At 39.5% G+C, this 259,068-nt stretch overlaps 3 protein-coding genes and 4 long non-coding RNA genes across 38 annotated transcripts; 3 read left to right on the forward strand and 4 right to left on the reverse strand.

The window, feature by feature from the left end:
• Nucleotides 1–18,400: 18,400 nt before the first annotated feature.
• Nucleotides 18,401–22,599, reverse strand: LOC147653947 (uncharacterized). Its single transcript, XR_015284099.1, has 2 exons — nt 20,875–22,599; nt 18,401–18,842 (listed from the first exon to the last, which is right to left on the reverse strand). It is a non-coding gene; the product is annotated as an uncharacterized LOC147653947 (long non-coding RNA).
• A 14,509-nt stretch (nt 22,600–37,108) lies between these two features.
• Nucleotides 37,109–51,832, reverse strand: LOC111922924 (uncharacterized). Its single transcript, XR_002860811.2, has 3 exons — nt 51,539–51,832; nt 42,592–42,713; nt 37,109–40,413 (listed from the first exon to the last, which is right to left on the reverse strand). It is a non-coding gene; the product is annotated as an uncharacterized LOC111922924 (long non-coding RNA).
• A 140-nt stretch (nt 51,833–51,972) lies between these two features.
• Nucleotides 51,973–96,437, forward strand: TAB3 (TGF-beta activated kinase 1 (MAP3K7) binding protein 3). Of its 8 annotated transcripts, none has more exons than XM_086879811.1 (10): nt 52,022–52,241; nt 53,416–53,476; nt 54,097–54,183; nt 57,094–57,178; nt 77,823–78,011; nt 80,910–82,359; nt 85,454–85,614; nt 87,928–88,021; nt 89,593–89,676; nt 91,819–96,437. In XM_086879811.1, the coding sequence occupies exons 5-10, from the start codon at nt 77,910–77,912 to the stop codon at nt 91,965–91,967; spliced, it is 2,040 nt and encodes a 679-aa protein (XP_086735937.1). In that variant the 5' UTR covers nt 52,022–52,241; nt 53,416–53,476; nt 54,097–54,183; nt 57,094–57,178; nt 77,823–77,909; the 3' UTR covers nt 91,968–96,437. The 8 variants fall into 8 exon arrangements, 7 of the variants coding, with proteins under 7 accessions (XP_023774299.2, XP_086735937.1, XP_086735939.1 ...); XM_086879812.1 differs by having other exon boundaries at nt 52,194–52,241; nt 53,413–53,476; XM_086879813.1 differs by lacking the exons at nt 54,097–54,183; nt 57,094–57,178 and having other exon boundaries at nt 52,177–52,241.
• On the reverse strand, nt 96,392–112,341 carry LOC147653948 (uncharacterized). Its single transcript, XR_015284101.1, has 2 exons — nt 112,214–112,341; nt 96,392–101,982 (listed from the first exon to the last, which is right to left on the reverse strand). It is a non-coding gene; the product is annotated as an uncharacterized LOC147653948 (long non-coding RNA).
• Nucleotides 112,342–121,433: 9,092 nt separating this feature from the next.
• Nucleotides 121,434–156,231, reverse strand: GK (glycerol kinase). 25 transcript variants are annotated; one of them, XM_086879834.1, is made up of 22 exons: nt 153,382–153,504; nt 152,173–152,240; nt 151,673–151,781; nt 148,229–148,302; nt 147,542–147,648; nt 146,927–147,004; nt 145,866–145,945; nt 144,749–144,886; nt 144,218–144,327; nt 143,454–143,520; nt 140,934–140,969; nt 140,274–140,341; nt 138,876–138,918; nt 138,140–138,220; nt 136,492–136,570; nt 134,507–134,603; nt 132,848–132,932; nt 129,464–129,584; nt 129,129–129,272; nt 128,460–128,540; nt 126,981–127,067; nt 121,434–123,850 (listed from the first exon to the last, which is right to left on the reverse strand). In XM_086879834.1, the coding sequence occupies exons 5-22, from the start codon at nt 147,576–147,578 to the stop codon at nt 123,843–123,845; spliced, it is 1,440 nt and encodes a 479-aa protein (XP_086735960.1). In that variant the 5' UTR covers nt 147,579–147,648; nt 148,229–148,302; nt 151,673–151,781; nt 152,173–152,240; nt 153,382–153,504; the 3' UTR covers nt 121,434–123,842. The 25 variants fall into 25 exon arrangements, with proteins under 25 accessions (XP_086735960.1, XP_086735957.1, XP_086735954.1 ...); XM_086879831.1 differs by lacking the exons at nt 152,173–152,240; nt 153,382–153,504 and adding an exon at nt 155,968–156,129; XM_086879828.1 differs by lacking the exons at nt 152,173–152,240; nt 153,382–153,504 and adding an exon at nt 155,968–156,129 and having other exon boundaries at nt 128,439–128,540.
• Nucleotides 156,232–164,070: 7,839 nt separating this feature from the next.
• On the forward strand, nt 164,071–168,586 carry LOC147653949 (uncharacterized). Its single transcript, XR_015284103.1, has 4 exons — nt 164,071–164,617; nt 165,234–165,451; nt 166,339–166,478; nt 168,258–168,586. It is a non-coding gene; the product is annotated as an uncharacterized LOC147653949 (long non-coding RNA).
• Nucleotides 168,587–179,603: 11,017 nt separating this feature from the next.
• Nucleotides 179,604–188,879, forward strand: TASL (TLR adaptor interacting with endolysosomal SLC15A4). Its single transcript, XM_023918521.2, has 2 exons — nt 179,604–179,869; nt 186,701–188,879. The coding sequence occupies exon 2, from the start codon at nt 186,708–186,710 to the stop codon at nt 187,581–187,583; it is 876 nt and encodes a 291-aa protein (XP_023774289.1). The 5' UTR covers nt 179,604–179,869; nt 186,701–186,707; the 3' UTR covers nt 187,584–188,879.
• Nucleotides 188,880–259,068: the final 70,189 nt, after the last annotated feature.

The following is a 259,068-nucleotide window of genomic DNA, read 5'->3' on the forward strand; positions in this document are numbered from 1 at the left end:
GGCTTTTTTGCATGACCGTTTTCCAGGGCTCCAGGATATCTACTTTCTTCCACCTTTGAGGGGAAATACCTCCCTGTTCTGCCACACGTCCAGTGGCTGATAACGTGAGTTACTACATCCACCAACCACACATGCTGTATTAAAATTGTAATCCAAGGGCACAAACATTGAGTGTTATGGACTATTCATGACTCTTTCTCAAGGTTTTGATCCAAAACTGTGATTTTAGTTATTTGTCACTTAAAAGGACCTAGGCAGAAATAGAATTCAAAGCTATTGATTGCAAATTCTTTTATCTACAAAGCCAATATAAACCACTGAGAAACAGTGGCCTGACTTGTGTTACAGCTTCTTCTCTTTTTATTCCTTCATGAAGCGGTTTCCCTAGGGATTACACCTATATGGCGAAGAACTATGTTTTCCAGGAGTTGAAGCAGGAGGGATTTGAGGTTTGACAGTCTGTATCAAAGTCTTCCTCCAGCTTAGACAGCATGAGCAGAGCTTTGAAGGCTGTCAGCAGCAGCCCAGCTCCGCTGCCATCACAGCAGCAGATATTCAGAGGGGACAGAGCCGTGGCACTGCTCAGGGTCTGTGCAGCCCAAACCATGAGGGGCTGCCGAGTGCCCTGGATCCTGCTGAGTGCTGCCAGAAGGACACATGGACATGCATGTACAGACACATACACGAGACCTCAGGGGACCTCCAGGCCCTGCACTCTGCCCAGTCCTGGGCTTGAGCCTCATGGTCCCCCCACGAGGCAGATCCCCTGGTCTCTCCCTGGCTCCCAGACCACTCGGATTACCCTCTGGGCAGTGATGCTCACTGGTGGCACAGACTGACATACACACACCTGTACTTGCCCCTCTGGGTCCCACTTCAGCTGCTGCCACTGAGACCTGTGCACACACACAGGAAAATAGGCAGAAATGGTTTTTAAAATGGACAGACAGCACTGGCAGAGCACAGCAGAGCAGGGCCAGATAACTGCAGTGACCAGCAATTTATGTACACAACCACCCTCTTTTATTCCTTATGTTTTCCATGCTTGTTCCTCCCAAAAATGTCTTGATCCCTCCCCTTTTGACAAGGAAAACAATGTGGTCTGCAAGGCTAATTCTTCATCTGCAAATACATGGATACATGCAGTGAAGGAGAATGTGGAAAATAAGAAAATGGAAAAAAGAAATGCATTTGAAATGAGCCGGTGCACTCAAATGTGAAAATGAGCCAGTGCAGAACTGAGAGGACCCGTGTCAAATAATCTGATTACACCAAAGTAAATTTTCCAGGATTTCAGAGACAACTGGAACTGTACCTTAAGATGCATAACTTATGAAAACCTCAGTGTGACTCCGCTTTGCTGAGTGTGAAGTGAAAAGTAACCTTTTTATAGAAAGTCATTGTCTTGGTTCCAGCCAGGACAGGGTAATATTTGCACTGCAGGCAGGAGAGATATGGCTGGTGGTTATTCTGTATCACCTCAAGTAATTGTAGGGAGCAAGGGAAGGGAATCTATTCTGGGAAGAAGGGGTAGAGTACTTCTACCCTCTGGTGGAGTAAATATGGTGGAGACAGCTGTTGGGTAATGCCAGTTCTGAGAAATCATGTGTGAATCATTTCTCTATCTTGTGCACTTTGTTTTTAATATTGCTTCTGTTACTGTCCTCTTGCTTAACCCATTGCTATTTCCATTAAATTGCTCTTACCTCAACCTGTGATTGTCACCATTTGTGCCTCCAGTTCTCTCCAGCCCACCACAAAAGGAGGAGGGGAACTGAGGGAGCAGCACACAGCTTGGAGAATCTCAGTGGAAACACTAAACTGGGGAGTACCATTCCTAAGCCACAACAGCTGTGTAGGTGGAAAATTTTCTGCAAGAGGTACAATATTACATCCACACTGCAGGGTTTGGTAGAAATGCTGTTAGAAATGTCTGTAGAAATGCTCAAGGCCATGTAGCCAGGAGCTCTGCCACCACTGAGAGGGGCAAGTTACCCTCCCCTGGCTCTGCTCCCCTTTCAAAGCAGTGCCTGGTACAGGAAGGGAGGGCAGGTGGCTGGGAGGGCCCCTGTGCCCTGCCTACCTCTCTGCCACAGCACCATCACTGGGGCACCGAGATCATTTTAATTACCAGCATGAAACTCGCATGAGAACACTGTAACTGTGGAGTCACAGGATGTTTGGGTCAGAAAGGACCTTCAAACAACAGCTAGCTCAGCCCCTCTGCCATGGGCAGGGATATCTGCAACCACATGAGGTTCTCAAAGCCCCATCCAACCTGGCCTCAAACACTTCAGGGATGGACCATTGCTCTTTGTGCCCTGAAACTTCACTTGGTTACCCACTTCAATCTTTGGCAGCTATTAAAATGGAGAGCTGGTAAATGTTCTCTGCACTTCATAGCCTGGGCTCCAGCATTTAGGCTTTTCAATCAGTAACATGAATTTTTTAGCTCTTTGCTTTTATTTTCATTCTTCCAGCTGCACTCTTGAAAATAATTCTCTCTTATCCTTCAGATCTCACTAAAAAAAGGAGAGAGAAGCTGAAATTACAACTGAGTAATTTTCATAACAAACTGAGAGGTAAAAAGAAAAGCATGATAGACTAGGAGATTATACTCCTGCTGAGAGAGAATTTAAGAGAGCTGTTAGAGAAATACTAAAAGTTTTGTTGCAAGAATACTACATTTTTAGGATAGATATTAAGAAGTAGATGCTAAAGGACCTGTGTTAGAAATTTAAAGAAGTGAGTACAGAAGAGCTTACATTCATAGATATCATTAATTACAAGACTGATTTGTGTTAATTTCACCCCTGGAAGTGCAGAAAAAAATAAAAATTAGATGTTACTGTTTATAGGCTGCAAAAAGTGTCTGTGACTAGGTAAAACTGTCTGAAGCCACTGAGATCACACTGGAGGTAAATGGAAGGATAATTTTTTTTAAAAAAGTAAGCAAAGAACCGCATTGCAATTCATCCTTAAAAACACTTTAGGAAATGCTATTGTAATGGTTTCAATTCCCATATTTCATTATTCCTGGTGAGCTGTTTGGGACCACAGACTCACTCAGCACGATTTAAAGCCTCTCTCTACACCATATGTACACAGCTCTGCCTGTGCCTGGGTCTTGGCACCTCGACTCCTCCACGAGCCTGTCCTCAGCTGGAGCAGTGCTCGCTGTCTGTCTAATCCATACATTTACCTGCTTTTTCTGGCTCCTTTGGAGATTTTCCAGTGGCTTTAGGTCTTTTTCTTTGACTGGCTTTGTCATAAAACCTGTTGTTAGGGCTTGCTCTATCATCAGCCCATCAGTTTACCTGAAGTCTGAAACAAGAATTGTCTTTTTGTCTTTGGCAATTGCCACCTCAGTGGCCTGACACAACTGACTCCTTTGGGTGCTTCTGCGAGCTCTAGAAATTACCTATGTGTTTTGCCTCAATAATACCCCCAAGTAAGTTCAGAGCTCTTGAAAATGAATGAAAGGTTTTGAGAAGGATCATGGAGGATCACTGCCTTCATGGTTCCACACATGCAGATACAGAAATGCCCCAGGTAATACAGTAAAAATAAGAAAGTCAGATGGGCTGACACTGGAAGGGTGTTAAGAGGTCTGGAGGGATAAATCAGCTTATGGGAGAAGTGAGGTTTAGAATTAAATTGGAGAGGCTTTTGAAATAAAAACGGTGCTTGAGGAGAGGTTAGGCCTTACTGGAGAAGATTTCTGAGGTAAGCATATAGGAGAATAATTAGAATCAAGTGAAGGGGAACATAATGAGATTGGATGGTGAGAAGTGCCATTTCATTGCTGTGACTGAAGCAGTCAGTGTTACAGGAGGCTTTTGGCTATGGAAAAATCAGTCTCATCGATAAATTATGCCCCCCTCCCCAGCACAGAGATGTGCTAATATGATTTTGTGGTTCAATAGTGTTCTCATATGGGCTTTAAAGCAATTGGTTCATAAATTATGGACAATCCCATATTAAGAAAACACAATTCACAAACACTTTTCAACATCTTCTGAAGACAGGTGTCACTGGGGCTCAATTTGGCTGTTTTGAACTGCATGTCCTTGAGCATCCCAAGCAGCCACCACCTCCACTGCCCCAACAGCACTTTTTTTTTCCCATCCAAAAACATTAAAAAGGCTTCTTGGGGCAGTCATTGAGGATTTCAGGGTATCTGAGGACCCACCTGGGGCAGTGGCTTTGTCCTGAGGCCCCAGATATCTCGAGCCAGAGTTTGCATGCTGTGCAGTGGAGGTGCACTGACTCGTGCGTGCCAAGCATCAGGATGGGCTCTGTGTGCTGGGTAGCACGTCAGGAAGCTCAGCAAAACCCTGGGTGTCCAGAACACACTGAATTTTACTGTGCATGCACTGCATAAGTATCAAAACAGAAGTTTTCCAGGATTTCCCTCGAAAATATGGAAATCCTACTGCTGAAAATAATTTTTCTTGCACAAGCTATTCAAGTCTGGTTTTCTGTATATTAATTACATTTTAAGTGCATTTGCTGAAGCCTTGTTTTGCTGGACTTACTAAGTTATTGCCAGGAAGGTGCTTGTTACAGGCAATGGAATGTAAAAATGATTGGAGTCCAGAATATGGTTTTGTTCATTTTTAGCGTATGTATTGGCTAGATAATACAACCCCCCAGGGTTTAAGCAATTGCAGAGCTAATGTTTCTCAGGAATAGCACCATCTCTTTGTGAAACTGCTGCAGATATGGAGCTGTGCCATTTGCCTTTGCCACTCATTTAGTACCTTCAGAGCACAGACACCATTTTCTGATTTCCCTCGTGTGCTTTGCTGATCCCCACCTGGGATGGTGCTCCCGTGGTGACTGTGAGCAGACCCTTAGCCCTGCCAGAGCTGCAATGACTCCAGAGCTGTGGTCCAGGCCATCCCCTGCCATCTGCTCTGCATTCTCTGGTAAACACCCAGCCATGGGAAATGGTGCTGCTGGAGAAGGTGGGAGGTACAGAGCTCCTTTCAGACCTTGTCCACATCAGCTTATGAAACTCAGACAGAAATAAGTGGAGCTTTCTTACTGGCACATATCATGGGAAAGACTAACAGTGGCTAATTGCATTTTCTAGTACTTTCTTGATGTATGTCAGATGTAGAGACAGAGATTGGTATCATGCATTTGCATGGAGAAAAATAATACATGGCACTAAAGCAGCATCAGAATCAGTGCATTTGCACTTCCCAGTTCCCACTACTCAAGCTCATTGTCTCCTTCCATATCAGAAAGTAAGAGACACGTGACATCTGCAGCACTGATTTGCTGCACAACCCTTCCAGAGGACACAGGGCACAGCAAGTGTTTCCAGGTATGTAGGTTTAAGAACCAACAAGATGAACCCAAAAAAGAAAAATAATGTTCATTCTGCCAGACATTTCTATATGTCTTTGTAACTTGTTACCCATGTACGTATGTATTTTGGTGATTCCTGGTAGCTCTGTTTCCTAAGCAAAAACAGATGGTGCCATTTTTTTTACTGGCAAATAATATTGCAATTAAGACCTAATGCTGATACAGAAAATAATACTGGAGCAGAACTTTACTGCAGACTGCCCCTGGAAAATTTTGCTCAAGAGAGGAAAAAAATTATCACAGGTTCAGACACAGAAGAGGCAAACATTTACCCCGTAATGATACCAGTTTGGCTTTTGTATCTCCTTCAGCCTTTGCTTTCTGTTGGCATCTCTGATTGGGACCAAATGCCACTTACCCAAATTTGCAGAATGCTGCTCTGTTGACCTGTTATGTATGTTGTAATGTCATCACCTGTCCATTTGCATTGCCCTTGTTAAACTTCTAAAATGGTAATTTAATAAAAGGTGATATGAATCATCAAGGAATAATTTGAATTATCATCTGTAGATAATTCATTATGCACACATTTCTTGTGAGATCCTTAAATCAGCAGGGTTTCTTAATCAGAGACTTAAAAATTTTGTCTGTAACAGCTAGAGACTTGACCCATAAATCAGCAGCCAGGCCAACAGGTCCAATTCATGCTTCACATATTTTTCCCTGTGAGAAAGAGACACTTTAATTACCACCAAGGTCACAGAAAAGGGGAAAAACCCTGTAACACAGAGTTGGTTTTGACAGCTCCAGTGCTGGCAGCATTTTCTGAAAGCAGAGTGATTTGCAAGCAGAAGAGGAAAGCAGGGCCAGCAGTCCTGCTGCAGTACTGCCGTCCTGCCAGGGTGCTCCAAACGAGTGCTGGTGCTATGAGAGTCAGCACAGTCCGCCTTCCTCCGTCAGTGGGAGATAACATCTGCTCAACAGAGACAGTCACACTCTTTGGCCGATGTTATTAGCAAAAATAATTACAGATTCTGATGCAGCCTCCTTTTCTTTTCTTCAGTGAAGCAAGCACAAGGTGTTGTTGATGGAATTGATGGGAGGGATCAGGTCATGGCTCGACCATGGTAGCCAGCAGTGATGCAGAGTGCCCAGGGGCAGGGCAGGAGGTCTGCAGGGACATGCTGCACCCAGCCAGCACTGCTGCTGAGGAGGGAGGGAGGAGTGAGGGTCTCAGCAAGACCCTCAACCCTTCCTAAGATTAATTCACAAAGGAGTGAAGCCATCACCAGCAGGTCCTTACATCTCTGTCAGTGATGTCTTCTTCTGCCCCATTGAGCTAGATAGGCCATGTAAAGGGGGACCAGGGCTGGCACAGCCAGGAGAAAAAGTGTTAAGCACAGCTCTTTAAAGTACATTAGTCTATCTTATTATTTCATTCTCTAATTTTCATGAACTGGCATTGCATTTAGCAAGCATATAAACCCCTGCAAATTTGAAAAGGAAGTCTAGGTTTATAAATCCACACTTGTCCAGCCAAGTAAACGCCCCTAATCTCAGAGGTACCAAGTCTCTGCCAGATTCCCCTGAGGTGAACAGCACTGAATATCTGGTGCCTCTGAAAGCCAGGTGATAAATATCAGAGTTTTGCAAACTCTGGGCCAAGGGTTTTGCTAATCAATAGTCATTGTTCACATATAATGACCTGTCTAAGAGCAGCTGGTCTGGATGATGGATGCTTGTCTCCTGCTGAAACGTGTTTACTGGATTGGATTCAGCAAATCAAAACCAACTAATTAGTTCTATTAATGCTTATTTGAACTAGATTTAAGGGTTTGGGCAGGGTTGTTTCTCATTTGCTTTTCTGTTTTTTGCATTCTGGCAGTGCAGGTCAGGTCATAAAGTTCCTTCGGGTTGAGAAGTGCCTGAATTCTAGTCCAGCTTTTGTTAACCAGTGCCTGAGCAAAGCAGACCCTCAAGGAGAGAGAGGGGGGAATCAACTCTGCACTCCAGGAAAAGAGGTTTTCTGTGAAGAGTGATCCCACTGAGATATCTGGGTAGCCACCCTATGCACTATCTCTGTGCCCAAAACTTTCAAGAGTTCAGCAGACTTGAGTGCTCTTGAACTGGAGAAGATGGTAACTAGTTTCATGTTTTATACAATAAAGAAAATACTTCTATTTTTGTTTTTCCACAAGTAACAATTATTATTATTATTTGTTTTTATAAGGATCATAAAATAAGCCCAGCTTGAAAATATGGCTGGCTTTTATGCATGATCAGTTAAATTTTCGCTGATGGCAAAGCTGTATTTAAAACATTTGGGCTGTAGCATGTATGTAAAAACAGCCTCTCCATGTAACTAATTCCTCTTTTCTACAACTTGGGAGTCTGTTACAGGTGGTTTTCCAAGGTGCCCTTAGAGAATGGATTTTATTATCACAGAAAGGGTGCAACAGAGGAAAAGAGACTGCAAACTGGCTGTGCTCAAGCACCAGAATGAAACAGCACCATGTTGCTGTTTTAGCTTTTTCTTGGTTTCTATATGGTAATTTGATTGTGTTGTTTTACTCCAGCATGCAATTCTGTCTATTCTTCCCAAATACAAACATGGGAAATATAAAGAGGTAAGAGATTTATTTCAGGACTCAGCCAGTTTTGAACATGATGTATTTGGCAAATGAGCATACTCTTGGCCGGACAGCAGCAATCACGTCAGCAGGTAAGATTCATCTCACTGTCAGATGATGGAGGGAAGACGTTTGGTGTTTTGTAACTCAGGGACAAGTGGCTCCAGCATTCAGAGTGACAGAAGATGGCATAAAGTTGTCAAGTTATCTTCCTTACTGCTCTGGCTGTGGTCAGCAAGAAGCCGCCTGTCCAGAAGCGAGGGTTTGAAAGATTACATGCAGCACTGCAAACTGATGATGCCTGAACCTGAGCTCTTCTAGCTGAAGTAGCTACTTTCTTCTAGCAAACATACATTTCTTGAAAAGACACTGCTGTATTTATTTTCCTTAGCTGGGAGACTATGTCAAATGTGCCATGGAGTGTCTTGCATTAGGTAAAGCAGTAAAACATTTTTCTCTTCAAGTATTGCCATAGAATCACAGAATGGGTGGAAAGGGACCTTAAAGATCATCTAATTCCAACCTGGTTGCTCAAAACCCCATCCAGCCTGGCCCTGAACACTCCCAGGGATGGGTCATCCACATTATCTTGATTAAAGTAGTGATTTCTAGGTATGTTTGAAAGGTTAAACCAGGTTCGGTTTGTTTGTTTGTGTTATTACTACAGATGTGTGTTTCCCTTTAGGCAAGGGAGTAAGGACAGCACTCCCTTCCCTGGAAAGTGCGGTACAAGAGCAGCACTGGAGCTCACAAAGCCCCAGTGTGAGACGCGCTTTGCCTGGAGCAGCGGCGCGACCCTCAGCCCTTGGGAGGAGGGAGATAATCGGCTGCTTGTCTGCTACAGGGAACATTTTCCATGCTCCTCCTTCTCTGGCCTTTTGCAGTAAATCTGTACATTTTCTGGTCCTGGCGTCTGTGAACACTTCCCCTAAAAGCCCCAGGGGCATCTGTGAGCCCTGGGTACCCGGGCCCAGAAAGAGACTAACTCCAGTGGCTTTGCTTATTTCCATTTGTTTCAGGCTGTCTTCAGTCCCAAAGAGGTGTAACGATAAGCAGACCACAAAGTCAGCTATTTTTTTTAGGCAGCTTTTCAAACTAACATCTGAAGAAAAAGCAACACGAAATGCAATTTTAAGGGTAGAGATCAGACTCTTTTCTGATTGCTTAACTTATCTGAACCAGAGGACTGTGACAGGAACAGCCTCGGGCACGTTTCACCGAGAGGGCTCGGGAGCAGGAATGAGACTGTGTGACTGATTCCAGGGGAGAGACTCCCTCTACCCTGCTGCCTTGTGTAAACCAGGAATTACTCCTTCTGCTCGCTAAAGAACTGCCTTTCTGGAGCGAATAGCATTTGTTATTACCAGGAAGGGATGCTGACACTCCTTTTTCTTAAGGCTAACATCATTCATGTATGTGCAGTAGGGCTATCAGACCTAGCAGGCAGGCTAGCTTACAGAAGTAGAATCAGCACATTTGACTCAATAACATTTTTTATCATTAAATAAATAAGTCTGCTAAAAATTCCCACTTCAGCCATCAGCAAAATATTTTACCTACTAACAAACAACCACATCCCACTGCTGTGCAGCATTCAGAAAGCATTAAGTCGGGCTATTAGAATTCATTAAATTGACTCAAAAAGCACAATGGGCATATTATCACATAGGCACACGCACTCACACACGCGCATTGTTCCCTGTCCAGGGAACACTCCCTGTCACCTTTCTCAGCAGTCACGCACACCAGGAGCTCCTTTGATTTTAATGAACTCAAGATTTTCCCGTAACTATGGTCTCCAGGGCTCTGAGAAAACAAACACCCAGGAACGCGGCTCATTTGGCTGCATTGTCACAACTTGTATCGGCTATTTCAGTCTCCTACAATACGCACTTAATAAGCGCTGGAGAGCCTCGGTGCTATGTCGTGCACAGATCAAAAGAAGTTCAAAAGCCTTCCACAAGTTTCGAGGCTTAGTCCTGCTGGTAATAACATCAATGATGAAATTGCAATTTTATTTGATGCGAGCAACAGCAGGCACCTTGGGTCTTATCCTGGGAAGTACTGAGCTGCTGCAGCCCTCGGTAAATCCAAGGAGAATAGTTCAGCAAAAGCACATCTTATTTATTATCAATATATTTACCAGGTAGTCCAATTAAACTTGACAGCCTGTTTATAGAGGCTTTCTGCCCAGTAGCAGCTGTGCAGGTTTCAGCCAACCAACTCAGCAGCAAACTGAGCAAGAGATGCTGGTGCTGGTCTCTTCATCATCTGAGCTGTACATTGTTCACAAACATTGATATGAGTCAAATAAAGGTCACATCTATATCTAGCTTTAGGTGAAAGAACACCAAAGCCTTTTAAAAGGCTTTGTTAACGCTGACTATGCTTCCCAAAATTTATTGTGACCTTCAAGAACCTGAAAATATCCTGCACCATTATCATCTCAGGGTCAGTATACATTCATTATTCATTAGAAAAAGAAACTGCTGGGGTGACAGAAATTTGGTGATATAGATTAGCTGCTGAGATTTTTGATTTCCCAAATCATCTAACAGGAAAGCAGCCAGGGGAAAGGAGGGAGCAGAGAGTTTTGGCAATTATCTTGTCTGAGTTAGTTATGTTTCAGCTTGCAGTACACATGTGGCCATGGGTATTTCAATAACCTGTTAGCTCTCGTTTGATCTATTCCCTCCTTCCCAGCACCTTGTCTTTGAGATCATGACCTGATCAGACAAGCTTCTCTGTCTCATCTCCTTGGATGATTCATTACTTCACTTAAACCTTAAATCTTGATGCTTCTTTGACACCAGAAAGTCCCCCGATGGGGTTTGTACATGGCAAGGTGCTGAGTGACTCTGGCACGGGGCTCAGCAAAGAAAGAAACAGGGTTGCCCATATAGAGAGTACTCCACACCTTGCAGAGATGTGAAGCAAAGGGTGACAGTTTCAAACTGTTCCTTTCCAGTCCGATATTTTGTGCCTTCACCCAGCAAACAGTACTATGTTCCTCTTTCCTTCACTTTCCTTCCTGTCATTTCCCCAGCATGTTTTATGTCTAGCCATTTGATCTCACCAATTACAGTGTCTGCTTGGTAAGACTTAGATCTTGCCTGCTTTGTTATTTCACCAAAGCTGGGGCTCCTGGCAATGAATGATAATCATACCAAAGACAGTTGTTCCTATTAACCTACAGTGTTCTTAGCTGCTTGACTGGGAGTTGGAGCTGTTTTTACTGTACGTTTAGAAAACATGCTTATGCTAAGACTATTTAAATCTAGCAGATCCTGATGTGAGACAAATATAGAAGGTTCTGGGTTAAACTAGAGTGATCAGGGATTGTGCTGCTTCTGGAATGGCACAAAAACACATCTGGAATGTCCTGTTCAGTGTATTTTTTGTGCATTTTGTATTGTATTTCTCTGAGTTCTTTTTAGTTTGTGCCTTTGGAGAATTAGTTAAATGCATCTCTCACTAGAGCTTTTTGATTGCAAGCCAAATAAAGCCTATCTGCTTATTTGTTTATACAAATCACATTATAGATAATAAACATAACAAGGGTGTACAGTGGGTATAAACAGTTAAGTCACATGGCTGGAAAGGTACACTGAGACAGATACAGAAAAGAGAGGAGTGAGAAGAACATAGCAGCATATTTTAAGAGAGGTAGCATGTAGCTAGGAAATTAATAAACTGCAATTATATTCCCTTTTCTTTACATTCTGTGCTATATATTTTCTTGTTTAGGTCATTGCATGGCTCATTCTGGACCACTGTTTTTATAATGATTTGAGTACCTCTTCAAAACACTTTTTCAGTAGATTTGTTTTCTGGAGTAATTATTTAGTTGTATGTTATTGTTCATGAATTCTGATGTTACTTTGTCTTGGAATCAGTAAAATACAAAAAGAATTTGCACTGCTGGAATAATCTGGTTAAGGAAAAAAAAACTATCCTTTTGATATATTTTACTACAATGTAGAAATGAGTTGTTGAATATAAAACTAAATTTAACTCATAAAAACTGCAGAATGAAGTCTCATTAGAACCGAGTTCATTGTAAGCATAGTTTTAAGAGCATTCTCCCTTTCCAGACTCAATTTCAAGGAGTCTCTGATGCAATTTATACAGCTCAGCCCTGTAATCAATCCCTCAGTAGAAACCAGGAACTGCAGGTGAAAGCCTTAAGATGTGGCATGGGGCCTAATTTAAGTGCCCTGGAGGCAGACAGTGAAGGATGGACCTTGCCAGGAATCAAACATGCAGTGGCCCCTCCTGCCTTCCCCAGGAAAAGCCTGAATCTCCTCTTGCTGTGTGTGGCCCGATCCCCACTCGGGGGCCTGGCTACAGGTGACAGGCACTGCCACTGCTTCCCACGCCAGGAGCACGGTCCTGCTGGGTGAAATGGACCCTGGTCCATTTCTGCACTCAGAAAAATGGTATGACCCGAGAGAATGTACCCCCGAAATATAGAATGTAAGTTTCTTTCCCTTATCTCTTTCTCCCCAGTTCTCCTTATTGGCTGTGTGAATGTAATCCACCCTCTTTCCCCTGCCTTCAAAAAGATGTGTGTTATCAATATTCTTCCTCTTTCCCTCCTGCTCTCTTTCTCCACGGGATCCCAAGAACAAGAATAAAGCTGAACTTCCATCTCAGCAAGGGGAAGAGCCTCAGTTTAGTTCCTCTGTTCCATGCTATACCATCTCCCCTGTTTCCCTGGCTGCAGCTGGGTGGACAGTGGCAACAGAGAAACAGGGGACATAGAAATAATAGTACCCTGCTAAAATGGATTGAGCCATCCTCTGCAACACCATTTACTTGCAGCTGGATTTTCAAATATGCTCAGGAAACGCCAGTAAGCAAAAGTAAATGCCTGACTAACTGAATGATACCTTAACAAATAAATGAGCTGCTCACACATGCTTACATAGAAGGGACTAATGAATCAGGTATCTGGAGTCCATGAGAGGGCTGATAAACAGGAGCACTCTGGTGTGGTGTGGTGCAGACACAGCCTGGGACTTTCCAAATGGGGAACTCCAGGCAGAGCAGCTGTCTCCAGCCAACAGCACACCCTGTACAGGCTGACACACACAGAAAAATGGAACTTTGGCTCGAAAGTGCAGATCAAAATTAACTGGGCCAATGACCAGCTTTTTCTAGTGGTCCTTTGAAGATTTATGAATTCAAAACAACAAGCAAAGCAGCCAATGAACATTCTAGACATGGTTTTGACTTTACCCACACTATTTTCTATCCCAGCATATTTCTAATTCATATTATATTAAAACTGTTTAGTGTTACGTTCATTATAGCGTCTTTCATTAGAATTTCTCTCTTGGGTATGAAGAGATAATCCACATGAATTTTTTCCCATTATGGGCCACATTATTAAGTCCATTATTGCATTTTAATTGATGTTATTATAGCACATTAAGTACTTTGACATGGGCTAGAGATAGTTTGTTAATAACACTGTTACTAAAATACTAAAAGCTTTGTTTCTATTCTGGTTGATGTTGAAGCTTTCAAAATTGTACTCATTCTGTCATGTAACTTGGGAACACAAATCTGGCATTATCCTACTGTCATTTATAGTGCTTCTAACTTCGCTAATAATCTGCTGTTTTAACAATGCCACTACATATCACTGAACCAGTGGTGAGACAGGGCAATATATCATGTCTGGTTACAGTCATTGGCCATGTCAAACAAAGTTTTAGCCTATCTAAAAAGTCTGAATGACTTCAGATTTGCTATTAATGAATAATGATTGAATAACTGCCAGGATACTCTTAGAATTTACTCTTGGCAAATTCTGGGGCTTACTTACAGTCTGCTGTGTTTTTTCCAGTATTTGTTTCAGATGCCTTTGTGTCTCCTACATCCTCAGCAGAACTGCAAACACTTTTACAATCACCAAATCCTTTCCAGCAACACCCTGCATGACTTAAGAGACTGAATTTGTCAGCTACACTATCTCTGCTTCTATTCATCATGGACAAATTTGCAGTTTTCCATGCCATGTTACAGGTTAAACAGAATTAAATAGCAAAAAGCACAAGCACCTTCCAAAAAAATAAACAAAAACAAAAACAAAAAACAAAACCACATCACCAAAAAAACAACTAAGGAAGCTGGTTTACAGTGAAAGACAGTAAATGGGGAGCTTCTGATTAACATGTGGGCTGAGCTTTCTTTCAGGATAAGACCTTACTTCAAAAGACTATGAAAAAACATTTAGTAAGAATTTCCACTGGTAAAAAGCAAAAAAAAAAAAGGTAAGCAATTAAGCTTGTATTCAATACTTATTGAATACTTATGGGTTTCAATCAGAGATTATATCTTTACTATTTGACACCACAAGGCATTCCTGGGCATTGCACTTGAGCAGGTAGGCTTTTAAAATATGACAATGGCCTCTGGGACAATTTTGGCCTCGGGGAACTTGTACTCTCCATGCTCCATATCCTCATGACACATCTTGCATGTGACTACCCTGTTTGGGAGGCTGGGACAGTCCAACAATGTGGGTGTAGACTCTTCTGTCAAAGGACATTGGTTCTCAGCACACTAAATTTACTCACAGAGATGTAGCCAGCGAGTCCCGTTGAAACGATGGTCGTTTTTGCCCATCACTCTTTGAATGTTTTCTGCAGAAGCTCAGACAGCCTATTTTCCAGCCAGAATGTGGAAAGACAATTCCCATCAGCTGCAGTGAGAGATGAATCAGGTCTTGTAGGCAGAAAGCTATTGAAAAGTAAAGCAATGAGGAAATACAATCTCTTTTCTCTATGAGACTACCAATCCAAGAGTTCTATTCATGAAACTCACAGAAATCACATAAGCTTCTGAAAGTCTTTGAACTGGATGACACCCCTCACCCGAAATGCTGCAAACCAGAGTGATGCAGCTCGTTCCCACCTCTGGAGTCACAGTCAAGCCAAATGCAGCCCCTACATCCAGGGACTGTTTTGTGACCACTGGTGGGGTAGGCTGGACACTGAGACTGCTCTTGCCTTGGAAGAAAGCAAGCCAGTGGTGAAGGTTCATTTCATCATGTTTTCCTGGGATTCTGCTAAAAGCTTAACCCTTTCCCAGACAAGAGGGAAGTGTAATTCACACCATGCTGGGAGCTTTCCTTCACTTCTTAAGGCATATAGGGTATTTCCACAGCTCTTTGCCACATGGCAAGCTTGGTATGCAATGATCACAGTGTATGTAAACCCTTAACTATGTGAAACAAATTAATTAAACTTGGCATTTGTAGGTAAAGCACATCAACAGCTACTTGGTTGCACAGTTTTATGAACTCTCTGTCACACACTTTTTCTAGGTATAGGTATTTAATCTAAATCTGTAAAGGAAACATTACTCTCTCAGGCTTTTATTTTTTTCAGATGAGTGTTTCTCCTGTTTTCCTTTGTGATTTTTTTTTCCCTTTTTCTCAGATGATCTACTTCTTCCAGGGAAGCCTGAAGGGTATGAGGGCAGCAACCACTGTGACTGCTGATTCCAGTGCTGCCTGGGTTGGTTTAATTGCTTGGTTGTTTTTCAACAAATATAAAACTGACTGAAAACAGCTCTCAAAAAATCTTTAAATGGCAGTATGGTGTACAGTAGTCTACAGCCTACAACTGCATTGATGTGACCCACAGGCATTTATGACAAGCAAGAAGCAGTCTTTTCTTCTTTGCTCAGGTTTCATATTTTTATTTGTGGAGGACAACTCCTTTTGACTTCTGGATCAACTCTCCATTTCATATGCAGGTATTTTGCTAATCCAGCTGCTTTCACTTCCCTGCAGAGAAATTTTTTTTTTTTTTTTGGATCATCATGATGACCTTCCCAACACTTCAGAGCTTTTTTTTCTTATATTGCAGCACTGGACTCCAAAAGCTTCTCAGTTTTAATTTTTGTTCTGCTAGAGAGATCTTCTTTACTATCAGGAGGTCAATTAATACTCCAATGCTCCATTTCCCCACAAACATCAAGGGATATTTTGGTAATAATTGGAAGTTTTTGACAGAGCTCTCATTAACAGCACCTTCATTAAAACGTTATTTTAAAAAATCAATACTCTGTAGCTGATACTCGCAAAAAGTATTTTATGCAGAGGAGACAACAATTCTGAAAGAAAGAAGTCCAAACCTGCTAGATGCAATTTCCACTCTGCTCTGGATATAAAAGGCTGTTCTCTCTGTTTCAGTGCTCTGCTGACTTCCAAAAACCTTTTGTGCGACCCCAGGAAGCACCTGCTACTTTGGTATAACAAAACCATTGGGTTCTCTTTTTTCCCTGTGAAAGATATTTACATGTATAAAATCCCTAGTCCCTGTTGCAATATGCATCCTTCCTCTGCTCCCTTCCTTTATCCACAGAGGGTGAGAAACTATTATACACCCCCTCCAGGATCCATGGATGGCTGCTGTGCTGGGAGAGACACGTGTGAAACACGGGGATCTCTGCTTCTTGAGCAGCAGCCCAACACCAAACTCCCAATGGATCTAACACAGGACACAGGAGCTATAGGGACAGATTGCTAATGTCCCCAACAGCATGCACTGACTGCAAAACAGATTCAGCAATTGCAGAAAGCTAAAAAGAACTGAAGAAGGAAGGAATTGAAATCAGAAAAACTGTTCTTTTTCCAGTCTTTTCCATCTACTTGAGTAGTGCTATGTATAACAATAATACACAGCAAGTCCCTGAGCAGAAATTAAAATGGCTGATGGAATCCTTGTCACGTCTGTGATGATCTTTAATGCCCAAATTAATAGCTGGGAAGCATATCTTGGTAGACTGATACTTAAAAGCTGTCTCTCCCCAAAGAGGCATCCTGCCTCCTCTATGAGCTAATCCATTCCTGCTAATGTATTTGGCAAATGAGCCTTTATTTGCACCCCGAAAGGGCACTTTCGTAGTCCTTCTAAGGACCCTGAAACTTGGTGCAGCTTGCACATACTCACTTGAATTCCAAGTTTTTGGGACGAAGATGCCCGCATCAGACACACAGCGTGAAAAGAGGCTCGCTTAAGGCAACATGGGCCATGGAAAATGTTAAAAACTGCTGCTTGTGTTGCTTTTGTTTGTGGGTTTCCTAAGGGCCACAGATGAGGTTTTTTAATTTGTTAGTAACACTCCTGATTGTGAAACTCTGGTGCATTTATACATCTCTTGTGGTTTGGGGCGGGGAGGGCTCCATTCTAGTGTGCCTGGAGTAGCAATGCAAGATCCTCTCACTTTCACCATTCAAGGATTGAAATATTGGTGTATGACCTCATCAGCTTCAGGTTCATCATCCTCTTGAGAAAAGCAAAGGGCAATTCTATCACAAAGAATCGCTGCAAGAAGTGAGAGGGTCACTGTGTGGAGCAGCGTGGGGCTGGCTGCACCCCAAGCAGCACAGTGAGAGCTTTTAGGAGATGGCTGGGAGCTGGACAAGAGAAGGCTCCAGAGAGACCTCACAGAAGCCTTCCAGTGCTTTAAAAAGCTTATAAAAAAGATATAGAGTGACTTTTTACACAGGTAGATAGTGATAGGACAAGGGGGAATGGTTTTAAACTAAAGGAGGAGCGATTTAGATTAGATGTTAGGAAGAAATTCTTTACTCATAAGGTAGTGAAAGACTGGAACTTTAAAGGTTGCCCAGAAAATCCGTGGATACCCCATCCCTGGAAGTGCTTAAGGCCAGGTTGGATGGGTCTCTGAGCAGCCTGGTCAGTGGAAGGTGCCCATGGCAGGCAGTTTGGAACTGGGTGATCTTTCAGGTCACTTCCAACTCAAACCATCTGATGATTCTGTAATTCTCTGATTTTCTTTTCCCTCCCCCATCCACCTATTTATTATTCTCCCTCTTTCTGTGTAAGTGGGTCAGACAGCCCTTCCAAGCTGGCCCAGGAGTGTGACTGAGTGGAGGAGGAACAGGAGCTGCAGTTGCACCAAAGGCAGCCCCACCATTTCCCCCTTTTCACACTCAGTACAGTGCTCTTTTAATTGAAAAATGAGACTTCAGTGGGTCTGGTTACCTGCTCAAAGCCTGTTCTTGAAAGTTAGTGAGTGCTGACTCAAGACCCCCAAATATTTTTTCGTTCCCTGGGTTTTGACTGAGGCAGCTCTGTGCTCCTCCAGGAGCTGCTTGGGTTTCACCACCTCAGACTCTTAGATGCAATGCCCTGACAGAAGTCAGTGTAGCAGCCAAAACAAGAGGCACAAATATTGTTTTCAGGCTTTGCAATCATTTACTACATTTGGCTTCTGATAGCCAGTCAACAGGGGTATTGTTTTGAGCATTTTAAAGTGTAAACCATACCCCCTGCTGAGCAGTTTCGTCTCCTTCAGTACTGGATGTGCATTGCGACATCTAGAGAAAATCTCTGCTTTTTCTGCACAGCAGGAGAATATATAGGACTGTGAGGTGGTAGAATTTGATGAATGCAAAAAGAAGAAAGTGCCTTAGCTATTATATTTTAATGTGTTTAAAAGTAGTCTCAACCTGAGAGTGTACACAGAAGATTGGGAATAAACTGTAACATTTCTGATTTCTGTGCTGGTCAGTTTTTATGTACATCAGCAGACATGCATCCCAGGCACTTGATCATTTGTTTAGGATGGGTTTTTACTAACTCTCCTGTTTATAAAGGGATCCTCCTTTATTGAATTTCTGCTCTCTTCCCATGCAGAAATTAATTTAGAAGGCAAAATGGCCAGAATGTCCTTTTACTGCAACTGAATATGGACCTTCTTCAGACCACTTCCTTCAAAACTTCCTTAAAATCTGCTTATTCAGAGAAAAAAATTTATGAGGTCATGTTGCCCTTGTTTTGCTGTCTTGACCCTGCTAAAGGGAGAATAAAATGAATCCCAGTATATTTATAGCACCTGTAGCAAATCCTGCAGAACAAACAAAAAAATTCAGATAAATATACATGCCATTCTATCTTCTTGCTATATTCAAATATGTAATGACAACTGAAAGAAATTCTCTGACTGCAACTGTTCTGAGCCTCTTGGCAGGTGGGGGTGGGAAGCACCAATAAGAATCAGCACTGGATCAGCATCAGGACAGACTCCATTCCCGATCACATGTGCCACCCTAACAGAGCAGTAAAAGACAGAAGCTCTCATCAGCTGGATTGGTGTGTCTAGGCAGTCTTTTGAGGGATGCCAGAGGCTGATGGTGAGATCAGAAATCGCCAATATCTGTACAGATGCCTGAAATTTCTGACAATACAGGCTCTGAAGGCATTGCTTTGGGATATCAGCATGAATGAATATTCTAGTTAAGCAGGAAAATATAACAAGATGTTTAAGAGCCTCTTTTCCTGCAGATATGCAGCAGCCTGCCTCAGAGTAATCACTTCTCAAAATCAACTGGTTATAGGAATTATTACATTTAGCTTTTGCTTTGTCTAAACCTCATCCTGGGAAAGAGTGAGAGGATTTGGATAAAAACCTAAATCTAATTAATCTCTTAGGTTTTATGTTTGTTTAATTTGACTTTATTTTTAGTGTGTTTTACTAAGGAGATTCTTTTACCTAGGGAAGCCAAGTTTACATTATTTTGCTATCCCAGTTTGTATGAATTGTCAAGGCTGGATGAGGCAGTCCACAGGTCTATAATGCCATTCAGCTGTGGCAGGCTTTACAGCATTCACCCTGAAGCACGGACTATTCGTGCCATTTTACTACTCTAAAGTATCACACTTGGAATTGCCCAAAAGTGAGCACTTTTGACTTTAAAAAGGGGGTCTATAACTATTCTCTCTGCCTTGGCTGTTTGCTGAATGGGTTCTTTTCCTTCACACGTGGTGAAGACAATGTTTAGCAGTTGAAGTAACTCACCATGCACCACATTTGGATGTAATATTCATTAAATCCTAAGGTGAACAAATTCCCAGGTAAGGAATAGAACATTTCTTAAACACCTACATACATAAGGGTACTGATACTTTTCCAAATATCTAAAACCAAGCCAGGATATAACAGGACGGCACCAAAACCATGGCAAAATGATTAAAATACAGCAGCAAGAGCACACGGCCCTGCCAAAATCAGTGTCTGTGCTTGTGACTGGTAATGCCCGTGGACATGTGGCTGCCTCACCTCCAGCACATTCATTAGCATATGCACATTCACATGTCTCATAAAATGTTATCCTATTTAGTACAAATTGTCCTTCTGTTCCCTTGTATCCTTGTGTGCACAGAGATGTCACCACAGAGCTGGCAAGAGGCAGGTCCAGAGCCTGCACCAGCCATCTCTCTGCTGCTGGTGGGCAATGGGCAGAAAAATTTGTAATATAATGCAGGAAAGGAATAACAACGGGTACATGCACCAGCACACTCTCTAGTAGCAAGAAGCCATTTGTTTTTCAGTTAGTTTTCTAGTTGCTCACAGCAAACACAGCATCACATGCACCCTTTTTTCTTCTGCTTCTATTTGCAGCATTGGAAGTGTGCAGTACCTTGCACTCATCTTGATTAAGGGTTTGCTCTCTCCATAGAGGGCTCATCACTAGCTCATCCAACACAAGCTGTCTCAGACTTTAATTTAATTGAATATATTTTATTTTACTGCCTCCTGTGATTCTTCAATCAAAAGACACCTTTCTGCTTTCTGAGGTGGTACATACCTTCAAAACTAGCATTTAGGAAAAAGAACCCACAACTGAAAATCATAGAGACACGTTTCAGTCCCTCTAAATAGGCCTGCTGCTGACCAGTTCTGCAGACATTACCTATCTGTGCATACACTGTCACAAGAATACCAGCCATCAGCTGACACTGTTTTCATTAAGTTTGAAAAGCTGCTGTTTTTTCTCTCTGCTTCAAAGAGAACTCAGATGAGCAGAAGTCAAGCAGTAAATCTCAAAAAAGGGCTTTGTCTAAAGTATCACAGTAACCCCTGTGCTAACAGCGAATACCTGATGGAGGTAGTTAATTCCCAGATGAGCCCAAATCAATAAGTCAAGGATGAGACTTGTGAGCATCAACAGTCTCCTTCCACCAGTGACTGCAGCACAGGAGGGGGCAGGAGGAGGGCTCTGAGCAGGACTGGTCTGGAATATGCTTCCTAAATTTCATCCTTATCCATGCCTCTCACTGCAGCAGGAACACTCGTGGCACTGATCAGCTGAAACAGAAAGCACAGAGGAAACAGAATCCTTCCCAAAGCAATAGGTCTGCATTCTCCCTCACCAGCCTGTGGCTATGGAAATTGTGGGAACTGTGACAACGTTTTTTCAGAAGTGTTTTTCTACAGAGCCAGCACTGAAAAAGCCATGTATGATACTCAGTTTTCCACAAAACCTCCATTGATTCCAATGGCCCAGATTCAACAAAGTGCCCATGTATGCCCTTAATTTTGGCCTTTTCTGTACCCTAGTAAAACAAACAGGGAGAAGATATTTCTGCCCCTCAGAAATCAAACCTTTCCTAACCTTGCTCTGCATATGACTGTGTTTGTGGGCAGTTTGATTGGCCAGAGTCTGAACACAAAGAAAACACAGAGCATTTTCAGCTGGAGCCAGCAGCTGAACAACACAGGGAGAGATGATGGGGTGCTGAATAATGTATGCTGGAAGTAGAATGGAAGTGAAATATTGGATTCTCAGCACTTATTTAAATTTTAAAAAAATCTTATTAAAAACCAGGCAAAGAATGTGGAAAAGATATAGAGAAAATATGAGTCTACATTTTTATGTCCACATCAATGGCAACATTTCTTAAGCTATTTATGCTGATGTTTAAGACTAAAACTCCTTAACATTACTTCAAACAAGCAGGCAGGCTAATCAAACTGACAACAGGAGCTATAGCAGCAGTTTGCTAGGAAAAAACCCACTCATTATAGGTCTTTGTACAAACACAATCCAGTTATATGAACTTAATACAGGATGAAAACCTTTAGAAAGAAACCATTTTATTCTGAAAAGCAACTGTGTCACATAAGTCCCACTTCCAAATGACTGTAAGTGCCCTTCTATTAAGATTTATAATTTTCAAGGATTTTTAGTACTATTAGATTTGTTCTTCATCCAGACAAGTGATCCTCTCCGTGAGAGGACACAAGCAGAAATCAGCTGAAGATCTTGCTGGTTTAAAAGGACAGCAGTCTTGATAAGGTTCAGTACAATTTCAATTGACACAGGTTTTCTGAAAAGGGTCCTGTATGTGAGTACAGTGAGCAGAATGAGTGGCTCAGCACAGGCATTTAAATATTTCCATCCACCTGACACTCACATGCAGCCCCTTTGCTGGCTCCCCTTCTGCAGCTATGTGATTAATTGGGAGAGGTATAACATCAAAATTGTGGGAACCGGCAATGGTCAAATAAAAGATTTCAGGCTTGGGCCTGTGTGAAACCAAGTCACATAACTTTCTCAGACTGGCCTGAGAAGTGTGGCCTGGGAATTCATAAGGAGGAATCCAGATAGTCCTTGGAGAGTAGAAACAACCTGTGCAGGCGTTGTTTGGTTCCTTGTTGTTTACCTGTAAGAAAGGGTCAAGGGGTGCAGTTCCCAATTGTCCAATGATGGTGATGTGTTGGTTTAATGACCAATGACAGTTTTACCTCTCAGACCTTCTTGGACCTGTCTATAAGAGAAGATCTGGAATAATAAAACTTGCTCTCTTCTGCAACCCAGCTAGAGAGTCTATGTCATGCTTCCATGGCCGTTCCTAATATAGTGCAACACAAAATATGTGAGCTGCACATAAAATCTTGATGCTTAAAGCACCAAAATAATGGTCTCCTTTTCAAGCAGAAACACCGAAGTCCTGCTGAACCACTGCAGTATTGGAGGAGGTAAGAGTGTGGCAGAGCTTCCTTCCTTTACCACACGGCAGCTCTGCAGTTGGTTACTCAGATGCTTTGAGATTAAGAAGGAATTTGAGGAAGGAGAATTGATGGGGGGATGCAGACACATAGATTTAATCTGACTTTTGGTACACAACACTAGGATGTTAAGATAATAGACTTTGCATTCTTCTTTTTTTTTTTTTTTCTAAAATTCAGAGAAGCTTCCTTGGTTTCACATTTTTTCTGCTTCAGTCAGGCTCTTCAGTGTGAAGTAAGAAGTTGACTTTACTCTGTGAACTGAAAGGCTGGAATTTCTTTCTCTGTGTTAGTGCATGTCTCACCAGTTGCAAAACCACATGAACCCCATGGCAGTCCCCTGAGGGCACGGCAGGACTGACAGCAGCCCTCCCAGCAGTACAAGGAGGTGCAGCACTGAACTCACAGGTGACTGCTGTGACACAGCTGTCCAAGCACCTGAACTATTGACACTGATGGGAACCTGTAAAAATACTTGGCAATTACGAGTTTTGTGAATTTATGCCTGTTTACAGGCATTCACAACTTGTCCTAAAATTAAGTTTTAGATTGGAAAAACATGCCAAATAGCATTACTTTTGTCATTTAACACATTGTGACTTAAGAACACTGAAAAATCCCCACAGCACATGTCATGCCAATTAGGTACTTTCAATAGTTGAAGACATTTGAATAATAAATTCAGTTACAACCTCTGTGTGTCTTTTGGAAATAGGATGACACGAGGCCATATTGATGTTTATTTATCTGAGGATATACACTCAATGTGAGAAATAAAACAGCTTTTCCCACAGTGAAGTTCAGCCATACACATTTCTTGTACACACCTGAAGGAAGTCTCTTACAGAGATTAACTAGTTTGTGATAAACTCTTGTTCAAAACTCTAAGGTAGAAAAAACAGACATGTAGTGAATTATAACATGTCCTCTTTCTGACTTGAATTAACCTATGTTACTTTTTTTTATTTAGTTTCTGCTTTTTTTTGCTTTCACTGAAAAGCCATAGGAAAATCAAAAGACCAGTCTTGAATAAAACTTGTGATGATTTGTTATTTATACTATATAAATATATTAATATTTGTTGAAATCGCTTTCTCTGCAGATAAATAAGTCCAACAACTGTATTCGTTGTTCAGAACAGAACTCAAATTCTTTACACATATATACACAGTGAAAAGATGAGAATTTTCCTACTTTGTTTCCCCAATATTTGACAATTCTGAAGGCGTGAAAATAAAACTCTGAGCACTGCACTCACAGAATAAGTAAACAAAGCATAGGGGAAATCTTGACTCCCTCATAGTTTTTGTTATAACCCCTCCTGCTGACCTGATCAATCTTTGTCATAATCTCATTTAATTATGAGCCAAATAATCACTTTGACTAAGCATTGCATAAACTTTATATTAATCAATTCAGGGCATTAGAAACAATTCCTGTTGAATCCCCATTTAACAAAGTTGCCATAAATAAAAAGCAGGACACTTTAAAACACTGGCTGAGATGAAGGAAGCCTGGAGGCAGCGCTGCTCTGCAGCTGTCCATGAAGCCCTGCTGGTTTATGCCAGCTCTGAGGTGTCCCCTGGTGGTTATAACAGCAGCAGGACCAGCCACTTAACTGGCCAAATCTTTCCTGAGAGATCAGATCAAATGCCCCAAAATGCAGAAAATGGATCAGTTTAGATGTAGGTAAAACATAAGGGATTTTAATTAAACAACAACCACAACAAAACTGAAAAAGCTTTTATATGATGAATTTTTTTTCTTTCCTGGTTGCATGGGGAGTTGCCCACCCCTGCAGGTTTTCTGTGTCATCTAACACATCCCTTGCTATGTCAGGGACCTATTGTGATAACCTCCTCTTTCTCTGAGCCACACTACACCTGCTTTGGTTATATTTTGCTTTAGTATAGGAAGTACTGGCAGATATTCTGTGCCCTGCAACATTTAGGTGCTTGCAGTATAATGCAAACCCCATTCACATTACACAATGAGCAGCCCCTGGAATACCTTGCAAGGGTCATGGTGCTCCCTTCTGAATCTGCATTCCTCAAAATACTTCCTTGCAGAAGCAAAACTTTATGATCTTACTTTTTGGCACATCCTGTGTAAAGCTATGCTTATTCAAACATACACTTTTTACTGCACTATTGATGCTCAAAATAGAAAGAACAAACAGAATATAACCTGTAGTGTGGCAGAGGAATTGCAGGTCAGAGATGTGAAGCCCAGTCTCACTGATACTTATTACAGAGAAAATCTCTGTAGGGTAAACATTGTCTGGGTTAAAAGCAGAGATGGAATATGAGCAGAAAGACAGAATAAATCAGCATCTTAGGAATACTTGACAATGTGACCCTTGCTCTGTTTATTCTGTTGACACTTGGTTCCTCACCTCTAACTGCAAATATGTGTCTGAGGCTTGAGGGGATAGTAGGGTATAAAGTTTTGATTTGAGCTCACATGGTATGGCATGCCAAGAGAAATATAGCACTCAGGTCATCCATCTGAAATCAGTGCAAATAAAACTTTTATGCACTTTCTCTCAGGCTTATATGATGCTCTTATGTCAGTGCTAGTGGAGAACCATGTAGCATCATGTGCCTACATCACACTGCCATGATTCTGTCTCTGTTTCAGATGCTTTGGGTCCTACAGCCCTGGAAGTCACAAAAAGGAAGTACCAAATCAAAATTCATGGAGTTATGAATGTTTTGAAGTTATTATTGAAGCATTTATTTTATCTCTCTGCTTAAGAACAACTATCTTTATTTGTCCCAGGCCATGCTGTCCCAATCATGCAAAAAGCCAAAGAAGGTCTCCAGTGAAGGAAATCTTAGTGGTGGAAAGCAAAATAAGCAGTGGTGCCTTATTACATCATTGTGAATGGCACTGGGACAGACTGACATTGAGACAACCTTACCTCAGCCCACCTGCAGACCCAAGGCACCAGTTCTGCCCTGCTGCTCTTCAGAGATGCCCCACCAGGAGCGAGGAGTCTGGGGAGGCCACAGGCAGCAGTGCCCCTCTGATACTGGATATCCAGGCATAATCCTAACAACCCTTTACTAGCCAGAAAGGGATGGAAACAGGCTTTTGAGCATGAGAACATACTGACTTTAACAGCTACACAGACAGTTTTAGAATTACAAAGAAATGCTATATATTACATAGAGAAACTGAAAATATGTCTAGTAGTTGTACTTGAAACCTTGTGCATTTTTAAACTTTTTTAAATCGAGACAGACTGAATATTGCTTTTTTAAATATGAGGAAAGAAAACAATATGAGAGAAAGAGAAAAAAATGTAAAGCTGGTAATGAAAAGAGGCTGTTTTAATGTCCTGAGTCCTTGAAAATTAGAGTTAATCCCAGAGTAAAGGAGTCACAGGTAAAGGGCAGGTACATAAATCATTAGCACTTTAATCTATGCAATAACTTCATATTTACTGTAGCTGTCTAAGGAAGCTTAATTTATTCTCCTTCTGCTCACAGAATACCAACAGTTTTGGCCAGAGGTCTTTCTACAGTTATCTGCATTTGGTTTAATTTACTAATCCAGGAATACGCTCCCAGATACAAAATGGCCAACTCTATTTCTCCTCCATTTATACTACATTTTTTTCAAAGGAGGCTTGTCTCTGTGAAAAGATCACACAGCAGGGATCCAATACAAATACTACTGAGTTGTCAGGTTTAACACTCTCCTTTGGTCTTTCCCATTTCATTCTCCCCCAGATGTTTTCCCGAGTGGTAAAATGAATAGGCCAATTGATTTTGGTTTTAGTACAAGTTCTGTGCAACTGCTGTTTTTAAGTATGAATTGGTCACTGAAACCCCAGGTCATAATTGTGCCTAGCAGTCCTTCCTCTAGCTAATGCTGCCAGACTTACATGTCTTTTTCATGTGCATTTAGTAAGCTTTAGCATTTGCACCAAAAATTTCAAGACTTGAGGCTTTGAGTTGTCCTTATTGTTGATTTTAAGTTTAAGTCATTGTGATTTAGCTGCTTCAGGGAATTAAGGGAAAGTGTTGGTTAGAAAAAAAATGAGGTATGACACAGAGGGTCATGCTGGTTTCAGCAGCGTGTCCTGATCACTGTCAGGAAAATCTACCCACTCAAGTGTTCTAAGTGGTGAGCATTAAAAAAGCAGACTTTGTTTATAATTGATAAAGACTCATTAGGGGGTTGACAGTGAATTTTCCAAACATGATTTAAACATTTCTGAACAGTGCATGGCAGCAAGTAATTAAACTTTTAAGAAGTGGAAGAAGGGAAGAAGGAAAGATAGAAACACAGAGGTAGAGAAGAAAGATGTGGGTCACCACCAGGGCTGCAGTGCTGGTTCTGGTCCAGCTCCTCTGGATGGTAGGTACACACACAGACCCCTCAGCTGTGCTATTTGTAGCATATGCACATTTTGTTATTCTTGAACCTGGAAACGGGTTGGGAGCTGTTGTGGTTTAAATTCCCACCCTCCCTGTCAGAGATACAAATGCAATGCTGTCTCAAACTTGTTTTTAGAGATAGTTATCAAGATAAGGAAGCTGGTCCCCAAAAATTGCTATCCTGCCTCCACAAGACCCCCTTCTCTAACCCCATTTTGTCTCATTGGTATGGTAACATTCCCTTTCTCTTCTACAAAGTGTTTGAGGCATTAATTCCTTCAAGTTTACATTAACTTTTTCAGGTTTTCAGTCTCTCACAAATAGCACATCCACGATGACTCAGTATGCCAGATTTCACTTGCTGATTCCACACAGCTGAGAACTCAGTCTACTATCAGATTTTCTTTCACTGAAGAGAAACTACTTTTTGCAAGGAGTCAGAAATATCCAATAAATCTGAAAGGAATATGAAACACAAGAGGGCTGGGGAACACACAGACTGCATAAATGCTTTATGTCTTTCCTTGTAATCCACTTTAATTCATGGGAAATCATGCTACAGCCTCAGGATGTCAGGGAAAAGGGAACAAACTCTGCAACTACATGTATGATTCCTCATAAAAGGAGGAATTTTTGCTTCAGAAGCTGATCCAGCTTACTAATGTGGTCCAGCAGGATGAGGCAGCCAGGCAGCACTGGCAGCTTACAAAGCTTTTCGGAGTTTGGCACTCTGGTTTCTGTCAAGAGATTGCTTAAATTAGGGGTGAGCACATATGAAGCTTTTCAGAGGTGCACAGCACAAAAAGCATTGCTAGCACCTTTTCACAGAAAAACACAGACAGCACATTAGGACTGGGGAATGATCCTCTTGTCTGGCTCAAGAAATCCAGACTGTATTCTCACTGACTGCCCTCTGCCCTCTCTATTTCTTACCTGTGAAACTAAAGCAATACTGCCTTTTGGCAATGTGTTTTCCATGTGAAACTGCTGGGAAAGAGCAAGTGCTCTTTATTGCTACTCACAGTTGATACACCTAAATTAGGGAACCTGAGAAATGAACACATGGATGTATGGCCAAGGAGAAAACTAAACTGCACCCTGTTTGGACCTCCATTCATGATATGGGGCTTGGGAGATGTGGCCAAACACACTCATCCTACAGTTTTGGGACAGTCTGTGTAGCAACTGGCCTCAGCCTTAATCCCTGATAATTAAGGGAGAGAAGGAGAGAACTGAATTTCTATAAATGAATGGAACTTCTCCAAGAGTACTGGTCCAAATGCTCAGAACTGGATACATGCTAGAAATGCAAGTTGTGTTTACTTTCCACTACTAACATACACAAACCAGAAGCTCAAAGTAAAAATGCTTTCCCATGTTAGCATTTTCCTTAATCTTGTTTGGAAAGAACAGATGTATGAATGATTTTACACACCTCTATTGAAAGTGTCTGAAAAATGTCATTGCATGCCACCATTTCTGTCAGAAGAACCCAGGTAGCAGAGGATGGATGATTTATGTGATGCTGCACTGTACTGACACAGATTAGCATAAACATCAGTTTAACAAAGGATGTTAAAACTATCTTCTAATACAGTTTTCATGTGAGACCATGTATAAGACAGCTAAATAGAATAAGAAAAGAATCAAAAAAAGGTAAAGTGAAGACAGGTAACAGGCAAAATTCTTTTTTATACTTAATGTCTTTTAATTTAGTAATTCAAGACCCATGTGCTTCTTGAAACACAGTCATAAAATCTATAAAAGCAGCCAAACCAGTCATACAAATTATTTTGGAAAACTCTGTTTTCATGTCTGCAGCACACAGCTAGTGCTGAGGGTCACTGCAGGCTTACAGCCACTCCCACTGAGACAGGGATTTGGTTAATGGGACCTCAAACTACTGGACTATCCATTGATTCTAATGCTTTTCAGTTCACGACTCCTTTCACCGAAATGAACTTTCTGAAGATAGGGTGAGGATATTCTTTTTCAAGATCTGACATTTACTTTTCTCCTCTTCCAATACACTGAAGTAATCTCTCAGTGGAGATCACAACAACACACGATTGAATAACCCAGCACTTCCTGCCGCCTTCTTCATTTTCTAATTTGTTTTTGCACACACCCGAACTCAAAAAGGTCAGCTCATGAACACTGCACATTCCTTTTGTTCTTCAGAGCTAGGCAGGTTTGGAGCACTGAGCACAGTGCTCCAAAAAAATGGCACGTGAAAATGGGCACATGTGAGCTGCATTGCAGCCGTGACAGTTGTGCTGCATGGGGCACCTGGGCACTGGTCCCCTCTTACTGACAGCTCACACAGTCAGCTGAGGCTCTGGATGGAACTCAGGTGGCACTCACAGAGAGTTTATAAACTTTGGAAGAAGGGACAGCCACTTGGGAAGACTATACAGCCTTTGTGGTGCTGGGCGGAGAGGAAATCAGAAGGGCCAACGTCTGACTGGAAGTTAATTCGGCCAGTGCCCTAAAAAGACAATAAAAACTGTTTCCATCACTACAGTAGCAACAAAAGGAGGGCTCAGGAGAACCTTCAGCCTTTACTGGATGGGGGAAAAGTGACAGTGACAGGAGGAGGAGGGAGGCAGTGAGGTACTTAATGTAAGGCCTGCTACAGTACCCTCATCTCCTCCTAGGACAAGATGACCCACTCAGCAGATGAAAGGCTGAGAGTCTCAGTTCCTTGGAGTTTAGTCAAGTTCTTAACACTGTTTCTAACAGCAAGTTCCTGGAGAAACTGACTGCTCATGGTGTGCTCTTTGCTAGGTAAAACACTGGCTGTGGGGCTGGGCCCACTGTGCAGTGGGGAGCGGAGCCACATCCAGCTGGGGACAGACACCAGCAGTGTTCCCCAGGGCTCAGCACTGGGGCTGTTTTGCGAGGAGTGACTGGGAATGTGATGGGTCTGAAGAAGAACAAGGGGTGATATCACTGCTCTTACATCTTGCCTCGGAGGGGAGGTGGAGAGGGAGTTGCTGATCTCTTTTCCCTGGGACCCAGTGACAGGATACAAGGGAGCACTCTACCCATTCCTCTCTACTGCTCCATCCTCATCATACCTGTCCCCCGCTCTGGCAGGGAGCCCCTTCCAAAGGCTGTAGTGCTTTGGGATAAACCTGCTGCTGCAGGGCCACTGCACAGCCACATGCTCTTCAGGACATGTCCATGTGCTCCAGCAAGGGAGCTCTGTGACACATGTACAGATCCCTACTCTGGTGCCAGGAGCACCTCATCTTCCTCCTCCTCTGGCTCCTCATCCTCATCCTATCAGGTTGCTGTTGGCAGGGCTGTTCCTCAGAGTTCTTTCCTCCCTCCTCACTCCCCCTTGCAGCATTTTCCCTTTTCTCACAGGCCTCCCCTGCAGCCCCACCGCTGCCAGGCTTGGACACCTGGGCCAAAGACACCGCTCTGCCTGTGCCAGGAGTGACTTCTCAGCGGCCTGGGAGACACAGGCAACGCTCCCACCCTGGAAAAGGAGTGCAGGGAGAAAAGCAGAAGGTCTGTGTGCATGAGGCTGTCTCCCAGCACCCATCAAACTGTGTCCAGAGGTGTCTGAGCCTCCAGCTGTGGGTCAGGATCTGATGGTCAGAAATAGGTGACACAACGGCTTCTGCAGGCCTTTGGGTGTTCCAGTTTATGGGACCATCCTTATAAAAGGAACAGTCTGAAGGAAAACAGGAGATCCCTATGATGGAATGCTGATTTCAGCAGCACCTGCTGGAGCATATCCAGAGAAGGGTAACAAGGCTGGTGAAGGGTATAGAACACAAGTCCTATGAGGAGCAGCTGAGGGAGCTGGGGGTGTTCAGTCTAGAGAAGAGGAGGCTCAGGGGAGACCTTATCTTATTCTTCAACTCCCTGACAAGAGGGTGTAGCCAGGTGGGGGTTGGTCTCTTCTCCCAGGCAATCAGTGACAGGACAAGAGGACATATTCCTAAGGTGCACCAGGGGAGGTTTAGTCTGGGCTTTAGGAAAAAGTTCTTCACAGAAAGAGTCATTGGGCATTGGGGTGGGCTGCCCAGGGAGGTGGTGGAGTCACCACACCTGGAGGTGTTTAAGAAAAGACTGGATGTGGCACTTAGTGCCATGGTCTAGTCGAGAAGGTGGTGTTAGATTAGACAGTCTGATTTCTACTCTGTCAACAAGGAGTTAATTCCCTACTGAGTCTCAAGGACCAATAACAAATGAACAAATTAGAACAAAATGTGGCTGGAGAGAGGGCACATGAAGAGATAGGGCAGCATTTTTCTCTGAGGTCTGGAAAAGAAGGAAAGCAGCTGAACTATATACTGTTATTGAGGCAGGTGCAGAAACAGTTACAAGAAAAGGAGAAGAAACAAAAATTAGAAGAAAAGGTAGAGATGATGCTGAAGCAGGCTGCTAATCTCCCAGCACTGTCTGGATTAGAAAACTAATTACATCTCCTGAAGGAAATGGAAATGGAAATACAGGGAGTGATGCCGGTGATAAGGAACTAGGGGAAAATGATCCTTTATCACTTTGAAATCCTCCCTGCCACGTGCATGAAAGCCAGATCCTTGGGGTGGATGGGGACACCATGCCCAAATAATTACCCATTTCAACCCAATTTCAGGTGGCTGATTTGCAAGAGCCCTAATCAGGCAGGACTGATATCCAGCAAATGGAATCCTATCAATGCAGGCATAATAATGGCCCATACATTCAGATTTCAGCTGGTTCCTGTCAACAATAAAATTTCTATCAAATACGGGAGAACAACACTCAATATTAATGCAGCAGGATGCTGAGAAGTTCGGTGTATGACCCAGACGGCAGAGTTAAAATCACCAGAACAAATGGAGCAAGTGTTACATGCTGAACTGCAAACTTGGGGCTCCTGGGTGAGAGCAGATGTCAGCCACTTTGCAATTTAAGATCACAATGAAAACACTTTGGGTTTCAGTGTTCTGAATTATGGAACCAGCATCTGCTGGACAGCAGCGTGTGGTCCTTTGGTTTGACTTTAACCCTGACACTAAAAGAAATCCAGAGGCTGCAGTGCACTTGCTCCATGGGGTGCCTGTACTCCCTGTTTCAAGGATTGCTGGTGTATCACAGTGCTGGATTTTGTTGTGGTGCAAGACAGAATTCCTAAACCTGATTTGGCCCCACTAACAGCTGCAGTACCAACACTGCAAACCTAACAGCCACAATAAAAGCAGCTGAGTGCTGGGGCGTTGATGGTGGTACCTGACTGCAATACAAAACTGTAAAAAATTCCTTGTCTCTGGGAAGTCCATGTGAAACCTGAGATGACAGACAGAAGCAGTCACTAGAGGGAGACAGTGCAATTTCATAGAACAACAACTACAGAAAACTTTTCAGCTGGAAAATTAATAAAAAGCCAGAAAATCCGTGCCTGTGGGTCTCATGGGTTAATTCGCTGGTATTACCTTGCCTAGTGAACTCAGAACTACAGGATCAGCAATATTTGCCCATGTTGGAAGAAGACAATAGATATGGGGAAAAAAAATAACTAGCCTGTCTGTTTTTCTGTCATAAACAGTATTCACTTTTAAAATGCTTTTTCTGAGAGGCTAAGAGAAAATAGTCAAATTTTTCACAGTCTTTCTACCTGTGTATCTATTGCATGACTAAAAACTCTTCTACCTCAAGTGATAATTCCTTTTATTTTGCATTTTTAGCCTCTAAATTAATTACTTTTCATTTAACCATGAAGAAATTTAAGGCTCTGGTCTACATTTTTCTAATCCCTTCTGACTTCTGATCTATGAAGTATTTATGTACTTATATACAATACTTATGTATTGTGATGCACAAATTTATTTGAAAATGACAGACAAGCTTCTTCAGGAACAAAAACTTTGTGACCTACAAGAAATTAAGGAAACATGATGAGGCGGTGATAGAAATACATTTGTTATGCACTGGATTTAAAACACATTCAATTTTAAGTTTTAAGGTTGAGGCAGGAAAGTTTACAAATTCACAAACTGCAGTCGTTCTTCTTCCTTCTCAATTCTTCCCTGTAGTTCTCTGTTTCATCCTTTTCCCCACTCTTCTTTGCCTTATGTTGCCTGTGTCAGCATCATTGATGACCTAAGGTTTAGCCTGGTGAGTATGTCCAGTTACAGACTGATCAGATGAGTCTAATGAAAGATGCTATGAGAGGGGCAGCACAAACGATGATTATTTCACAAACAGCTTCAGTAGGACTAAGACCTGGATAAAACAAATTGCTCACTGTATTCTTTGCCAGGAGTTCCTGGGTCAGTGAAGTCAAGAGGTTTAACAGTAATGAGGAAATGCTGACAAAAGTGACTGAGTGAGGATTGGCAGCAAAATACTAGTCCCTGATAGGGACTGTAAAAGGATTGAAGATACATTTGCCTCCAGGATCTCCTCACACTTCTCAAAGGTTTTTCCAATACAGAAAACTCCTATTAGTTTAGCTGTGCTGAGTTAACAATATCCTTCCATGAGAGAATTGTTTATGTTAATCTAATCACCGTTATTCATTTACAGAAGTATTTACACCAGGGGCTACCTAGCATGGCTATTTCAGTTTTTATAAAAATAATAACTAAACTGGCACAAACCTGATTTTAGATGGACCTAGAAGCATGAAAAATCAGCACTGGATGCAGAAGGTGCTAGTCCAAAACAAGACATTTGTAAGATGTTTTACCGATATCTATGATGAGTATCATTTATGGAGCAAATGCTGCTGCCCAAGGCCTGCTTTCTACTTGTCTTTCAGACCCTTTTGAGAAAAAACTAAAACATAATCAGCTTTAAACTATTTCGTGTTCTGAGTCTTCAGGGGAAATGATAATTCCTCATGCTTCTTCTTCTGCCACTCATGAGAGCACTGAAAACATCATCCTTGCTAGTTCTGCTTGCAGCCTCCAAGGGCAGCCCTCGAGTGTGACAAAGAATGTTTGTGGTTTTCTTTTACTAAAATCACAAGTTTGCTTTTATTGTTAAAACTTTAAGAAAAAAATCCCTTATCCTCTCTTCAATCCTTTCATCTGCTTAAATCTTTTCCAAATGACAAAGGTAATTACATAAATTACAGACAGTGAAAAGTGATGTATTCATTTACTCAGGGATGAAAATGAAGGGAATGAATATTCAAAGCAGTGCGATGTACCACTGTGTGAGGAAAAAACACATCAGCAAACTGAATGAATTGTTTATTGGCAGCATCTTTGAACTGCATCTGGATTTCATGAGAAATAATGTCACTTGAGACCTAGTTCTCACTGATGTCACCTATCAGATGGAAGAGTGAACTGCCAGCTCCTGCTTTTCACCAGAAGCAAAATCCCACACAGAGCAGTCTCCCTCCTAAATTCACAGGATCTGGGCAGGTTCTGTAAGAATTAACATTTCTTGTGGAAACAGTTTCTGCTAAATTTGGTTTAGGTGCACTTCTGCCTCAACCCCATGCATTACACATTTTCAATATATTTTTAAAAATTCAAAGAAAAAGCGCACTTCAGAAACCCTACAGTTGGCATACCTTGTTTTTTTCCCCAAATCCTTGCCCCTTGTCACAATACTCTGCATTTTTCTTAGTTTGGGAAATCACTGTGGTGCTGCCTTGGATGGAGAGGTGAATTCACCCGCCTGATCCAACACAAAGAGCATGAAGGCTCTATGATGATGAATGTGATATGTAAAAGAAATAAGGTCTGCTAAGCCACCAGTGAGTGGTACACCCCTAAAGCAGGATGGATTTGAAACCCTCCACAAAACAGACCTTTCTTGTCTCTGAGGAAGGATCTCTTCCTTTTTTCTCCTTGAGCTCTGATTTGTGGTTTTGCTTGAGGGAAGAGAGCAGGCTGCTTGAATCATTTCAACTAACTGGTTTCCATGTCTTTAGAGCTGCCAGAACAGGCTTTTATGCCATTTCCAGAACTCTGCCTGTACATACTAGACAACAAAAATTCTTCAGATGGGAAAGCAGATCAGATTTGGGTGAGAATTTGCATGAAGTTCCTAAAGCAGGTGAACTAGCTGTCCAGATTAGTGTGCAATCCACAGATAATTACACATTTTGGGCTCTGCTCTTGTTTCCATTCTTTTAAAGCCTCTCTCCTCATGGGTGCTTCTTTGGCACAGGAATAAAAGTTTACTCACAGAAATACTTTCAATGTTTATTTCAGAGTAACCTTACTGGATTTACTTACTTTCTGACAATTACTTCTGTCACTTCAAAATACTGTTAATAACTCAGATAAGTAGCAAGATAAATCCATTATTTATTTATATTCACTTGCTACACCCAACTAAATTCAAGGTGTCATCTACAGATAAAAGCTATTGCCACTAATTTCATACCTTCTGTATGACACAGCAGACATTTGGTGAGATCACTAGGCTGAAAGTCTCTGTAACCCATGTTATTTCTAGCTTTTTATTGTTTCTGAATGCCATGCATTACTGTGGGTACAGTTTCTGCAAATGCATTAGTGTTGGAAATCCCTAGATCGTTGTAAATTAGGGAATATTCCTTTTATTTTCCAACAGGTATTATTTGATTGTCACTACAAACCTCCCTATCTCTGTTGCAAACTGCAGCATATTTTTTTCCTTGTTATTTGAAGGCATTCATCCAAAATTCCATGCTACCAAACATTAATTTGTTAAAAAAACAGTCTGGTTTTCTTCTACCACAATGTTTTGTTCAGTCATTGTAATGACTATTCATATCCTTACCCAAATTGCCATTATACTAACATGGCCTCATATCCTCACTGCAAATGCTCCAACTACCACATGCAGAACAGTTGCTGTTGGAAAATGTGCTCTAGACCACTTCAAAGCTATTAAAATGAGGCATCAATCCAGCTTTTACCAGAAGTGCTTCTGAAGTGTTGCTTTTTTTTTTTTCTAAATTGTTTCTTTTCTCTTCTGGTTCTTCCTGAATGTGAAATTAAAAGCAACGAAGAAGCATCTGTGGCCTGTTTTGCAGTTTCTGCTGCCCTCTGATGGGTGCAGTGATAGAGCAGCTTTGGGAACTCACTGATTTTACTGTGTTGAGCTTGTTCGACGTAAGGGATTTAGGCCCCTTTTCCTGCTCCCCAAGTGAATACTAAGCAAATACAAGAAAATACATGAGTTGCTGTTTATGCCCTCTCTTTCTCAGGTAGTCATTTGTATTGGTGTAAAGGAAAGGAAAAGAAAATATAGCTACTACCTTCTTGAAGAGAAAAAAATAAAAAAAGGATTTTAGGTTTCAGCTTTGGCATGGTTCATACTTCAGCTTAAGTGTGTGCCTCTCTGAAATCAGTCTAAATATGGTGCACCATGAGATTAAGCAGTGCATGCTTGCTCTACATCATGAGTAGCTTACCAGTTTCAAGCTGTCCTTATTAAGTTTGAAGCCTCTCAAAGACACTCTTTTTGCCACACCTTGTCAGATGGATCCGGGTCCCACTTTAAAGTCCTTGCTCCTCCTAATTGCATGTGTGGTAAGAGCCAAACTCCAGTCTGCAACATGAGCCTTGCACCAAGTCTTGATCCACTGAAGCACCCACTCCTGCCCAAACATTTCCCTCTCCCTGAAAGGGCTGAGAACTCCACTCATGTCCCCTCCTGCACCATATTGGTAGTTACTGATGGAAAAAGCCGCGTTCTTTTTCAAAAGGTACAGCCATTATGCTGCATCCTTGACCAGGTCTCAAGAAGAGTCTGGGTGGCAAACCCAAAAAAAAGCTGTAACACCAGTGATAAATTTGACAAGCATCAGCAAAGACAACAGTATTAAACATGATCTTAATTTGTGACATGCCTTTGAAGCTATGCTACATGCTGAGAATGCTGACACCATAATCATGGCATGTTCTGTGCCCTCATCTGCACTGCTCTGCATACAACATGAATGGGCAATCTCGCTCAAAACTGAGAGAAACCAAATCAAAACCAAGTTAAATATATATATTTACTCAAGTCACTGATGAAAATCAGCAGGTAAGAAAGTTTAGAACAGCAAGAGGTTTTCCTTCGAAATAAATAAAATAAATTTCCACAGTATATTTTTAACATATTTTCATTCTCTTGAAGGATTTCTAATAAGGATTTACAGTGAAATCTCCTGTTTACTCTTATGTCACACATAGACTTGACAAAATGAAGTCAAAACTTCTCTCTGTGACTCATTGTGGTAGCCAGGCCTTGGTTCTAATTATGACAGGTACAGTACTTGCTACTGACAGTTCTTTTAGCCATTTGGATTTCTGTTAAGGCCACTGGCAAGGATGCTATTTGTTTAATTAACTTTCTGGACATCACTTTCAACTGTAATTACTCCAACCTGGACAAAGACTTTATCTACAGAATGTATTAAAATATCATTTCTGTCTGATAACTTTTCCTCATCTCAATCAGCTTTAGCCTGTAATATGTATATAGTTGTTTACTGTGCTGCAATTTTGCTTTCTTTCTGCTTTTTAGATTCCATTGCTATGCTTGGGATGTGTTGAAGGCTTCAAAGTAAAATAGTCTGCCCTCTAATGAATTTCTTTCAAACTTGATGCATATATAAAGAGAATATAAAGATTGATATCCATCAAACTTGATGGATATATAAAGAGATATATAAATGGGATACAATTAGAGCTAAACAGTTATTAATAGAAGTTGGGTTTTTTTTATTTCCGCCCCTGAAAAGCAGAATCTAATCAAGAATATTTGTATAGCCCAAGCAATCCTGTACGTTGCCTACACTTTGAACACAAAAAGAATCAACATGTTCACAGAAGCAGGGAAAAAAAAACAAACAAGGATGAAGGTTTTTTTGATTTGCAGCTAGAAACCTTACACTATAAAGAGGCAAATGAAAACCGAAGTGAGCTACTTTCTGTGTAGAAAGAAGATGAGACGGTGTCAGATGTGGAAAGATTCTAGCAGTGAAGAGTCCAGGTTTAACACCAAAAAGGGCAACTGAAGCAACTATAAGCCACCTTTTCAGTACTTCTAGAAAACTTTAGAAATCAAAGCCATTGAAACCAGATTAGAGATTCTTAATAGCATTCCGAAAATGAAGCAGCTACTGAAGGACACCTTAACACAAACATAACCCTCTTTAAAAAGGCCTGGGGTGGAGCTAGGAAATTATAGACCAGTTTGACCTTGGTGGTAGGCAAGATCCTTAAGATATTAATAAGAGATGAGATCACAAGGAACACAGACTGTGCAAAGTGATTAATTGGCATAATCTACTTGGATTTCAAAAAAGTATTTGACATAAAACTGTAAAGTAGATTAATATACAATGGTAACAAGCACAACATAGAAGGTGTCATCCTTGAGCGACTAATGAGAAGCACAGGTACACCCTATATCTACCCCTACTACTGGCACTCGTGGAGGAGGTATGATAAAATGTCATTCATTTAACATACAGGCTGCAGACAGACTAATTTGCCATTCTAAGGCTGTTGGTCTTTTAAAGATACAGGGGACACATTTTGCTCTCAGTCCCTCAAGTGAAGTCAGTTGAGATTTACCACAGTGAGTGCTGAAGGCTATATATATTCTGTGTTAGGTATCATAGTTTCCTGTCAAACTAAATCATTTTGATTTGTTGGTATTTGTTTGGGTTTACAGCAGTGGGGATAAGTATTTAGCCCTTGTTTAGCATTGAGTTCTTTGATGGTCACTTTTAGGAACCTGATTTGGTGTCCTTTATTTATATCAATATAAATCCTGGACAAACCCAAGAAAGATGTTTCATTAAAATGAATAAGGAAACCTAGCACTGAAAGCATTACATGTATACTTTGGGCGTGGCTGTCTGCAAAATTAATTGCATCAACTACAAGGGAGAAATTGGCTTATGTAGCTTCTTTACTGCTGATCCCTTGTAATGCCAAAAGGAAGTTCCAACCATTTACAAGCTGATGTATATAAAATGTGAATCCACTGGGATGCCATAAGTCTCCTTTGGAAACCCTGTCACCATCATTAGCTCAGGCTAATATCAGCAACTGCTGTGATAGTTGTTCAGAACAGTCATTCCTTTTCCAAAGTGTAAAGTTGAAATGGCAAGATAAAGTTGCTGCTTACACTCGTGTTGTTGCTTCAGCTGGTTATATTTATCCCATTACTACTGGAGAGCTTGGCAGTCACTGAAGCATCGTGATGAACCAAAGTTAATGATAGCAGGGAAGCCAGCTCTGTTCCAGATCTGTCATGTGGATGTGATGCCATGTGCAGCGGACTGCAGTATCAATGAAAGGATCAGAAAGGAGTCAGCTGACCACTACAGATTCAGTTCCTGAAAACCAGCCCACATCCACAGCCTGAGTGTCCCTAGGGCAAGAGGCAATCCCACTGTGTACTTCTGGAACCAGGAGGGACTGCCAGCAGGAACCAGCCCAGAAGAGTGTGTGTCAAAGTGGTGATGGATCTCTAAATTCAGCTAGGTAACTGAGAATGAAATTTGAATCAAATCTGCTGACATCCATTTGTGTGCAAGTCACAGTGCCACTCAGATGCATTCTCTTGGAAGTTTGGGTTATTTTGGTGGTGGTGATGTTGCATCAGAACATGTTCTGAATTTGGTCTTGGACTCTATCAGAAATATTATCAGCACTTGAAAGTAAAAAAGTTCCAGTAACTCTTTCTACGTCATAGACCTCACACTAACTCAGTCCTCTGACTTAGCAAAGTTGCACAATCTGGGTTGGTAAATGAAGGCTTCAGCTACTTACATCTACCTTTTTGCTGACGATGCTCAGTTTCTGGACCTCTACCAGCTGAGAATTTCATACATCCCTTGCCAAAAGGAAAAGAAAGCCACAGAAACAATTTAATCTGCTTCTAGGCCATGCCACAGACTTCTTACACAACTTGTTATAGGATGCCCTAGGGTGTACAATCCATGGCACCCTTTGTTGTGAACAAAATGCACTGTAAAACAGAACCTTATATATTTTTTTCTATATTATGTCTTCAGTCATCATCAGAATAGTCATGAACTGCTATAAATGAAAAGAAAGTAATCTAGTTGCAAAGAGACTTTTGGAGACAACAAATAAAATACCCCAATGTTTGCTCCCTGCAAACATTTAAAACGTCGAAGAGAAGTGTCTCTCTATACTGGAGGCTGGTATTTCAGTCTCTTCACTGGAAGCCTGGCTAGTTTCTTGGCTACTGTTCCTCACAATCCTCTTCAGAATCTCCTTCATTGATACTTCAAGCTTTGGTCATTCTGAAAGGCTGGACTAGAAATAACATGGAAAGAAATGAGTATAGCAACTAATGTGATAAAGGAACTTTGAAAAAATATAATTATGACTCTTAAGGAGGATCCAAATGCTTCCCTACATGATCTAATGGAAGAGAAAAACCAAATTCACAGATTTTTTAAAGAAGAAAGAAAATGACCACTGGACAAAGAAATGGCACAACATTTATGCACTATGATACATTCCAATACAGAAAAATCAAATAAAGCCAGCAGGAATAAGATTTATTGAAATGATTCATGAGTATTGAAGGTCTGGGGAATGCAGGAGCTGGCACAGAATATATGACATTTCTGGAGAATCATGGCTGGAAAAATTTGTTTTCCCATGCATAAACAGACTTCTCTTTGAGCAACACAGTTCATCACAAAGAGTTATCAAAAATATAATGAAAAGTGACTTTTGACCCCATGACAAAAGCAGCATACATTAGTGCCAAGTTCTGCTAAGTTTTATTTTTCTTATATGGACTCTGAATTTGATCCAGTTATGACTTTAGACCCTTGAGCTTTGTGGCCTAGAGCGAGCAGACCCAATCTAGCCCAGAATTCAGACAGCACAGCAACAACATGAAAATACTTCTGTCCACCTTATTCTCGCTGGAGCCTTGTGCCAGGCTAAATACAGAGCATGGTCCATTGTTCTATATGATTTGAATTAGAATTGTTATCAAACTGACAATCACTTAGGATATATGTTCTTATTACGAGTATTTCTGCTAAAACATTTATACAGCAACAATGGAGATAGGTTACCATATGAAATACTTCTCATCTGCATTCACCTAGAAATTTTATCAGAAAAAGTGTGCTAATCTCTAATCAGCTTACTCATTAAATATTTTAATAAATGAAAACTATCCGACTGCATCTTTACATGTAAGACATTAGAATACAGTCATTACTTAGAAGTCAATTCTGCTGAGCCAAACCTGCAGTTTCAGATTCATGCAGCGCCCTGGCCATAAAACTACCACAGCTTACCAGGCATAGTGAGAGGCTGGGCTTTTGCAGAGAACACACAGAAGCCCATGATGGGGAGAACAGGGATGTTAATATCCTGAGTCTTCTGTAAAGCTGTGGAAAAAGATACACAGATCCCTCCATCTTCATGGACGCTTGCCTCCTTTTGCTAGGAAGTAATGACCATGGAATCACTCCTTTTTGGTGTGCTATCTATAAATTGAGGGCTGTGCAGCTGCACTGGAGGTTTAGCCCTAAGGATACTGTGCTTTTTAAGTCCTGTAAAGGATTTCAGTGAGCAAGGGGTACTCCAAGCTGTAAGTCTGCCTGAATCTGTCTGTTCAGACTTGTGACTAATTGAACATCTCACAAAATGAAGGAAACCAAGGGAAGGCGGTACCAACCGGGCATGCAAATTAAATTGTTACAAAGATATGTGTTGAACAACTTCAGATAAAATTAATCAAATTACTATGAAAAATTATAGGCTGTACAATTAAAGAGACTGAAGATACTTTTAATCACCCAGTGTTCTTTATCTACTTAAAATACTTTGGGAAGGATGAATAGGAGATCTATTAGGAAGCACATTTCTGCTATTTATTGTTTAGGAAGTAATTGCCATACATAAGCTAATCTGTCTGCTTTAAATGAATGCTTGGAGAACAAAAAAAAAGTGTTTTGTATTTTGGAAAGAAAATGTCTCACTCAAACTATTTAACTGTACTGGCAAAATCACAAGCAAGAAAAAAATTAAACTTCCTCACAATTTCTAAGCCAATTCCAAGATTTGGTGACATGTATTACAAATGCTGTGGTGGAACTGATGCAGGTAGTGTTCACCCAATTTAAGGAAAACCCATCCTGTGTATTCTCTTTTGTCAGCGTTAAATGGCTATGAAACCATAGCCATTTATTCCAGCCCCATACAAACTTTGACCCTGCTCTTCCCTCTTCACTTGGTTTCACAAGTATTAGCCTGACATAGCCAAATCTAGATAAGACTCTCACTGACAGCTGATAGGGCTGAAATGGAAATAAAAATTGACAGTACAAGTTTCTCTGATGTCTGTGGCTCTTGTCATTAACAACCAAAACTCATGCAGCAAGGAAAATCTGCATGGTCTTAACTCCCACAACAGAGAAGCAAGCCCAGAAAAAAATTACATTTAGGAAGGAAGATACTGCATACCTAATTCTCTTTCAACTGAGTATGTCTTTCTCTTCTCAGATACTAAGAGTCTGAGTCTGTGCACATTAAATCAGTGGAGAAATCTTCCAGCTGTGTTAGGTTTAAATGTGCTCCTTAAAAATCTAAAAATAAAATGGGTTTAAGAGTTAATTTCTCTACACAGTGTAATAGTTACTTGAAAAATAATTAATGATGGTTCCATTTGAATATTGTCCTAAAACCTGCCTCATCCTTACACAAAACCAAACCAAACAGCAAATCACACAGCTTTTGCAAGTCCTTGCAAGATTATTGACTTCGGTAACAATTTTATCTGAGTGAAGCTGCAGTGCTGACAGAATTCAATAGCTTAAACTCACTCCTGGAACGACACCAGCTCCCTCTATGTACACCTTGGCAGACACATCTTTTGGCAGAAAGACTGTGATGAGATAGGAAATAGAAGCAGTAAAGCTCAGCCTCAGCCTCCCCTATGTTGATGGGTTCCAGAAGATTTATGGCGTTGCTAAGAAAGGCGCAGGGCCAGGCGTCCTGCAAACCCTCTCTCTGGGGATACTTGCAGAGTTTTGTCTGCGCTTCGGGTCTGGCTGCCTTCCCATGCAAACGATGCATGAGGATTAGCTGCTGTGCCAAAGGAAGCACAGATAATTTTGCCTTGAATTGAATGTTAACAAGTAGCAGACTCTGTGTGAGTGAGGTTTGAAAGGTAATTTTTAAAAGCAGCTGTTTCTTTAAACTTCACTGTACTTTCCAATTACTGGAAAACTGAATGGCTTTCACTTGAAACCTCATGCGATATAGCCTGGTAACTTTGGGTAACAGTTTTGGAGTGGAATCCTTGAATCCAAGGATGAATAACACCATTCCAGCTATTATATTGCTGAAGGTACATTTTCAAAGGCATATGCACACTCTGAAACAAAACATTTCCTTGGGGACAAGACAGACAAAAAAGTAAGTTTTTAAACCTACAATAGTAGGAGCTGTCAGCTGCTGTCTGATTTGAAAGAAGTCAAGAACATGCTTTGTGTTTTACTGCAATAAAGGATTCTGTGGCAACATAAATTAAAAATACAGTTATTTGTCTTTGGAAATAAGCAGCTACCTTGTTTCACATCTAGTTGGAAGTGTTTGTTAGGAAAACAATTCTCACAGATGTTGAAAAATATGATTTTTTAAGGTCATACTATTATTAGTGAAAAGTGAAATACTTACCCTGATTTGTTTACTGCTTCACTTCCTAATATTATTTGACTGAAATATGGAGTATTTACTTTCTCTTCTCCATTAATTTAATTGTAATAATGAAGATTTTCATTCTTTTTAACTTGCATTCACTGTGTTTACTATTGTGTTGGCACAGATTTGACACAAAGGAAACTTTGCTTGGTAAAGATGTTCAGTTTCTGTGCTGGAAAGCTGCATGTCCGATTAAAGGCTTATTAAAAAGGTGTTAGCTCCCTGAGGCACAGCTCTCTGAAAGTCAGCATTCATATTGTTTTCTTTCTTTTTTTTTTTTTCTGGTTGATTTTTTTCCTCTGCCCCCTGTGAACTTTGCCTATCTTTTCAAACTACAGACTTGAAGAAAACCACCCACCCAGATTTTGTTTTGTCATATAACTCAGAAGAACTGCTGGAATTTTCTGTCCTGTTTTTGCTTGCTCTTACTCTTGCAGTACCTGACAGAAGGTTAATCAGAACTCATTTTCATGCTCTGATAACCTGTGTAGAAAAAAATACAGAAGGCTGGACTATGAAAGCCTTGATTAGTACAGAACAAATGTATCTTAAGCCATGCATGTTAGAATAGTTTTATAAAATTTAAGTATTCCATACAAAATCAACAGCAGGAAGTTCTTCCTTGTCTTCAGAAAATTTACTTCTTTTCATTAAGGAGTAAAATGGCGGAATGAATTTCAGGAGTATATATTTTCAAAGAGAGCAGAAGGTGTTGAATCTTTATTATCAGTGTCTCAGGAAAAACCTTTCCGTAGACCATCTGGAATTTCCTAAAAAGGAAACATTAATCCAATTCCACCTGATGAGAGCAGGATTTATTTTCTGTTTTCATATGTTTTATATTAGGTCCTCTAACTGGAAAAAGCCAGTGGTCTGTGGATCAAAAGAGAATCATAGTATTTGACACAGTGTGGCTTAATACTTTAATGGATTTAAAGTTACTACCAAGGAATCTCTGGCAGCTAACAGAAGGATCTCAGCTAAAAAACAGATGCAAGATTTTTTTTTTTCATCACTTGTCTTCCCATTCCACTTCAATTAGGGCACACCACACCAGAAGTATTGGGAGCACCTGCTACTCTTGACCCCAGCATCACACAGAAAGAAGGGCCAGTGCTTTGCAGCTGGCTGGAAACAAGAGAAGTCCCTTGCTTACACAATAGTGCCCTCAGCAAGCAAGTTACCCAACAGCTCAAACCCCACATATGACCTAGTGTCACTTCGGAAATAGAAGCTGTAAGAAATGTCTGTGAGTGACTGCAAAATCTCCTTGCTGCACACACCAGTCCATGGTGTCCTGGCTTCAAAATCACTGAGGTCATTTTGTGCACAGTCCTCATGCACCACCAACACTGTCTTGTGCCCTGGCCTTACATTATCATTATAACTGAAAAATACTCACAATATGGCCCAGGCTGCTGGGAGTTCAATACTTTGCTAATTATTGTCTTGGGATGAGAGTTTGGAACAGGGAGTCACAGATGCCTTCATAATTATTAGTTTCTCAAGAACTGAGGGAAACTGTTTTAATAAAGTGTTGTAGCGCGAGCTGTGTTTTAAAAAACTCCTTGGCCTTAACTCTCCCTCAAGTACCAGTGCAGTACACCCCAATCTTCCTCCAAAAGTGATGCTGCTGAGTTACAGAACTGCTCTGGCTGCAGGCTGTTCTGCAGTACTGCAAGATGTCATAAACTGCAAATCAACAGTCAAGAAGACACTTTTTAAACATTTCATCATAGGGCCCTACCTTAAAGCTTCCTTTTCAAGGTCCAAGAAGTTACATGTTTTTCCCAGTAATGTGAGGAAAAATTCTCCATTACTATTTAGGAACACATGTAGGTCATAAATTACATTAATCTCTGGCTACTAACCCAGCCTGTACTATGACACCACTGCAGCCTCTCAGCAGATGCCTCTGCCACAAGAGCTGGTTCTGTTGTATTGGCACACTCACATTAACTTTCACCTAGGTAGAAACAGAAGTAATACAGACTCACCAGCACACACTTCATCACTGACACTACAAACCCACAGGAAATCCTGCATATATATACATGTAATGTTTGTGAGCCCACTGTATTTATGTGATTGTCAAACTGCATGCTAGCTGGATTAAACTTGGTGTGGTTATGCCCCATCACTTACTGAGTAAAGATACTGCAAAGATAATAGACCGATAAACTGATGCTGAAAGTGTTTTACACATAACTTATGCTCTTACTGCTGGCCCAAAATATTTCAGCATGGCTGAAATGAAACTTTCCATAGCAGGCCATAAAATATAATCAAAACAATCACAGAATGAAATCTGTTGTATTTTATATAATAAATAAGAACCTTGCCCAAATCTTGTGTTAGTAGCTGGTTTTCACTCATATCCTGCAGCAGGGTTGCGCCTTAGTGAGGTATTACAGAGTGGTTTGAAAATCATTTTTTTGTTACACTTGTGCATCTTTCCAGGAATATAACAACAGAGACTAAAAGGAAGTATTTGTTTCACAGTCAAAACACACTGTTCCTTCCCTCTGGAGCAACTCACAGGGTTGTAACACCCCTTGTATCTCTCTTGCCCAACAAAAGAGTATGAAAGCAAGAAAGAGTGTAAAGAACATTTGATCCTTAGGCAGTAATGCTTTCTATATGTCCCACAGACCTCTCTTGCATTCCCATAAGGATGAATATTTCATTTCTACAGACTGGGTTTTTCTGCCCCAATCACTCTGACTGCTTTCACTAGCAACCATATTTGATGTGATGTGGTGATCAGCTATCTGCTCCTGTTCCTGTTCAGGATCAGCTGGCACTGAGCAAGAGCTGGGCCACTGACAGTATGTGATGATGAGTTTGGACAAGCAGTCAGTACAACTCAAAAGCACTATCTCCTTTTCAAATGTCACACTTCAGTGAAAAATCTGGGAACTGGAAAAAACACCCTAATGCTATTAGATCTGATTACAGGAATTGAGGCAAAAATGTTACTCATCCTGAGGGAACTGCAAACCACCAAATCATCCTAAATTAAGGAATGCACACAGAGTCTTCTATCATGGTAATTGACAGATGTGTTTCTTTTATTCTCGAGAATTTAAAAATCCTTAAAAGCAATTTTACAAATCAGACTCCCCAATCTAGGTGCATCTATGTAACACATAAATGGCACAATGGACTTAAGCCAGGGGCATTGTGTGCACTGCGGAAGGACAGCCACACCTAAGATAAAAACGGAAGCTCATTTTATAGAATACAGTAGTCCCACACAATAGCACTGGCACAGAAGGAGCAAATGACATCATTCATTTCAATTTCTGCTACCACAGGGGAACTCTAGGTATTCAGGAACTTAATTTAACCAGAGCACCAAAATTAACAGTGATGAAAAACACAACTAAGAAAATAAATTATATTTATATATATTACCCAAAAGAGAAAAACAGTTTTCATGTCACTTCAGGAAAAAAAAAATAAATCACAAATTCCATTTGAATTATTACTAAAGCCTTTGAATCCTAATAACAAAAATTCATGCTTATAAAGACATACACACAAGGATGTCTTTTCACTTTCCTCACACTACAGATCCCATTTCAACACTGAGAAAACACTTATGCCCCAATCCCTTATATGTTATGAATGATTTAATTTATCAGTCTTTCAGCACCAACTTAACAGCTTAATGACAACAACTATGCCAGGACTGCAGATGTTAAGGAGCTTCTGCAAAGGAGTACTTGAAATTTTTGTAGGTTTTTAAGCATGCTTTTGAAGAATCTATTCTTCAAAAAGTCTAGTTCATTCAAGTCACACTCTAATCTGTAAAGCAGTAAACTTGATTATGGAAATTGCAGAATAAAAGTGATGACTTCAAGCCAACGAAGAGGCAGGGAATGGCACACTGGGGGAGCAGCTCTACACCTCTTCCCAGTGTCTGCCTTGTTCTCCAGGTCAGAAGACCACTCCCAAAGAGCAGGAGAGTTCTGTCCCTGCTGCTGGAGTCACTCACAGAACTTCAGAGTACAAAGGCATACCTTGAAAATCTTCTGGTACAAAAAGAGATGTGACCACAGTGTTGTATATCTGAAGTGGAGAGTAAAGGAAAAAGGGAATAGTGGGGGATAATGTCTGATCCTTTCCTGAACACATGTGCACACCTAAATATATACCAACAGGTTCCCCAAACTGTGTAAAGTGACCTTTCTGAGGGTCTAACACTATGCAGTTATTTAGATCTGCACTTCATAAGGCAGCAAAAGATTCCACCTTAAGATAAAGCAATAACATTTTTGACTGCTCTTGGGAATATTTTCCATTTTCTCAGAGGTTTATTTTAACTTCTCAGCTTCACTATTGCTGTGTTTACTAGTAAGTTCCAAAATATCTCAATTTTGAGCTCAATTTCTTGATCCATGATCAAATGTTAAAACAAACATTTTCTACTGCTACCTCAGTGATGTGGCTGACACCACTCTGAAATGAAAAAAAAAAAAATAACCTGGGTATCTAGCAGAGTCAAAACAGCTTTAAAACAGCTTTGCAAACAGCTTTAGCAGAAGAAAAAGCACAAAGGATGATGCATAATTCCAAAAAGTTGTGATTAAATTTGGAATCTAGTAGATGAATTGTGCTCTAGAAATTGTTTTTCCAGCATAGAATTCACATTAAGGCGAGGAAAGGCCAAGGATACATTCCTTAAATGTAATGAAACATGTAATGAGAAGTGAGGCAGAATTACAAACCAACGGCACAGGACTTGTTAGAGAATATGCAGGCAGAATCAAAATTATCATAGAAAGGATATTCTTGACTGTGAGCTCCAGTTCCATAGGATTCCACCTATATAATCCTCTGTAGACCCTGAATTCTGCAATTTCTTGAACACAAAGTACCACAGGGGTCAGCAGGATCTGACACTAACACAAAGCACTACCACAGACAGGTAGATGACTGCTTAGATTTCATCCCAAAGTAATTTCCTTCCATAAGGAAAATAGTATGAAAAAAATGGTACCTTCTTACTCTAGGCATGCATTCCTGGCTCTTTTCATGATAGTATTAAATACTTGAAGTACTTTAGGACCAAAAAATAGAGCTTATTTTTTTGATAAAATTCTGACAAATACATGCATTCCATTCCCACACAGTGGGACTGCATTCCCCCTTAAGCATCACCAAATAAACTTGTTTGGTGCATTTCAGTGACAAAACTGTAATGGTGTAACAGAGGAAAGAACTCAGTCTGACTTTTTAGATTCAAAACTCAGCTTATGGTGCTTGCATCAGAAAAATCATGCTTTTGATTTATAAATGGAACTGAGTATAGGAGCTATTCAGACAGAAAACCTATGGAAGGGTCATTTTACCGAGATACTTTTCTGACTGCAATTCCTAGGCACCAACATGCATAAAATTGCTTTCTTCCAAAACAGGAAAATGGGTCTATTGGATTGTTGCTCATAAAGAGAAAAGGGGAGCAGAAATAACTACATTTTTGTTCTGCTTAAAAATTAATGTAGCATGGAATTTAAATTCAAACCTGAGGCCTTTCAAAGATAGTAACTGACATAAGCATTAAATAAAAAAAATAAAAAAATCATACATAACCCAGGGGCATTTTCATCTAAAAGTTATTACAAGACTGGATTTAACAATGAATTCCACTTGACTTTAACTGTCTGAGGTGCAAGTATAGAGGTCTAGCTTAAAAATTCTTCATTGCATATATTGCATTTTTTAAAATACAGAAAAAAAAGGTGATTTATTTCAGAGTCCTGATACTCTGGTTCCCACACAGCTGTCTAAGAACAGCCATGATTACTTAGTGCCAGCTCTTCTTGTTTCCAGCTGCTAAATCCCATTAGAAGCAGCTAAAAATGCATTAAGCGTTTTCCTAATATTACTTTTCCGAATAATCAATTTTTGTAGTTGTCATATGGCTAAGAGACAGAAAAGCTGGATCAGCAATAAAATTAACTGCTTCCAGAGATGTGTTCAGCAAAGTTAGAACATACACAGTCTTTGATTTCTGGGGTAATCAGGCACCTAATACCCATAAGGATTTTTTTCTTAAATTCTTGAGCACAGCCCTGGCTGTTCTATGATTAATTGTGAAGTTTCAAGACCGATTAATTTCCCAGTCTCACAATCCTGCTCTCAAGCCTACAACTAGCTAAGGGCAGATGAAAAATTTGACGTGCGTCTGCAATTTCTGTTGGAACGCTCCTGCTTTGAAAGTGGGATAAAAGTCAGGCAATTGGTGGATTATAGTCCTCCATTAGTCCATTGCAGAGAATTGCAGAGGAAAAACATAATTTCAAACAAAAATAAAGCACTGGTTGCTTCTGAAAAGAAATGGAGCCATGGACCCCATTTGTATGAAGCAACAGTAGTTTGCCAGGACACACTGGAGGTGTAGTGCAAGGAGTTTACAGAGAGGCAATGACATAGTGAGTCAGATGTTTGTTTGAAAAATCTGGAAACAACAATGACAGGATGAATTAAGACAGTAGCTGGACAACACAAATAATGCTGCAGAAGCCAGGGCCAGCACGTGTAAGCCAGGGCACAGAGACTTTCATGTGCACAACATCAACAGGGCTGTTTCTTACCTTTTAAGTGAGACCAGATATAGCTGTGGGAGCCATTCATTGGCATTAACAGCACTCATTTATATTTGGGAATTACAGATTTTTGCTGAGGAATATGCACTTCAGCATCTTGATAATAATTCTAATCAGAGAATAAGAATCAATCTCTTTTAGATAAAAGTATTGTTGCACCGAGATCCTGTTTACTTCTGGTTTTGCATCTTGCCTCTCCAGAAATGTTAGTCAGGCTTGGTGTGTTTCCAATGTAGGGAATAGAATACAGGAATTCCTTAATTAACTTCACACAACCTCTGACACAGGAGCCGAGGCCTCTGCACACGGAAGATGACGTGGAGAGTCAGTAATGGCAATACAAGACACGCGTCCCCCCTGCACTTCCAATTCTCTGCCAGAGAGAGACAGAAGGTGGTTACAGAGCTCTGCAGATGCTCTCATTGGTATCAGTGCAATGGTGTTTCTGTGTCTCTGAAACTGTGATAAGTAAAAAAGAAAAAAAATCCACACAAGACAGATGCTGTCAAAACAATGAAAAATATCTAAAAACGCACACACAAATCCTGAAAAACGCAAATCATGGTCTTTATGATTTGGGAAAAGATGTTTTAGACCGGTTTGTGCTGGCACACAAACCGAATGTAATCTCAAGGCCCTGTGGATGAAAAATCAGTGTACACCCACTAAACCATCTGCAAGGATCTGCCTCAACAGGAAGGTTTCAGCCTCCGTAGATGTCAATTAAAAGTTCACATTGGATCAATCCATATTAATCATAACATCCCCAAGTCTGTCCTGCAAGCAGAGGGACAAAATTATTACTTGGACTGGCACACGCACACAAGACATCTGGGTAGGAGCAGAGCACACCAGTGTTTTTCTGCTCATAGTTATCCGGCGCTAGTAAGAACATGGACTGGAACAGATCGTCCAGCGAGGGCATGGATCCCCCTCACGGGGGACATTCCAGCACCGTCTGGACACAGTCCCGTGCCATGTGCTCTGGGATGGCGCTGCATGAGCAGAGAGGCTGGGCCAGGTGACCCACTGTGGTCCAACCTGACACATTCTGTGATTCTGTGAACTGTGCCGTAGCCACTGTGTCCACGCACCTTATCGCTGCTGTCAACGTTCAGGAAATTACACCTTGGTTCCAGTCACTGCCCAACCACGCCCAGGCTTCTCTAGAGGGGAAAGCCCGGGAGGAGGAACCTCGATCGCCTCTAGCACGCAGCACTGTGTCCTTCCCCGGCTCCGGGTACGCTCGGTTTAATAGGCGCCGAGTATCCCCCGCGGTGCCGGAGCGGAGGAGAGACAGGAGAGCACCCCTAGCCCGGAGCCCCTCACACCGCCTGGCCCCGCCCCTCGGGGCTGGCCCCGCCCCACCCGGGGCTGCTCCCGCCCCCGGCCCCGCCCCCGGCCCGCCTTCCGCCGCTCATTGCCGCGCGCCTTCGCGCCCCCACTCCCCCCGCTCCGCTGCTGGCTCCGCCAAGTCTCGCGAGAGCCGTGCGGTCCGGCGCGCGCGGGCCGCGCCATGTCGGATGCCGTTGGGCGCAGCCGGGGCCCCGCCCCGCCCGGCGGCCCCAGCGCCCCGCACTGAGCCCGGAAGCGCTTCCCGGCCGCGCTCTGCCCCGGACCCCTGTCCCTGCTCCAGCCTCCGCTCCCCGCGCCCGCCGGGGCACGCGCCTCTCCCTCTCCCCTTCCTCAGGAGGAGCGGGGGGGCCCCCGCAGCGGGGCCCGGGGCAGAGCCGGGGGGCGGGAATGCAGCCGCCGGAGCCGCAGCCGCAGCCGGAGCCGAGCCCCCAGCGCAGCACGGTGAGGGGGGGCGGTGGTGAGGGACAGGTGTGGGAGGTGAATCCGGGGGCGGGAAGGGCCGCCCCGCTGCCGGGGGTCAGTGAGGGAGGCTCGGGTGACACCCCTCGCTCCCCCCATGCCGCCGGGCTGTGGGTGTCCCCCCCTTCCCGTGTAGGAGCGGGCTGTAGCCGTCCCGGGGGACACAGACGGGCTGCCCCAGGGAGCAGGGGGTGTCCTGCCCTGCGTGGGCCCGGGTGTGGTGACGGAAGGCGACTCGTGTTGATCCTGGCTCCTGTTTCGCTACCGCACTCCCACGCACCGAGCAGGGAAAACTTTGGTCTTTGTTTTTGGAGCCCTTTGCGGAGCGAGGCGGGCGGACTGCCCGGGGATCCCGTGCGGGTGTCCCCTCAGCAGGGACTGTGGTGTCTGCTGGGCTACTGATGATGCTCTTGCTGCGTAAAAATTAATTAATTAATAAAAACCTAATGGATTCACAGGTAAACGCTGCCACTGCCCCTTGGACGTGACTGCAGCGCGATGCTGCTGCTGCTCCTTGGCTCTAGAAATAGAAGGCCCCCAAAGGTAGCAAGGCCTTGGCTAAGCTCTGTCCAGAGTCTTGGCTTCAGGTCGGGTTTGAGATCTTATCGACTGCTTCTATTGGCTCTGAGGAAGATTAACTCGAGTTTCATTTTAGTTGATTTTTTTGATGTAAGTGGATATGGTGGATGGATGCAGCTCTTATTTATACTGTTCAGTGTTAGTGTAGGACTATGCAGTTGTGCTTTTCCCCTTGTTCAAACATAACTTGTAACATGATATTGGCTGTTGTTTCCCTGGCTTTGGCAAGGAGAAAACAAGGAGAGGAAAGACAATTGCTTAGATGGCTTGGGAGTATTTGTAATTCAGGGTTTGGTGGAGATTCTCTGTGTCCAAAAAAATGGAATGGCTCAGAAACACCACACTTGGAAAGTAATGGAAAAACTTAAGTTAGACACAGTGTTCAGGTAAACATGCATAAAACAGTCATGGAAGGTCTCAATGCTAACAGGTTTGAAGATGTTATTTTTCAATTCTAAATAAATACTGAGAGTGGTCAGGTTAACATATGCAGCTGATGTGTTTGTTATTTTTAGTGCTGGTGTTTACTGTGACAAAATTGAGTAGTATTTCTTCATGGGCATATGTTCCATAGCAGGTCCACCTGATCACTGATGTTTCCAGAGGACTTAGTAGAACAGAACTCTTAAAACTTACAGGTAAAGCTTGCATAGTTAAAGGTCAGTCACTGTTCTGGTAACTTTAATTTTATTTTCTAGATCTGTGAGAAAAGCAATAGTTTCTTCTGCCCCTCCTTAAGTATATTTGCAGCTAACATACTTCATGTGAAAAGAAGAAATGTTAAATTCATTTCCTCTTTGTAGAGAGAGAGGAACAGGATTCTTAAAAATAAAGCATTTCACAATATTTGTAAAAGCTTGCACTTTTTCATGCCTTGTGAATGGTGTCTGTTGACAGCAGCAATCTGAAGAGTGCCATAACAACCTGAATTAATGTATATATAGATTGTCTCAGTTTGTCTGTAAAATTACCATACCAAATTTTGCACGCAGTAGTAAAGAATAATAAAATTAGCATTTAAGCCTACCTTTAATCTTGAATCTTTTAGTTTAAACACAGGTAGCTGGATAAGTGTGATGCATTCTTATTATGAAATCATCCTTTACTTTTACAATGTATTTTTTTCATCTTGCTTCATAACCTTTACAGATAATGACTGCGGGTGACTGTAATGAAGGTATTATGAGACCTGTGTTCGTTCTTGTATACTGAATCTCATTGAGGCTCCTTTTTTTTTCCACGATTTTTCATCTTGAAGAAGACTAGGTGTTGTGAAAACATCTGACTTTCACCCAGCTTTGGTGTTCTCTGTGCTGGTGTCTCTCAGTTGAGTTGCAGAGTAAAGGTAATCCTAATGGCAAGTGACTCTTTTGAAGTCATCCAGGAGAATACATTGATGTGATTCTTTGGGTTATCCGGCAGTAATTCCTCTGTCCCCTCTCAAGAATTATGTAGGGCTTAAATGAAGTTTTTGGTTGCACTGGTCTGTAGAGGCTTTCTCCTGATTTCAAACCTGTGATAATTTATTTTGTATGTGTCTGTAAACAGCATAAGTAACCTCAAAGCATGACCTACAAAAATATTCTTGATTAGGGCTAGAGTTACATGGGCATGTACTGCAGTACATAATGAATGGGAAACCCAAGATGTTTCACTGAATTATTTTTCAAAGTGCTTTGTCTTCAGCTGGGGTGATTTTCAAATCCCTACTTTCACAGCTTCAGTGTTTCAGCAAAATCACCAACATAGGCAAAAGCCTTTGATTAACTTTTTTGACACCAAAGGTATTTTAGTGATGATCAAGTCATTGAGAAAATGATCAAATCTAGTAAATTTTGGGTAACATCAAATGATACTATCGTGTGTGCTTAGTCATCCAACTCAACTATGCTATGACACATTCTGCTCTGGGAGCATCTATGATGCAGCTGTTCCCACTGCTGTGAGCTGAAGTAGGTGCTGTGCCTGTGTGCACACACATAAGTGCAAGTAAAGTGTAACTAAAGGTGTTTGCAGTGGAAGTTATTTTTGTTACATGATATGGTTAAAAGGCAGGTGACAAATGGAGTGTGAAACTGAAACGGTTCATACAATGCCTGAAATATTATCATAAGCACCTTTTGGACTACTTTTGAATGCAAGGTATGTGGCAGAAGTGTCTGTTACTTGTGGTTTTGCAGTATCTTTTCCTGACCCTGTTACTGTCTTTACTCAAATAGAAAAATAAAGCCAAACTGAAAAATTTTGGTGCTACCTAGTGCAGTAAACGGATATTAGGGATTTTATTTTCAAATCTCTGGCTAAGTTTTCTATTATTATCTTTCTTTTTTCCACATTGGAACTCTCGATTTTCTATATAATACAGATTTTATCTAGGCTTATTTCTGTATGGGCATAGTGAAATACTATCCAAATAGACTAAAATACTGTCCAAAGACATATTGACTGTCTTGTTTTTGTGAGAGATTGAGAACCCTTTTGCAGAAGTTGAATGCGTGGTGATGTCATGGTGCCAGTTCTCACCTGTGATCACTGTAAATGGAAGGAAGAGTTTTGAAATACTTGTTTAGACTTGCGCATGCAAATATTGAAGGTGTTGGTTGAAAACACTGCTAGAATAGGTTCCAGTGCTCTGCCAAACCTTTAAGTGTTGGTCAGAGTTGTCCTTTGAAAGGCTTTTAAACATGGAATGTGCTCATAATACTTAAGCAAAATGCTCTCTCCAGCTCCAGGCAAACGGTGATAATTAGGTGGTTCTGTGGTACTGAATATCCGTGCTGGGTATCTCCTGTTCTGTATGAGGAGAGTGGTTGGTCAGCAACTTCTGTGCTGTGTCAGTGTTTTAGAGGTGGCACTGTGGTATTGGTATCCAGGAGACTCACATGCACAACTTCCAGAAAAAAACATCACTGAGGCGTTGTCATTGATTTGAAGCTGAAATACATGACACAAAATTCAGTATGTATATAATAAGGTGAGAAAATGCCACAGTATTGCTGGTACTGTTCAAGTTGTGCAGTGAGTTCTTATTGTTTGGTGTTTTATTTGTTCTTCTTTTCTTTTTGAAGATTAATTATACCAGATAGGTCACAATGTCTATCTCAGCTTAATGTCAGAGTGGAAGTAACATTCCAGTATTCTTACACTCCATTGATTACTATGTTAAATGTTTCTTCCAAGTATTATTTTAAAGTAGCCAGCATAGAACTACGGAGTAAAAATGAAAAATGCCTTATCTGTTGAGGTTATATACTACAGCTTTGTGTTTTTAAGAAGCATTAGTTCTTCAGTTCCTGGTAGGCTTTATTTTATTAAGGGCCTGAATTCAAAGTAGTGGTATTTTAAAAGCATCAAATTACCAGGTTTTGTCCTAATCTGGCTCTATTGTAAGGAAAATTACTGCTTTTTTCAGAGAGTTGTTTAAAGCGAGGGGCTTTGTAAGCAAATAGCAAAGTAGCAGAGAGAGAGATAGAGTGCAGGAGATCTTTCTGCTATGGTAGTGTTGAGTAACCTGGTGGTCACAACTCAAGTACAGATGTTTTCCTACCTGCATGTGGGCTTGCTGGTGGATTATTAAGAGTGTTTTCTGGAAAAGACCTTTCAGCAGATTCTGTTCAATCAGTCTTATTCAACACTCGAAATAGTTCCTTTCAAATGAAATTACATATTCACTAAAGTGTACATTAATTTGAAAAGTGGATCAATTTCTGTGAAATCATGGTTGATCTAGGGACAAATGAAGAGTTTTTAGAAAAAGAAACCCCGTTACTACCAGTGTTTGTCTTGGATGTTGCATCTGGAAAAAACTTGACTGATTTAATAAACTGCATTCAGTATTAATGGTTTCTTACCAAATTCGGCAAAAAGAACCACAGCAGTGGTATTCTGGTATTTTAATCTTGTTGCAGCTTTAAGCTTAAGTGTTTCCTATTCCTTGGTTATGTTCTGAGGGGATTAGCCCCCAAGTCTCATTTGTTTGCATAGCTCTTCCTGGTTTACAGTGCCACAGCTGCATTAGAAAATGGTTGGTTTGTTCTATATATGTTACTTGTCATGCTGGTATAAATCATCAAGTGTAATTCTTTGTCTTCAGAGGGGAGCTTGTATATTTTGGCTTGACTCAAGATGTGGGCATTTTTTTCTAGCACTTGAAAGAGTTACAGATTTGTTGTGTTCTTTTGTGTTGGACATAGGATCAATAATAGTTGATTAGTAGCAGATGGTTGGTTTTTGTCTTTTTTTTTTTTTAACCTAGATGTTGTGCAAGTTAAGAAAGAAATACAGAACTTCGCTTTCATGTGGATGTTCTTGAAGATCAGCTTGCAGAAACAGTAAACCAGGTACTAGGCTGTTGCATAGCATTGCATTAAAGTGTATCTGCCTTTTTTTCTTGAAATTCTTACGTTTATCTTGAAGGAATAGTAATTCTCACTCTAATCCAACTAATGTTGGATCAGAAATGATGTGTCTAGGTAAGATGAAATGTTAATTTGGTACAGTTTCTCTGTTGCTTCATATTTGCTCAAAAAAACAAGAACAAGAACAGGTTAAATTTCTACTAGCAAGCATTACATCAAATATCATCTTCTCACTGCTGATTTGAATGTTTTAAAAACTTGTAAGTTATTTTCTAGCTATTCTGCTGAAAAGTCACTTTATTTTTTTCCTGGTAAAAATCAAGTTTTAGCTGTTGAATGATCTGGACATTTGTAAATGTGACTTCAGCAATTGCTGCGTAAGTGTTGTAGCTGAATTTGGAACACTTAAACGAAATATTATTTTAAAACTTTTGTCAGTGCTTTTGTACATTAGCATGGATTTTTTTCAACTCAGTAAGTTTCAAGTGGACAGCACAGGGGAGGGAATAGCTATTTTAATCTTCTATCTATGCTTTGTTTTTTGCTGTTTGGGCAGCATCATGAAAACGTGGTCATGAAAGTCTACGTTCTGTTCCAACTTCATGAGCATCAGTGTTTTATGCAGATGTTTCACAACAAATCTCATTGTTAGACTGAATGCTTGTTAGGCTGAATTGTGAGTAAGAATTTTTTGAATAATTGCTCAGGAATATGTTTGCAGTTTTGTAATTTCTCCTGCTCTTACAGTGTTACTCTTTGATGTGTACTGGTTTCAGTTGCAGGCACTGACAGTGAGAATTAACCCTGTTCACATCCAGCTTCCTTCTGTGTTGGTTTGAGTTCATTGGCACTTTCTGCAACAAACATTTTTTTAATTACTCTTTTCTTGGAATATACAGTTTAAAGGAATGGAGGTCAGACAGGGAGGAGAGTTTGTACCACATCTGTTGCAGCTGAATTAAGTTCATAAATGGCAGAATGTAGTTTCTTTTACATCTGCCTCTTTGCTTTTGAAGCCCAGCTTCTAGGTGCTGTAAATGCTTCTTTTGCATTATAGAAAGTTCCAAGTCAAGTAAATGTTCTACCTGCCAATCCTTTTCAAGATTTGGGATTTGAGGTAAATGAGGCTGAAGGTAGCCTTAGGTCTAAGAGAGACCTGAGTAAGATCAGCTATTTTGGTCTGTCTTTAGGAATTATGATCTACTGTATAAAGAAAAAAGAGAAAAAGAGTCAAAAAGCACCTGAGTGTTGAAATGAAGTTCTTCCTCTAGGAGTAAGGGGTCTGTAAGAGGGAGGTGGCTTCTGTTGAGGACAACTTGAAGTTTTCCAAAGAGAAGAAAGAATCTTCCCAGCAACTCTGTACAGCAGGCCTTGATGGTCTTAGTTCCACCAGGTGAGTGACATCTTCCTATAGTAATGTGGACACTGAGGCATCTTCAGTGATCTCTGTTGTTGTTACTCATGGAGGCACTAGTACCAACAACACAGACATTTCTGTTACTGTGATAAACAGTAATTCTATTTCTGGAGGAACACTCAGTCACTTGAAAGCTGCTTTTCCTTAACTGAGACATTTTTTCTGTAAAAGTTGTAGCAAAAATTTATGACACTTCTCCTAAGAGCATATGTTATCCAAGATGTGATCAGGGCAGGGTGGCTTGTGTTGTCTGGTTCTTATCTGTACCATTCAGTTCTTGGGTTTTGATTTCAGAAGTCCCAGTGCAGTTTGTTCTCATGTCCATCTGTTATTGAGAGGTTGAAACATAGCGGTAGTGGACTGGTGTTTCCAGTCTGATGGAGGATTCCTGTCCTGGAAACACAGAGGAGTTGGAAGAAGAGCTCCTTCCTTTTAACCTTTTAAGAAATCCATATCTTATGAGAGATTCTGCTCACTCTTCTGGTGGTTGGATGAGGTAGAGAGAACTTCTTATTGCCAGTCCTGGGCTCAGTGAAGCCATGGTCCCTGTGGGGTTTGCAGTTCATGGATTCAATGGTTTGGAGAGCTAGCTGAAAGGGGATTGGTGTTGGGGAGCTGACAGGAAAAGATCAAAAGTTTGACTCTTTTCTGCTACTCTGAGTTTAAGAAAGTCCCCCATAAAACCAAGCAGTCCTTATTGTGTTTCCCCCCACCACTGAATCTTGTTAAAATCTATACCATAGACCATTGTTTTGTCCAGCCTTCTGTAAAGACGTTTAAAGAATGACATTCTAAAGTCTCTGAATGTCTCTTGGTTTTTTAAAGTTTTGAAAGGTAAGACTTTTGTGAGATCTAGAAGAAGAGGAAAAAAAAAAGAAGTAGGTTTAAGTGTTAGAATTTCTTTGATTCAGGTGAGAAGAAAGTAGTTATGATATTGACATTTTGGTATGTCTTGTCCTTGTGTTTTGATTATGTGCTAGAACACAGATTCCAGGAAGAACAGATGTGTCTTAGGGGAGAAGTTGTGTCCTCATGACAGTAGCAAATTTCTGCTTTGGAGCTACTCTGAATAACTTTTCTTGAGCATAATCCTTGGATTACTCTATCCACTTAACAATTCATGGAATATTTGAGTTTAAGATTTCCCAGTAGCCTTACTTAGTCAGCCTTGGAGTAAGGACTTTGAATAGATACTTTGAATTAGCTCCTAAGTGCTGCTTTCTGAACTTTTTTGCCACTGTTGGTTGTAGTACCATCAGTAAAAATGGTTGACTGCCACATGCTTATGTAAGCTGCGCTCATTTTTTAAGTGAAACTATTTATGGCACTAGCTGTTTAGTCTGTTCAGAAAATGAACACTCTACATTCTTAAGGGGAATGCATTTAAACTTGCTTAGGGCTTTCTTTTATCTGCTTTTCTGAGTTTGGTTTTGTTTTGTTTTTTTTCACTGTAGTTGGTTTTATGGGGGATGGGGGTGGTTTTTGTTTTGTTTTCCCAGCAAATGTATGGTACGCTTGGACTTGTAGGGCAAGTTATAGTAAAATTTGTGAATTATGTAAGCATGTTACATAATCGTAAATAATCTTAATTTTTTATTAAACTATAATAAAAGTCAAACAAGGAGAAAAACTTGATGTTTGGGATTATTTGTTCAGTAGTACTAATGATCCCATATTCTGTACTATGAGCATCTTAGTTGTTTGGTTACTTGATAGCATGTCCAGTGTGACAGAATGCCACTAGAAGAAGATCCAGTAGACAAATACTCTACCAAAAATTTGGAATTTTTTTTTTAATAGTCAAAAAGTATTTTGGTGATGATTTGAATAATGTGTCCTTAAAAAGCAGTTAAATAGCTGTATTGCATTTGTGGTAGTATTTAATTTGGGTTCCTTTAGTGGTTAATGATTTTACTAGCTGAAAAAAGACTGCTTAAACATTAAATGAGTTTACTAAGGTGCAAACCTCAAGGTTGAATTATAATAAGTTTTTATTACACATCTATTCAAGTACATCAAATTTTAGTGTTTGGTGGTTTTAAATGTTTTATTAAATACTCAAAGATGAGTAACTTCTGAGTATTATTACTGCGTAAGTTTTTCTGCAGAATAACTTCGGGGGGATCCATGAGGATTGCAAACTTGTCTTTAGATGTGTGTTTGAATTCTTATATGATACTGGATTAAACTCACATCAGTTCTGTGTATCTCAAAATACTAATATGTTTCAATCACAATATTAGTGTTTTTTATAGTTTGCCCTGGTTTTTGGATTAGTTTCTCTGTTCTATGATTCATATTTGCTAATCCCTGAAATCCATAACTAATCTGGTTTGATGGCTTTGTTTTTACTGTAGTCAAGACTAAGAACTTTTCCCAGTTCTTCCAAATAAAAAAGAAAATGAAAATTCAGGAAGGCAAGTTTTCAGGAAGTTGAGAACAATCAACACTTCTCCAAGGTTTAGGTTTTTGGCTTGTTTGAATATAGATCATTTGGATTTCAAGGAGATGCTGATTTTTCTGTCATTTAAGGTGGAAAATAAGACTTCTAGAAATGCTGCATGTTTTACTTCAGTGTCTAAATCACTGGGTAAAATGTGGCCAACCAGATACATTTGGTTGCAACCAGAACTGTTGATTGCATAGTTCCTTACAGCTATGGGGTTCCTGTGAGTAACAGGAAAACTGCTAAATGGAATCAAACAGTTAAGCCTTGGACTGTGACTTGGACTACTTTCTTAATGAGAAAGTCTAATTCCTAATAAGTTTTGTGCCTTACTTGAAGGGAGAGTCTGCTCTGAGGTCTTCGTGGTCAGATCTCATCCTGACACTCTGGTCTAACACTTCTTTCTCTCTCACTCTGGCTGCCTGCTTCTGTCTCGAAGTTTATGGCACAAGATATTGTGGGGTTTTGAGGGGAATCAGGGAGCTGATCCAGTTTGGGTGAGTGTTTAGTGTTTTAAATCAAAGTTTGGCTTTAGTGATGTCCTTGTCACCCTGTGGTCTCTAGATTTGTGGTGTTGTGTTGGGAGGAGCAAGCATTGAAATGAAAGGAGAAGAAAATTCTTTCCTCAGAATTATTGTGTTTTTACTGTTTAAAGTGATTATGAAACAGTCAGATGAGACTTCCTTTGTGACAATTTCCCTTGTGGAAGCACCCAGAGTGTGTGCTGTTGGAGAGCATTTTATGATGATAAATACTTCCATAGACAAAGATTGCCCCACCACCACCCCAATTTATTTCCTGAAGTTAAAGGGGTTTTGTGCCTAATACTCACTTGTTTAATTTTTTTTTTGTTTTTTCAGAGTTCGACAGCAGTATCAAAACCACCTCTGTTTTGCTGGGATTGCTGTTCCCTTGTTCTTTTGAGTTGTGACACTATGCTGAACAAAAAAAAAATGATGTATTTGGATGTTCAGTATGGCTTGTCCCTTGTAACTGTATTTCTGTGTCTCTGCATAGAAGGGAATTAAGATTGCAGCCCTATGTTCCCAGTTAAAGTTTATAAGAAGCTTGGTATTTGAATGTAGTATATTTGTAAGTTTTGGTGTGTTTTTTTCCTTCTGTTAATTATTTCACACTTTAGATGTTTTAGAATTTTTTTTTTTTTTTTTTCTGGAAGTAACTTTCAATAGCATCTTATTCAGCAGTTCTGACATTCCAGAATTCACTGCTCAGTTGTCTTTCTACTGACTCCCAAACCAGTCTAGGATATGTTTATTACACAGTTGTAGTTAGGTATATGTTTGTTTTATGCTATTAATTTAAAAGCTGCTTTTAAAATATAAAATACATTTGGCAGTTCTGTTTTATTTAGGTAAAAGCAGTTGTATGAAAAATTTTGCAAATTAGGAACCACATACTTTTGATTTCTAGTAATGAGATTTCCTTTAAATATTTGGTTCTTATTTGAAAATAATACTTTGAATTTTAAAAGTTGCTTTTTGTGATAAATAATGCAGATTGAGAATTTTTAATAGAATTTTATCATGCTTATGTGATTCTTTCTTGATGTCATTTAAAGTTTACATAGTGAATAATAAGTTGAAAGTCAATACTCCAGTGTTTGACCCTGTGGGTTAATTGTGTGCCTGTTTAGAGTTTTTTTATTTATAGTTTCTATTTATTCAGGACTTGATTCAGCTGAATTGAGCATGTATAACTACAGAAGGAATGTCTTTATCCTTAAACATACTTCAAAATGTATTATTTTAAAGGCAGTTTCTCATTAGGCTGTTTTGTTTATGGACTCTACACAGTTCATTAACTTTTCAAATACATAAAAAGTTGTTCCCATCAAAGTGAATGGTTGGGTGTGGAAATCTGACAAATAATCAAAGTAGTAGAGATTATGTATTTGAGGAAGTATGTACAGAGTTGAATGTGTATTGTCTTCTGCAAGTGTTTAAATTTGTGTGAAATTTACTTTTAATCCATTTGAAAATTAGACAAAATATGTAATAAGATATTTCAATTAAGAGTAACTCCACAGGCTAAACTGTGCAGACAGTAATGGAGAATTAGTGGGGTTGGGTATCCAAAGTCTTCTGTGTTCCCTGACTGGAGCTCAGTAACCCTTCTCGGCAGAAGGTGGATAAAACAGGGAATCACTAAGGTTGGATGAGATGGTATTATAATGTAAATCTATTATCTGGGGGTTCTTTTGATTGCTGTTCTCAGGTAAATATTGTTTTAGAAAAAAAGATTTCATAACTTTTCAGCCAATAAAACCCCCAAACTTTAAATAGTACTGTGTTTGGTCCACCATAATGGAAAACTGATTGTGTGAAATAGGTGTGAAAAAAAGCATCAATTATTTTTGCATTGTCTGGGGTTTTTTAAAACATGAAGTACCTTTGTTGTTTTAAAGCTGATGCTGAATCAAAGAACAGGCTTCTCAGAGGTATCCAATTACTTAATTTGCATATTTCTCCATAAGTTGGAAGGAGCAGAGAATCTGCATATGATTTATAGTCAGACTTAACAGGTCTGTTATGGTATTGCTAAGCTCATCTGGCCATTCACGTACTGAACGTGTAGCATTGCTTTCCATCCTGTGGGGGAGGAATGACACAGAACAAAATAGAATAAGGCTTGTGCTTAAGCAGCACTAAAAATGTCAAAGGTTTTCATCTCTTATCTTCTCCTCCCTCTCCTTTAAACGCAGAGAGAATCCAAAACTTACACTCGAGTCTCGGTTGTGTAAATGCTTAGAGTCGAGTTTGTTTGCAGTAATGTTGTGAGAATTCTGAAGGAGTCATTGGGCTGTTTGGTGAAGCAGAGGGTGTGACTACTTGTGCTTTGATTTTGGAATCAAGGCATCAGATTACAATATTATTTTAATATATTTTTGCTTTCAACTGCTTAGGTTTTTTTTAAATTCAGAAATGTACAAATCTCTCACTTTGTCCTCCTTTGTCCAGGGCAGGCATTGTGTGTCACTTACTGGCCTCAGGGAATACTCTGGTGGCAGTTGTGCTTGGCTGGCCTGGGGTGGGGGGAGACAGCAAGTTATTTTAAACCTTAGATTTTTCTACTGCCTGACCTCCTGTTGTACAAAAGACTGCACTGGGTTTGTGGGAAGATATGACCTTGATTTTTTTCTTATTTTTTCCCCTCTATGTTTTCTGTACATGATGCCCCTCTAAGACTCAAGTAACAAAAAGACTGGTTTGAAAAGGTTGAAATTCTTAGTTACTAATTGAAGAGCTAGGCATGCTCCAGGTTCTTGCTTTCTACAAGCCATATGGACACTCCCACTTCTTAACAGTAAAGAACTAAATACCCCATCTCTTCCTTTGCTGCAGTGTCTAAGCGAAGGAAACCACTGTTACATACCAGGTGAGGGAAGGGGTTTTGTGTTCTTGCAGTGCATCTGAGACACTCAAATTGTTGGGTGGGTGTCAGTTCCAGTGCTCTGTTCTGATGGGTGTAAAGAGCCCTGAGCACAGCACAAATACCAGAGCAAGCTCAGTGTAGTGTAGAGAATGTTTCAACAATTCTTTAGCTATTGCTTTACTTAGCTACCCACAGAACCCCATAAATTGTGAGAGAAGAGAGAGGTCTGTTAAAACAAAGAAGGACATGGATTTTGGAGGCTGCACCTACCTTGAGCTGCTGGCCAGCATATTTTTGTTTTTGAGAAGTGAAATAATCCAAACCTATTTAAGAGTAGAATGAGTTAGAAACTATTTTAAGTTGAAGCTGCCTTTGAGCCCTAGTGGTTTTCTCTTCTTCTTCTAAAGCAGGATTATGAGGATAGCTTCCTAAAAGGGAAATGAAATCAGTGCAGTTTATCCTACCAACCTCAATGGAGTACAGTAAGGCAGATCAGTGTGGAAATTATTTGGCTTTACAGAGATGCTGATTGCTTAACGTGTTTAACTTGCATCTGTAACTTATATTTGGAAGGATATTTATCATGTAGAATAAAAATAAGGTATTGTAAAAAGACCTTGAAGTGATACCCTTGAAATTGTGAATAGGGACTTTTGGATGAAATGCTTTGAAAGGTCAAATACTACTTATTCCTGAAAGTTCTAGAAAGTGTACCTCATTCATTTTGTCTCATATTCAGATTTGTGGTATATTTTTTTCATTATCTCTACCTGATGAAAGCGACATTTACTTGTAAATTCACCATCAGCCAGCTATACCATATCAGCTGTAGAAAGACTGTCTAGTAGTCAAGGACCTCTTTCCCTCTGCTTTGTATACCACAAGGCTGATTCTGTAAAGCCACAGGGATGTTCTTGCTCTAGCTTGCAGTCACAGGCTCAGTGAAAGACAATCCAGCTCCATCATCACAAAATTGGTCTTTTTATGCTTAGCTGTATGTAAAAAGTTACACATGCTGCAGCCAGGAATTGCGTTAATCTCATCACTTGAATTTGAATTTTTCTGGCCTGGTGTCAGACCAAGAGAAATAAACAAATGTTATGGCTGATGACCTGAATACTGCCAACCTGCCTTTGCAGGCAGTGTCATTGAGTTGAGTAACTAAGGTGTCCAGACTGCAAACACAGCTTTGGCTAAGCTACCAAAATCATGACTTAAAACCTTGGAGAGAGAGAGTTAATGTGTGGGTCTTAGGAGGAGTTTGTGCTTCTGTGTAACTGTAGCTGACCTACAAGTGATTATAATCCATTAATCTTCCAATAATAAAATTAGAATAAATATTAGAAAAAAATCAGTTTAAAATTGTGCCCAGAGTATACAGAAGAGCATGAAAGTTATTTGCCATTATGAAGACTGTTACATTATTATAATAGAATATTCTAGCTATAAGTATTGTTTTTTCAAATGTACCAACTTTGGATACTACATTGAATTGGGAACAGGTGAATTTACTGAGTAGATGTTAGATTTTTAAGTTGGGAGAAGCAATAAATACAAGAAATATAAATAATCAAAATATATTAACAAATATATATACATACACATGCACACACACACCCCCACATATAAATCTAGTGAAAAGGCATCATTGCCCATGGCAGTGGGTTTGGATGTAGGTAATCTTTAAAGTCCCTTCTGGCCCAACCCATTCTGTGACTAAACAGAAATTAATTTTGTTACAGAAAGTTTTAGTGTAGGTGGCTGCAATTTTTGTGCTGTTATCTGTAGTTTCTCAGGTGTTAAACCCACCTGGTTTGGAGCTCTCTGTTAGGAAGAGGATCTAATGTTTTCATCAAGTAAAGATACTCTTCAAAGCCTTTGAAGCTATACAAGAATTTGGGCAGGAATGCATCAGTGCATTTTAGGATGAATAATCATATTCATATTCTAGTCTTTTCATCATCTCTTTTGGCTTATCCCATTTCTGACCCAAGATGATGAAACAAGTGAATCTGAAATAATATCGAGACTTCCTTATAGAGATTTGCTATTCAAGCAATTCTACAGACAGGACAGCTACAGCTTTCTCTGAGTGTTAATTGTTTAAATATTACCTTACATACCAATGCTTCTTCCTGCAACAGATGTAACATATGGAAAGCTTATGGAAAGAGGGGATACTCATAGCTTTCCTTTCATCATACTTTTTTTTTTTTTAATTAGTAATTAGTATTTAATAATTTAAATTAGTAAAAATACTAATTTAATTAGTATTTTTTATACTAAAATTATTATTATTTAATAGAGAATGCTGAAGTCAGTGTAGAAAAAACATTTCAAAATGTCTGCATTATGTAGTGTGTAAGGCACATCTCCCCAGAAGATCCATCTTGGGCTAAGATGAGATAAAATAATGTTAATAGAAGATGATTGTGGTCTCATTTTGCAGAAACAACAATCTTATTTTAAGGCATTTTCCCTCTCTGCCGCCCAAAAGTAAAAGGAAAAAAAAAAAGTGTAAAAACAATAGTGTGAGGTGTATATGACATCTGTATATATACATACATAGCTCATGCACCTATGTGTCTGTATGTTATGTTGTTGGCAGACAAATTTATTTTAAGGTGCCTCCTGCTTTGCCCAAGGGTATTGAGCACAGCAATTCCCAATACGGCACATGGTCGAGCACCTACAGGTGTGATCATGGATAATCTCAATGTGTCAATATGTTATATTGCAATAAACATAAATAACATTCATATAATGTGGTGTGTAACCTCTTTATGTGACTGTCTTGCAACACTCCCATGAGCAAGTATTCATGCAGAGACTTGTCAGAAGATACCACAGAATCAGCAAGGTCCATGCTAAATTTCCTTATGTTAACAAATTCTTCTGGAATGATAGGAAAGACAGGCACGCTGCATAACTTGTTCATCATATTTTATAGCAGTTATTCATGTCAAAGAAATTTACACACTGTCAGGCCACCAAAGTTTAATTCAAAACTTCAAAAATGGAAGTTGATGTTTTCTGGTGTAGTGAGTATGATTCATATCTTTCTGTATTGTTGTTAGGTATTGACTCCTGTCTGTTCCATGTTTTTTCTCTATCAGCTTTCTCCTTTTTGTTTCTTACTTTTTGTTCCTGTTTATATGTGCTTGTCTGCTTCCCTCCTTAGTTTCATGTGTTAAGAGTCATATCCTCCATCAATTTGTGTCTGTTTGGGATCCTGAAAGGTGGTTCTGTCATCCTGTCACTCCATATCTTTCCAGTCTTAGGTTTTTTCCTAGTTTCAGATGGTCAAAGTGAAGAGAGGCTGGTGGTCATCAGGCCAGAAACTGTTGAATGTTGTTGAATGCTTCCCAGTATCATCTTCTTATTATCTGGCCATATCGGGTGTAGAAATATAGGGAATAAAATGTTCAGGCAGTCTGCAATTGATGTTGCTTTTTGCAGTTGTGACTTATATGGGCTGCTAATAAACTTAGGTCACTTAATTTGAAACTAGTGGTAATTCTCTTCTCTCTCGGCAGGAAAAAGAATTACTTCTACTTTATCGTGTAAATACACTTTTGTGATAATTTTCTCAATGATACAGAAAAATCTGAATGTTTAAGACAAGGTATGTTACAGAAGATATCTGCATCCTGTAAAGCTTTTCCATATATGCAGTTATCAACAAAGTAGAAAGCTTTGATTCAATGTATTGAATATAGAGTATTTTCAAGGTTTGTCATGGAAAAACTCATCAGAGATTTAACAGAGAAACTGTACTGTTCTATTTATTTTAAACTCTTGTTTGAAACACTTCTATGGCAAGCCAACACAAGTCTTATGGGTATTTCAGAAGCAGGAAACCTGATATTTAAACTGTTGATTTAGAACTTCTGTCCCCTTCTTTCTGACTTGATAATTGCTTAATATTCTAATACTTCAAATTTGAGTTCAAATAGATGAAATTTTCTTTGGTAGCATAAGAAATTAGATTTTATTTTTCAAATTTTGTTATAACTCATCCTATTGTTGATTCATAGCATGATTGTCTAAGTGAATTTAAATTTTGTGGTTATTGCACAGCTTCATCTCTCTGAAAGTATGGCCAAACTTTTTTTGTAAAATTATTTTCTGAGCCAGACAAGTAAAAAACTGGTTAAAAATTCAAATAGTGTAGCCCTGAATGTGTGAAGTGCAGTGGTTTGCCTTTTATAGAAGTATGTGCAGGCTCAGACAAACAGTGTGATTGTGTTGCTTTTACTCTACAAATGGAGCCTCTTTCAGATTTACTGATAGCAATTCATTTGTTTAGAGCAGTAATTTTTAATAGGGAGAAGCCCAAGTCAAAGTGAAAAGGTAAAGAAAAGGGAGGGACACATTTAGGCTAATTTTGTGACTAGCCATTGAAATGTGTAACAGCTTTATGAGTGTAGGAAACACTGAAATTTTACAAGTTCAGTTTGAGTAATCCAAATTCGGTGGGTTGGTTATTTATTTTGTTTTTTTTTATTATGACTTCTGTCTTGAGACTTTTGCAACTTCAGGCTTTAGTGAGTTCTTACTGATCTAAACTCCTGCAAAAGTACTTGCAGTGTTTTATTTTGTAGAAGTGTCTTGTGGAGAGACTCGTGTTTTGACTGTTGTAAATATATCTTAGGAACAAAGCCTGTTCCGAATGTTTTACAGGTGAATTCAGTGCGTAGCAATGAATTTGTCATGTAGGAGTTAATCTGAGAATCACCTTGTGTAGGAGCTATCAAACATCTCAGGCTGGAACAATGTTGAATTCCTGTTGTGCTGGTGAAGATTCAGACCTGGTGCTCTGCAGATAACTCACTGTCTGTAGCAATATTTGGGAACATTGCTTCTTTGAGAAGTGTTAAACCTCTGAGAAGGAAGCTCACTTTCTCATGCAGATGGTATATGAAATGATAATCCAATACTTCTGCACTTTATCTCAGTTTCTCTCTTCTATAAACCTCAGCCTCTAGTAGTTGCTAAACTTGGAAATACGGATAGCAGACTGTACTTAAAAATTAAGAAAGAGCTGAAGTTTGTGATCCATGCATTTACAGTAGACCTTCTCCAATTCTTTACAATATATACTCAGTTTTGCATTTTCTTGTATCCTTTCTGGCTCATTTTGATTCACATAATAGGATATCACTACCAAAAACTTTTTGCAGTACCGTAAAATTGCTTTTATCAGGGCTATCACAGAAATTGATGAATTAGGAAATCTGACAGTGTACTGTTCCCTGCAGGATTTTTCCCAGCTACAGCCTCATTTCACAAATGTTTAGTCAAAAATCATAGATCATATGTCCTCATAAGAAAGGCAGTTCTCATAGCTTTGAGTACAATTGTGGTAACCTCAGGATTATCTGTGAGCTGTACAAACTCACTTGTGTTTGCAACTTGTAGTTGTACCTCATGTTCAGCAGAGCCCTTCTGGAAGCTGGTATTTGTGGCATAGTAGCATCATTCCTGAACTATCCTTCTGCCTTGGAAACTTTCTCTTTTGTAACTTGGCTCTGTAGTGAGAGCTGCTTCTACTTGCTCACTGGAGGAGAGAACCATCAGTTCCTTCAGAGTGCTTCCCACTATGTTATGTGGCCTCTCAGTGTACAGGAGACTTAGAGGAAAGATTAGGGGAGACTTCTGACTGAGGTCTGTCATGACAGCATGAGGGACAGTGATTTTAAATGGAAAGACAGTAGGCTTAGATTGACATAAGGGAGAAATTTCTGATGAGGGTAGTGAGACACTGGAACAGTCTGCTCAGACAAGTGATGCCCTATCATTAGCAGTGTTCTGGGTCATGCTGGACAGGCCTTTAAGCAACCTGGTCTAGTGCCCTCTCAGCAAGGCTTTGGAATTGGGGTGGCCCTTGAAGGTCTCATCCCAGACAGACTGTGCTGTGACTTACTTAGAGAAATTACTGGCCAAGAACCTCTTTAGCTACTTGCTAAAAGGAGTATCAGTGTTCCAGTTAAGTGTTCTTCTCATTATCATTCAGTTTTTACTATTTCCTAGTGTAATGTAGGTATTAAAAGTAAATTCTACTTTGTGGAGATTTTACTTTTATATGGGGTAGGGATGAGTTTCACCCCTTTTTCTTCCAAAGCAATGGAATAAATAATGTCCCTCTATAAGTGTTTAGTTGAAAAGACAGGATTTGGATCCCTCATTGCAAGGACACTAACTTGCTGGAGCATGTCCAAAGAAGGGCAGTGGAGATGGTGAAGGGTCTGGAACACAGTTCTCCTAAGGAACAACTGTGGGAGCCAGGTTTAGCCTGGAGAGAAGGAGGCATCAGGGGTGACCTTATTGCTTGCTTCACCTGCCTTTAAGGAGGTTGCAGCCAGGTGGGCTATTATGTCAAAATATTGGCATAATTTTGTCTGTTCTCTCAGCTAAATAGAGGTAGAACAAAGGGAATTGGCCTCAAGTTGTGCCAGGGGAGGTTCAGGTTGGATATCAGGAAAAATTGCTGGAAGAGTGGTTAATCGTGGGAGAGCAGGCTACCTGTGTGGAGTCACAGTGGAGTCACCATCCCTGGAAGTGTTCAGAAAATGAGTAGACATGGTGTTTGGTGATGTTGTTCAATGGGCTTGGTGGTATTCAGTCAGAGGTTACACTTGATGATCTTGGAAGTCTTTTCTAACCTTAAAGATTCTGTTACGTAGATGGAAGAGAGAAAACAGTAAATGAATAACACTAATCACTAGTTCATTTTGATGTTGATGGCAGAGTGTAATTAAAGGGAGAAAAGCAAAGCAAATACTAAAGCACACTAAACACGTGCCTAAGAGAGAATAATGATTGATAATGATTTTTTTAATTTTTGTAACAACTTGTGTAACATACTTATACACAGGTTACAGATGAAACCTTTTATGCTTGAGATGTGCTTCTAGGTAGTGTCACTGTTCTGCCAAAAACGGGTTTCCTCTCTCCAGGTTTTTGTTACCTCAGTTATATATTGCTTTTGTGTGATAAAGACACACCACACTGTATTGCAACATTACTCATTTATAGAGTCTGTGGAAAAAGTTTCAAACATGGATAAAACTGATCACTGCTTAAATTTAAGCTACTGGGAAAAAAAAAAAAAAAACGAGCAAGTGAAGGACTGATTTTGTCACTCTATACTCCTTTTTCATCCATCTGAGATAACAGTATTCTAATCATGCTGACTTTAATGATTTACATTCCATTTCTGTACTCTGAGCCTGTTCTAGGCCATCAGATGATGGTAACTGTTGTATGGCTAAATGGACAGGGATATGGAATTGTCAGGAGAGCTTGTATAACTTTACCATCAGAGGTCAATTGGTCAACAATGATAGCTTGTCAGCTTTATTTTTAGTTTAATTCTACTGTATACCTCTTTTTTGTTCTTCACATTGCCTTCCTACCATCTAGGGGGTTTATGAATTTGTCAGTCCTTTACACAAGGAAATGACTGTTCATCAGAAGATGGCTTGCCAAACCATGAAGCTGTGGTTTTACTGGCCTAGCCAGTCATTCAGAGCAGTGGCAGCAGCATGCTGAGTTTAGCTTTAAACACTGACTGCTTTTACTTTGCTTTGTTGAAGGTTAAAAGTCTATGAACTGACAAAATGTCTTTAAGTTCTGTTGTGTCTTTTCTACTGTGCGAAGCAATTCAGTCCCAAAGCTGTGGGGATGTATCACCCTGTAAATAAAGAAAACTTTTCTTAACAAATAGGCATTCTGATTTTTGAGCTGGGAAAGTTGTGCCTATTTATATATATAATTCTAAAAATTATTTTAGCTTGACAGTTGCAGGAAAATAATCCTTGGGTTTTCTCATATATTTCTCATATATTTCATCTTGTTTATACAGTGCATATGTGACTGAAGATGGTTGTGAGGAAAAATTGCTCTTGGCACTATTACAACGCTTTAGCTTCTTATATTTCTGAGATTTTAAGGTCTTCCAGCTAGCAAGTCTTTGTGAAGGTGTCACATTACCATAAAATCATTTGCCTGCCTTTGCTGCAAGAGCAATCCAACGTTTTAGCTGGATTGATGTGATTGATACTTGTGGGATGAGTTCATTGGTTTTTCTTATTTGAATGGCTAAATAAATGCAAGCTTAGTGTACAAATCTGTTGTCTTTCTTTTCAGTATTGGAATTAATAGATTGTGAGGATCTTTAACAATTGCAGGCAATGCAATTTTCTCCTGCAGGCAGGCACCTTTGAATTTAAGGTAACAGTGGCTGCTCAAGGATTAGAGGTGGGATTACATGATTGCATCTGCAGCTAGGTCATATACTGGGCATGTTTACAAGGCTATAATTGATGCCTGTTAAATAGTAGGTATGTGTGGGATGGGATGTTAAAAAACACGTTTTTGAATACTTAATCCTTTGTGTGAAGCAACTCAGTTTACTGAGTTACTTATTTTTATCTTCAGATGTAATGGTTCTATACAAAACTGATGGTTCTGATTTACAAAAATATTGCTCTTCAGCAGCTTTTCTGCTGTGTGTTTGCAGTCACGGTAGGAAGTACCACAATAATTATATACCTTAACATCTACTTCAGTACTGAAATACAGAAGTGGAATAGGGATGTGATGATGCAATAATGGCTGAAATAATATTTATTTGTTAAAATGACAGTAGTAGCTAAAACCCTAAAGATACTAATACTCAGTCTAATAAAGTGCTTTTTAAATACATTGTCTGAGCTAATTAGTCTCTTGTCTTCTGTGTTACTGTTGGCAGGCAGTATATGGACAGTATCCTGGCCTTTGGAAACATTTAACCAGTGCATCAGCAGAGATGCAAGGGGTGTAATCATTCCAGTGATAAAGAGCTGCTGCCTGTAATCAGTTGGTCTGTCCTAGTTTTCAGAAACAGTTTTTGTAGAGGATAGTGTTAGTATTTATTGCTTGGGTTGAGCTTGGGCGATAGGGAGTTTGAAGTGTGGTTTCAGTTCTGATCTGGAATCTGGTGGTAGCTTCAGGGCTCAGCTGACAGGCAACTTTCTTGCAGTGCCACAGCATGGTCTCTTCTTAACTCCAGTATTGACAGCACTTGGTAAAATCCCCATCCTGATTTAGTGCTGTTTATACAAGAACAGCTTTCGGGTTTGTTTCAAATCTGCTTCAGGTGAAAGGGTCTTCTTACGGCTTTAACAGATCAGATGACTGATGTGTGCTGAAAAGAGTGAGGTGGTGTGATGTTCCTGGTCCTTTATCTCTTTCCCCTTTTTACCTTTTCATCTTCCTTTATGCAATGCTGTGATGTTCATTGGGTATGCATTGTGCAGAGAAACCTTGTTATAGTAAAAAGTGGTTGGTTTGGTTTTTAAATTGTTTTAACAGGTTGAGTTAGTACAATTGAGTTGACTGAGGGTGGGAAGAAAGCTGTTAGGTTTTATGTGAGTTGTAAGCGCCAAGGAGGTGGTGAGGATGGTGAAGGATCTGGAGAAACAGCTGAGGCTACTGGGTCTGTTCAGCCTGGAGGAGACTGAGGGGAGACCTCACTGTAGTTACAGCTTCATCGTGTGGGGAACAGGAGGGGCAGGCACTGATCTCTGCTCTGTGGTGACAGTGACAGAGCCCAGGGAATGGCCTGAAGTTGTGTCAGGGCAGTTTGGGTTTGGTATCAGGAAAGGGTTCTTCACCCTGAGAGTGGCTGGGTACACTGAAGCAAACTCCTCAGGGAAGTGGTCACAGCACCAAGCCTGACAGAGTTCAAGAAGTGTTTGGACAACCCTCTCAGGCACAGGGTTATGATCCTATGATTCTTGCAGCTGTCCTGTGCAGAGCAAGGAACTGGACTTTGATATTCCTTATGGGTCGCTTCTGACTCCAGAGTATTTATGATTCCGTAAACTGATATTTTATTATGTTCTGCCTCTTGATTTTTTTCCTCTTTTATTTCAATGCCCAACTGTTGTTATAAAACTCTTAATAATTAAATTTAAATTATTAAAGCCTAAGAAACTGTCTTCTAGCTAGCCTGTTTTCTGGAAATTCACTCAGGAATTACTTCATTGTTCCATACATAGTGATTGTATAAGTGCACATCATTACATAATTTCTACATTTTCAGATAGTATTTATTGACATAATTTAGTTTCAACTGAATCTTAATCCTGGTGATTTAGGTGTTTTCATTTTAATTGATTTAGTGCTTCAAAAATGATGGTAGCAGAACAGATTTCCTTCTCTACATATTTGAGATCTTGGGGAGGATCAAGATGGTAGTAGTTCTGCTTTTTTATTTACTCTTTCAGAAAAGAGGCATCAGTTGACTGATGGAGCTGTTGGTTGTTTTCTTAACTTGTAATATACGCAAATGGCTTAAGGAAAAGGTTAAATGTAAAGATACGGCTTTCATGTACATATCATTTGGGCATGTAACAGGTGTGAAAAAACAAATTATTGTATTTCTTTAGGCCTTGAGGCATGGTTTGCATAATCCCTGAGATTCACTGAGTGGCTTCTGAGGTTGGCTCTGTGTTTTAACACAGCAGGACCAATTCTGTGACAATATGCTGTGGTTTTGCCATTAGAACTGCCATGTATTTAGTGCTGTTAATTTATTCTATCTTCATGAGATATTTTTCATCTAGGGTCTGGGGACCATCAACTCCTTCCTGTCAGCTACAGATGATGCATCTTATTTTCATTTTGAAATGTTGGTGCTTGATCCATTGAACTTTCAGTAATTGCAAGGCTGGTCATGTAAGGCACCTCAGTGTGTCCCTTAGCCTGTGAATGCTGCTGAAGAAAGTCTTTGAAGGATTGCTTTCCTAGTGTGTTGTGGCTCAGCAGGAGTTCTTGTCTAAGCATCTCAGCTGTGTAGCCTTTGCTGTAAGCCCTTGGCTCTCTGAATAACTTGCTTCTCTGCCTGCCGTGTGCTGTGGAGCAACATGGGAAGTGGGTATTGTATTCCAGCCAGTTTGTGCCTGCTTAGAGTGGAAAATGTGCAGTCAGTTGTACTCAGGTCAAGTAGAATAAGCTGAACAAAATGCTGGACAATAGGTAGGACAAAAGGCTGGGCTTCTACATAATGACAAGAATAAATTTTGTGGTATTGGCTGGGGAGAAAAAGCCCAGCAAATTTTCACAGTAGCTTAGCTCTGTCACCCAAGGACTTCAGAATGATTGTGTGTTTGTTCATGCTTTCCAACAGTTATTTTGAGTTTCTTGTAGACTTTTTAAGGCTGTCTGTGTAACTGTAAAGACTGGAAGCTTCAACTTCTCAAAAATGGAACTTTGTTACCCATTGTGTTTAGAAGTCTGATAAAATTCATAGTTGGCCAGTTACTTTGTGTAATACCTTTACTCACCACACACATATGGGAAATATTCGAAAACAAAAAATTAACTTCTATTATTTTAAAACTGTAGTAGAAAACACTAAATGTATTGATGATGAGTCCACATGTTGCATTTACACAGTCACCCATGTTCCATTTAAACTTCTGTTTGAAGAGAGAAGTGATGCAAAGGCTCTTGCCCATGCAAGTGAAATTCTTATGATTATTAGCTTCTGTTTCAGATGCCATCATTTGTTATTCCACAGAGCTTTTAACTGCAATTTATTCTTGTAGGATACTTCTTCATTACTGCATTTCATCCTTTGCCTCCTGGGATAAGGAGAGTTGTCTAGAAACACACAGAGCTTGATTGCTGTCAGGTTTTCTTTGAGTATTCTTGTGATGCTCTGTCTTTCAGAGTATGATGTTTGTTCGTCATTTTAAAAAAGATTAGTTTTATGAAAGATCCCCTGTTGGGAGTGTAGATAGAAATTTTCTGATGGAAGCTCCCTTTCCTTTTAAAAAAGCATTACTGCAGTGGACAGAAATGAATTGTACAATATAAGTTTATTGTAGTATTTCTTAAGTCACATCAAGATAATTCACATATCTCACTGTTCTTTAGACTTGTCTCATTTATTTGAGAATGTGTGTGATGTGGCAGGTGTCATACTGGATACTGGAATACAGGAGATGGGACAGAGAGCGACCCTTTCTGTGAACACATGTGGTGTTCAGTGAATGCTGATGGCAGCTGAGAGCTGTCCACATAGAGAGCCACAGATTGTGGATTGGACTCAACTCCTTCTTTTTTTACCCCTAAAGCTTCAACCAAGGGTTGTTTTTTTTCACCCTAAACCTGACACTTTTCTTTGATGATTTATATTCTATTTTCTTGCCTATAAAAATGAAGAAACTTTCAGAGGGAGCTGTTGAAATTTTAGTGCCTAGAGGTATGTGTGTGTGCTGGTCTGTAGTACTGCTGAAAGTTGAACTAACAAGTGAAAAGCTGACTGGAATACTTGTGCCATGTGCCATCTGCAGTGGCACTAAGGTCAAGATAAGCATGATTTAAGCGTGGGACTTTGGGTAGCTAATATATTATTAAACACCACCTCTGCTGGTATCTGATTTTTGTTTTGTTTTTGAACACAGCAGTGCATTCTCTGCAGTTAAGAGTTCTACTCAGCAGTATTGTTGGAAAGACTTTTGAAGTTTAGTAGTGATAGATGTGTAACCGGGACTGTGTTGTGCACCACCTCATGCAAAGTTTTTGTGAATCTTTGCTTAGACATCAGCTGCCTTTTGGTTACTGCTGTGATCATGAGCCACAAGCACAAAAAGTCTTTGTTGACTCAGACTGCATTTGCCTTCCAGTAGTTCTTGGGTATTGAAGTTCAGATAGAATTTTTTTGTTGTTGAATACAAGAATTTTTAAATGCAAAGAGTTTTAGGGGGTTTTGTTTGGTTTGGAGTTTGTCACTCATCATGTTAGTATGAATTTAACAGGTACTTTACAAAAATCTTACATACCTGGAAAGGGCTTTTTAAATTCTGTTTAATTCTTGTTCAGTTTCACAAAATTTGCATCTGACTTCTTGGATTTGTAGTGATGTAAAGACAAGAGTTTGAACCTAATTAATAGAGGAGTATTTTTTGGATGATTATGCTACTTAGTTTCCAGCCTATTATTTCTAGCATGTTGTAAATAGGACATCTGTACTTGGTGATAACTTCAGACTTTTCTGCAGACTGTTCAGAATTTCACTGGAAGTAAATATATAACAGTTCTATATTAAACAGGTCACACTAATTAAAGTTACATATAGTGCCACAGTGGGACTAAATAAAGACCTGAACTAGCACATTCCAGTGCAATGCCATATAGACATACCTGTGGTATGTTAAATATTTTAATATTATTGAGACATGATTATTCCCACCCTTACACTTAGGCTGTTGTCTCTCTTGGTAGTTAAAATGCATTCCAGTAGTTTTTCTACACAAGCAGTTTGGAAAAGACAAAAAGTGGTGATGGTTTAAAATACTGTGTTTTCTTCCTTATAGAAAATGCCAGAAGCCTCAGAAGACCACAATCATTGGAAGGCCTGTTGACTTCCGTTTTCTGGTAATCTGGAACATCATCCATCTGGCATGGCGCAGGGCAGCCAACAGCTTGATGTGCAGGTACTCCATGATCTCCGGCAGCGTTTCCCTGAGATACCTGAAGGGGTGGTATCTCAGTGCATGCTTCAGGTATGGTGAGGAGTCTGTGTATTTTATTTTGGCACGAACTATCAGTTTAGTATGAAAACTCTTTTTAGTAGTACATGTGGAACCTAGATTTTCATTCAGGTTGGAAGACTCCACTACTTATATTTCTGTCTTGTCTTTTAGGTACAAAAAATTTGTCATTCTTCACTTAGATTTGTGGAGGTTATTTTGCACTGATGTTTTTTCGTTGTCCATGTGACCTGTGACTGTATGCATATGAGTATTAAAGAAAGTGGCTCACGGGATGTTAATTGATGATGGCTCCATAAATAACAGACATCTAAGGAGGAGGTTTTAGTGAACAATCACTCATCTTTCCAAGGAAAGGAGCTGGACTTAGCTAGCAATCTCAGAATTTTCCCTCTTCATGGCTCTCTATAGGCTTTTTCCTATGGCTCTCCAGAGGTTTAGTTGTACTTCTCTCTTTCTAGGTCAGGTAGTGGTTCTTCTCCCTACACTCCTTTTCCCTTCCATTTCATTCTGACGCCTTCATCTAAAATCAGAAATTGGAAGTGATAATAAGTTACCGCATGTAATAAGTAATGGTCACCTGGGAATACCTTCAATTAATGGGAAGATTTGGGAACGGAATAGAAACATGCAAGATCTGGTTTGGCCTTGTGTGGCCATGGCTGAGGTTGGAAAACTGTACTTGCATCCTGCCTGTCCCTGGTGGATGAGTAGGCTTACTTAGAACAAGGGTTGTAATTTTTGCATTTTATCTTCTAAACCATACAAATAGAAACTGCTTTCAAACAAATGTAAAGCAGGGGAAGTCCTTCAATTTAAAGCTTTACTTATCCTGACAGTCATATTTTCTGTACTGTTAAGTACATGATCCTTTTGATGAACTATGTTTGTCATAGACTTTTTTTAAACTGATAAAATTAAAGAACCCCTAACGCTACAGAAGCAAATGGTGTTCTGTATCTATAATATGGCATTCTGGATAGCTAGTTAACGTTGCACAGCAAATACTAACTATGTTTTTAAGTATAGATTTTGTTTCCAGACTCGCTTTATATTTAAAGATGTATGAGCTGGTTTCCAATAACCATTTGCAATAAATGCTCTAGATTTAAATAATTTTGGAGTTTTAGACCTGTCAAAAATTGAGGGTCCTTTGAAAGGACAAATATATTCCATACCCTGATAAAATCATATCAGAGCTTGTCCTACATACATTCTCTTTACATGAACCCTGATCAAGTGACCTAAGGAAGCTGAAGGCTCTGTTTGTGAAGTTCTGTTTAGATGACAAGTGGCTGATGGCAGTGTTTTAGTTTTCTGGAACTGCTTTCTTGGCATTGTGCTGCTGGTTGTTATTACGAGGTCTGGTTCCCACATATTCTGGTCTTAAATTTTTAGTGATATGTCTGGATATTCCCACTGACCAGTCATGTCTAGAAGGAAAGCCCAGGATGAAGGGAGGTTGTCAGGGAGAAGTATGCATAGAGTGAGAGCTGTTCCTATTTAAGTGCTGGACTCTTCTGGCATGTTTAGTAGTAACTCTTCATATGAGAAGATAGAGTATGTGGCTTCATCTGATAAGGAAATCATAAGAAATTTTGGGAAAATCATCTTCACTCTGGTATTAAGACTGGCGAGGTATTAGTCCATGAGAAAAGAAATGTAACGTGACTTTTCAACCAGTGGCTGTTGAAAATAGTGTATGTAATATATGCATACAAATTTATATAGTGATAGTGTTTAAAATGGAAGTGCAGCCATTACTAATGTATATTCCTTAGAATGGTAATTTTAACACACTGAGGAAGGCAGGGGTATTTGTGCATATATAAATATGTACACACTTGCTGTGGAAGGAGGTGCACTCTGTCACAGAAGGTACCAGTCTTGGGTCATGTTTAACAAAGTTAGGGTGCTAAGGGTCAGATTTAGTTGAACTTAAAGTGAAATTTGTTTTAGCTACTATTTAAGTTAAAATCTGAAACTCAGCTGATGGAGGCTGTTACATGGTAAAGTGGGGAGAAAAAGTCAACGATCTGGAACGCTTTCTAGTGATTTTATTTGTTTGGAAAAGTTATCATTTGTGTTGTTCTTTTAACAGACTACATTAAGCTAAAATAAGTGGAGAGGGCAAGAAGGGAAAAGGAATTTCCCATTATATTTCTCATTTGATTCATAATTTATTGTCTGTATAGTTTCAGCTGCCAGCACCACAGAACAAATCTAACATTTAAAAGGATTATTTGGTTTCTCACTGATGTATGAGTAAACTTTCTTTGCCTTAAGCTTGAAATTCTTAAATGCAGTTTAAATTTGCTTGGAATTGTAATGTTCTGTATGGAATCCTCAGTACTTCTTCAAGCAATACTGTGACCTCATCGTTAAGGTATTAAATACTGTTCTACCAATAAAAGCTGGTTTAAAATGTTGGGGTTTTAAACTTCTGGGTGACGAGAACTGGGTAAACAGTAAACTGAAAGTGAAAACAGTAAACACTCAGATAAACATTGAAATGTTATTTGCATTTTTTTTTTGGTTTTCCAGAGTTTGCAATTTTGATCTAGTTTAATTTGATTTGTGTTGTTACTAGAAGTAGTTAATTGTAAAGACTTGGTCCTTGAAGAACATACAGAGAGTTGTAACCATTGCTTTCCTAAAACTGGACTTGTTTTTTTTTAATGTCATTGTGTAACAAGTGTTACCAGGGCATTTTGCCAGATGCAGTGTAAACTGTGTATTACTTGCATACCACGTAGCAAGTATTATCTTTATTTCACAATACTTGTGTATGAAAAGTTACCCCTAGTTGTGTCCATGCTAGGCCTGGTGGTTGAGGCTGACTGTTGAACATGGAGTGGTGGCTCTTTCCTGTGCTCTCTGGCAGTAATAGGTGTCTGTTCTTGCTCCTAGAACAACAACAACCTCGATGCCTGTTGTCGAGCCCTTGCACAGGAGAGCAGCAAGTATTTGTATATGGAGTACCACAGCCCTGATGACACCAGAATGAATAGAAATAGCCTTTTGCACATTAATCTGGGTATTCATCCTCATACCAGCTATCACGCGGGGGATGGAGCTCAACTTAATGGTGGTCGTACACTGGTACACAGCTCAAGCGATGGACACATTGACCCGCAGCGCACGGCAGGTAAACAGCTGATTTGCTTAGTTCAAGAACCACATTCTGCTCCTGCCGTTGTGGCAGCTTCTCCTAGTTACAATCCATTTTTCATGAATGACCAGAATAGAAATGCAGCTACTCCTCCTCCACAGCCACCTCCACAGCCATCTTCCATACAACCAGGAATGAACACGTCTGCTATGCAAGGCCCTCCCACGTATATGCACATACCTCGGTACAGTACAAATCCCATTACTGTTACAGTATCACAAAACCTCCCCTCTGGACAGAGTGTACCCAGAGCTCTACAAATTCTTCCACAGATTCCAAGCAATCTTTATGGGACTCCTGGCTCTATTTATATTAGACAAACATCTCAAAGTTCTTCAGGACGACAGACTCCTCAGAATACACAGTGGCATTCATCGCCACAGGGCCCAGTTCCACATTATAGTCCTCGTCCTCTACCTGTATATCCACATCAACAGAACTACCAACCTTCTCAGTATTCTCCGAAACAACCCCAGATCCCTCAGTCGGCTTTTCGATCACCACCGGCATCCCAGTGTCCTTCTCCCTTTGGCTCTCCTCAACACCAAGTTCAGCCTCCTCAGCTGAGTCACCAGAGTTCACATGTTTTCATGCCTCCTAGTCCTTCCACTGTCCCACCCCATCCCTATCAGCAAGCATCCCAGACTTTTCAAAAGCAAGGTGGTCACTCTGTATCGTACCTTCCTCCTTTTGCTGGACCTAGTTTATCCAAAGGTTCCATGAATAAAATAGAAATTACAGTTGAGCCACCACAAAGACCTGGGACTGCAATGAACAGAAGCCCTTCACCAATAAGTAATCAACCATCTCAACGAAACCAGCACCCGCTGTATGCAGCCACTACTCCTCCTTCAGGCTCTCCATCCAGAGGTATGTCGGGACAACCCAAACCTCCGTTTAGTGTTAATCCAGTATATATTACCTACACTCAACCAACTGGACCTGCAGGTGCACCAACACAGTCTCCTCGGGTAATGGTATCTCAGCCAAACCCAACCATTTTTAAAATCACAGTAGGTCGAGCACCGACTGAGAATCTTTTAAATTTAGTGGACCAAGAAGAGCGTTCTGCAGCACCAGAACCTATTCAGCCTATTTCTGTAATCCCAGGATCTGGAGGAGAAAAAGGAAGCCATAAGTATCAGAGGAGTTCTAGTTCTGGATCAGACGACTATGCTTACACTCAAGGTAAATGTTTCACCCTGCAAATTGTGCTGTTGTAAAATGCATTTTCAGCTTGATTTTGCTGTTTAGTGAGAATTTTTGAACCTGTACAAAGAAAAAAAGAAACTATCAAAAATCAGATATTTCCATCTGAATTTTTTTCTTTTAATGCTACCAAATTTCTGTCTAATACATAAAAAATTTCTAAGGGTCTTAACTTTGCTGTGCTTTTGATGTTAGGGGACTTTTTAAAACACTGCAGTTAACAAAGATAAATAGTTTATTCATATACTGTGTGTCAGTTTTGTCAATTTTGCATTGAAGAGCTGGATCATAAATTTACATGTGGATTTTTATAATGTTTTGTATTTGTTCCATATTCAAGTGTTTTAGAACACCTGAAGCACTGGCTTTTCTGCATTTGGTTTAGATTGAAGAATATTAAGTGAAAGAGAAGAGAGAGAGATAAGAATGCAGCTAAAAATTAAAGCTAAAATTAAAAAAATTAATTATTTTAAATTAAATTTAAAAATATTTTTTTAAAGGTAGTAAAATAATTATTTTGAAGAATTTTAAAGTTCACTTCTTCCTCTTAGAGTTTTCAAAGAGGAAGAAGAGATTGGCAGACAAATTTTAGGATGTGTGTTCTGCTGCATAGAGATAAAATGTGGTTTTAATGCCATATATAAATGAAGAATTTAGTAGTTCAGTAAAGAAGAAAAATGTGAAATTAAGCCCTAAGCTAAAAAGTTATTTTCTTGGAGTCATCTGCTGTATAGATTTGAAACATTTAAAACTGAGCAAGTGAATCAATCTTCATGCATTCAAACCAGTCATGTGGGTGATGACAGAATGATAACCTGCAACAGGTATTTTCTGGATCTGTGTTTGGAAAGAAGAGTCTATTCCTCTGTTGTTCCTTCAAGCCTTTTTTCTTACTTCAGAGAGCTGAAGTGAGAGCTTAGAGTGCTTCTTAATTTCTTGTTTCACTTACTGCCTTTTGAGCTGTTCTAACTCATCAAACAAAGCTGTTTTTTACCTCGTAGACCCAATTAGAAATTCTGTAGACCCAATTCTGTAGTAAAAGTGACTGCCAGTATGTCAGTACCTGAGGCCCTGTGCTTTGGTGGTGGTGTTACTATTACAGCTTCAGTAAAGGTTGTCATTTATGTGAGAAAAACACAAGTAGCTTCACATAGCTGTGAAAAACACGTTCTGAAATGTAAAACCTGGTTTTGTCTTTGTGCCTTCCACTAGATCTGTGTCTCTGAAAAGCAAACCAAGTAAAACTAATTAGTATATGTTTGCATTTGTGGCAATACCTACAAGACCTTTTTTTTTATTGCTGCACTCTGAACTCTTGATAGAAATAAATTGTAGAAGAGTAAACATTTTATTCTTTACTACCACAAAGGAGTCCTAGAAAAGAGTATATTTAACAGCTTAATTTAGGGAACAAGTTTGTTTATTTTTTGCTGGAATTCAAGACATTGAAAAAAGTGTTACCAGAAATTCATTCTGGTGTCTGTACTTTGACTGCTTCTTTGTAATATGAGTCATATTTGATGAGTTGTACCAGAGTATAATGTGAAGCTCTGAGATGTAGTCACACAGCATTAAGTTGAAGGAATCACACGGAAATAGGGTTTGGTAACAATAGTGGAAAATCATTCAGTCTGGTGTCTATACTTTTTTCTTAATTCTGCTTGCGTGACTTATGCTATTTGAGAAAGTGGAGAACAGTTCTGTTCAATAATTCTGGTGCACATAGAGTAAAAACACCTGATGTTATTCTTGGCTGGGATTTTTGGTGTTTATTCTTTCACCATGAATTGGTGAATCCATAAAATACAAATTAGAGTGCTACATTTTTGTGTGGAATACTGGTATCTACTTCTAACAGGTCGGGGTGTTTGTCTGCTTTTGCAGTAAGTTATCATGTTGTTACTTATTTTTCTAATTCTTTTTAGCTCATATGTTAATATTCTTGGGTATTATGTGCTTTGCCTTTATTGGATGGGGTGAAGAAAAGGGCACATTCTGGCTGGGGTTTTTCATGAAGTAGCCATTTTGTGGTTCTACAGCGTCCTTACTTTGAACAGTTTGTTGGAACGTTGTTGTATGAGCAGCATGTTTGTCTGAATGCCCACATCAAATGTCTTATTTTTTTCTTTGTCCTAGCACACTTCAATCAGGTAAAACCAGCCCGATCAGAAAGGATTAAGCATCACACTGACTTGGCCAGCTTTGTATCATGATAAAATACTGAGAAATGTTCTTTAGGAAACTGAGTATTACCTTCTAGCAGTCAAAATTATTTTCTTTGGTTCTCTGAGAGCCCAACATGAGCTTGTGACTGAGAGTCATAAATTTCAGTATCATGATGAAACTAAGGGAGTGACTTAACAGCAGAGAGAGGTTGGAGAAATTGATCTGTCATAAAATTAAGAGTTTTAAGCACCTGAGCTGACTCAGCTTTTGATTTTTCTGGATTCTCTAGTTAATTTTGTTGAATCTCTATAGTTTTACCTCTGAAACCTGAGGAACTTACAGTATTAAGGATTACAGTATTCCCTGAAAAGCTAAGACTACTTAAAAGTTACCACAGTTTGTAATAGCGGTGAAAAAAACCAGTTTGGGACTGATATTTGACAAATGTCTCTGCAAAAGGCTGGTGTGTCAGCTGTGGTTGAGCAGCAGGTATGAAGTGTATGTTACCTTCTGATCTTACCTCTGGGTTTGTTTGTTTGGGGTTTTTTTTTGTCAGTAGAGTATTAGTATAACTAGGTTGCTGTTTCATCCTGAGAAGCTGTCTCCTTGTACAGGTGCCTTTGTATTTTTGAGACGAGAAAGACCAAATGCAAAAAAAGAAGCTTTGACCAAAATGGTAATAACAACTTCAAGTTACTGTATAAAATGTGTTTTTATTCTGGAAGAACTCTGTTCTAAATTGTAGTTCATTTGGCATGAAAGCATCTTCACACTGATATTTGGCTGCATGTCTACGATCACCTTTTTTTTTCCAGAAAGGTCACTCATGAATCTTACGCATAAGTTAAGAATTCAGTGTTCCAGGCTTTTATGTGCTAGTAACTATTTCTTCTGTGTAAAACATTAGCCTTGCTGTTACATCAACGAGCAAGGATGGAGAGATTAGCAAAGGAACTGAAGCTTGAGAAAGAAGAGCTTGAACGCTTGAAGACTGAAGTCAATGGTATGGAGCATGATCTGATGCAGAGGCGGCTTCGAAGAGTCAGCTGTACAACTGCAATTCCAACAGTAAGCAATTTGTTAGTATTTTAATTCAACATACACATTTATTTTTTATGTTTTGATGAAACTAAAGGACTGTTCAAAATAATACTTCTGAGTATAAAATCTTCAGTCTTTGGAGACACTTTATTTTAAGTACTTGACTTGTCATAAGCTAATTCTTGTAGTTTATGAAATACATATGTGTACAGTTTTCTTAGTGTTCCCAACAAAATTTCAGAAAGTTGTATGCATGTGCTTTTGTGGACTACAAGCTGAACGGAATATATTTGGTTTCCTAACAACCAATAAAAATATGTCCAAGTCTGTTGTATGGCCTTAGCCATACAGAGCTTGGTGTTCATGCAGGAAGGTTTGTTTTTATAAAGCTATTTTATTGTTTGAGTAGTTGCTTCTCATAGACAGTATTTCTCATTTGGTATGTGCAGGACATGCCAAATAACTTTTCAGTGGCAGTGTTGCCTGAAATAATTGGAACTCTCCTATTTTCCTTGTTCATTCTTCTTATCTATGTGACTTCCACCTGCAAGTGACTCTAGCCCAAACATGTGTGTAGCTCTGATAAGGAATTTCATCTGGCTGAAAAATAGCTTCCACTGTGTGCAGTTAAGCAATTCATCTCAGACTTACTGGCTGTATTGACACAAACAGTGCACACAGGTGTAGGCTGGAAGGCACAGAAGGGTTGTTGGCTCCTTAGCTACTGTGGCTATTCTGTGTCTCACCTGTTTCAGGACAGCATTTGGCAAGGATGTACCTGGGAGAAGTACAGAGGCACTGAGTGCTAGGATGAGGTTAGGAAAGCCAGAGACCAACTGGAGGCACAGGACTTCAAAGACCAAAATAAAGGCTTCTGTTACTACCCAGGTGGCAGCAGGAAGACTTGTGAAAATGTGGGCTCAGCAAGTTGTGGGGCCATGGTTATGTAGGACACAGAAAAGGTTTGAGATACTGAATGAACTTGGTTCAGTCTTCGTAGTCCTTCAGGAATCCCTGATCCCAGAGACACTGGGAAAAGTGTGAAGCAAGGAAGGTACACCCTTAGTGGAAGAGAATCAGGTCAGGGAATGCCTAGGCAAAACCAGCATACACAAGGTCATAATCCTGGATAAGATGCACCTATGAGTGCTGAGGGAGCTGGCAGGTGTCATTGCAAGGCCACTCCAGATAATCTTTGGTTGATTAATGATGTTTGGGAAAGTTCCCAAAGACTAGAGGAAAGCAAATACCACTTCTGTCTTCAAGAAGGGGAGTACCCAGGAAACTATGGGCTAGTCAGCCTCACCTTGATCCTTGGGAAAGTGATTGAACAGCTAATGCTGATGACCATTTCCAGTCACATGAAGGACAAGAAGATTATCAGCAGTAGTCACATAGATTCACCAAGGGGAAGCCAAGCTTGACCAATTTGGTAAACTTCTAGGATGCAAAGTCTGTCCTGGTGACTTAGACAGTGGATATTGTCTGTTTGGATTTTGGCAAAACTTTGAACATTGTCTTCTGTAAGATCTTCGTAGAGAAACTGATGAAGAAAGAGCTGGATGAACACTTAAGTTCATTGAAAACTAGACAAACTGGAGTGTGGCAATTAGTGGCACAAAGTCTGATTGGACACTTGGCAGAGGAGTTGGACCAGATGACCTCCAGAGGTTCCTTGTGACCTCAAGTATTCTGTGGTTTTATGACTGTGATGCTGGAATGTATCCTGGGATAAAATGTGTTAGTGATTGATGCTGCTAGCATTAAGAAAGCTTTTCATTCCAGTAGCTTAGGGTTTCTTAATGGTATGCAAATATATGCACTTAAATAACTGATTATGCTGTTAAGAATAATTACAATCTTTCATCATTGAATGATTTAAATATACTGGGCTAGAAGGTTTGGCTTCTTGGAGCTCCTTGGATTGATGCAAATGAATAAACTTTTGACCTCATTCAGTTATAATCAAGTAATAGTTAATGTGGCCTGCAGTTTGTATTCTGTTGTTGATTATCTTGATGCAAACTCGGGTAGCAAGTTGTCCATTTATACAGAATTTAGTAACATGTGGTTTTATAAATTTGAGCTCAGCTATGTCATCTTACTAACGAATTTTAATATTAAGTAACTTTTCTGTTTTCCTCCTCACATGCTAATAGAAGAATGTTTTTTGAAGGCAAATGAGTTAGGGGTAGTGGGCCAGACAGCTGAGCTTCTTTCAGTGCCTTATCTATACTCAATTTTTAATAAAGCTGTTAATAAAGATAGAGCAATGTTATTTCTATTTCATATAAGATGCTGATTTTCGCACAATTACTATTTTGGGATGTTTCTCTCTAGCCTGAGGAAATGACCAGATTGAGAAGCCTCAACAGACAACTCCAGATAAATGTTGACTGTACACTGAAAGAAGTTGATCTCCTTCAATCTAGAGGTATTCAATTGATACTTTTTTAAAGACATCATGTGGATATGGTCATGAATGTTAATCTGCTGGAGGTTAGGAAGGCTCTGGACAGGTCGGATCAATGGGATGGGGTCAGTTTTATGAGGTTCAACAAGACCAAGTGCCAGGTCCTGCACTTGGAACACAACAACCCCAGGCAGAGCTACAGGCTGGGGGAAGAGTGGCTGGAAATGTGCCCAGAGGAAAAGGAGCTGGGTTTGCTGGTCAACAGCAGCTGAACATGAGGCAGGTGTGCCCAGGGGCCAGGAAGGCCAAAGGCAGCTGGGCTGGATCAGCAATGGTGTGGCAGCAGCAGCAGGGCAGGGATTGTCCCCCTGGACTCGGCACTGCTGAGGCCACACCTCAAATGCTGTGTCCAGTTTTGGGCCTCTCACTACAAGAAAGGCTCTGAGGGTCTGGAGCGAGTCCAGAGAAGGGCAGCGGAGCTGGGGAAGGGTCTGGAGCACAGGTGTGGTGAGGAGCAGCTGAGGGAGCTGGGGGTGTTCAGCCTGGAGAAAAGGAGGGTCAGGGGGACATTATTGCTCTTTACAATAATGTGAAAGGAGGCTGTGGTGAGGTAGAGCCTCTTCTCCCAGGTAACAAGTAACAGATCAGAGGAAGCAGCCTCAAATTTCACCACAGCAGGTTTAGATTGGATATTAGGGAAAGCGTCTTCAGGGCAAAAGTTGTCAAGCATTGGAACAAGGCTGCCTAGGGAAGTGGTGGAGTTGGCATCCCTGGAGGTGTTTAAAAAGCCTGTAGATGAAACATCTGGGGACATGGGTTAGTGATTGACTTGGAGTGGTAGTGGTTTGACTCAATGATCTTTGAGGTCTTTTCCAACCTAAATGATCCTATGGTTCTAATATGGCATGTGCTTAAATGTGACTATTTGGAATTTTTAGAGTTCAATTTATATTAGCAATGACAAGGTAGCTCTAAAAGGCGGGTGTTTTTTCAGTTGCAAACTAATAAACTTAACTTGCTAATACTTCTGTTGGCCAAATTAAATTCCATTAGCAAGAAAGAGTGGTGACATAAAATGACTTTGTCAGGAGCATATTAAAAAAAAAAAAAATACTCCTTTGTGAAGATCCTTTACTTAAGATTCTAACTTTTTGCTGACAAATGCTGTGGCCACATCATACAGAACTGGACAATGGGCTGCAACGAAGAGGCTAGCAAACAGAATTTTACTAGGGTTTTTAGAAGTCCTTTTTGCAACAGAAGCTTGTCCTAAATAGAATCGAAGAGATCAGGAGATGCACAGTCCTTTTTTATCAATGAAGTATCCTGTAAGAAGACATACATTTTGCATGTTTCCACAGCAATACAAAATGTTGAGCTGGAGTTGATTTTCCAGTATGGGATTGCCCTGCTAAAAATTACCCTGATTGACAGAAAACTAAAAATATGGGACATAACTTGTGAAAAAGCTAAGATATAATATCATAATAAAAATGTGTAAAATAAGAAGTGTTTGGATGTTCATATCTCTGGCATAGGCATTTAAATAACCATCAAGTTACACTTTCTTCCTTTCTTTTCTTTTCTGACAGGAAACTTTGATCCGAAAGCCACATGTAACTTCTATGATAACATAGAGCCTGGTCCTGTTGTGCCACCAAAGCCATATAAAAAAGGTAGGTCAACAAACAGGCATCATCAAATCTGCATTGAGTGATGTTTCTTTCTTAAACAATCCCTGTGGTGACAGGAAGCAGCTCTACTTACTTAACTTTTCTCTCCATAATTCAAACAAAAATATTTTTCTATATGTGCAGTAAATCCTGGCTACAACTTCTTATCCTCAGGCAGATTGTTGCAAATGAATGTTCTGTTAATATCCCCTTGATTATAAATAGTTATTCCCCATTAGGAAAAAAAGAGCTGAAATAGCCAATGTCTTATGCTCTGATACGGAAAAATCAGTGATCTTTTTCCTGAAAATGGTTTGTGTGACAAGATTTATAATATTGTGTTTCCTCTTGCTGTAAACTAGCACGTACTGCACTTGTTAGTGGAAAAGAAGTAGCTCTTCTGAATCAGTAATCTTGCAGTCTCCCTGGCACTCCAAAGTTTGTAAATGAGTTCTGGTTGCTGATAACACTCCACAAAGGTTTCTGCAGGTGAATTTTGAATTCATATTAGGAAATTTTCCCCCCTCTTTTGAAGCAAGTGTTTTACCCTTCAATGTAAAAAAATTATTACTGTGTGTAAATTTTAAAAGAAAAAGAAGGCATAGAACTTCTGCTTGTGGCTCAAGGAAAAGATAATACTGGGAGGAGTTCCCTGCATTAGGTGGTAGTGTCCAGGAAAGCAGTTAGCATCAGGTGAGCCATGGTGTGCAGGCAGCTGCCTGGGGTCACCTTAAGTTGCAGTGATCATGCAATTGATTAAGAAATTGTTAACTTTGTGGTGCTTGACATTCTCTTAATTACACTACTATATTTGATGTATTATTTTAAAGCAAAATAACGTGCAAAACTCATGTGAAATAAGTTATTTTATTTGGCAGTTAGGAAGATAGCGCCTTGTAAGGATTTGTAAAGCCAACTTCCAGGTTTTGTCTGCCAGCTTATTAGAGATCAGTTGTAGGGCTGCTGTACTGCATTCAGAGCTTGGATTTTTACATGGAGACATAATTTCATTTTTTTTTAAATAATAAATATTGTTGAATATTGACTGTTGAAAGCGTGGGCAGACAGACGGGTGTGGGCAGACAAGGTTGTGCTCTGTGCTGCCATCTGGCTAGTCAGTGGAACGCAGTGAGTGCCCACACTGCCTGGCTTACCAGGAATTTGTTGAGGTCAAGCACTGCTGATGTGACTGTGCAGCTTCTGGGCTGGAGACTGTTTGCATGTAAGCAAAGAGGTTACTTTCATTTCCTTTGTTTGTCTCTGAAGACTTAAGTACTACTTGCACTGAGGTCATCAGCCTCTGCTGCATTTCTCAGCAGGTGGGGCAGCAACTGCAAATTTGTGTGCAGTTACAAATTGCAGGCCTTTGTTAGACATAAGCTCACGGATGTTTAGCAGTTGGGTATCCTAGCCATATCTTCTAGGTATGTGTTAATAAATATTGTGTTGTGCTCCCCCAGGATGGGGGAATAAATACTGTAAATAAGTATCCCTTATTTACAGTAGATAAGGTGTTGAGGTGGTGTCAGGAGACTTGGAAAACTGAGTGTTTCTGTGGGTTAAGGCCTAATGTCTGATTTGCATACATACTGATTTTATGAGTGAAAACAGACTTAAATGATGCTTCACATATCTATATCCCTGCTTCAAAGGTATGAGGAAGAATTGTCTTGTTTTGAAATAGGCCTGTCATTTTATTTTTAGATTGTATCCTTTTTCAGCCTGAATAAATGCTAGAAAAATATGTCTTTTGTCAGACTGAAGCAACAAAGTTAGAAGCAGTTTCCCTCTTCAGGTAAAGCAGGGTTGTTGTAATTTAAAATTTGGAAATAGACTGCTGTGTGTAAACCTTAACAGGATGGTGCTGCAGTGACAGTAACAAACTTGTATATTTTAAGCTATTAAACCTTTAGTGGTATCAGTGACTTAACAGTGGTGAGTGCTCTACTTGGTTTTGTGTTGACTCTTTATAGAAGAAATACTTTAAATATTCTCATTTCACAAATGGAATTAGAACTGCTTTAGGGAAAGGTTTCCATGTTCATTTTAAGATAGACTGTTTAATAGGTGACCTTCCAGTAGTGTGTTGTTGACTATTAATCCTTCTCTTCTGAAAGAAAATGTTTTCTTTTGGCTTTTCTTTAGAGCATCAAAACAGCTCCAAACAGACTCCACGAACTCAGCCAAGAGATGAAGACTTTGAAGGGGCCCCATGGAATTGTGGTAGCTGCACCTTTCTAAATCACCCAGCACTAAATCGCTGTGAGCAATGTGAAATGCCACGATACACCTGAAATTCAGGAAGGGGCTGCACTGGGTTGAACACAGGCTCTCAAGCCAACAGCTGTAAGAGAAGGAAACATGGGGAACCTTTCAGTCCATCTGCCCGGCCTTTGCCAGTCAACAATCTTCATATTGCAAGGGGTGGGAGTAATGTGTTAGGATGTTTCTGCTTCTGCTGCACTAGAAAATAAATAAATTAAGGGTTAAATTCTTTCCCATTGCAGTGAGCGAAGCAGAAAATGAAACCTGAAAATGTAAAAGGATTAATTTTGAGAAGAATGTATGCAGGAAAGCAAGTAACTACTGGTGTTTATTCCTGTGGTTATAGTTACTGCTTAGTGGCTCTAAAAATAAACAACCAGAAACTACTGTTTTTTAAAAGAAAATTATAGGACTCTTAGTAATGGTGTGAAGTGTTACACTTAACCAGAAAAACTGAAGAGCCAGAGCTGACTTAACCTGGCCACAGCTAGCTGGAAAACAAAGGCTCCCTGTGCTTCTAGATTGTAAGCTACTGAAAAAGAAGACAGGTAAATGCAATGATAAATTTTGCAATGTATAAAAAACAAGGAGAAGGGTATTTGTAATTGCTGCTTTTTTTCAGGGTAACTTATGTCTACAAAAAATTGCTGTTTGAAATAGTGACCTGAGGTGACTAAATGAGGAACCGTGTGAGTGTAATAGAGAGTGTAATCAGAGGTAATTTTTTACAATCCCGTTTGCTTGTACAGTGCTCACCTGGCTGTGTCAACACTGGTAATAAACCAAGAATGAATTCTACCACGTTGCGGATGAAAATCCTGCTGCATGCTTTCATTGGGCCGTCGTGTTTCCAAGCTCAAAGGATGCTTTTCTATACAACCATCTGAGCCTGTGCTCTGCAGCAGCACAGTGACATATGCCAAACACAGGCTACTCCAAATTCCATTTGGAAGACTTGGGCTCAGCCATGGTTGTGTTTGAGAAGAGTTTGTACCCAGTTCCTTAGGCCTTCTCAGCTTCCAATTTGTGAAGAATTCATGGTGTTTACAGCACAGAAGGTACTTTGTGCCCCAGATCAAAGTTAGCTGAAAGATAATTAATCAGCTCTTCAGTAAAGGTTTATTTGCACATTATAAATAAACCAGCCTGTACAAAATAGCAGATGCCAGATCTTGAAGAATTACACACAGCATTCTTTCTATTTTGATCAGGAAATATTTGTCATAGGTTAAAGAACACAAGACTTGCAATTGAAAATCCTGCTGGTACTTATCTGCCTATGATACACTGTATTCTAAGGGTGATGTTCAATCTGTCTGAATGCTTCAGGCTGCTGGAATAAAGCAGTCGATACTTTGTGATCGAACTTGGGTTTGGGCAGCTGAATGATTCTGTGACACAACTGTGTGACTGAGTATGGTGTTCTGTGTCCTGGTCAGAGGCTGGTACAGTGCATTTGAGTTTCATGGTATAACTTCATCACAATTCAGAGATGCAGCCAAGCACTTCAGCTGAATTATGGTAATTGACTTGGTAAAGCAAAATTTGCTATCAATTTTACCATGAGAGTTTTAAACTGCTTCATTTTAAGCTGTTCTTAGCTAATGGCAGCCACATCCATATTGTCAATTACCACAGTTCTCTTGATGTGTGATAACATGCTAAGCTGTGGTAGAACAATCATATGTCTGAATCCTTATTTAAAATAAAGCAGCATTTGCAAGGGGTGGGTGGATATAAACTCATCTTGACTGCGTTGCTCAATCTGGTGTCTTCTGTCCTCACAATTTTATAAAGACAGCAGTAAGACCTGAACTGTTGATCTTAGATGAGGAACCAATATTTTATCTGGCATTTTTCAATATGTTCTTGCACTAACTAAATCTTCAGGATAATTTTTAAATAAGCTAGATCTCCAGCAATCGGTGTGTACCACTGATGAGCAAAACAAAGTCAAAGGCATCAGAGATAGTTTTCCACCCTTCCTAGTGATACACATTTCTGTGGGGGGAGCTCATCATATTTGGAAGGGGGTAAGCAAGTTACTGTCAATTACTGTCAGCTGTAATTGAAAGGCAGATATTAATTTTGTGCATATCAGTGGACAGTTTGACAAAACTGAGGACTAGAAAGCAGATGAGCAGAAGCATTCCTCTTATCAGCTGTATAATGAATGACTCCAAATAATACCAGTAACTTCATGGCTTTTCTATCCTGATGCCTTTGTCATTGTATTATTTTAATTTTCTGTTCCTTTATACTTCTGGTGAAGTTCTAGAAGCATTTGTTTTTGCTGGAATTACAAAAAGATAGCAACTGAAGTGACAGCAAATGAGAGTAGGGCTGTCATGCAAAAATACATTGTGCCATTTTCAGAAAGAATAGATGCTACTATATTTTGAAGTTATGTTTTGAAGTTTTGAAGATGTGATTATTTGAAGGAGGAGGTGCAAATATGCATTCAGTCCAAAAATGCCCTGAACTGCAATAACCATACACGGAGACTTGCAAATCTTAGTCCCAGCTTCACCAGGGGAAGAGAAAGAAGGCTGCCACCACAGCAAGGTACTTATTGGAAGAGTGAGTTAGCACCATTAAATTGAAAAATAAGTCCTTTGTACCAATGATTTTACTTTTTTTCAATTACTCTCATTTGTTGCTTGTACAAACAAACAAAGAAAACCACCACACCTTCTGTTGTATTCTTTTATTTGTAAAAAACGTTAATAGTGAAGACTTGACATGGTGCTTGAATATTTCTAGTTTGTTAGACTGTAATTGTATTTTGAATATTGGAAGATCCATTTTCCTTCTGAAAGCAGGTGATGCCATTCAGACCCCAACTGAATTGTAGATTATACCAAAAAGATTGGATTATGGAATATTTATTGAATGCACATAAAACCCTAATGTCAGCTGGCATACAAAATGCACTGTATTGTATAAAACGTGTATGTGTGTGTGTGTGTGTGTGTGAGAATGTTGGGATGCTGATGCTGTTGTGTTGAGTTAATGCACTACTTGTGTTTTCTTTTTTCCTTATTGACTGAGCTTTCCCTCAATCATGCTACTAGATGGGTAGAGTTTGTAACTGACTTGGACATTCAGTTATTGAAAATGATCTCACTGTTCATTGAAATTTTATAAAGCTTATTTTATATTTCCTGTGCTATTAAGAGGAATTTCCTTATAATTATAGGATACTACTGTAGTTCTTTAAAAGTTTATTTAGAGTGGGGCTTGTGGAAAAATTATTCAGAACATAGTAAACCAAAAGAAATCCTGAACTTTGGATCTACTTTTAATTTGATGTAATTATTAGTCTTGCGTGGGTGAAGAGGAAAGGGGTGGGAAGTCAAGCAAAAGGAAGTACTTTGTAAAATGTAGTCTTAGATCAGATTGAATTGTGTATCTGTGTGTCTGTGGTATGTGTGTGTTTCCCTTGAAAAATGGGAGGTGTGGTGAAAAGGTGTAATAATTCTTAAAAGAGCTGGTCTCAGTACTTTCTGATTATGATATGCTACTGAATCACATTTTTTTTTTAAAAAAGAAAAACAACTTTTGCTCAGTAACTTTATCTCTCCCAGCTATACATTTCTCACTTCAGTTTCTAAATACTTTAATACTTTTTCAGTTTCTAAATACTTTTACATTTAATATTGATTGTAAAATCCCTTGAAACGGAAATAGAAATACTTGAGTTGAAATGGGGACAAAATAAAACCAATAAAGAATGTTTTAAAAAAGAATGTGAGAATATTAAATATGTTAAAAACAAGCTTGTCATCAGGATTATGGTTCTTCTTTTAAAATCCAGTGATGTACCCTAGAATGTGAACATGACTATCCTGATGAGAAGTGAATGGTTGGACATAAACAATTCAACAGCCAATTTGGTACCACAGAATTGATGTGCTCTATACTGCAGTGACTCCAAATCCCACCAGGAAGGAAGACACGCACAGATATCACATCTCACAGTCAGTACTGTCTCTGTGTGCAGCTGCATTTGTTTTCGTTTCAAAGTGTCAATTTTACATAAACCCAGACATGACTGAGTTTTGCCACATTTTTTCAGTTGGGGCTTTCATTGCTGTTTATGTCCATAAATTCAAATATTTTTCTTGGAATAATCAGAAATCAATGGAGTTCATGCAATATTATAATCCTGGATTTCCAGTATCTTTGAAACCAATTTTAAAAAACTGTGTTCTTGAAACTTATTTATTTATGGTGGCACCAGTGTATCTAATCCATACTTCCTGCTGTGTGAAACCCTGTTAAATTTTTTCATTAAAAAAAGAAGACACGATCTTGTTTAATCCTGTATATATGGTGTCTACATTCTAGATTTGTGTATGCTGTGAATGAACTTATTACTAAGAGATGAAATTGTATAAAAGCATTCAGAGGCTATGCATGCATGGTACCTCCAGAAAGTGCATACTCCAAGTTGCAGATTCCTGCAAAAATAAATTAATAAAACTAAGCAAACATCACATCCTGCATTTGTTCTTGTATGTAGTAGGAAACATTTTAAAAGTACATCCTTTTTTGGCCTTCATAGCCTGGTTGTTTCTGATCTCCCACTTGGACCTGTAGCTATAGCAAGTTTATTTCAGGGCTTTTGGGGTTTTTGTTTTGGTGATCATTATGCATTTGCTGAATACTGAACTGGGGTCCAAATCCTGTTCCCGTGGATGTGAATGAGCAGGCATCCCATTTAGATGATGGATATTCTGTGCAGTTTCTGGTGTGGAAACAGGACGTAGCATGTTCAGAGTGTGAGGCTGACCTTAGCACTTCTCCCTTCCCTTTGAGTGGAAGGTTACTGAAGGAGTAGCTTTACCTGCTGTAGCAGCTCTGGGCTGTGGGCTGGATGATGGGCTGGATCCCTGCTTAGCACCAGTACCGAGTGTCTGCATCACAGAAGTCCCTCTGCTGCTTTAACCTCTTGGAAAGGCACTGCTCCAGGAGAGGGTGGAGAGATGGAAGTGCACGAATCCGGCACTTTTCTGGGGTTGTGTTTTCCATCGCCTTGATGGCATCAGCTCCCCACAGCCGGCTGTGCCCTGCCAGGTTCTGTTCTCACACACACCAAAGGTCCTTCAGCACCTTCCCACTGACAAATCTGCTGTGCTTCAGCCAGGAAACACAGGTAAGAATTTCACTTTGCATTCTTCTTGCTAAGTTGAAGTTATCACAGTTTCAGGAGAGATTTGTATTTCAGTTAATCATTTGATTTTTGTTGCTTTAGAAATCATTGCAGTTGAAATCAATTTTAAAAAATAAAACCATACAAAAGTTATGGTACCTATATTGTGCTAATGGAGACCATACAGAGCCAAAAGACACTAGTCTAACAAGTGGTCACCATTTTTTTGCTGTTTCCCTGAACTCAGGAGGAGGAGGATCTGGCAGAATTGCGTAAAACCGGTTGATTAATTCCTTAGAATTGCTTTATTTTTGTCAGCAGTGAACCATGTCTTAAACCTGTGGCTCTTTGAGATGTGGTTTGTCCTGTGGTCTGGTAAGTACTCCTGGAATTTAGCGCTGCTGCTTCTAGTCAGGATAGTCTCTGCTGTGATGGGTAGGTGCTGTGTATCCCTTATTGCAATGTCTCTGGTTGTAAATGCACTTTTTGGAAGGAGCTGATTGATAACCTGATTTTGTCTGAACAGCTGGACTCAAAGTGTTATGTACTCAATGGATCACCTGATTTTTTGTGGAGCCCTTGTGAAGTTGTTAAAGAAGGGACTTTGTTAATTTTTAGCTGAAAGGTCTGTAACTGTAACATGTTCTAATCTGACTGTAAAGCCAGGCCAGACCTGTGAAAACCTCTTTCAGGGGTGCCACTGTGCTTCAGAAAATACTCTGTTTCTCTAGAAAACAGTAATGTATTGAGTTAAACCAAACGAACAAAAAAACAAAACCCCGAAACCTGCAACAAACAAACAACTCTTCAGGTTATTTTTCAGATAGGCAACACTTAAAACTTTGCATGTATTTGCTGCTTTTGCAAACTGTTTTGAAGATACAAATTCATTGTTCTTTTTTCCTTCTTGCAGTTAACAAAATCTTTCTTGCCATGTTTGCTTTAAAATGAAGTCACTGTCATTCTGTTACTGTTCTGAAACTAAACCGCAAATCCTGGGAATGACGGTTGTGTAATGCAGGTGCTGCTTTGCTTTTGACTAAAGGCTTATTTTTATTCTGAAGAGTTTTAGGAAGTTTAGGGAAAATATGGAATACTTCAGGAAAAAAGGTGGTAGGTGAGGAAGGTTTTCATATGTTTGAATGTCATATTCTAATTCTAGACTGGTGCAGCTCAACAGTGTCTTGTACAATTGGTGCCAAATTCTGGTGTTGGTTGCAGTGACTGAATAGTCACAGCTCAGATATTCATCCCAAATTCTCAGTGGCTCTCTGCTGAATTGTTCTAAAGTATCCTGAACCAGTCTTACACATTTCAGGATTGGGGGATTATATTTCCTTTCACCTGAAAGTATTACTCTCTACTTCTGAGCCAGTCAGTTAAATCTAACGATTTTGCAAGACAGTTGATTTTGGCAATACCCTGTGTGCCAAAGAGTGCCTGCTGTGACTGCCTGCAGTCAGATCCATGTGGAGCAGCCCTCTGACCCCCCAAGGATGGGCAGAGTGACAGTCAAACACACTTTCCAGGAGGTGATGGGAGTAAGCAGGGTCTGAGAAAACTTTCCAGAGAAGGACTTGAGCTCCACGAGAGCTTGTGAACCCTTCCCTCTAATTAATTTTCTTTATATGCCTTGCTTTGCTTTATGGTGAGAGCTGTGGTGGAGAACCTTGGGTGACTTTCACCACCGTGGATCCTGAAGCCTCATGGCTTGGTTGCTGTTCCAGGTAACTGATTTTACATTTCCCCCAACCCCCATTTGTCTCAAAAGTGATTGTTCATAAGCCAAAAAGACATTCTTTTATATTTTTGCTTTTTTTTACCAATAATGTACGAGCATGAAGCTTTCCCTGATGATCATCCTTCAACCCATGAAAATTTCAAGGCTGCAGCATGTAGGTAACAAGTTGTGTGTACATTCACACCCTTCCTCACAGCACTGATACTGCTCAGGTCAGTGTTGTATCACACAGGGAGAACTGGATAAATATGAATCAATAAAGCAAATCTTAGGAAAAGAACACATAATTTTGAAACTTAGTGCAGGCTTTAGTGTTCTTTTCAATTTCAAACTGAGCAGCAGACAGGCTGCCGTGATCCTGGTGCCCTTTTAAGAAAGCCAAGCCAATGCTAGTAGTAAGAATTGTTACCTCCAGTGAAACAGCAGCTGCCAGCAAAACTTACATGCCTTGTGTTGTATACACTGAAGTGAGATATTTTAAATAGATTTTTTAAAATGTATGTTGAACTTAGCTTTTTATTTAATCAATTATGTGATTAGTGATTTGCATGCACAACATTAATCTAGCACTTTGTGTATCACAGTGTTAAAACTGAGGTCCATGATTCGAGTGATAGCAAAATCCTTTTTATTTTTCACTACAGCACTATTAAACTTGCCAGACAAGATACTGTGTGCCCTTTAAATGTTCTGTCATATTTTCCCAGTTGCTCAGTTGCCTTTCAATACAAATCTAAGATAAAATATATCCTACTTTGGCCAAGGAGACTCCCCATGTATCTGATGGCTCCTTTACCAAGGTTATCTGATGGATAGCAAAATTTTTCTAAATTAACACAGTTCTTGGTATGGATGTTCATCTGGTGAGCATCACCTTCTCTCCAGCAGCACTTCTGTAAATGGAGTAGACTCTTAGAAGTGGAAAAATCTGAGTAGCTGAACTATGAACATTTAAAGTCAACTTTTGAGTGTTGAACAGCTGTGTGCAGGCAGGATATGTAATGAAAAATAACCATTATTGAGACATTCTGGGATGGTTATCTGCAATGGGAGCTGATGCAATTTGTATCCCAGTGCAAGGGCCACTGTTCATGTAGAACTTCAGGTTCTCTCTGAATTGAATACTAGAAAAGAATGAGTTAACTGTATTGATTTCTTGCTTGGTGCTAGTTAATTCCTAATTTTGGATTTTTCCTCTTCACTTCAGAGGCTGAGGTGCAAAGCCCTAGCATTTCTGATTTGTTATGGTGTCTGTTTCTTTTAAAATAAATTCTTGGTAGGAATTCAGCTGTCTCTCATGAGAGGTTGACTGTTTTCAAATCCAGTTGTATTCTTGATTTGTGGGGCTGAGAAGCCATGGTCACTCTGCCTTTTTGTCTTTCTGATCTGCCTGGGTCAATGGTTACGCTGAGACTCACTCCAGGCACCTGGGTCTTCCATCTCTAAGGACTCCTGTGGCCTGGTGCCCTCTCCAAATAAACTCTCCCTCACTGGGAATGAACTGGGATTGTCTTACTGCATTGACAGGATCTCCACACTACTGGGGCTATGGAAAATGAGATTTTGGGGATCCAAGCTGTACTCCTAGATCAGGGAGGGTGGACACCATAGCACGGTCCAGGAGGCCAGAAAGGCTTTGGAGGAGAAGCCAAGTGCACACAAGTAGAGGTGCCAGCAGCAGGGGAAAGGGAGAGGCTGGGCTGCTCCCCGAGAGACTCCGTGTCAGCCCCGCTGCCGGGGCATCCTCGCTGGATGTGTTTGTGCGCTCCCAGCTGTGCAGGAGCCGATGTGAGGATCATACCCACGGCAACACAGCAATAGCAGGGTGTTACACTAAATACAGCTACACTATTTCAGTATTCTGGGTGAGACTCAAATCATCTCTACACCAAGAAGGGAAATGCAGATGTTTTCATGAGCTATAAAAACCACCAAGTGCGTGGAATTCCCACATGGTGATGCTCAGCTTCAAAAATGAAAGCGCATTTATTGCAGCAATAAATGCAGCGTGTGAATGTTTCCCAGTAGTTTTCAAAGCTGTTCCTTAAAACTGGAAGTGAAAGATAAACCACTTTGCTCATTTTCCAACTCACAAATTCTACTGGCATCAAATTTGTTCTAGATAAGAAACTGTTTTGAAGGAAATTTTCTGTCCTGACAAATTAAGGCCATCCTTCATATCCAGAGGAATAACTTACTGTCTCCCAGATATTAATTTTGTATTGTCTGGGTTTTTCTAGCTTCTGTAGGTGTTCAGGTTGTTATAAGGTCATGTTATTTATCAGCTATCACATTTTTCTACCTGCCTTTGCCAGCTGCAGTCAAAGGCCTTTCTGGGCTCCTGCAGGTCACTCCCCTGTGACAGACACACACGTGTGTGACCTGGATGTGTGTCATTTACTGCCATGCCACTTTCTTACGGGAAGAGGTCAACACTTGTGCCACTAGGATTCGGAAATCCCAGCATCCTCAAACATAGGCTCCTCTCGTGATCTTGGTTGCTTCTCAGAGCCTCTCTGCTTCTCTCTCTCTGATTTTGGGGCAGCCAATCTGAGTTACTCCTTTTGAAACTGCACAGATTTAAGAGTTTAGTGACAGAATTTGGGAAGAACTATAGCCAGTTGCCATTTTTATTTATAATATTCATTATTCAGGTGTGAGAGGAGTAAAGTGATAGTGAGGAACATCAAGAGGGAGATGTGTTGGTAGCTGTGTTCAAGACATTGGGATTAACTTCTGCTGGTAGTGGTTATTTTTCCAGGTGAGTCTTATGAAAGTGCAGTAGAGGGAGACAGCCAGTTCCCTGGACCTGCTGGCCACTCCTCTTTGATGCAGCCCAGGGCACCACTTGTTTTCTGGGCACTAGGTCAAGGCTAGCCCCTCAGCCAGCAGCACCCCCAAGTCCTTCTCTGCAGCACTGCTCTCAGTGAGCTCTTCTCCCAGTCTGTGCTGCTGCCCAGGCCAGGTTCAGCACCAGCACTTGGTCTTGTTAAACTGCATGGAATTCCCCTGGTCCCATTGCTCAAGCTTCTCTGTGTCTTTCTGGATGCCCTCCCATCCTTCAGGTTTGTCACCTACATCATTCATCTTGGTGTCATCTGCAGACGTCCTGGGGGCACTTGCTCACCAAGTCTGCCCTTATTGCCCTCTTCCGAAAAGAGAAGAAAAAGGGTCAGATAAAATATAAATGATACTTTCAATATTATTTTGTAATAAATAGATAACAATTAAACAGCCAATTTTTCTCTCTGATTTCCTCTTTTCTTTCCTAATGCAGTTCATTAGCTCAGGGATGATTCTCAGGAATGCCACAGTATAAAAATTCTACCAAGGAGTATGTTCAGTTTGCCACCATTTCAAATACTAGGAATGAAAAGTCTGCAGCAGATTAGGCCCCTGCATGTTCTGTAGGGAGAGGTATAATCTAGATTAAAGCTCTAAATATCACACCTTGACTGAAAACCTTGGTTTTTTTCTTTTTCCTGATTTTTAAATTTTTTTTTTTAAGGTAAGGCTGCCAGAGGTGCTGCACTAATTCTGAAAGGTGCACTAGTAGCACTAAGTCTATATGACTTAGTTTTGTTCATCAGCTTTGACAGAAGATGCTGGTAAAATCTAATATTTCTTCAAGACAAACTTCTTAGTCCTCAGGTCACATTTATTCCCACACTGCAGTAGTTCAGGATTTCTGACAGGTTAATCCCAAAGCCCTTTTCTAAAGTTTCAGACATTCCCTACAAAGAACAACAGTATCACTTGAACACTGAAACAGTGCCCTGTTCCTCCCAGGAGGAGAAATGGAAGGAGTAGGAGGCAAGATCTCCAGCTCTGTGGGCATGGGAGCAGTTAGAACCTGCTCTGCATCCATCGGTTTTATCATCCCTGACAGATTTTGAAAACAAAACCAACATCAATTAGTCTCAATTTACATTGGTGTGATGCACAGGCCTCTCCAAGGTAATCTTTTCTTTGTTTCTCACTTTCCAATATATGGAGTTTTGCAATTGCTCTGGTGGGTGTTCCACTGCAGTTGAACCACTGAATTTAACAAAGACAAGTTCCTTACAAAAGGAGTATCTGTGACATGAACCACAAAATGGGTACTCATACCTGTTTTGTTTTTATTTTCATCTGATAAAAAGATATTGATAGTTTTACCTTTACCTGCCCTGCTAGCAGGATGTTTGGAAGTGTAGATGTTTGTGTACACAAACAAAATAATCCAGTTTACTGCTAGTTTGGAGCTGGTCCCAGAGGGGCTGATCGCTTGCATGCACTGAATTGACCACGGCAGAGCTGACCAGGTGTAAGTACATAGTTTTGGGCATTGTCCAAACGCCTGGGAAACACTGACAGTCAGCCCTGGGGCATCCACCACCTCTCCTGGAAACCTGCTCCAGGTTTTGACCACCCCGAAAGTAAGGAAATGCTTCCTAATATCCAGTCTAAATCTCCCCTCGGGCAGTTTTGAACCATTTCCATTGACGTGTCAGTGTCCACAGTGAGCTGCAGGACCTAAGTAACTATCAGGAAAAGATTTATTGTATTGCAAAGGGCTTGTGAGAGTCCAGAGATTTACCTGGACAAAGAAATTTAAAGGAATTCAAGCCCCAGAGATGAATTTATACAATGTGCTCTGTAGCATCCCTAAGCTTCTGAGAGTGTCTAAAACAAATCAGCGCTTCTACACAGCAGTACTTGTGTCCAAGCACTTGATCCTACATCCAGGTAAGCCAGAATGGCTTGGAAAAATTGGCAAGGGGTGATGTGAGTGCCTAGAGAAACCTGATCATTGCGATTTTCATGTAACAGCCTGAAAGTCAGGTAAAGGAGGATACCGCAACTGCACTCCTTGTTCAGTTCTAACTGCAGAGAAACCAACATTTTGCCTTCTGGGAACTGACTTCTGGTGCTTATAGTGAGTGTAGTGTTTGTGTTCTCAGCATCTGAGACTGCAGTGGGCATTAATATATGAGCCACTCCCAGCCACTGGTAAAGCAGTTACCAGTATCTGCTTGTAACACCAAGGCTGCCACTCAGCCAAAGCTTTCCATTCCAAATCCTGGCAAAACCACACATTTACCCATCACAAGGGTAAATTTCTGGCATATGACAAAGTTCACCTTGATCGTGTCATTGTATGGAATAAATGTAGATTCAGAGACAGGCATTGTATCTGTAGGTATGAGGCTCTCAGGGAGATGTCTTGTCTTTCTAGGGGCTGAGGGGTCACTTTTACTGAGTTTCATGAAGATCCACATGCCACAGACCCTGTGCTGAGCAAACCTGCTGCTATCATCAGTCCTTTGCTGGATGCAGTAAAATTACCAAATACAAACATGCTCAGCACCCTTCTCTGGAGGTCATGGTGGTGCTGCTGTGGCTCTTGCTAAAGCTGAGATAAGCCATAAACCAAAGGAATGCCTGGAAAGCTTTCCTTTCTCTCTCTCCCAACCAGACTCATCAAAGAGTTCCATTAATCCCAAGCTGGGATAATGAAATAGTTACTTTCCTTACAAAACAAGGGAAGGCAGCTATTTTTGAGCAGTTAAGAAGCTGACCTTCAAGAGGACAGCATTGAAGCCAACAACATTCCCACAACATCCTCTGCCAGCAGCAGAGTGTTGCTGGTGAAACACAGGAGCAAACACTGCACTGGCCCAGTGTCACCCACCATGAGCTGAACCCAAACCTGTCACACCCCCAGTGTGACCCCAGCCATGGCATCAGGCACCGGGCCAGAAAACACCATCCCTGCCTTCCTGAGCAGTCCTGGACAGCAAAATTCAAATTGTACAATCTTCATCTCAGCACAAGCTATCAGACAGCTGCTGAAGGAAATCCATGTGAACAAGTCATAGTTCATGTTTAAAAACACCTACATCAACTTCTAGGTGGTTTTAGGAAAATCCACTTAAACAAAAACCAATGTGAATTAACTACTTTGCAGAATTACAGAATTATAGAATGTCCTGAGTTGGATGGGACCCACAAGGATCATCCAAGTACTGTTCCTTATGATTTACATATGTTAACTGATTAAAGAAAAGGTTCAGTATACATAATACATTCAGTATGCATAATACAAGCCTTGAAAATAAAGAACAGCCTTTGCTACATCAAAACTAGAAACAAACAAATTATCATTATTAATGTACTGAGGAAAAAGAATACACAACCCCCTCTATAGACAGATAAAATATGCCTAGATGGTCACTACCATTTTTCATTACATTAAAAGAGGTAAATGGAAAGAGATGAGCAGGGTAAAAGGTGTTTGCCTTCAGTCCATTCAAATTGAGTTATCCCCCACATTGGATATGTATCAACTCGAAAACAGCTGTGAAATTGCTGGGACTGAGCCTGTGTAGAGTAGCCCCAACTGAACTATTACTTTATTGGCACAGGAGTTTATGCTCACAAGAAATCATGTTCTCAGTACCAAGCCTGCAGTGACATTTTTCACACTGGAACAGAGCCTCCTGCACAAAATTGATTTCATTAAAATTCTTAGGGTAAGGTACAAGGAGAAGGTTTGAAAACCAAGCTACAAAGGGAAATAAAAAATCTGCCTCCCTCCAAAACTTCTGCAAGAATCCAGTTTGTCACAGGCATGCCTGCTGTATTACTGCCCCAGATTAGAGCCTTGGGGTAAAAAAAACAACAACCTCACAGGTTTTAATAGTATTTTGTGTTACCTGAAGATATCTGAATTTAAATAGTCATGGATGAAACAACTTAGAACACAAGCAAAACATTTGCTAAGAGCTACCCAGTGCTGATTTGGATATGTGACAATTCCTAACATGCTTTACAGGAATATTTATGAGAATGCAGTGAGCACAGTGTCCAGCAGTCAGTGTTTTGTGTGCATTCCTGGAATCCCTGAACTGCAGCACTTACAGAGATTACAACACAGAGTAAAAAGGTATTAGCCTGGAACACGCAGGTCTATTTATTTATACAAGCCAGTTTTATTTAACAGGAAAATATGGAATAAATCAGCTCTAATATTAATGTAAGTTCTGATTTTCAGCACTAAAGCACCTTTGCAATAGTGGAAATTCAGGGAAGAGTATTAATGGAAAAAGTCTCTTTGGTTCGTGTGCTCAGTTCTCTTTTCAATAAGAAATCTAATTTTTGTCCATGTCTTCTACAGGCTTCATTGATTGCTTTTCATTCTATTTGTTACTTGTTTTGACAGCCTGGACTGTGTACATTAAGAAAGGCAGCAAAATTTGGTGCTAAAACACGGAGGTTCCTTTATCTTGTAAACATAATGAGAAGACATTTAGAGCAAGGCTGAATATCATCGGTGTAAATAGGAAATACCTACAAGTCCATTTATTCCACCTTTCATTCTGACAGGAATAATTACTGTTTAAAGCTCTCTGCCTGAAGACTTATAATCTTTAGGAAAAAATCAACAGAACCACATCTTTCAAAACTGAGAAGAAATTAAACTGTACAACTTAAATCTCCACTTTGTCTGGCAACCTGTCGATAATACAAGATGCAGCAGTTGTCTGATTAAAAGAGCAAAAGAAGCATTTTTTTTCACAAAGAGAAATAAATCTTCAGAGCAGAGTTTATGTAAATTACAGACATTAGACACTGGAAGAATATAAAAGATGCTGGGGCTGAGTTTCAGGTTCACTGTAACTCTCTTTTACTGCAGCTCACAGAGTTATTAAATCAGACACTGATCACAAAGCCCTTGTCAAAAAATCCCTATCTGCAGGGAAAGTTTGAAATTATTTTTTTCAAAGAAAGCCTGAATACCATTTCTATTAACTGGGGCACCAAAACCTGAAGTAAAAACAACTGAATAAATTATAGACACCATGCTATCTTTAACATCCCAATCATCTTTTACTTGCAAAAAAGAACCAATGGGGGCAGTGGGTTTATTTCTTTTATTTTTTGGGGGTCTTCCCCACCCCCCAGAATAACACAGAATTAATTTAGGCAGTTTAGTCTTGCTTTATGCAGGTGGAGCTGTTTGCTGGTGCCTCAGCAGGTACAGAGTTAGGGGTCTGACCCACTGTGGAGCTGCTCAGCCCCCCATAGCACGTTCCCCTTATTCACAGTCAGCTTCTCTAGGAAATTATGAACTGTCATGGTGTTCATTCATCATTCCCTAAACAATTCCTGGTTTTTACCCCAACACAATCATTGCATCTCTGTGGAGGGAAAAGGATTATCTGGAGCAGTTCATCATAATCTTGGTAGGCTATTAGAGGAAAAATCAAAATGAAGTTGTAAAGCATAACAAGATAGAAGGCTTAACTTGGAGATTTCCTTCTCCTTTATATCCTACTGTATGTTTAATATTCAAAGAAAATACTGTCTTCCCCATGGGGCAATAGAAGGAAACAAAGGGCTAAGAAAAAGTACTCAGAAAGCAGAGAGGACACTGAAATGAGATAGTGAAAAGGGATAGAGCTCTTTGGTTTTTTTAAAAGCATTTAAATTTAAACTGTAATTAAACAGAAGGCCGACTGGCAAGCTAATATAGAGAAGTTGTAAAATAAACATTGCACAAGGGGCATTTTGGCTACTGCTGCTATGACAGGGCTGCACATTGACTTTGGCAGGAGGATCCTTGTGGGAAGCCCAGGAGTGAACAGTCCAAGCCCTGAGAACCCTCACACAAATGCAGAGCTTGTCAAGTCTCCTCAGGGGAAGGTGAAATTCTTAGCCATTGGAATGGTATCTGTTTTCTTCTACAGAGCCTCTGGTTAGTCCAGAGTTTATTTATACAACGTCCCACATGTAAATGCCATGGGTTTTACATAAAAATGTAATAAAGAGAGTCACAAACCTGCTAATGGTGCAATGCTGGGTAATGATTAACTGAAAAGCCAAAGTAAATTAATAAATTATTTGTTAGGCTAGAAAAATAATCTTCTTTTGAAATATAAATGATGATGTATGAACCCTCACAAACAGCAACAGAAACATCAGGCTTGTTGTCTGACAGCTGGGACTGTTCTCCCTTACATACCATGAGGAACTAATGGTTTTCCAAAAATAAATGCTTACTGTGATCTTAAGTGACAAATATGTAGCTTTTGAGGGTGATAAAAGTCCTCAGCTTTTCAGGGCTCTTGTATCTGATTCAGTAATGACCTGCTTGTGCCTTTCAAAGGATAAATATAGCATAAAAATCAATACTGAGATACAGAAATTCTTGGTAGCTTTCCCATTATTGATTAAACTTTCAGAATTTAAGGCAATGAAACATTTATTACTTTTTCAAACTTTTTTTTTCCTCTGAAAGATTCTTACTCCAGTTTTGCCATCCTGTCCTTACATTTACTGGTTTCACTTTGCTTCAGGCACTCTGTATTTCAAAGTGCCAGTGATGTGAGATACACACCAAAATTTCCCCTACTTCTATTTGATCTGTCTATTTTTACCAGGTCTCCTGAAAGGACTTAAGAGGCCGCTGCACAGGATCTGCATATTCATTGTTCCCATTCATCAAGGAACTCAGACCTCCCATCCCTCCTGGGGAGAAGGATGAAGCACGGAAATTGTTCAAAGCTGATTTTTTTATTCTGGAAACATACACCTACTTCTTTCTCACTGAAACTGATAATGCTAAAATACAGTTAAAATTCTTTTCTGAATAAAGATATTTCCCTGGATCAGAGCTGTTACATCCAGCACTTTGTCCTGGGTATATATATATGTATATATAATTTTTATTTTTTCTATTTGCCTGTCCTTAAATTAAAAATGCACTGTCAGGCAAAACTAAAATCCTTTCCTGTCCTTCAGCTTTCAGATGGGAAAAGCACATGATGAAATACAACAGAAATAATGACTAGACATCTTTTTATCTACAAATATTTATGTTAAACCATTATTAATTTATAAATAAAATAATAATAAACTATTCCTTTATAGGTTTTTTAAAATGAGGTCCTTAAGCTATCAAATGTCATTGATAGTTTAATTTAGTTGCAAAATCAAATTTCAAATAAAGATGCATTAGCAGATACCAACAAATAGATGCCTTTGCTTTAAACTCCAGCTTCATTCCATACAAAAGATGCATCAATGTTTTAGTGCTGAGGGAAAGGAACTTACAAATTGTCAGGAAATCTTTGATGTATCTTGTAGAATTCAAAGTCATGGAATCATAGAATGGTTTAGGTTGGAAGGGGCCTTAAAGGTCATCCACTTCCAGCCCCCTGCCCTGGCAGGGGTGCCACTCACTATCCCAGGCTGCTCAGAGCCCCATCCAGCCTGGCCTTGGACACTTCCAGGGATCCAGGGGCATCCACAGCTTCTCTGGGCAGCCTGTGCCAGTACCTCACCACCCTCACCGTGAAGAATTTCTTCCTAAATTTCTTCCTAAAATCTGCTCTAATCCTGCATTTTTCCATTTTAAAATCATTGCCCTTTATCCTGTTGCTCTGTCCCCATATTAAAAAGTTCCTGCCCCTCCTATCCATAAGCCCACTTAAGATACTGGAATGCCACACTGGAGTCTCCCTGTCCTTTTCTTCTCTAGGCTGAAAAGCCAGTAACTTTCTTCCTCTTAAAATCAAAGTAAAACTCTTTCTGTGTCGCAGTTACTGAGAGCACAACAAGAAAATGTTTTCCCTGAGAATTGGAAGATGCAGAATTTATAGCGTTGTTTGAGGCTCGTGCTTGGGCAGGAGCAGGGTAAACCCTGTGTGCACCACTGTTGTGGGAGGCTCATGTCAGGCAGAAGGGATGACTGGAGTGAGGGATTGGCAGCTTCTTCTTCATTTCAGTCACCAGACCATCATCATCCTCCCACCAGCAGCCCTCAACTCTGCTTTGCCAGCACAGCTGATGGGAAGGGTGGAAGGGGGTGTACACTCACCCTCACCAGTGAGGCCCCTGCAGCCTGCTCTCCTCAGCCTGCTGAAACCTGTGGGAGGCTGGACACTGGTGCCAGGCAGTGGAAGTGCCACCAGGGACTCCCTGCTCAGGAGCCCCCAGTCCTGGCAGCCAGGAGCTCCCCAGTGCTGCACAAAAGCCACACAGCAGGTCTTGTGCCTGTGGCCACTGCACAGGATTTTCTGGGAACAGTTACCAAACCCTCCAGTGGGTTGTCTTCTATTTCCACTCTCTGCACTTAATCTGTAGTTCAGTGTGCTGGGTTACAGCGAGGGGTGTAACCAGACAATGGCTTCTACCCCACTGCATTATTTATTATTATTATTATTATTATTATTATTATTATTATTATTCCTGATGAACTCTCAATGGTGCTGGTTTCCAGCAGCTGCCCAGGGCACACACAGCTGCAGGCAGGGTGTCAGATATGGGAAAGAGGCAAAGCCTGGGCAGGACAGCATTTCTTTATTCTCACAAAGGGATTCAGCTCTGGTAGCTACCCCCAGCCCAAGGGGCTCTGCCAATGGCCCACAATGGCTCAATGGCCCCAGAGGGCAGCTGTAAGCACCTAGGCCACCAGGGAGACCCCAGAATATCCTGTGACTCATAGAAATACATCATCCCGTTGTGAAATTCCCTGCCCTGGGGGAGATACTGAACCTTCCTGCCTGAATCTGACCACGTATAATCTGGGTGCCCTGGGGACTTGGAACAGCCACAGCCATTGGACAGATCCAGAGGAGAACCCCAACTTCCACAGGATCACTGCTTTCAACAAGCCTGCAACCATCGCTTCCCCAGGAGTGCAAACACTGCTTCATCAGACTGTGACCACCACCCTCACCCTGATCAACAGGGTGCCAGGCTGTACTCTGACTTCATGGGTTTAAACCAGCTCTTCTCTATCATTGCATTTATTGTAACTCTATTATATTGCAATGCTGACCTGAAATCTCTCTCAAGGTATTTGTGTGGGGTCCATTTCTTCTGCTGGTTTACTCTCAAACCAGCACATTTAGTTATGGGAAGGAGAAAAAAAGATGTCCTTGAGCAGTGCCAAAACAGCCAAACTGCTCCTGCTATTGAAGGAAATAAGGAGAACACATCCTGTCTTGACCACAAGGTAATTACTGGGGTAAACATTTCATGAGATCTGCTCATGGCCCAGTCAAAACCCAGGCACGTCCCCACATCCCCAGAACTTCCCCACTCAGTCCTACTTTCTCTAATGAAGTTTCAGTGTTTGAAAATGAGCAAAGAATTATTCAGACATGAATTTGGTTACTCATGAGCAAAGAAGACCTGAGCAAACCCCAAAGACATTTAGCGACCCAATCAACAGCCCACTACAAAATATTTATCCTGAAGGAGCTAAGGAAACATCACTTGAGTGATTTTAAATGACTATTCAGGGCTTGGAATAGAAATGTTTTCAATAAAGGTTTTTTCTAACTAGCAATTAAATTCTGAGGTTTTAACTGCCTTTGGGGTATTTTAGACAAGCTTTGCTCATTAGCCCCATCAGGAGCAGCAGGAGGAGAATGAAGGTTATTTTGAAACCAAAATGATCATGCAGGGAAAAGCACACTGACTCAAAACTTAATCTGGAGCTGATGGTTCATCACAGTTAGTAGGTAATAGATCAGTGACAGAATATAAATAATACAAGTCCCACCATGCAGCCTGAAACACACAATAATTGCTAGGAGTTTATGTATTCATCCACCTACTCACATTTGGATTTTAGAATAATTTGTGAACTTCTTGCATTCCAATAACAAACTGCTGTATTCACTTTTCTGTGTCCCCACCAGAAAAAAAATCTAACTACAATTTTTCAATGATTCATCATGTTACAGATCAAATCCTAAAAAGCAGAAAATACTATTTAATTTTAAAAGGGAGTCAAAAATAAAAATCACCTATTTGACATATTAGAGCTGTATGAAGCACTCTAACTGTAAGATTTTCTTTCAACACTTTACAAAGGAAGGCAATGGAAAAATAATAAACTTCAAGTAGAAAAATCCCAACATACACTACATCACAGAGAAAAAGAAAAGGTACATAAAGAGAAGATAATTCCTTGAAACCCAACATACTTTCTATGTGAGAGCTGTCTTCTAAAGTCCAATTAGAGGACATAAACATGCTGTCAACTCCAACAACACAAACAATACATGATTTGAAATATAGAATTATATAAATCTTCTCCTTGAAGCTTGAGAAGAGGTAAAAAGTAGAAACTATAAAATACTTACAGATACACATAACTATACCTGCAACTGATATCTTTAATCCAGAATTGTAAATACTGAGAAAATCATATTAAAATAATTAAAGTTAACAATGGTAATCCCCTTAAGTGGAAAAGTGATCCCTAGAGAAGGAGAAAGTGGAAAAGCAAAAAAATCATTGTCTGGGAAACCAGTTGTAGTCCCCTGGAGGAAGGGAATAAAGTCTTTTTCCTGTCTGTGTTCCTTGGGATATGCACCTACCTCATTTGGTAAATGCACCATCCCTGGGGCAGTGGTGAGACCTCATGACTTTCCTCACCAATTAAAGTTTGGCAGTAACAGAGGAGCTGGTGGCAGTGAAAAACTTCCACCCCCATCCCCATCCCTCTGGGACAATCAATTTATTAATTAAGAGCTTTACCTTCCACCACAGAACCACAGCTGTATCACTCAAACCTGCTTGGGGTACAGCTGTAAAGGATGAAATGCCACAGGCTGTGACTCATTTATTGATCATCCAGGAGTGCCACCAGGGCTTTTCCTAATGCATAAAACAAAGAGCAACAGGGTTTGCTATTGCCAAAGGAATGAGCAGTAGTCAGGAGCAAAGCATGTACCAGGAGAAGGAGTATGGGAGAACAGGGAAGTTCATCTTTCCTATAAGACTGGGTACAGTAATATCCAGAGAACACTGGATCCTGGCCATAGGAGGGAACAAATAGAGACAGATCTTCTGTTTTGTGACCTTTTCCAGATATATCCTCAGTGATGGCACTTTGACTGGAGTTAATCCTGAAAAATCTGGTCTTCAGCTATTGGGCTGCCCCAAAGAAATTCCTCTTTGCTTGACAACAACTCCTCAGCTCCTTCCTGGGGAAAGCAGCAAGCAGCAGCTGCTGCAAAAGGCAGAGCCTTTCCCTTGCTTGTTTCTTAGAAGCATCAAAATTTATTGGCAAAGACAAACACAAAAAAAAGCTGTAGATAGAAAGATTAGGCCACATAAAAAATATTTCTGTTTGTCCTTCCTCCAGGATCACAGAAAGGAAAACAGATCCAAATCTGTTTGAGGAGGAAAGACCACTTTAAGACTTTAAGAGGAGGAAAATGTCCCTTTGGATGTACAGCACACAGCCTGCCTTCTGCTCCAGCTGTGGCTTTGGGGCAGGGCAAGGAGAGAACAAAGCTCTCCAGAGCAGAATGCACAGGGGGCTGCAGCCACCATTGTGGAGGCAAGAGTCATTGATGGAAAAAGAGGGAAACTAATAAAAGTTGTCTGTCCTTTTGAGATCAAAGTTACAGCTCCACTTGTGGAGGAGTCAGGAGTGAGGGGGTTTGAGCACGAGATGGAGGAGAGCTTCTCTTGCATTTTTTGTGAGGTGGTTCAGACAACAAAGGAAACATAACCCAGAGGGAAAGCAAATCTGTTGAACGCTACACACCAGTGTCTTGATGACAAGATATAGAAGAAAACATCCAAAAACCCAGCTTCATTTTGCCAGAAAGCTGTAACTGGGAGTCAGTTAAGTGAGAACAGGGAAAATAAAGCAATGGCTCTGAAAAGGAGGCAGAAGGGAGGAGGAAGTGAAATGGAAGTGATGAAAGCACCACCTCCACTTTCAAGCCATTAATGATACCCAGCTGTTTTTCACCACTGAGAATATTACTTTCCTCCCTCTGAAAGTTAAGCTAATGCATTCTATCAAACAGGAAAGAATTTGAAGTGACTAATACCCCTCTTGTGCAGAGAGGTTTTGGTATGGTGCTTTCATCCTTCTTCCTACTCTATCAGCAGAGTAGCAGAGAAAGCCATATTGAGTAGCTTTACACAATTAATGCAATTTGAGCACTGGCATTTACATTGAAATCCTTTTGCCAAGATTTAATTTTAAAAGTTGGTGGTTTCCTTTTACATACTGAATGAAATAAATTTTAATTAAAACTTATGTAGTGCTTTAAGTCTACTTCCATTACATAATTTATTTGATACATTTGATAAACCTGTGCAATTACGGCACTCTGGACTTTTAAATTGGCTTTGTTTTTTGTCAAAGAAAGACCCTGGCAGGTTTCTTCAAGCTGACATGATGTGAATGGCTGAGTGGGAGCTGCCTGTGGCTGCCCTCCTGGCTAAGGACCTGGTCTTTGATCAGACTGCACCTATCTGTTTAGGCCCTGCTGTTTAAGAGTGACAACCCTGAGCAAAAGAATTCTGGTGTGACCCCAGGTGAATTATTCAGTCCTATTGGAAGCCTAGAGCCCTGCTGCCTTTGAAGGTCCAAAATCATTACTCAAAGAACCTGAAGTCCTCCCAAAGTGCAGCTTGTGGTGCACATTGGGCATGAGTTTAGGGCCAGCTGCTGGTCCCACTGCTCTTAATCCTATTTTGAGTTATTTAAACAGGGTGTGCCCATATCAAAACAGTCAGTGAATGAAGAGAAATGAGTGAAGGAAGGTGGGTGAATGGATCCAGGATGATGCCAGTTTGTTGCCTGACAAATCCAGCCACAGGACACTGGCACAAGGCCAGTGGTGTTTGCCCACCTACTGATGATGGTGTTAAACACTCCACTGTATCCATCCAACAAGGACCTACACAGGGACAAAGTGTAATCTCAACACACATCCTCTGCCCAAAAAGATGGCCCAGATTTAATTGACAGCATGAATCTGCTTGGTTATGTGATGCACAAGGGTAAGAGAGCAAGCCTTAGTGTGCTGCCTGCACATGGCTCGCTTTGTGAACAAACAAAGGACTTGTGTTTGTCAAACTGCCAAGTGAGCGCCTTTAATTATAACTGAATTGAGCTTTCTTGAGAAATTAACACAGTCAACAAGTGTCTTTTCTTAAATTATAAACAGATGGTACTTTTCAGCAAAGGCAAAACATGATTAAGAAAGCTCCTCTGTTCAGAAAATACAATTTGTGCTTTAAACTTTTAATCAATCAAAAGCTTCAGATTCAAAGCAGAATTTACCATAACCATGTGGACAAGTTTTGTTTTGTTTTGCTTATATTGCAGTTTATTAATTGCACAATTATTTACTATTTCAAGCCTCTTGTGGCATTAACTGAATGTTAACCCAGGTGGCACTAGCAAATGATGAAGATGTCAAAGAAGCAAAATGAATATAGGCTTGTTAAAAATGAACATAATAACATAATAAATATTACTTCCGTGTATTAAATATGTACTGCTAAATTATAAGCCCCACACATGGGGACAGAAAAGTAGTTACTTGACTGATCAATCAGTATTTTCATATTTACAGTCTGGACCACATTGCCTTAACATCTGCTCTGGTAAGAAAATGACAGTGGTGACAAATCTACTTTTTGTTCTTTGGAAAAATTTCCACCATGTGGGACACAATTCAAACTCAATGTAAGGGCAAAGGGGACTGAGGAATTGATTGATCTTACCTGTGCACACACTCAAAATGAAGAGACTCTGGTCACAGGGGGCTTTTGTGAACTCTCACCATTCATTCTTTTCTTGCAGGATTTGGAATTTTGTCTTCACTGAAGATAGATTAGTTTTGAATAGACTCTATTTGTTTTTATTTGTTTAAATTAGAAGTATTATGTGACTTGCCCTGAAAAATTAGCTGTTGAAATTGCTCTGATATCAGCCTGGTTTAATTCAGGCTCAAGATGCCAAGGGGAGCTCTGCAAAAGCCTTTCTAAATGCAGAGAAATGAGATAGCAGTAGAGCAATTTTGTGATGCTGATTTGTGATCCAGAGGGTTTAGATCAGCCCCCACCCACCCCAAAGCCCAAAAAGCCAGCGAGAGCACAGCAGTGCCATTATGTGTGGGGTGTGCAGACACCATGCCAGCAGCCCAGCAGAGCATCCTTCTGCCCATGGGCAGCACAGCTCTGCTGGCCAGGGGCCACCATGTGGGCCAGGCTTCAGCACTGAGCCTGGAAAATAGTGGAGTATTTGAAATGCAGTGTTATACAAATGCAGTGCCTCAAACACTTATTTTTTTTCACTCCCAAATGCTGTTTTCCAGTAGCAGTACTCTGTTCTTGACATGATGTAAGCCAAACCTATCAAGAACCCATAAGATACTACCCTGAGCCCCAACAAACACTCAGTGTGTGGACTTTGGCAGAACTCTTGTTTAGCTCTTGCCTCTGTACAGTGTTTCTGTTGGGCTGGAGCTACACAGCCATCCAGCAAGAGAAGGGATACATGATGCTCCTGCTCTGAAACAGGAATGCTTTAACTGACACCATGTCCAGACAGAGTGATGGAGTAGATAAGCAAACCCAAAATAATAAACCAACAACTGCTAGCAGCCTTCTGAACAACTCTGTGTTATTTGCACTGCCAGAAGACGAGAGAGAGGCACCTTGGAGGTGTGTCTGCAAAAGCTGAGGCTTTGTAATTGCAGTCCCATGTCTTAAGCTCTACAAAACTGCTAACTTCAAAGTAAAAGAGAAACAAGACATCCATGGATCTTACATCCATTTTCTTCATTATGGAACATCAGTCTTTTCAAATTCTAGGCAGTGTCCAAAATGAAATACTCATCGAAAGGAATTACTAATTAACTTTAATGAATACGGACTACTAGGTCAGTGTGTAACCTTGGTGCTGGAACTTCCTGTCTTTTAGGTGAAAATTCACAATATGAACAATCTTAAGGGAACATCTGTAAACAAGAATTACCACACCACTTTTTTTTTTTCAGTTTTATTATGAAAGACCTCACTGTCTTTCCTCCCAAGTGTTTAGTACCACACTTTAAGTGCAAACTAGTTTGGCAGTACTGATCTACAGTGTGTAAGTGAGCTGCCCGCATGCTGATGTTATCTTTGTTTCTATTGTAAGGTAGTACAGCTGTGACTCATGTTTCTGCATAAATATTTAAATTATGATTTCAACATTTTCATTTTGACAATACCATGCCAGATGCTGCTGTGATAGTTTCAACAGATTTTGAAAAGCAAGTGGGAATAACTGATAGGCTTTCTTTAATGAAGATATAATGAACTCTTCCAACAATTTCAGATATATCAGGGATATTCTGTAAACCAGTGTCATCCTACTGTTATGACCTTTAATTATCCTGTCTCTTGTTATAGTGATCTACTATTGTGTTACACTCTGTTCTGAACTGCTAAAATTCAGGTATGTTTTTTTCTACCTTTCCTAAGTGCTCACCTCAATACAGCGTAGCTCATCGGCACACCAAATGTGACTCAGTATTTCACATCCTCATGAATAAGCAAATAGCCTATTTCAAGATTAGCAAATAAAATCTTTCAGCACAATTATGTTTCATTTAATTTAATCATTAGTTATATTAACATGAATTGTGCTTAGCATTTCTCAATGTTACCTAACATTTCAAAGTTTGACAAACCCTGCCTTGTGTGCACTTGTTTGTTGGTGTGATATCAGAAGTCTGGTAAGAGCCAAAGTAATGATGGCATGGTCCAAAATGTGATGCTGGGTATGGCAGCCCCTGACTTGAGCTGGAAGTTAATCAGTGAGCTGAAATCCAAAGCAGGACAAGGTGTAATTTGTTTTCTTTAAGGTTTATATATTAGAGTCACAGGGTAGAGGCATCACGTTGCACTTGAAGTGGTCTGCACCTTTTAGAGGACTAGAGTCCACATGAAAATCGCTTGTGTTGGTGATACATACCTATTTCCTGGTGGAGAGACTTAAAAATACATCTAGAAGTTTAGCTGAGAACAATATTATAGTTATCATCTTGTATTTTGCTTCACAGTGACAACATGATTCTTGCATGTTCCAGATTCTCCCCTTTTCCTCCTTTTCCTTAAAAAAAACCCCAAAAATGGAGACTATCTGATGCCTCCAGTATTTCTACTGTGAGATCTCTAAAAGCATTTTATTTTGTTAAAGCATTTTCTTCTGCTGAAGAGTCACTTCTTCAGAACTGTACAACTGAAGAATCAATTGCCCTTGAGAAATCAAGGTTGAAAAGCTGCACTGGTACATTCATTTCCCGAAAATGCTGTCTACAGAAGACTTGGATTTAGATTCTAGTTATAAACTGATTGAGATTGAAGCAGTTTACATAGTTTTTCAAGTAACCTTCCATTATATTGGTGCAGCACTCGGCTTTAGTGTTTGTGGAAGAAAGTGATTTTAATACTGAAATATCATGCAGGGAAGGGAATTAATATTTGTGTTATGTATCCTGTCAACTGACTCCTGGTGTTGAAGACTGAGTAGTAATAACAAAGGGATTTCTGTGCTCATAAAAGCTAAAGGCAAAGAGTTCATGGATCTGTATCACAAATAAGCTCTGTGGCACTATTTTAGCAATGGCTCCACCTGCAAGACAGCCTGCAAGAAGGAGGGATAGGAGTGAAAGCTTAGCAAAAATAAGTAGCTGAAGTGATAGACCCCCAACTACTGAAGCTGTTTATGAAGTAGCAAAGGAAATGTGGGTGCTGTTGAGCACGCTAACTCATCCTCCTGCCAAAACAAACAGAATACAACTGGCTTTAGTGGTGGGAGGGGAAATGCTTGATCCAGACACTGACAAGTGATGGCCAGCGCCAGCCTGTCTGTTTTCTAGCTGCACAGGACCTAGGAGCTGTGTCTGGTGATCAGGAAGCTAGAGCTGCTGGATCCTCAGTTCTCAGAGTACCCCTGCAGAACTGAAAAGGAACAGTGTGGGAGATCCTTCCAGCTGAAGTGGATGTACTTTGAAGGACAGTCAGAGAAGGAACTCCTAGATCAGCAGCCCCAGCAGATCTGAAGAAAAAAAACACTACAGAAAATAAAATTAATTATTCCCAAACTCATGTCTTCCCATTACAAAAACTTAAGGTTTAAATACTTTAGTTTAAATTGTTAACTACAATTTAACTGTGATGTCTTTGGAAGCACATTATCTCATGCTTGCCTTCTAGGCTCCTTTGAACCACCTGGTGGTGTAAGTCCCTATTAAAAATAGGGTGTTAGGTTAAAGCAATCAAGGATCTGAAAAAGAGTAATTTTATTTAAACTCCCACTGCAACTGCTTAAGAGAATATCTCCCAGGACTAAACCAAGCAAGATAACCAGCCCACGTAGTCAGGCTGACTCTTCCAAAGCAAATACATACACAGGGTAACACAGTAAGACTGCCAGCTGAAGAATGTTGAAATACAACAGTGGGTGAAAGCTGGTTCATACAAACTGAACTGGTTTTGTCCAAATAAACCAGCATGGACTTTCCCCCAGCCTTTGTTCTGAGCTGGCTCAAGCCTTCAGCCTGTGCTGGGGTTGAGCTGTGGCTGATCTAACCAGCCCCACAGACGGACCAAGGCAGGAGGCACCTCTGTCTGAGCCAACCCTCTGCTCAGAGCAGGGTCAGTGAGATCAGGACCGTGTCCCATCAGGTTTTGAGTATCTTGGATGGAGATCCCACCTTTTTGAGCAACCTGCTCCCTGTGACCACCCTCAGAGTTTTGCTGTGTTTGAATGAGGTTTCCTGCTCACTTGTGTCCTTTGTCTCTTGTTCTGTCACTGAGCACCACTGAGAAGGGTCTGGCTTTTAGTCCTTGTGTCAGGAATTTTTATCTGAGCCCTCTCCAAGTTAAATATGCCCAGGTGTCTCAACATCTCACCCATGACAAATGCTCGAACACTTTATCTATCTCTGGCTACAGGTCTCCCTCTGTTGTGTCTGTGTGTCTCTCAATGTGGCAACCTCAGAGCAGGATGCAGCACTCCAGGTACCACAGAATCATGGAACGTTTTGGGCTGGAAGGGATCTTAAAGATGAGGATAAAGATCTTCCAGCTGCTCTGCCATGGGCAGGGGCATTTTCCAATAGACCAGATTACTCAAAGCCCCATCCAACCTGGCACTGAACATTTCCAGGGGTGAGGCATCCACAGCTTCTGTGGGCAACAGGTGTGAGTGAGCAGGGCTGGCTGAAGGATCACCTTTCCTGACCTGCTGCTCTGCTGACCCAGCCCGAGGGGCTGTTTGCCTTCTTTGTGCAGTTGCTGCAAACAAAGGTTCAGCTTGGTGTCCATCAGGAATGCCCTGGACCTGTCCTGCAGAGCTGCTTCCCAGCAGGTTGGTCCCTGGCCTGTCCCAGTGTAGGGGTTTGCCTCTCCTGGCGTGGGACTTGGCATTTCCCCTGTCAGAGCTCTGTCAGGTCCCTGCCAGCCCACTTCTCCAGCCTGTAGAGATCCCTCAGGACAGCACTGGGCCCTCTGGACAAATCACTGCAGCAATGCCCCTGTGCCATTTCCCAGCTTTAAAGGGCTGCTACTCATTTGCTCATCTTTATCTCCACGACTGATGAGTACTACTTCCACAAATTCCAGTAATTTATATATAATATATATAGTAATTAGAAAAACATATATGGACATACAGCAATCATACTGGGCCCAGCTACAGCTCATAATGGGACAGCATTCCAATAGCTGATACAGATCTAGGGCTCTTTAGATGGAAAGATTAGAGCCTAGATGCTGACGTGGATATTAAGAAGCTTGCTTGTACTGTACAGAGGTCCAGTAACACACATTGTATTAGCTTTTGCTTAAAAAAAATATTTATAAGCTTCTGAAACTAATTAAATTAATAAAATTCTAATGTCATCATATTCCAGCTTGATGAGTCATGAAATTTGAGTACATTCTTGCGCAGGGCAGCTAAGGGCAAGGTTGCAATTCTGCCACGTGAAAGGAAGACACTGGAGTCTCATGAGCAGAGAGAGAAGCCTGATATTGAGTGATAAGGTGTTACCACAGGTTTGTGTGCTGATGTGAAATTTAAATGTATTCTTGTTTCCAGGGTATGTGTCAGTGTGTGTGTCTTGTTTCTGACACACACAACTATTTCCATATAGGGCACTAGGGGTTTGTAAGGACTACAGATGAAGGCCATGTTTTTGGATCATCATGGAGCACTGGATGTGTAGAAGGCAGCTGGAGGCCGCAAAAAGACAGAATAAGAATCCAGCAGGCACACTCCTTAAATGTACCCATCAGATACACCCCATGTTCCTTTCTTAAAATAACAGAAACACCTTCTGCTCAAAGCCACTCCCCCAGCAATGTTTGCTATTTCATGAACATTTTTTCCCCACAGCTCACAAAGGCTTTTGAATCTGTAGCAATTGCCAGACCATGGTATAAGACCAAAACCTGTTTGGTGTATTGGTCCCACCTCACCTTTGCATCAAACCTGTACCACGACCATGTTCCTTCCTGTTGTTGTACTTGTGTTTTCCTGCTTTTTCCTGAACATGGAGGGACTTGAGGAAATGTGATTTCTAATCCAGTCCTCAAGTCCTTGCATCACTGAAGCAGAATGCAGAAGTGCATATATTTCACCTGTACATCTCAGCAACTTAAAAAGCATGTCTCAGAGGGGCTGCTTTACTGCTTTATATACATGAGCAGTGTATACTCATGCCTCACGTAAAAATACCAGTGACAATATGTCTGAAAGATGATGTGCAAGAACAAACCGACACCCGACATCAATTCATTTATGGTACTTTAATACCAAGTTAATGCATTTCTCAATTAAGAATTTATAAACTTGTAATTTATAAAAAAAAAAAAAATAAATCACAGCTTCACAAAAAGCTAACTTTAACAGTTTGTCCCCTCCCCGCCAACAAGCAGTTTACAATATATTTCAACTATGTTGGTAGAAAGTTAACAGTGATGTGAAACTCTTAAAAAAATTTGCAACAGCAATTGAAAATAAAATAGTGATTCTTACTCAGTGAAAAATTAATAGGAATTGTGTTTCCCAGTAAAAGGTAAGTCAGAAAAGCAGCAAAAATTCCCTCTCCTACTTGTTAGATACAAGCTTTCCTCCTGCCACATTTACCATGGGCAAAGACAACACTTCAGCATTATTCGTTCCCAGGTTCAGCACTTCAGTGGTTTTGGCAAGACTCAGAGGTCATATTCACAAGTCCAGAGTTTGAGGTGTGTGCTGTCCCTGCTTCCTGTGCTTCACAGGCTGCTCCACTCCTCTTCCTCAGGGTACAGTGGGATCAGAAACAGCTCAGAGTGAAGGTAAGGAGTATGAAAATTTTTCTATGGGATCATATTCTTTTTTTCACTTTTCACCTCTCCAAAACAAACTGGAAACGCCAGAAATTTTGGCTGTCACACTTTACATGTGAGTATTTACAGGAGACAGGAGAGACAGCATTTGAATGATGCTATTATATTTTCACTTGAGTACAAAATCCCTTCTCTCTGGTGAAGTTATACATGCAACCACAGGACGAAAAATGTTCCTTCTCTATCTTCTAAGTTAAAAGTCACATTTTCAAAAGTCATTGCACTTGACAATAAAAAGGCAATTAATATGCATTTGGTATTAAATATATTGTACAGACCTGAACTTCTGTGCAATTCACTGCTTCAGACATATATAACATCCTTTTAAAAACTAAGTCTCTAATCAAAGAAAAACTTTGTTAAAGACAAAAATCTTTAAGAACAAATGCACACAAAAAGCCTCTCCCTTTAATTCCTAGTGCATTTAAACACATCTTTGAAATTCTCTGTGTTGTTCCCACATTCAACCTTGCTGCCATTCCATACTGATCTAACATCATTACACAAGAACACCTTTTCCTTGACCCAACCAATAAGGCTGGCATTTGGGATGCTGTTGGTATAAAGAGGAAAGCTGAAGATAAGGTTATTACCTCACTCCTTTCATGTGGAAAACAAAAGATTTCAAAGTGGATGTGATTCATTTGTCACCATTGTCTGTAAATTCCAGTGGCCCATTTCAGGTGCCAATACTTACTCTACTGAGCCAGGGTTTTGGATTGTCCCAGCATATTTTGCAAGAACTTGCAATTAAAACTACGGACATGGAAAATGAAAGGGAGATTTTGGTCCCTGAGATATACTAAATGAAATCAAGAACTAAAGCACTGATACTTAGTTTGTAGTGGACCCTCTTTAATGAAAACTAAGTTAGCTTCAACTTTCTTAAGTTTAACAAATAGTCACTTAAGCAGGATGACCAGATATATGCAGTATTGGTCATGAAAAGACTGTACAGTGTAGTTTGAAGAGTTATCAGTTGCTGAGGACCAAGCAGTTGTCCTGTCAAAAGCATGCTGCATCAAATTTGTCTTTCCAAGCTAGCACAAAACCACAAGATGAAACATGGCCTTAACCAAAACACTATTTTCTCTCATCTCTTTAGAGGTACAACTACTTTAGGACTTGTTGTCATAAATACTTATGATGGGCCAAGTGACTACATGTGCCAGAGCCAAATCCAACTTTTTAACCTTGCAACTGAATGTTTCAGCAATACTCTGTGGATCATAATAGCAAAACTCCTCATTCTCAAACCAGTGGCAATGTGTGCTATGGTAGTCCATCTTGGGCTAGTGTTTAAAAGGCTTGTACCATGGAAGGTGTTTCAGACCAGTGGCAACTACAGTAAAACATCTTTGGCAACCATTGGCATATGAAAAGTAATTCACAGCAGCTGGAAGAATTGTAAGATGTTTATAAAATTTCATAGCGATTCATTAACTTTCTGAAGTGTGTTGCACAAAGTACCAAACTCCTGAAAAACACAGTTAAACATCTGCTATCATTACCTCAGAGACTGAAGGTTTTTCTCATACCACTTTCTCAGACAAAGCTAGGGCTTGTGAAATTTTAGAGGATGATGTGAGATAGTCCACACAAAGACTTCCAGTGCATTTGGAGTTGATTTGGGTAAGGGAACAGAGTAATGAAGGGCTCAAGAAGTTATGCAGGGACAGGTGACAGATGGATTCATGAATAGATTGAACCACAAAGGTAGTATAATCACATTGGTGGTGGAATCTCTTCAGACAACAAAACAAACCGAAACAAAATAAAATCAGCTGCATCCAGTGGCTCCATTAAGTAGCCTCATTTACCTTAAATAAAAAAAATGTGTGCATTAGGAACACAGAACTTATTCTAAAACATTAGTAACACTCTATAACACAGGTGAGCTGTAAGAGGAATTCTTACACCAACTTTTGTTTTCAACTACTGAAATTATAAATTAGATGTGTCTTGTGACACCAGATAAACCAGCTCTGAAGTCTGTGGGATGTGCACAGCAGGGGAGCAGAGGTGCCACTACTGAGGTGGGTAAATTTTTAACAAGTAGAAGAATTGAAATAAGATAATTTAAGCTTATTTTCTTCTAAATACGAGCTCAACTTTCAGAAATTCAGAAAATGTTATTGTAACTACCTTGCAGAACTGCACAGTGATCCCTATATACAAATTAGTATGCAATTTGACAGTAACAATCACAACAAAAGAAGCTAAAAACAAAAAATAGAATCCTAAAAAATACCACAGAGGGTATTTAAACAGATAGAATATGGTTTTGCTATTAGCACTGATGTCTCAGTCTGTGAGAAAAAAATAACTTTATACCCCAGATGCCACATAAGACCCCACATATAGCTAATCCCCACTATATCTCACTTGAGAGATGCCAATTTAAGCCTACAAAAGCATTTATTTAAGTTTGAGTCTAATAGAATATAAGATCAGTTTCAGTTAACTCCTACCCACCCCCTGAGAAAAAAAAAAAAAAAATAAAGGTACAGCCATGTAATATATTGAAATCTCTCTGATGTCTACTTTCAAAGCAAGTGTGAAAAAACCAGCATAAGGACTTCACTTGTTATGCACAGCTTGCTTCAATAGTGAAATAATACCATCCATTTCTCTCCAGGAGAGAAAAATGAGGATCATAAAATAAGGTACAAATAATTGGCCTGATTTTGATGCAGTTATGAAATGGTATAATTAAATAGAGTATTGTTTGGTCATCAGATGCCACATGAAAAGGCAGCTTAGCAGTTCTGTAAATGGGATTTTGCTACGCTAGTGTTCTCTATTCTGGCACAGCAGATTTTTCCTTCACATTTCAGTAGCTGTAAAATCCTGGTCCTGCCCTAGAGAGAAGTGTTCAACATCAGCACTGTTGCTATGCAAGACTTACTGCTGTTTCAGCACATGAAGGATGAATTCAATCCTTCCTAAATTTAATCCTCAAACCTACAACTCTGATGACTGCATTGGAGTTACAGTGTTTCAGTAAAAGATAAAATGTAACAAATCAATTAAATGGAATTTCTGCACTGAATTAGGGAAAACCGGGTCAACAAGTTCTAGCTTTTAAAAACAAAAGGCTATTTACCAGACAAGTGTCTAAGGGGGCAGCAGCCATGCTCCATTGACAATGCAAATTCTGTATCTCATGTCCTGCACTAACGCACAGCTAGGCAAAACCACAACCTGTACGTAACATCACTGTTGCTATTCCTTTTGAGATCTCATCACTCTTAAAACAAAGAACAGGAAATTTCTCACAACTTCTCTTCCCAAGCTTACCATGTAAATACTAATGCAATATATTAATATATAAAGAAATTATACTGGTATGTGTAACAACTCTATAGACATAGTAACAGTAACCATATTGATAGTTAATGGTATCTGAAAACAAGGACAAAAATGGGTTCTAAAGGCCACAGTGAGTTGAGATGAATATGTTTACCAGTTGTGAGTCAGAAAGGCACTGACAAGCTTAGAGAAAGGAGAAAAAGATTTTTTTTTTCTTATGAGTTCCAGCAAGTTTAGTATGAATGCAAGTTTAATGCAGGTTACTGATTAATTGTTTTTAAAAAGCAATCCCAGAATTTAAGTTGCTTATTTGCTCATTTATCATTGATTTTCCATATTATTTTAGGTACTCACTACATGGTGAAGCACCTGACCTGGAATTTATATTCATGTTACTTTATTCAGCTTGTTAAAAATTTACCCACTTATTCACAGCTGGTTTTATTTTATTCTTCATAATACAGAGCTTTCTCACTCACAGATACATTCCAGAGTTAGTAAATCACTGTCAATCCATTTGTTCATTTTGACTTTTGCCTAGCACTTGTTTAGTTTGATTTTAGTTCTCCTACAAGCTGCAACCATCTCTTCCATGCAAGGAAAAGTATAATTGAATAGTTAATTCACGCTGAATGAGTAGAAACAAAATACAAACACATCACCACAGGAGCATGCTAGTGTCCTCAACTGTCTATTTATTTAACATGCCCTGCCTATCCCTCCAAAACCAAAACAAAAAAAGAAAACTAAACAACCCCAAAATAGCTTACTACACAGCAACAATGCCTGTACTGTAAAATACTACTCTGGAATGAAATTCTGTGACAAGGAATAAATGACATCATCAAATAAACTTCCTTTTCTTACCGTAAGAATATCTCAATGAAACGTCTTACTTCAGGCATAAGTAACTAACACTGTCATCTATATTTAAGAGTTTTCTTTTAAAATAAATTGCATATTAACAGGTTGAAGATGCATCTTCATTGCATATGCACACAGTCCCTTCCCTGTTTTGCAGCTAAGCCTTTTAGGGTCTCATCTTTTTAGAAATTAATTCATTTATCCATCAAAAGCAAAGTACAAGAAGAATGTTTTATAGATTTAGTAGATGAAGATTTCTAACAATAAAATAATTTCAAGGGGTCCAGAAAAATCGAATGGGTGCATGAAGCCTTTCAGGGACAGAAGAAAAAGTTTTCACTTAATTTAAAAAAGATCCTCAAAATAATTAAAAATAATACAAGAAGAAATACAGGATAAAGGATGGAACCTTATTCTGTCTGCCATGCACAATGTAAAGCAGGCAATGTGTAACTCTGCTAGGCTGCTCCAACCTGTATCCCTTTTATAAACTGTGTGCAATCTGTGCAGACAGACAAAGGGAGGGAGAGTCCAAGGTTTCATGTGCATCCAACAACCACAAATTGAATGGCACATGAGGATGGATTTGAGATGGCATTCCTTTGGTTCCCTTAGGTACATTATGCCTGATTCGCACCCTCGAACGTTTGTGTGCATGAACAACAAAAAGCATCAGTCATTTTTGCTAGAAACAAACAGATGGAATACAAAAAACCCAAAACTTAAAATAGTGCAGATAGTTTTTAAAATGATCTAGTTCAAATAATAACTAACCTGAGATGTACCTTGATCCGATTAATATTACCATGCTACTCATAATAAAAATACCCAAAGGCAGATTACAGAAGATACTAATGTCACCTGATGGCATCCAGGGGACGGTGTTTCCAGTCAGGCAAATCAAAAGAGAAATATATATATAAATTGCAATATATGTGTTAAATATATATATGAAAAGCAAAAAGTAACAAATGTAGTGACGTTTGCAGAAGAATTAAAAAAATATTATGCATAAACCCTCTAATAATTCAAAACAGGTTCACTCTGTAAGAGTTCAAGTCCGAATTCCACTGTCAGTACTATCTAGATTGGACACATTCATAGTACTCTCCAATCCTAACCTACCCCTAAAGTATCAAAGAACTAAGGAAAATAACATTTTCCCCCAGGTGTTAGACCAAAAAATCGCTAAAGTAAGTTTTGATAAACTTATCTCTTCACAAAAACTGAAGGAAAAAAATATAAAAATCTAGATTTATTTATGCAAGGCTGATTTTTTTTTATTCTAGTAAGATAAGCTTCAGGTTAGATGTAAGGGTACTAAATCATAAAGGTCAATACTGAAGGGAATTGTATTGCTCATGTTATCTGTTTCCTTTCCCAACAGCCCTGGCAGAATTGTTTGTAAACTACAGTATTAAATAAAATATTTAAACCAACATACAGGATGGCAAAAGGAAAATTTTAGCTTTCAAGAAGAAAGTGGCCATATGCAGCTGGAGGGCTCCAATTGTGGATTTTGGATTGTGGGGGGAGTTTAAATTTTGAGGATTGTTTACTTAATTCTTTGCATTTTAATAGTTTTTCCAATAAAAGAGAAATTAAATGAAGCCCATAAATCATTGATGTGTTATATTGTTACTCAGGACTAAAAACTTATCCCAAAAGAGTACTAATATAAAAGTTCAAATTATAAATCACAGGAAGACTGCAGGTTTAATTTAATTCATTAAATTACAGTGATAGATGAGAAAGCACTCTATCTCAGAAGAAAGATCTTGTTCAGTCCCACAAAAGGGTTTTTATATTTTCTGTATGTAAACAATAGGTCTGTGTAATTCTTTGTCTGTCTAATTTACTTCATGGTAACTCCTTGCTCTAACCCCCTATGGGTCAAATAGATTTTGATGTGGATATCAATTCCTTCTTCCTACACAGCAAATAATGAAGGCAAGACACAGGATGGAACTTTTCTCCTTTGCAGCATGAGTTCATGGTATAAAGTTTACAAAGTGCCTGTGCTCTAAGCATTGTGCTGTATCTCATCTGGCAGGTGAGATTTTTTCTTTTGCAAACCAGTGCCATTCTGCAAAACCTGCAGCTATTCAGGAGGATGACCCAGCTATCTGTTTTCCTGCTTTGTTTCCACAGTGGATTTAAATATTGGCCTTTAAATCACTATACTAGTCCAGAGATGGTATGAACAGAAAAGGTCAACAAATATTACCCAACCTGCATTAAATTCTGGTTTACCATTCGAAGGACTGTCAGATGTCTCCCATTCCATAGACTTCATCACAGCTTTCTTCCACCTGGCATAGCGAAATTCACTTTCTGAAATTAAAAAATCAGAAAACAGAAAAGCCTCTCAATGCATAGGAGTAGAACCACAAGTATTTAAAAACCAGATACAGCAATATGAGTTTTTCACTCTTTTAAACAGTATCATTTGTTTGCACAGAGAAAGTAATATAAAATCCTTTTTGAATATAAAAAAATCCACCCCAAACCCCACAGTTATGCATAGTAAGAAGAAATAAAAGAAATTTTCTTCATGTTCACCAATAAGATTTACAAGCAGGACAAAATTAAGCAATTATGTAGAAACCCTTCCCTTCAAATGCTGTCTTGAAGTAGGGATTTTAGAAGCAATTATAATCAAAATGGTAAGACAGAATTATGTATGAAAAATTAAGAAATAATTGAAAAGACAAAAAAGCATTTATCTTGCACAGGGATTAATTATGTCAAGTACATACTTTCCATCTCTACAAGCACTTAAGAACTGATGAGAAAGATAGCTAGCTAAAAAGCAGTAATTAATGTAGGCTTTTTAAAGCCAAAAGAGTACCAAAAAACCAGTCCTGTCAACATCTGTGAAAGAAATCAGTTTGCAACTCAGATAACTTGAAAAGGTTTTACCCTCTGGGTTGATCTGTGGTTCAAATCGTTCACATGTCACTGCTGTAAAGTCTCCAGGATTCAGACTCCAAACTCCAACACCTTCTGCAGCTCCTGCTGCCATAGCAGCTCCTAAAGCTGTCGTTTCAGGCATTGACGGCTTTACTGAAGCAAAACACAGAGAAGACCATAATGATTTTTTATGGAAGTCACCTTGATGACATCAGAACTAAAGACTGACATATCTGTCAAAATACAGCAACAAAGCAAGCTACCCAATTTGCTCTCCACAGCCATTACAAACTAATGTTGTTTTCAGCATTAAAAAGAAAGCAGGAGCTATAAATTCATCTTACCTACTGGAATACAGAGAATGTCTGACTGGAGTTGCATGAGGGTTTTGTTATTGGTCATTCCTCCATCTACTTGTAACTGACTTAGTGGAATCCCACAGTCCTTGTTCATGGCATCTAGAATCTTAAATAAGAATAATACATGTTACAATTTAATTGCACAGAAATCTCTGATACCCTCTGAGTGTAAAACACTGATACTACAGCATTTGCTGAAGAGGGTTAAGTAGATCATTCCTCTCCCCTATGTATTAAAAGGCAAAACAGGTGTAATGATAACACAGTTTTGTTTAATATACAACATGTGTATTCTCTTCATTACAGAAATCCTAGTGTAGGTCACCTTTCTCTTCGGGTACTCTAGGTGTAGTTTATGTGCTACCTATGTGGCCTGACAAGAAGTTTAAGAAAAGCTGATGAAAACATTTATCAAAGCTAACAAAAGAAGCAGCAATAATAAATGGAGTCCTTCAGTTGATCATCCTTTGTCTAGATACCTTCTCTAATTTGATGGATTAAAGAACTGAAGAATTAAAACATTTGAACTGGCAAGCTAGACTCTTCAGTAAGAACTGAGAAATGTTGACATGTTTTGAAAGAGCAGCCTCTTCAAATATTTTCAATTAATTGTTGAAAACTGACAATTTAGTATCAAACAAGACAGCAAAAATAAACTGTCAGTGCACTTTTTTGTAAAATTATGTTTCCTTCTTTTGGGCACAGTCTCTAGCTGAAAAGTGTTGAAGTGTTTGCAAGGGGTAATTAACTAAAATGGAGTATTTAATTCACTGATACCTTTCAATAAGCTTTTTAGAGGGTTTCCTTAAAAACGTAAGACTTGCCTCAAACCTTACTGGTTAACTGGGAACACTATGGCATTACCCCACAATCACCATTAAATACAGAATAGTGTTTTTTCTAGGGTTTTGTAAAAGCAGTCAGTTAAATGTCTCATTTACATTTTGTAAGGTTAGTGCACAATTTTTGTTGACAAGTTAGGCATTAACAACTACAGAATGATCTTCTCTCTGTAATTTTTCAGTGTATTTAAATAAAAAAGAGGTGTGTTTTTCTCAGCTTTAAATGACAAAGCAACACAGACCACAAAAAAAGACCAAAACTACAATGCATTCTGCTCAGTTCTGTAGCTCACAAAGTACCCAGTAATACAATATTTACCAGGAAAAGTCAACATGCTGTTTAAAAAAGAGCCAAAAAATTGTAGGCTTGCAAGACAGTGAAAACTACATGGAGATGAGCTGTCCAGGAGATTCTCACAGCTTCCAGAAAGTAAGCTAGCAAAGTTCCTTTTCAGAAAAATCTTTAAAGGAACAAAAGGAACTGCCCAGGATAAATAAAGGTTAAAAATGACAAGGTAAGAAGAGCAAGGCCAGTTTTCATGATGGCAGCATATGCCTATGGGCTTGAACTTTTCAATACACTAGAAATAAATTGGAAACCAGGATTCTTGCACAAAGTTTGCTGACAGTACTATATTAGTACTTATTTCCTTCACATAAATGATTTTACATTTGTCTAAGGTGATATTACCTTCTTTTTTTACCATTTGTAAATTCAGCACCATTGGAGGCCCTGGGTATGTTTACCACTGTGTAAAAGCATGTTGGATCAGCATGCACTCAGCATAGATAAAAATAATGAAAAGAATGCTAGAAGCCATGAAGGGTTGAAGGAATAAAACAAATCATGGTCATGCTGCAGCTATCTCAATTGGATGGAGGTTGGAGGGAGAGCAGGGATCCAAGTATGTAGATTTTGCCTAATGACAGCATTGTATAGCTCTTGGAACTGAAAAATTGCTTATTTTTCCAAAATGCCTTCTGGAAGAAAAAAACTTAACAAGTGTCATCTGTCTGCATAAGGAAGAAACTTTTTGAATAACAAGGTACTCAGAAGGAGTGAATGTCACAAACAGGAAGGAACTCCAATGAGGATGACATTTGAGGGTTTTCCTTAAGACTTCCCTTTTCACTGGAATTGAAAGAACTTTGTTTTTGACAAGGCAGAACTAATAATGGATCTTTAGAAAACATACACATATTTTACCTGTGTCACTAGGACTTAATCTGTTCATTTAAGAGTGTCCAGTGCCTGATCAGGCACTCCTGTCATTGTGATAAAATCAGACAGACTGAAGTATGGGGAAGTGTTAGACCTGTTCAAACAGTGAACTTCACCCTCACTCAGTCTGACAGCTTTATTCCCCTCTCTCCTGCTCCCAACCACATGCCCTGCCTTGCATTCTGACATTTGCTGAATGACTCTGTGAGACAGCTGAGGTCATTAATCCAGCAGAAAAATAGCCCAGCAAAAAAAGGGATAATTTTCTGTTGGAAAGTTCACTGAGCTGTCACATGAGAGAGAATGGATGGGAGGATGGACAAGGAAAGAGGAGCAGACAACAAATCAGTTCAGTTGCCTGTAGCTTTACCCTGACTTCTAGTACAAGAATTAAAAAATCAGAATGCTACTTCCAATTTCCTTCATAACCTTCTGAGGACTCAAGAGGCTGTCAGGACAGCTTCAAAAGCAGAAGCCTTGGTGAAATTGCTGTCAGTCTTTTTCAGTGAGTACTTCACTCCATGTCACTACAGAAACAGCATACTGCTTCCCTCATCTTACATGGTTTGATCAGGATGCTATTTTAAAAATCAGTATGTTTAAATAACAGCAGTTTAATTCATGTAATCAAATTAAGGCTTGACTGTTATCCTGCAAGGTCTAGGGATTTCATTTCCTCCTGTATTTGCACAGAACCCAAGGATTGCAAACACAAGGAGGAGTAGATGGTGATATAAAGATTCAATGCTCATACTGGTATCAGCCCCTTTGATTTGGCTGTGGGATTCATTTCCTCTGTGAGAATTTTGGTTGGCTGTTACTGAATGCCAGCTGAGGCATTGAAGGATGGAACAGGCAAGGAAGTGAAGCCAGATTTCCCTTGGTATGTTTACTGCTGTCTTGCTTTAAACTCCTTTTTGTTCTTGTGTACCAAATGCAACATTAGTCATCTCTGTCACAGCAGACCAGAAAGTGTAATTTCCTACACTAATGGAACTTTGTAGTCATGTCACTGGCCCTGCCATTTTAAACATTCTATGTTCTGCCCCTCAAAATATTCACAAAATATGTTCAACTTATTTTACATGCTGATAAAAAGCAGCATTACCACTCAAAAAAAAGTACCACTCTATTTTAGTTAAGTCCAGAGCAGCTATTTTTCAACATTAGCAACAAGCAAAGTCAAGAACAGCATCCAAATACAATGTAAAGCATATGACTAATCTTCATTAAATCTTTTAAATCTCCTCTTTTTCTGAAGAGCTACAGCTCCTGTGATCACACTAAGTTACAATTTGCCTTTACCTCTCGTGTTTGAAAGCAGACTGCTTCTAGTGCAGCAAAGGCGATGTGGTTTTTATTAGTAAACTGAGTAAGGCCACAGATGATACTGTTGAAGAGAGAAAAAAACCCAATTAGGACATTCTTCTTTATCAGACCTAAACGTATACTTCACACCTAGGACTTCTAACTCAAATCTCATTCAGTTCCATAGTATGAAGTCTACTTTTTAATATTAAAAACCTTGTTTTTCTTTAATCTAAAGTCTTGCATTTTCCTGACAAGATGCTTTCAGGATCCAATCAATACAGTTGCCATAAATCATCCACACACATCCACAAACACCCCCACAAATTCTAGTCTGTCTTTAAGAAAATAAAAAAAATATGATTGACATTGATTTCTCTTTAAAAATGAGATAAATTATCACTAAAATCTTAATAAATTCTCTAATGCTTTCAGTTCTTAAGGAAAAGCCCATATGGGTCAGTGCTGTTTTCTAAATGTTTGAAATTGTTTTCAGGTCTAGTCTGATCATTAGTTGCTTCAAAGAGATTTTTGGGCAGGGGAATTATCCTACAGCTAACCGAGCTGAATTCTGCCAATGTACTCTGAACAGCAGAGCAAACAATCATCTTTTATTCTATTTCAACAGCTGAGGAACAGCACGGTGCTACACAGAAATACTGCAGGTTACATGCAAGTTCAAAGATATTAAAGAACTTTTTTCATTGTTACCATTCAAAAAATCAGTTTTTAACCATTACAAAGTTAAGTACTGTGATATGAAAAATTGTAAAAACATCTAACTCAGATTTTTCTTTTTTCTTAAAGAAAAAGATACATACAAAAAGCATCTGAATTCTAAAGATGCAGCTGTTTGAAGCCTTGGGAACAAGTTAGCCTTTAAGTCTTCTTTTTCCACTCTAGGAAAGTTATTTTTTTAATTATATTTGTTATGCTTACATGACTGTAGAACATTTTGTGGTTCCAACAGTAAGCAAGCTCACAACAGCAGAAAACACAAGTGAAAACCTATTGTTTAACTTTTACCAAGTGGTTGAGTCTGAACTACCAGGAAAGGGACTGGAAAAAAGGAGTAGAAAAGAATTTTCAATAGACTGCAAAGAGATCTGTATACAAGGAGAAGGAGGCAAAGTGGGAAGGAATTACATAGCCTGAGACCGAACTCAAAAACACCAATTAAATATTCCTCCTTTACTACTTTTGTTGCCTGACAGTTCACAGGAATGCAGACCTCTTCTTTTACTTCAGTGAGATAAAAACCCTTTCTGAACCAGAAATTGTTTTCCTGCCCTGCTGCCCCACACCTCTTTTTTTTTTCTAATTTTTTCGTTGGGTTTTTTTGGTTTTTTTTTTTTGGTTTGTTTGTTTGTTTTGTTTTGTTTTTCTTATTTTTTCTTTTTTGAGGAGGGGGACAAGGAGAGGTGAAGAGAATGAATAGTTGGTCTAGCTAATCCTTCCTTTCTTCACAGTAGCAGTTGCTGTTTTGAACAGGTTAAATATACAACAGAAACACAGTAACTCATGAAAGTACCACAGAGAATGGTGTGTCCAGACACATCAAGGCAACAAAAACAACAGCTTCACATACCTGGATGGAATAGTATTTATAAAATTATTAAATCCCCCTGCAAATGCAGTGTTTAGTCAGATCCTTACCCCCTTGCACTGGGTTCCCAGTATGGTGCGTACAGTCCTGAAAATGCTGGCACAAAGTAGCAGCCATAAGAAGTTCCCACCTCTGCAGCCAGTTGTTCTAATGCACACACAAAACACTTACTTAGCTTTTCCCAACTATACCAACAGGTAAATACAGCACTTAAAAGTGCTATTATTTAATTAAGAAAAATATTCAGGATATCTTAGGTAGCTACAAACATAATCCAGCCATGTATACAACTAGAAAATACAACTAATGCTGGCACTCTGCTTCTTGTTAACCAGTTTTCCTTTTGTAACAGTGTGAACAGAAGACGGAGCATAGGGAATTGCGGGAAATGCAAAATGCAAAATCAAAACTGAAACCTAAAACGGTGTACTCAATATTCTAACCTAGATTTTGTAAGGTTTTCAAATGTTATCTGTCATGTGGATAAAGAATGCAACCTTCAAAGCGGCCTGAAAGGTCACACTTTACTTACATTTAAGTCAAGGCAAGCAAGTGAAACTGGATCAAGACCAAAGGGAGTTAAGAACTAAATTCCCATTAATTTCAAATGGATTTAGAGCTCCAAATTGTCAGCTTATGTATTTAATCACAAGGCCAGCTAGAAGGAAATCTAGATAGGAAAGTTTCTTGATATGAGGATAATAACTGTGGATATATGAACTCCTCAATACCAAAATATTTGTAATTTTAAAAATTTTACTAAGACATTTAGGATGACAAAAGAGATAATGCTAATGAACAGCTCTTTCCTGTAACAAGAAAGGAGCATTTTCTTTCTGCTTTTGCAAATTTCTTCTGTTTACATTGATCAGAGAAATATAGCAGTATAAGAAAGAAGTAGAAAGACATCTTCAAAAAGTCTTTCTAAAATCATTCCTTCATACAGACGCCCCTTAAAAAAGAAGTGAAGGCAGAAGGAAAAGTTCAGTGGAACAGGAAGAGATGATTAATCCCTATGTGACTTTTACAGCAATGACAAGGTTAAAGGTCCTGAAACTCAAACCTTCCAAAGGTCTTGACAAACTTGTGAAGAGGTGCTGTAGTCTCAACAAATGGCTAATTTATGTGACAGCAGTTTATATTCTTCTGGGTGATCCTCAAAGCTTTCTTTCAGAAAAACAGATTGACGCTCTAAGTTTTTGGTAAATCTTTCAAGTTTTACATAAAATTTTCATTCTAAATTCTCCCACCTTTGAATAAGATATCATTTTATTAAAAATATGTAATGAATTTCTTTCCAAACCTAAATCTCATTAAATCAGTCACTTTCAAATGTTTGCCTTTGCATGCTTCTGACATTTTTTATTTTCCAGATTTTGATATGTTCCTAGTTTTTATGTTACAAACCAGCTTGTTTCATTCATATGAATTAGAAAATATCAAATACAAATATACACAAATGCTAAAGGATTACTGCATTCTTAGCCAAAACAGTTTACTATCCTCCACATCTCCTTAAAGAAGCAACTTTGCAAACTGAGATCCCTATCTCGATGGACATGAAGCTGTCTACATAAATATTTGCACTTGCAGGGTCTTAGGTTCTCATGTTTTTGACAAGAATATGTAGATTTAGGATCAAATCTATGCTGGTTTCTGTAATACAGACTTAAATACTCTTGGCTCTGAGAACTTTAGCACTTTGTAAAACCAGGAGATACTCTGTAAGTATCTCCTGGTACCTATAATTATCTTCCTGAATATCTGCTTACCAGGGAAACTACTAAAAAGTAGAGACTGCAACAAACCAAAGCTGACAAAGCCTTCCCAAGACTGTGTTGATAGTCTCTATGAAATATATGTATCAACAACAGTGAGCTCATGGATGCAAAGTAAATTTTTGTTGTGTTTAAACACAGCAAAATGTATGCACCTTTCAGCTTTTCTTTACTTAAATATTTTGAGTTTTCATTTACCAATAAAGACATTGTGAGATTGGAAAACTTAAAAAAAACCTGAACAACTCCATACTCACCAACTTCCTCTGTAGACTGAGCAATACCCAGATTGTCCCTCAGCCAACGAACAACAGCCCCAGCTATTGCAACAGATCCCTGAAGGAAACAAAGTCACTCCATTAGGAGACAACAAGTGGTAGCTTTGTGCTGCTTTTGAAAAGACTGGGGAGGACAGGTCACTGTGGCCTCCACCTGCAGCCTTACAGTCACAGCGTGAAGCACTCCCAAGCATACTCACAACCAAACCACAAAGTTTCTTGGCATCTGGAGACTGCCATGTAAAAAGGGCAGCCTGTTACACAAACTCCAGGTAGAAAAGGTATTCCCATGAGGGGAAGTCATATATTTTTATGTTTTGATTTAAAAAAATAAGACTAATTCTGTGTAGTCTAAATACAAACATCCAGAGAGACAGAAAATTTAGGCAATTGTGCATTTGCCAGCAAAATTGCTCTGTTGCCTCAGCAAATGGCCCTGAATGGCATCACATCAGAGATAGCATGGCTCCCATCTAACCCCGAAGCCAAGTCCAGTAGACTAAGTAAAACAGTAGCAGCATTATATATTCATTCAAAGCCACTGCTAGAAGGGGCAGGGGTGTTTTCTAAGCAGCTGGCTATTACAGTTACAAGATACCAGTTTGATTACAGGAAAAGGCTGAATCCACATTTTCTGCCTCTCTGCATCTCAACCAGCAGATTGTAGATGGTTCTAGTATGGATATAGGACAAAGCACACTTAAAAGCTTCTGTTGAAGCTATGTTTTCAGACAACATCATTAAAGACTTGGAGGTGAAGAAGCAAAGTGCAGGTGTTTCAGCATGCAGGAATTCAAATTACTCTCAAGACAGTTTCAGTTCTTTCTTTAAGAACCTGGGTTAAAAATAAAACAAACCTCTCACACACCCACACAAAATAAAAATTCCAGAGTTTGCCAGGTCATGACAAATGCAAGATACACTCTCCTCAGGGAAGGAAAAGGAAACAATTGCAGCCTCCCACATCCTAATAAAGTACAAAAAACCACACACTATTCTCACAGTGAAGAAAATCCTTTGTTTCACATGGAAAATACAGTCTGTCTACAAAAGCTCAATAACAGCATTCAGTGTGTGTGTTTTGGGAATAATTATTATATTACAATACTTAGCACATTAAACAACATAGATGGAAGAATAACAATTTTGTTGTTCTAAACAAAGCTTTGGTGCCAAATAGGTGCTCAGTTGATCTGTGCTTCAGAAGCAGAGCTTTAGAAACCCTGAAGTTTAAGCATAAATACAATTTTCTATAGAACTTGGATGCCCTCAGACTTGTTTGAAGAAGTGAGAAACTAAATTCTGTAAGTAGGCACCTGTATCAAAGAGGTAAAAAAGATAAATTTTTAAATGAAAAAAAATCTGAGAGACTGAGTAACAGAAAAAATGTTTTAGCCACCTAGTTCTGAAAGTATAAATGATGCAATGAGGAAATATTCTTTATTACATTACATGATATAGATTCGAGACAGGGATAACCAAAACCACACAGAAGCCTTCAGGCACACAAGCATAATACCTAGCTGTTTTCATTTCTGCACAGCTGAAAATACTATAAAAATAACCAGATAACAGAAGTAAGTAAGAACATGCATCATTACAAAAAGGAAGAAATTACTGAACTTACCTCTAGTGCATAAAAAGCAGGTTTGTCTCTGCCCATTTTGTAAGCTATTGTGGTTATAAGACCATGCTCAGAAAACACAGTCTATATGGGGAAAGGGGAAAGAAAAGGTAAAACATGAATAAAGCAGAAAATACTTAAATAAAAACATTCAAATTATAATAAAGGGACTGAACCTTCAAACGAAATACGTAAAGTTTAAACAAAGTAAATTATCAGTCACTTTAAACAAACACCTAAGATAGAACACTCATATTGCTGGTGCTAATTCTTGTTTCCACAAACTGCATAAAATCTTCCCATCTTCCTTACAGAAGAAAATTGGGGGTCTTTAGGGTGTGATGTAAATGAGAAGGAAGACTGAGATTTGTGCTATTTAATCAACTTAAACTACAAATAAATAATGAGAGAAAAAGAAGGGAAGAAATAAAAGAGACAAGACAAGGGAAAAAGCACACGATTAAATAACATAACAATCCTGTCTGGGTACAAGGAAAGAAACTTGTTAAGAAAAGTTCTGTTTGGAAATTTAAGGAGGTAGGAAATTGAGCTCACAGAAACACCTTGAAAAAATTGCTACTTTTATTCCTTTGGATTTCAGTATGTGTATGTGCTTTTCCCTTTGTCTGGCAATATAATTGTTATTAATAAGTCCAAGAATGTCTAACATACAGTGTGTTTCAGAACTTAAATAGTCTGTGAAAAACAAAAAAACAAACAACTCAAAAATGCAACTTACCTTCTGACCTGTGTTGCACAGCAAGAAACAACCCGTTCCATACCTAGCATGAAAGCAAGGCAAAGTTAAAAGCAGAATGTTTAAAGAATAACCTATTACTGCAATCCATGAGTCCCCTGTGAAGAATCAAGACACCATTTTTTGACCCCTGAAGGTTTTGCAACCTTTGACTGATGACAAAACTATCCTCAAAAAGTTGATTTTAATGCAGCCTGAAGCTGAAAAATCTAGTCACAAGTCTCTGTCTCTGTGCCTCTCTCTCTTGCTATTTCTTGTCTAACACTTGATCAAGGAGAAATATGGCTGAAAACTAAGTGTAAATTCCTCTTTGGTGGTAGTGTTTACCTACTTCAATTTAAGTTGATTATGAGAGCAACCTTATAAAATAAATATTTCACAATATTAAAGGGGAAATTTTAAGCAACTTTGTTCCTGTCACAAAGAGGGTTTTCTTTAGACACATCCCATTCAAAAATTTCTGAAAATGGCATGTTTCCCATTTGAAGACCAAATTATATATGTGTGTGCATACACACTCATATAAGAACATAGTTTAATATAAGGGGTACAAAGTACTACAAACCACTCCAACTTACTCTAAGAAGTTATTCTTGAGAAAAATATTCTTTACCTTTTTAAAACCCTCAAAATTAATCGCTTAAATCAGTACTGAGATAGCCTTCAGTTATATTTGGAAAAAGAAATAGTAAAGCAGTAACAGAAACAAATTAAGATAGACTGATATGTAATCATACCTGAGAAACTCCCATACTTGACTGTGTATGTCCCTACATGCTTAGTTAAGCACCTGGTTGTAAATGGAGCAGTAAGTCATTTCAGCAGACAGCTTTTCCTCCAATGATTGTTTGATTATACCAGTTGCCTGATTTAACTGATCAGCTATTTTAAACAAAGGACATTAAGGGGCTGAGAAACAGCAAAAAATGAATGTAAAATTCTCTGCTCTGAGCTAGACATAGGAGCAAAACTAAGCACTTCAACTGAAATGGACCCTTCCCATCCAAAGCTGTGTCATTCAAATCTATGCAATCTAACTCACTGTCCTGAATTTGCTTTACCTTAGGTCACCATGTAAATGTCACTGCAACTGTTTTAATCTGTGTTTTGAAGATTAAAATGAAAGCCCCCTGTCACATAGAGATTTTCCTTACAGTGACTTGTGCTCCAAGATACACCTCACAAGCATGTAACCTTAATATCTTCATTACTTTATATGAGAGTCATGACATAATTTACTTTGTGGGTCAGCACACTCAAAAGGTAGATCTGTAATTACATCTAAACTACAAAAGAAGTTGGCAGTTGCTTGAAAGAGAACATAATACTAAATTCAAAACAGAACATTGTGTTTATCTTACTACGTTCCTAATAACTTACGTGTTTTTTGCTTGTCCATCTTGAAAACACATTTGCCCAACAAGAGCAGCATGCTGGTCACCCAAACACTGAAAGTGAGAGATTTTTTCCTTTAGCACGTGTCCTCACATGAATTACATATTTGATTATAATCTATTAGTAGCACACAGGTAATCGAAAGCAAGGAAACACCTACAGAGAAAAGCTATGCTTTTTATTACTTTTCTCTCTGTAAGAACTGCAAATGAAATGTGTTCTGCTGCTTATGGTGAGCAATTTAAAGAAATAAGAACTAAAATTTACTATCTTTATACATTGGAAAAAGCTGAGAATTTGCCAAGGATGCCTGTATTACGTATATACTTTTATATAAATGAAGCAGAGCATGCTTCTATTTTGTAATGTTACTCTTTTACTTAGAGATACCAAGTTTTCAACAGCACTACATATATGCATTAAAGCTCTCATTTGTATTTCCACAGCCAGACCTTAACAATAATGGATCAAGTAGTGATTCAATAGTGATTCATCTTCAAAGGACTACTTCCTGTTTAACCTGAAGTGAAAAACCAAGAACTTAATTTATAGCAGGATTCAGTCATCTTTAAAGATTTTCCTATGGCGATATGTTCATACAGTTCCAGGCTGTCATGTCAGAGTATAAGCTGAAGTAGGACTTACCCCAGAAATTGGTACACCTGTCAAAGCTCCAGATTCCTGTTTTGCAAAACAAGAAAGAAAAACTCTGAGTTTATCTTCCCATGAGTAGAATTGAAGGCCATGAAAAGTAAGCTAAGTTTCTAATGCCCGAAGGAAAACAAGGAAGGGTCATGTAAGCAACGTGGTTCAGTTCAGGTATACACTTTGTTTCAGTTTAATGCAGCTCATGTTTAAGCCACTAAGAAATGGAGAGCAGGAAGTTTTACAAATATACTTTATGTGACCTCAAAAGTTCCAAGCATAAATTTTCTTGAAAGAATACTATACAGAAAATCCAGTTCAGTGTAATCTGTGCAGTAGACGCCAAGTGTAAAATGCAAAAGTGCAAAATGATAAAGTGATTAGGAAAAAAAAGGCTGTGGCAACACTCTAGGCAAAGGCAGATGCCTGATTTTAAGATACAGAGTTTTAAGTCTCGTGTAGGCCTTCTTCAAAACACTACCAGTTTTTCAGTCATAGTCCTGTTCAGAATCATAAAATCATTTAAATTGGAAAAGACCTCTTAGATTATCATGTCCAACTGTTAACCCAGCGCCGCCAAGTCCACCACTAACCCATGTCCCTAAGTGCCACATCTAAACATCTTTCAAGTACCTCCAGGAATGGTGACTTCACCACTTCTCTGGGCAGCCTCCTCCAATATTTGACAAGCTTTGAAGGCTCTTGTTTTATCACTATTACCTGGGAGAAGAGACCAAATCCCACCTGGCTACAACCTCCTACCAGGCAGTTACAGAGAGTGGTAAGATCCCCTTCTGACCCTCCTTTTCTCCAGGCTGAACACCCCCAGCTCCCTCAGCTGCTCCTCACCACACCTGTGCTCCAGACCCTTCCCCAGCTCCACTGCCCTTCTCTGGACTCGCTCCAGACCCTCAGAGCCTTTCTTGTAGTGAGAGGCCCAAAACTGGACACAGCATTTGAGGTGTGGCCTCAGCAGTGCCGAGTCCAGGGGGACAATCCCTGCCCTGCTGCTGCTGCCACACCAATGCTGATCCAGCCCAGCTGCCTTTGGCCTTCCTGGCCCCTGGGCACACCTGGCTCATGTTCAGCTGCTGTTGACCAGCAAACCCAGCTCCTTTTCCTCTGGGCACATTTCCAGCCACTCTTCCCCCAGCCTGTAGCTCTGCCTGGGGTTGTTGTGTTCCAAGGGCAGGACCTGGCACTTGACCTTGTTGAACCTCACAGAATTGGTCTCAGCCCACCACTCCAGCCTGACCAGATCCCTCCACAGACCCTGCCCTCTAGCATATCAACACTTCTGCCCTACTCAGTGCCATGTGTAAACTTAGTGAAGGTATCCTGAAAATTTTATTTAATTATTTAACTATTTCGTGACAATTTCTACTTGTTTCTTTAATTTTTTTTGTGCAATTGTGAAAATGCATTTTCAATAAAGCCATGCAAGTGTATTTCCAATCTGAATTTACTTTTCTTTAATTCTCATTTTAATTAACTGGATTTAAGATAACTGTGTTTATAAATGCACTAAAAAGCTCTACATGAATCTGATGTTTAGCTACCATAGAATTAACATTTTTAGATGGAATGGACAGTTTTTCTCATTTAGAAAATGCTTTAGCTAACTTTTATTAGCCAGTATTTTTTAGCTTACTATAAAAAGAAATATTCAGCAATGTGGAAATTAAGACAAACACATACATTGAAGATCACATTTTAGAAACAATTTTGGCAAGAACTCTAATTGTATTATCTCAGATTTGGAAACACACAGCAAGTTTATTGGCCTAGAAAGTGCACTTCTTCTAATCCTTAAACCAATGAAAATGCACAGCATCTGAGCAGAACGGGTAAGATATAGGTGGTCAGCCTAATGGAAGCCTCTACTCACCCGGCTAGGACAGATTTTCTACAGCCAGCAAAAGGAAGAAAAGAAAAAAAAAAATGGAAAGAAAGGGGAAGAGAAACAGAAGTTCACATTTAAAGTGATGAGCAATTCTGTTCTGGTGGTCAGGCAGTATCTTTTTCCATTTACCTTGCTCATTCAACTTAATACAACTCACTCTTATCCAATCTTCACATAAATAAACATCAGCAATAACTTCTAGTGGCCTTTCCGTTAACACACCAGAAAAAATATTAACATTTCAGGGAAGTTAGAGTCCTACTTAAAAAAATCCATCTTGTAACTTGTCTTCACTAGAAGATACATGTATTCTTATCTAACAATAGCTCAAATTGCCAGGAAAAAGAAGGCAAAATCACAACATCCAGTTTATCCAATCTTGAATTTCATTAATTAGATGCCACTGTGTCAGAAGAATTGGTGCTGCATTAAAGTAATCAAATACTCAGCTTCCTATAATATTATATAACAGTAGATAAAAGTGTATTAATCATAAATCAAGCAATACAATAGAAAAAGCCATTAGTCCTAATCTATGGAATCTGTCAAATCCAAATCCAAATGGATACAATTATATTTTTACAAGATGAATTTCACACAAATACTGGAAAACATACCATCAGGCCATAAATCTCAGAGGAGCTTCGTACGTTTGGAAGTATTTCCATAGGAATATCAAAGAACCTGAACACAACAAAAGACAATGCATATTATATAGTCAGTGCCAAATCAGAAAGCATTTTGGATATATTTTCTTAAATAAGTTTAAGCTATGAAGAGAAAAACAACCATAAAAGGAACTTTTGTTTCCAGGTTTTAATCTACAGCTATGTGTTCTTCCACTTGTTACAGTGGACACAGGATTTTGGAGTAAAATAGGGTATATTTCAGTCTTTGAGGATAAATCCAACTCTTTTACATAGAAATTCATGCCTCTTCCAACAATATCTTAATAATACACTTGTTAGTAAATTTGAATTTCAAATAGAGCCACTATCATTCCAGATACTTTACAAATTTGATTAAGTAATAAAGAAACTACTAAATCACAATATTCTGAGTTGGAAAGGACCCACAAGCATCTTAAGTGAATGGCCCATAGAGCGACTGAACCCAGAACCTGGGCATTATTAGCATCATGCTCTAATCAGCTGAGCTAAATTGCTGCCATTAACCAGGCCTCCATCTACAGAAAGATGCTGCTACTTTTAGTTAGTCCAGACCATTGTAAATTGGACATCTGGGGAACAACAAATCTTAGTCGTTAATGTCAACAGTAAATAGAACAGTACCTGCTGATTTCAGTTTAGATAAGAGATTCTTACCTTTAAACAAGATAGAAACTATTTAAATAAAAGTATTACTGAAAAAACGAGCTTACTTGCAAAGCTCAGGATCCCATTCCAAGGAATGAATGTTGAATAACATTGTTCTACTGGCATTGGTGACATCTGTACAGTGAATGCCTCCATTCTTTCCACCTGTCAAACTCTAAACAGAAACATCACAGCATTCATCAATGGGATAGATACAGGCTTGCTTCAACAAATCACCAAAAAAATTCAAAATCACAAAGTTTTCACCTTGGGATTAGAAACTCTGGTATTTCTGCAACAACTAGAGAGGCAGACCTAATACACCTTTCTAAAGTCCAAGATTTTTCTGAAAGTGTGATCAAAGTTTTACAGCAAACTGTAATGGTAGGTTACCCATAAGCATCTAGAAAAAAATACAGTGGTACAGGGATAGTAAAAGTTCATCTTGCAAGATGAATTACTTTATTGGAATTTCTTTAGTAGCTTTTATTGACATCATTGTGTCATCAGTGGGCATCGTCTATCACATGCATGGAGATTTACATGATATGGAAATTCACTGTATGAAGAGTGATAATAAGCTCACAAATACATACCCATATAAGCCATGAATCAATAGTCCCAAACAGAGCTCTCTGATCCTCAACTGCTTTCCTAATCTCTTCCACATTATCCAAAAGCCACCGAAGTTTCACTGCACTAAAATAAGTGCTAAGTGGAAGACCGGTCTTAAACTGTAAAATTAAAAAAAAGGAATTTAAACACCATGAAAGTATCTTTTCCATAAATACTGTTGTTATATGTAAAAATTGTGATAGTAAGGGAAAAAAGATACAAAATTCAGAGAAATTACACAAACTTGTGCAATTATTTAAATAAGTACTAAGCATACAACATGCAAGTCTGAAAACATCAAAATCAAATGGCCAGTGCAATAATGGATACAGATCAAAGCTGATCTAAATGCAGTTCAAAGATCATCTTCGTGGAAGAAGTTGTTTGCAGAAGGCCTGTCTTATCTAGGATATCTCCATATGACTAGACAATAAGTAACAACAACAAAAATGTGCAGAACAACACAGGAAGGATGACATTTGCATTCTACCAGAACCTGAAAATGATCTAAGTTTATATACTTTTTGACATCTGTTTCCTGCCTATAGGAAAACATACAATATAAAAAATACATAATACTTGTTCAATCAGTAAAGGACAACATTAATCAAACAATTGTGACACCTTTTTGCAAGTATTTAGTTTCCAAATTGTTATATATATGACCACAAAAAAAAGTGAATTTGCTCTTTATGAACAATCTTCCTTGTTGTCAGATTAGATGGAATTAATTTCAATATCAAGGCACAAGAATGGATAATACATTTCAAACAGTAAATTACTTCCCATTTTTTTTTTCTACTTTATTTTTGTGTGTAATGTTTATTTTATATTGGCTAGATAGCACAGAATTAGGTCTCACTATTACTCATGTAACTTCTGCAATGAGAAATTAAATGAGTGTTAAACATTTATTTTAAGCAAATAAAAAAATTTCTAGTCTCAGATTGGTGTCTTATGCTCATTTTTTATTATTTAACAAGCAAAGAAGGGACTAGAAACTACAACTGACTTTGTTTTGGGGAATTTTAAACACATATCTCCAAAACACTATATATTGCAGCAGCTACCATTTAAATTTTGTGGAATATCTCCTACCTTCGAAAAAGTTTTGTTTTTTCCTGGAATTCTTTTAAGAAGACGTTCAACTGTTGACTGGGTTCTCAGGTCAAGCCACACTAAAAACATGAATTAAATTAACTCATCATGTGATTTAATACACAAAAAGTGACATGTTCAGCCTGCTTCTATGAAACAACAGCTCTTACCAAGGAATTCCCATCTATTTTTATCTTTTCATGTAGTTGAAAGAATATTGTATTGCCATTGTATTTTGAAGGCACTGTTGTAAAAATTAAAATGCCTAGATAAATCCATTTGATTTAGAGGAACAACCAATTTGAGAAAGAAGCAGGATTTTCCACAAATAGGATATTTACTTTATCAGAATTATAAGAAAGTGACTAATGCTACTTTGCAGCAGATGACTGTGACTAAACTAAGAAGTTAAAACAAATATCAGGATGATTATTTACTATTTCTATGTAAACTTTCAGGACTATGTTGGAGTTATCAAGGTATAGCTAGGTTTTAAGATAAAGCTGTTTACTACATATATTTGCTATAGAAAAGTTCTGGTTTTACAGTCATACTACACCAAACTAGATCTGGCATTTGACATGACTTAAAAAAACAATTCTAGACAATTACCATTTTTCAGCTGAAAATATCTGAAAAGCTAAAGTAAGTTAAAAATAAAGCTCTGAGTATTAATAAGTATTCATTAAGTCATCAATAAGTATTCATTAAACCTACTTAACATGTTTTTTCCTTTTAAGTTAAATCAACAGCAACCTGAAAATAACAAAGGAAGTGATTGGGTACAACTCAGAGCATTTTATGCCAGAAACCCCTCAGGAACACTGAGGGGTCTTTTTGAAAACCAATATATTGATTTATTAATAATTTTTATGGAATAGGCTTTTTTATACTGCACTGGTGTGTATACAAACACAGTTTGTACAACACATATCAAAATATCCAAGAAATTACTAGGCTAGACCACAACCAGATCTGCACAGGAAACTACAAAAGCATTTTTTCCATAACCTGTTCGTATTATGATATTACATATTACATAGAGGAAGTATAATAGTTACCAATAGCATTATAAAGAGGTTCTCCAGTTGTCTTGTCCCAAACCACTGTTGTTTCTCTCTGATTGGTGACTCCAATGGCTTCAGGACAAAATAGAAAGTATCCTTTTCAGAAGGTTTGTTTTCCCCTTTTGGAGGGGTGAGGGAGGGAATGGAGAGGAGGGAGGAACAGGTAAGGAGAAGAGGAAAGTAAATGGGAAATAAAAAGCTTCCAACGTTTTCAAGGTATAATCTAGAAATATTACTTCTAAGAACTCATCTTTGCTGATTAACCTACATACTCTAAATTTCTCTCTTTTTCGTCCACAAACTGAGACAGCAACAATACTGACAGGGAAAACAGCTTTCTCAAATTAATGTCCTAAACTAAATTTCAGAATTTCTTCATCACCTGTCTCTGTGATTTTACAAGATAAGGTTAAGTCTAATTTGCAGATTCTGCATTGCTAATGTACACAAAGGACTTATTTCCTCATTATTCCTCCCCAAAACCTAGTTTCAAATACAATTTAACATTTTGTTTGAGGCTGGCACATGCTGCCACCTTTCTATTTATTAACTTAAAAATGGTGGTATCTGAATTGCTCAACCATGTTGAAGCCCTCTACCCATAAGTACCTCTTATGTTAGCGATGTTTATGTTCAGTTGTGCCATTTTCTCACAGGTCTTTTCCACACATTCATAGACAGAGTTTAATATTTCCTTTGGATCTTGTTCCACCCATCTTTAACAAACAGTAAACACCAGTTAATAAAAAATTGCATAAAAAGAAAAAAGAATGCTAGCCTGAAAAACAAGCTGACCATTTTAATACAATTATAGATACCAAACATGTTTTACATATCTACAGACAAAGAGTTTTGTTTTGTCTTATTCTATACAGAAGGCACTGGCAGCAAATGGTAGGTTAGTTAGGAGCAAACAAACAAAGAAAACCTCAAAAATAATAGAAAGACATTTCTATGGCCCAAGACGAAGACTGTGATTCAAATGTAAAAAATTACCAGCTTTATCACCTTAAATGAGATGTTAAGTCTCATTTAAACTTTAGTTTTAAACTTCAACATTTAAACATTAAATATGTAAATGAGTGATCTGAGCCAAGCACTTTTAGTTCCTGTAACTCAGGCACATTCCGGACACCCAGTGGGAGCTATTTTATGTCATTTTTAATGCCCAGTCTTTTATAGCAGTTACTGTGCCACTAAGAATTATTAATCAGCTTCAGTTTTGATGACTCATAGATAAAAAATCATAAGCTCTACCAAACTGTACACAAATGGAAAAAAAAAATAAAATCATACCCTTCTCTAGGGAATTCTTGCTTTATTTCCACTTGATGGTGACTCAAGAGCTCTGCTGTTTCTGCATTAAAAACCTGAAAATACATTACACAATTGAATTTTCTATGAACACAGAAGTTTAAACAATACTTAACATTTATTCTTTTGAGCAAATGCAGTGCTGAGACAACAATTACTGATAGTAATTTTCTATCATCAACCCCGATATCTATAGAACAAGGATTCAGATATATGAACTTTTAAAATTAAGGTAGGCAAAGATTATTTCAGCAAACTTTGCTGTCACTCTGTCAATTTAACTGCTTTTTTTTTTTCCTTGATGTGTTGGAAAAGAACCAGATTTTTTCTTGTGGTGGTTATAGAAGTTAAGCTCCTGATGCATTTTAGAATATCTCTCAGTAAAATACCCACTGTTGTTGACAATAACATTTCCTTAATTCTTGCTGTGCCACTCTATTGCCAGAGTTATCTGTGTGTTTTCTTGGGCTAGCGCACTTTTAGGAAGAGTAAAAATCTGTGACAAAACAAAGAAGGGACCAAACTGAAGAACAAGAAAGTACCTAGGCAAAACCCATTTTGTTTCAAAACAACTACAAATGCAGAGCTCATGAACAATCTGACAAGAAAAGAATGCCACTACAGCAACACAACACATCAAAAAAGAGAAGAACATGCAGAAAAGTAAATCAAATTTGGATACACTACAATAAAAACCAGCAGAGTAGAGAATCACGAGGACTCTATCAATGGGTGTTCTTAAGGAATCACAAGCCAGAGGTTCTGCCTTGCAGTAGAAGCTCATTGAGAATGCACAACAAGCCTCATTAACCAGCAGTGGCCTGTTCCCAAAAGAAATCTCTGTTGAGGCCAAGCTCAGGGACATCCAGTCAAACATTCAAGTGTACAGTGATTGGCCAGAGTGCCTGGCTGGACAGTGGTGGCATTCCTGTGGGAATGGCTCTTTCTCCCCAGCACCACACAGAATCTTTTTTGGGAAGAACATTTTTGGGACCTAGAAAGTAAAATCTAGCAGCAGGTTCAGGCAAACTGCAGAACAAGGCAGTAGGACACCATCCTACCTTTTTATGGCAAGCAGAGCTGAGCCAGATTTAGAAACCACTCGCATGCTAAAGAAACAAAATTCAGTTATATCCATCCACCCTCTAGGATACAACTGAATCTTTTTGATACTTGTTAATGCTCTCTTCTAATCCCACAAATTTTAGGAATTTCTCTTAAAGCTTTTAATCCATAAACTCTTGGTATCACCTACACAGTACACTTTACGCTGAAACTATTACAACAACTCTGACAAAAAGGAGATGAAGTTCTGATTCTCCAGTTTCTTCGGAACTTTAAAGAGTATCTTTAGAGTGAAACTTTGAAGTTCAGAATCATTCTACTTATGTATTAGAATTGCAGAATAATTCAGGCTGAAAGGGACATTGAGAGATGTCTAGTACAACCTCCTGCTCACAGCAGGATCAGCAATGAGATTAGAGGAGGTTGCTCAAGAACTTTTCTAAGCAAGTCTTGAAAACCTCCAAGGATGAAAACAGCACAAACTCTGGAAAACACTGAAAGCTCCACTGCCCAGAAAAGAAGTCTTAAAAAGGTACATGATCATTCTTTTCTACTATCAGCTGGAAAGATTACATAGAAAGAACACCACCGAATTATTTTTACAATATTTACTTTTCTGTGTTTCATCTACCAACTTAGGCTTGACATGAATCTATCCTAATAAAAGAGGAAGCATTTACTACACATTTGGAAACAACTTACATAATGGGATATGTATCTCAGAATGCTATGCAACATAGTTAATAGGAGAGGTTGTTTTCCATGTATGCAGTAAGATTTCTTTATTTGAAATTGCCTTTCTGCCAACAGCATATTCACATTTACTCGGTTTTTAGAATAAAGACGGAAAGATAGAAGACTTTTTATTTAACCTGTATGTATATATCTGACACACTAACAATGTTAAATATCATGTCATAATCATTCACCACTAATAATTCAGTATTTCTTGAAACAGAAGGTAATGCAAAGGATTCCTGCCAGTTGCAGGAAGTACAGATTCAATTTGACAAAGTCATCAAGTGAATGTGGAGTGTGTGACTTGCAGACACAGCAATAAACTGTGACAGGAATACATTTTCAACTGAAGCAATAACACTATAAATGCACAGATTTTTTCTTATCCACAGAGAACTAGGCAAACACACTTTGCTAATCCATCACAAACAAACCAGCAAGCTTCTGACATTCTCAACAAAAGAAGTAGACACTCCCTGTTATTCAGGGCACAGGATTAAAAAGTTTCACTGAGAGCAATCCCTGTTTGAGGCCAGGTTGGACAGGGCCCTGTGCACCCTGATCTAGTGGAAGCTGTCCCTGCCCATGGTAGTGGGGTGGAACTAGGTAATCTTTAAGGTCCCTTCTGACCCAAATCATTCTATGACTTTATGACTTCTACACTGATAACAGAATTCTGATATGTGGAAAGATGCCAGATAGGAAAGAGTTGCTAAATTTAAACCTACAAAATGATAAGTAATATAGGGAATAAATAGAACAAATGGGACCACAAAGCCTTCCTTTCCCACTCCCTCCAAAAAACCACTACTGTTGTAAAAAAAAATTCCTTATACAGTCCCTCTTTGACAGTGGAGATCTAGAAAAATAAGTGCCAGTAAGTATGAATAATTCAGATAAGGTCAATACATCCCAGGTGTATTTTGGGATGGAAACAGGTTTGAAGTGCATTTCAGTAATTTGTTTGGACTAGAGGCTTTCAATCCTTTCATACTCATTAAGAACTGATTCCAGTTTATGCTACTGATCTCTCAGTTGTGGGTGTGGAGGGAAAGCCAAAGTCAGTTTTGCCCTAATTTTTTCAGCAAAAGTAATGAAGAATTGTCCAGGCTGTTTGGACTTCCACAACTGTCTTGAACAAAGATGAAAGCGAAAGACACCAGGTATGTACTAAATTCTCTAGGGAGAGATTAAAGAAAAGGAATAAATAACATCCTCCCTTTACTCCCAACAGGAAATTAGAGCTTGAACCTTGAGTCTCCGGACTGCAGAGAAGAAAGGCCTACACAGGTGTCCTGTATGGGAACAAGCAGAGGGGTACAGGGGCTGATCATTTAATTCAAGCTTTTTATAGCATCTTTAATATAATACATCACATAACATCAAAGGGTGCAGTTACATATTATTACATATTATGTATTATATTCATATTATGTGTATTATGTTCATGTTTTGTTATCTTAGTGGAAAAAAATTCCTATCAATCACTTGTAACAATTTTCAAGGAATGAACAGAAATATAAGGCTTATGGAAGTGATGCAAGAAGCTGCACAACTGAAAAGACAGTAATGAAAACAGATTTTAGAAGTAACTTTTTATATCTCTCAATCTTTGTCATGTACCTCTAACTGAAGAAAAGTTATTTCTGTTATTCCATGCTGTATCCTCACGAGTTTCCATCAAGCTGGAACAGCCCTGGCTTTGCAGGCAAACAAGCTCAGAGGTGGAGTCCTGAAATTGCATTGAAATCAACCCAGCTGGGGTGAGGATGAGACAAATAAGAATTCCCTCTCCAGCATCTAACTAGGAGTAGCACAGTCAGAATTTACAAATAAGTACAATTTAACAAGTCTCCTAGAAATTACCTAGAAAAGGGTCAAGATGAACAGCTCTCCCTCACCATCTAGGAGGGGTTTACAATTATGGGAATTTGAAGTAGAACTACAATGTATTTTAAGTGATAAGAGCTAGGGGGAAAACTATTTACAATATTTTTAACCATTCTTGCTAGTTATATCAAGCAAGATTTTCTCTTTCTCAAAAGGTCATGTTACTTCAGTAGAGGGGTAAAATGGATTCCACTCTGAAGAGAAAGCTCAATGGGTATGAATGTCTTCCTTACCTAAAATCAGTTCTTGGTTATTGAAAAGAATGCTTGCAATGTGATACAGCTTTGTTTGATTGTTTCTTCTGGTGAAGAAATAAAGGAAAAAAGAAATATTTTACAGAGGTGGAAAAAAATTGTTCTGTGTTCTGTGGCTGACTGACAAACTTAGAACTTAAAGTACTGTGTAGGTACTTCACTGTGTCTTTCAATTCTTGAAGTTCCTGGATAAAATGCCAGGAACACTATCCAGCAAATATCTTTCAAGTGATCAAACGGTTCAGTTTGCCATTAGCTCCTGATCTTAAGACTTCTCACAAAAGAAGTTATAGTGTACTTATATGATTCTTGAATAATAAGAAATGGAACATGACAGATTAAAATATTGGATGAAAATATTCAATGAAACATCTTGGCCAGAACTCAGACATCTGGGTACACCTATTTAGCCTACCCAATTTATATTCCTGCTCGATATGTTTAAGAAAATTAGCCTTAAACAATTGCCTTGTACTCAAAACACTGTCTTGTCCCTGGTAACTTGTCCCCTAGTAACTCTGTCTTGTCTTGTCCTCTGGTAACTCTGAATCTGTTACCCAGGTTCAACTGAACTTAACAGAAAAGTTACAATCTCAAAAATAATTACAGTTCATTTTGTAAAAGTAGATAATAAAAGTAAAGATCCAAAATAGGTTTTGTGGAGGATAAAGCTACAGCATAAAACTACCACTGGATGTGTGCTGTGTGAGAGGCAAGATTAATAAGAAGTGACAGTAATAGAAATGCACCTGAGTTCTGGTGCTTCTTCAGCATCTGTACTCATGCAGCCTCCTCATTCACACAAGCAGGAGAAACAAAACTTGTGTATGTGCACAGGATAATTTACTCTGAATCTCAAGAGGTCACCTAGCCTAACTCACTGCTCAGGTAAGCCTAAATTTAAAACCAGGTTGTTCAGGCTGTTTTTCAGTCAGGCACTGAATATCTGCAAAGATGGAAATTCCAGGCACCTTCTCAGCCACTGATCCAGAGCTCTCATAGTGAAACATTGTTCCTTTACATCTATTGGACATTTCACTTGCTGCAGCTTATATTCATTGCCCACTGTCTTTTCCTGGGCACATCTGAGAAGAGGCTGGTTCTGTGTTCTCCAGAAACTGTGGTTAGATAGGAGAACACCCCTTAGCCTCTCTTGTGAGGAAAGAAACCCTGATCTCCCAAACCTGCCTTCCATGGCTTTGTGCTGCAGCACAGGGATTCCTTTGGCTGGATGAAATCCAGTTCTTCAAACTCTTGTCCTCTGCAGGGTCCAACATCAGACACAGTGTTTCAGATGCTGCCTCCTAAATGCTACACAGATGGCAACAATTACTTCCTGAATTTTTCTTAATTGCAGCAGCACAAGGATGCATTGCTCAGGTACATCCAACCCGATGTCCAGCAGGAGGGTGTCGTTTTTCACTAAGCAGCTTAGTAGCATTCTACTTCAAGTGCTAAACTTTATTTAACTTTATGAATATCCTGGCAGGCCCCTTCTCCAACTGGAATTTCAGTCAATTTGTCATTCCCATCTGAAAGAACATCCTAACCCATCCCCATGCCGGATGAAAATGCCATGAGGTATCAGCCCTCGCTACTGACTGCTATGGACACCACTGATAAATGTGCCATCTGTAATTGTAAATCTACACTTTGAACCACTGACTCCATTGGACTCTTTGCCTCCATTGGACCATACAGTTATTCACCCAGAAGAACTTTTAAAGCTGGTAAAAATCATATGTCTTCTACTTAAAAAATCAGGCAACAGTTGCACTGAACTGCTGAATGCACAAGTACATAGTAAGCATCAAGTTGATTTTGACTTGAGACTTGGTGAAGACAGAAACTGTTGGAAACACTATATTAAAAAAACCAAACAAACAACTATGTAGAGAAATCAGTGAGAAATATATCGAAATCAACTAAAAGCAAAAGACCAACAGAGCCAAGGAAATAATTTGGGCACACACAATACATTACATTCTGGCTTGAAATATTTCAAGGCAAAATCTCTCTTCCAGCTGCAGAGATCCCCTTCCAGCACAGGATTCTCGAGATACACATGTTGTTCTCTGAATGACTGAGGTGAGTCGTAGCAGATCTCTGCACATTTTTCCCTCTTCTTTCCCTCTCCCCTAAGTTCTGATTTAACTCAGTGATCATGTATCTTATTTGCTCAAGCCCATGTAACTTTATTGTCATAATGACATGATCACACTGCGAAGCTAAAGACAATGCTGTGTGCTGATGTTAATTGTGAGACACTGAGACAGATGCAAGAAGAATTTAAAAATGACAGACACAATATTTTTTTCTTAAAAAAATTAGGAAGCATCTGAATCCTCCTGTAGACAGGCAAAATCTTCCCAACTGCATAAAAGCCATTGATGAATGTGTGCAGCAAAAGAAATTCGTCCTATGAGGAACTTGTAAAAATACTTGTAAAAAGAGCTAAAGTTTTACTTCTACTAATATTAAGTATTACGCGGCCATGGAGCCCCCTCATGTCGCGCATTATCCTTCTAGGATAAGAAAAAAAGTTAATTTGGCATATACATAATAGCAGATAGAATTAATCTTCATGTGTTACAGGGACCTTCTTCAAGTTTGTTCCCAAAAAGGACTCCTGACTGGCATCCAAGACAACCCACTGGTGTCATTTGTCAGTTTGGAGTTTCTCTCCACCCCCAGAACTGTGTTTTGTCATTTGACAATCGTATGAAGGTCGTGATATTGAGTAATAATGGTAACATAGGTCAAGAAGATATTCTAGTCTCCTGCTTCATGAAGGAACATTTCACATGGGGGAAGCATTTAAAGAAAAAAGCAAGGGCAAACCAAAACATGAATCTTCCCAATTCATACTTTGCACATTTGACAACATTTTATATCTAATTATCTCTATTCCACTTCCATGAAGGAAATTGTCATCGAGCCTTAATTAAGTCAAACTACCACGACTTAACTGACTAGGGGACAGTACATTTGTAGAATTTGCAATCAAGAAGTATCTACAGTAATTTTCATACACATTAGTTACAGCCTATTACATAATACAGAAATAACTAGATCCTTCACTAAAGGGTCAAATATGCGATTAATATATTAATTCTCCTATCCTTAAACTTATCTTCTTCGAGTGTTTAAACAAATCAGTGTTTCACAAGGTGTGGAGTTTCAGCCACCTGAATACCTACAGCGCACAAGATGCACTGACATTAGGGCTGGAACTGCAGCAGTCACTCCAGCAGGCCCCGGGCAGGTTTTAGCGGGGAACACAGTGGAGTCATCGCATTGTTTGAGCACCAGCTAATCACAGTCACCGAACTCGCACGGATCTATTTCCCCAGTGCCTGAGGACCTTGTCCATCGGATTCCATTCGGGGCGAGACACCCGACAGATCGCAAACCTGACAGATTGCAGACGCAGCCTGCTCGGAGCAGCGGGATCTCGCAGTGCCTGCAGCAGCACTAAGAGATGCTGGTCTCGGGCTGGCCCGGGACCGCTCCCGCGGGACAGGCGCTGCTCCTCGCGACGCGGCGGATCCGGCATCCTCGGGCCGAGCGGCGCCGCTTCTCCGGGGGACAGGAGGCTGCAGCCGGGACAGCGCAGCCCGGCCCTGCGGGCCCGTTCCCCTGCCCTTCCCCAAGGACACGACAGAGGCCCCCGCCGGGATGGAGGGGAGTAAAGGCGCGGAAACCGCGGCTCCCCTCAGGCCGCGGGGGCGCCGCCTGCCCCCGGTGCCGCCCCGATCGCCGCGCTGTGCTCACCAGGAAGCGGGTGGAGCTGGTGCCCTGATCGATGGCTCCCACCAGCGGCCCCAGCGACGCGGCCATGGAGCCCCCTCAGCGCCCGCTCCGCTCCGTAACGGCCGCGCAGGCAGCTCGCGGCCGGCGGCGCGTGGCTGCCGGGGTGAAGCCGGCGGGGGGGGCGGGGCGGGGGGCGCTGCCTCGCGCATTGTCAGCTCGCAGCCAATCGGCGCCCGGGGCGCGGCGGGGGCGGAGCGCCGGGGGCGGGGCGCGAGGGGGTGTGTCACGTGACGCGCGGCGCGCCCCCTTCCTCGCCCCGTCCCAGCGCCCCTGAGGCGGCGGCGCGCGGGCGGGCGCCGGCGGGAGGGGGAGGCGGGGAAGGCCCGGGGGCTCCTGAGGGCTCCTGAGGGCAGCCCCGGTCGCTGCCGGGAGAGCGGCCGGAGCAGGCCCCGGGAACCCTTTCGGGTCACTTGTGCCTTGAGGCGGTGTTCCAGGGAGCGAAACGTGTCTCCTTCGTTGTCGAGAAGAGCGGAAAGAAACCTCACGCTCTCTGAGGCGCTCTCTGAGGGACCCCGCTGCGGAGGTGGCAAGCCGGGGTATCCGCTGGAAATCTTCCGTCCAGAGCGAATACTGCCGAGGAACTGCGCAAGGCTGAGTGATAGTGGATGACCGAGATATGTTATTCGTATATATGATACATCCCCAAAGCGGCTTCTTTTATCTTTTAAAGCTTTACCCTAGGTCATGCAGAGATATTAATTTGCTTTTAAAAAATGGAATCTCAGTCTTCCTTCCTTACTGCATGTCAGTAACTTGTGGTTCAAGAAAAACCACCGGTGGTGTAAGAGCCGGGATAGAATTGCAAAAGCCAACAATGCTGACTGAAAGGCCTGACGGTGCCAGTAAACCAGTCCCCACAGACACCATTAAAATAGATTTGCCTTCACCATTACTCCACACTGCTGGTAGTTGTCCAAACTTGGGGTGTTTTGTTGCAATTGCTCCGTCGTAAGCAAAATCTGATTGCTGCCACTTGGGAATGCTGTGTGATATACCTTACCCAGCTCCTTTTTTTTTAGTTACTGCTTCAGCTGGCATCGAGGAGCCCCGGATGGGGCGTGAACAGCACTTACTGCTCATGTGTAATAGCAGAGGATTTCATTGCAGCCATCAAATACAACATCTGAAATGAGACAAATACAGTCTTGTGGTAAGATCCACTTCCGCATTTTCAAGACTGACAGTAAAGAAGCATTTGGACCAGATACCAATTAGTATCACAGATTCTTTATTCACAAATCTTATCACCAAGACTGGTTTGTTTTTCTTCTTGGAACCTATCTTTAGAGATCATCTTGTTCAAGAACATGCTGCAGCCCTTAGAGAAGGATCCACAGAGTTTGTACTAGAAGGCCATAATGATCCCTCCTGGCTTTGCCAGAGATTCCCCCTTCTACTTCCCTCACTTGTCACAGGGAGCTTCTCTAAAGCCACAGCCAAGAACTGCAGTTCATTAGAAAAACTTATGCAAGGCTACAGCATCTCCATGTAGATTAGGAATTCAATGAATTATTCCCATAGGATCTTTGTTAAATCCAAGTTAATTAGTATATTTCCTAGGAAAAGTGTGGGATTTGTGTTATTTCTTTTGTCTCGTGAAAGCTGCAGTATTGTGTTCTGAGTATATTTTAACTCAAGATAGGACATGACAATTTTCAGGAAAGGTTGAGGTCTCTCTAGATCCAAGAAGGGAGGAAGCAATGTCGTGACAGAGACTTATGCAAAACATGAAATACCACTGCACTATTAAGGATTACTGAATTACAGAAATTGCCTAGGAGTTGTCATTTCCTTAGGTGCTCTTTAGCAATGCCTGTGAATGTTTATAGACCAGTAACAGGAGGGGTGACAGCAATAAGCTGTGATATTTCCTTAACCCTCAGCACACATGCAAGACAGGCAGAAGGGGGAAATTAGTCCAAAATGAGAAAATATTGAATCAGTGAGAATAGTTTATTCTTCCTAGCTCATTCAACAGTGTGCTCTCACTTCCTTCACAGTCCTATTCACTGTTTGAATAGAACATTTTTTTCTTGTAGTATTTATTATGCAATACTATTTGTGGAGTAGGGATAGAGGGCTCAGGGAAGCCTGCAGGGGAAGGAAGGGTGGAGCTCTGGCCATACCTTTACGGTAATATGGTGTGAGGCAACTCTCAGCTGAGACACTTTTAAAGGAATTAACTTCCTTTAAAAGGAGGGAGTGTGGATATCCGTGTGGACTAATTTCTACTGGTTCTGGCTCAGATCTCACTGAGGCAAGTACACAATGCAGCTGAAGTTGTTTGCTGTTCTGTTTTCCTGCTAAAGGACTTGCAAAATTAAAAAAAAAAAAGAAAATAAAGCTCAAGTGCTGCTTGGGAGCCTTGTATATATTATTCTTGACAGAAGGAGAGGTTTTGGAATTTAGATATATTTGCTATAACCATTTCCAGCCTGGTAGAAATATTGGAAGCTCTCCTTGAATTTGGAGGACTTAATTATAAGAAAATTGAATTCAGTTCCTAAAACTGTAACATTTATAAAGTTGCTGGTTATTTTCAACTGCCCACACAATGCAGGTTCCTGTAAATGATGCTCTTGTTCCACATTCAGCTTTTTGACCTCTTGTTCTGTAAACTGAACTCAAATAGAAGGTTTTTCTGTCTTTGGATACAGCTCCACTGCTTTTTTTTTTTTTAATATATTTTTAAGGTAGTGGACACATTAGAAGACATTCATTAAGCACATAAATATTTGCAGTGCATTTTTCAGAGCCAACATAATTTAGTTCCTATAGAACTAGTTTCAATAGCATATAAACCCAATTGTTTGCTTTTGGTTTGGGTTTTTTTAGTTTCAGTTTGATTTCTGTCTTTAATCTCAGCAAAGAGAAGGGAAGTTGCCAGTTGTATTCTGCTCTTCCTGGCTGACTTTTCTTTACTGACCTCAAGCTAAGGACAAAATATGACTGCGTCAGGCTACTCCAAGCATGTGATACAGTGTGAATTAAAGAGTGGATGCCAGACATCCACATCTTTCCCTTCTGCCTCTTAGTGACAGAGAGGACTCGGCTGTCAAATCCCGCGCTTCCTTACAGATGTCAGATCCTTGGGTTCCCCCAGGAGGGACAGAAGGCACGTATTTGGAACTAGGCTGGAACAGGTGTAGTTGTAAAGTGTCCAGTGCGCCAGGGTAACAAGTCACACGTGCCCTTTTGCCTACTGGGAAGATGAGTGGTATGTGCGAGGGTGCCTGTGCCTGCACAAGTGGATAAACTCCTTCGCTCTGGTGCAGGGAGCCAGCACGAACAGGTCATGACCTTGGCTGCCAGTGCTCTCACATTTTTATAGATGATCTGCAGCACCCATGTGCAGGGAGCCTTTCTGCAGATCCCGAGGAGGGCAGCGTGATTGCAATGACCCATACTATGTCCCATCTTCTGCTTTTGTTTTGGCACATGCAGTACCCCGTTACCATCTGGCAAGAGCTGTTTTATTGTGAAGCCATGACTGCAGTGATGCAATGAATGTTTCGCAGGATATGTTTTACTTCTGACCTGGTATTAGACAATAGTTTTCCCTGAATGACATTTTATATTTAGAATCACTCTCATAGTGTTCAAACACTGAGTAATCATTGTTGCAATTGCTGGTGGATAATAAAATAAATAAATTAAAAAAATAAATTCACATTTTAAAGACAGCTAATACTAGGTCCTTTGAAAAGCTGTTATTAAGCCAATAAGTCTTTACAAGGGTCATAGAATCACACAATGGCTTAGGTTGGAAGGGATTCAACATAGTTCACCAGAATGACTAGGTTGGTCTTGAAGAGACCTTCAAGATCATCAAGTCCAGCCCATGCCCTAGCACCACAACTAAACCATGGCACCAAGTGCCACATCCAGTCTTTTTTTAAACACATCCAGGGATGGGGACTCCACCACCTCCCCAGGCAAACCATTCCAGTACTTTATTATTCTTTCAGTGAAAAACTTTTTCCTAATATCCAACCTGTATTTCCCTTGGCACAGCTTGAGACTGTGTCCTCTCATTCTGTCAGCTGCTGCCTGGAGAAAGAGACCGACCCCCACCTGACCACAGCCACCTTTCAGGAGTTGTAGAGTGATAAGGTCACCCCTGAGTCTCCTTTTCTCCAGGCTGAACAACCCCAGCTCCCACAGCCCAGTTCCCCAGCTCGTTCCTTATAGGGTTTGTGTTCCCAGCCCCTCACCAGCCTCGTTGCCTCCTCTGGACATGCTCAAGTGTCTCAAGGTCCTTCCTGAACTGAGGGGCCAGAACTGGACACAGCACTCGAGGTGTGGCCTCACCAGTGCTGAGCACAGGGGAAGAATGACCTCCCTGCTCCTGCTGGCCACACTATTCCTGATCCAGGCCAGGATGCTGTTGGCCTTCCTGGCCCCCAGGGCACACTGCTGGCTCATGTTCAGCCGGCTGTCACCAGCACCCTCAGGTCCCTTTCTGCCTGGGCACTGTCCAGCCACACTGTCCCCAGCCTATAACGTTCCAGGGGGTTTTCATGGCCAGGACTCAACATTTGAGTCTATTAAACTTCATCCCACTGGACTTTTCCCATCCATCCAGCCATTCCAGGTCTCTCTGCAGAGCCCTCCTCCCTTCCAATAGATCAACACATGCTCCCAGCTTAGTGTTGTCAGCAAATTTACTAATGAAAGACTCAATACCCTCATCCATGCCGTCAATAAAAATATTGAACAGATCTGGCCCCAGCACAGACCCCTGAGGAACACCAGTAGTGATTGGCCGTCTCCTGGATGCAGCACCGTTCGCCACCACTCTGGGCCTGGCCATCCAGCCAGGTCTTAACCCAGCAAAGAGCGCTCCTGTCCAAGCCCTGGGCTGCCAGCTCCTCCTGGAGTGTGCTGTGGGAGACTCAAAGGCCTTGCTGAAGTGCAAACAGACAACATCCACAGCCTTTCCCACATCCACCAGCTGGGTCACTTGGTCATAAAAGGAGAGCAGGTTGGTCAGCCATGACCTACCCCTCCTAAACCCGTGCTGGTTGGGTCTGATACTCTGGCCATCCTGCACGTGCTGTGTGATCACACTCAGTATAAACTGTGCCATTACCTTACTGGGTACTGAGGTCAGGCTGACTGGCCTATAATTACCAGGATCCCCCTTCATTCACTTTTTGTGAATGGGAGTCACATTGGCCAGCTTCCAGCCATCTGGAACCAGTGAGCCAGGACTGTTGGTAAATGTTGGAGAGCGGCTTTGCAAGCTCATCTGCCAGCTCCCTCATCACCCTGGGATGGATCCCATCTGCTCCTATAGATTTATGAACGTCCAAGCAGCTCAGCAGTTCTCTGGCTGCCTCCTCCTGGATGACAGGGGGACCATTCTGCTCCCTGCCACTATCTACCAACCCAGGAGCACAGCTGTCCTGAGGACAAGCCATGTTCCTGCTGAAGACTGAGGCAAAGAAGGCGTTAAGCGCTTCTGCCTTCTCATTTGCAGTAACTAAGTTCCCTCCCACATCCAGTAGAGACCAAAGGTTGGTCTTACCTGTCCTTTTACTATTAATATTTTTTTTATTAAATTATTATTTATTATTATATTATTTTACTATTAACATATTTGTAAAAACATTTATTATCCTTTACAAAAGTTGCCAAATTAAGTTCAAACCAAGCTTTGGCCTCCCTACTTTTTTCCTACATACCCTAGCAACCTCCTTAAATACTTCCTGAGAGATGTGACCCTCCTTCCAAAGATGACACATCCTCTTTTTATTCCTAAATTCCTTCAAGACCTTGTTGCCCATCCAGGCTGGATATTTGCCTTGTTGACTCATCTTTCGGCACACAGGGACTGTCTGTTCCTGTGCCCTCAAGATCTCTGTTTTCAAGCACACCCATCTTTCCTGGACTCCTTTGTTTTTAAGCTTCCCAAGGAACTCTCTGAATAAGTCTCCTAAATAGGCCAAAGTCTGCCCTCCATAAGTCCACTGTAAAAGTCTTATTTTTGTTCCTCCTGATTTCACCAAATATCAAGAATTCTATAATTTCATGATCACTGTGTCTCAAGCACCCTCCAACCACCACATCTCCCACCAGCCCACCTCTATTTGCAAATAACAGGTCCAACACAGTCCCTCACTCACTCACTAGCTGTGACAAAAAGTTGTCTTCCACACACTCTAAAAACTTCCTGGACTGCCTCTTTTCTGCTGTATTTAGTTCCCAGCAGATGTCTGGCAGGTTAAAGTCACCTACAAGAACAAGGGCTGGTGATCCTGAAACATTCTCCAGCTGTTTATAGAATGAGTAGTCCCCCTCTTCTTCCTGGTTGGGTGGATGAGAACAGACTCTCAGTAGGGTTTCAGCCTTGTTGGCTTTCCCCTTAATTCTTACCCAGAGGCATTCAACTCCGTTGGCAGTTTGTTCCAATACCTATGTTTCAATAGTTTCAATACCTATGGTGTCAAAAGCCTCCCTAATACAAAGTGCCACCCCTCCACCTCTTCTCCCTTTCCTGTCTCCTCTTCTGAAGAGCTTGTAGCCATCCAGTGCAGCTCCAGCTGTTTGAGTCATCCCACCATGTTTCTGTGATGGCCACTACAGCCAAGCTTTGCTGCTGTACCATGGCCTTCAGCTCTTCCTGTTTGTTACCCATGCTGTGTGCACTGGTATAGGTGCACCTCAGCTGGGCTACTGATCTCACTCCTAACTCAGGCTTCCCACCCTTGGGCCTGCTTCCAGAGAGTCCAACTGCACCTTCTTCTCCTTCAAACCTTAAACCTTAACCTTAAAGTCCTCTCAATGAGTTCTGACAGTTCATGAGCTAAAATTCTTCTGCCCTTAACAGAGAGATGGAACCCATCCAGTTCCAACAGGCCAGGTGCCATAAAAGTTGCCAAAGAACCCAAAATTCTGCTGATTAGACCAGCCCTTGAGCCACTTGTGGGTAATGTGGGCTCTCCTACTCCTTTCACTGTTTTTTTCTGCCACCAAAGGGACTGAGGTAAAGACTACCCATGTTCCCGCCCTATCAATCACTTGACCCAGTGTTCTCAAGTCCCTTTTAATTGCCTTGACACTTCTCTTTTTAATCTCATCACTGCCAGCCTGGAGTATCAGCAGTGGGTAATCACAGGGCTGAATCAGCCCTGGAAGTCTTTCAGTGATATTCTGTACCCAGGCTCAAGGGAGGCAGCAGATCTCCCTGTGGGATGGGTCTGGTAGACATATGGAGCCCTCTGTTCCCCTCGGAAGGGAGTCACCCACTACGATCACCATTCTTTTCTTTTTGATGTTAGAGGTGGTGATCTGTCCTACAGATGAAGTGTAATTGGAAGGCCCACTGGGCATATATATAATTTTCTGCTAAATTGTCCGTCTGACTCTCTATCCAGGGCCTCATACCTATTCTGAAGTGGCACCTGGGGGTCAGGAGGAATTTTTATTACCTCCCCAAGTAGGGACCCATTTCCATTCCCCTTCATCAACCACGTGTCCTGGCAGTGGGAGGCATGAGAGTCCTCTGGCTCCTGGTGGGTCTCCCTCATGGATGGGAGGGCAGGACTCGACCAATCTATTTCCCTTTCACTTTCCTTAATACTCCTTAACCTTTCAGCTTCCTCCCTAAGCTCAGCCACTAGCAAAAGGAGATCATTCAGCTGTTTACACCACAGGCAGCCTTCTTCTGCAACAGTCCCTGGAACCATTGTTAAGCTCCAACACTCTGCACAGGAATGGACAGACACATCCTTTTTGGAGGGCTCTTTTTTGTTACACACACTTGCACTAACTACAGCTTTTGGTCATACAAAAACCTGAAAACCCAACCAACTGACAGAAACACAACAAACTAACCATGGTAACATGAAAAACTTGCAACTCTGCCTGCAAGAACTGCCACACCCCTGTTTGCCATGCTCCCTAGAGACCTTCTTTAATCAGCCCACTGTTCATCAGCTGAGGAAGCCCCACCCCTTGCCTGCGTGACTCACAGATGTCAAAGATCATCTAAAGATAATTCCTCTGCCAATGACCAGGGACACCTTTCACTAGACCAGGTTGCTCAAAGCCCCATTATTCAAATCAAAATGTAGAAATAAAAACAAACAAACAAACAAAAAACCCCCCAGGAATTATGTACAGATAAAAGTTAATGTTCTTGCAAATTATAATGAATAGTTCAGAGAATATAAATATTCATTAGTTGTATAGTAGCTAATTCATGCTTCAAATTCCTTAACTTTGATGCTTGGTCTTCTAGCTTCCATAAAAAAATATGGCATCGGACTGCAAAATTTACTCTTTTAGCTATACAACTGCATTAAAGGGACACATTAAAAATGAGCTAACTTTCTACTGTTTTCATAACAACTGCATTTTACCAGCTTTTTTTTCTGCTGTCTTTTTTTTTTTTTATCAAATGAGCTAATCTAATTAGTGCTCCATAAGATGATGAACGGGCCAGTTCTCATAGGCTCATTCTGTACTTTAGCCTTATGTTAGCAGAGGCAAGGGAACTGCTGGTCGTAAAGGACATCTTATCACATCTTTCTTTTTGTACTGCACAGTGGATATTTCCAAAAATAGGCTTATGTGAAATTGCTGCATTAATTGGATTAGAAAAGAGGTAAATTGCTCTAAATACTGATATTTGATAATTTTGCCTCTGCATCCTAGTTGGAGGAAAATTTAGTGATGTACTCCAGGCTCTAGTTTTCATATGTGGTGAAGATACTAAAACCAAGGACCAACAGTGGAACTACAGGAAGACCCTGAGACTGTTGCTACAATGGGTTTCAATGCTGTTAATCCTGCAAAAACCTGAGCTCTTACATCATGCAGAAGAACTAAAACAAAGGAAGATAATATAAAGTTTGAAGTGGGAGGTGCCATATGTCTATAGGAAGTACAGAAGGATAGTTTTTATTAAAGCATGCTGTCAAATATATGTTCTACTAAGGCAAATACATAGTTAGTGATGAAAATATATCCCATCTTTAGGGTTTTCTGTTTCAGTTTTGTGATGGCATGCTGAATTACTGTGCAACACTCTCAGATAGGAATTGAGAATTCAGTGCCAATTATTATACCAATTTTTATAAAGCAATCTAGTAATTTACTCTAGGTAATTGGATGCCCTCAGGAACTGTACATATGTCTATGAATATCAAAGGGTTTTATGTATTATCTCTATGAAACCTCTTGTGAAAATGTAATGCCTATGACATTTTTTTTTTTTACAGATATGGAGGTGGGCCTAGAGCAGCTAAATTGCAGACCAATAGCCATGTAGCAAGTGCTCAGCAGAGCAGAGCTAAAGCACAGCTTTCTCTGAGGTCCAAAGGTATTGTTTTCCTTGGCCACTGCCTTTCTCAGGAATCAGTAACTACATTCCTGTTGCCTTCAGAGAGCACAGGACTGAATAAACTGGTAATAATTGGCAGAAGCAGGATTCCACAGGGTAAGTAGATCTAGCCTCACACAGATTCCAAAGGATGATGTTTTTACCACTACCATCCTGATCCTGGCCATGCAGTTTCTGCTTGTTGTGCAAGGGGTCTGGTTTTTATTGGATCCTTTCTTGAGTCCTCTGAGCTCATTAATATGGCAGAAAACATACCCAGACAAAATAAAAGCGGATTGTTCTCTGCCAAGAAGCTGAATTGACTCACTTGATGTAATGAGTGCCAGAGCTGGTGGAAAAGCAGAGCTTACCACAGCAAGGAGCATGGGAAAGGTTAAGAATAAGTAGGAGATGATGTGGAGGAGACTGGAGAAAGCATGAAATATTCAGCAGCTGCAACCTCTTAGATTGCATCAGCTGCTGACAGACCTTCAACCTCCATATCATCAAATCAAATGTTAGCCATCTATTAGGAAATTCTGGAGATGTTAATGGCTGCATTATTATCATGAAGACTAGACTGTACTGTCTGCTTTTGAGAACAACTTCAATACATCTTTCAATTTTACATCACAAAACAAGTGTATTTCTCATAAAACTGAGAGGAGAGCTCAACTACACTGAGGTCTTCTGGAGATTCTTTATGCTCCACTTATACCAGAAGGCAAATGGTGTTAGTTACCTGCAGGTGGAGTTCTGGGGGATTCATAGATAGTGTACAGACAGCCACTGAGAGAGATGTGTTTGCTTGACCCTAGGAAGAGAAAACCTAGGGGACATCTCACTGCTGTCTACAGCTTTACCTAGTGGGAGAGTACAGAGGAGATGGATCTCTTGGAATGTCAGTGAGCATCTTTTTTTTGTGTGTAAATCACCCATTTTTGTATGCTTTTGTTATTAATGCTGTTTTACTGTTCATTTTCTTACCTCATTGCTGTTTCCAGTAAATCTCAACCTGTAATCTCTGCCTTTTGTCTCTCTTGCTGGAGTGGAGGAGAGGAGTGTCTTGTGGTTTTCAAGTGGGAATGCTAAACTGAGGAATAGTATTCCTAGCCCATGACAGCTGGAAAATACACCTCACCAGGTACATTGAAATGAACATCAGTCTTGCTGAACTTCATAAAAGATGGCTTGCTGTGTTTGTATTGAGAATTGGATTGGATCTGAAATGAATCTGGGAGGTATTGCATATATTTTTTCTATGGTTGCCAAAGCAGAACCTCAAAGCTGTGGTCATGGAGAAAGAAACAGCCCTGCTCTAGAAAGAAGAAACTCTCAGATGTAATCCACTAAAATAAACTCCCAGCAAAACACAGACAGGAAGATAACTAAGCTATCAGTGAAACTGCCCAAGAGAAAAAGGCTCTTCAGTAGTGGAGGATAACTGAGTTTGTGAGGTAAACTAAAAAATATATTGAGGAATGCGTGAGAAAGCTATGATATATCTAGTAGGTATCATTAAGGCAAAAAGCCCAGTCACTCAAAGAGAAAGTGGATGTGTGGACTGATCTTCAAAGACTGAATTTAACATTTTGATGATTTATTTTTCGCTTTCTGAGCATCCACTGAGACCACATATTTTAAGCAATACTTAGGAAAGCTGACCTAAAGAATACACTTTCCTGGTGCACTGGTAGAGGAGCATGACACACAAAAATGTTTGTCTGAAACAGTGACCAGTTCAGCTCTTCCTGCTCCAGTCCTGGAAGGTGAAGATGAACTGCTGGCCATACTGTCCTGATTCAGCACAGACACCAGGCCTGTGTCAGTCCTGGAAACCCAGGGCAATGTTGGGGTTAACACCTGCCTCTGTCAGACCCGGCTGGTTTACAGCCAAACCTGCTGGGCAGGATGCTGGAGCAGAGGTGAAGATAAGGGATGTCTTTCCCTGGGATGACCATAAGTTAACACTTCAGTGGGAGCATTGCAGGTAAGCTGAGTGGTCAGGTTTGCATTCTGGATTCTAAAGCACGGACACTTGTGCAGCAGGAGGTATTTGTTACGGGCTTATATTTGCAACCTGAAGATGGCTCCACCTTTGCTATCACTTATGGCTACTTCAACAGGTTATTATGGAGTTCTATACATGGTCAAATTATGTTGGATTTATACACTGTCTGAATGGTTTCCCTACAGCAGATTCCTGTTTTTCTTTAATATACCTCAAAACACAGCTTCCTGCTCAGATTTCCTGAGATGAGTTCCTGATAACTGCAGTGCACTGCAGTTGTGCTATCCCCCTATATTCCAGGGCCTTTGACATTTTAATCTACCTATCAGTGGTTTGTAACAGAATGTATGCCAATCTTCATATTGCAGCTCCTTGTTATCAACTTCTAATTGCAATAATGCTCTCGGTCCATTATCAGAAGAGCTTACTCATAGCATTTGGTTCTTTCTGTGTTACAGTGCTCTGCTGCAAGAACAGAAGCTCCTTAGGGGCAGAGTTAGAGTGGGGTGGAAACTGTTCCAGCTGCCTTATTTCTGAGTCATCCCTGTCAGCACATTAACTTTTAGAAGCAGCATTGATTCTTCTATGCAGTTTAATAAGATTCTAATGACTACAAAAGAATGATTTGTCCATATATACTCCTTATTGAGGATATTAAGGCAAAAGATAATAGGGGCATAGATAAAACCATAAGGCAGCACATTCAGGTGATGAACATCAGTGTAGCACTGGTCAAATTAATCTATTTATTGCAGAAGTAGAAAAATTACCTTTCTGACAACATAAGCTTTCTGTTATTCCAAGATAAATTTATACCTGGCTGTTCATTCTGTATGAAATTATATTTTGGTATAATAATACAAAGAAATTAAATTACTAACTTTAGCCTCTTTTATACATTTGTTTCTACAGGGAGCCAGCCTGAGGCAACACACTGCTCAGTGTTTCATATGCTATGTATGTAGTTTATTCTTTCTGTTCTATGGAGAAATAATTATCGAGCTAACAAGCAAGACACTGTACAGTGAGTGCACCACAGCTAAATGCTTCAAAAATACTTTAGGAAAATTCTTGCTCCCCCTGCAGTCAAAGGAAGCTTTTGCAGTGAATTTAAGAAGCATCTGACTCCTGTGGATGCCCTAAAATGGGCTTGATATGTGTGTTTGCTTTACTTTGTCACTGATTACTTAAGAAAGAAACAAGATTAAAATTTTAACATAAAAATGAGATTCTTTCTGTTATCTTTGCTTACTGTTTTGTTTGCTGTACTTTTGTAAACAATATGAAAACATGGTGAACAGAAGAGACCTACATCCATGGTGTATTTTGACCAGGCTTCTCAGTCGAGCATGTGAGTCCGCTAAAACAAAAGAGAACTGAGGGTATTAGAGATTTTGGAGTCCTATGAAACATGGAGAAATACAGTTCTCTTTATTCACAATAAATGCATGATGTAAACTTTGAAAATGGCATGTACACTAAATAATCATAATTAATATACATAGATATAATACATATGATTGAGTAAATGTCTTCATATATATATATGTAATAAAAACAGAGATAAAGTTTTATATAATACAGTAATTCCAGATATTACATTAAAATAACATCACAATGTATATCAAATAGAATAAAGTAGTAAGTGACTTTCTAATAGTTCAATGCTATTATTTTTGTAAAATAATTTAAGTTGGGAGGGAACTTAGAAAGTTCCCCATTGCCCTCTTCTAAGGTTGAAAACACCATCTGTTTTTTGCCTAGACATTCAGTTATGCTATGTCTTAAGTTATCAGAAGACACAACATCCAAATAAAAGATTTTTTCCATAAATTCTTCAAAAAGACTGATTCCTATTTTCTTTTTGCCTCTTCCTTTTTAAAATTTTGTAATAATTAGAAGCCTGTATAAAACACAGAGCTCTTCTGTGGTTGAAATGCTGTTTTCCTTACACACATCAGCAGAAGGTTTAACTTTTTTGTAATTTTGACAAGTGGGGCAGTGTATGTAAAACAAGTGGTCCCAGCTAACAAAGCACATTTCTCTTGGGATCCTTGTGGGCAGGAAAGGGAGGATTTAAGAATGGCACACTATCTTTTGGCTATGCAAAAAGCCCTCTCAGGTAAACTTTAAACAATCAGCCTCCCAAGGAAATCTGATACGTAATCACTCACTGAGGAAGAGGCTGTTGTGGAAGAAAGGTGAGAAGATACTTTCCTTGCATGTGGTGTGGCCTTCTACACGTAGAGCAGCAGGTGAGTGGATGCTGTACTTATTTTACAGTTGCTCTGCCCCTCATTTGTTGGTTCAGGTTCCCAGGCTGTCTTGATTATAGGGAATTTCACCAGTTGTGGAAAGTTCATTTTGCATTTTTATGAACAATGCTCAGTTCATTTACTTCAGAAGGCAAAAAATGAAGGACTGGGCTGTGTTCTGCAACAGAAGCTGTTCAAAGGTGGAGTGTCCGTTTAATAGCAAATCTTATAAATTAAATCTTATTAACTCAGATCTTAAGAAGCTCAAATGTTCCTCCTCACCTTTTTCCCTTTAAACATGCTTGATGTCATCTGGAGCAGGTCAGTCCAATGATATTCTGTGGCTAAGAGCCTGAGGGCTGGAAAATTAAGGAAAAAAAAAAAGAAAAAAAGTTAAAGAATTATTATTTCCAGTCTTCAGATAAAACAAGTTCTCGATTCTCAAGTGGTTTCATATGAATACATTTTTTTAGAGGACAGGACACAGCTCCTTCCCTCCTGCTCTACAAAGATACCCACTGTTCTTCATGTCAGGTTGATGTTTATTGCATTAAGAAACATTCCTCCATATAAGAGGTATGTCCTAATAATAAGTAATTCAATTTAATACTTAGAACAACAAAAGTGGTAACTTTTCTTCTTCTCCCCTCACCTGCCCTCCACAGGGCTGCGAGTCAAGGTAGTGGTGGTTTGTCCTTTGCTCTAAGGACCAGCAGAGTTAATGGGAAGTGCCCATCTCTGCCATTGCTGTGCAGAGCTGGTCACACCTGCTCAGTTCATCCCAGAGGTCACATTGCTTGGCAGCAAAGCCAACAACAGAATGGCAAAAATTGTGTCCTCTCTGTCTTCTCCTTAACCACAAGTGAAAGGCAGCAAGGCAGTGACCAAGCAGCCTCTGCTCTTCAGGAGAGCTTGTGCTTCACACTGAAGGTGCAGCTGTGTCTGCAGAGAAGCTGTGGGATGTAACTGGGGAGATGTGGAGATATGGTCTCCATAGTCCAATCTTCTCTTTAGAATGACTTAAGTGATTCAAACACTTCAGTAAAAAAAAAGCCCAACCCTTCAGGGTAGTCATCAGAGACCAGGACTGGTACCTTTAACAGTTGCATTTAGAGTTCCTCAGGGCTATCAGAGAACATTGTCAATAATATGCTCACTTTTTTTCTGCAGTCTTTGGGTGCTAAACAACCTGCTTTGACAACAAGCAGCCTTAATCCTGAATTTTGCCGAGGCATAATAATATGGGGTTCAAAGTATTGTTCTAGTCAAAGGCTAGATACAAATTTCTGTGGAAATTGATTGCATCATGTATCACACATGGGTGAGTCAAGGATATTGTGAAATATTTCCCATTTACTGGTAGCAGTAAATCCACAAAATGTGAATTATGCTCTTTAAGTGCTCCTTATCATGGTATCTGGAATGTATAATTATTTTATAGAGCTCTTCTATTATTTTATTTTGACTTAGCACGAATGGCTCTTGAGTTTGATAACGATGCAGCTTCCTATAGATAGGCCTGTATCTGATAGGTCACTATAATTCTCAGGTTACAATTTCTATGTTGTAAATAATGATGCTTGTGCAGCTTGATGTAAGGTTTAAAAAAAAAAAAAAGCCACAAATATTAAACATCTCTAATTTTTGATGATTTATCTTTTTCTTCTCTTTGCCAGTAGCTTTACTAAGTCATTAAAGATGCCAATTACCTAATACAAAATAAAAGATAAACGATTTAATGAAAAAAAAAAAAAAGGAAATAACCAATTTTACTTGACATTACATCCTAACATTTTTTCAACATTTCTGTAATGCCCAGAAAGATACAAACATTCCTTAATACTGGCTTAAAAGTCATCCACATTGTCCTGATCTATAAGTTTCCTGCCTCTTACTGGTTTTCAGAAATTTCTCTGCTCTCCTGGGATTCTGGATGCCAGCATTCATACCTTTCACTATGGAAATGTAATTATTTGGCCTGTGGCCACTGTTTTTGATGTTTTGGTTAGTGGTTACTGAAATCACTTGAATTTTTTTCATGTTGTGTAATCAAATCCAAGATATTGTTTTGTTTCCCTGAAAGTGTTATGTAAACCCGTGCTTGCTATTAAGTGATTTTACCAGTTGAGAAAATTAGTCATGTAATATTTTCAGATCTCATTGGCAAATAGAGGATTTTGGCAGTGTTGGCAATATAGCCCCAATTCTCAAATATCAAATGCTGCTTTAAGAGAAAAACTATTCTTTACCTTTAGTTTCCATTTTCCTCCTTTGTGGTTATTCTGCTACCTTTTTGTCTAGTTTTATACCCAGCTTTTGTCTATTGTGTCATTGTGCTTACAGTCACACATATTTGTGTATTTCATTGTATTGTATTCACACATCAATGCTCTTTTGTGCTGCAGTAGCAACGAACATTTGCAGAGAAATATTTGTTGACATTTGTTGTACCAAATGCTGTATTTTCTGCCTCCTTTCTATTTAGGATCACAGACCAGCTGAGGCAGGAAGGTACCTGTGAAGATCCTCTGGTCCAATATCTGCACAAAGATGAGTCTGTGAGAGCAGGTTGTTCAGGATGTCCACTTGGTTTTGAGTGTCTTCAAATACTGAAGCAGAGTGGAAGGATCAGCTCTATTAAACTGTAGACAATGCTCTGCCTAATGTACCACAAGATAATATTTGCCTTCTTTCTACAATGACACATTGCTGACTGGTAATTTAAATATTTAAATTTAAAATGCTCTTATTTCTAAATCTTTGTATTGTTTCTGTCCCAGACTTCCTGAATATGTATATATGTCTTCTGTAAATCCTCTAAGTACCACACCAAATATACACTTTTCATTAACCCACTGACTTCCATCTTAAGTAAAGATGTTTGTTTTCTTCAGAAACCACACTGAATCCATTTTTGTGAAATAGTTTTCCTCTTACTCATGCAACTTGTATGTTATGTAAATAACCTTTTCTTACCAGTCTTCCTTGCAAAATCTCAGTTGCAGCCTCCATCTGAAAAAGTTTCCCTGGTTCTCCAGGCCTGTCTCATTGCTCAATTTCATTATTTTTCTTCCCCGTTCCAGCAACCACCTCTTTCAAAAAAATAAACTCAGTGACCCTTTGCTTTCAATCTGCTTTTCAGAAAGTTTTCCATTAAAATATTCCTTCCTCTCACTTTCTTTGGCAGGTCTTATGCTCCTGGATAATGCTCAGCAGCAGCAAACTGTGCTGAGCACCATTCCTTAGCAGCTGGAACCAGTGATTTGTCCACATTTGTTCCAGACCCTCACGTTTTCTGCTTTTCCTGTTTTTCTTTACTCATGGCATGGTTGCCCAGGATTACCTAACTGAAAAATACCCCTGTGGGCAGTGATGGCTTTTGGTTTGCATGGGCCAAAGTGCAGGAGGGATTTCTAGCATTATTCTGTTAAAAGTACTCAGCAGATAAATTGCTTATTCTGTTGCTACTTTCAGACAAAATTTTCAAATGAACGTTCCTGACACAGAATTTAGAATAGCTATAAAAGTTGACTGCTGGAAAGATGAAAGAGTAAGAAAGTGAGGAATGTAAAAATCAGTGTCAAATTAAGAGCCAGTACTTGAGGAAAAAAACCCATGAAAATCAACCAATTATCATGGGATGGCTCTACCTAGAAATTACAGACATGTGCCAATGCACCTAAAGACACCAGACCACTATAACACTTCTTGGATTTCTGCAATTTTTGGTGGTATTTTGATACACTAAAAAAAAAATTCCCTTCTTGGTAGCCTGTCTTCAATTCTATTGTAACACAGCGTAGTAAAGAAAACAAGAAAAGAAAGCCCTCATCTATTTCTCAGCTCTTTTTTTACAGGAAAAGCTTTTTGCCACTAGTGAGGAGTTGTCACTGAGCCAGAAAATACATAAGCAGCTGGATGCATGATTTATTTTTAACAAAGACCCAATGCAAGCATTGGAATTAGGGTGTGTATCATATGACAGGATTTTGTACAGGTAGGCAGTCTTTCAGACAATCTTCATTGTTCTTGGAAATGACATTTGAAACTTTTATAATATAATTAATCAGTTCTTCCATTGGAATATCCTGTTTTATCCTAGAGGGTGTGTGTAACCACGGTGGGAATCTGGCAGAAAGCCAGGGAGAAAACTGAAAATACTGTAGTGCACTTGTCCTGCAGAGATGAAGTCTTCCTTGTCCTCAAGGTGCAGCCTGGTGAAAGAACAAGCTCCTCCTCTTATCAGCTGGGATTTGCTGAGGCTTAGAGTTTATTAGACCTAAAGGCCTGCTGAGAAGGGAATCATGAGTTCACCCAGAGGCAAGAAAGCAGAAAAAGATACTTGTGAAAAGAAATTCAAGCTCTGTCAAAATCGGTAAAAACACTTCTGCTCTGCTGCCCTCTCCCTAGGATGGTGTGGGCTGCTGGAATCTCTGCATCTGTAAAAAGACTCCTTCAATAAAAAATGGAGGCAGCAGAAATATTTCCTTCCCAACCTACTTAGTTGTTTTATCAGTAGATTACTTATCAGTAGGTTTTATCAGTAGGTTAACTTACTTGTTTAGTTTTATCAGTAATCCGATGGTACACTTTTCTACCTGATAGGTAGGATGCAATTAGCTTCTAATTAATTAATTGAGTATATGTGAGTAATCATTTCAGACTTGTAAAGCCAAGAATGCCATGTAAAATCCCTGGGGGTTTCCTATGGTAGGAAGTGATCTGACAGTCAGGAACTCAAGCCCTTTTTTATTCTGCAGTTGTCTTGAATTCAGGCATTTGGGGTAGCTGTTCTATTTGCACAATACCTGAAATACTAATTTTCATCACTTCCATTTGCTATGCACACTCAGGTTTAGAAACTTTTTTTTTTTTTACATTGCTGAAATGATTCATGTGAATTTCAAGCATTTAAATAAGTTTTCAATGTATAAAAAACATTAAATAAAACTAAAATTGAGATAAACCACCAAACCTTCAGTGTACATGGATATATTTTGAAAATTTAAATACTTACATAGGAATGATACATCTTGAGCAAAAATCACACCCCCCACCAAAAAAAAAAAAAAAAAAAAGTAATTGCTGAACTTCCTCTCTAAAAAATGACTTTTAAAGGAATGATGAGGTCAACCAGAACACAAATTCTGAAAGGAATCAGAACTAATGCATGTATCCTGAGAAACTTAAAAAATGACCCCAGAAGACTGTCCAACAAGATCTGGAAGGTGCAAACATGAGAGTTATAGGTGCTGATAAAGCCTTTCGCTGAACTGGGTGGTGAGCTAGGGAATAATATGCTTCATTGCTTGAGGAGTAGTTGTGGTTTGCACTCTCCCCAGTGTGCTGAGAGTCAGGCTCCTCTCTGCTGCTGGCTGAAATGCTTCAAAACCTGGGGTATTTCAGTCAGCAGCACAGAGCAAGCTGTGCACAGTATCTGTGGTGTGCATCAGGATTTAGTAAATATATTTCTATATATCTGCACACTGTAGACCACCTTTTATGCGTGTTGTTATTTGAGGGTGCTAAAAAGTAGGTGGCATTTAGATTTGGATATTCTTGGTTGTTGGTTTAAAACCATCCATTTGCATTTATCATGGTACTAGTTAGGAGACAAAAAAAAAAAAAAAAAAAAAAAAGAGAAGTTTTTGGCTTCTGGCCAGAGACAGACAATGGAAAGAGGGCAGCTCACCCAGCCTGCTGTCTTCTGATGCTTTACAGGCTGCTCATGCTTCATGCTCTGCAGTGCTTAAAGGCTTATGTGCCATGTGTGGTTATGCATGGAAACTTCAGGATAGTCTCTGCCATCAGTGGGATCACTTGTACAATAATGTACTTTGTTCAGGATACATCAGTGCTTTATTTGTGATCATAAAAAAAAAAAAAAAAGGTTATGGGCAGAACAGTTTGACTACTAAAGGTAAATAAGGGGTTATGAATGAAGAGAGGTTGAGACTGAAGGGAAAGATTTCTGAACTGTGACAAGATAAATCTTTTAGTTTGTGTAGATTAGTGAGAGAAGAAAAGAACATGAACTGAAAAGATTTCACTAATTGGCTACTTGTTACTACAAAAGACTAGTGCTGGGAACATAATGTAGATCAGCTTCAATATGCTGTATCCAATACTTTTATCTCTTCCCAAAGCAACGTCCCCTTGACCTTGGAGATTTTATCAGAGGGTTCAATGTTCTTCCTTATAATTTTCTCATATCAAAGGCCTCACTTTTGTTTCCTTTGCACATAAATTGAACCTGTAGAGATGTCTACATATGACTAAATCTTTATGTGATCTACAATGGAGAAAAGAAATTTATCACTGGAATAAGTTGTATATTGAATGGACTAGGAGAAGCACAAAAAGCAGCAAATGTTCCCTATTACTACCCTATTTGTACTTGAAGTACAAATGCCTCTGTAGTTAACTAAAAGATTTAGTGGTCACTTTTGTATGATGAAACAATTGCTTCATTTTGAAGTATCATACTCTGGGTGCAGAACTTGATGGATATAACTGTATGGAAGGTGCTGTGCTCCTTGAGTTCCTGGAGTTAAGGCTCTGGGCCCCAAGGACAGCCAGACTTCTCATTGCTGCAAGGGCAATTGCTGGCCATGGACAGCTGGAAAGAGCAAATACAGCCGGGCACCAAAACTCCTTCACCTTTTCTAGAATGGCAGGGCTCTCTGTGTATCCATGGCCTTTTTTTCCACCTTGGAAATGCATGGCCAAGAGAATGATGTCACAACCACCTTGTTCCCACACAACAGGTAAAGGGCTGGAGTAATTAATTCAGGACACTCCTTCCTTTGGCCTGAGATATCTCAAAAGCAGACTTTCCTGGAACTCATTTGGAAGATGGGAATTCTCATATTTTACCTAGAGAATTCTTCCAATCTATTTTCTACTACCAGCAATGAAGCAAGAGGAAAGATAACTGTGTATGATGAAGGTTCTTCCCTGTTTAAGGACTGCTGATTTACTCAAATAATTGATTATACTGGTGCAATTAATGCATTGAAAACTGGGTTTTCAGCTCACATCAAATCAAATTTCCACATATACTGGAAAGATTGAAATGTATCTGATTTTGCTGCTATAAGGAATGCAGATCATTCATGATTCTTTTTTATTATGGGGTACTGGATAACATGCTTACCTCCTTCCCATAAAATCTTTCTTTCCAAAGATCAAAAGGCTTAAAAATATCCCCTTTGTCCTATTGCACAAAGTACTTATAAACTAGGTAGCAATCCTAAGGTGGTATCTTTAACCTTTTAAATGTCAAAATTCGTGGTTAAAGGTGCAGGGATACCAAATAAGAATAGAGCTAGAATAGTTTGATAACCAGAGAGAGCTTACTGTGTACGTACTTGCTTGAGTATATGTACAGGAAAATTGATATATTCTATGCACTTATTCCTGCTATGAAATTTAAGAAAAAGCTATGGAATACTGTCTTAGAAGAAGATCCCAATTTATCATTTCTAGAATATAAACATTTCATCTGCAAATGACAGGCAGTGACCTTTGCACTCTGACCAAACAGGCCCAGGCTAAGCAGGGGTCAACAAAAACAGAGGGAGGGCAAACAACATTTATCTTGAAGATAAACTCTTGAACTGAAATAACAAAAAACTAAGGATCAGAACTACTCAGGATCAAAATTAAAGCCATTTCCTCAAGGAAATTCCTTGTGAGTAGAATAATGAGGTAAAGAAGGAAACATAGTAATTTATTTGAAATGGTTTGGGTTTTTTGTTGGGGGCGAGGATGGATAGGGTTACACAATCTAAATACATTGGACTTTCTGTAGTGAATTACACTGACAAAAATAATTTGGCATGGCCTCAGTCAATCTAAGCTACATTTACAGATGAAGAGTCCGACTGAAAGATTCCCTAAGGTGCTGAAGCTTTCTTCTCTCTTGTCTGTTTCACTGGGCATGGGGGGCACAGCACACGTGGGGATCTTTGCAGAAGGGGTCAGGTGCTGCTATGTTATATCCTGCTCATTCAGATCTGGGCCTGGCCCTCAGAGTGCTGCACTCAGAGCAGTTTATAAAACACATGGCAAAATTCCTATAGGACGGTGCTTGTTAAATGAGGATAACTTTTCCAAGGTCAGGAGTCAATGTGGAAAAGGTCACTAGAATAAGTGGGTGTCCTGAAAGCCTAGACTGTTAATGTGAAATTTCAGTGACAAGAAATTACGGTTTTATATCTTCCTTCCATAGGAAAACAAAGCTACTGTGCAGAAATGCAGACAAGGTTTGAGTTCCTCTAGAGAACTGAAAACATTCCACATGCATGACAACAAAAGGTCACTTATTTTATCCAAATCTAGGTGCCTGAAGATAAATCTTAAATCCATAGTTCGGTAAATCTATGATAGTAGATTGATTTTAGAGTGGTTCTGGATAGCTGTGCTATTCTGGCAGTAGAAGCACTTTTACTTAAAAATATCTGTCCATTTGTATCTTCCCAGTTTTGCATGGATTTAGATCACTAAAAAATATTTTGAAAACTCTCTGAGGACCTTTACAGAAATGTTTTTTTTTATACTACCATTTTTTTTTCCAATAGTCTAACTAGAAATGTCAAGTTTCTGTGAATATAGAGCTCTCTGGATCTATAGAAGAGATAAAACCTCACAGAGATTTATTTCTTGTTTCCCTCGATACATACATATTTCTTGCTTACCTCGATGATCCAGGTAAGGAAACATGGCAAAAAGTACTGGGCCAGTATAAATGTGACAAAGCCTGAGATTGGTCCATAGTACAAATGAGAGATCAGAGAAAAAATTACAACCATGTTAATATTAATGTTAATATTAAGCACAAAAGAGCTGGTCTGTTACAACAGTAGCTCTGTTTCCACAGGGAGAACTTTTACAGCAAAGATACCTGACAAAGCTTGCATTAAAGTGCCAATGTTGTCCAGTTTTTGTGATGTTTAGATGCTGTTCATCATAGCATGGCATGTAACTGGGTACAATATTACTTGTTAAACTGTTGTAGGAATTAGCTACAAATGTGTAGGTAGGGACAGACTGACACTTTCACTTTTTTCATGCCTATGTCTAAGAAGATTTTGGAAGAAGTCTTTGATATTAGTCAAATAGTCCCATCATATATTGGGACTATTATATTCATATATATTCATGAATACTGAACATTCATCATAGTGAGTATTTAGGAAAATGAAATTAATAGAAGTATTGTTTCTGGGTGGCAGAGTTTGAGGCTTCTGAGAAAAACACATGGTACTTCCTCATGGAATGAGGAAGTTAAAATTCACTGAGAATTAAAATATATTTCTAATATATTTCTCTTGCAATGAATGGATGCAGTATGATGCCTTTTAAAGCAAATTCTGTATGTCCTATTGGGATCAATTCAAACAGTCCAGTTATGTGTTTCAAACATTATTTGTCTTCCACCCTCAAGGAATACTCCATCACCAATCTCAAAGCCATATTCAGTGTTTTGCACACCTCACACTTGGTGGATGAATTCCTGCTTGCCCCAAATATTTTCATCGACTGCCCCTACTAAGACAAACTTCCTGGGTGTGGAACTGAGTGCTAAAACAGATGAGGCCTAACTTTCAGGTCTAACTTTTGTCCTGACAAGTGTTGCCAAGTTGGCCAAAGCAAAACCTGAGAAAGCAGCTGTGCTGTGCTGTGCTACTTGGTGGAAAATTATATGTACAAGGGTCTGCAGACAACAAAGTAGGGCTGCTGTGCAATGCATTTCTGCTTTGGCACCTCACTCTTCCAGCCTATTTGGCGTGATAGTTTCGACATGCCAAGAACCCTCACCATGCCAGCTAAAAGGAGAGTGAGGGCTGAAGTGGGGTGCACTGCAAGCTGCCAAACAGTTTCCTCTAAGATTGTTCTGAGTGTTTGACTAGCCAGGGCTTTTGTTCTTACAACAGTCCGTCTGCCTGGACTGAGTGTGTTGCAATCATCTATTTTAACAGAGCACAGTTTCACAGTGAGGTTTCATTTGGACATAAAAGAGGAAGCAAGTTCAGCGTGTTGCAGTTCAGTCAGTTATAAAACACCCTCATCTCCTAAGGGACTTTCTTTCTACACTTCTTTGCCACAGAGGATTAGAAGTAAAACAGATGTTATCTTAGAAGAGTAATTAAAAAGGAAATAAAACCAGAACATTGCATTTTGGGGTAGGACAAACTCACAGGAAGCTTCAAACTAGTTAGAAGACATCAATTTTTCTGTGCCTGGTCAGCTGCTGTATCTTTGGAGGTAAGAACTAAAATATATTGCACATTGTATAAATGTATGAAAATGTTGTCCTTGCTTATCAGAGTGGCTTGGTTCTGTTTGAGTGTCACCACAGCTGATAGCTGGTGAAATAAGGATGCACTTTTTCTGTTTTGAATGCACATGTGTTTGCAGAGTCTCAGCTTCTGTCCACAGACACTTTCTGTTGCCTTAAGAAGTGATGAGAACATTTCTAAGGTGCCATCTTCACTACCATGACCAACCTGTGGTTGCAATGAGACTTCAAAATGAAAACAAAATTTTTCCTCTCATACTTCTAAAGTTTCATAAAATTAGCCTCAACAGGTTTTTCAGAATATTTTTAAAGTGAGCCTTACTATCTGTGTTGCTGTGATCATAATTAAGATATTGTTATTGAAATTTCTGTTCAGGTTGCTGTACTGTCAAAGTAATGTCCTCCAACTGGAGTACTCTATTTGTAGATTACAAATAAAAATAAGCACCAAAATAGATTAATATGGACATTATATTAAAAGAAAAAGTACATAAAAAGAAAGATGAGACTTCTTTGAAAACACGATGATGTTAAAAATTATAAACAAAGAAAGTTTATGATTGTATCTTTCCAGTTCTCAGTGAATTTCCGGGTTTGCTGCAAATTCATAGTTAGGGTATACATGCATAACATGCATCCTTTCCCCTCTTTTTTATGCTTTACAGCAAATGTGACTAATATTTCAATGCCTTTTTGGGGACCATTTCCTTCACTCCTTCTGGAAAGCATCTTCAGCCTTTTCTGTCTTTCTTGCTTCACCATTTATTCTTTCCTTTCTAGAAAGTGTATTCTCTTCCGTAAGAGTTCACATGGATTTATTGCCTCTTTACTTCAAATGCTTAGATTCAAAATGTTGCAGTACATGTAGTACAGTCATAACAGCTAAAAGATCATTAAAAATTAACACAGACATGCAGAGACATGAAATGATTTCCACCCCAGGAAGAAAATGATAAAAGCACAGGGTAGAAATATTACGTAGCCAAGTCTGCCTTATGAATGTGGATCCTGATTCTTTTCTGCCTCAGATTTCATGCTGTTGTTTACAGCTGTGGATATGAGATATAAAATGCTATCCAACCAGACTGATGGGGTCCTAAACCAACTTTGTATAGGAATAGATGATGAAGAAAAGTATGGAAAATGATAAACCAGGCTTGGTTTGTATGAAGTTTCAAGGAACTTGAAATGATAAAACAAACTTGGGTGGAAAACTTTAAGAGGTCAAGAAGCTATATTTACCAACCCACGGTTTTCATTATATTTTTATGGAAGCATGTCCCCCCCCCCCAACCCAAAGACACAACAGCATTCAAAAATACACTGAGAATGTATTTGTTTCTAAATTAAAAAAGCTGAATGCTCCTGAAACTCATTGCCATCCATTTAGCATGATCAAAAATTGGTAGTCATTTGTATAATAAGAGCATTCAAAAGTATAGCAGATTTCTCGGGGAAGATGTCTCCTCTGCTGCTTTCTTTAGCCTGTCCTTCCAGCAGATTCCCTCGTACTCTTGATGTATTGGATAATTATTCTCTCAAACCTACTTGCTCCCCTTGAACCAGCCCACATTCCCCCATGGGTGAGGTACTCCAGCATTTCTGCATCTCCTCAACTGCTGACATGTGAATAAAGAAGATATTATGTTTTCTACTGTGGGAAGACCAAAAGATCAGAGTGAAGAGAGCTGTGGTGAGGGGGCAAGAGTTGTTTAGCCCATAATGACTGCTGAAAGAGCCTCATGGTGCAGCTCTGTGGGCCCCAGGTCTTCCAGAGCAGCAGCAGCATCAGGGAGAGGAAGTGACACGTGGTGGGCAGCATTCGAATGCTTGTGCAAAACCACCCCCTGGCTCTTCATCTTCTCCTCTGCTGTGGGCAAAGTGAACCACTCCTACATCAAACAGCAGCCACTGTTATTGTAGAATCATAGTTAGAGAGCAGCATAAATCAGAAAGGACCTCAAAATATCATCTGGTCCAACTTTTCATGGGAAAGGAAGCCTAGACAAGATTATGTAGAACCTTGTCCAATCCCATCTTGAAAACATCCAGCGAAGGGGACTCCACCACGTCTCCTGGGAGGTTCCAATCATTGATTATTCTCACTGTAAAAATTCATCTTCTTGTATTGATACGAAACCTCTTCCCTCTTATTCCTGGGAGCATTCAAAAAACATGTGGATGTGGCACTTGGGATCATGGTTTAACATTGAACATGGTGCTGCTGGATTAAGGGTTGAATTTAATGATCTCAGAGGCCTTTTGCAGCCAATGTGGCTCTGTGATTCTATTCCAATTGTGCTCATTGCCACCTTGTCTCCTTCATGTGGCTGTTTGTCAAGAGAGAGCTTCTGTCTTCTTTGCAGCTGCAGATACTGGAACACTATGTTGAGCTGTCCCCCTCCCTTGGTCTTCTTTTCTTCAGGGAGAAGATTCATAACTCCTTCAAACTTTCCTGACAAGGCAGCTTTTCCAGCCCTTTGATAATCTTCTTGGTTCTCCATTGGACCCTCTCCAGTCTGTCCACATATTTTTTGAATTTTCTGGGAGCAGAACAGGATGCTCCAGGGGCAGCCTGACACCTGCTGAGTATGAGGATCCCATCTCTATCTCAGCCAGCCGTGCTCCCGTGGGTGCAGCCCAGGATCTGCTTTTCCTCATTGCTGCAGCCCTGCTCTGCTGGCTCAGGGTCACCATGTGGAGCACCAGGCACACAATTCCTGTGCTGGGCTCTTTGGTTGTGTCAGCCAGTGCAGGAGCTGCCACTTGCCTTTGTTACACCTGATGCTGTTATTGCTGGCCCACTTTCCAGCCTGTGCAGGTCTCCCTGTAAAATGTGTCCATCTCATCACACAGTTTGGTGTGATCAGCATTACCTTTACCCAAGCCAAATGAGGTTCAGATACCAAAGACCTGTAGGTTTCAGGCACTAAGGAGAGGCTCTATTTGCCCATGTGCACAGCTCATTATATTACCTCCTTGACTGTCCTGGTTTCCCCATGCTGGCTGCGCTGAGGCTGCTTGGGAGCTGTTCCACACTAGCCCCAGGGGAAGGTGAGATATGGGTCCTTCAATAAGCAAAAGCTTGCTCTACAGACTATCCTGCTTGCCAGGGCTCTTGCATGTGTGTCTGGCAATCTGAGGTGGGTCCCTCAGCTCACAGAGGGGATCTGTCTGTATCTCCACAAACTGGAAAAATGTCTTTTAAAACAGGGAAAAAATACTGCAGACAGATCCATAGGATTTGAGTTCCCTCGAGACAGGGAGACTGTCCTCTGGGATCCCATCTAGTAAATCAGCTAGAACTCAAGGTATACCCTGTGATAAGAGTTGAGCTCCAATCCCCCCAGCACAACTTTAATGCCATTCAGAGTCCTGGCCAGGGATCTGAAAGCCAGGCATATCCAACACAATCTTGTCTCTTCTGTGAGTTTCCATCCCTTCCTTTTGCAAGGCAGAAGAATGTCCCTTTCCCCACTGAGCTGTGATCACAGCTGGCACCATGTTCTTCCCATTCTCACTAGCAGCTTTTCATTTTGCTTAAGTTTTTGAACAAGACACAATTTATCATACCTCTTTGTGCACACTTCTCAGGTTTTCGTAAGTGTTTTCTTATCCTGAGCCAAGAACTCCCACTCTGTTTTCCTGCTCTCAGACTGGAATCTGAGGTCTTTATGCAAACACTGGCACTGTCTACAAGCATTACAACCTACCAATTTTGCTGTCACACACTTGTAATACCCCTGGATTCTCCATATGACCTTAAACATTCATCCTGCCTTCAGGCTTTTCTTGTGCTGAAGATCTGAACAAAAACCTTGAGCAAGACATAGATTTTAGGATCATCTGACTGTAATAAAGGCTATGTCCGATAGAAAAGACAGTAAACCAGGCAGTCTTCTCCCTCTATCTCCACTAGGCTTAGACAGAATGTAGTCAGTGACCATTGCCAGGGCAGTAGCAACACAAGGAAAATTCTTTTGGTTCACCTTACATGCAAAGTGTATCAGATCAGAACTGTAAAACAAGGACTGGTTTTCCTTGTGCAACGAACAGTTACACAATTATTTTCAGGCAGATGTAAGTGAAATCTGGATCTAAGGAGCATGAAACCCAAATATTGAAAGACATTAGATATAATCTTTTTGCCCTGGGAATCCTGTGTATATGTGTATATATGTGTATCCTCTGTGGCACAGAGAGGGGATTAAGAGAGGAGGCATAAGAAAGCAGAATTAATGAAAACTTATCTGTTTCCATTAAGAATAATGAATCCTTATCAGATTTAAAATTCAAAAATTAAAGGTGCCACAGTTGCATGACTGTTGCAGTGATGGGATAATAACTTGACAGAGGTATATATTATATTGTGTTCTAGGACAAGCAGCATGAGATATATGTACCTCCCTTTTGCATTCATGCTCTCAGCACTGCCTATCAAAACTTCAGTCAGATTTCCTCACAGAGCTGGGAAGAGCCAGATCAGTGTGGCAGCCTTTGCCAGCTTCAAAGGGTAATCTTGTAACTCATTCAGCAGAACACACAACTCTGAGCATAAAGAGACCCTAATATTTTTCAATTTGCCAATTCTTTTGTTTCCACTCCTGTCTCATCATGCTCCCTCTTAAAATAAGCACAGCAGAATGCAGTGCAAAGAAATGAAACCAACGGTTTCATTTCTCTCATGTAGCACCCTATGGCAGAAACAGCTCACATCTGGGGAGCAGCAAAGACCAAAGTGTCACATGCTACCTGAACACAGCTGCCTTTGCCTATGTTGGTTGAGCAGTGGACAGGCCATATGTTACATTTACACTTCATTTCTCCAAATCCACATTAAAAATAACGTATGAATAAATGCATTATAGTTCTGGATTCAAGCTAGCCACAGTTACTGGTGACTTTTCAATAAAGACATCTGGGCCATGGATGGTGGGGAGAAGGGAACAGCCTTTTCAAAAGTGGGGAACAGAAGCAGAAGAGAGAGGTGATAACCTGAGCAGCTCTAGCATTTGACTAAGATTTCTGTGGGGGCACCTTAATTACAGCTAAAAGCCAAAGCAAGACAACAGCAGCGAACTGCAAGGACTTCCAATCCCCAAACATGATTTTTCCCCCTTCTGGGTAAATAGGTCACTTTTAATTACATGTTAGTGCCTGTGGGAAATCTCACACAACTGGCAGCAACAAAGAGAATCCAGGGTCACCAAAGCAAGTGTTTGGACACATCTAATTCCCACTAGTATTTCTGCCAGAAAGAAGGTTATTTTCTCTTCAACTTTCTCTTCAACCTTCTTCATGGTGTGGAAGTGATTGCCTCCCCCCCAGGGAAAGTATTTTCTCACACTGTCTCCTCCCTAACATCTGTGCAAATTCTGTCTCCATGCTTAGACAGGATTTAGCCAACAATTATTAGTGCAACATTTTGCACTTGCAACTGTGACACATGAAAAATTTACCAAGAAATGAGAGTACCTTCCCTCTTGGAGAAGACCATTTGTAGTATATTAGGAAAAAAAATTACTTTAATAATTTTAATTTAAATTTATTTTTACTTTAAATCTACTTTCCTTTTGCTGGACCAAACAATTTCTTTAGGACATCTTTCCCATTGATTGTATCCTTGACATCTGCTGAAGAAAAAAAAAAAAAAAGACCGAGGTGGATTTTAAACAATTCTTTTGGTAGTGGAGCTGCTAAAGTTTGGGCAGAACATTTACTGGTGTGCAGCATGTGTATCCTTGCTGGCAAATCCTGTCTTTTGTTACTAACATTTCTGTGCAGCTTTTGGGTCTGAGCTGCCTGCTCTGAGAGTGGAGAGAGTTAGTGACTGCTGGAGCCCAACTGTGCCTTTGCAGAAATGCAATGAAAACTGATTCCAGAGCTGTGGTACGACTAATCCCACAGTGAAAGAGTGAGCTGGAGTACTTCTGAAATGTGCACTTTCCTATGCATTGCACTGAAATCTGTCTCTTCAAAAGTACCCTGCAGATATCTATATCTAGGATCTAGTTTAAGATCCTTTTATAGCAACTGGAGAGTGATAAGCAAATCTAGGGCACAATTCATTTCATTTTGATTTAGGTGTCTAAATGAGGCCAGATGAATCATGCCTCCAAAAAGTTTTGCTTTTTCCACTGACATTTTCGTGTAATGAAAGGTAGAGACAGTTAATTCCATCCTGATTGCAATGCAGAAGTGCAAAGTGCAAATTTAATGGTCTGAGATTTTTTTAATGAAAAAGGAACCGCACCTACAGTTGTTGATTCATCTGGAGCAGAAGGGGTGATACTCTCAATATGAATCTCAAATCATCATAGTTCAGAGGCAGCTGACAAACCACACAAAACAAAAGATGCTTTAAATCATATAAGAAAAAGGGGGAAACCCCAGGCTTCATAAAAGCATATGAGAAAGGGGGAACCCCTGGCTTAATGAACTCCAGGGCAAAATTAGAAGTATTTAAGTGTAAATTACAACAGCTATTCCACAACAAAAAACTTCTTGTCCCTCTCTCCACAATTCACTTGCCATTGGATGCATTGGATTTGCTATTTATTATGTCATACAGAATGTGCTTTGGTGAGATTCAGCATGGCAGGGAGAATGGCTGATACCTTCACTCACTGACTCAAGTCCCCTAGTAAGGCAGAGACACTCTTCTTCATGTCCAAATAGGAGACATCTCTTTTCAGCTAGTAACTGGCGAGTGTAATCACAGCTTAGTGAGTTTAAAATGAACTTTTTGTAATTAATTTCTTATCATTTTTGTGTCTGCTGGTGGTTCCTTTCCCTAGGAGAAGGATGCTGTCGGAAGGTTACCTTCACAGAATTACCTACCTTTGCCAAGACCTGAACCCTGCGCTCTACAAGAGTTTGCCTGATGAAGGGGTGTATGAAATGAGGTCCATTAATTACTCTTCCACAGGTGAAGCACAAGGGAAAAGCCTCCTTCAGAGATGCAGATCTGCTGGCAAGTGCATTTCCTCAGTCTGCTCTAGAGGTAGCAAGCACAGCAGAAGGCAGAAGGATAATCTCCCCCAACCTGTCCAGCACCCAACACCCACAGGGCAGCCCCCTCCAGCTTCAGACATTTGTGAGGAGCTGACAAAAAAAGTCACCTACCTGGTCCCACCTTCCTGCAAGAGCATTTGCAAGAACTACAACGATTTGCATATAGCTGGGGACTACGTGGTGCCAATCAGCTCCGTCACCACAGATTTTGCTTGTGACAGTGGCATAGGCCCCTTCTTGGAGTCCTCAGAGATTCCTCCTGCCATGGAGTCTGTGAAGGCTGTCCCCACAGGTGACACCATCTGCAGGCCGCCCCACGGCCACTCCTCGTGCTGGCGGCTGGCCAGCCTGGGGCCCCACCAGCAGCCCCTCTCCGACTCCGCCCTGAACGACTACCTCGAGCAGAAGCTGGTGGAGCTGTACAAGCAGTACATCATGGACAGCACAGCAAACAGGGCATCCCCCACCCAGATCCTGGCCTCCGAGCTGATCATGACGAACGTGGATCAAATCAGCATGCAGATATCACGGGAGAGGAACATGGAGACTGTCAAGGCCAAAGACATTGTCATTAGCCGCTTCTTACAAATAGCCAGTGGGAAGATTTCCTCAGAAATGAGCACACCTACTCTGCATATTTCCCAATATAGTCACATCAATGCTTAGTGTTTGAATGTTTTTATGTTCTTCAAAGTCAGTTTTTAGTTTAAGATACTTTCTGCTTAATAAAAATGCATTATCCACCACTTAAATAAAACCTTTCAGTACATATTAAATAAGTAAAACTCCCTGTACTCCTGTGCTGTGCAGCTCCTATTGTGGACCAGTAGGTTTTTCTATTTTCTTTTAAGTGTTTGTAATGAACCTCAGACATTAAAAAAGTTTCACAGAAAAATGACTAAGAGCATATGAACTCGTCCAAGTGCTCAGGTGTTCACTTTGTTTCTCGCATACTTAATGTATAATTTCAACTTTCCTCTCTCTGGCATCTGCCATCCTACTTCTGGGTCTGCTTGTGCAGGCTTACACTCGTGTAAGGACAAGCAAGCACAGTGATGGCACAGCCACAGAAATACAGATTTTAGGGTGTCATCCAGTTCATCTTCCTGGCCTTAAGGGCTTTACTTAGGACATCCTTCACAGAAGGTTTTAGAATTTGTTCTTAAAGATATTAAGGGATAGACACTTTACAGCTCTTTCTATCCTAACCCTAATTTAATTGGTGCCCTCCTGTTCAAGAGTCACCATCCCTTTTTGTGAAGCACAAGCTCTGTTTCCAAACAGACAGCATCCCCCAGAGTGTGTGTAAACCTGTGTGCTTTGCACTGACCCACAATGAGCACTGGGGTCCTGTGATCACAAACACCACCTTTGCCAGGTGCTCACACACCTGACAGGGTGAAGGGGTCATGCAGGGACAGCAGCAATTATAGAGGGAGAAGAGGAATTAATCTTTGTTATGAAAATTGCACATTGAAGAAGCAGGGCTACTCCAAAGTCCATTGGATTAATATGAACAGGGCCCTGGAATGAAGAAGAAAAGCTGAAATAGAGCATTTGACACCATGGCTGAACACTTGTTAGGATTGTTGTATCACAGGTCAAGATCATTTGAGCTTCATGTATTTCTGATAGAGGGTCCTATTTTGTAAGATTTCACCAAGTTAAAAAAAAAAGAAAAAAAAAACAACGAACCAAAGCTGCCTCATGGCAATGTATAATGTTCATAATGTATAATGCCAATTGATTGACAATGCCAATCCATCATTGGTTGAAGTTCTGAGTATCAGTATAACATAAATACTAATTTATTCTAAGTATTCATAAAATGATTTCATGTTATTGTTTCCACAGTTTTGTTTTGGCCTTTGTGTGCTTTTTCTCTCTGATTTATTTATTTATGTATTTTATTTAAGGCAGGTTTTTATGTATATTTTAAAAATAAATGTAAGGTGATAAGCATGTCAGTTTATTCTGGTGCTGCTCTTTTTCCACAGATTACTGGGATAGCTCAGCATATTTTCCTGCATGTGCAGGTATACAAAAAGAAAGTTGCCATGAGAACCTGTGATGCTTAAATCCAGAGGGCATACCTCTGTTGCCATAACAGCCTACCCAAATATTAGTATTCAGCAATTCAAGACAGCTAATTTCTGGCATGCAATATTTCTAGACTGTGATAAAATGCTATTTGCAAATACAAAAAGAAAAGACTATTTTTATGGGAAAATAACAATCATGTTAATGCATAGGCACACACATACATTCTGCATGCGGCATCCATTACCAACAACCTGGAAAATGACTTTCAGAGGAGAGCAAAAGCATGGAAATGTAACAGTTTTTGTATCCAGCAGATATAGATTCAGGTTTTTCAAAACACAAGGCTTTTGTTCATGCCTATTGACATTCACATCACTGAGTTCAGTTGCAAGAGATGTAGCGGAAAGCAACTTGCAGAGTTGAATGCGTAAATCAATACCCTTGCTTAAAGATCTGACTCCTTCATCAGAGGACACAATCGATTCTTGCACTCAGCTCTCCCCACACCTCGTCCTGCACAAACAAAACAGCATTTTATGGTCTCTTCCTCAGAAATCCCACTCTTCATTTCCCCCCAGACGCGTGGGCAGCACCTGGTGACCATGTCCTCTTTCTCAGAACCGCAGCAGGAAGAGGGAGGGCAGCTGCACAACAGGGGCCAAGAGCTCTGCCAAACCCAGTGAGCAGAAACCTCCCACAGCTGCTGTGCCAGGGGGCTGCAGACAGAGCCAGGGCAGTGCTCAGAGAGCAGCAGTGAACAACAAATAAATGTACAAATCAGGCTCATGCTTATGAAGGGCACTTATCTATCAACTACAAACCATTCCACTCTCAGGAAGTTTTCTTCCAAGCAAATCATTTACTGCAATCATACTGGCTTTCAAGGAAAGATCTTATTTTGTATTGTCAGATTGACAATACAAATTTTATTTTATAAAAAAATCATAACCATTGCAAAAGCTGATTTATTCTGGAAAGACAGCATCAGCCAACTTCTTCCCCACATACAATTATTTTCTTTTCTCTGCCTAAATATAAATGCCCATTTCACTTTGAGCCCTGTAATGTGCCTGTTTCTCACATGAATTACATACCAACCACATCCCACTACCTGAAGCAGCTCTTGGATTTCAGGCAGTTTCTACATAAACAACTTTTTTTTTTTTTACTTTCCACCATACCCATGATGAAAGTGCATTTATGTCTCTGTCCTTCTCCCATTAAAACCTAATCTTGCTCTGCACAGGTGCCTCTCTAGGTGTGCCTGTTTCCTGCTGAAAGCAGTTGGATGGCAATTAGGCTGCTATTACCATGACTCAGGTTGTTATCTAAAGTGATTATCTTATATTCTCTCTCCTTCTCTCTCTCTCCCCCACCTCCTCTTCTGCCTCAGGGTCAAGTATTTAAAGAGAGAGATCTCAATTTTTTAGTAGCTCTTTGAAACAACTAATTTTTAGTCAGGGGCACATCATTTCTTGACAGGAGCTTGTCAAAATGCTGATAGGAGTCCTGGTGTCTGGGGAGTGTGTGTTGGAGAGGAGAGGTTGAATTTTGCCCTCCCAATACTTCCTAGCAGTATGGATATTTTAATATGACTAACATAATTTAAGAAGGCAAATAAAATTGTGATGAATATTTCATATTTGGTTGATATTTTGACCGACTGTCAAGAAACTATTCTCAGAAGGATAGTTTATAGCCACCTTCAGCATACTCCAGCAGCTTCCTTAGGCCTTTTTTGCAGAACATATTACTCATTGCTGACAACATGATTATAGCAGCTAGGAATTTTATTGTTTATAGATGTGGTGACTGTGCCTCCAAGAGTCTGAGCCCGCCACTGTGGCAGATGAACATTACCTGTGGACTCCAGGAAGGCTGGATGTGTTGTGTCACAAGAAAAACTCTTGGCAGAGGGAGAAAAGAGAAGGAAAAGGAATTTGTCAAATTTGCTGGAACCTGTATGTCCTGCCTTTGGTTTTAACCCTTTTTCTGGCTCTGATTTCTTGTCTGTACTGAAAAACACTGGAGGGAAGAAAAATGGATATAAAGTGCAGACTGGTCTTTGTGCTGAATGTGAAAGAAAACATTTCATGCACTGGTGACTAGGTTCAGATGAAGACAAAAAGCTAAGAATCTAAGACTGAAATAAATGAGGTTCTACAGTGCTGACTCCAGCCAGGCATATTGCTGCTATTTCACCTTGGGGAAGCTGAGACCTCCCAGTTCATCTCATTCCCCTTCTCTCCTTTCAAAGATTGAAGCAGTGGGGATTTATTTAGGACTATCCCTTCCCTGAGCTTCTCTTACCACAGGTTTCTCTCTGAGATAGCAGAGAAACATCCTCTTCACATCCTCTGCTGGGATGTAACCAGCTGTCAGTATAAATGGCTTGGGCAGGAGCAGATAAAAGGGACTGAAGGTTTTGTTACCTCAATTATCAAAACTGGTGTAACATATCTTGCTGGGTATGAGGGTATGGACTGGGAGGCGTCCCTTGCTCTCCCATATTCAGGAGGGATTATTATCAATTTAGGGAGATCAGTCACCATGTTGCAGTGACATCTCACTGCATACTTTAAGCCAGTATTGACACATGAAAGAACTGCTACACTTCTGATAACTGGTGAAGTTACTAACTTGCCACACACATCAAGAAATGAAACCTGTATGTCTACAATTGGTGTGTGTCCACTTGGCACCTCTCTGTTCACAGCCAGCCCCTCTCTGACACTCACAACAGCTATGGACAGTGCTCAGAAGGGACATGGATTTCTCCAACTGCATTAATTACATAGAGTGAGAGCATGACAGCAGCTTAAATCAATGTATTAGCATCCAGATTGACAGGGCTGGACCCTAGTTGGTGGAGCCATGTCAGCTAACATGGACTGAGACCTGGTCTCCAACCTGTGTTGTGCTGGGTAAAACCACCACTGCCTCTGAGGAGCATTTGCAGTTTAGAAATATGTAGCAGAATATGACTAACATGTAAAGGAACAGAAGTTTAGGTCAAACCAGAATTATTCTGTGCACTGCAGCGTTACTTCTGCTTCTGCTGTACTGGGGAGAGCTGGCTTACTGTCTCAGGCATTTCTGCTGACAGGATTAGGATGGCTTTTCGGAACATTAGGCAGGCTTTCTAAGGGCTGAAGGGAACAATGTTCCTGAGGCTCATTCTCAGACCTTCTTACATCTCTTTTAGGGCAAATGTTGAATGAACTACCTTGCTTGAAGTGAAAATCCCCTCTAGGAGCATTAAAAGTGCCTCATTTTGTTCACATCTGGTTATTGAACTCCATGCTGCTGTCCTTCACAATGTGACACTCCTGCTTTAGCTTTCCACAGAGCTGGTCACTGAGGGCTCCTGCATTTCTGCCATGTCAAAACCTCCAGGGCTGCCCCAGCATTTCCCTCCATCCTCCTGCCATGCAACCCTACATTTGGTGGTTGTGCTCTCTAACCTCCCCTTGCTGCTATAATCCCCCCTCGAAGAAGGTGATCCTGGCTCCCCTAAAAACCAGAACAACCAGGACTATGGCAGAGTGAGATACTGAACATCTGGAGGGAACCACTGGCAGAGGGACATGGAGAGACTTAAAGGCTGGTGATGGCCTGAGCTCCTGTGGGAGAAGCGAGGGACTCCTGTGAAGCTGGAGGAAGTCCTTGCAGAGCTGAGTTTGTGAAACATACTGGGAGATGGTGGGGAGCTGAGGAAAGATGTTTCACAATTTTGAAGACAAGCCTGAGGGATGGCAGCATTTCTAGCCACTCCCTGGATGGAAGGAGTGTCTCTGCACTTAAAAGACAGCAATTTCCCCAGCTCCACCCATGGCATGTTTTAAGCATAAGGAGTTGTAGAATCCCACATGGTGTTTCCTTCCCTCCCTCTGCAGCCACACCTGGGTGTGATGGGCACAGCAGTGCCCATCAGCTGTGCTGGACAGTCACGTTCCAGCCTCCCCTCCTGCTCCTGGGGTGACACTGGGGGCTGCAGGAGCTGCTGCTGGAGCAGTGGCCACCCAGACACTCCACACTTCCTCCAGACCCCGCACTGGCTCACTCAGCTCTGACCACCAGGTATTTCCTCCTTTACTGAACTTTGCTTGCTAAACACAAAGTGGGATGGGAGACCTTTCTTAAGAACAAACAGTGGGAATGGGAAAGACAGGAATTACAGAGTCAGGCCATGCACTGGCTTCTTTTTACAAATTAATTTTTCTGTAACCAGAGCTAGACTATAAGAATAAAATCATAGTTGACTTTGGTATTTTCATTGATGCAATTGTCCAACGTTCCTCTTTACACACAAGCTCCCTTGCCTGAAAATGGATCCTGTTTGCAGGGTAGGGATGAAACAGGATAAAAAAAACCAACCAATAATAATTTGATAAGTCCTGTTATAACACAGGTGACATATTACAATGCATTTCTACATAGAAACCATATCAAAAGAAAAAAAGAAAGAGCTTAACAAAGGTAGGCTCACTAATTTTAAGAAAGAGAGGTTAGAGGTTTTCAGTTCCATTACTTTTAAACCAATCATTCTCAAGGTTTAGTTGACCTATTTAGCGAAAGCTGGCTGCAGTATCACTTCTGAAGCTCAGTGCTTGACTAAAGCACATTCAAGGCCATGAAAGTATGCAACTCAAATTGCTATTAAGACATTCAATTTTAAGCAAAACTTCACAGTTCATTATAGACAGATGTGAGACTTGGATTGGGTGCAATGGCAGAAAGGAATTTATTAGTAGAAAAAAGAACTAGTTAGTTATTTTTAATTCACAGAATTAAATTTTGCTTCAAACTTTGCTCTTCAAACCCATAGCATCAAATTTGCAGTTTTAACTCCAATAAGGTTACCAGCTCTTTGTATACAATTTGCTTTATCATCTTCTTTTAGCAACTTTGGTCTGTGAGCACTTCATTTAATTTCCTTTCCTCTGATCTTATATTTTCTTCTTCTGTTACTTTGTCCTTTGTGTGCCTCCCTTCAGTCCAGGCAACCTGCAATGTGCTCTCCTTTGGCATAGGGGTGTCACAGCTGAATCAATGGTGACACACAGAGCTCTAAGGTAGCTTTTTTCCCCCTTCATCCTACTTTTAGTTCAGGCCTTGGCCAGTTAAACTTAGGTAAGAAGCCAGAGGTTTAGTCATTGGAAAAGCTCTTGAAATGAATTTATTATAACAACTTCTTATGTATAGTAAAGTTTCTTACTTCTGTCAGCCTATGACCTATTGCAAAAAAAAAAAAAAAATCCAGACTGAACATAGAATCCAGAGAGCTCCTGTGGAAAACAGAAGATCTATTAATTTGGAGACTGGAGCAAAGCAGAATGGTGCCTGATAGAATCACATTCATTAAATCAATTTGAAATTATTAAAATGATAGATTCAACCATTTGTTGAATGTCTTAAATGGTTTGTTGAACCGTTTAAGACATGAGCATGATTATTTCCTAATTATTGCATCATATTTCTAAGGTACTTGTGTAAAAATCAATTGATCTGATGTCAGCTGTCATTACATACACTATAAATGTTATTGAACCACTGATGTATAGAAATGTGCAACTGAAGATCAAAGGCAGTTGTAAGAAGATAAACCAGTTTGAGATTGCATTCTGTTTGCATGCCACTTGTCATGTACCGTGAAATGAAGTTCACCAGTGACCTGTTTCCTTATTCTGCTCAAATGAACAACAGCATATGGAAAAATTCATGAATCATATTATTATATCTAATGAAGTCACACAGCCCCTGATCCTTGACTGCTTGAAGTGATTGACATATTTTAAAAATCAGTAAATCAAAAGAAGAGGAAAAAAATGTATGATCTTCCAAATACAAATTTAAAAATAATATTATAATATATTACAATATAATATATATATTATAAAAATATTATAATATAAAAAAACCCGAGTTTTTTTTATAGGCAAGTCATGTCATCTTGGCTCCAATTAAATAATATTTTTCTTTGCAAGTCATGACCTCAGTGGACTAAGTCATGAAACAAAGCATTACTCAGTTTAAGTAAGGTACCAGATGCAAACCTTTAATACAAACAAAGAAAATTGATCCAAACTATATGAACAGTAACTTCAGTGATGTGACTATAACTGGGAGAGGAGCTCTCTGTTAGATGTGCCAAATTAGATTGATATTTTCACAATGAGACATTCAAGTCTCATAATCTTGGAGGTAGTGTGTTTCCATGCATCATTTGTTATGCTATTATTATTTATTTATCTTGCTTTTGATAGATGGAATAAGGTGAGGCTGTGAGGAGATGTAACGCTTCATTTTTATTCATGTGTGATGATGCAAAGTCAGGATAACAGTGGAGGAATTAAGAGAGAAGAATGATGTGCTCAAGACAAGGAAGTAGTAAAACAAATTTTGTAGAAGTTTGGGGAGGGCAGGTCTGAATTAGTCAAGGATGTTGTAGTGCTTGAGAATGCAGAAGCTGAGAACTTGGACAAGAGCCATCTGTATCTTTTGGTGGACACCATTTGTAACTGGCATGCAGAATAAATTAAAGATAAAAGGACAACCAAAGGTGTAGCTATTGTGAAACCAAATAGAATTAAAGGGGTTTTTTAATTGTTTTTTATATGGAATAGAATAAAACATATTTTTACTGTGAAGGTAAAGATAAAAATGAATTCAGGAGAAATGCAAAAGAAATTATACTGGAGACATGAAGCCATGGAGACAAACAGAGGAGATTAAATTTAAAAAGGAGGGCAAAATTGAAATGAGGGCATGAAAAGGTAAACTGTCACAGAATCAAAAGGTTAAAATGTAATTTTAATTTGGCATGCTCAACAGTTCTTTTATCAAGGAAAATAATGATGGGGGAAATAGGGAAAATATGATGTCATGTAAAAGATGTGAAAGGATCTAGAGCTGTGGTCAACAGTTGCAAAGGTAGATTCTTTTGTATAGGAAGACTTAGAAATCATGGCTGAAACAGGGAAAATCTACAATTATTGTCATAGAAGAAAGGAAAAAGAATATAAAGATATCTTAAAGTGAAAAAATGTCATTGAACTGGAAGAACTGGGTGGCCATATAAAAGTGTGCAGTACTGTTGACTAGGGACAAGTGGGAAAGAATCACAGAAAATGACAAGATTGGTAAAACACAAACAGTAAGAGGTCAGAAGAGGTCAGTGTTTGGTGAAAGCAGCCCTGGAGAGCTGGCTGGGCTGCCCAGTGTGGGGTGAAATGTACAGCAAAGGGGTTGTGTCAACACCTACCACAGGAACTGCAGCCAGAGACTGGAGAGAAAAAATGTAAAAGTAGAACAGAACTGGGGAGCACTCGTGGGTTCAGATCACAGGAATTAGGAGGCATGAGGTGAGAAGACCTTAAAAAAATTGCATTTAGATGAGAAGAAAGAGAGCAAAGGGAGAGAATGGAAATGTTGAATAAGAAAGAAACCTGAGACTCCCAGGAAGTGCTTTGATCCGGGATGCACAGTGTCAATTTGCAAGGAAAGGCAGTTACTTGATTTTAAATTTAAATTGATACAATTTTAAAGACATAATTCCTTAAGGAAACTAAGAGCTGAAGGAAATGTCTAGAGACTCCAGATGCATCCTAACTTTTATAAATGGAGTGGTTACTTCAGATATGTTAAGAGAACAGAGGGAAATAGAAATTGCTCTAATGTGACTTGCCATTCTGTAAATACAGTTTCTACTTTTTGGCTAAAATGCATGTTTCTACCTTTCAGCATTTCCTCTAGAGATTTACCAACAGTGAATTCCAAATATCAGAGAGACTTACAGCAAGTAAAGAGGTCATGATAGTGTGCCAAGAGTACTGAGCTATCTAGGACAACAAGAGATTCTTTCAATTTTATATTAGTGTTCCAATTGAGCTTTAAAGAGTGAATTAATAATAGGAAGAAAGGAATGCAGTTGGGAAGCATACTTGTTTAGATAAAATCTTACATTCTGGGATAGGTATTTTTCTGTAGTGTTTAAATGGATTTTTGGGTGAGAGCAATGGTTTGAGTGTGTAAGTATGCCTAGCCCCAGGAGTGGGGTCCCAGCTCGCCCTTGGACAGGGAAAGGTGGCAGCTTTCCCACTGGCTTCCTCTTCCTCTTGAAGATGGAGAAGAGAAACAGCCAGTCATTTCTTATTCCTTACTCACACTTGAAGGAGAGCAATCATACTATGGGAAAGTTTTTCCTAGGCAGGGAGCCCTGGAGACTGTTTTTAACCACTTGGAATTATTTAAGTTTCTTTTACAAGTACTACATACCATGCCTGACTTCTCTGCTTCTCAGTCACCCCCCTCTGGCCTGGGTGACCTGATGTGTCCCACATGAGCACAGCTGTAGCATTGTCTCCATCTGCTCTGGTGGGAGCCAGAAAAACTAATGCATTTTAAAAAATCAGGCCTCTGGATTTCAGCTGACTGAGGGAGTGGGACATGGGGAAGCTTCAGAGCAGCTTGTCCTGATTAAAGGCAGGCTGCCCCAGAGACCCTGGTATTCATTTTGTGGAGCCCAAGCCAGCATGCACACGGTCCTTACAGCCTGCTCTGGCTGCCTTGCAGCCTTTGAAGGAACCGATCTATTCAAAGCACAGATTTTGTATTTGTCTTCATTTCTACATTAGTGACAGCTGTAGCAATGCAGTCTGGAGGCAATGAAATGAGAGGCACTGTGTCCAGATCCATTTGCAAAAGGAAGATGTGAATTTGCTTTTAAGGCAGAGAGAACTGTAGACTCTTTTGACACTGTTCTTTCATTATGCAGACTGAGGGATGACCTAACTGAATTTTGAGATTTCACAGCCCTTGATAAATGAAGATCAGTATCTTTGACTGAAAGAAGGGTCATAAATTTGGTGTTCCTTAAGTGGCAAGTCTTGTAAGGGTAACAGATATTTTGTTTAGTAATTCTGAATTTTAATAAAAGCAGGAGCCATGTTTGCTGCCTGCCTTGGCAATTACCTTATTGATATAGAAGAAAGGAAACAATATAGTTTATTGGCTTTCACCTGTGAGCTCTAAGGGAAAGGAATAGGTATGCAGCACTGTAGGCAGAAAGCATACAGAAATTACTGTTCTTACTTTTTCTACTGGATCTGAATTTGTAGCTGGATGCATTTTTATGTAAGCTATATATTATGAACAATATTTTGAAGCCGTATTTAGTACTGCTCATTTTCCATGTCTTGACTAAGGCTTAATTTTGAATTCTTCCTGATGCACATCATTAAAACTAATTTGAATCAGCTTTTTTATCCTTTTTCAGTTTGCCTGTAATTTAGCAGAAGAAAGGCCTAGTGTATCTAGTATGGCATATTTTGATGAAAGTAAAATGTCATCTGGAAAGCTTCTTACTTCTTCAAAGTGGAATTAACTGTTCAAAAATACTCTCCAGGAATGGAAAACCTATTAGAGTGTCTATAGAAAGAAGTAGGAACTTGGGCTAATCCTCAGCACCTTGGGAAATAAAAAGACTCTGGATCACTGAACTGTCATCTCTTAATTGTATACTCCTGTTCCAGAATTCTATATGAAAAAAAGAATAGATAAGTCCTCATTAAAAATAATTATTTCAGACATATTAATTAGTTTTTTCATACAAGTAAAATAAAAGACGGTATGGGAACGGAAAAGGACTTTGACAGCCTTCCATTCTGCTAAGCAATTCTTTAGAAGTGTATTGTGCTATGGAAAAGGACATAAATTAAATTGTCTGACCTCCATATTGTTTTTCTGGCTTTCATTAAATTTAATAGAGAGAGCACTTTTGTTCTATAAGAAATGAGAAGGGACTGCAATCTAAAGAAAAAAAAAATCATTATAAGGTGAAGGTTGTGGGTAGACAAAAACCACCAAGCATTTTTGTGTCTAACCACAGGAATTAAAACAGGCTCAAACTCTCAACATAAAGTAAAAGTGAGTGATATTTAAATCATGCCAAGGAAACACAGCTGGGGGAAAAAACCTTAAAAAGTTGCCATCAGAACCCCTCCACATGCAGATTAAATAAAACATCTCTTCTTGCACTTTTCAGTCTTACACACTGAATTTATCTTTCACTGATAGGAGGGAAAATACAGGCTCTGCCATTATTTACAATAACATTTACAGTTTACAATTTTTCTGAACTAATTGTGAAGCTGATATGCAAACAATGTTTGAAAAGATGGCAGGTATTTTATTTATGATTTTTATTCACAGGGGGAGTGTGTGTGTACAATAAAGTGTGTGCATACTTTTGCATAGCTTTTGATTCGGACCCAGGTGAATTTTGAAACAAATATTGTAAGTTAAATGAAACACAGGATCTGAATTTTGTATCTACTTCAAATATATGAGTAAGGAATAAAATAACCTCTGAAGATTAAACCTTTATATTGAATTATTTGAGTAAAGACTTTTTAGAGAAGAATAGACACATTTGCTGTGACAGTATTCAGTATCTCAACAACAAAAAGTATTCAATAATCACCATTAACAATTAGCTGGACAATTCCTGTCTTTGTGCTTGCAGAAGATGCAGTGAGAATAATGTTATTTTCTTGCATTTATTCCATTTAAATGTTATCTTACTGATTTCCTATTGGCATTTTATTCCATTGCTAATGGACTCTGACCAGCTCAGTGTGAGTTGTCAGCTGAAATTCAAGCTGTGCCCGCTGTTTGACCATATCAGTGGAGTCAGGGAGCATTGATTTCTCATCCTAATTGGAGACTTTCCATAAGTTACCAGGACATCAAATCACTCAGAAAGATGCTGGATTGGATTAGGCAAATTTAGAAGATCTGAAGCCTCTCCTGTCCACACAAGCCTTTGGTACAGCATCTTTCCCAGAAAGAAACAGAATTTATTGGTTGGATGCAGAGTTCAGGTTTCAATTTCTCCCTGATCCTTCCATACAAAGTAAAGGAATTCCCCTGGCAGTGTCTGGGCTGCTCCAGGAGCAGATGCTTCCCCCTGGGGCTCTCTGGTTCCAACAGCCCCTTAAACTAAATGAGCCCACTCATCACTGTCAGTGGTACAGGCATGCAAGGCTGGGGTAAATGGAAAGTGATTAAATTATCTGGTGTCTGGGGGTTACAAAACTGATCTCTCCTCTCTGGTGACCAGTTTCAGGAGTTCATTTGTTCAACCTCTTCTGTTTCCTTTTCATCACATTTGGTATCACTGCAGAGCAAATCTTCACCTCCTATACACCCACTCCACCCATGAGTAAAAAAATTCCTAAATTTGCATCAAAAAAGCTAATTTTGGGTCAAGTGTTAGTTCAGTATGTACATTGTTGCAATGGTAGATGCATTATTGCACACAAGACAAAGGGACTGAGTTCTCACTGAGCTAAATCTAAATAACAATTGCTGGAAACATGCAAAACCAAACCAGACAAAGTTATTTATATTTTCCTTTTCATGAATGACTGAAGAATTAGTGAGCATTTAATTTGTGAAAGATTGAAGGTTGAGGAAAGCAAAATGAGAAGTCTTTTCATCAAAGTATTTAAAACAGTTTGGTTTTATTCAGTTTTGGGGGATTTCTATACTTGATCTTTTCACTTTTGGGCCTGGTGAACACATTGGACAGAGTATTAATGTTAAGAAGAAACAGAGGCTTTTGTCTGTGTCTCAGAAATGGAAAAAATATATTTAAAGGATTTTAACACTAATATATGCAACAGCCACAATTGAATTTAAGAACCAAATGACTAATTCTGAGGAAATATGTAAATAATCTTCCTCATATAAACAGTCTGATTTAATATTGTGGTTGCATTTAGGGTAATGAAATTATATCTCGATGCATAGCTAAAAAGGTATGAGTGCATGATTCAAGCAATTTGATTTTAAATTATTTTTATAAGGTTTAGGCCATAATACAGTTAGGAACATGTTAGCTAAATTGACCTGTGCAGTGGTAATGTTAGTCCAAAGCTGCTGTAATTGGAACACATTGCACAACAGGGTTTTAAAGAAGTAATATTTTTTGGCTTAGACATGTCCTGATTGTAAGATCCAACTCAGAGCAATTTCCTTCTGGAACTTTAATCTCAGATCACAGTTTTAAATAAGTCTCTTGTCCTCCCCAAAAGCTGTGTGAATTTAACATCCCTTTTTCTTATGCACAAGACCATAAAGTAGAGTAGTGGGCATGGTGCTATGATTTATTTATCAACTAAAGTGCAAGTTTGACTAAGGCTAAAAAACAAGTTTGAAAATGAGCAGTGGATGGTTGAAATGAACATAGAGCTGGAACATGGGAACACATCTTAGCCTTTGGTGTGATCATTCAAGAATTACAGCTACCTAACTGAAAAAATAAATATTTTTTTGGTAGGAAAAATTATGAAGGAGATTTTGAAACTGGATGTGATCATACTTGGGATTTTCTTATCTCTCTGAGTCTGCTGAGAGTCTGAAACTACTGCTTTGAGCAAAGACAAGTATAGGCCATTTTCAAAAGTTTTTGCTGTGAAGAACAGAAAAGGAGCAGAAGAAAACATCCAGCAAAATTCCTCTGCTGCTGTTTCCAACCCGGGGAAATGCTGCAGATGCTCTGGGGGGGTTCAGACAGCACCTCCCTCAGCTGCCCTAGTCACATTTAATTTAAATACCTTCATTCTTGTACCCTCTTTCATTTCCTACTGGTTTCACCCCAGCAAGGGCCAGTTTTGTATTGATATTTTGTTTGTCCCACCAGCAGAGGAGTGCTGGGGCAGCACAAGCTCAGTGGCTGGGCTGGAGTGGCCGGTGAGGTGTGAACAGGAGGGACTGGTCGAATGCAAGGGTGGGGAAACGGAGGCAAAGAAAAGGCACTCCTTACATTTTGGACAATATCTCTGCTCCACTTCAAGATGCAAAGTCTGAGCCTGTGATCACCAGATACTAGCTCAACCCTGGATAATTCTCTGGAGCTTTTCCTGGGGCTGTATTTTGAGGGGAGGAATTCTGAGCTCTAGCAGCTCCTAATTCTAGTTCAACTATTAGTGCCAGGCAGCCCATGGTGAGGAAAGATTTCATTATTTTTTTGTCAGGATTCCACATGTGGCAGGGGCTGCAGCAAATGAATTGTAAGAGGCTGGTGAAAGGGTGCATCATCACCCTGACATGCAGTTCACATGCTGCTTATGTTAAAATGTCATCACTTGTCAAAGGGGTTTTACTATGCAGACAGATTTTGGAGGCTTTCTGAGGGAATAATGCACAGTCTTACTGATGTCTGAAGCTTTCAGCCCCCAGGTATTCCCAAAACCAGACCTCCCTGAACCCCTGGTTTATGTGGTGGAGCAATGTTACCCTGAGGGTTGAAGTGGCTGCAAATTAGAAGATTGACAACCCAAATAAGCAAAAGGTCAGAAGAAAAAAAGCATATGGGTACTTTTCAGAAACAGGAAATAAAAATATATTTAAACAATTTTATAATTTTCATGATTTCATTATCTTCTTCTAAGGCGGTAAAACATTAAAAATATCACAGGTGTAGCTCACGACAGGGCTGAAGGAGGTTAAATCAATCTCCAAGCTCACATTAAGGATGGTTAATTCTCATTTGTGAGTTGTGAAAGTTGTGACAGCCTTTATTAATTCCTTGAACTTTACAAACAGAAAATGAGAACAAAGGAAGAAAGGAAGACTCATTTGTTGGGTTTTTTCTAATGTAAAATTTAATGTTCATCAACTCACTTTAATGACTCAATGAGACAGCAAGCAAGTAAAAGCATCTCATTTGCTCTGCATAGATATTCTATCTCCATCACACCATAATAAGGAGTAAAAAAGCACATCCCCTTTTTTGGAGTTGTCTGGATATTTTACTGTGCATAAGCATAATAACTGTTATTTTCTGTCATTTTTCAGCATTTCCATGTTCTCTTAAAAACAGGCAGTTGATCTCTCTCATCTCTACTGAAAGTGCAAACCCAGAAATAGTCCCTGAAGTCAGCGGCCAATGTAAACTGAGCGAATACAGAACATATGTAAGAGGATGCTACACGATGGCAATAAAATATGTACATGTATATGTACATGATCATGTACAATGATCATGGCAAAACTCTCACCTGTGAGCTCTGTATCACTGCTGGATGCAAGAAATATTCCAGTATCCAGGCAAGCTGGGATTCATGTGGGGCGAGAGGCATAAATAAATGTGTGAGAAGAGGATTGGCTGTCATGAGCTTGCCCTTGGCTCTTCTGCAGGTACAGGAGAGCTGGCAAAGCACAGCTGTAAATGAAGGTGGTGAAATTTCTGTCTGCAGAACAAGTTTACAGGGGGTGAAAATGGGAGGTGTAAATTGTCACCTCTTTGCCCTGCTGACCACCAGTACCTCTCCCACCAGACAAGAAATCGCCCAGCAGCACTTCACCTGCCAGCCCACAGTGGTGATGAGCTGCAGGGTGCCCTGGGTCAGGCTGTGATGTTTGAAAGATGGGAGATGCATGAGCACATGCCAAGGCCTGCACTGCAGTCCAGGGACAGCACGAGGGTGGGATTTTTGGTTTAATGTGTGATAGAGAAGCTCTGTGATTTTTCGGGTGTGTAACTGCCTACAGCAATCTCTTAATGCGATTATCATTTATCATCTACCATTAGATCTTGCAATAATTGGTGAGTACAGGCTCCTTTACAAGAGCAGAAGTGATTTCCACATTTTATGTAAGTGCACTATTAGTCATGTCATTTGTTGTCTAATGTTTGAGGTGAATACTATTTAAGATTTATTTTGTAATTTCCATTATGCCAATGTAAAACATATAGTTTGTTGCCATCAGGTTGGAAAAAGATCCCTCTTGATGCAAAAAGTGTGTCAAGATTCGAAACTCCTCAGTGACAAATGACAGAGGCACCAAATATACCTTGTTCCTGTATATCACTTCTTTGATGATGATGTGCTTTTTATATAACATTGTGGGTTTCATTCCCATCCCCAGAATACCCTTGGAACTGAGTAGTGCTGTCCCAGCAATGTTATTATGCTGACAAAAAGATTTTAATTTTTAGACAGTTATAAAATATATGAATGCAGGCATAATGTTTTAGTTGCATAATGTAATTCCAGGAATAGCTCACCAGTCATCTTAATCAGGTCATAATTCAATCAAAATCTCGGTAATCTGCAGTATACCTTGTCTAAATGGAGGTCAGAGAAGATGCTGGTAAGGTCAGTAATCAGTGTTGGTACTGAAAGCTGGTGCTTGGTAGATAGGAAAATAATTGTGAACTGTATGAAATGTTTTGCTCGTGAGGCTGCAACAATCTTGAGGCATTTTTCAGTTCGTAGGAATTCTCATCCACTTATGGTCATTAATGCTTCCTGTTTTGAACAGATCCACAAAGGAAGAGCTGCCTTCAAATCATTAACTCTCCAGTCTTTTGGAGTTAATAGGGTTGATATAAAATCACCATTATCAAACCTTCTAAAATCTGCTAAGAACTCTAAAATGACATTGCACCACATCTGTTCCGTTCAGTTACGCCCATTTAAAATAATTACAGCAGAAAATCCTCATTGCTGAGAAAACTCTGGACAGCTGGAGTCTTCCCTTTAACCTACATGAAACTAACAAGCATCACATCTTTCTTGTTAGCAATTCTGCACAACATTTCTCCTGCCAGCCAGTGCAATTTAAATCACCTGGTTGCCTGAAGTAAGGTCAGGGACATTGAAAAGATGAACAATTACTCCAAGTGTTTTTTAACAACATGAATATTATATATTAGATAAGTGAAAAAAAATATATTATTCACTCAAGAATAGTTACAGAACTATCTTGGAAATTTGCTATATTCCTGAATAACAAACATCTAAGTTATTCCCATCATCAGAAGGATGCTCTCAAACGTTGTAAACATCAAGAACAATTTTAGATTAAAGATCTAAGAAAAAAACTTCTAGCTGGAAACTTAGCTCATCAGTAATTCGAAGTAGTTCTGGGAAATGTAATCTATTTCTTGGCAGTGCTTTATCCAAACCTGTGGCTGTGTGGGTTTGATTGCTCTTCTGTGCCACAAGGTGTCATTGTTTTACCATTTTCAGCTTTTAAAATCCATACTACAGGAAAACCTGCAAAAAATTCCTTCTTCTCGCATTTTAAGAACTTGGAAACAGACATAGATAATTATCTAGGTTTTAGTTGCTTGAGAAATGTAGAAAATAGCAACCTGTCAAAGACTAAATCAGGAAGATCTCTTTGACACCTACCAATGTACCAGCAGGCCTTCAAGGTCTTCAGGCTCGTTGGCTTTTCCCTTCCTAGTGTAGAGGCATTTTGTGTGGCCATTTGATCCCCTCACCTGGACAGCAGGTAAGGAACCTCAGTGCTGTTTGGAAGGCTCGGAGGATGACAGGTGCCATTTGGGCAAACCCGTGTTTCTGTGCCCCTCAGGTGAAGGCCAGGGTCGCTCACGCTGCATTCCCAGCTGGCTGCTTGCCCTGGCAAGGCTGCCTTGCCTCGCTGCTTGCTTGATCATGCAATGATTCGGGGTTTGGGGGGCCTTTAAAGGCCATCTAGTCAACACCTCTGCCCTGGGCAGGGACACCTTCCACTAGGCCAGGCTGCTCAGAGTCCCACCCAAATGGGCCTGGAATATTCCCAGGAATTGAGCTTCTATTACTTTTCTGGGCAACCTGTTCCTGTGCTTCACTACCCTCATTGTAAAAAATTTCTTCCTAATGTCTAATCTAAACCTCTTTCCATTTAATGCCATTCCTGCTTGTCCTGTCACTGCAGTCCTTGTGGAAAGCCCTTCTTTATCTCTCTTGTAGCCCCTTAAAGGTACTGGGAGGGGCTCTAAGGTCTCTCAGGAGCCTTGTTTTCTCCAGGCTGCACAGCCCCAGCTGTCCCAGCCTGTGCAGCTGTGCTGGTATTGCCAAAGCAGAGCTCCATGTGACACTGAGCCTGCTACACAGACATCAGGTAGGACACTGCAAAGAAGAAATTCTACTATTGAGCATATACAGGAAAAAAATGGACTCAAACATTAGCACTAGTAAACCCCAGGAATATTTATGCATTCTGGAGATTTTCTAGATAGTTGCCTAGTTGCCAAAACATAGCTAAATTTCTCAGGGAAAGCTTGTGGGAAAGCAGGTATCCATCGCTTTTACAGGGTTTGCCTGCTGCAGTGCTGGGAGTTGGCTGCTCAGCCAGGATTTCTCAGTTCTGAAGGAGCTGCTCAGGGCAGTGGGGAGCACTGTCTCCAAAGAGGTCATGATGCAAAAGCCTTGAGAAAAGCTAGGTGGTGAGAGAGAGGGAAAAGGAGGGAGGAAGATGAGCTGGCTCACAAATACAGCAGGAGAGACCCCACATCCAATTGCAAGACTGGAAGGAGTGCTGGGAATGAGGACATAACAAGAGAATTGTAAAGGAATGTTGTGCAGGGGATGAGAAGCTATTGCTTGGAATTTTTTGCCTAGGTACTTATGACCTTGGAGAGGACATTTGAGGTTCCTACCATGGGATGGCTTAATAGGAAATGTTGATATGTTAATAGGAACCTGTTGGTGTATTACACAGGCATTCAGTGTTGAGACAAAGACTGTGAGTTAAGAGGTCCAGATACAGCCATCCTATGTGTATCCATAAATTATAAATCTATAGATATATGTCTACAATAAAATAAAAAAAAAAATAAAAAATGAAATAAGATAAAATAAACCCAGATATTCTAGGCATTAAATCCTATCACTCTGAACTGAAAATGGATGTTTAAAGTGATGACTAGATCTTTCATTTTATAATAGGTCTTGGAAATCTCAGTGGATCTTCCAAAACTTCAAAACCATTGGAAATGTTTCTTCATCCTGGGATGAAGATTACTGACAGAATGGCATGTGAAAAGTTTGCTGGAAATTGCTGTCTAAATCATTACCTTTTCTGTGCAAAGAGTGACACTCTGAAGAGTGTTGAAGTATAGAAAAGAGGGGATTTATCCACAGGAGTTTGCTGGATTTCAGAAAGGCATTAGGCTGTGTAATTGCCTCAGTCAGTTTGCTGTAGGGAGAGGAAATTATGGCTCTGTTGCATCAACTTTTCTTCTGAATTTTATCACCGGTTAGTTAGAGATACATTTTTTGAGCAGCCAGAGAGCTGTCATTCAGTATTGATAGTAAAAAGTCAGTAGTAAAAAAAACACACAACTTGTTCTCTCTGGGCCTTCTGCTTTTCTTTTCTAACCAATGAATGTACCAAACACATCTTTTGTCTTTGATTTAATACATAAAACCAGCCAGACTTTTGTGCAATGTGTCTTAGCAGAAGTTCCTGCAGGTGTTGGCAGCAGAGGTGAGCAGTGTGTTCTGCACCGTGTTCTGGTGTCTCACCTCGCCCTGCTTCCAGCTCACACTGCTGCACATCTTCTCTGACAGGTTCTCTGTCTTTAGCTGCTTCACCCTGCTTTTATTTCTGCTTTCATTAGGCTTCCCTAGCCAACATATGCCTGCTTTTAAGTACCTAAAATGAAAACCAGTCTTCACAGAACCAGTGTTAAATCTTGTACTGTCAGTCAGAGCACGAGTTGTGTCACTGGGACAGAAGGTCTTTATGAGGTGCGCCTTTAGGACCTTTATGCACTGTATAAAATCTTTCCCCAGGCTGCCAAGGGTACCTATCACCTTTGTTTAATGATTCCACAAATGTCACCATGTTAATGATCTCTTTTCAGCTCAAACTGTAAGCCATGGATGTCTATTTCTCTTGAGAGAGATAACTTATGTATAAACTGCACCTCAAACCAAATGGAAAATAATAAATAGTAATAACATTTCTGATGGAAAATGCTTTCCACTGAAGGGCTCAAAATGTCATGTAACAGTTACAAAGATAATGTTTTATCTCTCATAAAAAACTTCCATCAAACCAGGAGCTTTTACTGTGCACTTTATTTGTTGATCCCAGGAGGAGGTGGGGCTTCAGCCTTCTCTTTTGCCTCCTTGTATGCCAGTGCAGATGCAGCAGTGGAGTTTCTGGTCACCTCTTGCAGCTGTGGCTGTGGTGGCATTTGGGGATTTCTGGAGCTGGACCTCTGGCCAAAAGTCTCAGCATGACCCTTCTTCCTCTGCTATGCTGGAGAAACAACTCAAGTGCCCCAGTGCTGCTTCAGCCTCACTGGAAACATTTCTCTGGCCTCCAGAGCAGCGAGGCAAAGAAATGCCCTGACTCTTTCCAGAGCTTGACAATACTCATTTCATGAAAATTTTTGCATTTGCCAGATTTTCAGCAGCTGATCAGGAGCTGCCCATGAAGGCTCAGCTTGGTCCTTGAAACACCTCACAGGCAGGGGGTTACCATGTACCCTCTTTGTGTGACCTGCTTAATGCACAGTGGTGTGTGTGGTAGATTCACTGAGAGCACTCAAGCTGTCATGAATCGAAAAAAAGAGACAAAAATAAAAGTATTTGTCTTTTCCAGGCTAAACAGGCTGCTCCCTCCCCACAACCCCCTAGTGAAAACACTCAGTGCTTGGTCAGAAATTGCTCCTGAAATATGTGTTCATGTAGAATAACCACTGACCATGAAGGCTCACGAGTCACAGTGACATGATGATAGAAGTGTCAGACTGCCCAACTCTGGTGCTCCCTTTGTCACATCAAGCCAAACATTAGAATAGAGCAGTGTGGATGCTGAATGCAGAAGCACATAAGATGAAAATTATCTCCAACATGGGGAAGAGAAAATCAGTGAGATGAGAGGGGACTGTCCTTAAAGCCAAGTTTTATACTCACCAGGTTTAACCTGATAAGCTCCAAACCAGACTGTAATGATTAATTGAACAGATGAGTCAAGTGCATGATTTTCCTCTGTGGAAAAATTAAGAGAAAAATGATGTGATCCCTTAGAGCATCTCATCTCAATATCAAGAGGTACTGAAGACTGTGCAAGAAACAGGTTTCTAGTGACCAAATTATTTTCTATTCTTTCCCATTATGTTAATCAGGGATGCAGGTGCTCATCTACCAATGTCTCATTAATGTTCAAAGACACTTAACTCCTATTTTTGCCTTTGAAATTCTCCCCTCATGGTACTGAACACATTTCCAGCAGTCCATCATATTCAGCTTTTATCACATACCCAGTAATCCCTGTCTTCTCCAGCTTCTGTGCTGAAAAACATTAGCCCTATATTTCAAAAAAATTAATAACCACAGGGACACATTTCAGCTTAGCAGAAGCTCAGGATTGTCTTGGTTTCCCACAGCAACCATCAGGAATACTGGAAGAAAATAGGTCAAATGAAAATATTATTCCATGACAAAACCAGAGGCAGAGTTATCATAGTGTTTTTTCTGAAAGCTGGTTGAGCTATTGTTAAGATGGGATGTGCATTACACACCAATTCCTCTAAATTATTCTAGTTAAATAAATAATAAAAAAAAGATTGTACTGTAGGAATATTTGACCCATTTTGGCCAGAGACCAAAATGAATGGGTCAAAGAAAAGCAATACCTTCACCTTTGTGTGGCATTTTAGTGTTGCATTTTCTAGACACTTTTGAACAGAGTTCATTCTGTGTTTCCTGTTTGGAATATTGGTATAATGATTATAAGTTTGAAAGCTACAACAATCTATAGTGGAGATAACAGCAAAATATTGATCTAAGATCACCAAGAATTTAATTTTAAGCTACCTTTCTTTCTCAGTTTCCTTGGTTAGTAACATGTGAATACATCACAATTTTCTATTGCTTTTCATGCTATATTTGCTATTTCATCCCAGAAGCATTTGGAAGAGTCTGTGATACTCTAGAGAATTACTCTAAAAAACACTGAGAGCAGAGAAGACTTTAAGATGGCTATGATTCTTCCACAAAGACAATCTGTTCTTTGCAAAGGATAAACTAAATATGTTGGTGAATGAGATGAATCTCTGAGAAAATGTGAAGCAATATACAGGGTTTAAATAGATCACATACTTGCATAGAAAATAAAGTAAGATTAAATTTAGAAATACTTTAGTTAATAAATAGAGAGAAAACCCCAAATTTACAATCACATGGACCAAGTTTGATAAAATATATGTGTTTAACATCATCACCTTATTTTGAGTAGGAATTGATTGCAATGAGGAGAGTAAATGTTCCTCTTGATAAACAGACAAATTGAATTTCAGAACCTAGATGCCATCTTTATAAGCTCAGGAGAGCAAAACACTTCTCTGAATATAATATATTACTTAGTTTTCCTCAAAACACTTTCTACGGGAGAGCAGAATTCTGTGTTCAGTGGACTGAACAGTGTGAAATGTTGATGAATAGTAGAGGTTTGGTTGGTTGGGGTTTTTTGCTTTTTTTTCCACCTGTAAGGCTTCACAGCACCCAAGTCTTCTATTTCTAGTTACATGCATTGTGGAATCAAGCTAAAGGTTACCTCTTCCTTCTGCTGGTTCTGTTCAAAATCACAGCACGATGAAGTGTGGCATTGCAATTTTTAATCTCTTCATTTTGGTTTTGCTAAATGATATCTCCATGCTTATACTATTTTGTCCTCTGAACACAAATGCTAATTGCTGTCTACAGAGTTATTCCCCTTCCTCTTTGGCCAGGTCCTGGCTTAAAATCTATTTCCCACCAGGGAAATGGGCTTTAAGCTATTTAAAGGCTATTTAAGCCTGAGTGGTCTTCTCTTATGGCGCTGATCAACTGGTGCCACAAGACATGTCCCCCTCCATCAGAGGGACCTGCTCAGCCTCCACCCCGACCCCACAGAAACCCTGCTGTACCCCTGGGTGAGCGTGAGTGAAACCTCCTGCCTCTCACAGACTCTCACCTGGACTGTCATATCCTTTGTCACAAACAGGAGTCTTTGTGCTGATCCATGTCTTTCAGGCATATGAACTTGAGATTGTTTTCTATGCATAATTTTATATGAAGGGCATGATATTCTGCTTTCACAAATAAGCAGGAAGGAAATTAAGCATTAGATACCAGCTGTTGAGCTTACTGTCAGCTATTTTGGAGCAAACTGTGACAAAATCTATGTAACAAGGGGACTTGCATAATAGAATTTACTTTATTCTTCATTATAATGCAAATCTCTATGTCCTATTACTCCGGCTACAGTATTTTATACCAAAATAGCTGATGATGCAAACCAGCTTTCAGTACTGCTGAGACCTTGCTCTCTGGCATTTCTAGATTCATTTGGGGAAAAAGCCCACAATTTCTTTCCAAATATCTTCTCCAAAAGCTTTCAAGAGATAAGCATTTTTCCCCTGCTCTATTCTAATGTAAACTTGAACCCATAAAGTTTCATCAGAAGAGTGTAAATCTTTCCCCTCCAGAAGTTATCTGCCATGTTTCTTCTTATCCTTTGGATGACTGCAGTAATTTTTATGCTGTGCTGTCGGGAGTGTAATGTTAAGTGCTTCATTAATGATGATTTGTGCCATTGAAAAGTTAAAAATGGGCAGATCATGGCAAGGACCTGACATTATTTATTTTCGCTCTTTGTATTAAACTCTGCAAAGAACATTTTAAGAGCAGTTTTGCTTCCACTTGGGGGATGCCATAAGCAGTATTTCATATGCCATTGCCTCAGAGACAGCATTAACCAGGACAACAATAATAATAGCTGCACACATTGCTAATAAATATTTCCATTTATTTGTAACAAAAGGGATACATTTCACTATGTGAAAGGAAGGAGATAAATAGAGATGCTTGTCTACATATGGAGTAAATGATAATTCCAGAAATTTTCTGCTTGAAGGGTTAAGAAGTAATAATTGTATCTCAAGGGCCCAGGCCCTGCAGAGTGTGGTACAGCAGAGCAGCTGAGAGCAGATATAAAGTGGGAGCTGGGAATTGCCCTAAGGGACAGGCTGGGGGTACCTCACTTCAAATGAAAACAAGGGGATCTCACCTTAACCTGGAGGTGGGGAGGGATCAGAAGGAGCAGGAGGAAGGAGGAGATGCCTCAACACTCAGATGTGTTACTGGATTTAGGTCCTGACCTGGCTCTTGGTTTGGGACCTGGTCCTGGGCTTGGGTCCTGTCCAACTTGTTACTTGTCTGGAGAGTGAGCCAGGGGGCAGAACTTGTGCTAAAATCCAGGTGGGATAAAATAGTCACAGCACCACACAGGAAAACTGAAAGACCTTTTTTAGTGTTTCACTATATATATATATTTTTAATCCCCATAATATATTATAATATAAGAAGAAACAGAGGCTCATTTGCTAAGCAAAATTCTTTTTTGCTAAACCAGCACAGGGTGGTATAATATGATTTCTTTGTTTAACTACAGCTTTTGCAACATTTTGGAAAAAAAAAAAAAACATTAATCTGAAACAATTTAAAGGGAGTATAATTTTTTGTCTAGTTGATATATAAATGGACATTTTACTACAGCTAAAATTTCACATGGCCTCATTTAAACACCAGGCACAGGTAATGCCAAATGGTATTACAAACTTCATTTGTGTGTTTTAGCTCATTAGGACTGTATTTCTCTAGGGAGACTGAAACTTAAGAATGTACATTAGGAAACTGAAGAGAATTCTGAAGATTCCAAGCCTTTGTCTGCAGACTTCAAGGTGGCTTTTGTAAACAAATAATGAGAATAAGCTGCATTTCAGAGTAAAAAAAAAAATTGAAAATACAGTATCCCAAAAATCACTTTTAGGAGCAGTATTAAATAAGTTTGTAGGAAAGGAAAGGTCAAACATAGTATTAAAGAGGTCTGAATTAAATACCCTAGAGAAATTAAATTGTTAATAAAGGCTCTTGGAGTCCCTTTACAATTAGTGTTTCTTGGAACTTTGAAGAGATCAGATTGCCTGTGCAATGTAAAATGTCACTGTAAAAATATTCATTTAATCAACGTGGATTAAAATATATGAATCTTTGCTTAGTTCAACTCAGATGCAATAATTTTCCAGCACACACCTGTAGCAGTCAAACATCAGCCTGGATGAGTTTGTGCTTCATAGTTCCAATGTTCTTTGGTGTTCTTGTAGGGAAAAAATCCAGAAATTAGATGTATAAGGTGAAATTTTTCAGGAATTACAATTCCCACAATAGGAATGAAAACACAAATTAGATGTTAGGGGCCCTCAGCAGTTTCAGTGATCAGACTGCTACTTATTTTAGTGTGACTGGGAATAAACCCCACACAGATGGGTTTATGACACAGGAATTAGTTAGTACAGATTGTATTTAATTTTACACTCGATCACCAAACATAATTTAATTTAATGTTAGAGAAAGAAAGCGAACAAGGAGGTGCTTACCACGTGTGGAGGAAGGGACCTCATGAGGAGAGGAGTCACCAGGATGGAAAAGGGAGGGAAGTCTAGCTGGAAGAGCATGCCAGTCCTGGTGCCTGCTGGGATCCCTCCCATCTACCACACTTCTCCTGACAAGAAATAGATAAACTTCTCACTCTCTCTGCAGGATGCAGCAACCTTGACACGCTGCTACTCTGTGGGATGATGTGAAAGACAATAAAAGAAAAGAATATGTTCACTCTAATTGGCAGGGGAAAAAAATAATGTAGATGAAATATATTGCTGTACACTACATCTTGTAAGGGTGCAGGCTCACTTTAAGAGTTGTCCAAGTGGTGCTATTCCCAACAAATCAAATTAGTCTGAACTACTGATGTTTATATCCAGGATTATGATGACCTCGCATAAGCAACAATTTGCTGGCAGTATGAACAATGGAAGAACTGATTCTCAGACACTCCCAACACATTCAAAGCAACACAGATGTCATATGTCTACTCCCAGTTAGCAGTACCAGACATTAGCAAGCTCAGTGACCAGTTAAAAAAACTTTTATAAATCCTGTATACATCCATTTGCCTTCTGAATAACGAAACTGCCTTGTGGGTTCATTTTCCCCTCCCATTTTCTTCACCTAAAAGCAGCAGTTTGGGAGGCTCATTTCCATTACAGATGCTGTACATGCATGAAAAGAGAGTGCCTGTGGAGAAAGCCCCGTTTTAGATGTGCTCCCTGTGGAGTGCATTTTTTATCAAAACCCATTTCTGATAAAACATGCTATTTGAGCTATTTTTCAGTTGTAAGGAATCTCACGCAGAACTGCTGCAGTTGGGCAGCAGCAGATTGTGCAGTCTGGGGTGCCCAAGACTTGGTGTGTGAGTTGAAGCTGCAGCAGCTCTGGGTAAAGGTATGGGGTCCAGTCAGGACACTGCAGATCACAAATACAGCTGCCTGGAACTTTCCAAATTAGTACATTATGCTCTTGAAATGTATCTATAGAGAAATCAAAACAATTTGTCAATATATGCTGAATTTCAGAAGCAGTTCAGCCTTCCACTCCTTCCCTTCTTCCCAAGTAAAAAAGAAGATATTTTTAGATCTAGTTTTACCTAGTTCTTCCACCATAAACCTCTATCTGTTTGCAGATTTCAGATTGACCACCATGTGGAAATCTCAATTCTTATATTTGCACATATTAAGGAGCTGAGTAGATAAGGAAAATGCTTCCCAGGCCCACTTTGAAAAAAGGATGAAGTAAATATCCAGTTCATGAGAAGTGTCTGAGGTTCCACACACAGAGAAAAGTGGATGCCTGTTCCAGAGGAAACATTTCAGGGGGAGTTAATGCCTCATCACCTTAGCCATCAGAAACTCAACAAAACCTACAAACAATTTATCCTGTGGATGCCAAAATTCGTTAGTTCCTGTCCTCATGACATTAGAATCTAAACAAAAGTTTCTGACTTCTATGTTAAGTGATTGTGGAATCACAGAATATTTTGGGTAGGAGGGGACCTTGAAGATCATGTGCTTCCAACCCTCCTGCCATGGGACACCTTCCACCAGACCAAGGCTCCATCTAACCTGGCCTGGAACACTTCTGGGGATGGGGCATCCACACCTCTGGGCAACCTGTGCCAGTGCCTCACCACCGTCACACTGAAGAATCTCTTGATATCCAATCTAAATCTACTCTCTTTCTGCTTAAGACCATTCCCCCATGTCCTTGGGAAAATCCCTGACTCCTGTAGGCTCCCTTTAGGTACTGGAAGGTGCTCTAAGGCCTCCCTGGAGATTTCTTCAAGATGAGCAACCTCTCTCAGCCCATCTACACAGGAAAGGTGCTCCATTCCTCTGATCACCTTCTGGCCTTTCTCAGGACTCACTTCAGGAGGTCCATGTTCTTCCAGTGCTGGGGTGGGTCCCAGAGCTGGGCGGGTCATTCCAGGAGGGTCTCACCAGAGCAGCAGGGCTGAACCCCCTCCCTTGACCCACTGCCCACTGCTCATGTGGCACTGCCCAGGTTATGTTTGCCTTTCTGGGCTGTGAGTGCACATCTCTGGGTCATGTTGAGCTTCTTGTGGGCCTTTGTAGCCTTCATGAGGGCAGCAATTATCGGTCTTAAAAATAACTAGGGTTTTTTTTTTTGTTATCAGCATCCCACTGCTCTGAATGAGTGGGAAGGAAGCAAGCAGCAAACAAGGCAGACAAAATTGGAAGTAATAATGAAAATATAGGGGGCTGAGGGGGTGGAAGGGAGGGAGAAAATGTCATCCTCCTTTGAAAGGAAGAACTTGGAGAAACTGAGAAAGATGTTAAGGCATGACAGCACTAATGGTCAGAAAATGTAGGTGTTGGTGCTTCTTCTATAAAAGGAGAAATTTTGTGAGCTGATCTTTATCTCACAGAATTGTTTAGAAAGGACAAGGCAATAAAGGAAGAAAGAGCAGTGTGCTGTGCTGTGGCCTAAATTGAATATATATATATATTTTTCCCTTAAATTAAGACAGGGTATTTTTTAATTTTTCTTTCCTAATAAGGAATGTCATGGTTCCCTGGCAAATCTGTGAAATATGAGTTTGTTAACATCAGTGATGATTTTGATAGATAGACTGAAACATTTTCAGTCATACATTAAAGAGGAGGAAGCTTATTAAAGGAATTTTTCTTCCAACTTTTTTATTAGGTCAACATAAATTTGGTGGTTTTTGGCAGTTTGAATAAAAAAGCCATATACTGTTTGAATCAAACTCATGTCCTCTTTCAAACACTGTGAGTTTTTCTTATGAAAAATATCTATATTTGTGAAGCCTGAATATTTTTGCATACTTTGCCTACAGAAAATGCAGAAAGTCATACAGGTGCAGTATATCAATATGCCACATTCATGGAATGACCATGTGTGGTATTTTAGTTTGAACCAGGATTGCATTTTTTGTCTCTGCTTACTGCATCTCACATCAGAGATTTGTCTTGGAGGACACAAACCAGATTCCTTGATGAAAGTGAACTGGCAGACACTGTCCTGGTGGCTAAGGCACTTCAGCTGCTGCTGAGCAATTAATCCATAAAGCCAGAGCAAAGCTGTTCTGGCATAGCCCCCCTGATTCCTACGGTGTGTATGATGCGCTCAGCATTGACTGCTGCAATCAGCAGATCTGTGTTCCCAGTTTTGGGAATGGAAACAGCTTTGAAAAGTTCCAGCACTCAGTGCTCGAGGTCACACCCCACCCACGGGGGCCAAAGTGCATTTCCCAGTCCTGGCTCTGGATGCTCAGCCTGCTCCTGTTTGACACCTGCACCCAGAGCCAGGGGCTAAGCTGCATCTCCACAGCTCCCTGGCCTGGACACCTTGGGGTCAGGATGGTTGGGTCTATTGTCCTGATAGACACTGCCTGTCCAGGAGTGTGGGCACAGCTGGAGTGGAAGAACTGCTCCTACGCTTGGACACGCGGAGAATGAGTTATTTGGGGCTTGTTTTTTATTTCTCCTGAGAGCCCAATGTGTCAGTCTGCATGGTGTCCATTTGACAAATATAAAGCCTTGCTCTTGCTGCTTTTCAGAAGTCACATCTGCCTTAGAAAAATAGGATGTCTTCCCTGAATATACATTAACCATTCCTATAAACTCTGCTTTAAATTCAAGTTAAATAGATAATGCATGAGAAGCCATAAGTTACTGGTAATGTGTACAAGGATGTTGTACCTTCTTCAAGGCAAACACAAAATTAAGGAAAAACACAACAAGGAATACAGAGAAGGCCCCAATTTATTAAAGTAATCTTTTCCTATTTTTTTCTTCCCACCAAAAAAAATAAATAAAAATGCCTGCTTTCTCAGGTGTAAGGCCTCATTCCAAGGGCTTTATTTTTAATGAAAAGAAATCACCTTGACAAAAAGCACAGTAGTGTATAACCATACTAGGCAGACAGCTTTGTTAAATGTTTTCCCTTCATAGGTTTCTCAGGCATCTTAGACCATATGTGTGAGCGATGTAGCACATACAGGAAACAATTTCATTCTGGACACAGAGGCTGGAACACATATCACCATACAGACATTTGCACCCACTAATAAATGTACATGTATACTCACATGCACAGCCAAATATTCTTCTGTCTTTTGCCATTCTGATTTGTGTACAGCTATAGAAGTATCAGTATCTATATCATTTTGCCCATCTATATGTCTTTCTATGAATGATAAATAATTAGTGGTGTAGCTATAAAGCTTATGTATTTCTAGCCAATGACACCTTCAAGGTCCCTCTGCTGCCTACTGCTTGACCTTGGTTTAAAAGCACACAGAATGAAAACCTTGAAACCAAGATCAGCAGGATTCATTCTGACAGAAAACAGATGCAGCACAATGGAGAAAAATACACATTTAATTTTAGTCCTTTTTTTTTTTTTTAACAGCCTGACTATTACCAGTTCTTAAAAAAATCCTAAGGTACAGACTGTCCTTCACACAAGTATCATACATTTAATACTCCAATCAAGTTTTGATTGGATAACATTGTAACTACAGTCACTAGCAATGTCTACATTATTCCTCCCTTTGGACATGGTACAGGAGGACAATGTGGAAGTAAAATAACAAAGGGCTGCAACCTTAAGATGACCCTTCTTAATGGAAGACTCCTGACTTCATGGAAGTACAATAAGAGGCATTTTATTTCATAATATTTGGACAGGAAGGTTACAAGACTGCAATATAGATAGATGACACACAGCGTTGTGACCTTAAGGATACTGCTTTTGTCTTACATTACTTTTCAATTTTATGTTCTGTCTCAAGCCACCTAATCTTAGGTAGGGCTTAATAGGCTTCTTGTTTTCTGAAAGGGAGTGAAAACAATTATCTTTACAAAGTGGGGAACAGTATTTGAGATCATGTCACATGTCACTGGTGTAGGTCCATGAAATGGACAAACCCATGCCTGGCTCACCTGCTGCACTTGTCCATGGGAAATGATGACTGAATAGAAACCTGCCTGAGGTCTTCCCACTAGAATGACTGCTTGCCACTGCATTATTTGGTGCTTTTATAGACAAGAACATCTAAACCTTTGCTGATGTTAGTTGTTAATTTGGTGCTTTTATTAGGAAGAAAAGAAAAACATTTGCTGCTATTTTTGGCAACGTCAAAAAAATGAGAGGGTGCTTAAATAACGAAAAGAGGCAGCTCATGTATGCTGGATTGCTCAAGCTGTTGGTGACCAAAGAAGGAATGTCTTAATACTGCTAAAACAGGCAAAAAGGATATAGGACAATGTTCATAAGTAAAGAGGCAACACTAAAAAGAACTAACTTAGAATAATGCTAAAAAGGACTGGCATTGTATTTGAATAGAAAAAGGGAGCATTCTAAAAGGATAGAAAAAGATACTTAAAATTGTTGTGGGAACACTGGCAGACAGTGTACATATCCAGAGTCCATTCTTCATCAGAGTATGTGGGTATGGTTTGTAAAGACAGAAAAGTCTTGAAGATCTTTCTAGTGATGTGTGTAATCTAAAGAATCACAGTATGAATGTTTGAATTTTGGAAGCACATGAAAATTAACTGCATTCCACAAATGCTTGAAAACCCAGTATAGCAACTCTTGAGCCTACTTTGACAAAGCAAAAGATGGACAACAAATTGGAAAAGTGAGAGGAATGAATTGTTGTGACAAATGAATCTTTGTGTCACGCCACAAGACATTTCTGCAACAGAAAGGGCTATTCCTTTCTTCTTCATGAACATTATAAAATCGAGTAACACGTGACTCAGACTTCCTCAATTTGTGAAAATAGAATCATTTTCCAGTGCACATGCACAGACTTTTAATAGTTTCATGTAGAAGGTTAAAGATAGTTAAAGAATTTCTGAAATGTTTCCATTCTGTATATTACATAAAAGCAGCAAGCAGGCATCCAGAGGTTTCTTCATCACACATTTAATATCACACCATCCCCTTTTCTGTAATGGACATTTTTATGGACCTCAAATCACCAATGTGGTCTCTTCCCAAGCCCTTTTCCAATGTTTCTATTTATCCAATTTATTTCTAGTGTGATAATGCCCTTAAGTCCTGTAATTGGGTTCTGCAAAGGCAGGAATTGCCTGATGTTTCAAGCTTCCTTCTGCTGTTTTCAGGCACTACCATGTCATGGCTGGTCTCACAGTTCAGCACAGAACAAACTTCACTTTTTCCCTTTTAATAGGAGATTTAGTCTTCATTTCTTTAGGGATCACTGTCCTGAGGTATAGCTTTGTCATGCTGATTTAGTAAGCCCCTTTTCATCTTTTCTTCCATTTCTGTGTGCAACATACATTCATACCTATACCTGAATACATCAGAAACTCAAAAAAGTTTGATTGTAAAGCTAAGTAAAATACAGGAAAGAAAGTGCTTTATTTATTCTTGGAATACAATTATGGGTAGTTGAATAGGATACTGCTGTATAACTACACACAGCTTTTTTTTTTTCCCTTTTCTATTTTCTTCTTTATAAAATTGAACTTTTCTGTGGGAAAATGTGCTGGTAATAATGAGAGCTTTAAGCACAAAATGTCTGATAATGACAAGAGCAATGAGAAGAGAAGCAAGATGGATAGAAGAATAAAGACACTGAAGGAAAGGCAGAAAAGAATTCTGGAAACCACAGGCCTGGGAGCAGATTATTGAATCTGAACTCTAAACTTTATTTATGTAATTATATCAATTACACCTAATTACAAGAGTGAATGCTGGCAGAGACAGAAAATACTTCCCTGAATTTTCATGCTTCTCTCTCCTTATTTCCTTTTATGGTTAAACAATTTAAATTAATGTTCAGTTAAGACCATTTAATCTATAAAACTGTAAGTGCCCTATAGCATGTTTTGGAAAGCAAAATAAGCTCCTCACCTGGGAGATGAGTAAGAGGAACCTGAGGTATTTTTATCAAGGCATCCTAACGAATGGTGCATTGCAGACCTCAGCTGAGATAGTGCAATTAAAGGGAAAGTCAATTGATCACAGGAAGAGAAGGACAAATATCAACAGGATTTTTGTCACTTTGACTTCTGTATTATTGTGTGGGATTCACAGTCTTAGGAAAAGGTTAAAGCAAGAGGCCTTGTAATGCAAAAACAAATATCTCTTGGGAAATTCATTGCTGATCCTCTGAGCAGTGTTCCACCCTTATGATGCTGAGCAAAGGCTGGGGACCAGTTTCCTCAGTGGCTGTTGTCATGCTGGGTAGGATGTGTCATTAATTGCACCATTAATCAGGTAGCAAAGGGTGTATTACACTCTTCAAAACAATGAAACCAGTTAGAGATGATGTTTTAGGGATTTTTGCATGAACTGAGCTTCACAGGTTTATGCACCTGGCAAACCCTTTGTTTTATATTTTAGTTTTGGAATGATTCTTTCAGCTGCTTGATCACAAGTAGAAATTTCCTATTGGAAACTTCTGTTGTTTTTGAAGAACTATTAATAAGTGGGGCAGATGTCATCTTCTTATTTTTTTGAAGTGGTGTATCTCAAGGAGTCTGGTTCAGGTTTAAATTAACCTAAAGTTCTTGTAGGCAAACAAAAAACACTGACAATTTTATGAATAAAGAGAACTCTATAAAGAGAGGACAATTATTCATATATTCTGAAATGTATACTGATCACTGAAAAATAAGAAATGGAATTCAGAATATTGAAATACATAGGAGACACTGTCTTAATTAGATTTCTGTATCAATTTAGAGTTTAGAAGAACATCAAAAGGCTTGATTTAAAAGGAAAAGAAAATACCTCTGATTTTCTAAGTAACAGCTGACAGTTTAATTTTACTGTCATCTTCCAGATTGCAATTTGGCAACAGGATTTTTTTTTAAATGTTAAATGAGGTTCTATAAAAAGTCCTGCATTGCACTAAAATAAATAAGGTTTTAACTTTGGCTTTGTTCAAGATTTTAGGTCAGAAATTGAATTTTTTAGTGATTTATCTTTAAATTAATAAATCCAAGCTACTGTTTAAACATTAAAATTATCTTTCTTTCCAAAAGAATGTGATTTATGCAATACCTGAAAATATGGAGCAAAGCATGAGGTTCCTGCTTATCATCTGATTTAAGCAGTTCAGCAAGTTGGACTTCAAGCATTTAGAAATTTTTAAGAAATTAACAACTCAAATCTACACTTCCTGGTCAGTATGTATATCTGGACTTGGCCATACTTCTTCACTGCAGTGCAGGCAGCTGCCTCTCTTGTCAGTGCTCACCTCCAAGCAGGTGATAGAATGACCTGGATGTGAGAATCCACAGTTAACCATAACATTACAGGCATTCTACATTTATACAATAATCATAAGTCACTTTGGGCAGTCCATTTTCGGAAGGCGACTGCCTTGCTCTCCAGACTGAAATCTCTATTCTCTCAGCCTTGTGACTCATAATGCACCTTTAGTCATATTTTAACCTTCAGCACTGCACTCTCTGTCACATTTTATTGCTTAATACATGCTGTTGATCACAGCAACATCACAGCAGCAGATAAACCTCAGAGACTTCTGCATGAAAAACAACTTCACTTGCCTTTTTAATAAGGATTCCTTTTAATTTGAATGCTTAATATGGATCTTCCCTGTTGATATGAATGTGGCATTCATGCCCTTGACATACATGCTCAATAATAATAACAATACTCTCTGCATACAAAAGGGTGAAACAGGATGCTTTTGCCATATTTTAAAACTTTTTTGGTTTGTTTGGTTTCTTTTTTTTTGTTTTTAAAAGTCAGTTGAGATATAAAACACAATAGATTTGGGGTTATTTCAGGAATTACTTGAATTTCTTTATATTCTTTATATACTCTTATATAAAGAATATACTATTTATATTTATGTAAGGTGTATACAGACACCTTCCATACCTTTCTGTATTTTATTTGTAATTTAATGAAATAATGGTAGCTGGGAAGGGGTAAAGGAGTCTCGAAATGTAGCTGGTATTTCAGATGTGGCAATAATTTATTCTATGGCTTTACAAACCATATGGATTAACAAATATATTCTATGGCAAAGAAAAAGTGCTGGGCTTTTTCAAAAAAGAAAACCTATCGAGCAATATGATATGGAGTTGATAATCCTTGCCAGTCAAACATCATATTAATGAAAAGATAATGTGATTTTACCTGATACAGTCATTAAAGGCAATTTTTAAAAAATTTTTCTTTCACTTGTTTTCACCCTTTGCTCAGTGTTCACCTCAAGCATAATTCCATTCAGATTTCAGAACCTGCTAGTAGGTATTTAGGGAAATTAATTGGAAAACCTCCTTTATGGAGAAGTGCACGGAAGTATACAGAAGTGAAGAGGTCATGAGTTTTATTCATATCCTCTTGAGAGACAGAGTGAGCAGGATACCAGCAAACACAGACTGACCTCTGAAACAGTGGCCAATGAAAAGCATCATTAAATTCTCTGGCTTTTGCTTCATTAATAGTTACCACTTGCTTTGGCCTCATTTTCACACCACAACGAGCAGAAATGGGAGCTTGGCCAAACCTCTGTAGAAGTGGGCTGTGGTGTGGGGACCACACTGATCCCCCTGGGGCACCAGGCAGAGGCTGCTCCCTTACCTGCACTTGTTTGCTGTGTCCTGCAACTCCAAATGAGGGGATCCTGAGGAACAGAGTGGTGGACATGGAGAATTTATTTCCTGCTGAGTCATTCAGGTTGCATCTTAGCTTCAAGTCCCCAGCCATTGGAGTGAAACTCCAGTGTCTGAGAGACACTGCTCCTTCCCTCTTAACAAGGGCTACAGCACCACTACCTGTGCTCAAACTCAGTTCCTTATAACCTCCTTAGTAGCCCTTCAATTAACTAGAAGATTTGCAAATAGCTTTCTAAGCTTTAATCTGCTTGCTTTCATCCTTTTCCTGCCTCTTTGATGGATTGCCAGACAGGATAAGCAAGTGGCAAGACAAGTACTTTCAGAGGTGAGAAAGTATCGAGTTCACAGCGCAGAAAATGCATGTCCTCTGGTGATGGAGTCTAAATTTTAATGTAGCAACTTCTATTTCTGGTAAAAAGGATGTCACGTTTCATCCAGTCTACTGGATGTATTTAAATTAGCATTCTAATTTGGATCTGGAGAAAACTCTCGGAACTCTGCCCTCAGAGGGGAAGTGCCAAGTCTCCAGCTGGAATGGCTTCACTCCAGGGATTGGTTTCTGCTGCCCTGTCTGACCTGCTGCGTGGCTGTGAACAGGCACAGCAACTGTGAATCCTTCAAAGCTTGGACAGAAGGAGTTCCTGCTGACACTGCAAAAGAGCTGCTCTTCTGCTTAGGTCTGTTTATGTATTTATTATATATGTTTATGCATATATTATATATCCTCAGGCTGGAGCGCCCTCTATCAAAGGCAGACTTTAGTAAGACAAAGAAAATCCCAAAACAAAGGGATAAGTCAAGATTCCTGCATGGGGAAAGCAAATCTGTTTTGCTTTCCACATTTTTGACCAGCAGCATTGCACCCAGTGGGGCAGAAGGACCTGTGCTATTTTCTAGCTGTGTCCAAAGACTGCACACAGGCACCACCAAAAAGTTCACTGGTAGTGCCAAGAGCAGCTCCTATTTTCTTACTAATTTTGGAAGATTCCTTCTTGAAATCTGAGCTAATTCTGGGCTGCCTTTTTTAATATTTATTTTTATGTTATCAATCAGAATAATATAAAGAAATTTACAGCAGAAACTACAAAGTATTGGCTTCCTCTGAGTATGTTTAATGAGGCAAATGGCTGCTCTGTGCAATAATTGTATTTGCATGCATCCTGAGAAGGTGGTAAGAAAGTCAGCCTGCATGTCCTGAGCCATCAAGGAAGAGATTGCACAAAGTATTTCAGTTCCTCTTTAGACCCACAAGATGTGAGTGCACAGAACAGATTTTCTGAAATCCAGAGGGGATATACCAATGTGCTGCAGACTTCTGTCTACTTTACAAATATGTAAAGTAACTCTAAAATCCTTTACAAAATCTGCTTTTACAGGCTTAATATTCAAGGTTGAAAAGAACTTTTTCTAAACCTGAAATTCATTAAGATGATAAATAGTAAACACTAAACATTAAACGAGGATATAGTAAATGTTATTTTATTCAAAGTTTCACCTTGGAGAAAAGCAACAATCTCCTCAAATCACGCAGCAAGTACTGGAAAATGTAATAAGAGAACTTGTAAAAACCATGCAGATTTACTGTTTCATCATATGTACCCCTAATTAAAAAAAGGGAGGTAGAGATTAAGAAATTTTTTTCCTCTTCTAGAGTTAAATGAAGACAGTTAACAAATAATATTGAACTGGATAAGAAACAATACTCTTTGTAATCTTAAAAATGTCCACTACAATGCCATCAGACATTGTAGCTCTAATAAATAATTATTTGAAAATATAAACTTATTTTCTTTTAATTCTATGGGATTTTTCAAAAAAAGTGGAAGTATTTTAATACTATTTAATACAGTTCAGTGAGAGTTATTCTTTCTTAATAGAAGTTACAGGGGATTTAAAGCTATCCAAACATTAATCTTTCATATGATGGATCATTAGCAGAACTAAAAATTCTCATATTCTGCAGGGTTTTGGAGCACAGCAGCAGAAATTAAGCAGCTGGTTGCATGGTTTCAGATAGATCCCATCTCTATTATTCAAAAGGTTGCTTGCTGGAACAGAAATTTTATCCTTTCTGGTGAAGTGGATAACACTCACTTTAAACCATACTTACATTGTTTGCTGGATCAAGACTGTCACTGGGGTTTTTGATTTTCAGCAAAAGATTATTTTTCAGAGGCACAAGGAGATTCACTGAAATAGTATTGACTTTGTGTCAGCAGTATTTATTAAAAAAAAAAAAAAAGCTGCTGAATTATTTTGTGATCTCTGAAAAATAAAATCAAGAAACTTCCCCCAAAAGCCTTTTTCTCAGTAGCCCCAAGTTCTGTGAGTTGAAATAAGTGTTCAGTAATGTACTCAGCACAGAAAATTCTGGGTATTCCACTGGAAATGAAAAAAAGAAGCAAGAGATTCCTGTTAAACAATGAGATTTTTAAAGATACAAAGAGCATTCAGGCCCAATTTATGAGGCTGAGGAGAAACTTTATCAATCAAAAGATGTAAGGGGCCTCTGAAGACCACCTGGCCCAGGCTCCTGATTAAAGCAGACTGATTTTGATGTTAGACCAGGCTGCCCAGGATCAGAGAAATCTGAGTCCACTTCTCAGCTCCATATATTATATTTCTTTCCCCTGCCCCTCTTATCATGTGAAACAGAGATTTGGAGCTCCCCCTCCTCTCCCCATCCCATACAGGAGGAGCCTGTGCTGCCATCACACACAGACACATTCTTGCAAGCTCAGGTAGCACAGTTTGAAGAGGTAAAAATTGCAATCTTCAAGGCAGTTGTGTCAGCAGGACATCCCAGGGAGTTGCAATTCTACTACCAAAAATTCATTTTAAAAATATAGCTACTTTTCCTCAATATTCATGGTTTTACTGTGCTGCTTTTCTGACAAAAACAAGCCACATTCCAACCAATATAACTACAACTGCCTTCTGCCAGGGAAAGCACACCCTAAAATAGCTTCTCTGAGATAAACAAGACAATTTCTCCTCCCAAAATAATGCCTACACCAAAAATTACACTGATGTAACTGTACAGATGGAGCAGAAAGATTCCTCAAGATTAATTCTTCCCTTTCAAGTCTGGCTGCCTGAAGTTAGATCTCTCAATCTATTTTTTGGCATGTAGACAAGCGATCTGATTTTCATGAGTGCTCAGCACTGGGCAGATTCCCAGAAAACAGTTTACTTTTTAGTAACTAATGTCACTTTTAGAAACACTGAAAAACAGACAAATCTGTGTTGAAGTGTTTCCTCCAACTATTTATGTTTTGTAGGTGGTTTTATATTTGCTCGTCTTGCCTAAAAATAAAAGAAATGCTACCAATTTAATTAATTTTAATTCCCTGAATTAAAAAAAGAAATCCCTTGCTTAAATAGCAGCTCACATTATGGCTCTTCACTGGCCTCTGGGAAGTGGTACAAGCAAAATGCCATTCCTATCCCATGTGATACATGATTCCTCCAAGGGAAGAAAGTCGAGACCACAGATAACACATTCTCTCCTTCTAGTTTTTGTAGACATCATTTAGCACTGCATACAACTTTTTGTTAAAGTATTTATAAATGTCTTCAATGAACTTTAAGGCAGAATGCTTTGAAATGAAAGGTGCGATTACTGCGGTTAGGTAATGGAGAAAGGACTGGCAATCACAGAAAGGGAAAAGTGGGGTTTATGGATTGCCAGTTGATAATTAACTGGAGCACACGTGTGCACACTCTGTGGGGGGAAGCACAGCCACAGAGGCTCCAGGAGGAGCAGTGGTGTGGGATGTGCTGCCTTCCATCCTGCAGTGGGGCAGCAGGTCTGGGAAGCCCAGACTGTTTTCTGAGAGGAACAAAGTCTGATGGATATCCCTGGGATCACCGATTTCCTCTTCACTTGCTATTTGACAGTGTTAATACACACCACCCTTCATTTAGGATTTCTGGCACTGTCACAGCCTAGTCCTAATAAAATATGAAACAGCAGTAGATTGTTACTGCACAGAGATTTCTGGAATAGCACATCCATATCTTTTTATGTAATTTTACTTGCTGATATTTGAATACAATGAAGTCTGCCTGCCTGCTTTAGATAGTATTTGTAGTAGGGGTTTTTTAAAGTAATTTCTGACCTTGCTAATGTTGTTTAGTGTCCTTGAGCCTAGCTTTAATCTTAAATAAAAGCACAAGAAATGCTATGTTTTCAAAGGCACAGCTGAAAAGCCATTGACAGCAAATATTTGTAATATTTTTATTCCACTTTACTAAACTCTTCTACTTGTTAGGAGCTCTGATTCACCCAAGTTAACAAGGTTATCAGGTGATAGGTCTATTGTCTTGCTGTGGCTCCCTTGGCTGAGCTCCTGCGGCAGACAATGCAGGAGTGATGCTTTGTTCTTGCGGCAGGATGGAGGCAGCGGGAGGGGGAGCGCTGGGGACGGGCTCAGGGAGCTGCCAGGGTCCCTCCTGTCCCTGTGGCCAGGACCCAGCACCGCTGTCCCCGGGGCTCTGACAGCCCGGACTCGCCTCCGGGAACCTGCAAAGCCAACCCCGCAAGCGGGCAGCACTGCAGGCATGAGTTAACCAAGCTGACACGTGCTAAAGACCTTGGAAGAGAGGCAATTAAAGGCATTTCAAGGGATTAAAGCTATGCATTAGCTTAAAAATACATTTCCACTCACCTCAACCTATGCCAGAGTGCCTAAATTATAAGAATAACTGTTTAAATTACCAGTAAAAAGGCATGATCATTGCTTGCTCCCTTTTCTGCTCTTCTGTGTAAATGCCAGGTGCATTCAGCTTTCCCCTAAGCACTGTCATAAATTTGCTGTCTCCCTGCTGGCATAATTAATATATGCAACTGTTGCTATCTAAAGAACAGAGGGTGCCAGGGCAGCAGCTGCACAGTTGGAGAATTCACATTAGCATCATGCCAGTTGGCTTGCAATTCTAATCACTTTTGTACTGTCGTGATACTTTGAGAAGCAGAAAAAATATTAGCTCCTTCTACAGTATCAGCTGGTGAAATGGAAGTTACAGGAGTACCCCATGTGGCTACTGCAGGATTTACAGCACAGTTCAGTATTCAATTTTTTTGTGGAATGGTACATGTGAAAGTACATAAAACATCGTGGAAAACTTTGATGCTCTTCTCCCTTCTGCTTCCTGCTCCCAGACACTTTCAGTGTTACTGTTTATACTCCTGCCAATAACTCCTGATTAATTGAAGACATCAGTGGATCCCTTGAAAAAATTTAGAGGTTTTTTTCAACAGCATTAAAGAGTAAAATGAGGTTTTTCTTTGAACTTTCAGTGACTGAATGATAAGAAAACTCTGCTCAGTTCTCCACTGACAATTAAGTGGTGGCCATCATCCTGCTTCTGGACAGGATGGTTCAAAAGTTGTATTCAAACATGATCTCAGCTGTAACATACCCAAATTCCTGCTGCCTGTGTGGAAACATTGTGCTGGCCAGGGCCAGCAGCACCATAACTCAAATTGTGTGTGAAGCCATCATCTCCAGCAGAGTTTTAGCAGGTGTGAGCACAGTGCCAGGCCCCAGCATCTTCTCCCATAAAGGTTTGTGCCTCCAGCCATGTCCCCAGCACTGTGCCCTCCATCTGCATCCCCTATTTCTCCTCCTCCTGTGGCTGCCACTCACCCTTGCAGTGTCTGCCCAGCCCTGTGTGCTCCTCAGCTCCTCTTACCACTTTCTTATACATGTGCTGGTTGCCCACAAGTTACCAGCATGGTTTTTCACTGTCCTCATTTTCTAAACCATCTCTATGCCTTTTATAAATGCTTTTTCCAGGGGATGCTGCCTCAGTTTCAGCTTGTGGCTGCTGAAGTCTTTGCATGCACTGTGTATTCCCTACCCTTTTAGCTCAATCAGATCACACTCAGCCTCTCATGTCACTGTAGCTCCTGGCTTCACTCAGGAAAAAATTCCAAACCAACACAAAAAACCACGCTGATGTTTTATTTCAGTGGGGTGTCTTCAGAAGGATGTGACCTGGGAGGGACAGGGAGTGTGGAACAGCATTGCTTCCTGCAGCTCTCTGTGTGTGCCAATGCACCTCAGAGCTGTGTCACAGTGGCCAAACTCACAACTACCAGAGATTTACCAAAATAAAACACTCAATTGCCTTCAAATCTAGGGGCAGACAGGGGTTCTCAACACCCTTTATGCTCATCTATTTTGTGGAGCCTATGTTGGAGGCCAAAGGTGGAGAGAAGCCAAGAGAAAGGATGGTGGATTCCTGTCTATCCCCTTCCCTCACCTGAGAAAAAGGCAGCTGCTCTGAAACTGCCCATGTCCTCATCCAGGTGTACCTCCTGTTAGGACAAAAGCTTGTCTGATCAGTATTAAAAAAAAAAAAGAAGCCTACTGTAAAATGCTAATGAGGGCACTTCCAGACTGCAAAAATCGTGTGTGTGTATCATGGGCAAGAACAGATTTATAATTTCAAAAAAAGTCCTTGGCTCCAGACAAAGCCTTGCTGGGTCACATTCATTTCAGGCCACAGCAGTAAGATATTTAATTGAGGATATTTGATGTTGCTTGCTTCCTAGTACTTCAAAATCAGTTTAACTTTCAGATTAAATAAAAACAGGGCATGCATTGTTCATTACAACAAAGCATATGTTACTAGAATTCATAGAGAGTGAAATGTGACTCTTTCAAAGGGAAATGTCAGAGGATCCAGAAGGTTTTTTGTCTGTATTTTTCTTCTAAATGCTGGTTTTCATCAGAACTTCACTCTTGGCAGTTTTCTTTGTGCCAGTAAAGTTTCAGTGAATAGAGCTAGAAACAACTCACATGGGGACTTCACTAAAATGTCTTATCCCTGCAGGGGTAGGTAACCAGGTCCAGTCTTTGTGGTTCAGGAAACAGTGATCTGCACAAAGGGCACCAGATGCCTCAGCAGAGCTTTTGAGTCTCCAGATACTTTGAGGATTTTTTTTTTTCAAAATGCTGTTGTGGAGAAACATTTCAGTAACAGAGGCACAGGTGACTAATTCACCACCCTGCTATGCAGAGACATCTCAGTCTTCTGGGTTCCACAGAATGAAATCCCTCTTGAAGAACTGCACTTATAACCTTCCAAATAAAACACTGTGGCATCCCCTAATCCCTGAGACATGTCCCCCCACCATCCCTCCCCACCTTCCAAAAAAAACCAACCAAAAAACCAACTCAAAACCCCAAAGGACAAAAAACCCAAACCAAACTACAAAACAGAGAGAGAGAATTAATGTTTCACATGGGGAACTCCTGGCTAGCACCAGATCATCAAAAATGTTCTGTGGACAGCAGCTGGGGACAAATTCTGTGTGAGTCAGGAATGCCACTCTGTGAAAAAGGCATACTACAGATTAGGATGCAAAAGCAAGGCTATTGTTTTTAAAGCTTGTGAAAGATTGTTCCATCTTTGTTCAGCATAGTGGAGGCTTGGCTGTATTCAGCTCTGGACACTCAAAGTATAGAGAATGTGCACAGAAGGGTAACAGGATGATCAAAGTGATTCTTACATTGCTGGTATGGAAATCCACAGCAAGTGTGTGTAGTATTTCCCATTCTGGAAATAATGAGTCGCTGTCTTAAATTTTCATTAAAACAAAAAGAAAATAAAGGATGGAGAATTGTGTACTAATAAAGCAAATTGTTTTGGGAAGTTGAGGAAATTCGATCCATAGCATTTTAAGAGCAAGATAGACACAGCTCTGGTAGAAATTATGTATACCGATTTGGTTTCCTTGGCTGAAGAGGAAATCTGTATAATTTCCATTTTGCATAAGAGTTTTACTCAACAAACTTCCAGGTGAAAGGGAACAAGTCAAGATCTGTGAAATCTACTTCATGTGTTCAGCTGAGTCTGGAAAGGGAAGGAACTGGAACTGAAGTGAGTTTTCAGTTTTCAGCTAGACACTGTCTAACACAGTGGGTTTTTTGAGCATTCCCTCAAGTAGCTTCTATGTTCCTGTGAAAAAGTATTCATGAAAGCTCATTGGTTCAGGTGTTCTCAAAGGTAAGTTGAAAGCAAGCAGGAGTTTTGGAGGTATGAACTTTGATGCTGTTACTTAGCAGAATTTTGGTTTCCCTGTATCCTTTAGAGAAAAGAGTTTCTTGGAAAGATGGTAGGAACGAAGGATGATCCAGGGAACCACAGGCTGCTCAGCCTGTCCTCAGTCTCTGGGGTACCAATATTTTTGGAAGTCACTTCCAGCCATATGAAACATGAAGGTGGATTTGCTAAGGGCAGATTATGACCTGATTTCTCTGTGGGGCTGACAGTGTGGATGAGTAGTGGGTGTTTACCTTGCCTTTAGCAAGACCTCTGTCATGATCTCCTATAATATCCTTTAACTGGTGAGTCATAGGTTGGATGGTGAGTTGCAAATTGTCTGGACTGTTGGGCTATAAGTGGGATGATCAGCAGTACAAAGTCCAACCTGTAGTGACACCTTAAGTTCTAGTTTTCATATTTTTCATATTTTGTGCTGCCTAGGTGTGTAGTTTTGAGTTTCATATTAAGTGTTTGTGAACTCTCTTCACTGTGTAGGTAGACAAAACAATTCCTTTTCTAGCTTGATACCAAGGACAATCATTACAAGTTTCAGTCCAAAAAGCATAAACAGTAGACTGAAGAGAAAAAATAAGGATGGGACTTCATAACTTGAAACTGTAATTGGACAATTAACCCTGATATGCAGATGGACCAAAACTTATAAAAATGTGAGACCTCGTGACCATTTTGTGGCCATTTTTAGGTTCGTCTTGGGTGTAGCCCTGGCCAGAATCTTGTACTGCCCAAGGTGTATCTTTTAAGGCCTTTCAATAAAAAGCTACTTTATTCTTAACTCTGTATAGCCTCTGTTCTAGGTCAGCCTTCTCTGGGCATCAGTTCCAGGGTAGTAGCTGTGACCCTTGAGATTCATAATTTCCATCCTTGGAGAGATTTAAAAGTGCAACAGGACACAGCCCAGAGCCACCTGCTGTAACCAGACCTCCTTCAAGCAGCAGGTGGGGCCAGATGGCCTCTAGTGGTCCCTTCCAACCCACAGGGCCCTGTGCAAAACACTGGACTGGACTTTCCTTAGACAGTGTGCTGAATACAGTGGGTTGTTTTGTGGATCAAGATGAGTAAAGGACAGTTATAGCTATGTAATCCTTCTACTGGAATGAAAACTGAATTTAAATGAAAACTTAGTGGCCAGGGTACTGGGGATTGAGATATTTTCCACTGTCAAGACTGTGGTCTTGTAGCATAAGTGAGCAGGGAATCTTCAGTAAATCCTGGTGGTACATCAATCTCACTGGCAGCTCACCCTCCTATCTGCTCCCTAGCTGTTCACCTGGGAGGTGTGAGAAGAGAGAAAAGACCTCTGACAGTAGATGCTTTCCTTTGATGTTTGATTAGGTGTGCTTGAATTTCTTAGCCTTTTCTATCCTGGGAGCAGGTTGGTGTGTATCCTGTTGTGCAGGAGGCACTGTAAGCCTGCTGAATGAGAATCTCTCCTCTGCTTTCCTTCCATTATGGAACCAGGAATGTATGAGTCTATAATTTATTTAATACTATTACATATGTTTCACAAAAATGTCTGGCAGATTTGTCACAGCTAAACTACCTTCCTTCAGGATTCAGCAGTGATAAAGTGTATCTTGTACTTAAAAGAAATTTTAATTAGAATCACAAACTCTTTTTGCCTGATTTATCAACAGTGTGTAGAATGGTAAGGGTGTCTGGGAGTGAATCACTTTCTAGTCCAAGCTCTACCATACTACTGGTCTATTGAAATTATCTACAGAATACCCTTTAGGCATTTCAAGTCTGCTGCTAAAATTTCAATGGACAATTCCATTCTATGACCTATTGGTAAGATGAGCTGGTGCTTTATTTGAAATTCATACCTATCAGCCAGAAGGAATATGGCTCTGAATGTGAAAAGGATTTTAAAGTAATCTTCTTTTAAAAAGTTTTTGAAGGCTGACACTTGAATCCTTTGTGGCTGGACATAGAAATCGTGCCACAGCCTGATCAGAGAAGGTAACACCTTCATGTACACAGCATAGAGCCCAGCATCTCCCTGGGATATCCAAACCTTTCAGACTCAACACATGCAGGATTTATAAACTGATTAGGACTAATCTAACAGATTCAGGTGAGATCTGAGCTCCTGACGGGTCTTAATTCAAAACACAAACCAAAGGAAAAAATAACCATCATTCAAGACACTAGAGTTTGGTACATTTTTTAAATTTTCCAGCATGGTTTCCTAGCCAAACACAGCTTTTGTGAGTTTGCCATCTGTCTGTTATTCCTCTTTAAACATTTTTAAATTCCAGTAACAGTGATAGACATGTCGTGGCCTCAGAGATGTTATGTTTATGTCTATGGCCCACGTATGTTATAATTCCAAGCTATTATTTCTGATTGGGCCCATGCAGGATGTGCTCCCTGGGCCAAGAAATGCAAGAGCAGAAATTCCATGAAAAATGACATTTGAAAAACACCCCCAACAAGTCCCACATGCTATTCTGTAAGACTCAGCCTGTTTGAATATATTTCATGCACACACACACAACCCAAAATTTTAGTTGTTTCTCAGTGTTCAGTGAAATCTCAAATACAAGATTTAGTCATTATTTTTCCTGGTTTTAGAACAGAGCTGCTGTTGGGATTAGATACCAATAAATAAAATAATTAAACACTATAAAAAATTCTGCAAAACTCTGGATAATGTCTTTATTGTCAGACCTCCCCTCCTAATTTCTCTCTTTCCTACTTAAATTGTAATCTTTACAAGAAAGGAACTTTCTCAAATACATTTTTGTAAAACTCTTGCCAGCTTGGTCCTCTGGGCATGAAAATAATAATGAAAAAACTCCAGTAATCACATTTTTTTCAGACTATTATGTGGGAAAACCCACAAATCCCTTATATGTGTAGGATTAATGTTCTGTTAGAGGGCAGACTCACAGCTCTATCTCATGTGTACCCGACTCTCTTGAGTAAAGTATTTGCTGTACTGAACATGAATAGACTTCTGTAAAATGAACAAAACAGAAATCTCAATTTAAACTTCAGGAAAAAAAATCAAAAAGTTTGTATTCCACTCATTGCTCTCCAATCTTATTACAATTCAAGTCTTTAGGAAAGCAAAATAAATCTAGGTAGTCCAGATTGTTTTGCTTTGTGCTATTGCAAAATATAAAAAGTGTAGAAAAGAAGAAAATGAAGGAGAAAATAATTTAATGAGTATTATCCCTTAACAACCAAAGCATTTTAATGAACATTTTAAAACTCCTTAAGTAATTACCTATAAAATAGGTGTGCTTTCTGTAAGAATTATGAATTTAATTATAACAATGTCATAGGTTTTACCCAATTATCTTTTGGTGCTTTTTTTTGTTGTTGTTTTTTAGAAATAAATTGCTCTTTGCCAGAAAATTCTTTGGAATGAGAACTCTCTTGGAGTCCAGTGTTTGCAGAGCCTAGCAATAGGCAGTAAAAATAATCATAATTTAGCCTAATTTATGCAGTTATACGTAAGAGTGGTTGTTGGGTCATCCTGTCCCAGAAACATATTCCTTACCAATGCTGATTTAAAGCATTTTTGACATTTCATAATTATTTTTTTTCTGATTTTCTTGTGATTCATTTGCCTGGGAAAGATTTCTTGAGAAGATTTGGCAGCAGGCTTGAGTGCTGGGCTTTAGGAATTACTTATTTTTCTCATCAGGGACACAAAGGAACGGGGCAATATGATTTCATGTCATCTCAGTTTTGTGCCACCAGAGCTTGGAAGTGCAATATGCAGGTGAGTTTCCCCAACAAGTTATGTAATAAAAAACCTGTGTTCTTTCATTCTCTCAAGTGCTCAAGATATTATATATGTTCTCTAAATTTGTGTGAGTTGTTGAGAAGTCTTTGGCAGTTATGATGAGTTAGATGTAGTACCCATGTTCACCTTCTGACACTGGACATTTTTCTTTGGAATTCAACAAGGTGAACCACTTAAAGTTTTTTAACTTCATCCCTCTTGCCTCCCATGGAAATCTGTAGCATGCTTCAATGTAGTTCTTGATTTGAAGGTCTATCCTGCAGCCTTCTGGAAAAGTCTGTGACTCCCTGATTTCGAGGTGTACACAACACAAACCAGCAAGAAAGAAAGAACCCAGTACCCAGGAAGAGGCACATTTTTATACCTGTATCCTTCCTTGCAGCACACCAAGGCAAAGGGAGGAGGATCCATGCACATTCCAAAAGGTGCTGGACATTCCTGGGATGTCACCACCCGAGTGGGATGCATTTTTCTGGGATAACACTGTGGGTCATGCTGCACTGTTACTCCCTCCCAGATGTGTGTTGCCCCCTCTGTGACACACTCTGTGATGTCCTGTCTCGTCCTTTCTCTACCTGATTGCTGTGCTGGCCAGTGGTGGGAGGGTAAGTGTACAGTTAGATAGCAACAAAGTGTACTTGCTAATTTTTCAGTGTGCCCAGTCTTCCTCTGGTGATGAAAACATGGTGATGAATTAAAGTTTTTGGTTTGGTTGTGTTTGGGGTTTTTGTTATTTGTTTTGGTTATTTTTTCCCTTTTTTTTTTTTTCCCTTTCTTTTGCTGGTCTAGCTATGTCTTTTTGAGAGGTATAGTCAAAGGCAGAACTGAAACTCCTTCCCTTTTTCCAAGGTCCAAAGCTCCTGAATTTTGTGCATGTTTAAAATCAAAGATGCACCTAAGAGTGAAAACAATTCAAATTGTCCAAATAATTAAATAAATAATGTTATGGGAAAAAACAATTCCTTAAGCTGGAACTATGCACACTACTGTTGTTGCAAGTGTTGGAGCTGGAGTGAGAAAAGCTGCCTTATGGTATCTGAGGACCTTGGTCCCATGCTGAAATCTGTCAGACTGAGACTTGAAATCCAGATTCACATTTGGTTGCTTGCATTTATCTTAGATTTTCCATGAGTAAAAGTTTGAAACAGAAAGATGTTACTTGGATATTTACCTCACAAATTTCTTTAGTTTCTTGTCTATTATTAAACTGAAATCCAACACTGATTTTGTGAACTGCAAAGAAATCCTAGTCTCGCAATTACATCCTGAAAGAAGCTGAACAGAAGCACACACAGACTATTGGTGTTCTTCATATAAATTATTACACATCTTATGGTGGGTTAATGGAAGCTTATGAGTGTCATAGTACTGGAAGAGAAAATAAGTTAGAAGAGAAGAGAAATTGAAGTTAGGTTGTCCTTCCTTTTTTTTTTTTTTAATTAATAAATTAATTAATAAACCTCAAAATTCCTTGAGAATAAAATTTACATCTGTTTAAACTGTGAGCAAAATATAAAAGGTTAATGCACTATTAGCCCATTCTATCACCTATGCTAAGATTTTCAGTTTTCACTCTCCTGCTTCTTCCAAGATTAACCAGAAAAGAATTAATAGAAATACCAAAGCTGAATAGACATTAAATATCTATTAATAATAAGTATCTCTTTTCTAATAGTATTAATCCACTGATTTTTTGTTTGCTCTGCTTCACAATTTTTATTTATCTTAAGAAACAACCAAAATTCATAGAGATACAAATATTTAAGGCACTGAGCTAGCCTGTGATTTGGAGGCTCTTTCAGTTGCTTGCTTTGAAACACTTCTATGACCTGAGGCTCTTGTAAAATGAAAATAATAGCACTCTGTAGCTCACAGAATGTTTTGAGAATTAGTACATAAATATTTTGAGATGCTTGAAATGGATAGGGATTAGATGGGTAATAAAGGTAAACCTGCAGATGAATTTATATGTTTTTCTAAGGAGTAAATTAACCTTTTTAAAAGCATTGAGGACATTATTTCAGGAATCCTCAGTTTTACAGTTTTAAATTCTTGTAAATAAACTGGGAGCAAAAATTACATAAAAACACAACAATTATAAATTTTCAAACCTGTGGAAAAAGAGATTTTTGAGGTGCTAAATACAATTTCAGATTTCTCAAGCAAGTTTTTCAGTAACATCACAAGTTATTTAAAACATATTTAGACTTGTGTCTAGGTAGACCCTAGGTTGGATGAATTTGATGACTGGTATACAAAGGTCAATTTATTTGTTCCTTCAAGCATTAAACAGCAAAGTTTGGGAGATCACAGGAGACTAACAAACAACAGATTTCATAAAACTGAGAGCTCAGTGCAGAGCATAAAACAAATGCCACAATGTACTGAAGAATCACAACTTGTTTAGAGACAATTTCATTTGAAGGAGTCCTGTTAGTACTTGTGATTGATTCAGTAATGGCCTCAGCATATTTGTCAGGGGGAAAAATAATAAGCTTGCCTTCGTGGTATCTAGGTGAACAAGGTCAAAATAGAGCATGAAATAAGATAATAGCAAGCCTAGTGAAATATGAGAACACTGTAGAGGCCAGTCAAATTACTATGATGACGTTTCCAAAATGCACCTCACCTAGAGGAGGTTTGAATGGTATTTCTCTGCTGTCTTCAGGAGTACATGTTATCCATAATAAACCCCAAAAATTGTCCATAATAAAATGAAGCAGCTGTAATTTCTAGAATAATCAATTTCAGCAGTCAAACCTAGCTGTTCTTTCTTGCAAAGGAGAAGTGCTGTTTATTTCAAACCCTTCGAATCCTTTACCAAGCAATTCAGCTGATGATAGAGTAGCAGGATGTGCCTCCTGTTACAAACAAGGGAAATGAAAAATGAGATGTTGTTCCTAAAATTTACTATTGAGTATTGCTGTCTCTTAGGGTGGCAGCTGAGGGAGAGGACCTGCAAAGCAAGGCAGGGCACAGCTCCCATCCTTACCAGTGTGCTGGCTCAGTCCACAGCTAGCTTCAGGTGCAGCTCCAGTGCTTTGTTCTGGAACACAATTAATATGAGCTTATATCATGGTGAAAAGATCGGGTTTTTGGATCATGGCACTTATTTTAGTCTCCAAATTATTAAGATGAATAATTACTGTAATTGCCATCTCAGCTATGGCAATTGCAAATGCTGTCCTTTGGATATCTGAGTCTTTTAAAAATCTAAGTAATTTACTTCAAGTACATTCTATTTTGGGTTTATTACCTTGTGTTTTCATAAAGGGTCCTCTTGTCCTTCCAAAGAGTAAGGTTTAGTTGGCCCCCTCTGTTTTTCTCATTCTATTGTATAACTGGCCCATATATATATATATATTTTAAATCAATCTTTAAAGTTTTGTTTTAAAGGGAAAAACCTGCCCTCTTCATTTCTGTTCATCATTCCATAGACTCATTTAAATTTTTATTTTTTTTTTTTAGCTTGGTTTCCAAAGGTTTGCACATGAACTCACCTTCTTTGTAGATGCTCATATACCCTCATATGTCAATTTATGATGATGTTCAGTTCATTGACCAATTTTATCTAAATTTGTCAGGGGACAGACATCTCAAAGACAATTAGTTTCCTATAAATAACTTTTGAAGAAGTGTTAAGAGAAGATAGCAATGTGACCTCACTTTAGCAGACAGCAGAGAATTCACACCTGACAGAGCCTGAGGGTGCTCCAGGGGAAAGTCTCCTTCAGAGGAGCTCTGATGCCCACTGGCAGACAGCCACCAGGACATCACAAAGCACCTGTTTTAATGAGGGGCCTAATGGAGAAAAGAGGAGAAATTGAGGAGCTTCCAGCATGTACTGGAAAAATACTTGAATTTTCCCTCTTCTTCCTTTTAAATAGCTTTTGAAATGTTGTGCAGTAAGGGGCTGGGAGGAACTCAGAACAGTAACCCTTGTTGTTGTTCCTGCTGCTGAGTGTGCTCTGTGTTAGTGCAGGAAACATGAACCTGCTCACAGTCATAAAAACCCCACGGCTGCAGGGGCTGTGTCAGTGAGCAGGATTCTGAGCTGTGACATCAGGGTACGTCTGCTGTGTGCTGGCAGGTGCTAAACCCCAGAAATGAGAACTACCTCCTAAGCATAGGTTTATTTTAGATCAAACCAGGTCACCTTTCATATTCACACCCAATATATTCTACTCTGTTAATCCTGTAATAATGATATTAATTCTGTTTTGTGTGTTCAGAAGGGCAAATAGTGTTTGAATTGGAAATTTATATTGTTCAACTGCAGCCAAACTGGAAATAGTAGGGGAGGTCAAAGAGGATGATAATGTCTCTGTGTTGCTTATATACATCCTTAGGGAATATTTTGCATTTTTTTTTTTTTTTCTTCTTTTCACCTTTAGTCTGTTATTATCACTACTATGAAATTATAGCTTAGGGAATATACTTGATTGTTCCTAGTACAGCTAAATGCTTCTTTGTGTTAATCTCCTACAAGAGATGACTACAGTGAAAAATAATTCAAGGACAGGGCCTGAATAATCCTCACTCATGTGAGCAGTGTCAGGGAAGCAAATTTTTCTCATGGCTGACTATTCAAGTACTATTTGCTTTGTATAAAAATAAATTATTTTGTTTGCTTATTCTTCATACTTAAAACCAGTTCTAAGTGCATATGCTGGGGGATAAGTAATTTGATGCTTATTGAGAGAGGCTGATCCCCACCATACCAGCTGATCAGAATAAAGAAGATTTCATTTTCATATATCTGGAAAAAAAGTTGCTTATTTCCCCTTGAACATACAAACTGTTTTCACCTTTCCAGTCACTAATACTCATAAAGTGATGTTATCAGTTACTAAGGGTAACATGAATCAAGAAACTTATTTTCTTATCTTTCAAGGCCAGAAGGTTTTATCATAGTTAGGAGACAATGTTGCATGAACCTAAACTTTCTGCTGTAACAGAAAACAATCTGTACCGTGTTTGGAATGTTTACTATTAGTTATACAAAACAATGAAGCTTTAATTCTAGCAACATCAGCTGTGATAAAAACTTCTAGCATGCAGTGTATTTAAAACTTCTCCGCCCATCTGTAGATATATTTAAAACAGATTTTTTATCTAACATTAAACATATTTTAAAAACACATAATTTTCATGTTAATTCAATTCCTATCTCACAAAATTTGCCAGGTGGGCCCCTCCTCAAATGCCAAAGGATGTTTAGGATTGGTCTACAATTGGCCTGCAAATGTGTAGGGTGGGGCTGTCAGCCACAGCACCAATTTACCCTTTGTGAGGATGCTCTTTGCAGGGGCTCTGCTGAAATCCCAAAGTCAGTCTTACCATCCTGTTTAAGTAGGGAAGACTGGCCCTTCTAGGAAGAAGAAGTCAAATTGACTTCTCTAGCAATAGAATTCAAACAATTTTCAATGTGATTTCTTATTTTGACAAATCCAATAAATATCTTATCTTGCTCACAGAGATGCTTCTGGAGCCACATGCCCCCGAAGAACCATTAGAATGACTAAACCCATCAAAATACCCTGTAAATCTTCCCAAAAGAAAGTAGCATTCACAGGAAAAAATATAATTATCATGTTAACATCTTCACTAAGGTCAAAAAATTCGAAGGCATTTTCTTTGAAAAATAAGATCAGGATCACAGTTGCTATTGAAGCAATACTTTCACAATTAGAGAAATTTGAATGTCGGGGTTCTTTTCTATAACTCAAACAATTTCAGTGATTCTGTCTAATCTCCACAGAATTTGATAGAATCACATATGAAATCCATCACACAGCAAAGTTTTTTTTCCATAACTCAACATCATTTAGTGCAGATTTGTAGAGACAAATGTCCTGCTGCTGCAATGTTAGAGCTGTGCTTTTGTAGTGGATTCCAGCTGAGGAAGTCCATTGCAGCATAGAATTCTGAGTATAGAATTAAACTTTAGATTTTTCAGTTTTAGTACTGAAATCTAGGAAGAAAAAAAACATTCTGATATGCCAATATTAAAATACTTCTACAGCTGTTGACCTGAGAAGATTTATTGCTTAGAAGAGTGGCTTTAAATAGGGCTAGAGGGCAGCTCTTCTGCCAAAGCTCTGCCTACCATGTATAGCATTCCAGAAAAGTTTAAACAAATAAGAAAACATGTGTGTGTATATGTTCCAAAGGTGTGTTATCCAAACTGGCTTAGTTAGAGATTATCAGTCGGGAAATCAATTTACTTTGAGGTTATTTTGTGCACTTTGCTGTCAGGAGGTTAGAGAAGAGGTCTTCCTGATAATGCTGGCCTTTGGCTTCAAGTATTCCTTTTCTTTGGATAAAAAATCTGGAAAGAGGGTGTATATCTCCATTATGTACTCACCCTTCTCCCTGGCAGGCCTCGAACAATACGAAGGAAAACAAAGAGGAAGCAGTTTCTCATTTTACAATGCTTGACTTTGATTTTTACAAATAGCAAAATCTCACATTTAAAGTAAGGAGCACTGAAAAGGATTAAATTTATGAAAAGGTGGACTAGCACAATCCTTTCTTTTTCTTTTTGTCTTTTGCCAGAAAACACTAGGCAAGAGCTTCTTGGCTGATGATACTACTCATCAATTGCTATTGAAAGTCTGATCAGGTGGTGAAGATACCCTTCAGCCTGCAAGAAGGATTACAGTGACAATGACTGCTTTTGGGACACAAAGTAAAATTAACTTCTAGGTTATCCCCGTCAAGGACCATTAAGTTCTGAACTATGAGGGACACTGCGAACAAGTCATATTTTAACCTCCTGCGAGCACAAAAGCAGGCAAGTTCTTCTCCTCCCCCAACAAATCTGACCTTCATTGAAATTTATGTGAAAATGAAAAAATAAAAGGAAGCTGTAGCCCTGCCAAACTCTGATGATGTGACTCATTTTAATTACTGGTATTTGGAAATTAAATGGCCTGAATTTCATTCTATAGTTTGCTGCAGGAAGAATGATTTAAGCAATCTTCAGAGTTGCAGCACCTTTTACAGCAGGTATGAAACAAGGCATTCATTTTTCTTTTAAGGGCGTCCTTGTAAACATAATAACAATTAGGAAGCCAGGGCTTCACATCAGAATCTCCTGCGCGCTCTGGCGTTACCTCCTTGGGCTACTTCATCACTTCTAATTTTCTCAACAGGTTCCTCAAATAAGAGCTTTGATAAAATGACATTGAACAAAATTAGACAGGGACAATTTCCCTAAAAGCAAAAGATGTAAGGGACTCAGACAGCCAGAACACATGCACTGCTAAAGGAAGCTTCTTGCCTTCCCCTTATCAGCTTCATTAGGCCAGAATTTCCACTGCACCCAAGCAGAGATTCTTCATCCTGTGTTCAGAATTGCTGAGGAAACCAGAGCTGTCTTATGACAGCAGTGGTGGGTTTCCTTGCTGCTGCTGTTTTTTCACATAGTATTAATCTAATAGAAAAAGAGAAAGCACCAGAGGACTGCATTACAGCAATAGTGACACTATCAGCTGTTTCTTACAAAAGTCACAATACATCTGTTCATTTTACATCTAGCTGTAGTTTAGAAGTGACTTTTCATATATTTAGTCCATCTTTGAAAAGCACAAATCGACTTCAATATACACAGGAGTTTGCAGTGCTGTCTCTAAGAGAGATGGTGAACTCTCTTAAAGGGATTTTTTCCAATCCTGTTCAGTATTTCTGATAGCTTTTTATCAGAAATTTAAATTCACCCTTTTGAAAATGAATGAATGAGGCACAGCTTTCAGATTTGGGGGTGAAGGGAAGCCTAAAATATTAATTAATTTGTGATGCTTAAGTTTACTCAGGATCCTAGAATAATTTAAAATATTTTGAAATAGGTTTTGACTATAATTTACACTGATCATTTTGAATATGATAGTAGTTAACTCTACTATTTTTAGTAACGAGGAATATGTACTATTTTTATTAATGAGAAAAATGTACCATTTCAAACTATTAAGTACATCTTGTCAGATTTTGAAACTGTATTCTATACATCATCCAATAACCGTAGGGAATAAGCAAGGTATTTAAGTCTGAACCTTACAAAAAGAGAGTGGAATAATTTCAGGAAGATGCTATTAGAGTGTACTAATCTGTAGGCCTTTAAAATTATATTTTGAACACCAGTTAGGAATTATTTATTAAATAAAAACATTTGTGAAAAATCAAACACATTTTACTGACAATACATAATTATCTCACCATAAAGAATATTTCATCTTCAGTTACTCACATGCTAAAATTCTTTTCTTTAAATGTTCCTCAATACTCTTGAACCATTTCAAATTAAATTCTAAACAAAATTTCATGAGGATCATACTGGCTCAAGTAGAAGCCATGAAATAATAAGCATTTCATATGGCTGCAACAGGCTGCAGAATACTGAAGAATCTTCTTTTAAGATAGTTTATCCACATATTTTAAAAAATACAGTGACTGGCTGAGATTTTTACTGCCTTCCCTGGTGTTTCTTAACAGTCAGGAAAATTTCTATCATTATTTTTCTCTGGGAGGCTCTCCTCATAATACATCTATTTGAAGGCTGATACTACAAAAATATATTAAAAATGTTAGTGCTCTAGTCCCCAGAGTTGTGGTACAGAGAGCTTTGGAAGTGAAGTGTACTGTGCTATATCTCAGTTATGGAACTATCCTGTAAGTCTATGGCCAAATGAAAAATCCAGAATTAATGATGGTCTAGTTCAGCAGAGCAAAGAATGTCTGAAAAACAAATTACCCAGGAAGAATATGCAGTATGTACAGATGAAAGGAAGGTGCAAACAGCTGTGCTCTATAATGAAAGAAGTACATGGTACACTTCAAAAAGGGGGACCAATGTCAAATGGTTAGCAAATATATAAACTGTGATATTTCAACTGAAGTAGTTCTGTCCACTAATATATAAAAAAAAAATAAAATGGAAGTGAAGATTATAATAGGAAAAGGTAAGAAAGATATGGGTATAACAGCCAACTTACAACTACTTTAGTTCTGAATTTAAATTATTCTAAAGCATTACCTCATTTTCAGTGAAGTAAAAGCTAGTAAATGGAGAACCAAAACTAGGTTGCAATAGTTTCTAGAGGAAAAAAGATCTCTACTTTGTAGTGTGGTTATTTCCACTGTTATAAGTACATCCATATTTATGTCCTTCCATTTTTTGGAGGGCTTTCCCTGGTGAACAATATAAATAGTTGGGAAGGCTAGCAGAGAAGCGTAGAGGAGTGTACAAACTGAGGAGAATCTCTCATAATCTCTCATAGGTAGATCATATGTTGGGTTAATGGTTCACAACTCTGAGTGAGCCCCTGGTCTGCTCCCCATCACTACTGGGACTGGGGGGGAAAAAGGGGCACTAATTCGTAATCCCTTGGGATGGAGATGGATTCAGTAGAAGCTTAATTTCCTTTTTACAAAGGGCAGCTTAATCATTATTCTGATGACACTACTTTGACAGCTGCAGGCTCCATAGATTTAGAATTTACTTGTGTTCTTCAGCAGAAAGAAGTTGGTACTCAATTTTGAGCTGAGTCTATAGTTTGGAAGATGAGTACTAAGTCCAATGATTTTGTTGAGATCAAGATTCATTAATGTCAGGCCTTGTGATGCACACATCTGTCCTCTAAAGCTGTAACTGCTCTGAAATCAAATAACTGCATAATTCACAAAATACCACTGTACAAGGATCAAAGGAGATGATTTCTCCTTTGGTGACATACAATTTAAGGTTCCTATTAAAACTCTTGCTGCCATGTATCCTATCACTGAGAAGGTCCAAAGGCTGATAAATTTAACTTTTTCCACATTCTCTGTTGACTTTTAAAAAATACCTAATTCAGTACTGGTTATGCAAATTGTATCAGGAAGAAAAGGCAGGTTAGAGGACCCAGCCTGTGTTTACTGACATAGTGCTATGATGAGATGCAGCCTGTCAATGCCAGGTGCAAAGTTATATGGCCATTCTGATGACATGCACATGAAAAGAATGATTTTGCACATGAGATAATCACCTTGAATTATTCAAAGTGCAGCTTCTTCCTTCCATATCTATCATATATTACTGCTGGGTCAGATAAGTTGGCGTTAGATGGTGGTGACATATTTCAGTCCAAAGTGGGGTTTTAAAGATGAATTATGAACCCCTAAAAATAAAATAGGAGTTTGTCATGGGACCTTCAACTATAGAATCACTAGTAAGCATAATTAATACTGAGCTCAAAAATGGGCAATCTGCTGCTGTCCTCCACTGGAGAAGGAATATTACATGAATTAGAATGCCTCATGTAATGAAGAGAAAGAGATCTATTATTACCATAAACTTTCTGGTTCCATTATCTTCACCTCCAAACCTGTATCAACTACCATAGTGGCATCTGCAGAAGGAATATGACCATTGCACACATGGTTGTCTCAGGAATTCTGAATAAATGCAATTTGTGCTAAAGTTGCAATATATACTGAGACACCAGACTTTATTTAATGGTCAAAAAAGAAACAAGAACAAGAAATTTATGAAAGGGTAACATTAACGATGACATTGGTATAATTCTATCTGTGCTATATTTTTATGAAGGAATAAAATTGGACTGGCCTTGCCACTCAGGCTACAAGGACCCTGATTAGACAAGCTGAGAACAGGTAACAGGAGAAGTGCTCTTAAGATCAGGCTGAATCATAGCTCTTTGGAAAAAGCCCTTTTAACAAGGATTTATAAAAGGGGAGCATCTTTTGTTTGGCAACAGTGGAACACAATGTCAAACCTACACTGGTCCTCCTCTATGGATTCCTGAACAGAGGATTCCACTTATACTTGACCCATCAAAACACAGTTCTGAGTTTTTCCACACAACTTGCATTATTCTTGCATTCATATTTATAGTTCTATGTGTACTGTCACATATATTACTCACAAAAAACAGAGGCAACATTTTGCGGTATTTATGAAGAAATAGAAGCGCAGCTCAAGTTTGTTGCCAATTTCATTTAAGTCACCTGTAGATCTTTATTACCACTCACAAATATGAACATTAATATGCTAACTGAAATATCTATGTGGAATGTGAACATTTTTTTTCATTGAAAAATGACATTCATACAACATAAAATAATTATTTTTAAACATGTTTACATATTTTTTATCTTTTCTTTAACTTCTCTTTATAAATTAAGAATGGGGAGAATGGGTAATAAATTTTACTGTGTGGAAGAAAAGATAAGACAAAAAAAACTTTAATTTATTTTAAAACAATAGATCCCCATCAGCCCCTTCTTACATTTTCTGCAATCTCCCCATTACATGGAGCATGTGGTGTAGGTGTCCCTCACTTTCATGAATTTATCTGTTTTAGTGTGCTTCAAAATTTTTTTTCAGTTATTATTTATATTTTCCCTGGCCACAAAACACCAGGATTCTCTCCTGTGTTTCAAAAATAGATTTATTTAATGTAATATACCTTCATAAAATTCCCTTAGATCTTTAAGCTGCAACAACATTGCAACTACAAAGCTGCAAAGGTGGAAGTACAAAAATGTGCATAAAGAACAAAACATCTAATTTTTGAAGGACATACTTTATTATATGCTGGTTGGCAGGAAATACCAATGTTTATTTATTTTCCCTGACATTTCAGTTGTTTTTAGTAAAAGATTTGTCTTTAGCACTATGCCCTGCTTTTATCCATCGTGGCTGTAGTAGTACTACTACTATTTGAATATAGCCTTCACCTTGACTGAGCTCCGTTTAATTCCTGATTTCTCTGTTCCCACTCTCTTATTGTGCTGCAGTATGAGGAGGGTTGAGTAAACATGGGGAAGCACATCCAGTTTTGCAGGGAGTAGGGAAGGGCTTGAAGTGAATCCTTACAACAGAAGATAGGGGCTTTAACCTGGACATTTTAGAGGTTGTAGATCTCTGTCCTTGGGGACAATTCTTCCTGCAAAGACCCAGATGTGCAAAGTCCCTAGAAACCCAAACTCAGTGTTGAACCTAATTTGAGCAGGAGACTGGAGCAGCTGTGTATCAGGAGTTCCTCCAAGCTGACTGGTGCTATGAGTTGGTGACAGCTGTACCTGTGCAGCTCTAGCAGGAGTTTGGTAGCACCAGTGGGCAGGAGAGGCAGGATTGGCTGTGCAGATTGATCTGTATCAGGAGGGCAGTGAGATTACCAACACTGTTAGAAAGGACACTGCTGTGACACAGGAGATTGAGTATTCAAGATGCACTCTATGTATGCAAGGCATTTAACCTATAGAGGCAACAGGACATGCAATTTTCGGCTTAATGCCACATATTTTACATCATCTGTAGTCTTGGTGAGATTCTGTCCTTTGCCTCCTCTGTCCCTGAGTGTGAGAGGCTCTGGACTGACAGATCACTCTCTGCATCTCTGACACACAGCCCCTCGCTGTGGACATTCCTTCTCCATGGACACAGCTGAGTGACAATTTTCTATTTTCTACTATTTTTCCTCTTTTTTCTCTGTGCTGGAACTACTGGTATTTTATTTGCTGCTGTATTTTTATTTCTTGACATGTTTTTCAAGTTCTAGATACTGCTCCACGTTCACCATCTAACACATTCTGCCAGCTGATGCATTAGTTAGCTAATAACTTCCCTTGCATATTTCCCCCTCCAAAATATTTTTTGCTGTTTTGTATAGTTTTTTAAACTTTGAGGATTTCCTCTTTTTCTTCAAGTTTTTCTCAGTAATTTTTCATTCATACACAAATGTCACAAAGCATAATTGTTACAAATGCAAGAAAGCAGTTTAGCTTGTCACCCTTCTTGAAAACACACTGCCAGCTGTGGGAACAGATTGTGTTGTCCATATGTGGCTCCAGTACTTCTCAAATTTTATCATATCTCAGGTAAAAAACTGAAGCCACAGCCTTGACTTGAAAATTCGTAATGAAATGTGACAGAGGAGATGGAGAACCCTGTCATCCTTGTGTTCTGTATTGAGCATTGTCAATCCTGTCAAGTCAAATCTGATACAAATGAATCACCTTAATCAGAAAATGCAAATTTCTATTTGACAAGCTAAAGGAGCATAACATCTTCAATTAGACTAGCTACCTAAAATTAGCTACTGACACAAGTAAGTATACATGGTCAATTTGCCTGCCTGAAACTTAAAATCAAGTAAGACATATTAGATAATTCATAGTCCCAGACTGAATGCAAGGCTGTAACTCACTCAATGGGCCACACTGACGTCACATGCAACCAAAATTAATTCAGCTATATATCCAATTTGGGGTCATTTGTTGGTGTCTGATTTACAGTACATATTTTAACCTTAAATGGTTTATACTCTTCATCAATATTTCAGTTGTTTGGTTAGAAAAGATGGTAGAAGCTGAAGTCCATCTTTCAGATCTATTTGTAAATTCTGTGCTGCTCTGAGATCCCAGCTATGAAAAAATTATAAGAGGCTGGATAAGTCTTTTATTTTTGTTTGTTCAGTGCACAGTAGAAGCATATTTTCTACAAGTTCATTAGGATGAAATAAAGGGAGGAAAGACAATAGGGAGAATATACTTCAGAGACACATGGGCAAGGGCATAAAAGGCTTGAGTGTGCAAGATAAGAAAGGATGGTTTCTTGGTGCCCTCATTCTGAAGCTGAGGCTGGAAATTGCTTGGAAGCTCACCAGGTAGGCTGCTAGCCCATGAGGAGATGATTTCCCTGTCCTTGCAGAAGTGTAGGGATGTGTTCCCTTTGAAACTGGGCAATATGAGACCAGTTCTTGGCACCCCTGTGTGCCTCAGTATCAGTGTTTAGACAATCATTAGGCAATTACTGACTTAAAGACACACAAATCTGCTTCTTGAGGCTAAGTTATCTCTTGGCAGAAAGAAATTAAACACACACTAGAGTCTTAGCAAAGATTATCAGATATTTCTGACCTTCTTCACAGAGAATCTGAGCTTAATTCAGAGATTAGATTAATTGCTTTTCTTACCAGTTGCCCTCTGGATCTTCAGAAACTTAAACAAAACATACAAAGCTAAAAGTCCCTAATATTTCCATGTTTTGAAAAGTGTATCTTCCTTCTGTAAAAATCAGGACTATAATAATTATAGAAATTGCTATTTATTAATAGCAATTACAAAGAAAATAATAATCCAGGACTCACAAAATTAATTTCCTCTAGGCTTGTGCAGCCTAGATTGTATGATTGATACAGCAAGGTCTTTAACACAGTTAAGTACCTGCTCTCTCATGTTCCTGGTGGCTAGCTGTTTTTCACTTTTTCCTTCTGAGAGTAAATTCCTTCAAGCTGCTACAATAACTTTTATCTAGTATGGACTACTATTTCCATAACAACTAAAACTCCTTGATTATCCTAAGCTTCAATTAGTCTGGCATCACTTCTAGAGAAACACAATTTCAATAGAGAAGAATAAGCAGACTTTAGACATGGATTTTGAGACCTGAGGGGAACATGATCACATGGTTTGACCTGCTGCACAGTGTAAAATATTTTCTACTGATTGCAGCATCTTCATGAAGCTTTAAATCTCTCATTGTAGTGATGTATTATAGAGTGAAGGGCTTTTTCTCTAGTTAGCTTTCCTGATATGTCAGCTCTCCTTCTTGTGTGAACCTTATCTTTAAAAGAGAAGTTGATAAATATCAGAACTTGTCCTGTGACATTTACAGAACGGCCCTGCTAATATATTAGGAAAAAAGAATGGCCACAGGCCAAGATTAAATACTTTGGCCATAAGGAGAACAGGCAAAACTGTTTTCCTTATTGTAAATGGACAAAGACAAAGGAGAACTGATGAGCCCAGAGACAGAATACATGGTGAGACAGCACATGTTTATTGAACAGATCTGGATGCCCCCTCTCAAATGTTTGGCTGCATCTGCTGTATGACAGAAATGAAGGCATTTTGGACACAGAACAGGGTAGAAGACATAAAGAAATAACTTCATATGTCAGAAATAATGTATTGAGTCACTTTTGTCCACTCCAATACAACACTGAAGGGACAAGTGGTGAGCAGAACATTAGACCAGTTCTTCTGGTGGAATGTATCCATTCAGGCTCTAGGCCAGTTTGAAGAGCTGCTTCAGGGCTCAGACCCATGAATGACTTACAGTAGCTCATCAGGAAACTCCCCAGAATTTCATCATTCTTTCCCTAGGACAGCAGTCTAGGACAAGATAAATGATGGCAAAGGGTGCCTCTGTCCCCTCATTGACTCTCTGAAGGGAGGCTAAATGACACTGATTGAGTCTGCCTTTGGTTTGGGATGAATTTCTCCTCATGAGATGTGGGCTCATCCCCGTTGCACGGTTCAGCCTCAGTATCAAAGGTTTGCCCTGAATAAAGGAAGGGCATGATGCAGTAACACTGGCACAGGTGATGAGCAGTAATGTAATAGGAAGCTACAATCTGATTGTCAGATCTTTACAAAATGGAGTTCTGAGTTCTTACAACCCTTGAAGAATAAATTGGATCTTTTTCTGTTGTGTCATCCCTGCTTTGAGAGCAGAATTTTTTTATAGATAGCACTTTCAGCAATAATTCATTCAAACACTGTACTAGCAAAATAGATAATGAAGGCCTTCAAAACTATATTTGTGATATAAACCCAGAAAGATGATTTCAATAACAACATCTTTTATACTTTCCTTGGCACGGGTATGAAATATCATTGGAAAGCTCCAGAAAATCCCACAACTATGCAAAGAGTTGGATCCCACAGTTAAATCACTCAGGGATTTTCAGAGAAGATTAAAAATCCCACTGGAAAGTTTGCTTTAATCACAGGGAATTCTTTTTTTCTCCACGTACTTTCTTGAAAAAAAATAATTTTTTTTATTTCTAGTGTTTTTTTGGCAGACTGCTCTCCTCTTATTTTCTCTGAAGTTACAAGAAATCCTATGTGGAAGTGCAGAAGGAGGTGCCAGAAAGTGAACACAATCTATTTGAAATACTTGTGAGTAATGCCATTCACTGGTGAGCTGTGCAGCAGATCACTTGAGGGGCAGGCTGTTCAAGAGCTTTCTGTCACATTTCATTCTACCACAAAAAAGTCTTCTCTGGTCAAAACTCTGGGACTTTTTACAAATTCATAATTAACTTTGTCATTATCAAATAAAGGAATTTGTATTATTTTTAAATTATTTTTTTTCAAGAAGCAGAAGCCTTTCATGCCTGTTTTCTGAATGAAAATATAACACAAACTTTTCTGAAAATGGGATAATGTATATGGTAACGTAAATAGGATGTCTTCCAAATTTTGTTACACCCAGCACAAAGCCATTTGATATTTCATTAAAATAAAATAGACATGATTGTCAAAATTAAGTTTCTAGTTTTGATTTTCATATTTCTTAGACTGATAGTGCATTAAGATTATATTAGGAAAATGAAGAGTTGACATGAAGCAGAGCCAAATGTTTGGGGCTCAGTTGTCTGATTGTTATTAAGGAGAGTTCTGAGGAGGCCCCCAGATCAGCAGTTGTTCCAGTTTCCTGATTATTGTAATTCTGTTCACATTCTTTTTTAGTCCCACCCAATTAGGCAATCTATAATTTGATTCTTTAATTCAAATACGTTATCACTGTGTCTGAGGATCTCCATTTCTCACATAAATTTGGAATCCAGTGACCTCATGGATTAAAAAAAAAAAAAAAAAATGGCTGAAAACCCAAAAAAGTAAATCAGCAGCAGCCACCAATATCAAAATAAACTCTCACACAAACAAAGGAATAAAAAGTAGGCATAAAAATATGTCCAAAGTCACCTGTCATCTGTCAAAGAAACCTGGAACATTGTACACTGATGAAAGATTTAAAAGTGAACTTCACAGACTGGATGCATCTCAGCCACTGATAATGTAGAAAAGATACTGGGCTTGTTTGCTGAATAAAAATCACAGGAAAATCACAGAAAACCTTGGTTTGACTTATGCAGACATGTTTATTTAGTTCACCTCACTCAGGGATTTTCCATTGTAGGTTTGACAGGAAAAAGATTAATTTAATGAACTTTCCACATGTTTACTGTGTGATTATTGAAGGCAAATGAATGTTTCATTTTGTCAGTCTATGTACTTCAGGTAACATAACATCTCACAACAGCTGTCAGCTTCACTTAGAATATAATCTTTAATTCATAGGAGAACAAATAATGGACAGTAGCAGTAGTAGCAAGTATAAACTTTTTCTCCAACTGATGATTTTTCTGTCTTGTGCACTGCAACTTCTCTCATGTCTTCACCCCCTGCAAAAATCCATATATTCTTTGTTCTAGCCTCAGTTTTCTCTTGCTACTTTTCAGAACAGAGGGCTGGTCAATAACATCCCTCCATAGGATGCCAGCTCTTCCTGCAGCTGCCCTGCTGCTTGCTCAAACTGTGATTTCACTCACCTTTAAAATGTCTAATAAAAACTTTCTTGTTGCTCCCAGGATTAGTCTTGCAAAAGAAAAACAATGAAGTTATACCACCTGGTTAAAATTTATCTATTCTTCTTACCACAAGACATTAGAAAATAGTAAATACATTCAGTTTATTTCTCCTTACTCAGCCTTCTCATCGTTATATCCTGAGCAAGCTATTCTTATCAGCTGCTGAGGAATCTGGCATAGAAGTATGCTGGTCTGAGAGAAGATTGACTGAGAGAGGAAATCACAAAGGTTTAGTGGTCTTAGTAAGACTGTATGAAGAAAACATGTTGTTATGAGACTGGTATTACTGCTCTTTGCAGGTAGGTTCTGTGAGTAATTTTGAAACAGCTCTTCATAAATATATATTTAGAAATTTTTAATGCTTGATAAAAGCCTTCAGACCTGCTGATGAGGATGGATAAAGATTTTGTGAGCAGCTTGGGAAAAAAAGAGCTATAGTGATCTGGAGATACAACAAGAATTTCATACAATGTCTCTATGAAGTATGTAAAATGCTGTTCTGTTAATTTCATCCAGTGCCATAATTCTGTATGAAGATTTACAAAGAATGTTTTTCAAGAACTAGATTTGTGTTTCACAGAAAGTCAATTCTGAAATGCAACTTTAGCTGTAGAATCACAGAACCTTTTGATATCTCCTATCTTTGCCAGTCATCCTCCTCAGCATATTGAAGAACACCCACTCAGTCTCTTTATTTTAAATAGGATGGCACACATTATCACTCTTTTTTTCCACCTTCTGCAGAAGTTTGGTCCAGCAGAGGCTCAATTGCCTTCTCAGAGGAAGCTGCACAAAAAAATTTTGTGCAAAAATTTTGTGCAAAACTTTTTTTAGCTACAGCCCAGGCAGTATTTTTGTTTCACACTGATTACAGAAAGACTGCTCAACATTCATTTTCAAAGACCAAAAAAGGATATTCTCAATCTTCTTATGATTTTTCTTGTTTCTAGTATCTCTTAGAAAAAAAACCAAGAGAAAACAGCCAAACAAAAAACCTCATCAGAAATCACTACAGTATTACTTACATTTTACTGCCTCCCACCATCACTAGGTCTGACCCTGACAATAAAATACAAATCATGGTGAGAATATAAGCACTTCAGTGTTGTGACATGGCAGTATAAAGAAAAGATCCTAACTTGTTTGTAAACTGATGCACTTCCACTGAAATAATGAAATTATTTTAGCTTCCTGTTGATTGTAAAAACTTTTTGTTAAACGTACACATTGGAAAGAAATAATCAGATGTTATTTCTTTCAGATAAATAGCATTGCCTATCCTTAAGATGGAAAGTAATCTACTTTTTTAACCTACCATAGCAGAGAAAGACCTATTTTTAAGGTCTTTAACAATGAGCAGTACCTGATATATCTAATCAGGCTGGCACCATGAAGACAGTATCTCCCTGGAAAAATAGTTCATTCATATTGTGTATGGGGGAAACATGAATAGGAACAGGTGACTTTTGAAGAACTGTACTACTTGCAGAAGTAATTCTTCAGTGCACACATAACCTATTGAAAGATTAGAGGATGCAGCCTCCCTCCCACAGAAAAATATGAGACCTATATTTGATTAAGGCCTAGGCAAAGCAAGATTATTTTGTTTTTTACTCATTGAAAGAAAATCAATTTCTGCAAGATAATCCTATTGACAAAACCTGCATGAGTGTATGGACTATCAACAACATAAACACTTACAGAACTAAAATAAATAAGCATTCAGACACTGGAAAATACAAACTAGTCATTTAGGTTTTACCATTTAAATTGTCACACAATTTAATTGTCACACAATTGTGTCACACACACAAAAAGATGTGTGGTTATGCCAAGCACCCACCAGGTTAACAAGTATTTATTTCAATTATTTCATGAGAATGAAAAGAATTCTGATTCATCTCTGCTGCCCTTCCAAAGCACTCCAAGCTGTAATCAAAGGACTCTGAACACTGGTTCATCATAAAGGAATACTCTGTTTGTATCACTAGTTTGTAGTACAGAAAGCAGCAGACGAGGCCATTTTTACTGGATTCACACTGAAATAACCAGCATTTCCACATTAGAGTTTCTGGAGTGGATGATCCAAACCTGCTTGCAGCATATAAATCTCATCAGTTATGTAGGACTTGGACAGTACAAGACAGCTCTGTGACCTTAGGCAGAAAATAGATAAATTTTGACTATAATCCATACAGAGATGTAATGGGGACAGGGATGTATGAAATATTTTCCAGTCATTTGTGAACCGTTACTCCACCTGAATTTTAACTTGTATTTCCAAGGGAAAGAATAATAATTAGGCAATCACACTAAATTTGCTCACCAATCTTTGTAGCTGTTCTCTACCTCAGTAACTTTTAAGTCACGAAAGCACTACCTTCCTATAATATGTGAACTAACTTGATGCAGTGGGAAGGAGCTCTATTAATGGTTCTACTTAAAAAAAAAAGGCCAATTCATATGTCTCTGTCTTTTTAGGCATCTAAAAAAATCTGTACTGGTACCTACTCCTGAGACCCAAGGGCAGCCCTTGTTTTATTTTTGGTTGGCACCGAGAACACTGTGTGGGAAGTGTCTGTGTGCCACAAACAGGAAACATTTAAGCATTCCTGGGGCTTTTGGCTTTCTGAACATTTGAGAAATTCCTCACTCTGTGATAATCCTGGAAATGCTTTTGCAGTATCTGGATGTTGTCCAAGAAACTTTTCAGGCAGCCTTGGAAGAAAGTCATCCAGAATTTCATTTTGCAAGACAGACTCAGTATGATAGTGAACACCTTTCTCAAGGCAGTAATTTAGCAATTCCCAATAACAGAAATTTCAGAACTATATCCACAGTATCCGAAAAGCTAAGAGATGATGCTACCTTCATCCTCAGAGCAGCACTTTGTGAACATCATCACAGATCCCTGGAACACATTGGCACTTTACAGTACCTATAGAAATGTCATGCATGGATTTCAAAGCTGTTTTCACTATAGAATTCTAGTTTGAATCCTTGACTACAATTAAAATACTTCTTGCCTTCAGTAAAAAGATGAAGTTTCATTATAAGATTTCACCGTTCTCTTTTTAAAGACTTTTGAAAGGGAGTAACATTAGGTTTAGTCACATAAAAAGTTAAAAAAGTCAGTAGAAACCCATCAGTTTTTGGATAAATGGTGTGAAAATTAAAAACTCAATGATTAAGTGCTATCACAAAGGCAAAATTCTTACAAACAGTAGATTCTAAGCATAATTATATCAAATTACAGAATTTTTTGTGAGTCCAATACTTGTATTTCCTTGCACTACATGTTTAATGATGAGTTCCTGGATAATTCAAGAAAGTATTTCTGTATTTTCCACCCCATGAAGGGCTTTTGGAACATCTGTTCATCATGCAATAAAAAGTAACGGCTAAGAGAAAAAAATTGTATTTAAAGAGAAATCAGAAGTTGGTGCTTCATCCATCAGATATTTCTACATCATCAAGGAGAAATAGAAAAAGATGAATAAGACAGCTGGGAATGCATGAGAACATGACAGTGTTGGAGACCAGAAACTTCAAAGAAGTAAGAGTGTGGGTAGTGTAAGGGTGACTTTGAGAGTTGACTTTCTTATTAACTTTTAAAATTATAAAGTGATAATGGATAACGATTCACTGATAAAGTGAATAATGGAAAAGTTTTTAATGACTCAAGTTTAACTGAATTACTTTAAAGTGCTGAATACAAATTTACTCTTTTGTGATTTCTTTCATGTAAGAAGTCTTTATAAAAAAGCTGTTAGTGTCTCTTGATCAATCATTGGAGGAATAACATAATTTAGGGCAATAATCCATTTAGAGGAAATACTGACATTAAAACACATGCCTTGGACTTTCAAGGCTATTTTGAATTTTGAACACAGCTGCAGCTGCAACTGCTTTCCTCAGCAGAGCTGAACCTAAACTTGCATGCTACCAAAATATAAGAAAAAAGAAGGATGAAGATGAAATTTAGGAAAATAAAGCAAATTTTAAGATGGGTTACAAGTTATTATATAAAAAAATGGCACCTGAAAAAGATGAATTCTCATGTTAGAGAGTTTTACTTGCAGAAGATGTGTTTTGTTTATGATAATCCAAACTAGAATGTCATTTTTTCACTAACGTCAAGTCAGAGTGTATTTACTGTTATCTACCTACTGTGTTTAGTTGTCTGCCAGCAAAAAAGAACATTTAAAAGTGATTTTTGTATAACAGTGTGATAGATTGGCATTTAAGAAAACAAAGAGAAACACCTAAGGAAGTTAAAACTGCTGGCGGCTGATGGGAGTTTTTCTCCTAGCCAACAGCAGGCCATTTCTAAGAATTGACAGCAGTTTTAACCATTGAAAAGTGAGATCAACCTGTGAAAACCACCTTAAGACCTAAGCCTGGGAATTTCTTTGTCTCTTTGTTTCCTGCTGTGAAAGGTAACAGAGCTCCAGGCCTCCCATACCCTGCCCAGGCCATGCGGCCCAGGCAGGGGCTGGGCTGGGCCTGCCGCGGCTCCCGGCCGGGAGATGGGGCCTGTGGGGCTTGCCCCGGGCTCTGGCCGGGCCAGGCCGGTCCCTGGCTCGGCTGCAGTTTTTTCTGTGACTGAATTCACCAGAGACTGACAAGCAAAGAAAGAAAAAAAGCTCTTGACCTGCGGCGGGCTGAGTCAGGGACCACACTCTCCAGAGCAGCCATGAAGACATGAAGACAGCTCCAGCTGCTGCTCCGGCAGAGATCACAGAACCATCTACAAAGCCTGGGCAAGATTTTAACCTTTTCATTACCCAGATGAGACTTGCAGATTAATCCTTTTTTTCCAGAGAAAGAAAGAGTAATCAACATGTAAAGAGACTTCATAAACTATCAGAGACAGTAAAGAATTAAGCTTCAGAAGAGGTAGAGAATAAGGAGATGCTTTATAAGCAGAAATATTTTTCTGTTAAAGCTATGGAGATGAACAATAGTGTTCTGAAAAAAAGCTTCTTTAATTCATGACAGAGTATATTGGGAGGAATGAAGTGTTCAGAGTGTAGATTTTGAGCAAAAGGTGGAGTAATTGTGATACAGTGAGGTGCTGGAACAGAGAGGGGAGAAGTAATAGTTGAAGATTTGGGGCTGTTGTAGAGGCAAAGAGAAAACTTCTGTTTCTGGGGCACCTCACAGAGACAGATGAAGAGAACTTTTGCCTTTAAATAACTCATCCTGTAAAATGACATCCCTAGACTCATGGCCCATACACACCTCAGAGTGATGTGAAATGGGAGGAGTGAGCTGATGGCAGATTTCCGGGCAGCTGGCATCAGAAAAATAGAAAGCTATAACAGAAATAGTTTTCTTGTGAGAAACTCCATAGATTAGCAGAAGAGGACTTCTGTTTCTCTACAAAGGCTGATGAAAAGACTCTGACAGGAATTGGGACTGTTTTAAACACCAAAGTTCCAAAGTTTTTTGTCTCTATGTTGTCATGTGAACAAGGGAATGGTTGGGTAGTGGGGGATAAAAGAGTTTTCTGGAAGTTTATTCTGGTTTTGTTATTCTTGTAGTTTTGTTAATGAACTTTCTTTATTCCTTTTAAGTTTTAAGCCTGTTTTGCTCTTGTTCTAATCCATATCTCACAGCAAGAAATAAGTAAGTTTTCTAGTAATTTTTTTAGTTACTGCTTTGAAACCACGACAAACAGACATCCTCAGTATTACAGGACAAAGGATCTGAGACATAAGCTGATGACCTGATGAAATCAGTTACTAGATATAAATAAAGAGATTCTATAGGTGTAAATTTATTTTAGAAAGACCCTCTCATGAAGGGGATACCAAAGACACTCCACATCATGTCCATTCAGGAAAGAGGGAGGATTTTCCACATTTACAGGATTTTCTATCATTAAACATTGACATCTTTTTCCCTCTGGTAAGATGCAGCTTGGTTTTTCTGGAGAACTTTTTCATGTTTAGTTTTGTCATGAAGGTCTTGAGCACAGAACCAGTGCTCTGGGACTGACATTTGTACAGGAATATGTGATATCTGTGATTTGGCAGGTCACCACACAGACTGACTTTGTGTCTGAAAAAGTGACACTTTTGTCCCAGCCTTTGATTCAAAAATCTTGCTCAACAGCAAGTTATTTTTAATGCACATTGAGGAAATTTGTAAGAAACTATGCATGATGATTGATGTTGCTGAGGAAAAACTGCATGAAGGTGAAGAAGCAATGCCCTTCTATGACTGTCTCTTTCCTCTGAAAACTTTATTCCTTCTAAAACCAAAATATCAGAGAAAGAAAAACCTTCCTGGTTTCTACCTGCATCTATGCTGTTTCTGTTCATTCTGCTTCTGAACTCTGGCTGGTCACATAAAATTCTCCTTTTCTGAAAAATTGTCTCCTGCTGCTGATTAATCTCTTTCAGGAATCCAGTTTATTCTCCTTTTCTCTAAGGGTTCTCTATGTAACAGAGCTCCAAGAGCATCCTCCACAAAGAGCAATCCTGGTTGTTGAAATACAGCCTCACCCTTCCTTCCCTCGGAAGAATTTAATCTCTCATCTGCCTCTTACCGGGATTTGCTACAACAACTTTGTGAGGGGTAGATGGACAATTTGTGTGAAGTGGGAACAGAATCCCATTGTAGCCACGCTAGCAAGAGCTGCAGTGCAGCCCACAGGAGCCAGTGTGTAGAATAAAACTGTGCTGAGGATTCCACAGTGTCTGTGTTCCAGGGGCTTTCCTTTGGGCTGGCTCTGCTCTGCTCAGCTGGACCAATCCCAGTGGCACTGGAGGGCACCAGGTACATTTCTGGGGATAAAATCTCAGTCTAGCCTTGCCCAGAAGGATCTGGTTTGCACAATCCAAAACCTCTCTGCAACGCAAACAGTCTGCAGGGGTATTGAGCTGAACTAAAATACTGACTAGACTGCTGTGTTCAGTTTCCTTCTTCCCAAAGTTTCTTCATTTATCT

The sequence above is a fragment of the Cyanistes caeruleus genome, chromosome 3, assembly GCF_971803275.1.
Source record: "Cyanistes caeruleus chromosome 3, bCyaCae1.hap1.1, whole genome shotgun sequence".
Taxonomy (NCBI): Eukaryota; Metazoa; Chordata; class Aves; order Passeriformes; family Paridae; genus Cyanistes; species Cyanistes caeruleus.

Coding starts and splice junctions, on each gene's coding strand:
- TAB3 (XM_023918531.2), top strand. CDS start 77,910: ATGGCGCAGGGCAGCCAACAGCTTGATGTGCAGGTACTCCATGATCTC. Junction 82,360..85,453: donor CGACTATGCTTACACTCAAG/GTAAATGTTTCA, acceptor GTAAAACATTAG/CCTTGCTGTTACATCAACGA. Junction 88,022..89,592: donor TGATCTCCTTCAATCTAGAG/GTATTCAATTGA, acceptor CTTTTCTGACAG/GAAACTTTGATCCGAAAGCC.
- GK (XM_086879817.1), bottom strand. CDS start 156,033: ATGGCCGCGTCGCTGGGGCCGCTGGTGGGAGCCATCGATCAGGGCACC. Junction 147,005..147,541: donor AAACATCGCTAACATAAGAG/GTACTTATGGGT, acceptor TTTGTCCTGAAG/CCATTGGAGTCACCAATCAG. Junction 127,068..128,438: donor TAAACCAGAATTTAATGCAG/GTTGGGTAATAT, acceptor GGATGCCATCAG/GTGACATTAGTATCTTCTGT.
- TASL (XM_023918521.2), top strand. CDS start 186,708: ATGCTGTCGGAAGGTTACCTTCACAGAATTACCTACCTTTGCCAAGAC.